Here is a 288,358-nt window from a genome sequence, read left to right as displayed (position 1 = left end):
CTATTTCAGTACAACCATATCCGGCCTCTATGAAAAATTGTAGACAATTATCAGAAATATCCTGCCTCCAACTAAAGCAGAATCAGCCTACTCTCAATAATTAGCAAAGATATAGGTGGAATCATCTACAGTGTTATCAAGCTGCATATACTGACCAATAATGTGCCCAGTTTGAGTTTCATCAGGACCACTTAGCCTCAGGCCTCATTGCAGCCTTACTTCAAACAAGGGCAAAAGAGCTGAATTCCAAAGCTATGATGAGACTGACTTCCCTCAATGTCAAGTAAGCATATGACTGAGCGTGGTACCAAAGAACCTTAGAAAGGTGTGTCAGGAAGAAATCAATCTGGCGACTGGATTCACATCAAGCACAGAGAAAAATGGTTGTGGCTGATGGGGGTCAATCATCTCAGCCCCAGGACATAGGTACCGAATTAACTATCTACAGCCGCTTCATTGATGACCTTACCTCCATCATGAAATCAAGAGTGTGTTGTTTGCTGATTGCAAGTGCTCAGCTCCATTTATAGTTTCTCAAATAATGAAGTATTCTATGTCCACATGCATCATGGCTTGCAGCAGTAATGGCAAGTAACATTCATGCTACACTAGTGCCAAACAAGGCCATCTCCAAAAAAAAGACCCTACTGCCTCCCCCTGAATTAACAGCATCAACCATCACTGTTAATGCTCTAGAAGCCACCAATGACCAAGAAGCTCAACTGCACAAGCCACATAGATGGCATTGTACAAGACCAGGTCAGAGGCAATGCATTTTGTGGCAAATGGCTTACTTCTTGATTCTCCAAAACCTCTTCACCACCGACAATACACAAGTCAGAAGTGTAATGGAATACCCTACATTTGCTTGGATGGGTGTGAGTGCAACATCAGTGAAGGTGCCCAATATCATCCAGGACAAAGACACCTATACCAGATGGACTGCAGCAGTTCAAGAAGGTGGCTCACCATCACCTTTAGGGCATTCAGGGAAGAGCAATGCAGTGTATTGAAAATTGCATTGTGTATTTTGTCCACTTAAGGCTACCACATGCACATGTACCAGCAAAGGGACTCTAGAAGAAGAATAAAGGAATCCATGTTTTAACAGCATGTGCAATTCTGAACGTTCCTTCCTGAATTTTGCTGTTTCTTCCCAGGAACATCACAAAGCCAATGAAGAGGGTGAAAATATGAAACTTCCATATACAACTTTTGGAAGGTGTTTGTTTACTTTCTGCAAACAGCATTTTAAGTTACCGATTGAGGAAACATTGCAGCTGTAATCTGTTGTTAGACACACAAGAAGCACTCCACTGGTCTTGAAAAAATAACCAACCAAATGGGGGGAAAAACCTCATATCATTACAGAGAGGTTTTTCCTTGAAAGGAAAATGATCCCAGATCCTTGATCACACACTATCACTGCACTGCTGATCAAGCCAGCATTGTATATGCCTAATCTACCACATTTTGTTATGCATCCATAGCTGGATCTGCTTTCCCACAATGGCAAAAGTGGTTATGATATATTGAAGACACAATGACAGGTTTTGCAACCATAGATGACAAAAGGTAAAGGGTCTTACTTCAACACTATGGAGGTGAAGAATTGGAAGATATTTTTGAGACTGTGCCTGTGCAAGACAAAAATGACTACAAATCACCAAATATACTAACAACCAATTTCATGCCCAAGAAAAATGCAAAATAAAAAACAATTGTCTTCCAACGCATTAAGCCAGAAGTAAATGAGACAATTGACCATTATTACATGTGATTGAGGCAACTAGCAAACAATTGTGACTTTGAATATTGAATATGTCAAAACACAAATAATTGAAGGTTGTCTCTAGTCAACTACACCAAAGCACTCAAGAAAGGCAGAAAGCGGTCAGAGCTGCTGTCGTTAGCAAGATTGTTACGCTTTCAGAGGCCAGAGCTACTGAAGTTGAGGCTGCCGACAGTAACTACCACACTTCAAGTTCAACTCCTGTGAACACCATTCATCACTCATGTCCCAGGGAGCACCTGCAAAGCAACAACAGCAGTCCCACAAACTGAGTAATGACTTATTCACACTTAACAGAATGGCAAACCATGTAAAGCTTGTGGATACTCAACCACTTTGCTCAAGTTGGTTGCACATTGGCGAACTCAACTATGAAATGAACTATTTTCAGCTGGTGAACAAATTTTTCATTTCATTGTACATGGCTAAGGGCATTGTTAAATTAATAGAAAAATTAGAATATGTAATAGTGCTACTGGTGAAATTGAAACTTCATGTTATGCTTAAGTTTATTGTTTATACTTGTGGAAACAAACCATTGAAACATACCATGCCTCTCATTTACTAAAAGGGGGAGATGTAGTGTATTGGAGATTGTATTGTGCATTTTGTCTGCTTAAGGCTATCATGCACATATGTACCAGCAGAGAGAGTCTAAAAGGAGAATAAAGGAATCCATGGGCAGAATCTTCTGGTCGGCATGCAGGGGTGGGCCTAACTCGCAGATGCGTAAAATGATGCGCCATGATGTCAGGCATGCGTCCCAATGTCATCATTATATTTCATTCGGCAGGCGTGTGCCGGAGTCGGCTGTGCGCCCGCCGAAATATTAAGGGCCTATTAAGTCCATGAAGGGATTAATTAAAGTGCGTAAGAACACTGGCCGTCCAACCTTAAGGAAAAGCCCAAGCGACTTTCATGTTTTTCAGGAAACCTTATTCACGGGCAAGATGAGGTTCCCTGAAGCTTTTATAAAATAAATAAATAAATAAACTTTCCCACCTTTGCAAACATGTCCCAACTCATATGACACAGTCACATGAGCGGACGTGTTTGAATAAATTTTTCAATCAATTCTTCAATTATTTTCATAACCATTCAATCTCCCTGAGGCAGCTCCGTACCTCAGGGAGACTGCTGTGCTCTTTCACACACATGCGTGAAAGAGCACAGGTCCCGACTCTCCCTCCTCCCCCCGCCCACACAGGTAATGCTGAGTGCTATCGGCTGCGCATGACACTTGGCAGGCCTTAATTGCTCGCCCATGTAAAATGGGGGTGTGCAGCTCATCGCAGCAGTGATCGGCTCCATGCCCGCCCCTGCCCGCCTAGCCCACCCGCCATAGGAAAACTCCAGGCCTATCTGGGTGGACTGGGCAGGACCAGCATTTGTGCAGGAAGTGTGTCCAGCTGCAGCTCTTGGAAGCTCGGATTTCAGAGCTGGAACGGCAGCTGGGGACACTGTGGAGCAACCGCGAGTCTGAAAGCATCGTGGATAGCACGTTTAGAGAGGTGGTCACACCGCAGCTGAAGGAGCTTAAGGATGGAAGGGAATGGGTGACCACCAGGCAGTCCAAGAGAAACAGGCACGTGGTTCAGGAGTCCCCTGGGGTCCCACTTGCAAATCAGTATTCCATTTTGGAGACTGATGAGGGCGTTGGTTCCTCCAGGGAGTGCAGACAGAGCCAAGCTTCTGGTACCATAATCAGCTTGTCTATACAGGAGGGGAGGAAGAAAGGAAGAACAATAATATTAGGGGATTCTATAAGTCAGGGGAACAGATAGGCGCTACTGTGGCCATCAACATGACTCCAGGATGGTGTGTTGCCTCCCTGGTGCCAGGGTCCAGGATGTCACTGACTGGCTGCAGAGCATCCTGAAGGGGGAGGGTGATAAGACAGAGGTCATGGTACATGTTGGTACCAATGACATAGGTAGAAAGAGGGATGAGGTCTTGCATCAAGAATTCAGGGAGTTAGGCAGTAGACTAAAAAGCAAGACCTTTCAGGTTGTAATCTCTGGATTACTCCCAGTGCCATGTGTTAGCAGGCTCAGAAATAGGGGAATAGCACAGATGAATACGTGGCTTGGGAGTTGATGCAGGAGGGAGGGTTTTAGATTCCTGGATCGCTGAGACCGTTTCTGGGGAAGATAGGACCTGTACGGGACGATCTACATCTGAACCAGAGCAGGACTAACATCCTTGCGGGCAGGTTTGCTAGTGCTGTTGGGAGGCATTTAAACTAACTTGGCAGGGGGAGGGGACATGGCATGTTAGCAGAATAGGGACACATCATAATACAGTCAAACAATCAAGTCAGATGGGGTACAGCTGCATTAAGTTCCAAGGGAGTAAAGCAAAGCTGGATGGCCTCTACTTTAATGCCAGGAGTATTATCGGTAAAATGGATGAGTTAAGGGTGAGGATTGACACGTGGAATTGAGATATAGTAGCCATCACTGAGACGTGGTTGAGGGAGGAGCAGGATTGGCAGCTCAACATTCCGGGATATAGAATCTTCAGGCAAGACAGGGGAAGGGGCAAAAGAGGAGGAGGCATTGCATTATTAGATAAGGAGTCAGTTACTGCAGTAAGGAGAGATGATATCTTGGAGGGGGCATTGAATTAAGCTTTGTGGGTAGAGCTTAGGAATAAAAAAGGGGCAACCACATTGTTCGATAGTCAGCAGGAAATTGAGGAGCAAATACAATTTGCGGAGGTGTGTAAAAACAATAACAATAGGGTGATTATATTAGGTGATTTCAACTTTCCCAACATTCATTATGATAGACATAGTGTTAAGGGCTTGGATGGAGTGGATTTCTTGAAATGTATACAGGAGAACTTTTTAGGTCAATATGTAAAGGGTCCAACAAAGGACAGTGCAGTGCTGGAACTAATTCTGGGGAATGAAGCAGACAGGCGGCTGAGGTGGTGGTGGGGGAGCATTTCAGTAATGGCGACCACAACATGGTACAATTTAAGCTTGTTATGGACAAAGAAATAGACAAGTTGCATAAAAGTGTTTTGGATTGAGGGAGAGTGGATTTTAGTAAAATAAGGCAGGATCTGGCCAAGGTTGGCTGGGACCAGCTACTTGTGGGGAAATCTACAGAGGAGCAGTGGGGGCTGTTCAAAAAATGGGGAGGGTACAGGCTCAACATGTCCCTCTAGGGTGATAGGAAGGAGTAACAAGCCCAGAGAACCATGGATCACCAGGGATATTCAGGATAAGATGAGAAAGAAAAGAGAGGCTTTTAGCAGGTACAAGGGGAGCAAATCAGCAGAGGCATTAGTGGAGTACAGAAAGTGCAGGGTGGAGCTTAAGAAAGCAAGGAGAGCAAAGAGGGGATATGAGAAAGCTCTGGCTGGTAAAAGCAGGGAAAAGCCCAAGATATTCTATAAGTATATCAGTGGGAAGAGGATAACAGGGAAAGAGTAGGGCCCATTAGGGACCAAGGGGGCAATCTATGGGTGGAGCCAGAGGACATCAGTAGAGTGTTGAACGAATACTTCACATCCATCTTCACCCAAGAGAATGAGGATGAAGGTATGGAATTCAGGGAAAGAGGCTACGAGGTTCTTGAGCAAATTGATATAGGGAGTGACAAGGCATTGGAGGTGTTGGCTTAAAAGTGGGCAAATCTCCAGGTCCGGATGATTTGTGTCCCAGGTTGCTGAGGGAGGCAAGGGACGAGATCACAGGGGCTCTGACCCAAATTTTTAATTCCTCTCTGGCCACGGGGGAGGTGCCTGAGGACTAGAGAACAGCTAATGTGGTTCTGCTATTTAAGAAGGATTGTAGAGATAAGCCAGGGAACTACAGGCCAGTGAGCCTCACATCAGTGGTAGGGAAACTATTGGAGAAAATTCTGAAGGAGAGAATCTATCTCCACTTGGAGAGGCAATGTTTGATCAAGGATAGTCAGCATGGCTTTGTCAGAGGGAGGTCATGCTTAACAAATTTGATTGAATTTTTTGAGGTGACCAGGTGTGTAGATGAGGGTAGTGCAGTTGATGTAGTTTATATGCATTTCAGCAAAACCTTTGACAAGGTCCCACATGGGAGACTTATAAAGAAGGCAAATGCACATTGGATACAGGGTAATTTGATAAGGTGGATTCAAAATTGGCTTATTTGTAGGAGACAGAGGATGATGACAGAAGGATGCTTTAGTGACTGGAAGCCAGTGTCCAGTGGCCTACCACAGGGATCTGTGCTGGGTCCCCTATTATTTGTCATTTGTATAAATGACATAGAGGACTATGTGGGGGGTAGGATTAATAAATTTGCGGATGACAAAAAGATTGGCCGAGTGGTTAACAGTGAGGTTGAGTGTCTTGGGCTACAGGAAGATATTGACGGGATGGTCAAATGGGCAGATAAGTGGCAGATGGAATGTAACCATGAAAAGTGTGAGGTGATACACTTTGGAAGGAGTAATTTGACAAGGAGGTATTCAATGAATGGCATGACACTAGGAAGTTCTGAGGAACAAAGGGACCTTGGCTTCTGTGTCCATAGATCTCTGAAGATGGAGGGGCATGTTAGTGGGGTGGTGAAAAAGACATATGGGTCACCTGCCTTTATCAATCGAGGCATAGCTTACAAAAGTAGGGAGGTCATGTTGGAGTTGTATAGTACCTTGGTGAGGCCACAGCTGGAGTACTGTGTGCAGTGCTGGTCGCCACATTATAGGAAGGATGTGATTGCACTGGAGGGGGTGCAGAGGAGATTCACCAGGATGTTGCCTGGGATGAAACATTTAAGTTATGAAGAGAGGTTGGATAGATTTGGGTTGTTTTTGTTGGAGCAGAGAAGACTGAGGGGCGACCTGATCAAGGTGTACAAGATTTTGAGGGGCATAGACAGGGTGGATAGGGAGCAGCTGTTCCCCTTAGTTGAAGGGTCAGTCAAAAGGGGACATCAGTTCAAGGTGAGGGGCAGGAGGTTTAGGGGGATGTGAGGAAAAGCTTTTTTACCCAGAGAATGGTGATGGTCTGGAATGCGCTGCCTGGGAGGGTGGTGAAGGCAGGTTGCCTCACATCCTTTAAAAAGTACCTGGATGAGCACTTGGCATATTATAACATTCAAGGCTATGGGCCAAGTGCTGGTAAATGGGATTAGGTAGGAAGGTCAGGTGTTTCTCACGTCAGTGCAGACTCGATGGGCCGAAGGGCCTCTTCTGCACTGTGTGATTCTGTGATGTTTTAGTAGCATTTGCAGTTCTGATTCTGAATGCTCCATATTGAATCTTGTAAAATCTTGCCGTTTTGCCCCAAGAACTTCACAGGCAACAAATGCTGGCTTTGCCAGTGATGCTCACATCCTGTGAGGGAATAAAATAAAAAAGCAGTCAGCTTGATTGGTACCACATTCACGAGTCAATATGTCTTTCCCTCAACCAACAGCCTACTGTGGCTGCGGTGTGTACTATCTACTGGATGCATTATGACAATTTGCCAAGGTTTCTCAGTAGCATCTTTCAAATCTGCAACCATCATCACCTAGAAAGACAAAGGATGTAGATGCAGTCGCCCAAGTTACAAACCATTCTGGTAATGAGCATACATCATCATTTCTTTTTTGTTGCTGGGTCAAAATCCTGAAACTCCCTACTTAAAAGCATTATGGGAGCATTTCACTACACAGACTGTGTGCTTCAAGAAGACAGCCCACCAACTTCTCAGGGCAAGAAGAGGTGGTGAATAAATGCCAACTTTCCCAGCACTGCCATATCCCAATAATGAACAAAAAATTGGTTGAGTCCATTTGGAGGTTAAGTTTCATGTCGTAATTACAACCAATATGAAACTAATGTTGTAATGAATAACGTTTAAAAGAGTTAAATCATGTGCAGAATAATCTTTATGCTACAATTATATTTTAAAAAGAGTCGATTATTCAACTGATTCTTACAACATCAGATTATGCAGCACCTGTTTGAGGCACATCAATAAAACACTGCTGCATGTCTTTGAGTATGTTCAAATCTGGTATTTACAGACGCAGACGTGGTGGGCCGAATTGCTTGCAAAGTTTCTGTTTCTATGTAACCAGGGTATGCCCTGAGCTGCAAATTTTAAGCAATGTGTTAGAGACAACTCGATATATAAACAACTCGATGCTCCAACAAATTTGTAACTTATACATCCAGACGCCATCCCCGACATTTTCAGCACCGGCAATCCGTAAACAATGTCTCTCACAGGTCATTAATTTGTGAATCCTGCCCTTTAGTTCTGATTTGGAATGCGAGCAGGCACATACTCCGTTGTAAGAAATTTTTTAGTGCCTGGTACTGTTTCTGCACGTGCGTGTTTACATGTGAAAGTGTTTGATGCTGAAACTCCCCAACTTGTGTTCGCAGCTTGTGTCAAATGTCCGTTCGGCGCTGCTCTGTAACCTTCCGAACAACCACCAGTAGGAAACCACTCTATTCGGCCCCAGCTCCGCAGCGGAGTTCCCCAGTCTTCCCTGTAAAGCTGAACGCTTCCAAGTGAGCTGCTCGTGTACCGCAGGGGAATCTCTGCGAAACCAAAGCACCTAGATTTCGATCACTGCTTGCATTGATAGAGGAAACATTGGGGGAGTCGCAGCGCTTTCCTGGAAAACTCTTCAAATATGCAAATCTCTATGGTTATATACATGAAAAAAACAACGTTTTGTTTTTTATTTGCGAGTTGTAAGTAACCGTCACTTCTCGACATTATAAGATGCGCCTGCACAGGAATTTACAAATAAGCATTTTAAAAATAATGCTCTAATTGTTTTGTTTTGTCGCTTTTGGCCCGCTTGTACGCTTGGAGGATGATGCGGTAGCGACACGAATCAATCTGTGACTAGAACTGTAGACATCAGAAATTAATTTTGCTCTTTTTGATCCAAACCTCCTTCAAGTTTACACCTGCTATTTTGCATTAAATACAGGTGTTTAATTTTGATTTGTTGGCTAGAAATTTTCCTCAAAAAAACTTATCTACAGCTGTTGTCAGCTGTATTACTATTGTTATTTGTCACTGCAGCCAATAATAGCTCCAAAGCCAGAAGGCTGCTCGTGAATTAATGTGGCAATTGATGGCAGTAGTGTTAATAGTCAGTGTACACTTTCAAAGTGTGATCACCCTATCCTTTCAACAGCAGAATAAATGCAGAGCAAGTAGCTGCTGATATTTATCTACTGATTGCCTGTTGATGTTGAAGTATCCACTCAGATACCAAAAGAGTGATTTTTTTTCATTCATTCACAGGATGTGGGCTTCGCTGGCTGGGCCAGCATTTATTGCCCAACCCTAGTTGCCCTTGAAAAGGTGGTGGTGAGCTGCCTTCTTGAGCTGCTGCAGTCCATGTGGTGTAGATACACCCACAGTGCTGTTAGGGAGAGAGTTCCAGAATTTTGACCCAGTGACCATGAAGGAACAGTGATATATTTACAAGTCAGGATGGTGAGTGAATTGGAGGGGAAATTAGAGGTGGTGGTGTTCCCATTTTTCTGCTGCCCTTGTCCTTTTAGATGGTAGAGATCGTGGGTTTGGAAGGTACTGTTGAACGAGCCTTGGTGAATTCCTGCAGTGCATCTTGTAGATGGTACACACTGCTGCTACTGTGCATTGATAGTGGAGGGAGTGAATGTTTGTGGATGAGGTGTCAATCAAGCGGGCTGCTTTGTCCTGGATGGTGGCAAGCTTCTTGAGTGTTGTGGGAACTGCACTCATTCAGGCAAGTGGGCGGTGTTCCATCACACTCCTGACTTGTGCCTTGTAGATGGTGGACAAGCTTTGGGGAGTCAGGCGGACTCCATATGCCAAGCATATGGAATCCCGAGCTTCATAATTTGAGGTAGCAGCGTAATAGTCATTTGGTAAGGGTAGGTCTCCCCTCAGTTCTCCGTGCCTTGTGCTTTCCCTTTCAGTTGCTCATAGGAGTCTCCCATTTTCAACTTCAAGTTGTCTAACATTATCATTCTATTTCTCTTGGTTTACAGCCCTCTAATCTTCCTTCAATCCCATCCTTCATCAAATCTGCATGCCTTAGAAAATGGCCAATCCAACCTTGTTGCCTTTTCTTGATGATATTCATGACCATCTTTCCTCCAGCACCATCCTGAGAACTTCTTTATTGCTTTTATTTTCTCTCCAACTGATCCGCTCCATCCTTCTCCAGAACAACATTTCACAACTTTCTAATCTTTGGATGCCTACTTTTCTAAATGTTCACATTTCAGCCCCATAGAACAAGACATTTCAAATCACAGCCTTCATAATTCTTTTCTTAAGATCTCTACTCATTCCTATGCTGAGCAATTCTTTATGTTTGGAGAATGCGTTCTTTGCCATTGCTATTCTAGCTCTGATTTCTTTATGGCAGTAACATTTTCTGACAAAATGCTTTCCAAGTACATGAATTGTGACGCCTGTTCCAGCTATGGATCATTTATCTTGACTTGTACTTTCACACCATTATTTCTTCCAATCTTCATAACTTTCATCTTTCCTATGTTAATTTTCATTTCGTAAGCTTTCACCACTTCATTCATTCTACCCATTAGTATCTGTAGATTATTTGCATTAAGGGGCATCTGCAAATCTCACAGCCTTCAATTGGCCTTCTATTTTGGCACCTTTCTGCACTTCATTTAGTGCTTCTTTTATCATGGCTTCTGTATAGATGTTGAAGAGTAATGGTGATAGTAGACAGCCTTGAATCAATTACGCCCTATTACACCAGCTTCAGTTTCACCAAATATTGTCCTGATTGTAGCAGTCTGTCCCATGTACAGAGACTCAATCATTCTGTTATCTCACGAATCAATTCTAATCACTTTCAGCACTTTCAACAGCTTTTTCCAGTTCACTCGATCAAAAGCTTTTTCGTAATCCACAAAGCAGGTGTACACTTGTTGCTGATCTTCTATGCTTCTTTCTTATAACGTTCACATTAACACTGTAGCCTCTTTAGTTTGCAACCCTTTCTAAAACCAAATTGATCACAGCCAATTTAATGGCTTACTTTAGCTTCCAAATCTATTTGCTAGGATTTTTAACATTACCTTGGATGCATGTGTAATCAAAGTTAAGGTGTGATGCTCTTCACATTTTGTGGTATTTGCCTTCTTTCCCAATGGGACCATTGTGTTCATCAAAAAGCCTTCTGGTCAATCTCCCTTAGCGTGCATCTCCTCTTGATGCCTTCCCACCAAGTCCTTTTATCATTTCTACAGGAATTCCATCATATCCTTCTGATTTTTTTGGCTTCAGTTCTTAGATAACTCTAAATATTTTACACTCCAGAAGATTAGTTCCTAAATCACCTTGTGAAATGTCTCTGATTCTAGATCTGTTTGTATGTCATCATTGTCAAACAGCTCTTTGATGTATTAATAAAAGCAAAAAAACATCTAAAATAAAAACAGAAAGTGCAGGAAATGCTTAACAGGTCTGGCAGAATCTGTGGAGGGAAAAATAGAGTTAATGTTTTGAATCAAATATGATTCTTCTTCAGAACTCTTCCATAGGTTTTCAGCAAACACTTTCCACTTGTTTTTTACTTTCTAGGTTCTATTAGCAGTGCTATCAATTCCTCTTTGTACTTGCTTACCTCTCCTCTCCAGTCAGTTGTTTTATTTTCTAAGAGTGCCTGTTCTTCCTTTTTTTTTGTACTTCTTCCAATTCTCTGCACTGGTAGCACCATCAACTCTCTCTTGCCTAGTCAGTCTCTTTTCTTAGCCCATTGTTTAGTTCTCTATACATTTGTTTACCTTCATTTGTGTTTTGATTTTCCACTTTCTTCTCTTGTCCATTATCTTCAGCATTTCTTCTGAGACTCATGACTTTCTAACGCTTTTCCCTTTAACCAATATTTTCTTTAGCACTTTCTAAGGCGGCCCAGGTGAGGGTCCTATGCTTTGGGTTACAAGCCATGGCCAATGGCAGAATCATTGATTTTTTGGTGGTGATAAAGGAAGAGCTGGAACCTTGAAAGCGAATCTCACTATAGAAAGTGAGTCTGGGGAATTAATAATGGAAGATAAGGAGATGGTAGATGAATTGAACAGGTATTGTGCAATTGTCTTCATTATAGAGGATACAAGTAACACCCCAGAAGTAGCTATAAATCAGGAGATGGAAAGGAGGGAAGAACTCCAAAAAATTACAATCACCAGGTGTCAGGAAAATATAGTAATTTTCATAATGTCATTGGAATTCATTGTAAGGTAGGAGTAGTGTGTGTGTGTGTCTGTGTGTGGGGGGCTGGGGGGGGGAGGTTTTAACTGAATTAAAGACAGGTGGTCTGAAAGCTTTGATGTCTTAGAAGAGAAGTTAGGTTTGAAATGCTAAATAAGTAAATGCGTTTGAAGTTTTAGAATGTGAGGTGTAAAAGAACATTTGCATTTTTAGATAAACCAGAGTAGTCGTGAATTTCAGAGATGGTAAGGTGTTACACCTAGCCAACAGAAGAAGCCAAACTGTTTGTTTATTTTTCCCAAAGCTTACTGATAAAATTGGTACTATGAAGGAGTGTTATTAGAAAAGTAGAGTTGAAAAGTCATATTGGGACAATGGGATTTATGGGCTGCATTTTACCTATGTCGGGTGGGCTGGGCGGGAGCGGGCATGGAACTGATCGGCTGCCCGCTACCATTTTACGTGGGTGGGTCAGTTAAGGCCCGCCCAGCATAACATGTGGCCAGTAGCACTGAGTGCTACCTGTGCGGGCTTGGGGAGGAGGGAGAGTTGGGGCCTGCACTCTTTCACACGGGGAGATTGAATGGGCAATAAAGATTTTAAAAACTCAAGTAAAAAGTTTAATCATGTCCCCTCATGTGACAGTATCACAGGAGCTGGGACTTGTTTGTCAAGTTCACCAAATTTATTCATTAATTTTATAAAACCTTCAGGAAACCTCATCCCTCCCATGGATGAGGTTTCCTGGAAAACGCGAAGGCTGCTTCAGCTCACCTGCCCGCCAACCTTAGGGTTGGATGGGCAACGGTGTTAATGATCTGAATGACTTCCTTAATAGGCCTTTGACAGTTTGCCCGCTGAACACAATATCGGAATGACGTTCGATGACATTGGGATGCACGCTCAATGTCATTTCGCATCATTTTGTGCAGCAGTGTGTCGGGCACGCCCCCGCATAATGACGGCAATATTCTGGCCTATATTAAAAAGGGAGAAACCTGTATAAAGGAGATGAGATTGTGTGTAAGGAAAGGAATTCTAAGATCTAACAAGTGTGAAAAGCCTCCAGCCTCTAAGCCTCAAGTTGCTGTCTACACAAGCTGAAAGGAAGAAACCTCACTTTGAATTCGACTGTTCAGGTTATCGTGTTACTTTGCCTGGTCTTTTAAAATCTGTGTGTTTTACTGTTGCCTTAACAGAGGTGTAACTGAGAGTTAGATTAACAAGGGGAGCTAGGAGTTATCATAGTAGTAATTTATAAATCTATGTATGTACTTAAAATCATTTTTTATTAATAAAGGTTATTTTAGTATTTTAAGAAACCTTATTGCAACTGAATTGAAGGCATACAAATTATGAAATAGTTGTGGCACTTCTGGGATTTGAACAGCTCAGCATTTACCATCCGCTGTGCCATAACACCAGTGAAGTGGTTCTGAGCAAATTGTTGGAACCGCGGGCTGACAAGTCCCCTGGTGCTGATGGACTTCATCCTAGGGTCTTAAAAGAAGTGGCTAGTGAGATAGTTGATATGCTGGTTTTAATTTTCCAAAATTCCCTAGGTTTCATTAAGTTAGAAAATAGCGAATGTAACTCCTTTGTTCAAAAAGGGAGGAAGACAGAAAGCAGGAAACTACAGGCCAGTTAGCTTAACATCTGCCATAGGGATTATTAAAGATGTTGTAGCAGGGCACTTAGATAAATTCAAGGTAATCAGGCAGAATCAACATGGTTTCGTGAGAGGGAAATCATGGACAGAATTTTCTGCCTGTCGGATGGGCAGGCCTGACCCAATCTCCAGCAGGCAGGGAACCAATCCACACTGGAGAAGCAGGCCGTACTGCCATTTTACGTGGGCAGGCCTATTAAGGCCCGCCCAGTGTGACGTCAGCTGGGAAGCGCTATGCGCTTCCTGTGCAGGCGGGGAGGATTCCCCAAAAGCGAGAGTGCAGCCTCAGGGAGATCGTTTCCACTTCGAAAAAGATTAAAAAAGAAAAAAAAAATTCCCTAACATGTCCCCTTCTGAGATGGGACATGTTCATAACTTACACTATAACTTTATTAAACTTGTTAAAACCCTGCATGAAACCTCATCCCGCCGGCGGATGAGGTTTCATGTTTTCTCCATTTGCCACCAGGGCTCCTGGCCTGCCCGCCAACCTTAAGGTTGGATGGGCAGATCCTTTAATTGTTTAAATGATCCTGTCAAAGGCCTCAATTGGCCATTGACAGGTAAGTGGGCCCGCAGCTGATTTTGCTGCGCCCACGCCTTCCTGAAAATTTAAATGGGGTGGGATGACGTTGAGGGTTCTGCCCAATGTCATCCCGCATCATTTTATGTGTCAACGAGCGGGCCCCACCCCCGCACGCCGACGGCAAAATTCTGCCCCACATGTAACCAACTTATTGGAGCTCTTTGAAGAAGTAACATCTGTGGATAAAGGGGAATGGGTGACAGTACAATACTTACATTTCCAGAAGCATTTGATAAGGTGCCACATCAAAGATTATTGTGGAAAATAAAAACTCATGGTTCAGGGGGTAACATATTGGCATGGATGGAAGATTGGCTAGCTTACAGGAAATAGAGAGTAGGCATGAATGGGTCATTTTCTGGTTGGAAAGTTGTAATGAGTGATCTGCCATAGGGATCAGTGCTGGGGGCTTAACGTTTTGCAATTTATATAAATGACTTGGATTAAGGGACCAAAGATATGATTGCTAAATTTGCTGATGATACAGAGGTAGGTAGGAAAGTGAGTTCTGAAGAGGACATCAGGAGGCTACAAACGGATATGGATAAGTTAAATGAGTGAACATAGATCTGGCAAATGGAGTATAATGTGAGAAAATGTGAAATTGTTCATTTTGGCAGGAATAATAAAAAAGCATGTTATCTAAATGGTGCAAGATTGCAGAGCTCTGAGATGCAGAAGAATCTGGGTGTCCTAGTGCATGAATTGCAAAAGGTCAGTATGCTGGTACAGCAAGTAATTAGGAAAGTTAATAGAATGTTACCATTTATTGCGAGGGGAATTGAATACAAAAGTAAAGAGGTTATACTTCAGCCATACAAGGCATTGGTGAGGCCACATCTGGAGTATAGTGTACAGTATTGGTCTCCTTGTTTAAGGGAGGATGTAAATGCATTGGAAGTCGTTCAGAGAAAGTTTACTAGACTAATACCTGGAATGGGAGGTTGTCTTATGAGGAAGGATTGGCTTGCATCTGCTGGAGTGTAGAAGAATAATAAGCAACTTGATTGAAACATACATGACCCTGAGGAGTCTTGAAAGGGTGCAAAGGAAGTTTCCTTTTGTGGGAGAATCTAGAACTGGGTGTCACTGTTTAAAAATAAGAGGTCACACATTTAAGACAGAAATGAGGGGATTTTTTTCTCAGAGGGTAGTGAGTCTTTGAAGCTCTCTTCCTCAAAAGGCGGTGGAAGCAGAGACTGAATATGTTTAAGGCAGAGCTAGATAGATTCTTGATAAGCTAGGGGATGAAAGGTTATCGGGGATGGGTGGAAAGGTGGAGTTGAGGTTACAATCAAATCAGCCATGATCTTATTGAATGGCGGAGCAGGTTCGAGGAGCTGAATGGACTAATCCTGCTCCTAACTCATATGTTCATATGTTGAAGGACAACTGCCTCTCGGGAAGAGAACTTATGTTTTAAGCACACATAAGGAAGGCAACAGGAAACAACTTCATGGATTTTTTTCCCTGATCATATTGCTCACGGCCAACACAACTCAAAGGCATAAGACAAACAACGTAAACAGGACCAATAAAATAGTTGGTGCCATATCTAGCAGGGGAAGGAGCAAGGCATCCCAGATTGTCAACATATAAACTCCTTATGAAAATTGGTGAGAATGGGAACTTGGAATGTGAGGACAATGATGAGAAGGGGAAAGCCAGAAAATATCAAGAGAGGAATGGGAAGATACAACCTGAATATTCTCTGTCTGACAAAATGAAGATGGAGAGATTGTGGTGATCTTGAAAGTGACAATACAAGAGTCATTTATGCAGGTGGTGAACAGAGCCAAAGGGATATTGCTATAATGTTGGATAATGAAATGGCAAAGTGTGTGATGAGAATTAATCAACACAGTGAGACTGCTGAAGGTGTGCTCAATGCTGATCAAGTGGATGTTGTTATTATAGCAGTGTACATGCCCACATCAGAGCGCCCAGATGAAGAAGTGGAGAGACAGTGTATCAGAAACTGGAAGAACTGATAGAAAAGAGAAAAGGAAACAACTTAGTGATCATGGGAGATTGAAATGCTGTATCAGTGAAGGCAGAGATAGAAACAAAGTTGGAAGCCACGGACTGGGTGTCAGAAACATCAGAGGAGAAATGCTGTTTGAGTTCTGCAGAAGACGGAAACTGCATCATCAACAGCTAGTTTAAGCACAGTTAAAGGATATGGTACACTTGGAAGTCACCTGGGGATTTGAAGGGGTACCAAATTGATTACTCCTTTAATGAGTAGAAATATCGAAACAGCATAAACCATGTGCCTATGCAGGTGCAATCACAGATTCAGATCTTAATCTTGTTGCCATGAAAGTTAAAATTCAGATGAATTCAGTCAAGAAGGGAAATCAAAAGCCTCGGCAGAATAGAAAGAAGATGTATGGTCTCTGAAAGGGTCAAGTTTCATGAAGAATAGAGAAAAAGTTTGAGGTTAACAGCAGTTCAGAAAGCTATTGCCAAGGCCAATGGGATAGATTAAAAAACATTATCCTAGAAAGTGGTAGTGATATTAAGCATAAAAGCAGGGAGGTAATGCTGAACCCTTATAAAACTCTGGTTAGGCACAATTAGAGATTATTACATCCAGTTTTGGTCACCACACTTTGGGAAGGATGTGAGAGTCCTTGAGAGGGTGCAGAGAAGATTTACCAGAATGGTTCCAGAGATGAGTTATTTTAGCTACACGGTTATATTGGAGAAGTTGGAGTTGTTCTCCTTAAAGCAAAGGAGACTGAGGGGAAATTTGATAGAGGTTTACAAGATTAGGACATGCTCCAATAAGAAAAAGCTGTTCCCATTTGATGATTGTGCAAGAACTAGAGGGTGGTGGAAGAGGAGACATCAATAATTTCAAAAGGAAATTGAATGGGCACTTGAGGAAAATAAACTTGCAGGGCTATGGGGATAGAGTAGGGGAATGTGACTAATGAGATTGCTATACAGAGCTGGTATGTACTAGATAGGTGAATGGCCCCCTTCTGTGCCATAATGATTCTATGACTAACAAAATATTTTCACTATTGTTGCTCTACACATAACTTTCCGGTGACTTGGGGAAGACTTTATTTGAATTATTATTTTTTAAATCATATATGTGTATTTCCATGAAAACACCCAGGAACACATATATAGTTTGCCCTTCAAAGCTTGAGCTGTCCATTGAGAGAAATTTTAGGGTTTTTTTAAGTTCATTCTTGGAATATGGCCAAGGTTGCCATTTATTGTCATTCTTAGTTGATTTGATAGAGCTGGGTAGTTTACAAAGCCATTTTGGAGGGCAGTTAAGAAACAAGCATATTGGTGTAGGACTAGAGTCACCTATGGGCCAGGCCAGGTAAGAACACTTTTACTGGTACCAGCTTTCTGTTTTTCACCCCATCCCCGATTTTATTTTAAATAGAATTTAAAATTTCCAAATAGCTATGGTGTGATATGAAATTACATTCTGTGGATTACTATTCCAGTAACATAACCACCATGCTGTCATACCCTCATGACTATAATACAACTCTGAGACCAACAGCCCAGCCAAAACCATGTTTAGTTCTGTCGAAGGGTCATGAGGACTCGAAACGTCAACTCTTTTCTTCTCCGCCGATGCTGCCAGACCTGCTGAGTTTTTCCAGGTAATTCTGTTTTTGTTTTACCATGTTTATACTGTCTGACCGCATTCGGAATTTCCATATGTACTATGCCACTCCAGACCATGCATATTTTGAAAATGTAGCTAGCAACACCTACGCTGTCTGCATTTACACAAGCTCTGGGCAAGTTTAAAAAGCCTGTAGGGCCCAAGAGACTCACATCAATGTTAAACCTGGTGACGTTCCATGTGTTGTGAACCCTAAGCATCACTTCCTTCTAAAGTCAGGTCCTAACCTGTTGCATTTTGTAAAGTTTGCTGCAAATCAACAGGATTGTAGTTGCAGTATAAATGCACTACAAGAGGCGTAATATACAATACTCAAGTATATAGGCACAACTGTCACCATTGCTACTGTGCAAATGAGTTTGAAGTGCAGCTTCAAATTCCAGCAATTATGCTCTGTTTATGTTATTATCTACTGGTTTGTCCTGTCTGAATTTCCTGGATCTAAAAAAGGCAGTTCTTAATGCTGTTGCCCCATTGGTGGTATTTTGAATTAGGATTTATCCAAGATCTGATCTTTCAAGTTGCTGATGCCAATTAAAATTTTAAATCCAAGTGTCTAGCAAAAATAAAATGCATGGTCACTTCTGCTGCGCTGCATTGATACCAAGAAACAAACTAAGTCTTGTGGCAACATTAGGAAAATATACCTGTTTCTGAATAAATAGTCAACAGTAAGCAGCAGTTTAATAAAAGTCCCACAATATAAATCACACATAACAGCAAAATTCGGCATTGGATTCCAGCATTGATAGGACTGGAGCTGTTTTGTGTCTTGTCTGCTACACCAAGGGGTACAGTAGCAATTCTATTTTAAACAGCAATTAAATTAGGAAAATTAGAACTCTGCCCATGAATATCAGCTCTGTTTAATAGCCTCCATTGTTCCTGACATGTTAATTACTGAAAAAGTTCTTGTCAGTTCTTGTCAAAATGTAAATGGTCACACAGCAGTCTATCAGTACTTTTTTTTTTAAGTGGTTCTAGCACTGGTTACCTTAACATTGCAGCTGTTGGATGCCACTATTGGTGCAAATTGCTCACTTCCATTCTTCATATTGCAGGTGCAGCTTTCGTTCTATCCTTTATAAATCCAAAGTGGATGACCTCACATTTGCCTATATTGAAATCAATTTGCCACAGTTCTGTTCATTCACTTATTCTATCATTAGCTCTTTGTAATTTTATACTTCCATCTACACCACCTACGAAACAGGATACTTTTGCGTCATCATAAAATTTGGAAATGTGGATTTCTATCCCGCATCTAAGTCATCGATGAATACATTGAATAGTTGTGGCCTCCGCACAGATTCTTGTAGGGCACCATTAATCACATCCTGCTAGTTAGAGTACCTGCCCATTATCTCAATCCTCTGTCCCCTACCGCTCAGCCAACTTTCTAACCAGGTTAGTAATTTTCTTTCAATTCCATGGGCTTCAACTTTATTTGACAGTCATAAGGCATGACTTACCTTTTACAAATTTATGCTAGCTCACTCTGATCAGCTGAAAATTTTCAAGTGCTCAATCACCCTATCCTTAATTATAAATTCTAGCTAAATTTTTACAACAGATATTACGCTAACTGGTCTATAATCCCCTGGTTTCCCTCTCTCATCATTCTTACATCGCATAGCAGCATGCTCAATGTTCCAATCTAAAGGCCAGTCCTTGAAACAAAAGAACTTTATTAGATTATACTTGGGGCACTGAATATTCTCACCCATTTCTTTTAAAATCTCAGACCAGAAACCATCCAGTCCTGGGCATTTATTGCTCTTTTGGGCAATTAATTTCTCCCGTTTGTATGGTCAAGTTTACATTAATTTTGTTGAGCCCGTTTCATAGTTTTCTTGAATCTTTTCTTCAATGGTAAATACCGATTCTAAGTAATTATTCAGTATGTCTGCCATTCCCTTATCATTAGTAACAAAACAGTAAGTTTTCAAGAGGCCTATAGTGCTTCTGGCCATCCACCTTTTGCTAATATAACTGTAAAAGTATTTTGTATTAATTTTGATACCTCTTGCAAGTTTCTTTTCAAACTCCCATTTTGTAGCTCTTACTATCTATCTTCCTTTGCATCTTTCCCATTTGCCAGAAGCTATGCTAGCTTTGCATTTTTGTATGATTTTTCCTTCAGTTTTATATTTTTTCTCACGCTTTAGTTGTCCATGGCTGTCTTTTTTAGCAAGTAGAATTCTTGCCCTTTTAGGAGTACGAACTGGTTCAGCATCACGTGAAATTATTTTTTGAACACCCCCACTGATTTGTTATCATTTTACTCATTAACAGATTTTCCCAGGTTATAGTGTCTAACCTCTGACTCTTTCCATTAAGTCAGCCTTACCTAAATCAAGAATCTCAATAGCTATTTCAGGTGAGGTGAGATTGACTATCCTTGCTATTCAGGCAGCATTTGATGGAGTGTAACATCAAGGAGCCCTAGTAAAAGTGAAGTCAGTAAGTATTGGGCAAAGCATTCCACTGGCCAGAGTTATTCCTAACACGAAGGAGGTGGTTGCAGCTGTTAGAAGCCAATCGGCTCAGCCCCAAGGTATCATTGCAGGAGTTCCTGCTGTTATAGGCCCAATCATCTTCAACTGCTTCATCAATGATTGTCCTTCCATCATAAAGTCAGAAGTGGGGCTATTTACGATTAATGCAGTGTTCAGTTTCAATCACAGTTCCCCGGATAATGAAGCAGTTCATGCCCACATGCAGCAAGACCTGGACAATATTCTGGCTTGGTTGATCATTGATAAGTTAAATTCATGCCATGCAAGTGCCAGGTAATGACTATCTCCAAGAGAGAGTATAGCCTCCTCCCCTTGACGACTAGTGGCATTACCATCATCAAATCTTCAACTATTAACATCTTGGGAGGTCAACCGTTGACCCGAAACTGGAGCAGTCACATAAATACCATCACTACAAAAGCAGGTCTGAGGCTGGGTATTCTGTGCTGAATGGCTCACCTCCTGACTCACCAAAGTCTTCCCATTATCTATAAGGCACATTTGCCTGGACGAGTACAGTGCCAACGACACTCAAAGTAGCTCAACACCATTAAGGGCAAAGCAACCCTTTTTTAATTGGCACCCCATTCCCCACAACCATCAGTGCACCATGGCTACAATATGCACTGCAGCAACGCACCAAGGCTTTTCATAGTACTTCTCAAACTCTGACCTCTACCATCTAGAAGGACAAGGCCAGCAGGTGCATGAGAACAACACCACCTGCAAATTCCCCTCCAAGTCACACACAACCTAACTTGAACATATACCGTCATTCCTTCATTGTTATTGGGTCAAAATCCTGGAACTCCTTCCCTTACCATTGCATCACCACATGGGCTGCAACAGTGCAAGAAGGTGCTTCACCAGCACCTTCTCAAGAGTAATTAGAGATGAGCAATAAATGCTGACTTGGCCAGAGACATTTACATCCCATGAATTCATTGTTTTAAAACTTATTTTTTTTAAAAATTCATTAAAATTGCTGCATACACATTCATTCAATTTTTTTAACTGTGTAGAAATCAGCTTATACATTAAATAATGTATTTTACAGTAAAATATTGGCAAACATCAAACTTGAATCTTAGCTCTCAGCATGAACACGCATGGGTCAATATAAATCAAACAAATTTTAAATAATAAATAGACAGAAGAAGTATAACAATTAACATATAAAGAGACATTCGTATTCAAAGTTGAAGTGGATTCATTTCTCAGGTTTAAAAAAAAGTCAAATCCTTAGCAAAACCTAAAAGTCCTTCTAGGAATAAACACCATTTAAAGTTTAGCTCATGGGCTCTTGCCCCAGAAATCATCTCTCCGTTTCTGAGCACGCTCAAGAACTTGAGAGGCGAGTGAGCTGGATGCTGCTGATCGTGCAGATATTTGTGACATTCGATCATCCTCTGAAAGAGAGAATAAGGTAAAGTTGAATCAATTTTGGTTTTATTTACTGTAGTTTTATTATTATAAATTCATGTATGAAATTTCTTCACACAAAAATGGGAGAGCTCCATTTCTCTACTGCCCTAAAGTGATGTATCTCAGTGTTACTAGGTCACATTAATTTAATTTATCTGAACATGGGTTAGAATCAGGTCCTGGGACAGAATCAACCAGGGTAGGCCAATAGAGTTAGATAAAAACAGATGGTAGGAGGCTCTATTGAGTAAAAAACACTATGATAGACCAGAACAAAAATAGCTGGAAAAACTCAGCAGGTCTGACAGCATCTGGAGAGAAGAAGACAGAGTTAACGTTTCGAGTCTTGATTAAGATTCATATGGGCTCAACATGTTAACTCTGTATTCTTCTCCACAGATGCTGTCAGACCTGCTAAGCTTTTCCAGCTATTTTTGTTCTTGTTTCAGATTTCCAGCATCCACAGTATTTTGCTTTTAACTACGATAGACCAGTTGGGCCAAATGGCCTATTTCTGTACTGTGTATTCTTTGTAACCTACACTACTATCTCAAGCATTCTACTGCTCTTTGTCATTTTTGTGCATTGGAAAGTCTGTGGAACAATTAGTCTATAAGGAAACTAATGTCTTTAAATTACATACCATAGAATATGGTAATTTCACCTGCACTTATATATTTTCCTTATCACAGAACCATAGACATTACCATTGCTATTATTGACAAGAATGGCTGAGTGATTTACTGGAAAAATGTGTGGATTGTAACTGGATATTCACCTTTGCTGCTCATTGGTCAAAACCTTATCAATGTGATGTAATACAAAAGTTTTAAACAGTCATGAAACAAATAACTTACTGGAAAAAAAACATAGTTGCAATGTATTAGAATAGCCTTTCAATAGAACACATTTGACTGGAAGCCAGAAGTGTCAAGGAAACAGTGAATACTTTAAAGTCATACATTATTATCACACATATTAACTTGATTGGAGAAGTAAGGCAATAGAGAGGAGATTTTGCAAGCCCTTTTAGTTACCACCTAGGAATGGGAGAATATTTTAGTTCTAATTGAGGCATTCTGTAAACCATGGACACTGCAGGACTTTTAACTGTAAGACCAGTTAAAGAAATTGGATAAGGTTTTAGATTTTGTTTTATTTTGCATGCTTTAGTTTGGGTGAGTGATTTAGGCTTGTTACAAATTATTGGTACCCTCTTCCTAGATTTGCCAACCCTCCGGGATTGGCCTGGAGTCTCCAGGAATTGATGATCAATCTCCAGGACACTGCTGTTAGCAATCCTGGAGAAAAATCATAGGGACATTGAAAAAGAGTTTTTAAAAAATTTTTTCTTTAAACCTTTCTCTTTACCAGATATAAAAATATTGAAAATGGGTGGATAAAAGGCTGTTTGGCTGACAGTCAAGCTTCATCTAATTGGGTAATGAGTCTTTTAGCTTTCCAATTGGCATAGGAACAAGGATGGGTGTGTTGGCTGATGAATGGCTGGAGCGTGAGGGCAAGTCATGTGATGAAATGTCCAAGAATACATTCAGTCACAGTTGACAATCCTACCTCCTCCTGAAGGGAGCACTTGTGATGTTTTTGTTCTGATGGTACTGGGTTACACCCAGTACCATTCCACTGGTCTAATTGAAAAATGGTCCAAATAAAAGCTAGCACCAAAAATACTCATATGAAAACAAAGGTGAGGCTAAAATGTGGCAGTGAACACTCTTCAATGTTTTGGAGTTTTTATCTGAGGTGATGAAGTTGAGAAAGGTATCTAGATCACACTCAAAACAGCTCCTGTTCTATATGACTATGAATGTAACTCTACCTTCCTGATATCTAAATAACCTGCAGACAGATCAGTGGTCAAACAGAGAACCTATTCACTGTATTTTGACTTCCTGATATATCGTGTGACCTCAACTGATCTTCCTCAACTTTAGAAAGTAGTGGAAAAAGCGCTTCACTGGATTGCGGCTTAGGTTTAAAAACTGACATATTTATTAAACAATTAACGGCTAACTGAACAGGTGAAATGACATATTGTAAGTTTAACATTGGGAAAATACATAACTATTGCTCCTTTTAAGGCACAAAGACACTCCATGGAATGGCAATCATCGTCAGATTGCCACTCCACTGTTATTTTCTTACCTTAGACTGGAGCTGCACATTTCTCGCCTGGGCTTCCAAAATGCACCTGCTGAGAAATGTGGAGCACAGCTGTTTCTCAAGTCCTTCAGTGAAATGCAGGATCGGGGGAAATGAAGCCATGCCCCCTTTTTACAGCACTAGCTGCTGTATTTCAGTAAGTTTAAATGTCCCAGGCACTTTAGCAAGCTAGGAGAGAAGTTAGGCATGTAAGGTAAGTGGATGAGGGGTTAGGCTGGGTTGGGAGGTCGCAGGGGTGGGGGGATGTAGTTGAGTGGTTGGGGAGGGGTGGTCAAGGTTTCAAGGGAGTAGTCAGGGGGCGGGAGGTGGGAGGGTATAGTAGGGCAGTCATGGTCAGAGGGTCCAGTGGGAGGCTCATGAGGGTCAGTATGATAGTTAACCAGAAGGTAGAAATGGTTTTAATCATTCTAACTTAGTGAGACAGAACCATCTGAAGTTTCTGATTTTAAAATCAGAGTTTCGGGGGATTCCAGATACAGGGTAATTGCCCAACAGAAACTGAAATTTCCTGGGCAATTCCCGTACAGTCCTTGTATGGGGACTTCTGAGGAGGCCCCCAAACACATCTTCCAGGGTACCACTCTCCAGAGGAGATGGAAGATCTGGGCTATTGTAACAGTTCTGTTGGCAACATCAAACCGCAATTTTAAAGTAAACGATTCTTCAGTATTATTCTTTGAGTGGTGTTTGTTGCTGATCCTCCATGGAATCTCTCTCTCTGGCCTATCTATTCCTTGCTAATAGCTTCAGATATACCATAATCATTTTAAAACACATTGAGAAATATTCAACAAAAAAGTTTGGAACAATTTAAATATGTCTATGCTAAACGCCAAAAGAGCTGCCACTCAATATTGTGCAAATAAACCGCACAAGGTGCTTGTATTTGAATTGAATGTCTTAGCCCTCCTCAGACACCAGACTGAGATGGTAACGTTGGATTATCGATCAAGGTAAGTGTCACCTTTCTATGAGGCATTGTTAAACCCCCAAATGCACTGTAACAGAGAGAAAGACAGAAAGAAACCAATATCTTGATACATTAACAAAAATGCATCTTCACTCAGACATCATCCACCAACATGTAAGCTTATTCCTGTCAGTTTTTTTTCCAAAACTTCTAATTCTATTTGTTTTCCAAGCTGCTCTTTACTGAGTTAGCTCATCACTGTTTTTTCTTTCCTATAGCTTAACTTTTTAATATATCATTTCCTCGCCAGGCTATTTGAATATGGTTAATAGTCACAAATACCACAACTCCATATAAGGTCTCAAATAAAAGCAAAATACTGTGGATGCTGGAAATGTGAAATAAAAACAAAAATAGCTGGAAAAGCTCAGCAGGTCTGACAGTATCTGTGGAGCAGAAGACAGAGTTAACGTTTCGAGTCCATATGACTCTTTATCAGAACTAAAGAAAAATAAAGAAAAAATAAAGTATAAGGTCTGTTAGACAATGGCACAACTTCTATCAGAATCATTGCTGAAATGATATTACAGCTGTTCTTTTTGAGTCAAAGTTAACTTGAATTCTATAAAGTGGTTTTGACATGGCAACTGTTTACATCAAGCAATTTTTAAGTTGAAAACCATACAAATACCATTATCAGCAGCAGCTGGGTCTGTTGATTGTATCCTCAGCAGACTGGTCCTTAGCCCTCCAGTATTGCCTTCAAGTGGAATTAAAAAGAAGTTACTACTGATTCACAGCTGGGCTTTAAAAAATAATAAATGCAATTCTACCCAGATTGTTAAACCCTCACAACCCTCCAGCAATACTGAATTATTTTGAAGGAAAAATCTGCACTATCTTGCAAGATTTTCTTGATGCTAAAAACAGTATAACTCCTAACAAATATATTAACACAGAATTTTTCTCAATTCAGAAGGGGGACACTACCATAGCCAGGGAGAGGCAACCAACACATCACATTCATTACCAACATTAACAAAAGAAGAGCTTTTGTGTTACAAAAAAGCTAGGCACTGGATCTACAATTTCACATTAAGAGTCACGAATGATTGGACAGCTACCTATTTTGTGCTGTACTCGGGACCTGCTTGCTTACTGCAAATTCCAGCCTGACTGAAGGGCAAGACCACAACAATTTAGAAAAGTGTAACATAACTTATTTTTGCATTTATGCCTCTATTTTTAAAGCTATGGATTTTTAACACCCTTATCAGCTTATCCTGCTGCCTTCAAAAGATTTGTGTGTGTACCCCCAGGCCTCTTTTTCCTGCAAGTCCTTTAAAAAATTGTGCAATTTTGTTTATGCTGCCTCTCTTCATTCTGCGTTAAATCTAATCTGCCATCTCTCTGCCCATTTCACCAGTTGGTCTATCTATCCCCGAATATTGACTGTTTACCATTGTGCTGGAATTCCGGATGTCTAAGAGTTCCTTGTATCCGATGAGGGCAGCTCCAAGATGGTGCAACAGTGACTGAAGCACATTTTGGATTAAAAACGGGATGAGATTTCGCTGATGCTAGAATGGAAGGTTCAGTCTTTTCAGGAGATAGGCTATTGAAAGCTGCAGGTCCATATTCTTCCCTCAAAGGTATTGGGTCAGAAGTCTTAACACCAGCTGCTGGGGACTGTTGGAGTGATTCAGTCTAAGTAACACAGAAAATACCATTTTTTTGGTTATGTACTATTCAAATCATACCTTGTATAAATATTTTGCTGCAAAGATTACAGAATTATTCAATACATTAGCTTCATTCAGTGGCCTGAGTAAATGGGGTCAATCTGGGGTTCCAAATCTGATTGTAATCTAATAATTCTACAATCCTTTCTACAGAGAGCCAGCATGGATACAGTGGGCCGAATGGCCTCCTTCTGTGCCATAACAGCTCTATGACGCTTGCTGTAAAGCCCATGGGTCTAAAAAATGATTGAGCTTGGCTACAAGATTGTCCACAGTCAAACAGTTTACAGATACCCATGATCTCAGCTTGCAAGTTGCATAGTTACTGGTGCTTGCATTTTATTTCTCAAAAGCATATTTACATACCGACAGGAATACGCTGTGCCATTTGTTAAATGAAACTATTTTATACTTGTCATTTTTCAAAAAGTATTAAACTAATTTAATAATAAATTACAATAAACTAATATTATCCTAATTTCCATCTCATTTTACTAGGTTTCAAATTAGAAGCTTGAAATGACAACTACATCAAAGTTGTTGTTTAGTTTAAATAATTAAAACAGCCATGTAAAAATGCCATCTGAATAACTCACGCTACAGTAAATATGAAATGTAGGTTTGAAGCCAAGGTCGTAGAGAAGGGCTTTTGCTGAACAAAATTCTTCATTCCCCACAGTGTGCAGCATTGCATTTTGAAACCCTTCCTTGGGCACTACTGCATCCTTGAGTACCTTGTCAAAGGGGGCTCCTTCACATGAGTGTTTAGACTCAGGAGTTTCAGCAGATCATTTGAGCACAGGCGAATCAGTCTGCTAAATCTGTCCACCCCATTGTCCACACATGCAGACTTTTGGCAAGAATCATGAGCAGTTTTTCCTTTCCAAATCTAGGAGCATTGAAGCCAATTCAAGCTCCCCTGCTGGCACACTGAGACCAGTTGGACTGAATCTTGAACGTGGACTGTATAAGCTGAATTGGTTAAGAATGTACTTCTTGTAATAGGAGCCAAGATATCCCTCATGTAAAAGTTCTGTACCTTTCTTAGCATTTTGCTCGGTGATTCTGATAAATATTTATAGGGCGAATATTGTTTTCCCAATGGAGGCTGGGTCCTTCTACGATGGGGTGATGGTGATCTGATTTTACAAGGAGAAACTAAAACAGCACCCCCTGGTGGAGAGAAATTATTAAAATTAGGATCTAATAATTATTAAATGCTTAGTCTAATGGGGCTTATAGAGGAAATTTCAGGCTGTTTATATAATTACCCTTACCCATAAGACCATATGACATAGGAGCAGAACTAGGCCATTCAAGTCTGCTCCGCCATTCAATGAGATCATGGCTGATCTGATAATTCTCAACTCCACTTTCCTGCCTTTTCCCCATAACCCCGGATTCCCTTACTGATTAAAAATCTGTCAATCTCAGCCTTGAATATAGTTAATGACCCAGCCTCTATAACCCTCTGCAGCAAAGAATTCCACAGGTTCACTATCCTCAGAGAAGAAATTTCTCATCTCGGTCTTAAATGGGCGACCCCTTACTCTGAAGTTATGCCCTCTGGTCTTAGACACTCCCTAGAAACAACCTCTCAGCATTTACCCCGTCAAACCCCCTAAGAATCTTATATGTTTCAATAAGGTTGCCTCACATTCTTCTAAACTCCAATGAGTATAGGCTCAACCTACTCAACCCCTCCTCATAAGAAAATTCCTCCATACCCGGGATCAACCTAGTGAACCTTCTCTGGACTGCCTCCAATGCCAATATATCTTTCCTTAGATAAGGGGACCAAAATTATTCACAGTATTCTAGGTATGGTCTAACTAGTGCCTTGTATAGTTTTAGCAAGACTTCCCTATTTTTACACTCCATTCCCTTTGAAATAAAGGCCAACATTCCATTTGCCTTCCCCATTATCTGCTGAACTTGTATGTTAACTTTTTGGGATTCATGCACAAAGACTCCCAAATCCGTCTGTGCTACAGCTTTCTGCAGTCTTCTCCATTTAAATAATATTCAGCTCCTCTATTCTTCCTTCCAAAGTACATAACCTCACATTTTCCCACATTATATTCCATCTGCTAAGTTTTTGCCCACTCACTTAACCTGTCTATATCCCTCTGTTGATGGCTTGTGTCATCCTCACCACTTGCCTTCCCACCTATTTTTGTGTAATCCGCAAACTTGGTGATAGTACATTCACTTCCTTCATCTAAGTCATTGATATATATTGTAAAAAATCAAGGCCCCAGTACTGATCCCTGTGGCACTCCACTAGTTACAGGTTGCCATCCCAAAAATGCACCCCTTATCCCAAAGCTCTGTTTTCTATTAGTTAGCCAATCCTTTTTCAATGCTAATATACTACCCCCAATACCATGGTCTCTTACCTTATTAAGTAGCCTTATGTCTGGTACCTTATCGAATGCCTTTTGGAAATTCAAATATATTACATCAACTGGTTCCCCTTTATCTATCCTGCTTGTTACCTCCTCAAAGAATTCTAATAAATTTGTTAGGTATGATTTCCCCTTCATGAAGCCATGCTGACTCTGCTTGATTAGATTATGTATTTTTAAACACTCTCCTATTACATCCCTTATAATAGGCTCCAACATTTTCCCCAGTGACAGATGTTAAGCTAACTGGCCTATAGTTGCCTTTTTTTGGTCTCCTTCCCTTTTTGATTAAGGGTATTACATTGGCTGTTCTCCAATCCTCTGGGACTTTTCCAGAATCTAAGGATTCTTGGAAGATTATTACCAGTGCATCCACTATCTCTGTAGCTACTTCAATATCCTAGGATGCAACCCATCAGTTCCAGGGGACTTATTGGCCTTTAGCCCCATTAGTTTCCCTAGTACTTTTTCTCTAAGGTTGTTGTATTTATTTTCTCCCCCCGCCCTTTGCCCCTTTATTTAGTATTTTGGAACGCTATTAGTATCTTCTACCATGAAGTCTGAAGCAAAGTATTTATTCAACATCTCTGCCATTTCCTGGTTCCCTATTATTATTTCCCTAGCCTCATTCCCTAAGGGGCCAATGTTCACTTTGGCCTCTTTCTTCCTTTTTATATATTTAAAGAAGCTCTTACTGTCCGTTTTTATATTACCTCCTTCCCGCATACCACTTACATAAAAAAAACTTACAAATTCAGAAATGGCAACACCCACAAAACATTTTATGCCATTCAGAATTCCATGGAGCATCCATCTTACTTTTAGAAGACTTTGCCTTTCATTAGAATTGCCTGCTACAATGCAATCTTGCTGCTTTCTAAAGATCTCCAAGCTTTTTTCACTTGTCTCCTTCTTGCCCACATTTCTGCTTATCCTGACCACTTCTCATTATGTTTTCATTTCTGCCTCTAGGTGATGGGGACAGAGAGTTTCACTAACAAACAAATTATTCATGTAACTGAGCAGTGGTTAACTAATGCTAGCCAGCATGCATACGTTCACTTCCCATAACATAGCTTTGGCTGAGAAAGCAAGAAGTTGAAACACGGTGCAGGGTGCAGACAGAATGAGCGAGGAAAGGGACGAGCTAGGGTAGACTGGAGAAACAAAACAATAGCAAGGCAAGCTAGAGCAAATCTTAAAATGGAATGCTTCAAAATAGCATACAAAATTACCTTTTAATTTAGTAGAAAGTATGTTAGTCAAAGCTTTTATTACATATAAAAATTTCTACAACTTTTGGAATCACATACAAATGCATAGGTGTAAAAACAATTGAATATCTAGTTATTATAGATAAACCAAATATTATTTGTGCTAAATTAAGAAATGGTCATACCAATAGCTGGTGTGGTCAGATCATGATGTGTCCTCTGGGCTCCACCAGTTGTCTTCAGCTTTGGGGTAGGCAGTCGCCCACCGGCGTCAGAACCAAGCTCGGATTGTTCATTTGATTCTGACTTTACTGTTGCCATCTCTTGTATGCTTACAGGGGCTGGTTCTCTAGAAATTTAATTAAATTATCATACAGTTCTGAAAGCCGTTTTTTTTTGGTTGTCAAGAAAGGAACTTACGCAAGAAGAAAACAAAATAAAAATGTTTAAACATTAGCTTCCTCAATGCTGCAGGAAACAACTAAGGAGGAAAATCTCATACTGAGCATACAATAAAAACACCACTTGTACAAGCTATATTTAATTTCTGTGAAGCTAAAATACTTCAACGGGGCCCATTCTCACTTTGCGAACTTCAGTCAAAATCCCAGAGATGGCTTTGCATTAGCTCCTCAACCAAGTACATGCAGAAATTATCTGAAGTTACAGTTCCATGCTTTTACCTAGCACTACAATTGCAACACAGTAATTACTAGAATTAGTGAAAATAGGTCTAAAATGGAGAAATAAAGACAAAAATCGCTTGTATGGAAGTTTAAGGATCTTGTTTCCTATACATTTGAAAGGAATCAAAGTGAGGTTTGACTATATAAACACATGTAATATCTTAGCCAAACTGATTCCAAAGTTTGGCTTCATTTTAATATTTTTCCTAACTAACTCTTTCCCCATCTAATACATATTTTCATCAACCAGTGGCTACCTTTCAACAACTGCTTCCATTTCTGCATTTCCCTCAACTTCCATCTCCTTCTCAGTTTCATAATTTTGTTCTTGATTGTCTTCTGGTAGTTCTGCTCCACATGGCTTCTCTTCTTCATCATTCCATGCCAATTTCCTGCTGACTGGAAGAGTACGAACATCTGGCATACCATTCTGTCCTGTATCATTGTATTTTGCTGAGGCATTCAGTGGTAATGTAGTAACTTGTGCTACAGAGTCAGAGTGCATCTCTTGTCTCTCTCTGCTGAAAGTATTCTGTGTTTCTTTTGCTCTAAAATATAAACAGATATTTTCTATGCTAGCAATTGATTTATATATATTTACCTTTTGTATTTAGTTGAATATTGTAGCAACATTTATATGTCATTCACAAAATGTGTTTGGCTCAACAAACCCATAATTTTTTTTTATATATGTAGAGTATAAGCATTTAGCATTAACATTTCTTGAAAGATTTTCAAAATTAGGCAGCCAGACACTTGTAGTGTTGCATTAGAATGGATTGTGAGGCTTTAAATATGATGGATGAAAATTAACCCACATTTGGTGCTGTCAAAAAAAAAATTCCACCCTGACCAAAAGGATTTAGGCTATTTTCTGCTGTGAACAGCATATGTTGAAAACAGATTCAAAAGGTATACTAATCTACTAGTTGATGTTTGCATAAAATTACTTTTAATTAACTTTTGCAAGATCATTAGTTATTAAATCTATACCTTGCAAGATCCAGAGCTTCAACATTATCACTGACTGATTCTTCAGTATCAGATGTCGAGGACACCTCCCATAACTTATTTTGTTCAGACAGAATTTGGGTGAGATGATCCCGGGAGAAGTGAGTGCCCCGTGCTCTCCTCTTATATGCTTCGGCTTTCTCTCTAAGTTCTTTCACCTGTGGCACCAGAGCAAAAGAAAAATTACAATAGATTTCATCACTATCTATAAAATTGTTCAGCTCCTGTTATGTTCAATATGGTAGTACTGTTAAAATCGACTTACAGAATAGAGAGTTTTTGCTAAGTATGGAAAGCAATTGCTGCCCTTCTATCCACAGAAACTGCAAATAATACTGAAGTGCAACACTAACATAGCAAGCTAGTTGCTGACTATAGCTACTTTCGTTAAAAAGTGTTCTTGCTAAATATGTATGAAATAAACAAGAACATGCATTTAAAAAATACAAGCTAAAGACTAACCTCAGCATACCAATTAGAATTTAGGTTACTTTCAGTACCCTACAGAGAAAGAAGGTAGAGATAATTTTAAAATAGATTGCTTTTGAAAATCCAATAAAATAATATATATTCAAAATTGAAAGTAGTGAAGCAACAAGAATTCACAGCATGCATTGACTGAGAAATTGCACGACAGTGCAAAAGCGCCCTCTAGAGTTCCCTCTAAAGACCAGTTTTAAAAACACAATCAGATGAATTCATAACTGCAAAAGTACATAGTTCCTACTTTATAAAGTATTAATATTCACTATCAAAATGGTTAGACTATTTTCAAATTAACTAATATTATCAAAGGTTCAAATGAATTTCAAACACTGGTGTTAGAAACAATTATTCACCCACCTCTGCAGGTCGGCATGTTCCTCTTCTGTAGTCATACTGACCTGGAGGCTGAAAGTTAGTCTTGTATTCAGACTTAATGTTTCTGGAAAAAACAAAATTATATGAATAATAATTTCTATAAACTTGAATGTAGTAAATCATACTTTACAGTTAGACTATGCATTTTAAATTTAAAAGCTGCATACTTAAGCCCTTTGCATGAGAAAACAGGTTTCTGTGGATTCTGTTGGTTTGGAAGCTGTTGCTCTTGAAATACTTGTTCCTCTGTATCCTGTCGCTGGTCTTTTGAGGTTGATCCTGTTGACTTAAGATAGACAGGCTTCAGATTATTACTGAGTAAATGAAAACTCAAAGCTTAAGACATGCACGAAAGAATGGGCCGCTGATTTTTCACAACTTCTCTTTTAATAAAGTAGATAAGCTCCTTTAATTATAATAGTGTTTTTTGTTATTGTATAAAATATTCATTTTTGAGAAAAAAAGAGAAAGTTCTGAAAATGAGATTTGTGGGACAAAAATAAATAGCCATGTAAAAAAAAAAGTATTTTAAATAATTTTCAACTATTTGATATATTTCTGAGTGTCATTTTGAGAATGGATACAAAAGAATTAGATCCCACTGGTGACATATTTTGTAAAGCTGTGTAATGGTGAACAACGTTCTGTACCAAGAAGTGCAGTCCCTTGTGACAATATTAATTCATGATTGATCACGTTATCAAGAAAAACTATATCCCTGCAATTAATAGCGTAAAATTCCAAGGAAAGAATCATCTAATAGCTAATTACAGAGACCCGAGAGCATATTCCATTAACCTTTCCAGCTGAGGAAAGGTGACAAAAGCAGATAGAGGAAGAGACATTTTCAGACATGTTCAACAGGTTCACAAATAAATTACCATTCTTTTTCTTGATCATAAACAGAAAATGAGCAGGTAATATCCAATTACCTTTTGTCGGGAAAGATTCTCCTGTTCAAACGGTAAAGCTTCAAAGTCTTTACGGAAGCGTGGTCCTTTAGGTAGCTGCAAACCTTTATACTGACTTGAGTATTCTGTTTCACTGAGCATCTTACCCAATTTAAATTGAGAAACATGCTTATTTCTGGTGTGAATAATCTGGAGACAAGAACAATATTTCTTAGTGTTATGAATAAAGATTAATAAATAATAAATAACAGCACTCAAATCAACTTTATACTACAAGTTACAATACTCACTTGTTAAAGTATTAGAAAAGTTTTTGGAATATGACATAGATCTAACTAACTTGAGCACTAACGAGGCAGAAATATCATAAATATTGGTTTTGTTTCACCTAACGAGAATAGCTGGTGTACAGCTGTTAGTGAATATTCAGTGTCATCACATTGTTTATGCAGATAATAGTTACCTGAATTAGGATTTAAATATATGTAGACTTTGAACCACAATGCTTTCTAAACTTGTCCCCATTATCACCATTAAAGCATTCTATGCAATGAGTTCTGTGTACGACGACTTGTAGAATTGTTCTTGGAAGTTAAAGCAAAAACACTCATTTTTAACTGAAACCACAAGGGGAACGGAGAAAGCAGCCACAAAATCATCATTCTCAGCCATGCACAAATCTTCTCCCCAAAATATTCCCAGTCCATTCCTCCTTTCTCTGCACTGGGCGATTCTTCATTCTCAGTTATTTTGACCCCCATCTCAATTCACCCTGCTCGACTCCTAAATTCTGTTGCCATTTAAATTCTCCTACCTACATTCATGGCTAGCTCCTCTAACTTAACATTTTGCGCGACCGCTTTATTCTCATTGGGCTCGATTTCTAGTACCTGCCAGAGATGGGATCAGAGGCGGGCGGGTGCTAAAAATGACGCTACTGGCTGCATGTCAGTTTCCCAGCTCCATTTGCCCCAGAGCCATTTTCATAGAGGTGGGATGCAGCAGGGCTACTGCCAGCACGCAGTTGGGAAGCCATTTAAGATTGTTAATGGAAAATTAAGCTCACTTAAAGGCAGTCAGCTGGGAATTTTCAGTCGGCCTCCAGGCTGCCTCAAGCAGCAGATGCCAGATGAATGATGGGATGTAGTCTTGCTGCAGCAGACCTGGGGCCAGCACTTTAAACAGTCCTAGAGGCCTGTCCTGCATGCCTGGGTACAGCAGGCCACCCTGTAGAGGGGCACATCCCCCTCCCCCACTGAACCTCGACCCTCACTCCCCACAATAGTGGTCTGGCTGCAAAATCCAGTTTTTAATATTAATTTTTAAAACATCGTAGAGAGGGCATCTCTGTTTTGAAGTCCCCTCTCCCTTATTTACATTCCATTGCAGCCTGCTGCTCTGTTAAAGCTGGGAAGTCTCTGATTGGCCCTCCGGTTTCAACAGCCCCCTCCAACCACTATTAAACTGGACGACGAGCCCAATCTCTGGCCATTAAATTGGCTGTTCCAGGGAAAATTACAATAATTGGTTCTTTTCCACATAACGTTGCTTCTGACTCACATTTCAGCCTGAGGGCAAGGTTTAAAAGCCCATAGAGAAAACCCTGCCTTAGTTGTCTCAATCACAGACTGGACTAGCCCTACTCACTTCCTTGTAACCCATGCTACTCCATCTCCATGTGACACCACTTCCTTTTGTACTTCCTCCTAAAAGAAATCCTTCCCCAAGTTAATTACAATAGCACTTTTAAACTCTTAATTTAATGGCCCTCCATTCACCATAGCACTTCTACAGCTTTAGATCTGCTTAGTTAATGCTCACTTCTGCCTTTGACACCCCACCAGAAAGCAGCCTCCTTCATTCTGAGTGACGGGCTAATCTGTTTAGATGCTAGAATTAGGGATTATAGTGACAAGTCCAGACAGCAAAAATCTACGTTTTGATACATGAGTGTTATCCTCACTGTGAGGAAACGAAGAGTGCCATGTTTTTTTTTTAATGGCAGCTGCCTGGTGTCACTGGTAGTGATGTATCAACAAAAAAAATACTGCATCTGCGCATGGGTGCAAAGTGTGCCACCTAGTTGGCACCAAACACAGCCCTGAATAAAACCCCCATCTCTTACCCTGATCATTCCTTCTGATGAATCCCCCATCTTCAGTCCCAGCACACAAGACTTCAACATATATGGTGCACAACTGGTTTTGTCATTCATCGTTAGATGAAGCTGGATCATCTCAATCACTAACGGGCCTTGCTCTCAGGCAAAACTGTTCATTACTCCATGATCAACTGGAGTGCAAAGTTCTTTCCTCCACCAATCATCTTCTTAATCCCATTCCCCTGCTATCTCCTTTGAGTGCTCCTTCATCCCTAAAATTGAGAGTACCAATCCAGCTGCCTTGGATGCATCCCTTCCTTCCCATTGTCTGCAAAACCCAGCTTCCCCTGAGTGTTTCAGCCTATGCTAGCACTGAACTTGCATCTTTCTCTAGTTTCTCTACCATCTCCCCTCATGTTACCTCCAAACTTTTATTCACTTGACCCATCCCAGCTCTCTCAACCCAATTCCCAATAAACTCCTGACTAATCAACTTCCCTTCCTGATCCCTATGCTAGCTAACATTATAAAATGATTCCCTCTCCTCAGGTATTGAGCCCCAATCCTTTTCAAATCTGTCAACTTCACTCCCTCCTCAAAAGAAAAAGCTACCGTTAACCCCTCTGTCCTTGCAACTATCCCCTTCTTCAACCTTCCTTTCTTCTTCAAAGTCCTTGAATGTGTTGCACTTCCCAAATTCATGCCTATCTTTCCTGTTTCTCCATGTTTAAACTTCTCTTATCAGTTTGCATACTTGCGACAGCACTGAAATGGTACTAACCAAAGTTACAAATGACATCCTGTGTCTATGACCAAAATTACATTATGCTTCCTCATCCTTCTCAAACTCTCTGCAGCCTTTGACATGGTTGACCACACAATCCTCCAATATGCCCTGCCCCCCCCATCCCATTGTTCAGTTGAATGGGATGGTTGCAATTTCCTCCAATTAAATATTGAGGATCGCGAAGCAATTGTCTTTTGGCCTCACTACACCCATGCACCAATTCCATTCTCCTCCATGGCCTCTGTCTCAGGCTGAACCAGACTATTTGCAACTTGTGCATCACATGTAACTCTGAACTAAGCTTCAACTTGATATCCTCCCGGTCACAAAGGCTGCCTAGTCCACTAATATAACAAATTGTCCCCACCCTGCCTCAGCCCATCCACTGCAGAAACCCTCAGATGTACTTCTGTTACTTCCCAACTCAACCATTTCAATTTTCAAATGACTTTCCACCCATCCTCTACCCTCCAGAAACTTCAGTTCATCCAAAGCACTACAGCCTGTGTCCTAAATCAGCACCAAAACCCAATCACCAATCACCTCAACCTTGATGATCTACAATGGCTCCTGGCCCGTCAACACCTTAAATTTAAAATTCTAATCCTGGAGTTAAAATTGCTCTATGACCTCTCCGCTCCTTACCTCTGTGACATCGTCCAGCCCTACAACCATCCAACATTCCTTTGTTCCTCCAACTCTGATCCCTGTACATCTTCCATTCCCACTGCCCCGTCACTGATCATCTTCAATTATCTAGACATTAATTTCTAAAGTCACTTCCTAAACCTCTGCCTCTCATGTTACAGCCCTCCTTTAAGACCTTCCTTAAAATTTAATCCTTTGACCAAGCTCTTAAAGCTTCTTCTTTGGCTCAGTATCAATTTTGCCTGATTACACTCCTGAGAAGCGCCTTGGGATGGTTTCCTATGTTAAAGGTGCTATATAAATGCAAGTTGTTCTTGCAGTTTAAATTCACAAAGATATTATAATTCTATCAAATATCTGACAAAATAATGTTACATTATAGGAATGATCAGACTGAAGCAGCACATTTCTACTCATCCCCAACTTGCCTGTTTCCCAGATTGCATTTTGTATATTTATAGACATAAGCACATTGTTGCAGCTGTCACTTCAGTTGACCTAATGTCATGGACAGCTGAATTGGAGAATCTATTCTTTTTTTCAAAACAAAATTATCCTCACAGAATTAGGTATCTAAGAATGATAAAACGTAAGAAATTGGAGTACAAGTAGAACATACAGCCCGTCAAGCCTATCATTCAATATGATCAAAGCTAACCTTGGCTTCCCGCCCATTTGCCATAACCCTTGATCCCCGAGACACCAAAAATCTGTCTTTCTCAGCCTTAAATATATTTAATAATGGCACATCCACAATCCTTTGGAGGTAGAAAATTCTAATGATTCACAACCCTTTGAGTGAAAAAAATTTCTCCTCATCTCAGTCTTAAATTATTGGTCCCTTATCCTGAGTTTGTGCCCCCATGTTCTAGATTCCTAAGCCAAGGGAAACAATGCTTCAGTATCTACAGTTAAGTCCCTTCATAACCTTGAATGTTTCAATGAGATCACCTCTCATTCTTCTAAACTCTGGAGAATACAGACCCAATTTACTCAACATCTCATCATAAAACAAACCTCTCATCACAGGGACCAATCTAGTGAACCTTCGCTGTACTGGCTCCGATGCAAGTATATCCTTCCTTAAATATGGAGACTGAAAATTGAACACAGTATTCCAGATATAGTCTCCCCAAAGCTCCGTGCAATTGTAGAAAGACTTCTTTATTCTTGTACTCCAGTCCCCTTGCAATAAAGGCCAACATGCCATTTGATTTCCTAATTGCTTGCTGTACCTGCATGCTTGCTTTGAGTTCCTTGTACAAGTGCACCCAAGTCTCTCTGAACATCAACATTTACAAGTTTCGCACTTTTTAAAAAACTATTCTGCTTTTCCATTCTTACAACCAAAGTGAATAACCTCACACTTCACCACAGTATGCTCCATCTGCTGTCTTCTTGTCCATTCCTTAACCTGTCTATATTACTTTGCAGCCTGTGTCCTCCTCAATGCTTGCATCCCCACCTAGCATTGTATCATCAGAAAACTGAGATACATTACTTTCTCTCTCTTCGCCTAAGTTTTTAATATAAATTGTAAATAGCCGAGGCCCAGCACTGATCCTTGAGGCACTATATTAGTCACAGGCTGCCAACTTGAAAATGCCCCATTTATCCCTATTTTGTTTCCTGCCAGTTAACCAATCCTCCATCCTTGCTAATATATCATCCCCAATTCCATAAGCTTTTATCTTGCCTTTTTGTGTGGCATCTTATTGAATAGCTTTTGGAAATACCAGTATACTGCATCGACCAGTTCCCCTCTAGCCACCTTATTAATTACATCCTCAAAAATCTCTCAAACTTGTCAAACAAGGTTTCCCTTTTGTAAAACCATGCTGACTTGTTCTAATCACATCCTGCTTTAAGTGCATTGTTAAGACTTCCTTAATAATAGATTCTAGCACTTTTGCGATGACTGATATCAGGCCAACTGACCTGTAGTTCCCTGTTTTCTCTCTCCTTCCTTTCTTGAATAGCGGTGTTACATTTTCTAATTTCAAATCGGCTGGGACAGTTCCAGAATCTAGGGAATTTTGGAAAATGATAGCCAGTGCATCCACTATCTCTGCAGCTATTTCTTTTAGAACCCTAGGATGTAGGCCATCAGGTCCTTGGGGTTTGTCAGATTTTAGTCCATTGGATTTTCCCAATACCTTTTCTCTCCCAATATTATCTTAATTTCCTCACGCTTATTAGCCCTTAGTTTGCCCTCTATTTCTGATATGTAACCGTCTACTATGAAGACGGACAAAATATTTGTTCAATGCTTCTGCTATTTTGGGAGGTCTTGCAGTGCAGTAGGTAGCCTCCCTACCTCTGAACCAGAAATCTCCAGGTCGAAGTCCCACTCTAGGATTTGCATAGTCACGTAAGGTGTGTTCATAATCTAGCTAAACAGGTTGATTGCCAACCTGCAAATCCTTACAACACGCCTATGGCGTGCGGTAAGAGTGGGAGAGACTCCCGTCAGCCACGCTTGATACAGAGTAGCACCCCTCAAGCTATAGCTTCTGGATTCAGGCTAGCGACAGAAATAAGTTATGAAAAACAAACACAAGCATGTGCTTCGCCTGCCTCATGCATCTCTAGATGCAGGAAGTCTTCCAAGTCTAAGTCTGCCATTTCCTCAGTCCCCATGATGGTTTCTTCTGTCTCTGCTTCCAAGGGATCAACGTTTACTTTAGCTACTCTATATACATACTTGTAAAATTCTTACAATCTTTTTCATATTCCTTGCTAGTTTACTCTCATGTTTTCCTTTATTTAAAATCAATATTTTGGTGGCCTTTTGCTGATTTCAAAAATACTCAGACTTACTATGATTCTTTGCAACGTTGTAAGCCACTTCTTTTAATCTAATACTATCTTTAAACTCCTTAGTAAGCCACAGATGGATCTTTTTTGCTGAGTCTTTATTTTTCAGTAGAATGCATTGTTAATGAATATTTTGAATTGTTTCTTTAAATATGTCCCACTATTTGATTACCCCATGCCTTTTAGTCCATTTACCCAATCAACTTTAGCCAACTATCCCCTTATACCTTCTAATTGGCTTTAAGTTTAGGATTCTTGTTTCTGATTGGAGTGCATTGTTTCCAAACTTAATGTGGAATTCAATTATATTATGATCACTATTTCCCAGTGGATCTTTTATTATGACATTACTAATTAACCCTGCCTTATTGTACAACACTAGCTCTAAAACAGCTTTATCTCTAGTTGGTTCCACAACATATTGCTCCAGGAAAGTGTTATGAAAGCATTCTGCAAACTCATGAGCAGAATTTTACGCACACCCGCTGGCAAGTTTGTAGGCAGGGAGTGAGCATAAAATTCCTAGGATAGTCTGGGTTCCCACCTGCTCCGACTTCTCTGCAATTTTACACTGGAGCAGGCCTCAGTAGGTCCACCCACCTTTGCCCCAGTTGAGACCCTTAACTGGCCAATTAGTGATCACTTAAGGGCCATTTCCTACCGAGCCTCAAATCCCGGAGTTCCGGGACTTAGGGAAAGCCCGAAAATAAATCAGGTTCAGGCCTGGGGCTGGAAGGAAGATGGGGCACCTGCATCAGCAGCCCCCTTTGAACATCAGTCTGCCCCACTTAAGGTCCAGTAACTGCAGAACCTCTGTTTCCCACCCCCCCACCCCTTGCATCTCTGCCAACACCCTAATCCCCCCTCTGTCCAACTCCCCCAGGGCCTCCCGTCCCCGGAGATGCCCAAAACTTACCTGTTCCAGGAATCCCAGGACTTAGGCTCTGGGGACTGATTGCAATCCCAGTTCTGTCCACTGCAGTTTCTGGCACTGCACTGACTTGAGAGCTGACGGCCAACCAGATTGGCCAGCAGGTCTCTAAACCTGGACTTCCTCCAGAGTGAGGGGCGCAAGTCCCACGTCCAGCCAATTAATGCTCATTGGAGCATGAAATCGCTGTGGGACAGGCAACGTCAGTGGGGATGTGTTCCCCACGGACTCGTCGGATGGCAGGAAGGGAAACCCCACCATCCTAAAAGTCCTGGCCCTTCTTCCAGATCACCTTTGCCAATTTGATTAGTCCAGTCCGTACAAAGATTAAATCCCCCACAACTATGACATTGCCTTTGTTGCAAACTCCAAAATTTCTTGTTTAATGTTCCGTCCAGTGGTATAACTACTTTAAGGGGGCCTATAAACTATTCCCACCAGCATTTTCTGACCCTTGCTATTCCTAATCTCTGGCCATATTTATATCACTTCAAGATTTTCTGAGCCATGATCCTTTCCTATTAATCTCCTCCTGTCATCCTTTATTATCAGGGCTACCCCTCCACCTTTTCCATCCTGCCTGTTTCTTCGAAGTGTTGTGTAGCCTGGAATATTTATTTCCAAACCTTGCTCACCTTGTAACCATGCCTCTGGAACGGCAATTAGATCTGAACCATTTGTGCTACTAGTTCATCCATCTTATTGCGGATGCGTCACTCATTCAGATAAAGTGACTTCAATTTTACTTTTCAGCTGCTATTCCCTGCATGGACCCTACTATCTGATGCACAATTACCATTAAACTCTCCATCCCTTCCTATCCCACATCAATATATTTTTCCATTGCCTCAACTTTTTATCTTTCAATTTCTAGATCTCCTTTTATCTCTTCCCTCTGTTATTTTAAAGCCATTTTCCCTACTCTAACTATATTTGCTGGTTCACTTATTTGTATGCTCTGTCCCTTCCTGTCACACCCTGCTTACCATTACCCATATTGCTATCTTGCATTACTGCCTCGTCCTTTCTCTTTAACTTTCCAAAGTTCCTCTCACGTGAACGCCCTACCCCCGCCCAACTATTTCGTTTAAAGCCCTTTCTACAGCCCCAGTTTGAGACCAGTGTCCTGGTGAGTCTCAATTGCGGTTCAGGTGAAGATCATCCCAACAGTACAGCTCCCTCCTTCTCCAGTATTGCTGCCAGTGCCCTATGAATCAAAACCAATTTCTCCCACACCAATGTCTGAGTCACATATTCAATTCTCTGATCTTATTTATCCTATACCAATTTGCTCATGGCTCAGGTTGTAATCCAGAGATTACCACCTTTGTGATTCTGCTTTATAAGTTACATTTGTTCTAAATTGGTGCAATTGTTGAATGTTATATTTCTTAGACCAGGTTTTATTATGAGGAAATTTATTACCACCTTACCTGGTATTTACTAACAAGAGTGCTCTGTGAAATAGAAAACAAGATCAACAATACCTGCTCTGCAGCCAGTAATGGAGAATTGTCCAACTGACTTTTCCGAGCAAATTGTCTCTGATACTCCGAGCTTCTTGCTAAACTTTTCCGTGGTGCAGTCTTCAACCCTGCTTTCTTCTGAAGTGCATAGCTAACCTATTGATTTCAAGTAGACCATCTTTAATGTTAATGGGTGATTTTTTTTTTTCTCATTTTAAAACATTCCATATATGAGAATTCATTTTTGTAAATGAAGTTAAGTCACCAGAAGGCAAATTCAGATTGGGTTATGATGGAATCAAATTTTCCTCTTGAATTTATTATTCCAAACATTAACTTTGCTCCTTTTCTTACATTTAAATTATTTCACTTCAATTTAAATATATTTCTATGTAACTTCATTGTATTGACTTTAAACTAATATTAGTCCCCATCTCCTACGTCCTACCTGCTATGCAAGAGGAGTCACAGTGGACTTGCCACTAATACCAGGAATTCCCTTCCCTAGAATTGAAAAGTGCCTCTCTACCTAAAAGCAGCCAATAGGGAAAAAGAGCAGCATGACTGAGATTCTCGTAATGTAGTTACAACCAAAAGGAGCTATGTTTGGTGACTTTTAACAGCAAGCTAAAAATGACACTGTTGATGATAGCAGCAGTCACCAAGAAATGAATAAGCTATGATTTTCAGCTGAATAGAAGGCAAACAAAAGTAGCATATTTGGCAAATGGATATAGTCAACACATGAGCTATAAAGCTAATGAGCTGCTAAGCAATGCTGAGGAAATTCCCTTACTGTGAAATGTTCTGCAATAATTGGGATAAGAAGCCCCGACGGCCAAACTAAATTGGGACAATCATAATGTACACCTATGTGGGAGCTAGTTTGCCTGCCTTTGAATGAGGGACCCCTCCCTGGGACCAGCAAGCAACCCCACACAGGTTTACTTGCTGTGCTCCCCGCATGGCGAGCCCCACTCCCCCCCCATAAAGGAGGGGCCACAGGTTCCTAAAGACTCATTAAATCATTAATCCATCAATAAAAATATAAAATAAACATAACTATCAACAACTAACATGACTGCCAGGATCATTCATGAGGCCCCTCGTAACTGCATAACAGGTGCCAAACTGCACTGCAGGAATTCATAAAAGCTCCTTAGACAGCACCTTCCCACAATCACTACCATCTAGAAGGACGAGGGCAGAAGATAGATGAGAACACCACCACCTGGAAGTTCCCCTCCAAGTCACTCACCATCCTGACTTGGAAATATATCACCATTCCTTCACTGTTGCTGGGTCAAAATCCTGGAACCCCCTCCCTAACAGCACCGTGGGTGTACATACACCACATGGACTGCAGCGGTTCAAGAAGGCAGCTCACCACCACCTTCTCAAGGGCAATTAGGGATGGGCAATAAATGATGCCCAGCCACCAAAGCCGTGAATTAATTTTTAAAAAACGCATAGTAATTTCAAATGAGCAACCAGTTTCATTGTTTCTGTCAAAGGTGTTTTGCAAATCCTGCCAACAATTCATAGGGAGGGAGGGCACTTGGGAAGAAATTTGAACTTTTGTTGCTTTGGGATTGCTTGCTAATGGCACGATGATGTATTTCAAAACAATTCATATGACTGTGTGTCATAAAAGTTAACCAAATAATCTTTACTGAAGTGGTGCACTTTTAAAATATTATTCTTAGCTCATGGTTACTAACCAATCACAAACCACCATGGGCAAGACCAACTTTCTGTTGGTCGGTTTGCAACTACCATTGTCTTCAGGCGTCCCAGAAACTATGAGATAAAAACAAAAAAACTGCGGATGCTGGAAATCCAAAACAAAAACAAAATTACCTGAAAAAACTCAGCAGGTCTGGCAGCATCGGCCAACTCTTTTCTTCTCCGCCGATGCTGCCAGACCTGCTGAGTTTTTCCAGGTAATTCTGTTTTTGTTTTTATCCCAGAAACTATAGTTGTTCTACAGCTGTCCATTTCTGAGGCTAACAGAATCATACAACATGATCTAGCCATCCTGCCTCCCTCTGGACAAGCACACATTTAAACCCAGGAGTAGGTGTCAGCCAGAGAAAATAGAGTCAGGTTAACAGTGAGCAGATATGTAAAACTAACTGCTAAACCAAGGCATGTGCAAAATGGCTGTCCAGTTCCACTAACTGGTGGAAGAATCATAATATTAGTAACCATCAATCACCTTTCATGAAGACGTAAAATTGCTTTAAAAGATTCTGACTTTTTATTAAGCTGGTAAATGAAACCATGTTCCATCAAGGCATTGTCGTATTAATTCTGATTTAAAGGCATGTAAAGATTAATTCAAAATATTTGAACATTGCTCTTGATATTTCAGAAGGACTAGAATCTAATTGCAAATGGAAAAAGTTCATTTTGGCAGTTATTCGATAAATTCTAGAAAATAGAACTAAAAAAGTGGTCTTTCACATTGATAAACATCATTCTTACTTACATCATTGCTAAATGCCTTATCTGCACCCTCTTTTCTAGGTGTGTTGTCTTCCTTTTCTTTCTGAGCATCTGTAGCCAATTGTTTGTCTTTGGTCAGTGATGGTTCTAACGCTAAATGCAAATGGCTGTCCGCAGACCTTGATCTGGCAATTTTAGGCTTTCGAGGAGCATTAGGAGTTTTAGGTTCTTTCTGGTTACCTTGAGCCTTCTCAGTCACTCTTTCATTGAAAACAGAAGACTGTGATTTCACTAGTTCAGATTCTCTGAGCATTGGTTTATGAGGTTTGCTTCCATAATCACTGCTCCAGTCCCAGTGAAAAGATTGCGAAACTTGAGGTCTATAATATGACACTCGTTTCTTTGAGATAAAATTTGGTTCTCTTGTATTCCCTAAAATACAAAATGAGACATGTATAATTCTCCTTATAGTAATCAATTCCATTTTACAAATTCTGCTTTGTAAAAAAAGACTTGTATTTATATAGCACTTTTCACAACTACTGAACATCTCATGCGTTTTACAGCCAATGAAGTATTTGAAGTGTAGTCATTGTTGTAGGAAATGCAACAACTAATTTGCATTCAGAAAACTTCCACAAACAGCAATATGAAAATAACCAGATAATTTGTCTTTTTGTGACGTTAATTGGAGAGATAAATATTGGCCAGGACACTGGGGATACCTCCCCTGCTCTTCAAAATAGAGCCATAGGATCTTTTACATTCACCCAAGACGGCAAATAGGGCCTCAATTAACATCTCATGTGAAATACAGCATCTCCGACAGTGCAGTGCTCCCTAAGTATTGCCAGTCTCAATTTTTGTGCACAAGCCCAGGAGTGTGAATCAGAGGCGAGGGTTACACCAGCTAAGTCATGGCTGACATATATTAGTGTTAAAGCACTGCATGTTCTAAGGACCACTTGTGATAAAAAATTGCTTTTAAAGCTTTACACTACCCCCCACCCCGCTGCATCTTTTACCAAGCTTTTGGTCACCCCTACTAACATGTCCTTATTTGACTTAGTGCCCATTTATTTTTGGTTACACAGCCTTGGAACAATGAACTATATTAAAGATACTACATGATTGAAAGAGATTTATGTTGTTTCCTGATTTAGCTTTTCAAAATTTTGTATATGTTTCAAAACTTCTACGAGATCCACCATAACTTTCTCTGTTCTAGAGTGTGTATGGTTGAAAGATGTTAGGGGGAGGAAACAATTTTTTCCAAGTCTTTCCTCAAAACTAACCTCCTATTCTAATCCATCTTTACTGTATCCTTTCCACAGTTCTAATATCCTTCTTGTAATAGGATGCCTATATTGCAAGCAATATTCCAATTTGGGTTAATCAATTATTCTACAAATTCACCATCACATCTTTGCTGTTGTATTGAACACCCCTGTCTATAACCAGTAATTCCATTTGGTTTACATATGGCCTTCCTATCTACACTCCAACCTCCAAAGACCAATGAACCTGCACCCTTTGATCTCTATCTCTCCAATCTATTGGAATTTTACAGTTTACACTTTTTTCACTGCTCATTTCCCCCAAAATCCAAAAGGTTCATATTTATCTGCAATGATCTACATCTGTTGTGCACCTGTCCACTCTGGCAACCAGCCTCTGTAGTCCTGCACTGTTTCCTTAATTTGCTATATCCCTTTATTTGGTATTGGCAAACTTCAATATTTTTCTTCCAACACCAATGTCAAATTTATTGAAAGCATTTTTTTAAAATAGGGAGAGTGGGGTTAAAAAAAAACTCAAACTGAATTAGTACATTACACCTTCTCCGATCAAACGTCATCGACCTGAGACGTCAACTCTGTTTCTCTCTCTACAAATGCTACCTGGCCTGAGTATTTCCAGGTCTTTCTGTTTTTACTACCTTATACCCTTGGATGGATCAGTTTGAATTTAATGGTTACTAAAGCAGCAGTTATGGATTAATTGGAAAACATTGCTTGCGTATTAAAGGCTTACCCAGCTGCTCTGAGGGCAGACCTGCCCATGGTACTTTTTGCTTAGAAAAGGGACTACAAGAGCGTGATCTCTTGGAGTCGTTCCATTTGAAATTTCTTTTGTATTCACTTAAACCCTAAGAAGTAAGTAGACAAAATATAATTTAGTAGAAACTTCAAAAGTCAGCAAAAGTTGGATTCAATTTCAATTATTGGAAAAACAAAGATCTTTTTCTCAAGTGAAGTTGCTTATGTAAAACTACCCAAACACTTATTGCATGCCAAAAACAGATTTTGAACTGGTACGTCTTCTTGGTTGACTGTCAAATTTTTATAAAAGATGTCAGACAAAATTAATTTAGCAACTTTCACATCCTCAATGTCCAAAACACATCACACCAAAATAATTACTTTAGAAGTGTAGTCAATATTGTAATGTCACATCCAAATTGCACATAGCATTGTCCCACAAATAGCAATAAAATAAACTGTCAGTTAGGCTGTATTTGCAAACATTGATTAAGATATGTAGGTTGGTCAAGACGCAGAATAACTATAGCTGCCAACTTTCTTTGTATTCCTGAAGCATTGAGCACAGGACACTTGGCACAGTTTCAAACATTATTGCATTTCCTTTATAAAAGTTGTCTCCCTGTAGGTGAGTACCTTTGCTCCCAGTGAGCTTTTTCAGGCTGTTCGTAGTCACTAGCTGTTCATCAACTCCACTTTCGCTAGTTTCTCTCAGGTTGTTTGCTGGACTGCCCAGGAGATCAATCCTCCATTCCAAAAGACTCCTAGGTAGTCCAGGAGGGTTGAACTCCCTGCTCTTTGAATTATGTGGAGGGATCTCTTACATCCATCAGAGTAGGCAGATGGGACCTCAGTTTAACATTTTGTGCAAACAACAGTACCTCAAACAATGCAGCACCCCTTCAGTAGTGCATGGGAATATCAGATTATTTGTTTAAATCCTTAAATCAGGCTTCACAGCCTTCTGACTCAAATGGCTATAGTGTTTAGTCTACCACCAGGTCAAGCTACAAATCGTGCTCTTATGAATCTGGTTTTTAAAATGACAATTTTCACTTTAATCTATGCTGCAAATACATCCTGATCCTTCCATAATTCCGGTCTCATTTATGTGTCAGTAATAAATATTATAAATCTAATGTTGTCCAGTATAACTGGCTCAACCACTTCATTTGGTGGAATAGAAACTTAAAGTATAATTTATAGGTGAAATATTCAGGTGCAACTTGTTTTATCAATTGCTTTATATGTAGGTATTGTGCTGCAGCAGTAATATGTTTAGCTTGGAATCCCTCCTCAGCTTTCTTACCTAATCCTAGTCAGTTTTAATCACATTCATCTACAGAGGCCTGTTTGGTACCAGATTGTAGGAAGTGCTTTTCATTTTAAAAAAGGGAACTGGATTTTCATTGTTTTTTTCATGGCTATTAGCTGATGTCTGTAATCTCTTCCACAATCGCTGAAGTTTTACTATCGGCTGCTTAAATAATTGGGTCTGCAAACCTCTTGACATTTATTTGCAAGATGGGAATATGTTTTAGATTGAACTTCAGTTGGTATGCATATCCATAGATCCTGAAGGCAGCAGGGCAGGTAGATAAGGTGGTTAAGAAGGTATATGGGATACTTGCCTTTATTAGCCGAGGCATAGAATAGAAGGTTATGCTGGAACTGAATAAAATGCTGGTTAGGCCGCAACTGGAGTACTACATGCAGTTCTAGTCACCACATTATTGGAAGGATGTGACTGCACTGGAGAGGGTGCAGAGGAGATTTACAAGGATACTGCCTGGGCTAGAGGGTCTGAGCTATGAGGAAAGATTCAATAAGCTGGGATTGTTTTCCTTGCAGTGACGAAGGTTGAGAGGGGACCTGATAGAGGTGTATAAGATTATGAGGGCATAGATAGGGTGGATAGGAAGGCACTTTTTCCAATAGTAGAGGGGTCAATAACCAGGGAGCATAGATTTAAGGTAAGAGGTAGAAGGCTAAGAGGGGAGTTGAGAAATGTTTTCACCCAGAGGATGGTGGGAGTCTGAAACTAACTGCCTGTAAGAGTGGTTGAGTCAGAAACTCTTGTAATGTTTAAGAAGTATTTAGGTATTCACTTGCATTGCCATAGCCTCCAGGACTATGGGCCAAGCGCTGGAAAATGGGATTAGTACAGTCAGATATTTGTTGACAGGTGCAGACACAATGGGCCGAATGGCCTCCTTCTGTGCTGTAGACGTCTATGAGAATAGCTCACTGAAGTGGATTTGGAAACTGCGCTCGGAATGTACAGAGTTATTACATGCAGCAGCAATAAAATCACTCTTGGTGAAGGGGGAGAAAGGAGAGAGAGGGAGAGAAGAAAAAGAGAGGGAGAGAGAGAAGGGAAAAGGAGAGGGAGAAGGGAAAAGGAGAGGGAGAAGGGAAAAGGAGAGGGAGAAGGGAAAATGAGAGGGAGAGAGAGAAGGGAAAAGGAGAGGGAGGGGGAGCCGCAGGCAGAGCGGGGCCTGGAAGTTGGCAGCGACGCGGGTTATTAAAATCCAACGTTTTAAAATCAAAGATCTCACCTTAAACTGCAGGGGCATGTTCTCGGCGGCCCGAGGCCGTCAGTGCCTCTCTCAGTCTGTCTGGAAAGCAGCCCCTCTCCCTCCCTATCTCTCTCTCTCCCTCTGTTTCTCACTCCGTTTCCTTGGCAAATGCAGCGTCCTTCGACACGCGCATGCGCACTGGGAGCGCGGGGGACCGACTTTTAACCAATCACCGACCAGCGTCTTCCTCTTAAAGGGCCCGCCGCCCTCAGCAGCTAACCTTACAGATGACAGCAGCTAACCTTACAATCGCGATTGTGTGTTATAGTTCACGCAGGGAGTCCGAGTCATCGTGGCAATATGTGTTGTAGTCTGGAGCTATGGATAGTGATGGTAGAGGCTCCAACTTGCTTTCCGCCATGTGGCTGTCCAGGAGTTTCTGCCGCATTTAACACCTGCCAATTGGTGAGTGTTAGAGGTTTTGCAGGTTGTTATTCAGCCTATTTGGCCACATGCCAAACACACACTCCTTATACCATCAAGTCCCATTGTGGGACTCAGACCTGGAGTTTCTGGCTCAAAGGCAGCGATGCTACCCACTGCACCACAAGACCTCCTCCTTATAATTGTACATGGCATAAACTTTGTGAAGTGAGGGTGCGGCTGGAGGACCGTTTGCACCAACTGTAAATTAAAGAACCAAAATACACAAATGTCCTCTGTAGGGGATCAGGTGAACAGGGCAAGCAACTGTGCACAACACTGTGCTCAACAGGTTACATCCTGCCATCCCAGAAATTACCTGTTTATTCCTACTGTTTCCTGTCCCATCAAAACTAATCCTCAATCCGTGCTATTACCTGCAAACCCATGATTCCCCTATCTTGTATAGAACATTAGATGGTTACAGCACAGAAGGAGGCCACTTGGCCTGTCGTGTCCGTACCAGCTCTCTGATTTCCTTCCTAGTCCCGCTTCCAGCCCTGCAGATCTCATAAGATTCTGCCCTATGTAATTATTAAACCATGAGGCGGGTTAATGTGCTGATCTGTCACATGGTAAATGAAGTAATAGAATTATGAAATTGATAGTTAATGTGTGGTATTTGATGTATATATATATATATATCTTCTAAATTAGAATTTAACTATTTGTATTTTATCTTACAACTTTATCTGCTGAGAAAGGATTATCCTTTTTCTGTTGCCTTTGGTTACTGTGATTAGTCTATATAAGTGGCAGAACTAAATTTTCTGTTCACTAATACTAATATAAAGCTGCTAGGTGCATTAAAAAATTTACTAAATTAAATAATCTTTTCCAAAATTTGATTAAGAGCTTGTTACTAATTATTGGATTATCAATATCTATTTACAACAAAAAAGTATATTCTTGATTTTTGTAAACTATAAATGCAATTTCCAAGTATTGATTTAATGTGAAAACAGGTATCATTAAAGGTTCCTGTCTCTCTCGATATTTTTCCTTGTCACGCAAAGCGCTATACCAGGACAATTAATTATAAAATGTATTCAGTTGGAATCATCTATACTGACAACTGTGAATGATAACACAGAGGTACACAAAACCAAAGGCATACAAAGGGACATAAATGAAGTAAAAGGGATCATCTTTGTTATTAAGGCTGTGCTATGCATCTTTCTGGAATAACTATCTGAGATTGTCAATAATATATAGATTGTTTTTTGGAAGACAAGCCATAAATAACTCAAAATATGGCTTTTCTGTTTAATCCAAAGAGCTCAATTTAATCTTAAATTAGAAGCCATGAATTAATTCTAGTTATTAATTTGATTTGCTTTATGCCTGAAAGATGTGGTGTCCTTGAATCAAGCAAATCTCATACAAATATAGTTCCTGAAACAGCCAAAATCAATATCTATAATTAAAGTGCAGCAATAAAGTCTCACTACTGTTCCCTTGGCAAGTTTGCACATCTATTGCAGTGCAATATTTTTTGATGTTGTTTGAATAATTTATTACACTCACCTGTGGATATAAACATGGTGCTTCCACCCCACCACCTGAAGTGTCAGCAGGGAATTCATCCCCGCCAATACTGTCTTCCCCACAGCCGTTTACTGCTGGAGCATTAATTGGATGGAGACAGACACCCACCCTTCACTTGGGAGGAAATCCCACCTCAGAGAGCTGTCAGCCAATCTGATTGGTCAGAAACTCAGTAGTTCCAGTGGTGCCAGGAGCGCAGTGGCTTGGACTGGGGCTACAAGCAAGTCCCCAGATTCAAGTCCCAGAGTACAGGACCACATAAGTGTGGGTGGTCTCAGAGTGGGGAGGGGAGATGAGGTCCCAGGGAGGTGGGGAGAGGGGTTGGGCATCTTGATGAAGAGACCGGGGGGCGGGGGGGGTGGGGGGGGGGGGGGGGGGGGGGTGTGGAGGGAGCAGCTGTGCGGACTCCAATGTAGAGAAGAGGCCGTTGAAGGAGGCCTCCGCCCCCCCCGCCCCCTTACGTCCCACTAAGGCCTGAGCAGGGTGACTTTATGGGCTGCCCCTGCTCCTGAACTCTTCCCACCAACCTGAAAATTGAGGCCGGGTGAAAACAGCCCTTAAGTGGTCATTAATTGCCCACTTAAGGGCCTCAGATGGGACAAGGGCGTGCAGACAATCCAGCTGTAAAATTGCTGAGAGGTTGGGGCATTTGGGAGGCAGTGGAAAGGTGGTGGATGGCAGCTTTGCAGGCGGGGAAGCGTAAAATTCAGCCCATGGTATATTATTCATTTGGACCATGTTGGCACCTTTAGACTAAAATGAGACTTTGTATTCTGCTGACTGTTAGGAAGATAAAAAAGTTTCCACAATTTTTCAGGATGAGGTAGCTTTGTTGGGAAAGAGTCTTGTAGCACCAGAAAATATTCTAAAGCTATTTATTGTTTTTTCATTGTGTTACAAGCATAACCATGAAAATGTATTTTTTCTTTCTGCCATTTTTGCAAAAAGTATTACAACATTTAAGTTATGGTACAAATTGTGATATTATGATTTAACTATGATGAATAAAACATGTCCAATGTGAAGCAAGTGGCAGTTCCATGAACATGACAAAGGTGCCCTCAATGATGTAACTTATGCTAACAGCTCTGGCAGCTTTCACAGCAGCTCACAATGGAAGTTCATCCTCTTATGGGTTGGTCCCTCATTATCGCAATACACAGTACAAACCTGGATATACATGACAGTTATCGCTGTCATGCAGAACTACTTCAGAAAATAGCCCAGGCAGCAGAAGCATTGCTGGAGCATGCAGTGGCCTGCTCAATTAAGCTTCTGTTGGTAGCATGACTCTCATTGTATGTCAGCTCTGTAGCTGTGCCAGGTCTCCTGCCAGGAGTTACAAACTATGTCAGAAGGTAATAGCCCCAGTCACCCAGTAATTAGCCTGTGACCTAGTCTGGTTGGAATAAAAGCAACACAGAGGATTGGACCAAGATGAATGCATCATGACTGCTGCCTGGACATTGGTCACAGATCTGCATGATACATTGCCTGTGATTTGAAAGTAGCTGAACTTTAAGAGATTGGATTATTTTTCCTTCAGAAACATGTCGAGATAGTGGTGGGAATCACACATGATTATGTACTTGCATGGGTGCAGCCAAGTACTCCCTAATCCTACTTCACTCGGTCCATTAGGAAAGTAATGTAGCTGTTCTTGCTGGCAGGGAGGTCTTCAATGACTCCTTTGATAAAGTGGTGTACAGCAAACTGGGAGATGTTGCTGATGTCATCTGCTGCAGCCTGAAACAACCCAGTGGCAAAAAATGTTAAGGGCCATGATGACCTAAACAGCTACAGGTACAGCTCTCCATCTCTTGGTTCAAGGCTCCAGTTGCAGTTGCAGCAGGTAAAATAGTTTGGTGGAACACCTTCAGTGGAAGTGGATGCATGAAGCCCACATGCACTGCTCCATAAAAAATTGCATCTAATCACACTTTGATGCTTCTTCTTCTTATTCTGTCCACGGACAGTCCATACATGGCCCAGCCAGGACTGGACACATCTTGCGCCTTGTTGTTGAATTCGGCAAGATCTGCAACAATGCAGGGTTCCTCTAGTGATAGACGTTGCAGAAGATGTTGCATAATATGTGGCTCAGTTCCACATTCACAAGTTGTCTGGCAGGTTGTATATCCCCATTTGCTTAGTGACACCTTTGAACGACCTACAGCAGTCCTAAGTCTGTTAAGGCACTTCCAGGTTGCCCAGTTGCAATTAGCCTGGGGGAAGGCTTTCATCTGGTAGAATTTCCATCACTGGGTGTTGTTCGAGACTGGCGAGCCGGTCTTTCCACAAGGCGATGCGGGCTTCAGATGGGGTTGATTGCAATGGAACAACAACTTTGATGGTAAGCCTGCAGACCTCTATGCTTTAGCACCTTCAAGCAAGTTCAAATTATGGTAATGAAAAATTAGGGTGATCAACAAAATTATGAGATGAAACCGTATCTTCAAACAGGCATTTCTTAGTAACACAGTGCCAATTTTGCACACATTTTCACCCTTTTGCCAAAATAACCCTCAAGAATGCCTAGACTTCAGCTATAAGGTTAGAAACTGCTTGGCTGATCACACAGCCAGAGGTAGACCAATATTCAGGTTAAAATGCAAAATCTAAAGTCAGCTGTTTCATTAGAATAATTCAATTTCTAAGTTTAAACTCAATTAAAAATTAAATATTAGGCCACCATAAATGGTGTGAAACAAAAATGAAAATAAAAATACCTGGAAAAACTCAGCAGGTCTGACAGCATCTGCGGAGAGGAACACAGTTAACATTTCAAGTCTGTATGACTCTTCAACAGAACAGTTCTTGTCTACAGTCTACATGACTCTTTTGGAGTTAAACAAAGGCATGTACCTGTTGGGCCGAATAGCCTGTTTCTGTACTGTAAATACATTGTAAGAGAGTTTTTTTCCTGTTAGCTCTTTTGATGCTAGTTTTATTTACCATTAAATGTTGTTATTCAGTAGTTTGCAATACAGTGTTGCATTGTTATGAGCCTCTTGCTATTTGTAGACTCTTAAGAAGTTATCATTGGTTTGTTCAATTGACAACATTTTTGGGAAAGCACATTAAGTGCTGATATGTAGTAAATGTAAGTGCTGTTTATCCAGTACATTATCTTCTGCCTCTGGTGGCAATCCTGATACCATCAATAACAGTTTTTGCATTCAGCAACATTCATTTGTTGTTTTGTTTGTGCAACTATTTAAACATTTAATTAGTTACACTTCTTATACTCAATATTAACCTTTATTTTCATTTAGTAATGAGCCTTATAACAAAATAAATTATAGAATGAAATTAATATCGAGTAGGATTACATAAATTGTCTTGTATGGTACATAAGCTAAAAAAGTTTATATTCCTTTCACAAGCCATAAAATTTACACCCATGTGATGAGGTTACTTCTCACTGTCATTTCATAGTATCATAGTAACTAAATTCAAATTAATTCATAGTGGCTGGTCTTGTTTGTACTCTAACCATGTTTCTATGGCAACAATAGTAGGTCAATCTGCCAAAAAGGTAACAAGGTCGTTGGACCTCGTGGCTTTTCCTCTTCCAAAGAATTCTTGCTTTTTATGAATAGTTTGCAGAGCTGTTGAAAAGATACAGATGTTGAAATTATCTTAAAATTATTTTTAAGATATTTAATTATAATGTATGTTTTATTCAGGTGGCTGCTCATAATACACATTCACAGCCACTTAGATATCAGTGAAGCTCCTTAACAGAATTGCACTAGATACAGGGTTAAAAAATAGATTTGCTGTATTTGTAATTCTAATTAATGTGAGCAAGCAATGATTAAAAGCTGGATTGAAAAACAAGACACTCAATATTAATAGTGCTCCACTCCTCTAATTATATTTTTACTTAGCTGAACCTCATCCTGTTGCAGTGTCATTGAATTTAGTTGGTTTGTAATGATCATGAGTTTCTATTTGTGGAATTTTTAGCTTTAGTGGCTAGCACAGCAATTCTGACCGTGAGCATATTTATTTTTAAAAGTAGTTGCAATTAAAAATGAATAATATCAGAGCTCATGTGGCACTCCTCCAGGACAATCGGCTTTATTGTAGGCTCGCTGAGGACTCTGCAGCAGCAAACTCATGAGCAGCTGTAACCTGACCCCATTTTTGTGGCGACAGAATTAGTAGGCTCACCAGCACATCTATCACTGAACTACTAAAATATCTGAGGCTAGGTCATGCCATATAGTAATGAACATATATATTTAAAATAGTGTTAAAATATTATTAGCTTGAATTGCAAAAATAACTGGAGATGTGAGAATCAATAAAAATGATTAAAACATAGCTTTTTAAAATTAACACGTGCTAAATGGTTTATGTCCATTCATGGTCAGTACCAAATCTAGCTCAAATCTTTAACAGCATTTTGCCTTTAATCAGTTGCCATGTACAGAAATGTCAATGTTCATTTACACTGCTGTCATGGAAGCTCAGGCCTCAGAAAACTTTGCTCTGGGGTCCAGCAATGGCAAGGAGTTACAGAATTCCACAACTGTTGTTGTGCAGAACAATTAAAGTCCCAAGGCACAGCACCAGGAGAGTGGCCTTGGCTCCATTGGAGAGGCTCTCCCCTGCCACTCACTTGTCCAGTGCCCTTGCCCTTGTTGAATTAATTTATCATAAAAAAGCAACACCACTTGAGCATGTATTACCAATCCTTACCCTAATTGACTATACCAGTCATGGTATATTCCCATTGAATCCTATTGATTCATTTTCCTCTACACTGTATCTCCTGCTAATGCAAGATGGCCATGCAAGATATCCGGCGATACCTATCTGCACATAGGCACTTGGCAGCGCATGCGCAGAATCCAATGGCATCATTTGCAGGAGACACAATTGACCCTCATAAATGGTGACAGCTTCTTTTCGACAGTCTTCAAACTTTTAATAATGAATCGAATTTCATTGCCCATGTATCCCCAAAATGATTTGTACCACAAAAAAAAGGCATCCAGGTGGACTGTCCCTCTGAACTAATTAAATGGCTGGTCTGAAATTTCAAACAATTCTACGCTTCCTGAGCCCCGCAGCAGGCAAGCACCCGGGGCAGAACCATTTCCCTGTCTCTGTCTCTCCTGCTTTTTCCCTCTCTCCCCAGCCATTTCTTTCGATATTACATCTTTTAATAAATTTCTAAAAAAGACGCCAATGTATGTGTCGTTTTAATTGGGAATTGAGGGTGACCACGGGCGGATAGAGTGGGGCCCAGTTGCCACTTGCTCTTTCCAGCCCTGTCCGTGAGGTTTAAGGTGGGCTGTGGATGGAGCAGATTGTTAACAATGTTACCTTGATGCTGCCAACACTGTAATATTTGCAATTCCAGGGCCAGTGAAGACCACGCATGTGCCCTGCTGCACATTGCTGTCTGTACACATGGAATGTAACTGCGTGTGCAAACACAAACACAGCCTTTTCTCTATTGTATTAATTTCACACATACTCATTCAATGAATTGTTCGTCTCTATGAAGCTTCCATAAATGCTACTTTTTCAGCCCATCACTAATTTCTCCCTCTACCTTTGAGTCCAATAGAGCACACTGGGCAATTTTACACTGCATTGCATATATGAAGGATGTTATTGTATTGACTTGTAGGAACATTTAAAATATCGTTAAAGAATCAGCACCAAAATGTATTCAATTTACAACTTTATCCTTTTTCTCTTTATTCTTGCATGGGATGTGGGCATCACTAGCAAAGCCAGCATTTGTTGTAAAACCTAAATGCCCTTGAACTGAAAGGCTTGGTTGGCCATTTCAGGGCACATTTAAGGGCTGGAGCCACAGGCAGGCCAGACCAGGTAAGGATGGTAGATTTTCTTCCCTAAAGAGCTTTAATGAACCAAATGGATGTTTACAACCATCAATAATAGTTGTCATAGTCGCCATTACTGAGACTAACTTTATATTCTAGGCTTATTAATTGAATTTAAATTCAATCAGCTGCCATGGCAAGATTTGAACCCATGTGCTAGAACATTTGCCCAGGCTGCTAGATTATTAGCCATGTGCTATTACCACTCCACCACCCCTGTGCTAATGACAGAATTGTATTTTTACACAACAGGCTAATTATCTATTTAGTGCTTCAATGCACTAAGCCAGGACCTGGTAAATAAAAAAATACTGTTAAAAATTAATTCCTTCGCTGCAAAGAACTTTGTTATATCCTAAGGATGTAAAATAGGCTATCTCAATGTCAGTTCTTTCCTTAAAATGGGAAGTCTCAATTTTGAACCATATTCATAATGCATGTTACAGTAAGTGCCAAAAGTTTAAAAAACCACCGGCTACTTTTCAAAGAGTATGTTATTCTTAGAACTCAGGGACATATAAGATAATGATTTAGACATTTAGGCCTTTTGAATGCTAAAGAACCAAAGCCAGCAGGAAGCTATATTCTTATAAGCATCCAAAGGAACTTTTAGCCTGAGGTTAGCAGATAATAAGAAAGATATATTTCCATGTTATTCTAATAGTTGTGATGTAATTTTCCAAGGCTAATATTACACCACTATTTTTTAAGAATGTTAAAGTTGCTTTCACAAGCTAAGAAAATGCTGACTAACCCCTGATGAGAATTTCAGCTGGTGGTGGCCCTTACTGGTTGCAGCGGTTAGCATTTGTGAAAACTCCCAGAAAGCATTATAATTGGTGTGATATCCTGTAAGTTTCTACATTAGTTTGCTTACATTGTATATACAGAAACTTTACTTCATTAAATTTGCATTTTTACTCTCCAGCGTACAGTCGCCTGTAAGCTCTGGTTGGGACTGGTCAGGCCCTGATTTATGAACTGCATCAGGACACCTGATTGCATCCACAGCTTGCCTGTTTAATGCAAATGAGGCTCGAGGCTTAATTTTGCTCAGACCTCAGGTTAATGTCTTTGGCAGTCTGTCCAGTTGTGGTGTCTACTTTATGCCAGAATTCCTCTCTTAATATGTCTACAAGATATACATACATTAATGGCAGCCTTAATGCTTGCCAGATCTTTTGCCACCCACTCAAACTAATGCAATCCAATTTCAGTAAGAAGAATATCCATTACACTCACTGCTTTCTTTGTACTTATTGGAGCCATGCATCAACTTGCTGACTGCTTTAACTGCTGCAGCTGAACCCTCAAAATGAATCCCTTTGCTCCCTCCCCACCCCATCTCCTTACATATTTGCCAGGCGCATCTCAGAAATATTTAAATGAAATAATGTCATGAGTTCTTTTGAGGTCAGCACCATGATTATGGAGTCTTACCCTGCCATAATTCCAGTGGCCAATTACAGGACTCAGAATTTCAGTGCCTTAGTCTGAACATTACCTTCCTTGCCTAATGATGTCCTTAGTTAATAATTCAATCTCTCCCCCCTTTTTAGTCTATTTATACCTTTTGAAAAACTTGTAAATAAGAATATTTAATTTCCAACACTGCCTTGGCTGAAGCTGAGTTCCTGCCAAAGCCATTGCCTCATATATTCTCATAATAATATATTTTAAAATTTTTGGCCGCCCCTACCATTGGGAACCCATGTCCCTTCTGAAAGTCCCTCTTGAAACACTGCCCAATATCTGCTTATGGTGCCAAACAACAGCCTCCTGCCACACAAACTTCAGCTCCCAATCAACAATCAGCTGGTACATTTTGATGCACCCAAATATTCAAATTACAGCCTAATCACTGACATGTGTACTTGTGAAATTCCTCCCCAAATCCTTAAAGCAATAATGGAAGCTCCAGGAAGTATTGTGCTTTACCCTACTATCAACACATTTCTCTGCCCTACCGCCCACCCCTTATTGCCCTATATCCTAGTGTTAGTGATATTGTAAAAACAACATTGAAGTATTCAGTAAAGGGTGAAATATAGATAACAAAGGTAACTCAGATGCTATTGATGGTGATCCCTAATGGCAACATTTGTGCTTGGTTTGCACAAAATGGAAATGCACCTTATATATAAAGAGCACTTCAAAAAGTAAATCAACAGTGCTATTTTCATGATTAAATGAAGTGATAGATTTTTAAATGAGGTTGCTTTCCTCCTTTCTTCTGCATGGAAACTAATAGCTACTTTGTTCTGCTGTAACTAGGCTAATATTCTAATCAGATTAATGACTGAGACTACAAACAGACCTGCCGCCCGATTGTTTGTCCCTCTTCTGCCGCTACGTTCGCGGCTGGATGTCCCTGGAGAGGGAGCACGCGGTGTCTGCCAGCACACTCGAGGCCTTCCGTGCTCGGTGGGCACCGCGGGGACTGGGGTGCTTTATTGACACCTTTTATCACATTTTGGTTTAAAGTTGTAAGTTTCCTTTAAACTTTGTTCTTGGTTTTACAGCTGACCTGAATTAGGGGCTGTGCCTGATTTATCCCAATTTTGTTAATTTAGTTTAATTGTTTTGACTCTATAAGAGTTACAAACAGACCTGGCCTTATGGAGGACACAGCGTTAAGGGTTTGTGCAATACAAGATTTGATTTGAAATCTACGTGTGATTTGGTAAAATAATGTCTAGAAAATAATTTACCCTTTTCTGCTTTTTTTATATTTCAAGCATACTAAAGCTTTTCCCAACAGCTTGGTAGCTTAATATTGTGTAATGACAGTATATTTACACTTATAGGGCTGAATTCTCCGCCCGTCGGGGAGGAAGTTGATGGCCGGGCGTGTACAGGCACGCTTTCAATCGACCCCCCCAATCGGAGGCGCACCGCCATTTTACAGGCCAATTAAGGCCCACATAGCATGACGTCGCACAGATGCGCTATGTGCTCCCTGTGAGGATGGGGGTGGATTCCCAAAATCGAGAGTGCACTCTTTCGCGCATGCGCACGAAAGAGCACACACATCTCCCTGAGGCTAAGTGCTGCCTCAGGGAGATCAGCTGTACGTGTAAAAGATAAAAATAGAAAAATAAAATTTCCCTTACATGTCCTCATGTGACATCACATGAGTTGGGACACGTCCATAATTTTTACAAAATCTTTATCAAAATTTTTTAAAGTCTACATCCTGCCTGTGGATGAGGTTTCATGTTTTTTCTAGTTCCCGCTGGGGCTCCTGGCCTGCCTGCCAACCTTAAGGTTGGACGGGCAGGTCCTTTAATTACTTAATTGACCCTGTCAATGGCCTCAATTGGCCATTGACAGGTCGGTGGGCGTGCAGCTGATTTCACTGCGCTCCTGCCTTCCTGAAAATTTAAATCGGGCGCGGTGACGACAGGAGTTCACCTTGACGTCACCGCACATCATTTTATGCCGGCGAGCAGGCCCCACCCCCCCACTCACCGACTCGTAAAATTCTGCCCATTGTTTCCATTTTTCCACATATCAATTACTTCATTTTACTTTTTACATTCTTATTCTGATTGTTTTTTCAATTGGGCTATTAAGTAAAATGGTGAAAAATATATACATTTCACATCAATATAAAATAAAACATACCATATAGTTTGCAGCATCTAAAAGTAAATTAATTAAAACTATCTAATATTATACCCTGTCAGACCATACAAATTATACTATCATATTTCTATAATAATGGGGATATTTCCTTATAAACACATGCAGGCTTAACAATTTCAAGACAAACCTACAAACACCAATATTTTACTTAAGTTTTACTGTAATATTTCTTTTAATAAAATCAGTTATTTTTGACCATTTTCCCTTAGCAATTAAAAAAGGAGCAATTGCTGAATCAATTTTTGCCAGTCCAGCCAACATCTTTGAGTCAAATTGAAGTCACAAGGGGAACATTGTGTACAATCTCAGAGTATCTTGAGACAGACAGCTAGACAGATGATCAGAATCAAGGTTGTGAGCTTCAAAATTCTCCGTTTCCTCATAAATTTCATTATTTCCTCCTTGGGTGGTTGAAAGCTTCTATGTATGTTCAGGTGCTCAAAGTCATTAATGGTAATTCAATCAGATTGAGGAACACCATGGATCAGTCCTACATGCTGAAGTTGCTCATAAATTCTCTGCAGCTCAGGATCAGCTTCAATTTCTTCAAATTTCTCAATTCTCCTCTCATTTACCAACCATACCCTCGTGGCAAAAGCAATTGGCAATGCCACTAGCAATAAAATTAATGGCATTCAGTAAACTGACGCAAATGGATTGGAGTATAAGAGTAAGGGCATTTTTCTTTAACCGTACAGAGCTTTGATGAGACCATACCTGGACTAGTGTGTACAGTTTTGATATCCTTACCTAGGAAGGATATGTGTAGCTTAGAGGGAGTGGATCAAAGGTTCATTGGACTGATTCCTGGGATTAGAGTGTTTTCCTATGAGGTAAGCTTAAATAGAACGTCCTATGTATTCTCTGGAGATTAGAAGAATGAGAGGTGATCGCATTGCAACAATTAAAATTCACAAAGGGATTGACAGAGTAGATGTTGAGGCTGTTTTCCCCAGGCTGAAGAGTCTAGAACTAGAGGTCATAGTCTCAGGATAAGGGATTGACCATTTAGGACTGAGATGAGGAGAAATTTCTTCACTCAAATAGCTGTGAATCTTTGGAATTCTCTATTCCAGAGAGATGTGGATGCTCAATCATTGAGTATAATCAAGACTAATATTGATAGACTTTTGGGATATGGGAATAAGGTGGAAAAGTGGGATTGAAGTAGAATATCAGTCATGATTTAACTGAATGGCAGAGCAGGCTCAAGTTGCAATATGGGCTTTTCATGCTCCTATTTCTGAAGGAGAATTCAGTCTTGGCTTCATAAGTACTAGCCAGAAACTTCCAAGCATAATCTTTGAACAGCTTGAAAACTCCAGCATACATCAATTGCAACTTAGAAGTGGAAGATTGATGACCTCCCCACATGATGTCTTGCCTGTTGGTAGTATAACAGCAGTGGTAGTGGGATGAAGCCCTTAAGTGGCACTTAAAAGGCCAACCTCAAATCTCCTCTGCCCCTGACTTAATTGGAGGGAGTTGGGAAGGTGATTGGCTCCCCCACTCAGCGCCTTCCCACCTGATTATACACATCCCTTCCCCCACCTCACACTCCAGTTTGGCGGGGCATGGGGAATTAGATTCTGCCCATATTTGTTAGGCCAGAAATTTCAGCATGCGCAGAGCAGGTACCCATGGGCAGAATTTTGAATTCAGTGGGCGGGCGCGGTCAGCGGGCCCAGGAGTGGCCAGGGAACGGCCTGCCACCTGCAATCAGTCCTCGACCGCAATTTCATGCCTGGTGGGCCAATTAAGGCCCGCCGAGCATAAACAGTGGCTCCCCAAGGGGTGGGGGGGGGGGATGAGTGGGGCCTCTCGGCCACCAGGTCCAATGGCAACCTGGCAACCAATTTAAAACCGGCATGGTCAGGCCCTGGGAGGCTGCCGGCGATGAAGTCACCTTCGGTATTGTCAGAAGGAGAGTAAAAATTATGGTACAAATGCGGCTGCAGATGCCAGGTGGGAGGGCAGGTCGGGTGGGTACTTGGCCCCCTGATTTTCTGATGAGTGCCTCGTGGTCTTCCTGGAGAAGGTGGCTGCCAGGAAGGACACCTTTGTCCCCAGGGATGGAAGGAGGAGGCCACCGCACCTTACAAAAAGAACTTGGGAGGATGTGGCAGTCCTGGTGAGCAGTCATGATGTTGTGTAACATACCTGGGTCTAGTACTGCCAGAGGTTTAATGACCTGCTGCGCTCAGGAAGGGTGAGTACCGTGTTGGCTTGGATTAGAGTGTTGAAGTGTTAAGGGCTGGCCGTCCACCCATGGAGCTCAGGGGCATTAGAGTATGAGTGCCAACTGTCAATGATGTTGAAGCTGGCCAAGGGGGTGAGACCTGGCTGCTTGGACTGAGTGCCTTGCAGCTCGAAGGCCATGACTCAGATCTGCTCTGCAAGGTGTTCCTCAGGTGGGGTTGGCCAGGCTGCAATGGCGCTGCATAGCAAGTGGATTAGACAACGCTCATATGTCCTTTCAGGAGAAGATGGCCCATAACAACATTGAAAGGTCGCAGACTGGCGGAGGCTATGCTAGCCTCCTAATCCTAACCAGATACGAGCAGGACGCCTTGGAGCTGGAGAGACGCCATGCACCTTGGTCAACCAGCCGTGGGAGGCTAGGGTATCTGACGAAGGTAAGAGTTCAGTGCACAGAGGTGAGAGTTTCAGATGGTGCAAACATCCTTGTGTAGCCACGTCATTGATGGGAGCCTCAAAACTGGATTCCCCATTGACCATTGAAAGATGTTGGCATCATGATGCAGATCACCATGGTCTCACCAGGGTGCCTGGAATGCACAATGACAGTATGATGACTTAAACAAATGACATGTCATTGTTCTCCCTTAGACTTGCCACCATGCACCCAATCGCAGGACCCCGAAGACCCACCCCTGATGTTAGAGGACCGCCAGGCTCCAGATGCACCTGTGTCACACCCGTTCTCTGAACTAGGCACCAGCACAGATACCAGCACCTCAGTGGGTGTTAGATCTTCGGCTAGAATGTTGGTGCACAGTGGTGAGGGCACTTCACACTCACTTGAGATGCAGGTGGAAGTAGAGAGTTCCCAGGTCGCCAGCAGTCAGAGCACTGCTGGAGACCAGGACGATGCTGAGTCAAAGGCAGATGATGAGCCTCTGGAGTTGTCCATTAGGCGGTAGATGTTGCATGCCCAGCGAGATGTGTGGGAGGATCTGGCGGAGATCTATGAGCATATGCGTGCCATCATCTCCGTTATGGAGGAATCCATGCAAAGCATTGACCCTCATGGCCAAGCACACTGCTTCCTCCATTGAGAGAGTGGTGACTCTCATGGAGAGGCAGCTCCAGGAACAGAATCAGGGGTTCCTGGTGTTGCGTTCGGACCTGCAAGCACTCACACAGACACTAATCTCAGGTGGTCAGTGTCTGTGAAAGAGATGGATGAGGCACCCAGTATCCCAGCTAGGTGCCCATCCATCAGTGGTGAGCAGCAAGGTCCAGAGCGACCTCACGTTGGCTCACAAGCTGCTTGTTTTCTCTGTGGGCTCTTCTCAGTGTGCTCTGGATGATGGCAGCAGCTCCTCTGCCCCTCTGCCAGTGATCATGGCATCTGATGAGACAGCAGCGACTGGCGAGATGCCAGCCATGACACTGGCCACTCCATCCCAGGTAAGGCCAGCACGGGCTCCACTGGCCAAAGGATGACCACCAAGGTTATCAAAGCCACCCGGACAGCAGAGTCAGCAGGCTGTCTTCAATGCCAGTGCCAGTGATGGGGGAGCACCAAGACGTAGCACTCGCAAACATAAGTTTAAGGCACCATGAGCACAAGAGGGACTAGTCACGGGGGAATCTCCTGTTGTGCAATGTTTTGTTTATTTAACTGGTCTGGGGTTGCAGACCAGAGAAGGTTCTGTTAATTTGTTTTGACTGTCAACGTGAGATAAATTTCCTTTTGTCGTAATGGCCTAAGTATGTTTCACCTTTTTTATTTAGTGTGGTGTAGGGTATGCCAGTATGTAATGCTGGACATGGGTGCCTCGAAACTTTATTGCACAGGCACTGAGTAAACTTTGGGGTCACAGGATAGGGTAATTTCAGACATCCAGGATGGAGGCGGCAGTCCTGGCATGAGGTGTAACGCTTATTTGGCAGCCTAGATGAATGAGAGTTGGATCAAGGCATCCCTGGTGTCCCTGCCTCCCTGGAGGTTACAAAGGTCTTACGGTATGCCCTCAGCATTCTCCTCACCGTGTTCCTCTTCTGACTCATTAATGGATTCATCATCTGTGGCTTGTGCAGCTGCATCAACATCCCTTTGCCAGTGCCAGATTGTGGAGAGCGTAGCATGCGACCACTATCAGCAACACCCACTCTGGGGGGTATTGTAGTGCTCCCCTTGAATGGTCCAGGCATCAGAAGTGAATCTTCAGAAGTCCTTAGGTCCTCTCTATCACCGCCCTTGTGGAGGCTCCTGTTATGCCGCTGCTCTATCCCTGTTCTTGGGTAGGGGAGTGGTGTCATAAGCCACCTTTTCAAAGGATGGCCCTTGACACCCAGCAGCCATCCATCCAGTGAGGCTGGAGCACTAAAGAGCCTCGGCACCTGAGAGTACCTCAGGATGTACGCGTCATAGGAGCTGCCAGGGTACTTTGTACAGACTTGTAGAATCAGCATCCTGTGGTCACACACTATCTGCACATTCATGGAGTGGAAGCCCATCCGGTTGATGAAGGCACCCGGCTCACCTGCTGGAGCCTTGATGGCCACTTGTGTACAATCTATTGCACCCTGGACGCGGGGGATCCCAGCAATCGCTGCAAAGCCTCTGGCTCACTCTGTCTGGCTGGCCTCATCCATACGGAAATGAATGAAAGACAATACCCGCCTGAACAGAGCTTCTGTCACCAGCTTGATGCAACTATGGATTGGGAGACTCCACGCAGATCCCCCACTGATCCCTGGAAAGAACTGGATGCATAGAAGCTGAGGGACCTGTGACCTTCAGAGCCACTGGCATGTAATGCACACTCACACAGTCGGAGGTGATCTCAGGCCCAATCATCTGACAGATGGAGGTCACTGTCTCCCTTGAGAGGTGGAGCCTCCTTTGGCATTGCACCTCAGACATATTGAAGTAGCTGCATCGCCGCCTGTTAAACCCTGGCAGCAGGGTAATGACATCTTCTGCGACCCCTTACGCCTTGGACAGCCAGCTGGCCCTGCCCTCCCTGTGCCGCACCTCTCCTCCCACAGGTCGCTCCCCTGGAAGCTGCATCGGGACACCTGACCTCCTCTCCCTTCTGCCCTTCTCTTCCTTCTCAAAGGAACTGCCATCAGCGGAGACCACAATCCCCATTACCAGGGTAACGGAAGGCTGTCTGATACCTGGGAGGGTCCACATGATCTGAAATCTCCAGGGTCCTTGGGGATACTAAGGACTCCTGAATTGAAGCCTAGAAATGCTAACAATGAAGCCCTGACCAGAGATGAAGCTGCCATATACCGATAAGTCACCAGCAGCAAACTATCTACCAAACTCCTCACTATTCATACTGGCAATGCTGTTGACCCTTTTTATCCTGCCCGTGGATGAGGTTTTTGAAATTGTCAGATGGCCGCCTGCCCATTTTCCCAAGCGATGAGCGCGAAATTGCCCATCAACAGAAAATTGGCATCAATTGGCTTTTTAATGGCCTTAACTGGCCTCTTAATTAATAGTTGGATTGGCTCCGGCATCCACACGCACCCTCCGACCAAAATATCGCACAAGTCTGCAATGACGTCGGGGTGCTCACCCAACGTCATCATGCGCTACTTTACACTCGAGCATGTTGACCGCGTGCCTGCACACCGAGCAAAAAGCTCTGCCCCATGTTTAACATGCTGAATTCAACATTTTCTATCCGGAGGTAAGATGTACTCTCCAAAAAATCGTCAAAATCATCCAAGATTGCTGTTTGGAATAGTAATGATGCCTCCAAGGCAGTGTCAACTATTTTTGAAACACTTGGCCCCTCATTTTTATCAATAAGCCAGAGAGATAGTTTCTCAGACCTGTCCTTATTCATGCTTAGAAAACAAGTCATGCGCTGCTTGCTCTACTTTCCATCACTACATCTCCTGTTGCAAATGGTATGAACCCCCTGCAAGAAGATTCTGGAAAACCCATTTCATCAAAATTGAAAACACAGGTCTGCGCTCTCGTAATACTGCAGTCAGATTTTATGAAAGCCTTTTATTTGTCATTTCTGGGATCACTTCACTGGCTTTCCCTGCTATTTTTTTATGAGTTAAATCATGAACACTTTCCTGATCCATTCCCAATTTACTTTAGAAAGATTGCTAAAACCGATTTCTTCAATCTTTATAATTTTTTCCAATAAGATCTGTTCTGAAATTTGGGAGAGACTTTTACTTCATGCTGCTTTAAAGGAGAGGACAATTTTCATCGCATTTGTAAATGCCCAAATGTTTCAAGTCTCTTCTAAAATCAGTGCACCTGACCATTTTCAAGACAGAATCCTGGTGATCTTGGTTGTTTTTGCTCATGGTTGCCTGAGCAACAGCAGGTTACTTTACTAACCTGCTGGGCAGGTTTGGGTCAGCCACATGTTTTACAGCTAATCCAAATTTATTCTCTGGTGAAGTCACTGTAAAGTAAAAAGAGGGCGATGCAAAATGGATGTCTGGCCGAACCCCTCTCTTTTCTCTCTTAGGCAGCCCTTCAGGATCGAGTATGACTTGCTTCCACTCCAGTTCAATGGGTTCTAAGATGGCTGAAAAGTCCAATGTGTGAACTGCGGACGCTGCCACATATGGGGCAGGTGATGCTTGAAAGATGGGGTAGATGAGGTGTTTGCAGGTTTATGTGCTTCCTCAACTTTGCCTCTGAATGGTCTTGACGAAAGCTCTCTATGTTTGGTGCCTTGCCAAATAACCCTTCTCCATTTTGGTTGGTCACAGGACAAGGGATTCTAATGAGTTGGCAGGGATGTTTGACCTCTTCAGGGATGCTTTGAGGACATCCCTGAAGTTTTTTCGCTATAATCCTGGAAGTTTCCTGCCACGACTGAGTTCTAAGTACTGAGCACCTTGATGCTGGGCCTGCTGGCTTGGGAGAGGACGCTGCTGTTGGACAGCTTTCTTGCCACTGGATTTGGAGGATCTTGCGAAAGTATGACTGATGTTCCTTCTCCAGTGCTTTGAGGTGTCTGCTTTATGTTGTCCAAATCTCCAAGGAGCACAAGGATCAGTGCTGCCTGATAAACCATGACCTCAGTCTTGGGTTTGAAATCCTGGTCCTTAACTACTCTTTTTCTCAGTCATTCAAAGCCTGAGCTGGCACATTGGAGGCAATGATGAATTTCATCATCTATATCTGTCTTTGTCAAGATAAGGAAAATAGTCCACATTTTCCAGGATCTCTCTGTTGATCTTAATCGCTGGGGCAAGGTGTTGTGCCATTGAAACTGTTTGGAAGAGGAGCATAGTTTTCCAGATGTTTAGCGAAAGACCCATTTTCTCATATACTGATCAATCAACAATGACCCTCAAACTCAGTTTCTGAGTGAGCGCACAGACAAGCGTCATCTGCATACTGAAGCACAATGACTGAAGTTGGATGTTGCCATGTAATGGGCTTCACCATCAGAAATAAGCTTGTCTGGCGGAGTCTGACTCCCCTTGTGGGATAAGTGAATGCCACATGATTGCCCAGCTCACCCTAATGAGGAACCAGCATGCTGTCATCAGTGCATGTGCTCCTACACTTGAGGCAACAGAAAGGCCGAGGAGAGATTCTGCACTGACCTTGAACAATCCCTAGCCCAAGTCCCAGCAGGCGATAAACTGATCCTTTTCAAAGGTTTCTATGCCAGAGTCAGGAAGGACATGAATCTCTGGAATGGTGTGAGAGGTAAGGAGGGAGTAGGGAAAGCAAACTCCAATGGTGTCCTCCTGACACAATGTCTAGAACATAACTTTGTCATAATCAATACCCTGTTTTGCCAGCAAGACAAGCACAGGACCTCTTAGTAACATCCGCAGTCCGAACACTGGCACTTGCTCGACAATGTCATCATTCAAGCAAAGAACCACAGAGAGTCCTTATCACCCACGCCATTACTGACAATTGTTGGACAATCTCCACTTTATCCAATCTACCATCTCCAACAATCTGGCCTCCAAACAGCAAAGGCAACAGAAGCAATAACATAACAAAATTAACATCAAAGGCCTCAAAGGTTCCAACAAGGTGACTCTTCTCAGCCAACACCTCACTGTCAACCTCTCAATCTCCAGCCACCAGAAGCAACAGTGCACCAATAGTCCCTGGTCAACCCTAAAGTCTGCCATAACAAACTCCTGCGCAAAGGTCCTTGATCTCTCTAGCAGGAACCATCATGACTGGTTTGATGAAAACAACCAAACAAAAAGGGCCTAATCAAGCGTTAGCAGAGAGTTTATGCAGACTGAAAACTTCACCACACTTCAAGAGTAAAGCAGCAGTCCTGAAGGTGGCTGAAGGCAGTGGTGCAGGATAAAACGCTTGAAATAAAGAACACATGGTGGGTATGATTACGGGAGATCTAACAACTTGTTCACACCAATGACATGCATGATTTCCCTGTGCCGTCAAGGCAACCTATGGTCCAAGCATTCAAGGTTCACCCCACTGACCTGAACCCAACTGTTTCTTGGCAGGTAGGTTTGGTTAAAATGACCCCTTAGGGCTTTTTGTGCAGAGTACTAATAATTTCATATTGGAGTTTCAAATTTACATCTGTGAGCTTTCTTCTTTCATTTAGTTCCATTTTCTCAAAAGTAACTGCTGCTATTGGTGCTAAAATACTGTACTGACCGAAATAATCCCTCACAGGAAAACTCCACCCTCCTGTCAGTTCAATCTGTGGTCATTAATATTTATACATGCAACAAAAACTTGAGAACTAACACTAACAGAAAGAGAGAGTTACATACTAATAGAGGAAGAAGACTACACAACCTCAAAAAAAGAGAGACAGCTCACAGTGTTAGAAAGGAAGAAAAATGATGGCAGAATGAGAAAGCGAGAGAGAGAGAGATACACACTGACAGAAAGAGCTAAAAGTCCTGAGGGAGAGCAAGCGATGCACACTGGCTGACAGAAAGCTACATAAGCAAAGAAAGATAGAGAGAGAGAGAGAAAAAGCTACAGCCCACAGTAAGAGAGAGAGAGAAAACACATAAACTTTTCAATCCTTCCAACACGAGGCTCCTGGAGGAAGAGGGAAGGCCCTCTGGCTGGAATTTTCTGGCTCCTTTGGCCTCGGTGGTCATGATGGGGTGGGGGACGACAATATGACAAGAAGGCCAAAAATCGGTTTCATGCCGTTGTGAAACCAGTTTGCGATCGTCCGCTCCACCCATTAATGGCAGGCTGAGTTTCCCATCGCCGCATGTCAGGAACCTAAGTTCAATACTTTAACATCTCATTATAAACCCTGCTCACCAGAATCATCTCCCCATGCTGGATCATCTGGGCACGTTGGCTTGATTGCACACCAACGTATTGCACAACTGTATGTAAGTGACACGCACCTGGCGACCTGTACTTCGCTCAGGGCTTTGAGGTTTGTTTGCCTTCCTTGCTTCGGGCAGCACTTACAGTCATCAGTGCCAGGCTTCGCAGGCAGCACCCCATCACTTTTAGGAGGGCTCATGGACAGGTCCCTACCTACCAGACCAACCATAAGGCCGGTGTGGCTTTTCAACGGCTGCAGGGCTAGGACTTGCTTGCAGAAGGGGGAGAAGTTTCCTTAGCCAAGGGAAGGGGCTGCACGGCGAGGGCTATACTGGGGAAGGTGCGGGGTGGGGGGCGGGGGGGAGGTGGTATCCCAGGGTGTGCATGTTGATCTGTGCAAATGGCCTCAAGATGGTCTGGGCTGAGGAGGTGGTCTGCAGAGGAGATGAGGCCAGATGGAGATGTGAGGGTGTATGTGAAAGAGTGATAGGTGATGTCCCTTGAGCTGGCAGTGAAGTGAGATACCAGTGAATGTGTGAGGGCCTTATGAGTGTATGAATTTAGAGTGATAAGATGGTTGTCTTACCCTGGCAGCACAGATGAGATCATTCATTCACTGGGTGACCAACCTCTTGTGTGCAGCATTGGCACTGACCACCTCTACCACTGCTTCCCAAGCCAGAGTGGTGAGACTGATGGGCCTCCTGCGGCCAGAGCGCAGTTAGAGGACATTGCAGCAGGCCTCCACAGCATCCAGAAGTCGCCCCAGGGATGTATCACTGAATCGGGGGCTGCCCTCTTCTTGGTTATTGGGGCCATGTCTTCACCAGAGCAGTCCTGGGCTGCAAGCATTGAGAAGTGTCCGTGGGTCTGCAGTTTAAATATGGCGCCCTGCGTGAGGAAACAGCGAGGTAATGGCGTGGTGGGCAAATCGGAGGCTGCATGTTTCCTGTGGCTGCATAATTAATCAGGCAGGAATGGGACGATACTGCGTGAAAACCCACCATTGTGGCCAGCGGGTAAAACTTTTTCCCACCTGCTACTGCACTTTGTGTAAATCTGGGATGATCCACGCTCCGTTTAGGATAGGGTGACCATACACCCCTTTTTTAGTCCTGGATGCAGCACTGTGGCAAATAAAAGTGCTTGACATTGCAAGAGCAAAAACAACTCTAAAAAGTAACATCCAGAAAAGAAAATATCAGTATTTTGGCCATTTGATCAGAGCTGAAAAGTTACAGAGACCTCTTCTCAAGGGCAAAGTGAAGAGCAGCAGGAAGATGAGCCGACCTAGGTGTAGTTGGATGACAGACACCACAGAGAGGATGAAAATGAGCTACAGTGGATGTGTAAAGGTGGCGCAAGACAGACAAGTCTAACATACCATGACAGTAGATCTCCTGGTAAGCGTAGTTTTAGCAGCACTGGCAGCAGCATAAATGAGGTAGAGCAAAGAGTACATAGTGTAGGTTGCCTTTGATAAAGGCATTTGCCAAATGTCTTAATATCCATAGAGAGAAATATCCAGAATGTTTCTATTGTTGGTATTATGATTAGCTATAATATAAATGATACAACACTATTGCAGTTGCTGTATCTGCAAACAGGGCCTGGAAGAGAGGGATGCAGATGGTGCCAAACACTGAGGTCTAGGGCCTGGGGGTCCCGGGCCTGGGCTCGGTGCTTCAAACGGTTTCTTATCGTCAAAGCTGCAGACCTGAAAGACCGGATTTTTAAAAAGCAAATCTGTGAGGCTGAGTGCTCCGATATTTTTTAAACTGCTTTGTCAGTGTCAGGTCAATTTCACTAGTAGCTGCTACTGCTTCCGACCTTTGGGCAGCTTCGCAATTCCGATTTTTGTTTCGAAAGCCTGCCAGGAAACCACGGAGCTGCCCACAGGCGAAAAGCAATAGCAGGAACTGCAAATGTTCCTGTTTGAAAAATGGTAATTCAAATCCCTATAATTTTAGAACCAATTGGATGCTGTGGGGATCAGGGGCGGGGGGGATGGTGGGTGTTGAGGGGTCGAGAGAAGGATGGAGGGGTGGTGGTGGGGGGAAGGTTGGAGGGATGGTGGGGGGAAGGTTGGATGGGTGGTGGGGGGAATGTTGGACGGCTGATGGAGGGGAAGCTTGGGGGGGGCTTGTAGATATGTAGGGGGTTAGGGGAATGTTGGACGGAGGTTGGGGGAAGGTTGGAGGGGGGTTGGTGAGAGATTGGAGGGGAGATTGGAGTGGCGGTTGTGAGAGGTTGGAGGGAGGATTGGAGAGGTAATTGTGGGGAGGTTAGGGAGGGGCCTTGGGGAAAGATTAGCTGCAGAGTTGAATTGTTTTGTAAATGCAGTGATTTCTTTGTATTTCCTAACAATAATTGATAGCTCTATGATTAATTATCCTTAGAGAATCAACATTGGACCTCCAATTTCGCCATTTCTACAGTCAGTCTACTTTCTGCATGTAGATGTAATAAAAAAAGACCAAACCTACATTTATACAACACCATATCTCAAATCACTTTACAACCAATTAGGTACTTTTGAATTGTAGTCACTGGTATAAAGTAGGCACTGTTATCAAATGGCAGAGCAGGCTCATGGGGCTGAATGGCTTACTCCTGCTCCTAATACTTATGCTCGTATGCCATTCAGGGATGGATGAGACGATCTGGGCTAGCTGGCCTTTGTCATCCGTAATTATCTTACAAACAGACGGTGGAATCATGGCTGGAATTCTGTTTATTTTGTTGCTAGTGGAAGGTTAGTGTGTTTGGGCTTTATGGAGTGAGATTGCCAGGACGGGAGTGCATAATGGGCTCATAGTGAATCAGTAACCTGTTTAACACTGCACAGTGATTCTCAAGAGTCTTTTCCATTGACTTCAGTATTGTCCTTTTGTCTACTTATCTATTATTCCACTCTATCTTGGTGTTTTTTATGAGTTTTTTGAGGTATTGAAATATTGTGATAAAGTTGTGTTACATAATAGATATTGAAAATATATTCTAGTGAGCAGCAGCAGAGTCTTCTCAAGATATATTTGTGAACCATTCAGTCTTTGTTCTCTGGCCTCTTAAAAATTCAGTTACATAGGCACACCTGAGGGCCTGGAAACAGGATAAGCACCAGGGCCCATGATTTCTCTCCCTCGCCCTAACTGCATGCATAAGATTTGAGATTTGGTAGAAAGTGAAAATGTGTCAAAAAATTGTAATTACTGCTTTAACAACCAGCTTCAAAAGAATTTTCCATAGACAGTGGATACAAAAAACTGATGTTCCTGAACAGTGTTATTGTGTTATTTATATGATGCATAAATGAGATTCAATAGTATGATATCACATCCATAGTAATTGGATGCACATTTGTTTTGCATTTATATGTGTCCAGCTGTTAAAATATAGGCTGCTAAAAATTCTTGCCTCGCTATGGTGTGCAACCTATATTTTCCATCATGGTTACTTTGCTGTTCTCCCACCCTGTGTGTCCCTGGATTCTGTTTAGAAAATACGGACACCCCAGTTTAGGATTCAGCACATGTCATTTTTAATCTCTACAATGTGAGTTACTGGTTGAAATACAGATATATGATTATTCGATCAGGACTGTAAATTTACATAACATCAAACAAATTATAATATCACACAGATATAATAATATGCAGACTTAAATGTGTATAAAACACGTCAAACAGAATGGGACCAGACATCAGTAAAATATTATGCGGATTATAAAAATAGTCAATTTAATACAATGCAAACTAGACTGTATTATAAACTTGTTATATAATCCTCAACCTGTCGCAAATAGGTAAATGCAAGTATACATGTAACTGCAATTTAAGAAGTTTTATGAAATGGATTTGTCATGTTCTACTCTGAAGTAATTATAGGACAGAAGTAATTAAGGTTTCCTTTCATTTATTCATTTTAATGTCTACTTTCTCCACCTCATAAACACTGTATAATGTAGCCCATATTTTTTTCTTATGCAGAGCTAGTTTTTATTTAATTATGCATGCAACTTTGTCAAGTTGTAGAATCTCTAACTCCTATATTCATGCTATGAAATTTGTATCATTGTGAGATTTCCAGTTAATTTTAATAGCCTTGGTTTTATATTGACATTAATGGTAAGGCTAACAATCTTCATGTTATTATGGAATAAATAAGAGAGCAGTTTGTGGAGGCTGCAGATGCACAGTTGCTATCCAAGTTATTCAGCTTTTTCATAGGCTGTGCTATACCAGTTTCGTTGAAATTCTGCAGTCCGGTTGCTGATGAGCCACACTGTTGTTTGGCCTGCTCATACATGCCACATATCCCCTTTACAGAGTGCTCGATCAAGCAACAAGTTGCTGCTCAAAACCTGTAAATCCTGCAGTGGTCGATATAGTGAACACTTTTCCTTCACCAGTCACAGCAAATTCTGGGCCAATATATCCTAGTCTTTCAAATGCAAATTAAGTGTTTATTTGAAATTCTTCTCCAAGAATGTCCTCTTCCTCACTACCAGCAGTATTCCACAATGTTTGCATCTGCCTTTCAGAACATCATCCACAGGTTCTTTCATTTCTAGGTAAATTGATTGTGGGCCATCTCTTAACTGCATGTTGTGTTCAAAGGATTGTCAATTCCATGGTGCATTCACACTTTCTTGAAGCTAATCTTCTACAAATGCATTTTAGTCTGTCATGAATTTGTGAGTAGCTTTCTTAACTAACAGTTATGTTGGAAGATATAGAACTAAATGTGATCAAACATATATAAACATATTGTTACAACCAAGATGGGAGGAGTGCACTCTCTGTCTCCAGTTCCATTACCCCACAGGCCACAACATATATTTAAATGATTTCTCCAGCTAGCTATATGGCCAAATATGTGCTTTACATATGAATCTCAGAATGACCACTCAATGCCCAGTTTTTTCAATAAACATAAAAATTATTAGTTTACTATAAAACCAGATTTGTCAAGTAGAAGGCAAACCTTATTACATACAGTATGAAATATGAAAGCATCATAATTACTCTTTCTAAATACCCAAACTCTCATGTGCACACACAAAAAAAAATAAAATAGAGGGATCCTGCCAAGTGCTTAAAAGTCAATGGCTCAAGTGAAAAGGATAGATGGTGTCCAGGTTATATGTTTGGTCTCTCAGCACTGGCCTACGAAACAATCTTGCACTACTTTTCAGGCGGACTTCGTGGAAAGCTTGCAGTCAATCAATTTTAGAATGAAGAACAACTTTGGAGCAACTTCCATTCACTTCTTTCTTTCGACTGGAGGTCGAGACTAATCTGGAGCTTCAGGAACTTTACCTAAGCAGCTGATCCTTCTTGTTTTCTCCCAAAAGCAAAGCCAACCTACCAGGTTTTAAAACATAGTTTTCCAGGCATTTTTTTTTTTCAAAGTCATAAACAACCATTGACCCTTTTGTTAACAGTCCACCAGGGTCAATAAGTTTCCAGCTTCCTTAAAACTCCTTAATTATCTTTTCTTGTAAAATGCTTTCTTTTCCAGGAACAGCAACAGGCCAGAATCCTTGCATTAACCCTTTAAGGGAAAGTGTCTTTTAAAAAGCACAAATTCTTCCAGAATGTTCTTAGTCCTTGAAGATGAGCCCGTCTCCGTGATTAAAGTGTTTATAACAATATAACATCATATGTATTGCATTTAGTTACCCGTCAATTCACTAATCAAATTTGGTTTGAGTCCTTGAAATGTTTCCGAAATGGTAAAGCTCAATGAATGTAAGAACAATGACAGACTGGGAAAGACCCACTGGCCCATCTGACCTGTCCCACACAACTGCAATGCCTTGCCTTGCCTAACCCAAAAGTCATGTAATTTCCCTGGGAGAAGTGAAAAACCAGATTAAAACCCAGAGCAATTGCGGGGAAAGAAATCTGGAAAATTCCTTTCCTAATGAGATACTCAAAATTAGTCCAGGAGAACATGCTAACCCTGATTAATATTATACAGTACCTACCTTTTATACAGGGTGATCTCTGCCCAGTCTGAAACAAATCCAGCTGTTGCTTAAAAGAATTCAGTGAATGAATATTCACTGCACAAGTCAGTAGCCAGTTCCAGAGATTCACCATTCTCTAGGAAAAGAACCGCCTCTTAACATCTAGACTAATTCTGGCCTTGCATTAACTGAGATATGAACCCCTGGACCTCACTATCCTGTTTAACTGAAAGAAACTGTCTACAAAATCTATTTGTTTCACCACCTTATAACCCTCAATCAAATCACCCCTAAGTCTATGCTTCTCCAAAGTATGGAGTCCTGGCTCTTTGAACCTATCTTAGTAATTAAGATGCTTTAAAATGTTAATTAATGTTGTAGAGCTTCTTTGTATCCTTTTCAAAGCCTCAATATAAATCACCATGTGAGGAGACCAAAGCTGAACACAGTATTTTAACTGAAGCCTAAACAAGGTTTTGTGCAAGGACAAAATAATGTGGTTTGTCTTATAGTGAACTGCCTTATAGATATAACTATTCACTCCAGTTATTGCATCACAGCATTGGGCATGAACCTTTAGAGGTCTATGCACTAGAAGGTCTGATCTCTTTTTTTCTCCAATGGCTTTAGTACTTTTCCCTGAAAGGTGTAGCTATGTTCAGCATTCCCCTGCCCAGGTGCTCAAAACATAAGAACATAAACCGGAGTAGGCCATACAGCCCCTCAAGGCTGTTTCACCATTCAACAAGATCATGTCTGTTCTGATCTTGGCTTCAACTCCACTTTCCATAACCCTGAATTCCCCTATAGTTAAAGAATCCGTCTATCTCAGTCTTGAATATAGTCAATGACTTACATCTCTTTGGGGTAGAGAATTTCAAAGATTAATGACACTCTGAGAAAAGAAATTCTTTCTCATCCCAATCTTAAATGGGAGACCCATTATTCTGAAATGTTGCCTCCTAGTTCTAGATTTCACCGTTAGAGAAAACACCCTCCAAGTATCCACCTTACCCAGATGCCTCAGAATCTTATACATTTCAGTAAGCTCACCTCTTCTTCTAAAGTTCAATGAGCATTGGCCCAACTTGCTCAACCTTTCCCCATAAGACCTCTCAAGAATCAACCTAGTGAACCTTTCTTTAATTTTCTTTTGCAAAAATATACTTCATTCATAAAATATCTAAAAGAACATTACAAAACATTTCAAATTGTCATAACAGGAAAGTGCAAAGATATTTACATTTTCTATATACATCGTGTTGCACTCTGAGGTGCTTCAATACAATAAAAAGAACATTACAAACATTTCAAAATGGCCATTACACTAAATGCAATGATATTCAAATTATCTACTAGGTTATGTTGCATTCTGAAGTGTTTCCACACAGTTGCATTTACTCTATACGGTCAAGAACAGGCTTACAGCCTGAGGGTTCTAAATAGTTACCAGCCCTTCGGTGCACTATATCTGAAAGGTCTTACACACTGCCCTTTCCCCATTGTGTCCTTATGGGCCTTTCCCCATTGTGTCCTTGTGGCCCCTTCCCCAAGCTTGAGTGCATCCCTCAGCATGTAGTGCTGGACTTTGGAATGTGCCAGTCTGTGACACTTGGTCATGGACAACTCTTTGCACTGGAAGATCAACAAGCTTCAAACAAACCAAAGAGCATCTTTCACCAAGTTGATGATCCTCCAGCAGCAGTTGATGTTTGTCTTAGTGTGTGTCCCTAGGAACAGCTCGAAGAGTGCAGAGTCCTGCATCATGGAGCTGCTCGGGATAAACCTTGACAAAAACCACTGCATCTCTTTCCAGACCTTCTTTGCAAAGGCATGTTCCACAAAGAGGTGTGCAACCATCTCTTCTGCCCCCGCAGCCACCTCAAGGACAGTGCACAGTGGCACAGAGACTTTGGGTGTGCATGAAGGATCTGACGGGGAGTGCCCTTCTCAAGCCAGCCAAGGTAGGTCTTGATGCTTGTTTGAAAGTTCTGGAGATGAGGCATTCTGCCAATTGACTTTGACAGTCTGCTGAGGGAACCATCCGACAGAACTTACCATCTCTTTTACCCTCAGGGCCTCCAGGATATTATGTGCAGATCACTGCCTGATGGACTTGGTATCAAATTGTTTCTCTGCACAAACGTTTCCACAAGGGATAGGTGGTATGGCAAGGTCCAACTACTTGGAGTGTTCCACGGCAATGTGGCCAGACCTATCCTTTGCTGCACCAGGGGCAGGTAGAACTTCAGCACATAGTGACACTTGGCACTTGCGTACCGAGGGTCTATGCACAGCTTGATGCAGCCAGACATAAAAGTGGCCATCAGGATGATGGCAACGTTGCATACGTTTTCCCCCCTCTATCCAGAGCTTTGTACATGGTGTCTCTGTGGACATGATCCTTCTTTGATCTCCAGGTGAAGTAGAGGATGGCTTGAGTGACCACTGCAGTGTAGGATAGGGGGGTGTGCCACGCCTGAGCCATGTACAGCAACACTGAGAGCATCTCACACCTGATGACCAGGTTCTTAACCCCAATGGAGAGGGAGCGTTGCTCCCACATGCCCAGTTTCTGCCTCACCTTGGTAATATGTTCCTCCCAATTTTTGGCACATGCCCCAGAGTCTCCAAACCCTACCCCCAGCACCTTCGGGTAGTTTGACTTGACGGTGAAGGGGACAAAGGATTGTTCAGCCCAGTTTCAAAAGAACATGGACTCGCTGTGCCATGATTTACCTTGGCTCCAAAGGCCAGCGCGAACTGGTCACAGATGCTCATCAGTTTGCACACCGACAACAGATCCGAGTAGAAGATGGTAATGTCGTCCATGTACAGGGAGGCTTTCATCTGCATGTCTCCAATACCGGGGATTGTCACTCCTCTTATGCTCAAATCTTTCCTGATAGAATCAGCAAAAGGTTCAATGAATCTTCTTTGAATTGCCTCCAATGCAAGTATATCCCTCCTTAAATCAGAAGATTAAAACTGTATATGGTATTGTAGGCGTGGTGTCACCAATACCCTGTACAGTTGTAGCTAAGCTTCTCTACTTTCATATTCCATCCCCCTTGCAATAAAGGCCATTTGCCATCCTAATTATTTGCTATACTAGCATGTTAGTTCATTGTGTTCCATTGTGCAAGAATACTCAGATCCCTCGGTACTGTAGCATTCTGTGGTCTCTCTGCATTTAAATAATATTTTGCTTTTCTATTCTTCTTACCAAAATGTACAACCTCACATTTTTCCACAAAATGCTACATCTGCCCAATTTTTTCCCACTCCATTAACCTACCTGTATCTCTTTGTAGATTATTTGTGTCCTCCTCACAATTTGTTTCCTACCTATCTTTGTATCATCAGCAAATTTGGTTACAGTACATCCAGTCCCCTCATCGAAGTGATTATTATAGCTTGACCATAAGACATAGGAGCAGAAGTAGGCCATTCAGTCCATCGAGTCTGCTCCACCATTCAATTAGGTCATGGCTGATCTGATAATCCTCAACTCCAATTTCCTGCCCTTTCCCAAAAAACGTTGATTCCCTTACTGATTAAAAATTTGTCTATCTCAGCCTTGAATAGACTTAACGACCCAGCCCCTGCAGCCCTCTGCGGTAAAGAATTCCACAGATCCACTACCCTCTGACAGAAGAAATTCCTCCTCATCTCTGTCTTAAATGGGCGACCCCTTACTCTAAGATTATGCCCTCTGGTCCTAGACTTTCCCACAAGGGGAAACAACCTTTCAGCATCTACACTGTTAAGCCCCCTAAAAATCTTATATGTTTCAATAAGGTTGCCTCTCATTCTTCTAAACTCCAATGAGTACAGGCTCAACCTACTCAACCTCTCCTCATAAGAAAATCCCTCCATACCCGGGATCAACCAATTAAACCTTCTCTGGACTGCCTCCAATGCCAGTATATCTTTCCTTAGATAAGGGGACCAAAAACTGCAGTATTCTAGGTGTGGTCTAACTAGTGCCTTGTAAAGTTTTGGCAAGACTTCCCTTTTTTTATTCCATTCTGTTTGAAATAAAGGCCAACATTCCATTTGCCTTCCATGTTATCTTTGAACTTGTATGCTAGCTTTTTGTAATTCATGCATAAGGGCCCCCAAATCCCTTTGTCCTGCAACTTTCTGCAGTCTTTCTCTATTTAAATAATATTCAGCTTCTCTATTCTTCCTGTCAAAGTGCATAATGTCACATTTTCCCACATTATATTCCGTCTGCCAAGTTTTTTCCCCTGTCAGTTAACCTGTCTATATCCCTCTGTAGACTCTTTGTGTCATCCTCACCACTTGCTTTCTCATCTATTGTCATCCACAAACTTGATTCACTTTCCTCAACCAAGTTATTAATATATATTATAAATAATTGTGGCCCCAGCACTGATCCCTGTGGCACTCCAGTAGTTATAGGTTGCCATCCTGAAAATCCCCCTCTTATTCCCAACTCTCTGGCTAGGATTTTCCGGCCCTGTCGTGGGCAGGACCAGCCGCGGGCAAGGTGGCACCCAGCCAGAGGTCCATTGACTTGTGACGGAACCGGAAGATCGCGGCGGCAGGCAGGTGTGGAAAATTCTGCCATCTATCTTTTATTAGTTAGCTAATGCTTTATCCATACTACCCCCAACACCTTGGGCTCATCTTATTAAGTAGCCTTACATGTGGTACCTTATTGAATACCTTTTGGAATATTACATCTGCTGGTTTCCCTTTATCTATCCTGCTTGTTGCTTCCTCAAAGAATTCTAATAAATTTGTCACGCTTGATTTCCCCTTCATGAAGCCATGCTGACTCTGTTTGATTATATTGTGCATTTCTAAATGCTCTGCTGTTACATCGTTCATAACAGATGCTAACATTTTCCCAATGATGGATGTTAAGCTAACTAGCCTAAAATTACCTGTTTTTTGTGTCCTTTCCTTTCTGAATAAGGGTGTTACATTGGCAGATTTCCAATCCTCTGGGACTTTTCCAGGATCTCAGGATTCTTGGAAGATTACCACAGTGCATCCACTATTTCTGTAGCTACTTCCTTTAATATCCCAGAATGCAACCCATCAGGTCCAGGGGACTTATCGGCCTTTAGCCCCATTAGTTTCACTAGTACTTTTTCCTCTAGTGATAGTTATTGTATTTATTTCTTCCCCCTTCCTTTTGCCCCTTGATTATTTAGTATTTTTGAAATGCTATTAGTGTCTTCTAGCATGAAGACTGATGCAAGGTATTTATTCAACTCCTCTGCCGTTTCCTGGTTCCCCATTATTATTTCCCCAGCCTCACTCTGTAATAGCTTACATTCACTTTGGCCTCTCTCTTCCTTTTTATATATTTAAAGAAGCTCTTACTGTCCGTTTTTATTTTACTTTCTAGTTTACCCTCAGAGTTTATTTACTCCCTCTTTTTGGGTCATCTTTCATTGTTTTTTTTTAACTTTCCCAATCCTCTGGCTTACCATTAATCTTTGCCACATTGTATGTTTTTTCTTTCAATTTGATACTATCCTTAACTTCCTTGGTTAACCATGGTTGGTTTATCCCCTTCCTAGAACCCTTCTACCTCACTGGGATATATCTTTGTTGTGAGTCAGGAACTATCTTCTTAAATGTCTGCCATTGTTCCTTTCCCAGTCCACTCCAACCAACTCTGCCCTCATTCCTCTTCATTCCTCTGTAATTACCCTTATTTAAGTTTAGCACAGTTGTTTCTGACCCAAGTTTCTCACTCTCAAACTGAATGCTAAATTCTACCATATTATGGTCACTGTTTCCTACAGGATCCTTAACTCTGAAATCATTTATTAAACCTGCCTCATTACACATTACTAGATCCAAAATACCCTGATCCATGGTTGGATGCACAACGTATTGTTCCAGGAAACTGTCCCAAATATGTTCTGTGAATTCTTGGATCATGGCTACCTCTGCCAATTTGATTTTTCCAATCTACATGAAGATTAAAGTCGCCCATGATTAATGTATTGCCAATTTAACACGTCCCCATTATCTCCTGATTTATTCTCTGTCCTACAGTATAGCTACTGTTATGGGGCCGATACACTACTCCCCCAGTGTCATCCCCTTTTTTTTACCCCACCCACATGGATTCTACATTTTCCAATCCAAGATCATTTCTTGCTTTTTTACTTATTCTATCTTGTACAAACAAAGCTACCCCACCACCCTTTCCTTCCTGCCTGTCCTTTCAAAAAGTCACAAACCCCTGAATATTTAGTTCCCAGCTTTGATCGCCTTGTAATCATGTCTCCGTAATGGCTATAAGATCATACCCATTAACTCCTATTTGTGCTTTTAATTCACTTATTGTAAATTGTTAAGACCCTAACACTAATTCTGTGGCACCCACTAGTTACAAGTTGCCAATCTGAAAATGACTATTTATCCTGACTCTCTGGGCTGAAAATTTGTGGAGTCGGGCCTATTCCGGAGCCAATTAAAAATGGTAGGTGGGACCCAATTTCAGAACACCTGCTCCCGTTTCTGGCACTGGCAGTTTTCACTGGCTTGGAATAAGGGTGCAGTTAGCAAACCCACAACCTCGCTTTAAACAGAAATATTAAGCGGGAAGAAACCTGAAATTGGCAGAACAAAACCAAAGCATGCTGGAGAGTGCTAATTGCATGTAATTAATTTTTTAAAGGGCTGCAGATATGAAACTCATTTCTAGTTTGTGCCAAGTAGTTAGAATTTTCATTCTGGAAATGGAGTATGTGAGATTTCTTTATAATTAATTAACAAAAATGCCTTATTTAAAAATTCTATACAAATACAGGAGGTAATGTTACTACATGACTGCGTCACCTAATAAAATAGCAAGAATGAAAAAGTAGCCCCGAGAAAATGTTAAGCAGAGCCATCAAAAACAAAGATAAAAATAAAATACTACGGATGCTGGAAATCTGAAACAAAAACAAAAATAGCTGGAAAAACTCAGCAGGTCTGACATCATCTGCGGAGAGGAACACAGTTGACATTTTGAGTCTGTATAACTATTCATCAGAACTAAGGAAATAGAGAAATGAGGTGAAATATAAGCTAGTAGAGGGGGGTGGGACAGGTAGAGCTGGATAGAGGGCCAGTGGAGGCAAAGAAGAGATTGCCAACGATGTCATAAACAAAAGGACAAAGGGGTGTTGATGGTGGTGATATTATCTAAGGAATGTGTTAACGGGGACATTAAGGGTAGCAAGCAGAACAAGCAAGTGGCAGATGTCCCTAGTGGGGGTGGGGTGGGGGGAAGGGATTGAAATGGGCTAAAAGGTGGAGATGAAACAATAGATTGAAATGAATTTCCACCCCTCCATCATTTTCACATGCTCCATCACTGACACATCCCTCCCCTTCCTTGACCTCTCTGTCTCAATTTTTGGTGATAGACTGTCCACCAATTTTCATTACAAGCATACTGACTCCCACAGCTACCTCGACTACAGCTCCTCACACCCCACTTCCTGTAAGGACTCCATCCCATTCTCTCAGTTCCTTCGCCTCTGTCGCATCTGTTCTGATGATGCTACCTTCAAAAACAGTTCCTCTGACACGTCCTCCTTCTTCCTTAACCGAGATTTTCCATCCATGGTGGTTGGCAGGACCCTCAACCATGTCCGGCCCATCTCCTGTGCATCTGCACTCACACCTTCCTCTCCCTCCCAGAACAATAATAGGGTCCCCCTTGTCCTCACTTATCACTCCACCAGCCTCTGCATTCAAAGGATCATCCTCCACCATTTCCGTTAACTCCAGCATGATCATGATGCCACCACCAAACTCATCTTCCCTTCACACCACCCCCCACCACCCCCCCACCCATCATGACCCCCCCATGCCACTTGCATGCCTTCCATTCCCATTCACCCAGTAGGCACTATGTATAGAATTGAGCCAGAGAACAACAATGGCAATTGTTTAAATGCTGATGGGAAAAAACACACCCATTCAGAAATATGCTTTGAAAAAAACTGCTGTTCCTACAATCGTATGAAAGCATCAAGCTGTCAGGGCTATTAGATTATCAGTGCCAGAAGCTTTACCCACTTCACACATCTTGTCCATAGAGACATTGACAAAATAAATTACAGAAAGAATAACTGTTATAACCTCACAAAGATATCAGTCAAGCAGAGTGAGCGCTCCACTTCAATTTGTCCAAATGCCTGCATTTGTTAGACTTAGAGCTCAGCCAAGCACTCATAATGTACCCAGGTGGAGAACCAGATGTCTGGTACATCTGATTTTGCTGATATGGTTCCCATCTGGGAAGGCTTGGCTGAGCTCCAAGCTAAAAATTTCCAGAATCTAGGGAAGTTTAGAAGAATACAAGCATTGCATCCATTATCTCCGCAGCCACTTCTTTTAAGACCCTAGGTTGCAGGTCATCAGGTTCATGGCATCTGTCAGTCTTTAGTTCCATTTGTTTACCTAGTACTTTTTTTCCAGTAATAGTGATTGTTTTACTTTCCTCCCTCCCTTTTGCCCCTTGATTTTCTATTTGTGGTATTGTTTTTGTGTCTTCTACTATAAAGACAGATACTAAATACTTGTTCAAAATCTCTGTTATTTCCTTGTTTCCAATTATTAATTGCCCAGTCTCATCTTCTAAGGGACTAACATTTACCTTAGCTACTACCTTGCTTTTTCTATACTTGTAGAAACTCTTACTGTCTGTTCTAATATTTCTTGCTAGTTACTCTCATAATCTATTTCCTCCCTCTTATTTTTCAGTCATCCTTTGCTGGTTTCTAAATTTCCTGAATCTTCTGGCCTACTAATTATCTTCACTATATTGTATGCCTTTTCTTTCCTTTTGATACCAGCCATGGATGATTCATTCTTCTCTTAGAGTCTTTCTTTCTCAATGGAATACACCTTTGTTGAGAATCATTGAATCATAGAAATTTACAGCTTGGAAGAAGGCCATTTATCCCATCATGTCCACATTGGCTAACAAGGAACTATCCAACCTAATTCCATTTACCAGCTCTTGGTGCCTGGCCTTGTAGGTTATGATACTTCTGCATATGTTGGGAGGTTTTCTGCCTCTACCACTCTTTCAGGTAGTATGTTCTAGATCCCATCACCCTCTGGGTGAAAAAATTCCCCTTGAATCCTCTCTAAACCTCCTGCCTCTTCCCTTAAATCTATGCCCACTGGTTATGGACTCCTCAGCTAAGGGGAATAGGTCCTTCCTATTAACTCTTTCTAGACCGCTAATAATTTTATACACGTCAAGTAGGTCTCCTGTCAGCCTCCTCTGCTCCAAAGGAAATGACACTAGCCTCATAACTAAAATTCTCCAGTCCAGGCAACATCCTCGTAAATATCATCTTTACCATCTCTTGTGTAATCACATCTCTTCTATAGTGCAGTGACCAGAACTGCATGGAGTATGGCCTAAATAATGTCTTATACAATTCCAGCATAGTGATGGAGTCAGTAACTAGGAAACAGAGTTTGTAGCAGGGACTGGAGACAATGGCTTCAGTCTTCCTAATATTTAAATGGAGGAAATTTCTGCTCATCCAGAACTGGATGTAATAAGCAGTCTGATAATTTAGCAACTGTGGAGGAGTGAATAGAGGTGATGGTGATAAAGAGCTGGATGTTGTCAGTGTATGCATGAAAACTAATGCTTTGCTTTTGGATAATGTGACCAAGGAGCAAAAGCTAGACTAGGGGCTGAATGTTCCCCCATCGGGGCGGGCAGGAGCGAGCGCAAACCCGATCGGATGTGCGCTGCCATTTTACGTAGGCGGGCTAAATAAGGCCCACCCAGCATGACACGTACCCTGAAGCACTATGTGCTCCCTGTGCGGGCGGGGGAGGGGGATGGGGGGCGGAATTCCCTGATTTGCGGCCTGCGCTCTTTTGTGCATGGGAAAGAGCACAGAACTCACCCTGAGGCACGGAGGTGCCTCAAGGAGATTAGTTTAAATTCTGGAAAATTTAATAAAAGTGAAAAAAAATTTTAAGGACATGTCCCCTCATGTGAAACTGTCACATGAGCTGGGACATGTTTACTAATTTTTTCAAAATTTTTTATTTAATTAATAAACCCTTCATGAAACCTCATCCCGCCCGTGGATGAGGTTTCATGAAAAATGTGAAGGCTGCCTGGGCTCTTCGCCTGCCCGCCAACCTTAAGGTTGGACGGGAAGCATTCTTAACAACTTGAATTACTTTTTTAATGGGTTTAATAGGCCTTTGACAGTTTGGCGGGGGTTGCAGCCGTGTTGGCTGCGTGCCCGCTGAATTGACAATCTAAATGATGTGCGGTGAGGTCAGGACGCCCACTCGACATCACCCCAAGTCATTTTATGCGTTGGCAAGCGGGACCTGTCCCCACTCGCCAACAGGAAAATTCTTCCCTAGGAATAGGAGGGAGCCAAGTACAGATTCTTGGGGCCAGTAGAAGTAGACTAAATTGAGGGAAGTGCAAGTGAAGTGCTGCTTCACTTGAAAGGAGCGTTTGGGTCCTTGGACAGTGAGGAGGGGGGAAGTAAAGGGGCAGGTGTTGCACCTTCTGCGGTTGCATGGGAAGGTGCCATGGAAGGGGGTTGAGACGTGGGGTGGGGGGGGGGTTGGGGGGTGGGGGTAATGGAGGAGTGGGACCAGGGCGTCCCGGAGCGAATGATCCCTGCGGAATGCCGTCGGGTTGGGGGGGGTGAAGGGAAGATGAGTTTGGTGGTGGCATCATGCTGGAGTCGGCGGAAATGGCGGAGGATGATTCTTTGAATGCGGAGGCTGGTGGGGTGATAAGTGAGGACAAGGGAGGGAGAGGAAGGTGTGAGGGTGGATGCGCGGGAGATGAGCCAGACACGGTTAACGGTACAGGGGCAGAAAGAGAAATTATTGCACGTGATACTCTGGCTATGTTTAAATAGGAATGGAACCAGGCAAGTGTAGTCCCATCCAACTGGATGACAGTGAAGAGGTGTTGGAGAAGCATGGTGTGGTCAGCTATGCTAAAGGTAAATATTATTTACTAGATACAAACCCAATCCACCAACTCATCTATATCTGCTTGTGGTGTCAATAATCATTTACAATCCTATTTGCTCATACCTTGGTATCACCTGCAGATCTGATACTTATACTTAGACTATTCACAAAAATCATAAATAGCAATGGTACAAACACTGACTCCTGAAGATCATCAGTGATAGATGGTCTCCAAACAAATTCAAATCCATCAACAACCACTCTCTACTTTTTTAATTTTAATATTACCCCTCCACAGGAAATTATTTCTCTAAATCCACACTATCAAATTCCTTTACAATTTCTAACACCTTGATTAAGTCATCCATCAACATTTTAAACTCAAAGGGCAGGATTTTTCCCCCATCAGGGGTGAAATTGAAGGGTGGGTGCGCACAGGCGCACTTCCGATCGGCGTACCCGATCAGGGGCGCGGTGCCATTTTACATGGGCGGGCCAATTAAGGCCCGCCCAGCATGATGTCCGCATGGAAGCACTATGTGCTCCCTGTGAGGGCGGGGGGAATCCCAAAATCGAGAGTGCGCTCTTTCGTGCATGCGCAGGAAAGAGCACACTCATCTCCCTCAGTGCTGCCTCAGGGAGATCGGCTCCACAATAAAAAATCTTAAAAATAGAAAAAAAAATTCCCAGACATGTACCCTCATGTGATACTGTCACATGAGTTGGGACATGTCCATAATTTTTACAAAAACATTATTAAAATTTTTTAAAACCTAAATGAAACCTCATCCCGCCCATGGACGAGGTTTCATGCTTTTTCTAATTCCTGCCGCGTCTCCTTTAATTACTTAATTCGCTCTATTAATGGCCTAAATTGGCAGATTTTGCTGCCCCCCCCCCCCCCCCCCCCCCACCGCCTACCTGAAAATTTAAATGGGGCGCGGTGACATCGGGAGTTCCCTCCGACGTCACCGCGTGTCATTTTATGTGTCGGCAAGCAGGCCCTGCCCCCGTTTGCCGACATGTAAAATCCTGCCCAAAGAACTGCAAACCAAATTTGTGCAATCTGTCCTTGCAATTTAGCTGTTTAAGGCCTCATTTTAGTGAATATGCATTATGTCCCCTCTAAGTCCAATATATATTCCCTGAGGTTCATTGTCCAAAACAGAATGCAGTAAGATAGATGGGGTCAGGTCACATCCTGTACAACTGAAGCATCACTTCCTTACGTTCGAAGTTAAAGTCTCTTAAGATAAACTATTAACCATTATCTTTTCTCACATCCTGTGTTGCTCCCATAGGTCTCACATAGGTCCAGTTAGCACCAAAAGAAAGCAGCCATCCTTATCATCTGCCTCAGGATCCATCCTGCTCACAGTCTGTCCTTTTGTCTTTTTTTAATTCAAACACGGGATGTAGGCTTTGCTGGCTGGGCCAGCATTTATTGCCCATCCCAAGTTGCCCTTGAGAATGTGGTGGTGAGCTGCTTTCTTGAACCGGTGCAGTTCATGTGGTGTAGGTACACCCACAGTGCTATTAGGAAGGGAGTTGCAGGATTTTGACCCAGCGACGGTGAAGGAACAGCGATTTCTTCCCAGGTCAGGATGGTAAGTGGGGAACTTCCAGGAGGTGGTGTTCCCATCTACCTCCTGCCCTTGTCCTTCTAGATGGTAGTGGTCCTGGGTTTGGAAGGTGCTGTCAAAGGAGCCTTGGTGAACTCCTGTAATGCATCTTGTAGATGGTACAGACTGCTGCTCCAGTGCATCGGTGGTGGAGGGAGGGAATGTTTCTAGATGGGGTGCCAATCAAATGGGCTGTTTTGTCCTGGACGGTGTCAAGCTTCTTGAGTGTTGTGGGAGCTGCACTTATCTAAGCAAGTGGGGGAGATCCAATCACACTCCTAACTTGTGCCTTGTAGATGATGGACAGGCTTTAGGGAGTCAGGACGTGAGTTGCTCGTCACACGATTCCTAGCCTCTGACCTGCCCTTGTAGCCATAGTATTTATATGGCTAGTCCAATTCAGCTTTTGGTCAATGGTAAACCCCAGGATGTTGATAATGGGGGATTCAGTGATGGTAATGCCATTGAACATCAAGGGGCATTTGATAGATTCTCTCTTGCTGGAGATCGTCATTGCCTGACACTTGTGTGGCATGAATGTTACTTGCCAATTGTCAGCCCAAGCCTGGATATTGTGCGTGTCTTGTTGCATTTAGACATTTGACTGCTTTAGTATCTGAGAAGTTGTGAATGGTGCTGAACATTGTGTAATCATCAGCGAACATCCCCACTTCTGACCTTATGATGGAAGGAAGGTCATTGATGAAACAGCTGAAGACGGTTGGGCCGAGGACACTACCCTGAGGAACTCCTGCAGTGATGTCCTGGAGCTGAGGTGACTGACCTCCAACAACCACAACTATCTTCCTTTGTGTTAGGTATGACTCCAAACAGTGGAGAGATTTCCCCCTGATTCCTATTGACTCCCAGTTTTGCTAGAACTCCTTGATGCCACACACACACTTTATGCAGGAGAAGATCTCCCACAACAAAAGGGAGAGATGCCAGGCCAGAGGGGGCATGCCTGAGTTCTGGGCCCTCTCATAGTATGAAGAGCATGCAGCAGAGCTGGCCGGTGAGGACCAGGACTGTGCTTGAGCCGAGGCTGAGACCGACATCCCACAAGTAGGTGAGGACCCATCAACAGCTCATCAGTCACCCGACAAAAATGTGAATGCTTTGAAATGTTGTTGACTAGCAGCCAATCACTAATTATCGCTTCTCCTTTGACAGGCACTGAAAAGGAAGAGACCATTTGGCAGCCAGCCCATCAGCCCCGGTTCCCCACACCACCTCGGATGAGGATCCTGATGACACACTGGATGAAGACTCATCACCTGCACCATCCACCAACAGAGACACACCCCAGTGGAACCTAGTTGTAGAGCAAGTTCAGGGTCACAATCTGGTGAGCACAGCACAGACTTGGTTCCGCAGCAGGGGGAGGCAGGGACGTCAAGGAGACTGGCACTTGGAGGACTGCTGGACGCCAGGACCTTGCAGAGTCTGAGTCAGAAGACGAACCTCTAGACTCAGCCCTAACGCAGACGTTGGAGCTGCAAAGACAGATATAGCAACATCAGGCAGGGTTGTCAGATGCCTTCACCAGACTGTAACAGATGACGGAGGAGTCAATCCTCATTCAATCTGATGTTGTAGCGCTGACATGCCAGTGCACCGAGGTCAATACTAGTAGGATGGTTTAAAAACAAAAAATGCTGGAGAAACTCATCAGGTCTGACAGCATCTTTGGAGAGAAAGATGGAGTTAATGTTTCGAGTCCATATGACTCTTCTTTAGATTCTGCTGAGCTTTTCCAGCATTTTTTGTTTTTGTTTCAGATTTCCAGCATCTGCAGTACTTTGCCTTTATACTTGTAGGATGGTGATTGCCATGGAGACCGTTGTCCAGGACATTGCACCTGATATTCGTCAGGACCTGCACTCCATCACTCTAGCCATAGGTGGGATTCATCAGTGGCTACGCCAGCGGCAGACAAGGCAGCTCAACCTCACTCCAGGTGCCCTTTCTCCTCAAGAAGTCAGGCAGCAGCCGTAAGGCATCCATAGGGAGGAGGATCATCAGCTGGACACACTGGGGCCATCCACCCAGGTGACTCTGGTAGTGTCCAGCTGATCCCAATCACAACTGTGACCCCATCAGCTGCAGCTCCACAGGTCCAGGAGGATGCACCTGCCCCACAACAGGAAACCTAAAGCAGGCCAGGGCCCTCCAGGCCTCGGCTCTCCAGAGGATGCCCGCCAAGGTTATCACAGACAACTAGGCATAGCAGTCAGCAGGATGTCAGGGATGCACCAAGATGTAGCAGTAGGGTACAGAAAATAAAGAGATATTAGGGACACAAAGGTAGCGCAGGTGTCCACAATTTGTATAAAATTTGCACAAATGTAAATTTTGACTCATTCGGCTTCTCATGTGGTGTATGTCTTTTTTATTTGATGATACGCTGCATGGTCAGTCAAGTGTCACAGATACACTCCCATCCTCCCAGATGTCCCATCGTCTGCCTCAGCTTATGGTATTTAGAACCATCTCATCAAAGTGCCTGACCGTTCTCTGCACAGTATCAACATGAGTGAAGCGTCTGCCTCTAAGAAAGTTGTGGTTGGCCAAGGCATCTCTGACACCTGCTTTAGAGGTTAATAGAATGTTGCTTCATGAGTTTATAACCTGAAGGCTGCTTTAGTCTCCCAATGCTTCTGTGTTGTAAAGTGTTCTGTGGATCTAACAGGATTGAATGGCAAAATGTGCATTGAGTTGCCTCCATGTGCTTTCCATCAGCCTTGAGTGTGCTTTACATATAAACCCAAATTCGTAGCTGTTATGTGCTCCTGTTTGCCTGCAGCATTATCTCATGTCCATGTGAACTTCACTTAATATTATTCCCCACCTTCCCATCTCCATGATTTAGAGTTTTGAGCCTCGGGATTAAAACTGCGTGATCTTAGAGGTGTGTGCAGAGGAGCCAGATGCCTTACTTGGACATGGGAGAGTGCAGCACTCGGCAAGAAGGTTTTTTTTTAGCATTTTTGTTTAATTCATTCAGCATTTATTGCCCAATCCTAATTGCCCTTGAAAACTGAGAGGCTTGCTAGGCCATTTCAGAGTCAACCACGTTACTGTTGATCTGGAGTCACCAGGCCAGGATGGCAGATTTCCCTCTCTAAAGGACATTAGTGAACCAGATAGGTTTTTAGAACAATGGTTTAATCATTAGACTTATTCCAGATTTTTTTTTATTGCCATGGTGGGATTAGGTCCTGGGTCCCTGGATTACTAATCCAGTGACGACACAGCTACGCCACCATGTCTCATCACATTAACCCTCTGTCAGCTCTGAGATGATCAATTGACAAGGTAATGTGCAATTTACAATTGCATCAGTGTCCTTGGTTTTCATGCACATATGTCAGAATGTTGGAATGAAAATGTGGAGGCTCCAAATAGGATCAGATTGAGGCTCCAATGCATCTTTATTATAATATTATTATTAAGGCCTAGATGGAGTGTCAGCATTTTTGGGCCCACAAATGCCATGGCTAGGCAGCACGGGAAATTGGGAGACTCCAAACAAAGGCATAATCATGAGTGCTTGCCAGATATCAGACTCTGACTGTTGCTGAAAATTTCACAGTCCACTGAAAGGTGAGCTGAAGTTCAGCCTCACATCCGTTACTGAGAGCTACAGATGACTGCACCCTGAAGATATATCTAATGCCAGGGACTGAGTATGATGTTGAGGCCTGAACACTTGTCTTGCATGAATGATTGTCTATGTGGACAAACTGCAGTGCAGATTCAGAATCGACCTCACACATGAAGGTGAGAAACACTGAGGAATGATTGTCCTCCTTGAGGTGCCTTGTCAGATTTCAGATGTACTATCACAAGAGCACTAAGGATTTTAGTGATGCTCCTGCCTCTTGAAGGCTTGGCGTAGGCAGTGAAATGTTGGCGAGATGCTTGAAGAGGCTGCACCGTTCAACTCTTCTTAAAAAATGCGCAATTATTATCCCATAATAGAAAGGCCACATGCTCCTGAGGCTGTCATACCTTCCATGGATGAGGACATTGTGATGCAGGATTGTAACTCCTCATTCAGAGATGGATGTCCTGCATTGACCTGGTTAGGATCGCAACCAAGGTGGTAAGGTGAACCCAGCATGGAGGACACCGGTGAAAGACGCTTTTGTGAGCTATTTGTCATCATCCTCCTAGAACCTGGCGGCTATAAGCATGTCATGTGCACACCTGACTTGTCTGACCCATGCTATGGGCTCTTCCTCTGGAGCCTCAGCTTTTTTGCCCTCATTGAGCTTATCCCTCTCGATGTCCACATCATTGGGGGAGATGTGCAGCTGCTCCATCTTTCTTTCTGGCAAAACATCCCCTCTTTGGAGCATCAGGTTGTGTAGAGCACAGCAAGCCATGATATTACATGAGACCCTCTGGGGAAAGTACTGGAGAGCGCCACCTGACCTGTCCAGACATGGAAAACGCATCTTCAAAATGCCGATGATCTGCTCAATCAATGAGCATGTTGTAGAATGAGCAGTGTTATACATCTCCGATGAGGCACTTTGTGACTGCTGAATGGACGTCATCAGCCACATGCTTTGTGGGTAGCCATTGAGGATCCAACCCTAGATGCACTGAGGGCCATCAAATATCTACAAGTGACTCAAGATGTATGAGTTGTGGGAGCTTCCAGGGTACCTCACACATGCCTGCATAATCTGCTCCTGGTGGGTGCAAACCAGCTGCACATTGAGAGAGTGGAATGTGTTCCTGTTGATAGATTGTAGTGGTTGCTGCCAGGGAGCTCTTAAAGCCACATAAGTGCAGTCGATGGCACCCCCCCCACCCCCCCCAACCCCTACCTGTGAGAATCCAGAGATCGCTGCAAATCCCACTGCTCTGGCAGCCTGGCTGGCTTCATTTAGGGAAAACCAGGCATGATTCTGAGCCTTTCTAAAACCTCTCAAATGCATTTGTGATGCTTGAGAAATACCACAGAGGTACACAGTGAGCCCTGGAATGAGCCACTCACTAATAAGTTCAGAACAGCGGATACTTTTAGAGCCGTTGGCTATGGGTGATCTTCCAGTCCCTGTGCGTCAACTCCTCCTGGAGAATATGGCATTTATGGCACTGTTTCTCACTCATCTAAAAGGTACGAGAAGGGGAAAACCCTTGGTCTTGCAAGACATCTCTGCTAATGACTCTGACAGCCTCGGGGGGCCCCTCTGGCCCTTGTTATCAGGGTAAGGCTCTTCACCCATCCCAGCCTGACGGCGATGGGCCCTTCTTCTCTTCCTTCTTAGTTGCCAGGATGTACACAGCATTGCCTGCTCCATCAATGAGGCACTCGTGCTCATGTCTGCAGAAACATTGAACAGAAATATGAATGAACACACGCATACAATGGTCACCTCCCATTCGCTAACTAGGAGGCAGTGTGGAGCCCATGGGTCATTTTCATCCCAGCCATTCCATCCCCACTTCGTCCCTCAGAGAGCTAATACAATCTTCAGGATCACTGATAGGGCACCCAATCTCCAACACCCACTTCCTGCGTCCCCAAACAACACTGGCATGACAGGGCTTTGACACAGGGACTTGGATCTGACTGAGTTCTGCCGAGTGAGAGAAGCGTCAGTCTGGGCACTGTCAAACTATATATCCTTTGGATTATACAGCAGCCCAAGTTGTACTGGTTATGAGAGTTTTGTTGGGGAGTGTGGAGGGTCTTCAAAATCTTAAAAATCCTAAACTGCCAACTGCAAGGCTTGGGCAATGACAATCATTGCCTTTACTACTTGAGCAATTTTGTTTCTCCCAGCCAAATTAAAATTAAAATCTTCTCTGAATAATCACATTGTTTTTGCTATGTGCTTTCTTGATGTTGGTATTTTTACAGCCCACCACACCATTAGTATCAGGTGGTCTATAGATTACTTCTACCAGATCTTGCATTGGTCACTCTACCACAACCCCACCCATAGTGTTTCAACTGCCTCGTCAACCTTACTGGAATCCCTTCTTTCTACTGCTGTAATTATGTATTTTGTCACTCTTGCTACTTTTCCTCCTTTCCCAATTTCACTGCCCTTTCCAAAGGTCCTACAGCCTAGAATACTTGACTCTTAAAAACACCCAGCTTGAGGTCCGGACTCTGTATTGACTGCTAAATCACATCCTTTAGGCTTAATTTGTGCATTTAACTCACTTCTTTAAATTATTGAAGGACCCATCTCTTTGTTTAGGTAAGGACACGGAAATCATGAGCAGCCAATTCAGCTATTTCATACCCAGAAACTGATTTCCCAACTTCTATATCTTGCTCAGAGGTCAGGTGTGACTGCAACCAACTTCTCCTCACTGTGTTTAAAATATCAGTAAAAGCAGGAAGAAGATAAAATATTGTTTAGAATCAGATTTTTAATGTACTAGTTAATGAGGAGGTATCCTAGCTGCAATAGATTTGAAGGCAAGATGTGTTTTCACAGGCAGGAACACTTACATCGTTACAAGAAAGATTGTAACAGGTAGGAATCAGCTACTCCCCTTTTGAGAAATACTTCTCCATCTTTTCTTGGAGATAAAGGAAGTCAATAAAAGGAACTCACAGTATGCAACTATTGCTTTCATGGATGAATTATTTTTTAAAATGTCATTATATTTCATACTTTGCAAAGCTAAACCAAAAACTACAATACTGGCAACACATCATTCAATTTTATATCATACATTACCTTCTCTATTACTGCTCCTTAGACTGATACATCAATATTTTAGTTAAATTTTAGTCGGATTTGATTTTACTATCTTTATCTGCTTTACATATTCCTGAATGCAATTCTTCAATCAGCCAAACTCATAATGTCTGACTTACAGGCGTCGCTTTTTTTCTTAAAAAAAAGTAAGAATTAAGAAGTTAGAATTAGAAGATTTTGGATTGCAATTTTAAGTTTCCTGATTTTTTTTTCAATTTACGTTATTATAAAGGTTAATTATTACTGTTTGATAGACTGAAATGTTAACTTAAGGGTTTGGAGAGCCTTGGAAATGCAATACAGAATAATTCTGTAGCCCAGTTAATCTCAAAAACTTCACTGCTTTATTTGTAACCATTTCCATCCTTGACTCTCAGTCAAAGTTTATTAATACTATAATACTATATCCCTTTGTTTTCTTGCGTAACTTAAAACTTATTTGCTATTCTTTGGTATTGAAGCGAAGCTTAATTTCACACTTGAGTCCTGCACATGAAGGGAATTAATAATAAACGTGACTGTTCAAAATTTAATGGCTCATCTGAAAAATTGTGCGAGTTGCTTCCCATCAACTTAATTAAATGATATTGGTAGGGACTATAAACTAGGTAACCCTACCCATCAATGATGAACCCCTATTCATCTCCTTATTTTTTATATAAGTCGGGTAGCTAACGGAGAGCAAGTAAAGGGACAATGACAGATGCTTCACAAGTGTGAAATTTATGGTTGCTGAGAACAAAGAAGGATTAGAAGTTAAACTGGTACCAATGGATAAGTCATGAATTTTTCTTATTTTGATGCATGTGCCAACATCTATGGTCAACAAATAATAATTTAGCCAATTAAACTCTGATTAACCTCACTCTGTGCAGTTCTCTCATCATGTAATTAAAAGCTGATTGAGTAAAGACTTTGACTAACCTAATTAGACTTATGGGCCTTAAAAAGAGATACAGATTCACCATCACAGCAGAATACTACACTGTACATTACATAGTAGCAACACTATTGTCCTTATAAAAGAGCATATTATCTTAGTTACCATGAGAAAAATCATCAGTGATCTGGTAATATCTATATATTATCTATATATATCTATATAGTTTGCTTTTATCTATATATTAAGAATTGTGCATATGATTTGCCCTGCGTTCCCACAAACCTTACTTCCGGTAACAGTCTAATGTTAACATTTACATGGAAACTGACTATGTTAATAATAATGGAATTCTGTATGTTCTAAGAAGGCTGGGTTTCAATATCTTAATAAATACATGCTGAGGAACCAAGCAACTTCTTAATTCCCTTCTTCAACTCCATATTAAGGACATGGGTGGAGTCCTATCTCTTAGCAGAGGTCTAGGAAGGAACTGTGCTTGATAGCAAACCATCTTATATTAATCAATGTGAATGAAATGAATTGAATTTACTAAATCTTGAATAGGTTATCTTCAAGCTGCTAAGTAAATGAAATAATTCTTTCGTACCAAATCAAGAAAGAAGCCACAGTACGAATCATATACTACATAATATTTATTAGTTACAAATCACAATTTAAAGTTACATTCAGGAACACCTAATAGACATGCAAAAATGTAATCTGAGTTACCTAGCAGTTGAGTAGCAAATCATTAATGGACAGAGTTACTTAACAAATTGAGTAGCAAAGGTAACATAGAAAATTCAGTATATCACTGTACAACAGTGCTCTAGTTCCTGAATATTAACTATAGCAGTGACTGGAGTCTGATGTTATAAATTGATCAGATTATGGAGAGTAATTCTTTAGATGGCTGACAAGTTAACAGTTCTATCAAATGAGCCAAGTCTTCGTGAGTGATTAATAATGTTCAGTGATTATATGACTTAAATCTCATGATTGGAGTGGTTGTGGCAATCTCCATCCTTCCAGGGGTTGAAGATATTAGCTTTTTTGGTGTTGAGTCAATGAATTTAACCTACTTTATATGAAGTGACAATATCGAAGTTAGCTTCCCTTTCACCTTTCTCAAATGTTTGCAATTGACATTCTTAGCACTGCCTATAACAGCCACAATTTAGCTTTTAGCCTCTAATACCCTGTCCTTAAAGGTACATTTTACTGATAGGAATACCTCTTAGACCTGCTACATAAAGTTTCCCTGAAGAAAAATAGAAGTCTTTGCCTAAGATAGACTGCCACTTCTACTGAAGACAAAGACAACCTCTGTTTTTGTGACGGAACTGCTTATCCCATTTTACGTCTATCATCCCCAAACAGTCAGTACTGAGGTGTGGATCTTCAGGTCAATCGGCATTAGCAAACACCTTGACCATGCTGATTGGAATGCCACTTCTTCTCCTGCTGATACAAAAAGAAACACCATTGCACCAAACAGAGAACCCAAATCTTACCCTTCCAGCTAATGCAGAAGCCTTATAATACTAGAGTTTAACGATTTAACTCATGAGGGCAACTTGCATAAACTGAGTTTTTGTTCCTTAAGTTTTGAAAGTTGAGGGGTGATCTAATCAAGATATTTAACACTCTAGAGTAATTCAAAGCGTAGGTTCAGGGAAACTATTTCCTTGGGGGAATTCAGAACAAAGGAGCATAATATTAAAATTAGACCTAGGCTAGTTAGAAGTGCAATCAGGAAGGATTTTTTCACACAAAGGGTAGTAGAAATTTGGAACTCTCTTTGGGTTGAAAAGCCTACTCCTGTTCCTGTGAATGCCCCATCCCTGTCCACTCTAGCAATCAAAGTTCAAAAATAAAAACAAAAAATGTAACAGCAAAGTAGTAATCAAGATAGTTGCTGATAGAATTTCCAATAAAGGGCATCAGCCACAGAGCGAATACAAGAATGAACCACATCCAGAAGTTTGATCCTGGAAAACCGACCATCCCCACCCACAATTGGACCAATTTCACCCTAAGCACAGAGCCAGGACTTCAGCATTTGCACTTCCCAAATGCGGTTCCAAAAGCCCACTGAAGTATCAAGTCCTTGAAAACATAGGATCGATACCATGCAAACCTGAACAGTAAAGATTAGGTCTTCTTTTCAAATTGTGGTAAAAAATCAGAAGACCTTGACAGCTAGTGAATGAGAAATCTCCCGTATTCATCTTCCCTTCCCCCCAAGAACCCACATTGCTGATCATTCAAACACACTGAGCACAATCCTCAACTGAGAGAAAAGCAGAGACCAGTTTCCCTCAGGGAGTAGTTCAGCAGCAACCTGAAAAGCACAAGCCAGGCTGAATACAGCTCCAATGGTCAACAGAACATTCTAACTGTAACCCAGGACACAGATCTTAAGCTACAGAGGGAAATCAATCATAGTTTCTTTTAATAACAATTAGCTCCACTTCATCATGTGTTGCACTTGCAGTCTGTTCTTTTGTGATCATAATTTTTGCTGATGATGCTAGCTACTGGTATTTGCTATTGCTTTTGCTAATACTATGCAATTTAGTTCAGCATAGCAGCTTGGATGCTCTAGGTTCATAAGAGTGACCCCATCTCAATGCTGCCACAACAAACACCAGCAAGTGGTTCCTGTTTCAAGGAGAGTACCACTAATAATTTGGGTCCATCCAATCTAAAAATTTGAGTGCGGAGCTAAATATTATTTGATTTTCCTTGCTAATGAAACATAATATATCATGTGATATCCACCAGCCACATAAAGTTTCAAACAAACCAGTGATGCACTGCCTAATCCAGCTCAATAGCCACCTGGGTGTGCACAAGGCCTTGGAAGAGTGGCAAGCAATAAGAACAAACCCTCCTGTTAATCCTGTGCTTTCTTGACCTCTTTGCCATAGGTTTGCCAACTCTGGTTAGATGTATTCATGGCTATTTCTGTAGTATAAGGATCTGGCACATATAGGGTTAACAAGGGACTGAGTTTAGTTCAGTACTGCCCACAGTGATGTAGGCAAACACATGACCCACACCTAGGGGTCAGTCTAGTGTTGGACACAGTCTTATGCACAAGCAAGCATTGAGACAGTTCCTAGAAGGAACTCTTTACCTTATAAACGTACATAGTTCTTGTAGTTAATAAATACATACAGTTAACACATTTACGACTACAAAGACTTCATTAAGACCTACCAAACAGTATTCAACACCTTACAACAATTTCATTGTATGACCATCAACCACCACTCACACGCCCACTACTGGTTGCCCAAGACATCTATCCTCGTAGCACACAGCATTATCATGTCAACTGAAAAGCAAAATCCTCATTAGCTAATTGCATGAATCTTGACAATACCATTGTCACCAATTTTTAAATGAATAAGTGATAGTGCTCAAAGAAAATCTTAAAAAATTAATGTTTCAATGATTTTCCTTCCCAGTTGCTGGCAGCAGTGTCCTGGAGATTAATCTTTAATTCCGAGAGGCTTCAGGACAAATCTAGGCTTGGCAAAGTGGAATCAGAATTTAGTAAACATTGATAAGTAGAAAAATAGATTGTGATATATAGAGATAGATACAGAGAAATTGTGATAAATATAGAGAGATAAATATTATATATCGATAATAGAGATAGAGACATATACATATATAGTGTAGTAAGAGAGACAATAGTGAAAAATATATAAAAGTGATGGAGAGAATATATGGAGATAATGAAATAGACGTATAGAAAAATAGATATAGCGATATATAGGGAAACAAATAATGATAAATATATTTAAATAAAGATTGATGGAGAGAAGATATGGGGAAAAATAGAGACATGAGGATAGATAGAGAGGGAAGAATGGTGAGAAGAACAGCTAGCGAGTGGGTGGATAGACAAAAAGGATAATGGATAGCGAGGTGAATAGATGGAGGGGGGATGGATAGAAAGAGGGAGGGATAGATAGAGAGAGGGCGATGAATACAGGGAGACGGATAGAATGAGATCGAGGGATAGATAGATAGATGAATATAATGAGGCGGGAGAGAGGGAGAGAGACAGAGGTGGTTGTAAAGCGCCTGCGCCTGGCGTCAGCCGGCGGCGCTGACGGAAGCGGGAGCGGCTTCTCAGCGACTCGAGCAGCCGCTGCCTGCTTCACAGCATCAGAGCGAGAGACACCGACAGCTCTCCGGCCCCGGACCGAGCGGTGAGTGTTCGCACGGCAGCTGTAGAGGGAGCCGCAGTCCAGACGGAAATCCTGGTTTAAAGTCGCCTGCGGTGGGTGGGGAACCGGAGAACGATGGGCCGGGAGGGTGGGGAACCGGAGAACGATGGGCCGGGGAGCTGTGGGGGCAGCCGGGGACGGGTGGGCCCCGGGAGGTGTTTGGGGGGCTGGGAGCGGTGGGCCTGTCGCGTTTTGCGGAAGAAGCAGCGGCGGCTGTCACTAAGATGGCGGAATGAGTCTGTGCGAAACGGCGAAAGCTGAAGCTTCACCGAGGGCGGCAGCCACCCGCCTCCCCGCCCCCCCCCCCCCCGCGGGCCTCAGGGTCGCGATGCAGCAGTTGGTGGACAGCCCGCCTCACCCTTTACTGTCTAGCGGCCTGGGACGGAGCGTGGGAGGACGGGGAGGGTTGACCAGGCTGAGCAACATCTTCTCCACCTCCATATCCTCATCTCCCCGCACCCCAACACCCCGCCCGTACCCCAGTCCTTCTCCCCACCCCCCCCCCGCCCGTACCCCAGTCCTTCTCCCCACCCCCCCCGCCCGTACCCCAGTCCTTCTCCCCACCCCCCCCGCCCGTACCCCAGTCCTTCTCCCGCCCGACCCCCCCCCGCCCGTACCCCAGTCCTTCTCCCCACCCCCCCCGCCCGTACCCCAGTCCTTCTCCCCACCCCCCCCGCCCGTACCCCAGTCCTTCTCCCCACCCCCCCCGCCCGTACCCCAGTCCTTCTCCCCGCCCGTACCCCAGTCCTTCTCCCCGCCCGTGCCCCAGTCCTTCTCCCCACCCCCCCCGCCCGTACCCCAGTCCTTCTCCCCGCCCGTACCCCAGTCCTTCTCCCCGCCCGTACCCCAGTCCTTCTCCCCGCCCGTACCCCAGTCCTTCTCCCCACCCCCCCCGCCCGTACCTCAGTCCTTCTCCCCACCCCCCCCGCCCGTACCCCAGTCCTTCTCCCCGCCCGTACCTCAGTCCTTCTCCCCACCCCCCCCGCCCGTACCCCAGTCCTTCTCCCCACCCACCCCGCCCGTACCCCAGTCCTTCTCCCCACCCCCCCCGCCCGTACCCCAGTCCTTCTCCCCACCCCCCCCGCCCGTACCCCAGTCCTTCTCCCCGCCCGTACCCCAGTCCTTCTCCCCGCCCGTGCCCCAGTCCTTCTCCCCGCCAGCCCGTGCCCCAGTCCTTCTCCCCGCCAGCCCGTGCCCCAGTCCTTCTCCCCACCCCCCCCGCCCGTACCCCAGTCCTTCTCCCCACCCCCCCCCCGCCCGTACCCCAGTCCTTCTCCCCACCCCCCCCGCCGGACCCCAGTCCTTCTCCCCACCCCCCCCCCCGCCCGTACCCCAGTCCTTCTCCCCACCCCCCCCGCCCGTACCCCAGTCCTTTTCCCCACCCCCCCCCCCGCCCGTACCCCAGTCCTTCTCCGCACCCCCCCCGCCCGTACCCCAGTCCTTCTCCCCACCCCCCCCCGCCCGTACCCCAGTCCTTCTCCCCACCCCCCCCGCCTGTACCCCAGTCCTTCTCCCCACCCCCCCCGCCCGTACCCCAGTCCTTCTCCCCACCCCCCCCCGCCCGTACCCCAGTCCTTCTCCCCATCCCCTCCCGCCCGTACCCCAGTCCTTCTCCCCACCCCCTCCCGCCCGTACCCCAGTCCTTCTCCCCACCCCCCCCGCCCGTACCCCAGTCCTTCTCCCCACCCCCTCCCGCCCGTACCCCAGTCCTTCTCCCCACCCCCTCCCGCCCGTACCCCAGTCCTTCTCCCCACCCCCCCCGCCCGTACCCCAGTCCTTCTCCCCACCCCCCCGCCCGTACCCCAGTCCTTCTCCCCACCCCCCCGCCCGTACCCCAGTCCTTCTCCCCACCCCCCCCGCCCGTACCCCAGTCCTTCTCCCCACCCCCCCCGCCCGTACCCCAGTCCTTCTCCCCGCCCGTACCCCAGTCCTTCTCCCCGCCCGTGCCCCAGTCCTTCTCCCCGCCCGTACCCCAGTCCTTCTCCCCACCCCCCCCGCCCGTACCTCAGTCCTTCTCCCCACCCCCCCCGCCCGTACCCCAGTCCTTCTCCCCACCCACCCCGCCCGTACCCCAGTCCTTCTCCCCACCCCCCCCGCCCGTACCCCAGTCCTTCTCCCCACCCCCCCCCCCGCCCGTACCCCAGTCCTTCTCCCCACCCCCCCCCCGCCCGTACCCCAGTCCTTCTCCCCGCCCGTACCCCAGTCCTTCTCCCCGCCCGTGCCCCAGTCCTTCTCCCCGCCAGCCCGTGCCCCAGTCCTTCTCCCCGCCAGCCCGTGCCCCAGTCCTTCTCCCCGCCAGCCCGTGCCCCAGTCCTTCTCCCCGCCAGCCCGTGCCCCAGTCCTTCTCCCCACCCCCCCCGCCCGTACCCCAGTCCTTCTCCCCACCCCCCCCGCCCGTACCCCAGTCCTTCTCCCCACCCCCCCCGCCCGTACCCCAGTCCTTCTCCCCACCCCCCCCGCCCGTACCCCAGTCCTTCTCCCCACCCCCCCCGCCCGTACCCCAGTCCTTCTCCCCACCCCCCCCCCCCGCCCGTACCCCAGTCCTTCTCCCCACCCCCCCCGCCCGTACCCCAGTCCTTCTCCCCACCCCCCCCGCCCGTACCCCAGTCCTTCTCCCCACCCCCCCCCCGCCCGTACCCCAGTCCTTCTCCCCACCCCCCCCGCCCGTACCCCAGTCCTTCTCCCCACCCCCCCCGCCCGTACCCCAGTCCTTCTCCCCACCCCCCCCCCGCCCGTACCCCAGTCCTTCTCCCCACCCACCCCGCCCGTACCCCAGTCCTTCTCCCCACCCCCCCCGCCCGTACCCCAGTCCTTCTCCCCACCCCCCCCGCCCGTACCCCAGTCCTTCTCCCCACCCCCTCCCGCCCGTACCCCAGTCCTTCTCCCCACCCCCTCCCGCCCGTACCCCAGTCCTTCTCCCCACCCCCCCCGCCCGTACCCCAGTCCTTCTCCCCACCCCCCCGCCCGTACCCCAGTCCTTCTCCCCACCCCCCCCCGCCCGTACCCCAGTCCTTCTCCCCACCCCCCCGCCCGTACCCCAGTCCTTCTCCCCACCCCCCCCGCCCGTACCCCAGTCCTTCTCCCCGCCCGTGCCCCAGTCCTTCTCCCCGCCCGTACCCCAGTCCTTCTCCCCACCCCCCCCGCCTGTACCCCAGTCCTTCTCCCCACCCACCCCGCCCGTACCCCAGTCCTTCTCCCCACCCCCCCCGCCCGTACCCCAGTCCTTCTCCCCACCCCCCCCGCCCGTACCCCAGTCCTTGTCCCCGCCCGTACCCCAGTCCTTCTCCCCGCCCGTGCCCCAGTCCTTCTCCCCGCCAGCCCGTGCCCCAGTCCTTCTCCCCGCCAGCCCGTGCCCCAGTCCTTCTCCCCGCCAGCCCGTGCCCCAGTCCTTCTCCCCGCCAGCCCGTGCCCCAGTCCTTCTCCCCGCCAGCCCGTGCCCCAGTCCTTCTCCCCGCCAGCCCGTGCCCCAGTCCTTCTCCCCGCCAGCCCGTGCCCCGGTCCTTCTCCCCGCCAGCCCGTGCCCCGGTCCTTCTCCCCGCCAGCCCGTGCCCCGGTCCTTCTCCCCGCCAGCCCGGGCCCCGGTCCTTCTCCCCGCCAGCCCGTGCCCCGGTCCTTCTCCCCGCCAGCCCGTGCCCCGGTCCTTCTCCCCGCCAGCCCGTGCCCCGGTCCTTCTCCCCGCCAGCCCGTGCCCCGGTCCTTCTCCCCGCCAGCCCGTGCCCCGGTCCTTCTCCCCGCCAGCCCGTGCCCCGGTCCTTCTCCCCGCCAGCCCGTGCCCCGGTCCTTCTCCCCGCCAGCCCGTGCCCCGGTCCTTCTCCCCGCCAGCCCGTGCCCCGGTCCTTCTCCCCGCCAGCCCGTGCCCCGGTCCTTCTCCCCGCCAGCCCGTGCCCCGGTCCTTCTCCCCGCCAGCCCGTGCCCCGGTCCTTCTCCCCGCCAGCCCGTGCCCCGGTCCTTCTCCCCGCCAGCCCGTGCCCCGTCCTTCTCCCCGCCAGCCCGTGCCCCGGTCCTTCTCCCCGCCAGCCCGTGCCCCGGTCCTTCTCCCCGCCAGCCCGTGCCCCGGTCCTTCTCCCCGCCAGCCCGTGCCCCGGTCCTTCTCCCCGCCAGCCCGTGCCCCGGTCCTTCTCCCCGCCAGCCCGTGCCCCGGTCCTTCTCCCCGCCAGCCCGTGCCCCGGTCCTTCTCCCCGCCAGCCCGTGCCCCGGTCCTTCTCCCCGCCAGCCCGTGCCCCGGTCCTTCTCCCCGCCAGCCCGTGCCCCGGTCCTTCTCCCCGCCAGCCCGTGCCCCGGTCCTTCTCCCCGCCAGCCCGTGCCCCGGTCCTTCTCCCCGCCAGCCCGTGCCCCGGTCCTTCTCCCCGCCAGCCCGTGCCCCGGTCCTTCTCCCCGCCAGCCCGTGCCCCGGTCCTTCTCCCCGCCAGCCCGTGCCCCGGTCCTTCTCCCCGCCAGCCCGTGCCCCGGTCCTTCTCCCCGCCAGCCCGTGCCCCGGTCCTTCTCCCCGCCAGCCCGTGCCCCGGTCCTTCTCCCCGCCAGCCCGTGCCCCGGTCCTTCTCCCCGCCAGCCCGTGCCCCGGTCCTTCTCCCCGCCAGCCCGTGCCCCGGTCCTTCTCCCCGCCAGCCCGTGCCCCGGTCCTTCTCCCCGCCAGCCCGTGCCCCGGTCCTTCTCCCCGCCAGCCCGTGCCCCGGTCCTTCTCCCCGCCAGCCCGTGCCCCGGTCCTTCTCCCCGCCAGCCCGTGCCCCGGTCCTTCTCCCCGCCAGCCCGTGCCCCGGTCCTTCTCCCCGCCAGCCCGTGCCCCGGTCCTTCTCCCCGCCAGCCCGTGCCCCGGTCCTTCTCCCCGCCAGCCCGTGCCCCGGTCCTTCTCCCCGCCAGCCCGTGCCCCGGTCCTTCTCCCCGCCAGCCCGTGCCCCGGTCCTTCTCCCCGCCAGCCCGTGCCCCGGTCCTTCTCCCCGCCAGCCCGTGCCCCGGTCCTTCTCCCCGCCAGCCCGTGCCCCGGTCCTTCTCCCCGCCAGCCCGTGCCCCGGTCCTTCTCCCCGCCAGCCCGTGCCCCGGTCCTTCTCCCCGCCAGCCCGTGCCCCGGTCCTTCTCCCCGCCAGCCCGTGCCCCGGTCCTTCTCCCCGCCAGCCCGTGCCCCGGTCCTTCTCCCCGCCAGCCCGTGCCCCGGTCCTTCTCCCCGCCAGCCCGTGCCCCGGTCCTTCTCCCCGCCAGCCCGTGCCCCGGTCCTTCTCCCCGCCAGCCCGTGCCCCGGTCCTTCTCCCCGCCAGCCCGTGCCCCGGTCCTTCTCCCCGCCAGCCCGTGCCCCGGTCCTTCTCCCCGCCAGCCCGTGCCCCGGTCCTTCTCCCCGCCAGCCCGTGCCCCGGTCCTTCTCCCCGCCAGCCCGTGCCCCGGTCCTTCTCCCCGCCAGCCCGTGCCCCGGTCCTTCTCCCCGCCAGCCCGTGCCCCGGTCCTTCTCCCCGCCAGCCCGTGCCCCGGTCCTTCTCCCCGCCAGCCCGTGCCCCGGTCCTTCTCCCCGCCAGCCCGTGCCCCGGTCCTTCTCCCCGCCAGCCCGTGCCCCGGTCCTTCTCCCCGCCAGCCCGTGCCCCGGTCCTTCTCCCCGCCAGCCCGTGCCCCGGTCCTTCTCCCCGCCAGCCCGTGCCCCGGTCCTTCTCCCCGCCAGCCCGTGCCCCGGTCCTTCTCCCCGCCAGCCCGTGCCCCGGTCCTTCTCCCCGCCAGCCCGTGCCCCGGTCCTTCTCCCCGCCAGCCCGTGCCCCGGTCCTTCTCCCCGCCAGCCCGGGCCCCGGTCCTTCTCCCCGCCAGCCCGTGCCCCGGTCCTTCTCCCCGCCAGCCCGGGCCCCGGTCCTTCTCCCCGCCAGCCCGGGCCCCGGTCCTTCTCCCCGCCAGCCCGGGCCCCGGTCCTTCTCCCCGCCAGCCCGGGCCCCGGTCCTTCTCCCCGCCAGCCCGGGCCCCGGTCCTTCTCCCCGCCAGCCCGGGCCCCGGTCCTTCTCCCCGCCAGCCCGGGCCCCGGTCCTTCTCCCCGCCAGCCCGGGCCCCGGTCCTTCTCCCCGCCAGCCCGGGCCCCGGTCCTTCTCCCCGCCAGCCCGGGCCCCGGTCCTTCTCCCCGCCAGCCCGGGCCCCGGTCCTTCTCCCCGCCAGCCCGGGCCCCGGTCCTTCTCCCCGCCAGCCCGGGCCCCGGTCCTTCTCCCCGCCAGCCCGGGCCCCGGTCCTTCTCCCCGCCAGCCCGGGCCCCGGTCCTTCTCCCCGCCAGCCCGGGCCCCGGTCCTTCTCCCCGCCAGCCCGGGCCCCGGTCCTTCTCCCCGCCAGCCCGGGCCCCGGTCCTTCTCCCCGCCAGCCCGGGCCCCGGTCCTTCTCCCCGCCAGCCCGGGCCCCGGTCCTTCTCCCCGCCAGCCCGGGCCCCGGTCCTTCTCCCCGCCAGCCCGGGCCCCGGTCCTTCTCCCCGCCAGCCCGGGCCCCGGTCCTTCTCCCCGCCAGCCCGGGCCCCGGTCCTTCTCCCCGCCAGCCCGGGCCCCGGTCCTTCTCCCCGCCAGCCCGGGCCCCGGTCCTTCTCCCCGCCAGCCCGGGCCCCGGTCCTTCTCCCCGCCAGCCCGGGCCCCGGTCCTTCTCCCCGCCAGCCCGGGCCCCGGTCCTTCTCCCCGCCAGCCCGGGCCCCGGTCCTTCTCCCCGCCAGCCCGGGCCCCGGTCCTTCTCCCCGCCAGCCCGGGCCCCGGTCCTTCTCCCCGCCAGCCCGGGCCCCGGTCCTTCTCCCCGCCAGCCCGGGCCCCGGTCCTTCTCCCCGCCAGCCCGGGCCCCGGTCCTTCTCCCCGCCAGCCCGGGCCCCGGTCCTTCTCCCCGCCAGCCCGGGCCCCGGTCCTTCTCCCCGCCAGCCCGGGCCCCGGTCCTTCTCCCCGCCAGCCCGGGCCCCGGTCCTTCTCCCCGCCAGCCCGGGCCCCGGTCCTTCTCCCCGCCAGCCCGGGCCCCGGTCCTTCTCCCCGCCAGCCCGGGCCCCGGTCCTTCTCCCCGCCAGCCCGGGCCCCGGTCCTTCTCCCCGCCAGCCCGGGCCCCGGTCCTTCTCCCCGCCAGCCCGGGCCCCGGTCCTTCTCCCCGCCAGCCCGGGCCCCGGTCCTTCTCCCCGCCAGCCCGGGCCCCGGTCCTTCTCCCCGCCAGCCCGGGCCCCGGTCCTTCTCCCCGCCAGCCCGGGCCCCGGTCCTTCTCCCCGCCAGCCCGGGCCCCGGTCCTTCTCCCCGCCAGCCCGGGCCCCGGTCCTTCTCCCCGCCAGCCCGGGCCCCGGTCCTTCTCCCCGCCAGCCCGGGCCCCGGTCCTTCTCCCCGCCAGCCCGGGCCCCGGTCCTTCTCCCCGCCAGCCCGGGCCCCGGTCCTTCTCCCCGCCAGCCCGGGCCCCGGTCCTTCTCCCCGCCAGCCCGGGCCCCGGTCCTTCTCCCCGCCAGCCCGGGCCCCGGTCCTTCTCCCCGCCAGCCCGGGCCCCGGTCCTTCTCCCCGCCAGCCCGGGCCCCGGTCCTTCTCCCCGCCAGCCCGGGCCCCGGTCCTTCTCCCCGCCAGCCCGGGCCCCGGTCCTTCTCCCCGCCAGCCCGGGCCCCGGTCCTTCTCCCCGCCAGCCCGGGCCCCGGTCCTTCTCCCCGCCAGCCCGGGCCCCGGTCCTTCTCCCCGCCAGCCCGGGCCCCGGTCCTTCTCCCCGCCAGCCCGGGCCCCGGTCCTTCTCCCCGCCAGCCCGGGCCCCGGTCCTTCTCCCCGCCAGCCCGGGCCCCGGTCCTTCTCCCCGCCAGCCCGGGCCCCGGTCCTTCTCCCCGCCAGCCCGGGCCCCGGTCCTTCTCCCCGCCAGCCCGGGCCCCGGTCCTTCTCCCCGCCAGCCCGGGCCCCGGTCCTTCTCCCCGCCAGCCCGGGCCCCGGTCCTTCTCCCCGCCAGCCCGGGCCCCGGTCCTTCTCCCCGCCAGCCCGGGCCCCGGTCCTTCTCCCCGCCAGCCCGGGCCCCGGTCCTTCTCCCCGCCAGCCCGGGCCCCGGTCCTTCTCCCCGCCAGCCCGGGCCCCGGTCCTTCTCCCCGCCAGCCCGGGCCCCGGTCCTTCTCCCCGCCAGCCCGGGCCCCGGTCCTTCTCCCCGCCAGCCCGGGCCCCGGTCCTTCTCCCCGCCAGCCCGGGCCCCGGTCCTTCTCCCCGCCAGCCCGGGCCCCGGTCCTTCTCCCCGCCAGCCCGGGCCCCGGTCCTTCTCCCCGCCAGCCCGGGCCCCGGTCCTTCTCCCCGCCAGCCCGGGCCCCGGTCCTTCTCCCCGCCAGCCCGGGCCCCGGTCCTTCTCCCCGCCAGCCCGGGCCCCGGTCCTTCTCCCCGCCAGCCCGGGCCCCGGTCCTTCTCCCCGCCAGCCCGGGCCCCGGTCCTTCTCCCCGCCAGCCCGGGCCCCGGTCCTTCTCCCCGCCAGCCCGGGCCCCGGTCCTTCTCCCCGCCAGCCCGGGCCCCGGTCCTTCTCCCCGCCAGCCCGGGCCCCGGTCCTTCTCCCCGCCAGCCCGGGCCCCGGTCCTTCTCCCCGCCAGCCCGGGCCCCGGTCCTTCTCCCCGCCAGCCCGGGCCCCGGTCCTTCTCCCCGCCAGCCCGGGCCCCGGTCCTTCTCCCCGCCAGCCCGGGCCCCGGTCCTTCTCCCCGCCAGCCCGGGCCCCGGTCCTTCTCCCCGCCAGCCCGGGCCCCGGTCCTTCTCCCCGCCAGCCCGGGCCCCGGTCCTTCTCCCCGCCAGCCCGGGCCCCGGTCCTTCTCCCCGCCAGCCCGGGCCCCGGTCCTTCTCCCCGCCAGCCCGGGCCCCGGTCCTTCTCCCCGCCAGCCCGGGCCCCGGTCCTTCTCCCCGCCAGCCCGGGCCCCGGTCCTTCTCCCCGCCAGCCCGGGCCCCGGTCCTTCTCCCCGCCAGCCCGGGCCCCGGTCCTTCTCCCCGCCAGCCCGGGCCCCGGTCCTTCTCCCCGCCAGCCCGGGCCCCGGTCCTTCTCCCCGCCAGCCCGGGCCCCGGTCCTTCTCCCCGCCAGCCCGGGCCCCGGTCCTTCTCCCCGCCAGCCCGGGCCCCGGTCCTTCTCCCCGCCAGCCCGGGCCCCGGTCCTTCTCCCCGCCAGCCCGGGCCCCGGTCCTTCTCCCCGCCAGCCCGGGCCCCGGTCCTTCTCCCCGCCAGCCCGGGCCCCGGTCCTTCTCCCCGCCAGCCCGGGCCCCGGTCCTTCTCCCCGCCAGCCCGGGCCCCGGTCCTTCTCCCCGCCAGCCCGGGCCCCGGTCCTTCTCCCCCGCCAGCCCGGGCCCCGGTCCTTCTCCCCGCCAGCCCGGGCCCCGGTCCTTCTCCCCGCCAGCCCGGGCCCCGGTCCTTCTCCCCGCCAGCCCGGGCCCCGGTCCTTCTCCCCGCCAGCCCGGGCCCCGGTCCTTCTCCCCGCCAGCCCGGGCCCCGGTCCTTCTCCCCGCCAGCCCGGGCCCCGGTCCTTCTCCCCCGCCAGCCCGGGCCCCGGTCCTTCTCCCCGCCAGCCCGGGCCCCGGTCCTTCTCCCCGCCAGCCCGGGCCCCGGTCCTTCTCCCCGCCAGCCCGGGCCCCGGTCCTTCTCCCCGCCAGCCCGGGCCCCGGTCCTTCTCCCCGCCAGCCCGGGCCCCGGTCCTTCTCCCCCGCCAGCCCGGGCCCCGGTCCTTCTCCCCCGCCAGCCCGGGCCCCGGTCCTTCTCCCCGCCAGCCCGGGCCCCGGTCCTTCCCCCGCCAGCCCGGGCCCCGGTCCTTCCCCCCGCCAGCCCGGGCCCCGGTCCTTCCCCCGCCAGCCCGGGCCCCGGTCCTTCTCCCCCGCCAGCCCGGGCCCCGGTCCTTCCCCCCGCCAGCCCGGGCCCCGGTCCTTCCCCCGCCAGCCCGGGCCCCGGTCCTTCCCCCCGCCAGCCCGGGCCCCGGTCCTTCCCCCCGCCAGCCCGGGCCCCGGTCCTTCCCCCCGCCAGCCCGGGCCCCGGTCCTTCCCCCCGCCAGCCCGGGCCCCGGTCCTTCCCCCCGCCAGCCCGGGCCCCGGTCCTTCCCCCCGCCAGCCCGGGCCCCGGTCCTTCCCCCCGCCAGCCCGGGCCCCGGTCCTTCCCCCCGCCAGCCCGGGCCCCGGTCCTTCCCCCCGCCAGCCCGGGCCCCGGTCCTTCCCCCCGCCAGCCCGGGCCCCGGTCCTTCCCCCCGCCAGCCCGGGCCCCGGTCCTTCCCCCCGCCAGCCCGGGCCCCGGTCCTTCCCCCCGCCAGCCCGGGCCCCGGTCCTTCCCCCCGCCAGCCCGGGCCCCGGTCCTTCCCCCCGCCAGCCCGGGCCCCGGTCCTTCCCCCCGCCAGCCCGGGCCCCGGTCCTTCCCCCCGCCAGCCCGGGCCCCGGTCCTTCCCCCCGCCAGCCCGGGCCCCGGTCCTTCCCCCCGCCAGCCCGGGCCCCGGTCCTTCCCCCCGCCAGCCCGGGCCCCGGTCCTTCCCCCCGCCAGCCCGGGCCCCGGTCCTTCCCCCCGCCAGCCCGGGCCCCGGTCCTTCCCCCCGCCAGCCCGGGCCCCGGTCCTTCCCCCCGCCAGCCCGGGCCCCGGTCCTTCCCCCCGCCAGCCCGGGCCCCGGTCCTTCCCCCCGCCAGCCCGGGCCCCGGTCCTTCCCCCCGCCAGCCCGGGCCCCGGTCCTTCCCCCCGCCAGCCCGGGCCCCGGTCCTTCCCCCCGCCAGCCCGGGCCCCGGTCCTTCCCCCCGCCAGCCCGGGCCCCGGTCCTTCCCCCCGCCAGCCCGGGCCCCGGTCCTTCCCCCCGCCAGCCCGGGCCCCGGTCCTTCCCCCCGCCAGCCCGGGCCCCGGTCCTTCCCCCCGCCAGCCGGGCCCCGGTCCTTCCCCCCGCCAGCCCGGGCCCCGGTCCTTCCCCCCGCCAGCCCGGGCCCCGGTCCTTCCCCCCGCCAGCCCGGGCCCCGGTCCTTCCCCCCGCCAGCCCGGGCCCCGGTCCTTCCCCCCGCCAGCCCGGGCCCCGGTCCTTCCCCCCGCCAGCCCGGGCCCCGGTCCTTCCCCCCGCCAGCCCGGGCCCCGGTCCTTCCCCCCGCCAGCCCGGGCCCCGGTCCTTCCCCCCGCCAGCCCGGGCCCCGGTCCTTCCCCCCGCCAGCCCGGGCCCCGGTCCTTCCCCCCGCCAGCCCGGGCCCCGGTCCTTCCCCCCGCCAGCCCGGGCCCCGGTCCTTCCCCCCGCCAGCCCGGGCCCCGGTCCTTCCCCCCGCCAGCCCGGGCCCCGGTCCTTCCCCCCGCCAGCCCGGGCCCCGGTCCTTCCCCCCGCCAGCCCGGGCCCCGGTCCTTCCCCCCGCCAGCCCGGGCCCCGGTCCTTCCCCCCGCCAGCCCGGGCCCCGGTCCTTCCCCCCGCCAGCCCGGGCCCCGGTCCTTCCCCCCGCCAGCCCGGGCCCCGGTCCTTCCCCCCGCCAGCCCGGGCCCCGGTCCTTCCCCCCGCCAGCCCGGGCCCCGGTCCTTCCCCCCGCCAGCCCGGGCCCCGGTCCTTCCCCCCGCCAGCCCGGGCCCCGGTCCTTCCCCCCGCCAGCCCGGGCCCCGGTCCTTCCCCCCGCCAGCCCGGGCCCCGGTCCTTCCCCCCGCCAGCCCGGGCCCCGGTCCTTCCCCCCGCCAGCCCGGGCCCCGGTCCCTCCCCCCGCCAGCCCGGGCCCCGGTCCTTCCCCCCGCCAGCCCGGGCCCCGGTCCTTCCCCCCGCCAGCCCGGGCCCCGGTCCTCCTCCTCCTCCTCCCCCCCGCCAGCCCGGGCCCCGGTCCTCCTCCTCCTCCTCCCCCCGCCAGCCCGGGCCCCGGTCCTCCTCCTCCTCCTCCCCCCCCGCCAGCCCGGGCCCCGGTCCTCCTCCTCCTCCCCCCCCCCGCCAGCCCGGGCCCCGGTCCTCCTCCTCCTCCTCCCCCCGCCAGCCCGGGCCCCGGTCCTCCTCCTCCTCCTCCCCCCGCCAGCCCGGGCCCCGGTCCTCCTCCTCCTCCTCCCCCCGCCAGCCCGGGCCCCGGTCCTCCTCCTCCTCCTCCCCCCGCCAGCCCGGGCCCCGGTCCTCCTCCTCCTCACCCTCACCCCCAGCCCGGGTGGTTTCCCTGGTCCCCCGGAGAGTCTGAATTGGAAACTTGTACTTCTATAGTTCATTTAGATCGATTGGCCCTCCTGCAGAAAAGGAGTCACTTTTTATTAAAAACTAATGTTGCTGTTTCTTATCAGCTTGTTGTTTATACCTGGATACTTTATACATTTGGCTGTAATTTAGATTCTTGCCATTGAGCGGCTGAAATGAAGCAGGAGGCCCCACCTTAGTGGAAAGTATCCCCTGAGGCGTCTCCAGCAGCCAGGGCGGTGCTGCTAGTTCACAGGCTCTTTACCGCATCCCAGATCAGATACGAAAATAATTAGCTGATCAACATCATTTTAACTCCTCTATCCTTTTCAAATCGGTTGGCCTGTAATATGGCATTTTTGCTGCAAGTTTAAATTTTCCCAAAAAAGTAAAACCTTGACCGAAAGCCTGTTTTACTTTTGTGTGTTTGTGTTTTTTGTATGTGTACTGCATGTTTCAATATTGCTGTTTTCATTTCGCATCGCTAATCAAATGTTATTGTATTGAAAAAGTTTGTGAAACAGTGCAAAACTGGCCATGGATTTTGTCAGAATTAATCAAGTTAGTATTGCAAAATGAGGACTTTTTTGTCTGATTGGGGATTGGGAAAGTTTTGTCCAACTCATGTTGTTGCTTTAAGTGTCAAAAATGGCAGGAAGTGATCTTGATAATCTACTGTGTTTATGAAATATGTAACTCAAGTGATGAAGGCTTGACAAGTTGTCTACTTCCTGTGTGAATAGTGTGATAGCAAGAGGGGATCAAGTACATCTTTGTAGTTTAAACTTTTTTTATTCACTCCAAACATATTGAAATCAATGAAACACAACTACTTGTTTTTTAGTCATTCACAGAATGTGGGCTTCGATGGCTGGGCCAAGATTTATTGCCTGTCCCTATGTATTTATATAGTGCCTTTGAGGAGTGAAACACCCCAGGGATCTTCATAGGAGTGTTATCAAACAACATTTGATGCTGAGCATAAGGAGGGAGTTCCAAAGCTTGGTAGCTGAAGTTATGGTTGCTAGTCGTGGAGTCATTAAAATTGGGAATTCTGGTGGTCAGAAATGGAGGAGCTTAGATATCTCGGTGGGACATCGCATGGAAGAATTTTTTTAAAAAGGATGTGATGGGTAAATGGGACTTTGTGCCAGTTAGGACAGGGGCAACAGAGTTTTGGGTGACCTCAAGTTTGTGGAGGATAAAACCTGCGAGGCCGGCCAGTAGTGTGTTGGAATAGCCAAGCTTAGAGGTTTGTAAGATGAGAGTTTCAGCAGAAGAGTTGGGATGAATGAGTTGGGCGATGTTGTGGAGATAGACAAAGGCAATTTTAGGGATGGTAGGGACATTTGATTGAAAATTCATCTGTCAAATATTACACGAAGATTGAGAACAGGCTTGTTTAGCCTCAGTTGCCAGGAAAAAGGAGTGTGTCTATAGCTAAGGAACGGAATTTGTGGCGGAGGCCAAAGACAATTGGCTGCAGTCTTCCCAGTATTTATTTGGAGTAAATACATTGAACAAAATTCATATCAACATGAATTGGCTACCTTTTTAGATTAACAATCTGGCAATTTGTCCTGGAGATGGGTTATAACGGGATGGCCTATGGTAGATTCCGACTGGAAATAGTGCTATTTTAAAACTGTTGCAATAGTATAAAACCTAGTTGCTAATTGCTGGACAAGATTATGGTTAGATGGAACAATAAAAAGCAAAGTGTACTTGAACAAATTTATGTTTTTAAGCTATTGATTTTTTTTCAAAGAAGTTGAAAGAAATTTCCAAGGCTTACTCTATTGGAAAGCTTGGAAGTTGAGGAGGATACAGAGCATCCGTAAAGGGATATAGGTTGCGAGAATAGGTTGCAAAAATATGCCAGATGGAGTAGAATGTGGGAAAATGTGAGATTGTTCATTTGGCAGGAAGAATAGAAAAGCAGAATAATTTTTGAATGGAGAGAGACAGCAGAATGCTGCTTTACAGAGGGACCTGGATGCCCTTACACATGAATCACAAGAAGTTAGCATGAAGGTACAGCAAGTGATCCTGAAGGCAAAGGGGATGTTGGCCATTATTGCAAGGGGGATGGAGTATAAAAGCAGGGAAGTCTTACCGTAACTGCACAGGGCATTGATGAGACCAAACCTATGGTATTGCGTACAGTTTTCATCTCTTTTAAGTAAGGAAGGTTATACTTGCATTAGAGAAGTTCACTAGCTGTATCCTAGGATGAAGGAAATGTTTTATGAAAAAAGGTTGAGCAGGTTGGATCTATACTCATTGAAGTTTAGAAAGATGAAAGGTGATCTTATTGAAACATAAGATCTTGAGGGGAGCTTAATAGGTGCTGAGAGGATGTTTCCTCTCTTGGGGAGGGGGTGGGGTTGAGTGAGAATCTAGAGCTAGGGGCCACGGTTTAAAAAGAAGGGGTTTCCCTTTAAGACCGAAATGTGGAGAAATTTCTTCTGAGGGTTGTTAGTCTGTGGAATTCTCTTCCCCAAAGAGCAGTGGAAACTTGATTATTGAATATATTCAAGGCTGTTAGATTTTTTGATTGACAAGGAAGTTGAGGGTCATGCAGACACAAAAGTGGAGTTGAGGCCAGAATCAGATCAACCATGGTCTTATTGAATAGCAGTGCAGGCTTGAGGAGCCGAAGGGCCTACTGCCCTTATTTGTTACGATTTTATGATCTTCAAGCTGTTAGATTTAAAATGAATGTAGCAAATGCATTGATGCACTTGCATTAAAGTGAAGTGATGTTCTGGCAAAATAGTAATGTACAATTATAGTTGATTTTCCACCTTTTTACAGAGTATGATACGCTCAAATAATTTTGTCTTTTAGTTGGAGTAATGCTCATGCCATCTTCCTTGGGTGGTAAATTGTACATTTGGGGCACCCTTGTGAATATCCTCTACTATAACTGGATTTACTTCACTATATTTTAGGGTATATAATTTTATATAGGGCATTGAATATACTTGAAACATTGTGATGTGTGCTGTTAATCTTGGATCATGTTAGTTCAGTGCAATTATCTACAATACTTGAAAATATGTGTAATTAACCTTTGGAATGTGTTTAAGGTTGGAGTTAAGATATTTTCAAATGAATAATTTTGATTTTTGGTTATGGTTCTGTTTAAAATTCCCTGGTGTTTATACAAGGTAACTGAACATTTAGTAAATTTATTGTTTATAACACTAAAGCATTCATTTTTGGAATGTGTGAAGGCCATGGTATTGCACTGGACTAGAACAATACCGTTTCACCTCTAAGTCCTTGGCTTTAATACATTTCAAAATAATATAGTGGATAGAAATCACTTTGGCCTGAGGGATCGTAGCTCAACTAAATTAGTTCAACACTTTTAGCTCATTTCCTAAGGGGCATGAGCTCACAGCACACTGCCGCCTTTAATTTAGGTCTATATCAGCCTCACTTGAGAGAAACCAAAATAACAGCTGGTGTAGAAAATAATGTGATTTTTGCAGTAGGGTGTGCTTTTTGAAGTTGCAGTAAAAGCACATTGTTTGGCATATTAATGAAGCTTTACCTTGCTTTTGTTCCAAAACTGCTTTGATAAAACTGCCAAAGGTAAAAGTATCTTCCATACAGCATGAATATCATTGTGTTTTAGCTGAGCCAAAGTGATTTATAACAGATTTAAAACTGTGAAATTAGGTTACAGCATAATAAACTATATTGATGGGGTGGCAGGACCTTGTTTGATTTGTGGGCTGCAATACAATATGCATGAATTGCTTGAGCCCAAATTCTAGAACATTAGAATCCTTCTTTGTTCATTTTGCACATTGTGCATTATGCTTATTAATATTTACCTCAACGATAGTTATACATTACTGCTCTCTTTCAACAAATGTGATTAAAGGTGGCATTAATTAGGAATGTTGTACATCTCTTGGCTACTGGCTCAATTGCAGGAGTAACAGCCTTCGAGCAGTTTATTTGCCAACTGGGCTTCAACTACTATGGCCTGCAAGGATTGGGCAAAGGAGGAGGAAGATGTAACTTGGTTGGATGGGAGGTTTGCAATTTGCCATTTTGTTCTCATTGCCTTTAGGTTAAAACCAAGAACTGTGGGAATTACTAAAGATAGTAACCTTTTCAAATAGTCATGGTGCTCTTCACTTTACATTGCACTGCATTTAAGGATACGACTCAACCACCACATGTTCAAGTAGAATATATTCATACTAAATCAGTGAATCAGGATTAATTAGTGAACCTCATGAGGGCAGAGTAGATGGGGAGAAACCACTCCCATTCATGAAAGGATTGAGAACAAGAGGACACAGATTTAAAGTAATTGACAAAAGAAGTAAAACTGACATGAGGAAAATCTTTTTCACAGAGTGTGATTAAGGCCTTGAATGCACTGCCTCAGAGTGTGGTGGAGGCAGTTCAATTGAGGCATTCAAAATGGAATTAGACTGTTATCTGAAAGGGAAGAATGTGCAGGGTTATGGGGAGAAGGTGGGGGTAATGACAGGTGAATTGCTAATTTGGAGAGCCGGTGCAGACATGATGGGACGAATGACGGCGACCTGTGCTGTAATGATTCTGTGATTCATAGCTTTATAATAGCACAAATCTTCTATTTGCTCTTCACATCACTGCCTCCGCAACGCGCACACACACACACACTGCCCCCACCCCACTCCCGGCGACAGTACAATGCAGCTTTCATCTCTGTCTGTAACGTACTTAATGGCATAGAGTTTCTGCTGGTGTGCAATTGGTAGAATTGCTGTTCTACAAAGGTGAAATTTCCTGGCAAACTCCTTTTCAGAAGCTCAAATACACAATCTTCCGTGGGTCAGTGCAAATCAGCAATGTAATTGATCAAAATCGATATGTGACTGGAACAGGGCATTTTCGAGCATGGCAGAGAGGTGGGATGGCCGGGTTTTTGCTGCCATCAATTGACTGAGTTAATGCTCTTGGTTTTTAATTGGTATCAGTTGACTGCTTTGATCTGCCCTTGGTACATGAGACCTGTGACCAGCAGTCAATTAAACCTGCACAGGTGCGTTCTGCTCTACTGTAATTAAATTCAGACTAATTAAAACAGAATTTGAAGTAATAGTAGCAGCAGGAGGAACACAACAGGATCAGACTTCAACTGACCGCTGACCACTGCAGGTACGGGTGATTAATGCTAGATTCATGTGTCTACAGATGTGTGTGCATTTGAGAATGTGAACAACCACCGCCCCCTGCTCCTTCTCCCCCAGAAAGGGCAATAGGCAGAAACTTGCTGTGCTGACCTGGAGGCATGGCCAGTTGCGAGACAAGGAACTGCTTCAGACAAATGGACTTTTGAACCAACATAAAAGATCCTGAACGCATGGGTATATTGAGTTATGGGTGCAGTACTTAAAGCTCTGTAATCCATAATGCTATTTCATCCAAAGCCACCTAGATTACACCCACATTTCAACAGAAATTATGCAGAAACTCCAAGTCATGCAGCCTTGATTTGAGATTGACAGTGTGCCTTTCATTCATATGTTGTTTGTGTAAATGCAGTGGAATGTTTGTAGTGCACTGCTTTGGTAAATTAGCACTCTACTATTGAAACCTTTAGAAATATATTTGGTAATTTAGGGCTCCATACATGAACATGAAGATAACTTCCAGATATGCACTGCTGTCTATCCATTCCACTGCTGGTATTACCCTATTCAACTTCCTATGTGATATTAATACTTGGATGATTTATAGTTTCAGAATTAAGTGTTGTTAGAATTAAAATCATCCTCTTTAGTTCCCACTAACAACTCAGTGCATGTATTCTGGACTCCCATGAATTTTCTTGGCTGCAACTTTCAGCATGGCCTGGAAGTGCAAAACTTTGGCATTCTGCTCAGCATTCTAGAAAGTGGGGGGGAAGGGAAGGGTAAAACTCCAAGAAGTATGATTAATGGGAAACAAAGCAGCAGGTTAGTGTGTGGCGGGGGGGTGTGGGGGGTGGCTGGATTCAACTTCATGGAAAATTATGAAAAAACTGAAAAGAAAGGAGAGGCTATTAAAGTCTCCAGATCACAAAATAGGACAGTGTTTGGAAAGGTCTAGGAATCTAAATTCAAGCACATCAGATAAAGAGATGACAATGAGAAAGGGGACGGGAAATACAGGACTGAAAGTGTTGTATCTGAATGCACGCAGTATATGAAATAAGGTAAATGAGCTTGTGGCGCAGATTGAAATTGGAAGGTATGATGTGGTGGGCATCATGGAGACTTGGCTGCAAGGGGATCAGGACTGGGAGCTAAATATCCAAGGATATACATCCTATCAAAAAGATAGGCAGGTTGGCAGAGGGGGTGGGTTGCTTTGTTAGTAAGAAATGAAATTAAATCGATAGCAAGAAATGACGTAGGGTCAGATGATGTAGAATCTGTGTGGGTAGAGTTGAGGAACCGCAAAGGTAAAAAAAAACCATAATGGGAGTTATGTACAGGCCTCCGAACAGTAGTCAGGATGTGGGGCACAAGATACACCAGGAGATAGAAAAGGCGTGTAAGAAAGGCAAGGTTACAGTGATCATGCGGGATTTCAATATGCAGGTAGACTGGGAAAATCAGGTTGGTAGTGGATCCCAAGAAAAGGAATTTGTGGAATGTCTACGAGATGGCTTTTTGGAGCAGCTTGTGGTAGAGCCCACTAGGGAACAGGCAATTCTAGATTTAGTGATGTGTAATGAGGCAGATTTGATAAGGGAGTTTAAGGTGAAGGAACCCTTAGGAGGAAGTGACCATAATATGATAGAATTTACCCTGCAATTTGAGAGGAAAAAGCTGGAATCAGATGTAATGGTATTACAGTTGAATAAAGGCAAATACAGAGGCATGAGGGAGGAGCTGGCCAGAAATGACTGGGAGATGAGCCTAGCAGGAAAGACAGTGGAACAGCAATGGCAGGAGTTTCTGGGAGAAATTTGAGAGACACAGCAAAAATTCATCCCGAGGAAGAAGAAGCATACTAAAGGGAGGACAAGGCAAACATGGCTGACCAGGGAAATCAGGGACAGCATAAAAGCTAAAGAGAAAGCGTACAATGTGGCGAAGAGCAGTGGGAAACCAGGGGATTGGGAAGCCATCAAAGACCAACAGAGGAAAACCAAAAAAAGAAATAAGGAGGGAGAAGATTAAATATGAGGGTAAACTAGCTAGTAATATAAAAGAAGAATGCAAGAGTTTTTTTTTAGATATATAAAGGGTGAGAGAGAGGCAAAAGTGGACATTGGGCTGCTAGAAAATTACGCTAGAGAAGTCGTAGTGGGGAACAAAGAAATGGTGGAGGAACCGAATAGGTACTTTGCGTCAGTCTTCACGGTGGAAGACATGAGTAACATCCCCAAAGTTCAAGAGAGTTGGGGGGCAGAGGTGAGTATGGTGGCCATTACCAAGGAACATTGCTAGGAACATTGAAAGGTCTGAAGGTGGATAAATCACCTGGACGAGATAGAGTACACCCCAGAGTTCTGAAGGAGATAGCTGAAGAGATAGTGGAGGTGTTAGTGGTGATCTTTCAGGAATCTCTCGAGTCAGGGAGGGTCCCAGAGGACTGGAAAATCGCTAATGTAACCCCCCTGTTTAAGAAGGGAGTGAGGCAAAAGATGGGAAATTACAGGCCGATTAGCCTGACCTCAGTTGTTGGTAAGATTTTAGAGTCCATTATGAAGGATGAGATTTCAGAATACTTGGAAGCGCATGGTAAAATCGGGCAAAGTCAGCATGGTTTCATTAGGGGGAGGTGATGCCTGACAAATCTGTTAGAATTCTTTGAGGAGGTAACGAATAGGTTAGTCAAAGGAGAGCCAATGGATGTTATCTACTTGGACTTCCAGAAAGTCTTTGACAATGTGCCGCACAGGAGGCTGCTCAGTAAGATAAGAGCCTATGGTGTTAGAGGCAAGGTACTAGCATGGATAGAAGATTGGCTGTCTGGCAGAAGGCAGAGTGTGTGGATAAGGGGGTCCTTCTCAGTATGGTGGCCAGTGACTAGTGGAGTTCCGCAAGGGTCAGTGTTAGGACCACAACTTTTCACTTTATACATTAATGATCTAGATGAAGGAACTGAGGGCATCATGGCTAAGTTTGCAGATGATACAAAGATAGGTGGATGGACAGGTAGTATTGAGGAGGCAGGGAGGCTGCAGAAGGATTTAGACAGGTTAAATGAATGGGCAAAGAAGTGGCAGATGGAATACAACGTGGGAAAGTGTGAGGTCATGCACTTTGGTAGGAAGAATAGAGGCTTAGACTATTTTCTAAATGGGAGGAGAATTCAGAAAACTGGAGTGCAAAGGGACTTGGGAGTCCTAGTCCAGGATTCTCTTAACCTTAACTTGCAGGTTGAGTCGGTAGTTAGGAAGGCAAATACAATGTTGGCATGTATTTCGAGAGGACTAGAATATGAAAGCAGGGATGTGCTGCTGAGGCTTTATAAGGCTCTGGTCAGACCACATTTAGAATATTGTGAGCAATTTTGGGCCCCGTATCTCAGGAAGGATGTGCTGGCCCTGGAGAGGGTTCAGAGGAGGTTCATGAGAACGATCCCAGGAATCCCAAGGCTTATCAAATGAGGAACGTTTGAAGACTCTGGGTCTATACTCGATGGAGTTTAGAAGGATGAGGGAGCATCTGATTGAAATTTACAGAATACTGAAAGGCCTTGATAGAGTGGACGTGGGGAAGATGTTTCCATTAGTAGGAGAGGCTAGGACCCAAGGGCACAGCCTCAGTGTAAAGGGAAGACCTTTTAGAACAGAGATGAGGAGAAACTTCTTTAGCCAGAGGGTGGTGAATCTATGGAATTCATTGCCACAGAAGGATGTGGAGGCCAGGTCATTGAGTGTATTTAAGACCGAGATAGATAGGTTCTTGATTGGTAAGGGGATCAAAGGTTACGGGGAGAAGGCGGTAGAATGAGGCTGAGAAACTTATCAGCCATGATTGAATGGCAGAGTAGACCCGATTGGCCTAATTTCTGCTCCTATGTCTTATGGTCTTACTGTACCTGATCAGATAGGTGAGGTGAGAATGACTGCCCCTGACATCAAGGCAGCATTTGACCGAGTGCGACATCAAGGAGCCCTAGCAAAACTGGAGTCAATGGGAATCAACTGGACAACTCTTCACTAGTTGGAGTCATGCCCAGCACAAAGGAAGATGGTTGTGGTTGTTGGAGGTCAATCATCCCAGTTACAGGACATCACTGCAGGAGTTCGTCAGCGTAGTATCCTAGGCCCAACCATCTTCAGCTGCTTCAATGACTTTCCTTCCATCATAATTACAGCATAAGGTCAGAAATGGGGGTTTTTGCTGGTGATTGCACAATGTTCAGCACCATTCACAATTCCTCAGTAGTAGTCCATGCCCTGGACAATATACAGGCTTGAACTGACAAATGGCAAGTAACAATCGTGCCACAAGTGCTAGGCAATGACCATCTCGAACAAGAGAGAAACTAACCATCATCCCTTGACATTCAATGGCATTACCATCACTAAATCCCCCACTATCAACATTCTGGGGTTTATCATTGACCAGAAACTGAACTGAACTAGCCACATAAATACTGTGGCTATAAGAGGAGGACAGAGGCTAGGAATCCTGTTGTGAATAACTTACCACCTGATTCCCCAAAGCCTTACCACCATCTACAAGGTGCAAGTCAGGAGTGTGATGGAATACTCTCCACTTGCCTGGATGAGTGCAGTTCCCACAACACTCAATAAGCTTGACACCATCCAGGATAAAGCAGCCTGCTTGATTGGCACCCCTTTCACAAACATTCATTCCCTCCACCATCGAACAGTGGCAGCGCTGTGTACCATTTACAAGATGCACTGCAGGAACTCGCCAAGCTTCCTCAGACAGCACCTTCCAAACCCATAACCAATACGTGGAAACAGCACCACCTGGAAGTTCCCCTCCAAGCCACTCACTATCCTGATTTGGAAATATGTCACGTTCCTTCACTGTAGCTGGGTCAAAATCCTAGAACTCCCTTCCTAACAGCACTGTGGGTGTACCTACACCACATGGACTGCAGTGGTTCAAGCAAGCAGCTCACCACCATATTCTCAAGGGCAATTAGCTATGGGCAATAAATGCTGGTCTAGCCAACGACACGCACAACTTAACTGCCCTTTTGAAATAAAAGCAAAAAACTGCGGATGCTGGAAATCCAAAACAAAAACAAAAATACCTGGAAAAACTCAGCAGGTCTGGCAGCATCTGTGGAGAGGAACACAGTTAAAATTTCGAGTCCAGATGACCCTTCAACAGAACTAAGTAAATATAGAAAAGAGGTGAAAGATAAGTTGGTTTCGGGGTTGGGGGGGGGTGCGGTGGGACAAGAAGAGCTGGATAGAGGACCAGTGATAGGTGAAGATAACCAAAAGATGAAGGTGGTGATATTATCTAAAGGAATGTGCTAATTAAGGATAGAAAGCAGGATGAGCAAGGTATAGATAGGGTTGGGGGAAGGGATCGAAATAGGCTAAAAGGTGGAGATAAAACAATGGTTGGAAATACATTTAAAAATAATGGAAGTAGGTGGGAAAAGAAAAATTACATAAATTATTGGAAAAAACAAAAAGGAGGGGGGAAATCGGAAAGGGTGTGGGGATGGAGGAGAGAGTTCATGATCTAAAATTGTTGAACTCAATATTCAGTCCGGAAGGCTGTGAAGTGCCTATTCGGAAGATGAGGTGCTGTTCCTCCAGTTTGCGTTGAGCTTCACTGGAACAATGCAGCAAGCCAAGGACGGGCATGAGAGCAGGGTGGAGTGTTGAAATGGCAAGCGACAGGGAGGTCTGGGTAATGCTTGCGGACAGACCGAAGGTGTTCGGCAAAGCGGTCACCCAGTCTGCGTTTGGTCTCTCCAATGTAGAGGAGACTGCATTGGGAGCAGCGAATGCAGGAGTCTAAATTGAGGGAAGTGCAAGTGAAGTGCTGCTTCGCTTGAAAGGAGTGTTTGGGCCCTTGGAAGGTGAGGAGGGGGGGAAGTAAAGGGGCAGGTGTTGCACCTTCTGCGGTTGCATAGGAAGGTGCTGTGGGAGGGGGTTAAGGCGTAAGGGGTGATGGAGGAGTGGACCAGGGTGTCCTACGAAATGCTGTCAGCGGGGGTGAAGGGAAGATGTGCTTGGTGGTGGCAACATTGCTTGAGTTGGTGGAAATGGCAGAGGATGATCCTTGAATGCAGAGGCTGGTGGGGTGATAAGTGAGGACAAGGGGGACCCTATTACGGTTCTGGCAGGGAGAAGAAGGTGTGAGGGCGGATGCACGGGAGATGGGTCGGACACGGTTGAGAGCCCTGTCAAGCACCGTGGGTGGAAAACCTCGGTTAAGGAAAAAGGAGGACATGTCAGAGGAACTGTTTTTGAAAGTGGCATCATCAGAACAAATGTGATGGAAGTGAAGGAACTGAGAGAATGGAATGGAGTCCTTACAGGAAGTGGGGTGTGAGGAGCTGTAGTCGAGGTAGCTGTGGGAGTCGGTAGGCTTGTAATGGATATTAGTGGACAGTCTATCACCAGAAATTGAGACAGAGGTCAAGGAAGGGATGGGAAGTGTCAGAGATGGACCATGTGAAAATGATGGAGGGGTGGAAATTGGAAGCAAAATTAATAAATTTTCCAGGTCCAGACGAGAGCATGAAGCAGCACCGAAGTAATCATCGATGTACCGGAGAAAGAGTTGCGGGAGGGGACCAGAGGAGGACTGGAACAAGGAATGTTTCACATACCCCCTAAAGAGACAGGCATAGCTGGGGCCCATGGCCACACCTTTTATTTGGAGGAAGTGAGAGGAGTTTAAGGAGAAATTGTTCAGTGTGAGAACAAGTTCAGCCAGACGGAGGAGATTAGTGGTGGATGGGGATTGTACGGGCCTCTGTTCGAGGAAGACGTGGAGAGCCATCAGACCAACCCAATCCCTTACCCCCACCCTAACTCCACTAGGGCTTTCTATACCTTGCTCGTCCTGCTTTCTACCCTTAATTAGCACGTTCCTTTGGATAATATCACCACCTTCAACACCTCTTTGTCCTTTTGTCTGTGACATCTTTTGGTTATCTCCACCTATCACTGGCCCCCTATCCAGCTCTTCTTGTCCCACCACCCCTCTTCCCCCCCCAAACCAACTTATATTTCACCTCTTTTCTATTTTTACTTAGTTCTGTTGAAGGGTCATTCGGACTCAAAACGTTAACTGTGCTCCTCTCCACAGATGTTGCCAGACCTGCTGAGTTTTTCCAGGTATTTTTGTTTTGCCCTTTTGAAATGTTGTCTGCCCCTGCCCTGCATTTTTCTCCAGTAATCGTTGAGACTCCAGCTTACAACTTCATCGGCTTGAGGCCTGGGTTTCTCAAGTGCTTTTTGCTGGCCTACCATTTATCCGGAACACTATCCTATATCTTTGCCCAAAATCCTATCATCCTATCACCCTGCCTCCTCTGCTGCCCATGTAAAACTCTACTGGCTTCCTATGCCTAATATTTTGACAACATGCACATTTCAGTGTTCAAAACCCTCTGTGGTCTGGCATTACCCTACTGCTGTGATAACTTTCAGCTGTATATCCCTCTACATCCACTTTTGGCTCCACTATCAGATTACTTGATATTCTTTTGCTCTACTGCTGGTTGCTGTCTTTTTCAGACATTTTTCCCTTTGTTGGAACTTCTTCAAAATCCTCACCATTTCCCTCTCTGCTTTAAAGTCATCCTTAAAACACTTGTGATTTTTCACTGCAAGTGCTGTCTTTTGCCTTTTTATTTCCTATTCATTGTCCCTTTTTGTGATATGTTCATAATATGAGGGGTATTGCACAAATGTAAATTGACCCTGTATGTCAAATTTTGATTGCCGTCTCATGAAATATTAACTTTATTATCTAAGATTTGTGGATTGGAACATAATTTAATATCAATGCAGCTTTGAGTTGTCATGATTAATATTGACATGAACAGAAAGTCATGTTCTTACTGGTGAAAAATTTTAAGTTCCAGTAGAAAATGATGGTTATAGCTGAGCACAGATGATTTTCTTAATTTCTCAACATAGTACAAATGCCATGCATTTATGTAGCATCTTTAACATCATGCCCTTTATAATCACCTATTTTCCACAAACTATTTTTCCTGCTTTTTGTCAGCTGCAGATTTAACTATTCTCATGCTATTTTGGATGACCTCCCACACCCACCCTGCCTATATCATGGCATCACTGACTTGCATTAACTCTGTCCCCATAACATTTCCAGAGCAAAATGCATATCTTTGTTTAAATTCCTTCATAGTCTTTGCCTTTGCAATTTCTGTAACCTAGTTCTGTCCCAACCACTTCCTCTGACTTTGATCACTTTTACCCACCTTTGGTGGCTGTGTCTTTAGCTTCCTTGTCCCCACACTCCCTTCCTCTTTAAAGATCCTTCTGGGAAACCATCTCTTTGACTACCTGTCCCAATATCTCCACCTTTATCTCAGCATATATTTTTGATTGTGCCTTTGTGAAACCCTTTGGGTTTTTAAAAGCACTATATGAATGCAACTCATTACTGTATTGAAAAATGTCTAGGGCACTTCAGAAGTGTAAGGAAAAAAATGGATGGTACGTTAGAGGAGGAGACATTGGGGAGCGGTAAGAACTTTAAGGAGAGAATTCCTGAATGCGGGTAGCGCGACCAGCAGTGGTGGTGTGCTAATACACAAGAGGCTGGTTTAAGAGGAACGGAGAGTTTAGGAATGGTAATGGTGTTGGGAGAAGCTAGATGTAGTGAGCTGTGAGAACTTAAGCACAAGAATGAAAAATATTAAGTTTGAGGTGTTGTAGGGATGGGAGGAGGAATCCTGGAAATTATATAGGTTAATGAGGGCAGGGCTGATGGGTAAGTGGGTCTTGATCCAGAATTAGATGAGAAAGGATATTCAGAAATTCCTGTAGCCTTGAAGAAAACAGTGAAAATTGGTTATGCAATTTTAGTACGAATATGTGTAACCTATTGATTGACAAAAGTTTGAGGAATTGTAATTGAATTTACTAGTACTTCTTAAAGTATCACTTTTATACTATGCCCTTGTTAACAGTGCAGACAGGCATCTGCACAGGCATGCAGTGGTCACAATGTCCTGTACATACAAAGCAGGACAAATCCAAACCCGGCCAATTACTGCCCCATCAGTCTACTCTCCATCATCAGTAAAGTGATTGAAGGGGTCATCAACAGCGCTATCAAGCGGTTCTTGCTTAGCAATAACCTGCTCAGTGAAGCTCAGTTTGAGTTTCACCAGCATCACTCAGCTCCTAACCTCATTACAACCTTGATTCAAACATGGACAAAGGAGCTGAACTCTAGAAGTGAGATGAGAGTGACTGTCCTTGATATCAAGGCAGCATTTGATCGAGTGTGGCATCAAGGAGCCCGAGCAAAACTGGAGTCAATGGGAATCCAACGGGACAACTCTCCGCTGGTTGAAGTCATACCTAGCACAAAGGAATATGGTTGTGGTTGTTGGAGGTCAATCATCTCAGTTCCAGAATATCACTGCAGGAGTTTCTCAGGGTAGTGCCTTAAGCCCAACCATCTTCGGCTGCTTCATCAATAACCTTCCTTCTACCATAAGGTCAGAAGTAGGCACGTTTGTTGATGATTGCGTGTTCATCATTCACAACTCCTCAGATACAGAAGTAGCAATGCAGCAAGACCTGGACAATATCCATGCTTGGGCTGAGAAGTGGCAAGTAACATTTACACCAGGTAATGACCATCTCCAACAACAGAGAATCTAACTATCTCCCCTTGACATGGCATTACCATTGCTGAATCTCCCACCATCAACATCCTGGGGCTTACCATTGACAGAAACTGAACTGGGCTAGCCATGTAAATACTGTGGCTATAAGAAGAGGTCAGAGGTTGGGAATCTTGCTATAAGTAACTCACCTCCTGACTCCCCAAAGCTTGTCCACCATCTACAAGGCACGAGTCAGGAATGTGATGGAATACTCTTCACTTGCCTAGATGAGTGCAGTTCCAACCACACACAAGCTTGACACCATCAAGGACAAAGCACGCTTGATTGGCACTCCATCCATCACTGATACACAGTGGCCGCAATGTATACTATCTACAAGATGCACAGCAGGAATTCACCAAGCCTTCTTAGACAGCACCTTCCAAACCCATGACCACCACCATTCATAAGGACAAGGGCAGCAGATAGATGGGAATGCCACCACCTAGAAGTTCCCCTCCAAGCTACTCATTATCCTGACTTGGAAATATATTGCTGTCCCTTCACTGTGGCTGGGTCAAACCCTGGAACTCCCTCCTTAATAGCACTGTAAGTGTAGCTACACCACATGGACTGCAGTGGTTCAAGAAGGCAGCTCACCACCACCTTCTCAAGGGCAATTGGGGATGGACAATAAATGCTGGCCTAGCCATCCCATGAATTAATTTAAAAAATGATGTTTCTTCATATTGACAAAATAACTGCTGCTGAACCAAAACTGGTTTTCTTGTGCTTGATTCATCATCCGCTTTTCAATTGATAATTGATGTTTAAGAGGTTAACTCTTTGTAATTGGCGGAAACCAACTTGAGTTGCAGGCTGGAAAGCAAATCCTGGGTAAGTGTTATTTTGGAGCTGAACCTTTCCAAAGCGTGCCTGCTCTGCACCACACCCCCTCCCCAAAACCCATCTCCACTCCACAATGACATAAATGTGTACAGTGACTGATCTGCAAGTGTAAATAGAGCTGAACGTTGAAAAAGGAGGTAAGTTGATGTACAGAGTTGAATTAACATAATGGGCCATAACTTAGAGGGAAGATGTTGGCGTAGTGGTAATATCACTGGACTAGTAGTTCAGAGGCCCAAGCTAATGCTCTGGGGACATGAGTTCAAATCCCATTACTACTTAAATTCAGACAAATCTGGAATTAACAGCTGGTTTCAGTAATAGTCACTATGAAACAGTTGTCGATTGTCATAAAAATCCATCTGGTTCACAAATGTCCTCAATCTGCTGTCCTTATCTGGTCTGGTCTACCTGTGACTCCAGACCCACAGCAATGTGTTTGACTCTTAACTGCCCTCTGAAATGGCCTAGCAAACCACTCAGTTCAAGGGCAGTTAGGGATGGGCAACTAATTCTGGCCTTGCCGCGACATTCACATCCTATGAAAGAATTTTTTTTAAATTGTAGATGGCGAGTGTATAGTGCTTTCCAGTTGCTCATTTAATTTCCATGAGATTTTGTGTTTGGAAACTTATGTAACTGGAAGATATGGCATGGCATCCTCTACATGGCATATTGGATCTGTGTGAACAGAGCAAGCAACTATATATCTCCATGAGACAATCAGGATTGGTGTATTGTGAAATGAATCATAAAGCACAGATTCTGAATTGGGAAATGTATATTAGAAGAGTGAATTTAGTGTATAATCAGGTACAGAAAGTAGATTCGAGAATCAGAAAGATTGGATTGAGTGTGTGAAAAAGATATAAAGTAAAACAAAATTTACTTGCCCTCCTTAAAAACAAAATCTCCAAATGAAAGATGAACGAATGAGACTTCCACATGTAATATTTAATTTTCAGTGCCAGAGAGATTGTCTGACTTAAGAATTATAATACCATTACTGAAATGGACAAGCTTTAACTTTTTGTGGTGAGTTTAGTTCGTATTTGATGTGCAAGTACAGGAATGTCACATTCAGTGCATTTGAATGGCAAGCCAGACAGCAAGATCACTTGTTTGCAAAGCAAAAGGTGGAGCAGCACATATTGGGCAGTAACTTTTTAGATTTTTCTGTTTAACTACAATCTGCATGCTCTTGAAGTTACTGTGCAATTTGCACACACACGATGGTGAACAGTTTTGACAATAAATCCTGGCCCACTATCTGAAGCATAAAGTTAATAACATCTCTGCTGATGCATGACTGTCATCAATTTTATGCTGCATCTTTCCAGCAACTAGTCAGAAATATAAAAGCAGATTATGATGGTTTGTTATCAGTATATAAAAAGGAAGGGAGTAGCTAAAATAAATGTTGGTCCCCAAATCTCCAATGGTTGTAATCATACTTAGCACAAAGGAAGGTGGTTGTGGTTGTTGGAGGTCAATTATCTCAATCCCAGGACATCACTGCAGGAGTTCTTCAGGGTAGTATCCTAGGCCCCACCATCTTCAGCTCCTTCAATGACCTTCCCGCCATCATAAAGTCAGAAGTGGGGATATTTGCTGATGATTGGACAATGTTCAGTACCATTTGCGACGACTCAGATAGTGAAGCAGTTTATGCCCATTAACAGCAAGATCTGCACAACATTCAGGCCTGGGCTGATGAGTGGCAAGTAACATTCATGCCACATGTGCCAGGCAATGACCATCTCCAACAAGAGAGAATCCAACCATTTTCCCTTGACATTCAATGGCATTACCATTGCTGAATCCTATAATATCAACATCCTGGGGGTTACCATTGACCAGAAACTGAACTGGACCAGCCAAATAAATACTGCGGCTCAAGAGCAGGTCAGAGGCTGGAAATTGTGCAGAGATTAACTCACCAACTGACTCCCCAAAACCTGTCCATCATCTACAAGGCACAAGTCAGGAGCGTGAGGGAACACTCTCCACTTGCCTGGCTGAGTGCAGCTCCAACAACAACCAAGAAGCTTGACACCATCTAGGACAAAGCATCCCGTCCACACCCCCCACCACTGATGCACATTGGCAGCAGTGTGTACCATCTACAAAATGCATTGCTGCAACTTACCAAGGTTCCTTCAACACCTTCCAAACCTGCAAACTCTAGCACATAGGATGGCAAGAGCAACAGGTGCATGGGAACACCACCACCTGCAAGTTCCCTTCCAAGCCACACACCATCCTGAGGGTTGGAGCTATATTGTCGTTCCTTCTCTGTTGCTGGGTTAAAATCCTGGAACAGTCTCCCTAACAGCACTGTAGGTGCACCTACACCATGTGGACTGCAGCAGTTCAAGAAGGCAGCTCACCTCCTCAAGGGCAATTAGGATGGGCAAGAAAAATGTTGGCCTAAACAACAATGCCCACATCCCACAAAAGAAAAAAACTTAGGGCTGTGTTTATTTACTTTACAAATTTATTAGAGATCTTTGAGGATGTATGGTTGGTGAAAGGGAACCCTATTAGGATTGGTAAAGGGGAACCAGTAGATGGATTTCCAAAAGGCATTTGATAAGGTGACACACAAAAGGTTAATGGGCAAGATAAGGGTTCATGGAGTTGGGGATAGTATATTATGCAGGATTGATGGACAGGAATCAAGAGTGTGGACTTAAATGGGGCATCTTCATGATGGCGGGCTGTGACTAGTGGAGTGCTGCAAGGATCAGTGCTGGGGCCTCAGCTATTTGCAATCTATATTAATGACTTAGATGAAGAGATGGAGATGTATCTCAAGTTTGCTGATAAGAGCTAGGTGGAAAGGTAAGCTGTGGGAAGGACACAGGTGGCAAGGAGATTATAGGTTAAGTGAGCGGGCAACAAGATGGCAGATGGAGTATAATGTGGGGAAGTGTGAAGTTATTCATTTTTGGTTGTAAGAATAGAAAAGCAGATCATTTTTTAAAATGTGTGAAAGTTGTAAGTATTCAAAGAGAGTTGGGTGTGCTCATACAAGGCATACGGAAAGTTAGCATGCAGGTAGAGCAAGCAATTAGGAAGGCAAATTGCATGTTACCCTTTATTACAAGGGATTGGGGTACAGGAATAAAGGAGTCTTGCTACAATTGTACAAGTCTTTTGTGAGACCACATCTGGAATAGTATGTGCAGTTTTGGTCTCCATCTTTTAAGGAAAAATATACTTGCATTGGAGGAAGTATGGCAAAGGTTTACCAAATTGGTCCTTGGAATGCGCAGATTGTCCTATGAGAGGTTGAGTAAATTGGGCCTATAGAAGAATGAGAGGCAATTTCAATGAAACATACAAGATTCTGAAGGAGTTTAATAGGGTCGACGCTGGGAGATAGTTTCCGCTAGTTGGGGAATCTAAAACAAGCTTCAGTACGAGGCTGGTCATTTGGGATTGTGATGAGGAGAAATTTCTTCACTCAAAGGGTTGCAAATCTTTGAAATTCTCTACCCCAGAGGGTTGAGGATACTCAATTGTTGAATCTGTTTAAGGCTGGGATAGACACATTTTTGGGGTCTCTGAGAATCCAGAGATATGGGGAAAGTGGAACTGAAGTCCAAGATCAGCCATGATCATATTGAATAGTGGAGCAGTCTTGACAGGCCATTTGGTCTACTCCTCCTCCATTTCTCGAGTTCAGTAGATGATATTTATTTTAAATTTTGCGATAACTTAAATGAATTCATATATAAGGAGTTTGACATTTTGCAACATGAAGTTATATTTCATGGTTTTGAGCAAAGTATTTCACCTGGATCTAATCTCTTTAAATGAGAAAACTCTCAGGAAATAAAATCAATCAGAACTTAAATCTGCTTTTATAGCAAATAATCCTGCTGTTGCCAGAGTGTTAAGCTGGATCATTTCAGCCTCTTAAAAGGGCCACCTTCATTGTACTATGGAAAGATGATATGCATACAATGTTCTTTTTATCAGTGTACTCCTCCAAAGAGAATACAAATGCTTGCCTGAAAGGAAGAAGGCAAAAAAGGGACAACTGGAAACTTGTGAGCAGTTTACACTGTTGGGGTCTTTCAGAAGTGGAACATTGGTTACTCAGTGCAATTTCTTTGAAGTTCTGTCGCTTCAGTAAGTGTGCAGTTTTATTCAGTTTAGTGATTGTGTGATTGAACTAAAGCACTGCCCTAAAAGGTGAATGAGAGTGATAAAACAAAACAGGAATTTTTCCAAATTAAAATCTATATTGAGTAATTCAAACAACATTTCACTCAATTTGGATCAGTATTGCAGTAAATCCAGCGCTGCATCCATTTGATCCAGAAGCCTTCAAGTGAACAGGTGGAAAATACACAATCAAACTTCTGGTCATATAGGCTTGCACAAAAGTTTTGAATTTAGCAAATAGAAACTTAGCCCAATAGTCTTAGATATCCTGGACTTGTGAACAAATGATTTAACCAAGTCACTGGGAGGCTGGTCAGTCTTGTATATCGCTCACTTGTATATCAAGTGGACAAAGTTGAAAGTAGTTGGTGAAAAATAGCCAGATGTTGAGTAGCTTCTTCAGATAGTAAAACAGGCTGCAACCAGGAGGACCAGCAGCTCGAGTCCATTCTCTGTATTTCAAGGCTGCCATATAAATAATGTTGCTGAGCACTGTTTTATACGTTCATTTGAGTGTACAAAGTGGTCTACAAGGCACAGTACCTACTGTAGAATAGTGCACTTGGTACATTTGTGCAGTGGTCTTTAACTGTAGTCCATTTTCCTTACATTAAGTACATGAGTCTCTTGTTTTGATTGATCATACTGGACTTTAATAGGGACTTCATTGACCTCATTACCGCCTGCTTCACTAGACATCCTGAAGGAATTTCCAGTAGAATGGTTTTGACAGAATTAGGCATGGATAATGGAACTGTTTCTCAGGACATTATTCCATCCGACTCCCTGATCAAGTTGCTCGAGCTAAACCAGAAGACAGGCAGCACCTGTGGAGCTAGACAGGATGCCAGCAATTATAAAGTTATCAAGATCTAGCACAGATCTAGTACAGAAGCACCTCCACACGAGGTTCATCTCAGCCTTTCAAGCATATCTTTCTGTTCCCTTTTCTCTCATTAACTTGTTTAGTTTTCTTTTGAATGTCAACTGTGGCTAAGTTGGTAGCACTCTTGCCTCTTGAGTCAGAAGATTCTGACCTCAAGTCCCACTCCAGGACTTGAGCATGAAAATCAAGGCTGAACATCTCAGCTGGTTGTGACACTATTTCAAAGAGCAGATGAGCTGTCCTCGGTGTCCAGGGCAATATTTATCACTCAATCAACGTCAACCATATTATCTGCTAATTATCTCTTTACTGTTTGTGGGAGCTGGCTGTGCACAGATTGGTTGCTGTGATTCCTACATTACAATAGTGACTATACTTCAGAAGTATTTCATTGGCTGTAAAGCACTTTGAGATGTCTGATAGTCATGAAAGGTGGTATATAACTGTCTGTCTTTTGAAAGCATCTTGGCTGTTTGCCTTACTCACTTTCTGTGATAGTGAGTTCCACGTTCCAAGCACTCTGTACAGCACATTCAGGTGAAGGGTTCTCCCTGACTGCAGGCTGCTTGAAGATGGTGGCGTATTTCAAGACTGCTTCACTTGATAAAAATTGCATGGCAAAGTCAGATCGGTAGCATTCCCAGGTAAATCTGGAAAATTCTTATACTTAATACTTAATGGTGAGTATGTGCATAATGCTTCAGACCCAGGTTGACTGTCTCTGATCATTCATAAGCAATTCTTCTTTGAGGAAAAGAGGGGTTGCTGTAGGATATTTTTCTTCGCCATTTTTCTGAAATTTTTTTTTTTAAATTAATGTTTAAAGAAAACATGGAGTTGAAAGAGTCAGCAAGTACACTAAACCTGTTCTTTTGTAAGCATGGCAAACCGTCACAAATTATGCAACATGGTGTTAAGGAAGTAATTCTCTAATGCTAGAAAGTTGGCAAAAGAACCAGAGGGGCGATGAGAAAATAAAAATGGCAGCAAGTTAAGCCGGAATGTACTGTATGAAAGGATGGTGAAAGAAGATTCATTAGTAACTTTCAGAAGGAAATTGGATTAATACTTAAAACATATATTAAAAAATACTTGCAGGGCCATGAAGAAAGAGAAAAGGAGTGAGACTAATTGGATAACTTTTTCAAAAGGTTGGCCCAGCCAAGATGGGCTGAATGGTCTCTTACTGTGTTGCATGGTTTTAAGTGTCCCATTTGAGATGTGACATAATGGAAGTTCTTGGAAAATAGCTTTAAGGAAAGCTTTTCCTTTCCTTAATCCTGTGACTCAACTGGACAGGTTTGAACAAGCCCAGATGTGTACAGTTTGTCCTCATAGTTTGCAGGATTGGTCTGTTTTCTGACCAATTTTGAGCAGTTTAGCTGATCCCTTTTACAGTAATTGAGATCCTTTACTGTTAATTTGATAATACATTGCTTTAGTAAGTCTGAAATCAATGTCCTTGGTATGCTGAAACTTTTCTCTTTTCCTTCATCTCCCAGTTTTGACTTTAATCGGTGAATTTTCCCTACTTGATTTTAAATCATTTTATGTAGGCTCTAGAGAGGAGTCATTAAACTAAAGATTTTCCTGAATAACTACATTGAACATGCAAGTGGGTACGTATGTAGCATTACAGATATAGTTCCTATTCAAAACACCAAATATTCGCACATTCTGATCATCTCAGCCATTTGTGCTGATGATGTTTTGTACGAAAAAAGTGATCTATATGTTTTAAGTAATCGTTTAAATTCATTGATCACTTGTGTTTTACAAAGCATTATTACCATATTAAGATGTAAAGCGTTACATTTGAGTTAAGCAGAACATTTCTGTTACAGGCGCATAGGGTCCACAATTTCCAAACATTAAAAATGCAGTTGCTAATGGTGTTGCAGGTTTTTGCTTTTGATGGCAGTGGTGTGTGTGTATGTGTATAAAAGTATGTATAATTAGCTTGAATCATACTTGGAGGTTGTGGAGCATTTCGACTGCAACTGATTAGGCTTGGTTATATTTCTGGAGGAAGCTGTATTGAGTGTGGAATTATGCAACATTGACCTTCAATCAAAAAAGAAAAATTGCATGCTCAAAGCTCCTTACAAGATGGTTTGATTTCTACAACATATTCTGAAGGGGCATAGTAGTTGCTGTCTTCCAGGTTAAATTGTAAACTACCTTAGCTGCACTATTGCTACACAATATTTTAATAATGGGTTTGCTCATGATATTTTCCCACAAGTTTGTGCTTTGGCAGCTATTCTAACTTATGGGTAAGGCGAGTCTTCCCTTTGGGTGGTTTAGCATTGGAGAAGTGCAGCTGGCAGTAAACAATCAGCTTTCTTTCCTGCTTTTTTGTTAACATTAAGGAACTAACAACACTGTAAGCTGGCAAAAGTGAGAGTTTTTAAATTTATTGTCAGTTTGAATTGCTTATTCATGTGAGGTTAATGCAGAGGCCCAGCAATGTGTGTGTCTGCATAATAGGCCAGAGTAGCTTAGCTCATATTGAGACCAATTCTGAACATTATACATAAGGTGAAAAGTAATGATATACAGAGGTCACTCTTCTTAAACGGTGACAGAAAAGGCAATTATAAAATGCCTAAGGAATGGAAAGAAAATGGAAGAAAAAGTTGCCTCATATTGCTCTTGTACATCCTTAAACGAAGAGTTTTCTGTTTCCTTGATGCCTTGAATGTACTTTGTTACACCCTTTGTCAGGTTGGGGGAAAACCATCAGATTAGAAATAGAAAGAAATGGTATAGTATGAGAAATTCAAATAAACCCCGTGCAAGTTAATGTGTCCAGGTGGTGGTTGTGGGAGTTGTGCCATTTTTTGCCGGGAAAGGATAAGCAGGAGAAGAATTATAAATAGAAAAATAAAGTAAGTGAGGTGGACAAGTATTTCAAAAACCCTTTGGGACATCGGACAGAGCTCTGAAATAGAAACAGAAAATGCGGGTAATACTCAGCAGGTCAGGCAGCACCTGTGGAGAGAGAAACAGAGCTAACGTTTCACGTCGATAACCTTTCATCAAAACTTTGAAATGAGAATCAGAACTAATCAAAAGGAATGAAATGGTCTTTTAATTTAGAAGTCACCAGCAGCATTGTTCAAATCTTTTAGACTCAGCAATGTCACCCTTTGCAAGAAGTCCCCTCAAAATGAATTTTGAACCCAGATGCAATCCTGCAATTCATTTGTGTGCCTCTTTATGGAATAAAATCATTCAATATTATATGAAGCTGAGACAAATGCTTCAAAATTACATTAACTTTTAGGACTGAAATTTTGTAGCCCATAATAGCAAGGCAGTGTTGGGAATGTTGTCACATTGCTTTGCAACACATAACTACTTCATAGATAAAAGATTTTGGCAAAGCTATTCCTTTTTTATGATAAAATGTTAGTTCTTCCCTTATAAGGAAATGTTAGGTTCATTGGCCTTGTCAAATATTTTGGCCAAATTGTCCTGTAAAGCCTGTAAGTGCTGATTGAAGAAATGAAGTAGTGACAGAGGTGGTGATAAATTCTCAGCATTCCTACCTGAGTTTGCATTATCTTGCCAAAACTTTATACTGAGAGAGCCATCAAACTTCTGGATTAGTTTCATCATTTTCAGTTGAAAGAGTGTTTGCTTGAAATATGTTGTGGCTTACCTTTTGAGGACAGGTGTTTGGTCTCCAAATGGTGGTTCCATTTACTTGGGTTCATGCTATGCTGAGCATTCTATCATAATTATTGGTTTGGACAAAAATTGTTGCCTGCAAATGTGAATTTCAGGTAGAATTGTAAGGTTTGTATATTTCTTTTCAGAATTTCTACTTGTTCCGTCCATGGGACCAATATCCTCAACTTTTGATGCATCAAAAAATGCTTAATTCTTTCACAATCATTGAATGCCGAAGGTCTGATATATGGGGACAATAGGGTGTTTGATATTTTGAGTTAAAGCTTACCAGTGCAGATATTAGTTCAGGCAAGGATTATCTGGCAGCAAACTATCATTTTATGAAAGATATGGCTTATTAGTGTGTCTGCAGCTGCCACTGATGTAGCCTATCACATCTTCCTGCTTTAGAACACTAGACCAGCAATGAAAAGTCTGAATTTCTTTAAATTTTAGAAATTGAGCAAATTTAATATTAACTTCATAGCAAAAGTATAAACTGATGTAGCCTTATTTAAGAAGAAATTATTGCAGCTCAAGATGTTTAAAATCCTGATTTCTAAAATGAAAGTTGGACAAGTCAGAGCTGCTGAGTGTGGTTGCCAATTGCCTTTACCCGTCATTTTTAGAATATTAACTTTTTATTAGTCTAAATAATCTTAAAATTGACTTGTACTGTAACTGTTGCAAATATCAAGTTCAACATGACTTTTCACAACAATGGAATATCTTGTTTTTAGAAATGGGAAAATTATTCTTGCAGAGTTTGCTTGTAGCTGGATTGACACAGCTTGTAATGGAATAAGTGGATATGAATTATCCAGTTGACTGCACCAATGTGTATAAAATCTGTGACTGCCATTCTGACCAGAAAGGTCCTCACCACTTTATCTATAGGGGTAAGTGTGTAAGACGGTATAACATACAGGTACCACAAGAACTTGCTCTAGAGTTTTGCATTTGCACTTCAGAATGAGAGATACTATATTTTTGTATTGCGTGTTTTTAAATTTGTTTATACTGGGTATTGAAAAAGGAGATTTCGCCAATCTTATAGAAAAGTGTATATTTTGACAGTTGTGAAAGTTAATCAGCAGTCATCTGAGGGCTGAAATCGTGTATAGCTTTATTGCTCATTTGATATTTATAGAATTTTCAAACATTGATATGCATTTCATTACTGTTGTATTGAATCCCTAACTTTGTAGGTGGAAGCCATTGAAGCCTGGATCCAGATACTGCATCATTAAATCTACTGCATTGAAGAGCAGGGGGCTGAAGACTTGTAAGTTACTAAGTTACGTGATAAATTAGGTGTAGTGGTTGTCTTCTAAACATGAAGTGCCAGTGTTTCCATAGGCAGAATGAGTCGGAAGTATTGAGCTCTAGTGGGAGTCAATTTTCAGAATTCTGTTTTTGTATTTCAAATTTAGAAGGTTTGCTGGTTAATCTGTAAATGTTCAGTGCTAATGGAGCAGTACTGTTCAGCCAATGATTCTTCATATTTCACTTGGGCTAATGAACAGATTCAATAGTTATCAGACAATGTTATTGATAAGTTTTTTTTTAGCTTTTTTTTTGTCAGTACCTTTTAGTGTAGTATTAATGCCCAGAAATAGTATTAGAGATTTCAATTATTGATTCAGCTGCTGAAGAGGGTATAAATTGAATGAAAACTTATAATAATGAAACATACCAGATTGTCGGCATCTGAAAAGGAAGTTTGATTTGGAGCCTGTGATGTTCCAATCTCCCCCACTCCACAATGTATTCTCACAATTTGTCACGACTTGTGAATTGCTTGTTGAAGATTTGTTCTTTGGGGTACAGCTGGAAATAGTGTTTGTATGTCGTCTTTAGCTCAAGCTGCTCCCTTCCATATGGCGTTGTCCAGTCAGTAAAGTAATTCTTCCTATGCAATGCACAGCATCCTTTTTTTAATATTTATTCATGGGATGTGGGCATCACTGGCATGGCCAGCATTTATTGCCCATTCCTAAGTACCTTTGAGAAGGTGGTGGAAGTTGCCTCCTTGAACTGCTGCAGTTTGGGGTGAAGTTGGTCCCACAGTGCTATTGGGAATTTGATTTTTGGCTCAATAAGTGAAAGCAGTGATATATTTGCAAGTCAGGATCATGTGTGACCTTTGGGGATTGACGCTTATGGTGTTCCCATTCATTTTCTGTCCTTGTTCTTCTAGTTGGTGGAGGTCATGGGTTTTGGGAAGCGCTGTCAAAGATGCCTTGGTGAATTGCTGCAGTGCATTTTGTAGATGGTACACAGTACAGCAATGGTGGAGGGAGTGAATGGTTAAGGTGGTGGATGCAATGTCAGTCAAGCAGGATGCTTTGTTCTTGATGATGTTGAGTTCATCGAGTGTCCTTGGAGCTGTGCTCATCTCGGAAGGCAGAGAATATTCCAACACACTTGTGCCTTGTAGATAGTGGAAAGGCTTTTGGGAGGTGGAAGGTGAATCACTCACTGCAGAATTCAGAATGACATTTGGTTCCATTGAAGTCAATGGAACTGAATTCCACATGGATTGTAAAAAGGCAACCGATGCAATACCACCTGTCTTCCTTCCCCACCCAAGTTCAGTTTCACCCTTTTGGACTTTAATACTGTGCAGCAGAGCATCTGTTATTGTAACTTGGTTTAAATCCCAGCTTGTGTGTTTTCATTTATCCATGTTTTGGATGAAGCAGATCCTACACAAGCTGAATTTTCACAGCTGAATATTATAATGGGACACAGCAATGAGATTGTTCCAGTTTCTAGGCTTCTGTCACTGACCCCCAGTAGTTGTAAAAAACCAGTGTAAAATGACAACAAGGAGTATTTCCTTTGTTTTGTGTTTTAGCATTATATCCTTCATTATGTGTGGGGGAGGAATTTTCTCCTTTTCTCCACTCTTCTCTCCCCCAACATGTGCCACGCCACCTGCACGAATGTACACGCCCATAACTGACCACAGAGGGTCTTTCTATGTGCTGGAGTCTTTTCGACTATCTGCCTACCAATTATATATGCCAAAAAATACTGTTGAGGGGCCAGTGCAAAATGCAAAGTTCCATCATTAATACCTGATGAAGCAAGTTGGAAATTGGATTGTTTTGTATTCAGGGAAACAAAAGATGTTTTGTAATTCTGAACTGTTGATCAGTTTTGCCTTACTGTGATCTTTACCACTTATTTTTGGTCCTATGCAACTAATGTGAGGAGAAAGGAGATTGCTGCATTTGAAGTGTAATAACTGCTTGGACACTTTCCAGCAAGTATTCCTTTTTCAGGCAGTAGCAGAAAGCTAGTGCATAATCCAGCATCCTGTTACACCCTAATACCGATTGTCAAAGCAAGTTTTCTGTTTTGCATAGCAAGATTTTTGGACCAGACAAAACGATAACATAAATATTATAACAATAGAGGACTTTCCTTAGCATCACTTGCAAACAGTTCCCGACTATTTTAAGACATTTATGTTTCAAAGATAGGGAACAAATGTAAACATCCAATATTTTACTCTTAAGGTCAGTTATTTTGGATGGTTCTCATTTCGAATTATTATGCATTTGCTGTTTCAATTTTTTTCCAGACCAGCCCATATTTTTAAGTCAAACTTGAGTCACTCGATGAACATTGTGTACAATCTGAGCATCTTGAGACGGGTTTCTAGAGTTGGATGTTCCAGAGCAAAGTTCTCATCTTCAAAATTCTCTATGATCCTCTCAAATTACGTTATTTCCTGCGTAGGTGGCTGAAAGCTCCAATGGATATTTGGGTGTTCGGAGTCATTAACAGTGATACAGTCAGAACTGAAGAACATCAGGGATCAGTTCTACATGCTGAAGTTGCTCATAAATGCTCTGTGGCTGAGGATCAGCTTCAATTTCTTCAAATTTCTCAATTCTCCTCTTATTTATCAACCATAACTGCATAGCAAAAGTAGTTTGAAATGCTGGTCAGAGTCACAAAATCCCAACTTCTAGCAACAAAATTCGTTGCATCCGGAAAACTGATGGAGAATTCAGTCCTGGCTCCTTAAGCAGCCAGGGACTTCTGATAGGGGCCCTTGAAAAGCTTGATAACTCCAGTGTTCGTCAGTTGAAGCTTAGAAGTGAATTTTTTGGAAGGTGGACAAGATTCACATTCCTTGGACCAGAAATTTCCATGGTAACTATTCATAATTATTAACACTTTGTGTCATGCCTGGGGTCACTTATTGACTTTGGCCATTTTTTTTGAGTTATGGCATGACTTTTTTTTGACCCATCTGGGATTAACTTTAGAAAATGGCATTTTTATGGCTTTTCCAATAAAATTTGTTCTGAAATTCCCAGGAGTTTTTATTACCTGCTTTAAACACTTCAGGATGCTCCAATGTTAGAGTTTAGAAATGCTTAACTGTTTCATGTCAGTTCAGAATTTTATGCTTCTGACAGAACCATGTTTTATTGATGGTTCCCTGAGTGGCACAATAGTCTTTTGCTAGTTCAGTTGATCAAAGCATGGTGGTTTTGTACTTGGGGCTCAAATGCATTTTGAAAATATTAAATTGTTTGCAAAAACCTGTCGCCACTAAAGTATTTTGCTCTTAACAGCTTCTCTCAAATATCCATGCCACATAAAAAACTTAAAGAAGATGGAGCAAACAATCTGGTTACATTCCGCAGAAGAGTCATATGGACTTGAAATGTTAACTCTGTTTCTGTCTCCACAGATGCTGCCGGACCTGAGTTTTTCCAGCATTTTCTGTTTTTATTTCAGATCCCAGCATCTGCAGTACTTTGCTTTTATTTATGCTTTTAAACTGGTCAGGTCAATTGTGATTAAAATTTGTACACCTAACTAAAATTGGATGACTGAAATGTGATAAATTATTAATTTGTTTACTAATTGGAATCATAAGATGAAGCACCTTTAAATGAATTATAACAGAACAGCTGTAACAACACACAAACTTAAGTGTGTACAAAACATAGCATGCAGAAGCTGGGCTAGTCGCCAGTATAACATAATGCTGATGGTGACTTAACATGCAAAATTGACTGTATTTATTAAGATGATCAAGTGATATTTCAGCACAATTTATTTCATGCTATTTAGCTTTGAATAAAATTGTTGCAAAAATGCTCCCCCTCGTTAATGTTCATGTCGAACACAAGCCTATATGGCAGATGGTTCTGACAGTACTATTTTTGTGGAAAGAGATCAGAAAAGGCCACATATGAAACAGGAGGGCCAGGAATACTCTCAGTATTAAGCTGAATCAGGATGCAAGATGGACTGATTTAGATCTATGATGTTGCCTACATTATTACTGTCTCGGTCCAAATATCCCTAAACATCTGATCCCACATCACCTGAAGACTCCCCAGGTGCAATACTATTTGTAATCAATTAGCATGTATCTGTGTAGTTAATATAGTTTCTACAGGGTGAATTTTAAAGCAATTAATATAGCCTGTATTGTAATAGTTTATAGTTCAGTCAGCATGTGAGGTGGAAACATTAAATTCCCTGGAGATGACATAGAAGACTGCTGACTTTTTGTGCTGTAGGCTTTAGTTTGATTAGCTTGCTGTTAGATACAACCCATGCATATCAAGCGCCTGGCGCTAATACCATCAGAAGCCGTGAGCAGCAATTTTAATGGTTGCCTGCAATGCAAAATACCAACTACAGCAAAGTGAGTTGGTTTCCAACAGTATCACATTGAAGCTGTTGGTCAATCTTGGAGTTGGTCAAGGCCAATACACACCTCAGCTCACCCAGCAGTGATCTTTCCCCAACTGATGGTGTGCATAAAACTTTGCTAAAATAAAGGAAGCTTGAAACCAGATTGTTGAAATTGTGAAATATGACAATGGTGTCTATCTAGTTGCATTGTGCCTTCCAAGCAAGTGTGTGGGTCTGCGTTGCTCGTGTCTGCCACATATGTCAAGCTTGAGTTATTAAACTCCAATGAACTATAAGCAAACTTTCTCCTGATTGAAAATCACATTTTTTCCAAACTTAACACTTGCTGTAAAAATTACCTGCATTGTATTTGGAGATTATAACGCTGCATATTAGAAAATAGGTGTAAGTCAGGAGCTAAAAGAAATATTTTCTGGGTAGGCAATGGCTCTTTCTGGGAATGTTTCTAAAAGTGAGATTAACATTTTTTTTAGCACATAAAACACTGGATTATTAAGGTTAAATAAGTTGTCTTTTTAATTTTCCTTATTTGTCCTCCTGAATGAGGACCTCTTGCTAGGAGTATAATTCCTCAGATAGTAGTTATGGCCTGATACCTTATCTAAAAGACCTGTATTAGTGTCTGAGCCTTGATATTGAGAGTTTATAGACCTATTGGCTGCAATGGACATCCCCTTCAGACCCATTCTTCCTGATGCTCATGCATTTGCATTGGATTGGAAGTGGGAAGATTAACTTAGGGCAATGATAAACCTTCCATCTCTTCAGGCTGAGGCCACTTGTGGCAGTGACCCTTCCACTAGCTCATTGGGCTAAACTTCCTCTAATATTTCTCCCCACCCTAGCCCTGAACTTGCATCTTTCTCTAATTTCTCTCCTAACTCCCTTCTCCCCACGAAGCCCTTTCTGAGCTCCTGTCCAAGAGATCCACCTCCTGGCCTCAATCCTATTCCCACTAAACTGCTGACCACCCAACTTCGCCTTCTGCTCCCCATGTCTGCTAATATTGTTAACTGTTCTCTCTGTTCAGGTATTTTTCCTTTCTCTTTTAAATCTGTCATCAGCCCCTCAAGAAAGCAATCCTTGACCCCACTGTCCTTACAAACTATCATCCCATTTCCACTTCCCCCTCTCCTGCAATACTTGAAAGTGCTGTCGCCTTCCATATCCATTCCTACATTAATGGAACTCCATGTTTGAATCCCTCCAATCAGGTTTCGCCCTGCCACAGTATCAAAGCAGTATCAAAATCACAATCCCTATGTAACTGTGAAAAAGATAAACTTTCCCTCCTCATCCTTCTCAAATTATCTGCAGCCTTTGATGTGGTGAAGACAGTGTCATAGTAGTATTGTCACTGGGCTGATGTTCCAGAAACCCAGGGTAATGATCTGGAGACCACGGCAGATGGTGAAATTTGAATTCAATAAAAAATCTGGAATTAAAAGTCTAATGATATCCATGAAACCATTGTCAATTGTCGTAAAATCCCATCTGGCTCGCTAATGCCCTTTAGAGAAGGAAATCTGTCATCCTTACCTAAGTTAAAAGCAAAATACTGTGGATGCTGGAAATCTGAAACAAAAACAAAAGTAGCTGGAAAAACTCAGCAGGGCTGACAGCATCCGCGGAGAGGAAGACAGTTAACGTTTCGAGTCCGAATGACTCCTCTTCAGAAGATCTGATGAAGATCTGGCCTACATGTGACTCCAGACCCACAGCAATGTGGTTGACTTCTTTTTTTACTCTCTTACTGATACCTCACTGGTGACCATCAAGGATCTATTCTTGACGCCCTATTTCTCATCGACATGCTGCTGCTCTGTGAAATCATCTAAAAGCACAGCATTAGTTTTTGTACGCTGTACATGTACGCTGATGATGCCTAGCTCCACCTCACCACCACCTTTCAACGAGTCCACTGTTGCTAAACTATTAGACTGCTTATCCAAAATCCAGTACTGGATGAGCAGAAATTTCCTCCATTTAAATATTGGGAAAACACAGTTTTTGGTCCCTACTCCAAACTCGATTCTCTAGCTACCAACTCCATCCTTTACCCTGGCAACAGTCTGAAGTTAAGCCACTCTATTCACAATTGTGCCTATGTCACATTTGACCCCAAGATGAACTTTTGACCTTGTTTTCGCACCATCACTAAGACTGCCTTTTTCCATCTTCATTACTTTGTTCCTGTTTGCTGCTGAAACCCTCATGCCTTTGTTACCTCTAGACTATTCCAAAACACTTCTGGCTGGTTTCCTTCAGCCTACCCTGTGCAAACTTGAGCTCATCCAAAACTCTGCCTGTGTCTTAATTTGCACCAAGTACCGTTCTTCTATCACCCCTGTGATTGCTGACCTACATTGGCTGCCAGTCAAGCAACGTCTTTAAAATTCTCTTTCTTGTTTTCAAATACTTCCGTGGACTTGCCCCCTCCCTATCTCTGTAATCATCTCCAGCCCCACATCCTTCTAAGAAATCTGTATTCCTCTAATTCTGGGCTTTCTTGCTTTCTCGATTTTAATCACACCACTATTGCTGACCCTGCCTTTAGTTGCCTAGGCCTTAAGCTCTGGAATTCCCTCCCTATACCCCTCCACCTCATTACCTAATTTTCATCCTTTCAAACACTCCTTAAAACTTACCTCTTTGGCCATCTCGCCTAATACCTCCTTATGTGACTCGGTGTTATTATTATTTATAATGCTCCTGTGAAGTGCCTTCCTTGGGACATTTTATGCAGTGCCTTTAACATGATAAATATATGTTAACCCAAATGCCAGCCTGGCTGATGTCAGCCTACTCTGTACTGGCATAAAACTTGGGGACTTCCTAATGTTGTTTAATGGTTTCTTCTGGAAGAATGTAGAGATTTTAAAAAAGAATGCAATAAAATTGTTTGAGACTTGATGGGGGTGAATTGGCAGCAAGGCTGTGGCTATAGTATTACCATGAATGACGGTGTACAGCTTGACCTATGAAGCCTCAAAACGGGGTTTGACTTTTATACCTAGTATAAAAGTGAATTGTCCACGTGTGTGTGTGTGGGTGTGTGTGTTCGCTATTTTGAAATGTCATCAGCATCTGCATTGTTTGGATGTAGAGATAGTTTAAGTAAATTATATTTCGTATTTGTGGGTATTAGGAATGTATTTTAGCTTTAATGTTGAAGTTTGATTTGTATTTCTGTATCTGTGTGTTAAGAAAAGATCAAATTGAATTTTAGTTTCACTTTTAAAAGGTGCTTGCATTTCTAATAAGAGTTTTACAACTGTAGCTAAGTTAAGCAAATGAGCAGAAAAAAAACAGTACTGTTGCCTAGCAACAGGGGTCCAGAGAAGCAAGACCCTTCTGGCTTGTCCAGGGGTAATCTCAGCTGGGATCATAACAGTGCAAAGAGTGGGCATATCTTAACCTCCCAAGTATCTATGCAACACAACTTGTTTCACTTGCTTGATCCCTTGTGCCCAGTTATAAGGTACTGGTAAGTAAAATATATATTTATAGGGTAAAAAATTGAGGCTGACTACTAATGCGAATATAGCAAGTCATGGCTGAAAATGGAGTTGACTTATACACTATGTATATGCAAAAGCATGACTTTTGGAGCTGGAAAAATGTGGTCGGCTTATTTGCTGGGTTGATTTATATGCCACGACTTAGGAAATTTAGTTTGTTCATTTAATGTGCATGATATGTTAGTTCACCATATAATGTTTGGGAAGCTCAAACATAGCTGTATTTCGAACAAAAGGCATTGTTTGACTTGTATGAATACTCAACAGTTTTTTATGTTCTGTTTTTAAAATCTTATGCCCTGCAAACTTGAACTCTGCTTTCATGTGCAAAGTTGTGCAACAAATTGGAACATTCAAAGACTGATCTAATTTCTAATATCTTTAATTTGGATTGTATTTTTAAACTGCACATTTTAGGTCAAAATTTTCACCTATGTCTCCAGATTTCTTAACTGAGCAATAAAACTAACTTCACTGTTGGGTATATGTTAGTGCTTTTTTTCCTGCTTTGGCAGAGCCATTCTTGATGACTAACCACATTTTGACATCCATTTGCTTTTTAGCAGTCAAAAATAAGTCCATATTTAATTTATTCTTTGTACCCATATCTAATTTCAGAAATTTTTAATAGCTTGCTGTCGTATGTTAAGTCATTTGCATCAATATTCTATAAATGTCTCATTTCTAAGAATATGTGATCAACCCAGCAATATCTAACATGACTGCTGCACTTGGTAGATTGTGTGTTGGCTTATTTAGGAGATTCTTTGATAAGTTGTAATTAGCTTCATTTTAACTGTGAGGAACATATTCATTAGTAATTAGACTATAAGGGCATTAACAGTGGGCTTTCTCAACTAGGCAGTTAAGCTTAACATTTTAATACATACCTGAGGTTTGCAGTAAACACTACTTAAAGTGTAATATAATTGTTAAATTGGGCATAGATTTTTTAAATTTAGGGAATGGATATGCAACGAACATGTCTCAGAACAGAGAATGTTTTGGTCAAGGGAAATTTGCTCATCAAAGCTGAAGCTTGTACTATTTCATCCAAATTCATTGCCCAAGAAGCCCCCCCAAACTCCATTGTTTTCTCTCTATTCCCCTCTCTCCTCTGACCTAACTCCCGCCCTTCCTCACTCATCCTTCCCAGTCTGATTTATTTTCCTTTATTCTCTTTTCACTCATGCAGTGGGTCATTTTGCAATTTTAAACACATTAAATATAAGTCGTTGTTGCAAAGGGGTTGTTGCGAAGCTATGGGCATACGAGGCCACATTTTGGATGTATCTGAGATATGCACTGTCAGACACATCTAAGGGTAGGCATGAACTTGTGGAAAGACCCCAAAAGAAAGCTGAGGCAAGCTTGTTCACTGTCACTGTATTGTAAGAGATGACATCAGAGCATTTGTCCTAGGGATTCTAAATGCATTCCTTTTTAAAAATGGCATTGTTGCTCGACTTGACTAAGGATGAAATGCACTTTGCCTACCACCTGTTTTGGGTTCAGAAAATTATAGAAGATTTCAAAATGCTGGAAAATATGCCAGTAAAAGTGCAACAAGTTTACATTTCCTTGGAAGAATTCCTGTCACCAAAAGGGAGATGTTGGGAATTTCCCCCCTTTCCTAGGAAATAGATTTTGCAACATTAGTTTTATTATTGACAATTTCAAAATCCACCTCCTCAAACACTTCACCTCTTTATGTACTTTTACAGACCCATAATACAATTGATGAGTTATTGGGTTACTTGAAGCTTTAGAACTGCTCATATTGCACTGCATTGGGGAAAAGCCTTTTTACACAATGAGTAGTTAGGATCTAGAGTGCATTGCCTGAGCATGTTGTAGAGACGGATTCTATTGTGGCTTCCAAAAAGGGATTGGAGAGAGAGAATTACCTGGAAAGAGAATTTGCAGTGCGACAGGGAAATGGCAGGGGAATGGGGCTAGATGAGTTGCTCTTGCAGGGAGCTACCACAGACACAATGAGGATGAATGGCCTCCTTCATGCTTTAACCATTGTTCTATGATTCCATTCTAAGTGCTCTTTGCGTCATACATTATTCCATGAGGTTTCCGTTTGCACAGAAAAATGAATTTAACTGCAGAATGTGATCCCAAAGCACCAAAAAGCCTCTAAAATGCAACCTAATGAAATAATTTAATTTATTAAATTATCTAACAGTGATTTTGGTCTCAGACCTTCAATCAGGGCCGTTTTTCAGCTGTGCATTTGAGTTGTCAGTTATTTTTAGAAGCTGAAGTTTTTGCGAGATTTTGGAGGTTATGTATCAAATATAGAATAAACCAAAGAGATGGAAAATAACTTAACATTTTATGTTTAGTCATTAGTATAAGCATCAGTATCAAAACAGCTCACCTTGTCAATTATGGGTGTTGTGTGGAGTAACATGCTTGTATAATTGGGCTATAAAATGGGTTAGCTCCACTAAAACAAGGCAAAAGGTAGTATCATAGTTTATTCTGGTTACTAAGCTTTTAGTAATAAAGTAATCATAGAAGCTAATGGTTCTGATTGAATTTCTCCATCTAAAAATGCTCTAAAGGATTACTGCAAGATACAGATGCCATTCCTTAGTCGATTCCAGTGAAGTATTGCTTCAACAATTAGACTTGGGAGTGGAGTCCTCTTTTTAACTGACAAAAAGACGGCCCAGAATGATAAATGGAAGGAGCTGGCATTTTCTGACTTATTCTGCATTATTCCTCAATTGCCTTTCAGTGTGGTCAACTATATCATCATTATCTAATGTCTTTCCTGTTGCCCAGCTCAGCGAAAATGCCCTCATTTGGTTCCACTCTTCTTCAATTGTAGCCAGTGTATAGTAGAAATAGTTAACAGATGGGATAATGTATGACATAGATGATGATGTACCACTGACATCAGTCAGTCATATGTTAATCTCAGAGAGGTTGGAATCATGCCTAGGAGCAACATGCCTCCTCTGTAACCTGTTTAAATGTGGGACTTTGCTCTGGGACTGTAGACATACTCTGGTGTCTGCTTAGCACTTGTTTATTAGTACTACATCCAGAGTCCAAGGTAGAAGTACCCATCTCAGAACATGGTGGCAGCAGTAGAGATACCAAAGTTTTAAAAAAAAACACATCAGTGTTTATAGAAGGAACCATAGAATGAAGAACTCTTTGAAAACAGCTAATGAAAAAAAATCGGTGGACAAAGTAGGCACACTGGAGAGAGGTAACAATGACTGTACCTGGTGAGTAGTCCCTGCCATTGCCCCACCTGTTTGACTGCTTCGAGGGTCCATAGTGAGGCCAGCAGTGGGGGACATGGAAATGCCATTTTCTCCGGTACCGAGCAGCATCAGGTCTTCGTGAAAAGGAGCCAAAGCTTTAAGTTAGTTCCTTTCTTTAGAGTAGGTCCTGTAGCAGATGGTATGCTCCTAAGGCAGGGTGTGCAGGACAACCACTGCATACTTCAAGTCCATTATTAAAGCCCTTGATACCTTTTTCAATCCACCATGAAACCCCATTGTTGAGCAGGAGATTCTGTGTGTAATAAAGCCCCAACTCCGAGTGCCAAATTGGGCTATAATTCTGGGTGACTCCGAGGCTTCACATGACTCCATAGATTGGATAGGCCCATGGGCAGTGGCCCCACTCAAAAGCCTGCCAAATCAAGTGAAAGTGCGGGAAACGCTATGCCGGCTGCCATTTTGAGATGCTTGCGTTGTGGCGTGAAAATTCAGTATAGATGCCACAACTGCCCAGCAGGGGGCACAAAATGCTTCCAGTGTGATAAAACTGGACATTTCATTTGTTTCTACAAATCCGGTCATTTTTAATCAAAGTCGAAGACCAGAATGTATTTATGAAACACGTTCCTACCAAGAAATAGAAAGTCCATAAAAACACAACATTAGAGTTCCTGGGGGAAGTAATCTTAATCCAGACTACTACTCAGTTACAATCCAAGTTCAAGGCTTTAATACTACTTTTAAAATTGATATTGGAATGCTGTTAACATGTTAGTAGATGATCTTGACTGGCTTCAGACAATGACCCTTCATCCATCAGACATCAAGTTACAAGGTCCAGGCGGCATAACCCTTCCAATCAAAGACAGGATTATTGTTTTCTTTAGCTACAATGGGCAACAGATCAGTGATTCTCTCTGTTGTTCGTAAATATGTACATCCTTATTGAGGTGACGATGTTGGCATACTTTTAGGAATCCAAGAAAAAACAGATGATGCTCATCATTTGAACAACTTACTATCTTTCACGCAACAATCTTCAACCTTTTATTTAGAAGCAGTGGAAATTCAGCCACAGAGACACCATCCACTAGACCCAGGCCAGATATGGAACTTGTGAAAATCTCAGTTCTTCCCAAAGTAAGGCCAGAGGTAGCAGATACAGAAGGCACTACAGTAGATGGTGACCATACCCATGAAGACCTGCTGGACCCGAATTGGCTCTTCCTAGAGTGTGATGAGGAAGAATCTCTTGCAGTAATGAGTGATCTCTTGGAAGTTGAGGTCCTAGAAAATGATACGTCTTTCCTGTGGATGGATGCGCCTTATGAAGTCTGTTGTCTTGGAGGATTCAGCTGTATTTTTCGTGGCTGAGCACCATTCAGACCCTAGTTCCACTAAATCTGACTCTGTATTGCCTACTTTATTTCCTGTTGCCTATGAAGAATCTTCCATAGAGGATGCCTTGCCTGAGTCCAGGTCAGAGTACATAGAGGATCATTTTGCCCAAGAGCTTGTACCTTCCAAGGGTGAAAGTCAGTTGACACCCATACTTCAGTTCCAGCTGAAATTCTTCTTCCCTCCACAGCTGGAGGTCAGCACAGAAGCTGCAGCAGAATCTTTAGCACCTCTGAAGCTGCAGAATCCTGTACAGCAAACCTGAGTCAATTGTCTACAGAAATTCATCTCATTACAGAAGATGAGCCTGTTTTGTCTCCATATCCTCAGCCATTCTTCTCATTGCCCATTGTGGCGCAATGTTGTACAGAGAGAAGTATGACTCTTGCCATACCTACAGAAAGTAGATGGTCCTTCCGAAATGTTATTGGGAATGTTATCTCTTCTTTGCCTGACAGACTTATAGGAAGTTGGTCGTTTTTTTCCTTTGTCGCCTAAATTCATTGAAATCTCAGATCTTTTCAGCCTTTGATATAGCAGTGGATGATACCTCTTCCCTGGAGTTGAAGATCATTCCTCTTCTGAGGCTTCTTCCCAGAGGGAGCAGCCAGCTCCTATGTCCTGAGTTGCTCTTTTCTAGTCCCAGGGGGTCTAAAGGTCAATTCTCCTCCGTCTTCTCTTTTAGAGCAGTCTTTCATTGAAAAGTTTTCATTGTCCTTGCGGTTCAGTCATTCTGCAATCTACACTTTGCTTCCCAGCAAAACTGCAAATCGGCAGATGATGATTTCGTACCAGATGCAAAGAAAGCCCTTGTGCCTGCAAAGCATCTTCCCTAAAGATCGAGAATACAGTGGGAGATTGAATCCCCTAACGTAATGACTTGGTGTGGGTGGTGAGGGGGAAGAGTTAGTGGTTGGGTAAAATCTGTAGTTGCAAAAAGAGAGTTACAGAAATGCAATGTAAATAGTTAGACATAGTTTCATGTTGTTAAAAAGTGGGATGGCATATTTGGTGGGGGGGCCGGTGTAGTATAAAGGCTCTGCTAATGTATGACGTAGATAATGATGACTGACATCAGTCAAGTGTTAGACTCGGAAGAAAGGCTGGTATCATGCCTAGAAGTAACATACCTATTCTGGAACCTGTTTAGATGTAGTACTAATAAACAAATGTTAAACAGATACCAGAGTATGTCTACAGTCTGTCTAAAAACCAATTCCCATGCCTAGAGCCCAAAGTAGAAGGACCCATCTCAAAACACAGAGCATCTTCAGTAATTCTCTTCCTGCTCCACACTGTTACTGCTAAAGTCCTCAAGGATCTACCCTTGACCTGTTCCTCATTTACATTTGCTCCTTGATAAAAACCATCAGACATGGCTTCCACATATATGCTGATGTCCCTGTCTCTTGACTCTTCTATTGCTTCTGTTGTCAGACTATATGTCCAGAATGAAGTTGTGGATGAGCTGCACTTTCTTCCAGTTCATTATTGGAAAGAATGAAGATATCATCTTCACCCCATCAGAATGTTTTTACCATTGTCAATGATTCCATTCCCCCCCACCCCCAAACCACCCCCCGGACTATTGTCAAGTCATCAGGCTGTTCATATCTAAACATCAATTTTGATCTTGTATATCGTCTATCACCAAAGGCCTCCAGCTTTGCCACAGCCCATCTTGAATTGAATTGAATTGAGCTGCTGGTCAAGATGGCAATTACCAAGCTTGCACAAAGAAATGACAGCTGTGCCAAATGATTAAGTTTTTAATAGTTCATCCACACAAACATCCTTTTGTTAAGAGGAGGTCATGTCTGACCAATTTGAATTTTTCGAAGAGATGACCAGGTGTGTAGATGAGGGCAATGCATTTGATGTAGTCTACTTGGACTTCAGCAAGGCTTTTGATAACGTCCCGCATGTGAGACTGATATGAAGGTAAGAGCCCATGGGATCCAAAGCAATTTGGCAAATTGGATCCAGAATTGGCTGAGTGGCAGGAAGCAATGGGTGATGGTTGAGGGGTGTTTTTGTGACTAATGCCTGTGTCCAGTGGGGTTCCACAGGGACCAGTGTTGGGTCCCTTGCTGTTTGTGGTATATATAAATGATTTAAACTTGATTGTAGGAAGGTTGATCAGTAAGTTCGCAGATGACACGAAAATTGTTGGGGTGGCAAATAATGAGGAGGATAGCCTAAGATTACAGGAGGATATAGACGGGCTGGCCAGATGGGCTGATTAGTGGCAAACGCAGTTTAACCCGGATAAGTGTGAGGTGATGCACTTGGGCAGGACAAATAAGGCACGGGAATGCGTGATGAATGGGTAGGACACTGGGAAGTACCAAGGGTCAGAGGGACCTTGGAGTGCATGTCCACTGGTCCTTTAGGCCTATACTCCATATAGTTTAGAAGGATGAGAGGAGATCTAATTGAGGTCTATAAGATGCTAAGCAGATGTTTCCCCTTGTGGGGCATTCTAGAACGAGAGGCCATAGTTTTGGGCTAAGGGGTGATGGATTTAAATTAGAGATGAGGATGAGTTACTTTTCTCAAAGGGTCGTGAATCTGTGGAATTCACTACCTCAGAGTGCAGTAGATGTCGGGACACTGAATAAATATAGGGAGGAGGCGGGCAGATTTTTAATTAGTAACAGGCTGAAAGGTTATGGGGAAAGGGCCGGAAATTGAAGTTGAGGCCAAAATGAGATCAGCCATGATCGTATTGAATGGCGGGGCAGGCTCGAGGGACTGAATTGCCTACTCCTGATCTTACGTTCTTAAGGTAGTGGGACAGGTAGATAAGGTGGTTAAAAAGGCATATGGGATAATTGCCTTTATTAGCTGAGGCATAGAATGTAAGAGCCGGTAGGTTATGCTGGAACTGTATAAAACGCTGGCTAGGCAACAGCTAGAGTATTGCGTGCAGTTCTGGAATCCGCATTATAGGAAGGTTATGATTACACTTGAGAGAGTGCAGAGGAGGTTTACCAGGATGTTGCCTGGGCTGGAGAGTCTTAGTTATGAGGAGAGATTGGATAGACTGGGGTTATTTTCCCTGGAGCAGAAGAGATTGAGGGGGGACAAGATTGAAGTGTATAAAATTGAGGGGCATAGATAGGGTAGACAGGAAGGAACTTTTCCCCTTGGTGGAGGGATCAATAACCAGGGAGCATAGGTTTAAGGTAAAGGACAGGAGGTTGAGAGGGGATGTGAGGAAGAATTTTTTCACGCAGAGGGTGGTGGGAATCTGGAACTCACTGCCTGAAAGGGTGGTAGAGGCAGCAACCCTCATAACATTTAAGAAGTATTTGGATGTGCACTTGCGATGCCATTCCATACAAGGCTGTGGGCCTAGTGCTGGAAAATGGGATTAGAATAGTTAGGTACTTGTTTGACAGGCGCAGACTCGATGGGCCGAAGGGCCTTTTTCAGTGCTGTAGATCTCGATGACTCTGAGATAGGTGATTGCTGTGGATTAGATGAAGGCCTATGACATTCAAAATAGGCAACAAGTCAGAACAGAGAAATTAGGTCCATCAGCTTGGCACCAATTATAGGAAAGTTGTTGTAAGAACTCATTGGAGATGCTCTGTATGACCACCTGGACAGGACTTACTAGAGGTTCATAAAATGACTTCTTGAAGATGATGTCTGACTAACCTGGTTGATATTTCCCCCCTCCGGAGGACCTTACTACATTGAGGGATGAAGGTAGCCTGTCAACGTTGTGCATTTGGATTGTCAAAAGCTTTTGATAAGGTACCATTGCATAAAGCTGTAGAATTTTGTAGAATGGAGGGCAGAGCCTACTTGAATAAGAAATTGGATGCATTCTTGTAGATGAGAATTATCCAATAAAACTTGTGGAGTAGTCACAGGTAGCTATGTCAACATATTTTTGGCCATAATTATTCTGTGATAATGTGTTAATTGCTGGCTTTTCTTAAGCACCCTTATATACACCATCTATGTATGTAGAATCCTACACAGACTAGTTTTTGGTTGATGTGGATCTGTGAACTGTTGCTCATAGGAAGTAATAATAAAATAATTGCACTTTTTCAGCGTTTAAAGGGACTTGCTATTTGGGTCACGCTTGCTGATCACTTGTCACTGCTGTCCTTTCCTGATGGTAGTGCCGTTGCCTGTGAATCCTTCTACTTACAAGTGTATATGAAATGGAAAGCTACACGCCAGTTTTCGTTTTAATTAATGTATAGTATAAATATACATATATAAGAGTACATACCATAATTATTTGGGAAAATGTACTTTTGGGCATGTTGAAAGTGTTGGGAGGGATTAAGTTGTGTTAGAAATGTCAGCTTGTTTTGAGTTTATAAATATTTTCCACGTAGCATAAAGGCGGAATCCATGGGTGACACCCCCCCCCACCCCCAATTGTGGCGATAAGTACGGGAGTGGGCGGACTTCCGATCAGTGCCCCCAGTTGGGGGCACACCGCCATTTTATGTGGATGGGCCAATTAAGGCTCACCCAGTGTGACGTGCGCCAGGAAGCGCTATGCGCTCCCTGTGCAGGCGGGGGGGAGGGGGCAATTTCCTCAGCCGGCAGTGCGTTCTTTTGTGCATGTGCGCGAAAAAGCGTACAGATCTCCCTGAGACAAAGTGCTGCCTCAGGGAGATCGGCTCCGATTTAAAACTTTGAATAAAGATTAGAAAAAAATTTCCCTGCCATGTCCCCTCATGTGACACTGTCACATGAGTTGGAACATGTCCATAACTTCCATTGTAAAATATCCTACAGTTTTTAAATCACTCATGAAACCTCATCCTGCCTGTAGATGAGGTTTTGTGTTTTTTCTCAAGCCTGCCTGGGCTCCCGGCCTGCCTGCCTGCCAACCTTAAGGTTGGGCGGGCAAGTTCGTTAATGAATTCAATTGGTTTTTTAACGGCTTTAATAGGCCATTGACAGGTCGGCAAGCACATATCCAACTCGGATTGTGAGTTTTTTCAGGCAGGCCCTGCCCCCACTCGCCAACCAGAAGATGCTGGCCCATGAATTTCTCAAAACTCACCCTGACATCAGTAACACTGAGTCAACCAATCTCACTGAAACTCTGTCTCTCAATTGAGGGATTCCAATTTTCACCTTTGAAGATCTCACCTTGGAATTCTTTCCAAAAATTCCCAACATAGACGGCTTCAACAACGGCCCACCTCACAGAGTTTCAATCTGATAACCCTGAGATTTTGCCCCCCCCCCCCCCCCCCCCCCGGTTTTTGGAGTGTACTGCCATGAAAATATAATTTTCATGATATTGTGATTTATTGTAATAGTGGGGTTTGGATAGTTTCTCTGTCTGAATGTGTGCATGTGGGATTTAATTGAATTGGAGACAGCTGGTCTGGAGGCTTTGAGTTCAACAAGAAGCTAAGTTTGAAATGCTAAATACATGAACATGGCTGAAGTTTTAAAATGTGAGATGTGAGGAAAATTTGCTTTTTTAGATTAATTAGAGTAGTTTGAATTTCAAAGAGATGCTAAGATGTTATACCTAGCCAGAAGGGGCTAAGCCAAAGTGTGTTTATTTTTCCCAAATGTTACTGATAATATGAACACTATGAAAAAGTTTATATTATGAGAAAGGTAAAGTTCCAAAGACATATCGAAACAATAGAATTTGCATTAAAAAGGGAGAAACACGTATTAAGGAGATGAGGCAATGTGTCAGAGGAGAAGGCATTCTAAGCTCTAGCAAGTGTAAAAAACCTTCAGTCTCTGTGCATCAAGTTGCTGTCTACAGGAACTGAAGCTGAGAAAACTCACTTTGAATTCTCCTATTCAGGGTATTGTGTTACTTTGCCTGGGTCTGTTTAAATCTATATGTTTTACTGTTGCCTTAACAGAGGTGTAAATGAGAGCCAGACTAATTAAGGATTTTAGAAGTTATTTTAGTAGTGATTTGTAGACCTATGTATGTGTTCGAAACTTTTTCTTTTGTGAACATATGTTTGATTTAGTTTTCTAAAACCTCTGAAGTGATGGTAGTCTTATTACTTCTGAATTCAGGACATGCATCTCAAAATAAAATACAAATTGCAAAACAGTTGTGACTGCATGATCAAGTTTCCCTCACGGATTTGATCAGCCTGGCATACATCATTTACCACGTCATAACAGCACTTAAATGCCAACTTACAAGCTTTAATGTTACAGTAAGTTACATAGATTTACATAGAATGTACAGCACAGGAGCAAGCTACTCAGCCCAGCTGGCCCATGCTAGTGTTGATGCTACACCTGAGCTGCCTCAAACCCCTCATCTAACCAGATCAGCATAATCCACTTCTAACTCCCTTAGGTGTTTTAGTTTCCCCTTAAATATATCTACAGACTTGAAATCTTAACTCAGTTTCTCTCTCACAGATACTGCCAGATCTGCTGAGTTTTCTGTTTTTATTACTGTAATATGGTTTACTTTGAAATTTGATTCCACTCAAACTGCAGCATTTATCTAACAATTGTGATTTTTGTTTTGGTGCAGCTGAAAACGGTATTCACTGAAAACACTGCACAATGCGCGAGTATAAGCTGGTGGTCCTTGGTTCAGGAGGAGTTGGAAAGTCAGCTTTGGTGAGTCCTATAACGTTTCTATATTACATTTGTGTGCTTCCAATTTCCTTTTAACTGCCCTTATATAAATCTGCAGTTGCCAGCTGTCCTAGTATCTAAATTTAACGACTCTGCAAGTCTAAATGCTAACTGGTTAATTCTCACTCCAATGTGATCCTGACGTGTGCACGCACTCTTTAGAATAAAGGCTTTATGGTGATAATTGAGAACCCTGTGATAGTTTTCCTCTCTCCCAAACTGATGCTGAAGCCAGTAGTATTTGTCTCACTGCTCCATTGGGTGAACTTAGATAACAGACCTGTGGAATGGGCAGACATGTCAGGTGAGTCAAAATCTTGGAACTCCCTTCCTAACAGCACTGTGGGTGCACCTACATGGACTGCAACAGTTCAAGAATGCAGCTCATCACCACCACCTTCTCAAAGAAAATTCGGAATGGGCAATAAATGCTGGCCTAGCCAGCAAAGCCCACATCCTGTGAACAAATATGAAAAAAAATGTAGAGAAGTGTGAAGTGTCATATTTTAGCTTGGAAGAATGAGGAAAGGCAGTATAAAATAAAGAATACAATTCTAAAGCGGGTGCAGGAGCAGAGGGACTTGGGGGTATATGTACACAAATTATTGAAGATGGCAACCTAGGCTGAGAAAGAGATAAGGCATATAAGATCCTGGGCTTTGTAAATGGAGGCTTAGACTGCAAAGACAAGAATGCAATGATGAATCTTTATAAAACACTAGTTTGGCTTCAGTTGGAGTATTGTGTCCAATTCTGGGCACCACATTTTAGGAACGGGAGGGTTCAGAAAAGATTTCTGTGAAATGGTTCTGAGAATGAAAGGTTAATTATGTAAATTGATTGGTGAAGCACAGAGCAGGTTGAGAATAGATTTGATAAGAGGTGCTCAGAATGATAAGGGATCTGGGCAGAGTAGATGGACCAGAAACTCTTCCGGTTGTGGAAGGATTGAGAACCAGAGTACAGCAAATTATAGTGATAGGCAAAAGGAGTGGCACCATGAAAAAAAAAATGTGTATCAAATGATTAAGTTCAGGGATGTACTGCCTGAATGTGTGACAAATTCATGGCTTTCAAAAGGGAATTGGATAATTATCTGAAGAGAGCAGGACTACAGGGAAAATGTGGGGAATGGGACTGGCTGAGTTGCTTTTGCAGAGATCAGCATGAGTCAGAATGGCCTCCTTCTGTGCTGTAATCTTCCTATGATTATAACTCAACACATCCTAGAGATCGAACAGCCTCTAGTTCAAAATAACAACATGTCTATTCATCCAGAGCACATTTTTCAAATTCAGTATTTCTTAACCATTGAAATTAAAGTAACTATTAAAGGTCATTGTGTATTATAATTTGACATACATCTGTGAAGTTCAACTTGTGTATTCTAGTTTGCTGTGATAGTAATGTTGAGTCAATTGAACTGTTTTGCAGACTGTACAGTTTGTTCAAGGAATATTTGTTGAAAAGTATGATCCAACAATAGAGGACTCCTACAGAAAGGTGAGTTTATCATGAAGTCAAAAGTCTTCTGAATGTCTCCAATGCTAGGGTCATGGTAAAGCTTATCCTCGAAAGATAGAAGGAAGTACCATCTAATCTTGATGGCTGTATTTAATGAGCTTCCATGCTTCCTTCAAGTAGCAGAGTGGGACTATCTAGTACACATTCTGTACTCCTCTGAGCTGTTTAAAACAGCTGTATGTCACAGTCTGATAAGTACAGGTCTAACTTGGTTAGTGATAAATTATTTTGTGTCAAGAATATGGGCATGGATCTTCAGCTGGAAATGCCTAATAATACTGCTAGTAGTATTGATTTTGTTGTGGTTCAATGTTGAGCAAATCAAATTTTATGGAATCCTTTATATCATAGTATGTTTCGAACTTTTTTTAAATATTGGAAGGTTCCATTGGATATATTGTGTAATGCAGATTTGACTATAAGAAAACAGTATTAATTCATTTGACACTTCGTCACAATTGGTTCAACATTTTTAATGTTTTTTAAAAATTGCTGACATTTAAGACACAAGCTGGAAACAGATTAATTCCAGTTAGTTTAAACACCTGATTGTTTCTTTATGGCAGCAAGTTGAAGTAGATGGACAACAATGTATGCTTGAAATCCTGGATACAGCTGGAACGGTAAGACATAGTTACATAGAAACACAATATTGAAACAGGCCATTCAGCCCAACAAGTTTGTGCTGGTGTTCAAATCAGTCTCCATCCATTCCAACTGCCTCATCTCAGCCTTTAAGCATGTCTTTTTATTTCCTTTACTGATGTACTGATTTGGTTTCCTTCTGAAAGCATCTTCTCTATTTGTCTCAACCACTTCCGGTGGTGGTGAGCTCCACATTCTAACCACCTTTTGTTCATAATTATTTTGTATTTATGGCCCCTAGCTTTAGATTCTCTCACAAGATGGGCTTTGTGTAATGTGTGCAACGAATTCTGTGAATGTATTTTACCTTAAGTAACTTTAGCCATTACTTCATTCCAACCATTTTTGTGATGACTGACAACTGTTCCCTGGTGCATTCTCTACCAATTAGAGTCCACTTGCCAACCAATCAGCACCCTCTTCTCATACAATATAAATGTGAGGATCCCTTTGAGATATGGTGTTCTTGCGATTCTGCCCTGATGAGCATAAGATGAAAAGCTTCGACAGCACATCTCTTTTTCAGCAGTACTCAAGCTCTGTACTACGAAGCACAACAAACATATCCATTTGTTTTTTTTTATTTGTTCATGGGATGTGGGCATTGCTGGCAAAGCCAGTATTTATTTACCATCCCAAATTGGCCTTGAAAAGGTGATGGTGAATGCCTTGAACCACTTGTTTGCTACAGAATTCTGCTGAGACCGATTGCTTATATTTTTATGAAGAAAGCGTTTTTGCTTGTTCCAAGGCCCAGCAATCCATTGAAGGGTGTGGTTCATGTACATCAAAATAATAAGTGACTATCAACTTTTCCTCCTGGAAATGCAATGCATTAATTCTCTATTTTTTCTTCAGGCCTCTATTCCTTGCCATTATTCAGTTTGTTTCCTACTTGCTCCCATCACTTTGGATTTTGTTTCTGTGAATTACATTCCTTCAGGCATTTACAAACAATTTTCACTAAATTTCTTTTCCTATCACTTTTGATTTAACACTTTATGCTCTTTCAATTAGATTAACTGTACTATCTGCTTCATTTCACAATTTTTTGATACCGCAGAAATTGATTTCCCTCTGGGTTGAGTATATTTGTGTAACTTGAGAATGTTATGGTGCTGCCCTGTTGTTAATTTGTTGAGTAATTATAACATTGACAGGGCCATCTACTGGTATAATATTTTTAGAATTCTGAGCCCACTTACCATTCTTAATATGTGAAATTTGAGAATACTTCACCCTGCTCTTGTTCAAAGTGATTGACATTTAATTTTTAATTAAACTGACTTCAAAAGCAATTAACCTGAACGTGGCTATATCATTGCGGTGACCAAGTTAAGATATTTGCAAAGTAGTCTGAGTTGACTACCACTGAAACAAGTAAAACATATTCATACAATTTGATATGCATTTATTTAAGTGGTAAAAATGTAATACTTGTACCATGCCTTTGTTTCAATTAATAAATCAAGTTACAACATTTAAAATTGCTAAAATTTAAAACTGATATGATTTGGACGTATTTTATTTACAGGAGCAATTTACTGCAATGAGAGATCTTTACATGAAGAATGGACAAGGCTTTGCATTAGTATATTCTATAACAGCACAGTCAACATTTAATGACTTACAGGATCTAAGAGAGCAAATTCTTAGAGTCAAAGACACTGATGATGTAAGTATGTACAACTAACCCTTCCCTGGAAAGCCAAATCCAAAATTTTCTGGGTTAACTTCTCTTTTGATCCAACCAATAATGAAAATGTCCTGTTGGAAAGGGTTGAAAAAATTACTGTGACCCAAAATTTATTTTAAATGATACTGAAGAGATTAATTTAAAACTGAAAAATGTCTAAGTTTGTGCAGTACACTGATAAATCAGTGCATAACACCATAAACTAGTGGAGGCTATGCTTATGTTTCATATTGCTTTGAGTTGCCAAGTGGAAGCCAGATTGGATATAATGATTGGAAGGGGGATATTACCAGGCTACTTCATGCATTAAGGATGGCATTAGTACCATAGAGAGGGATGACCTTAGTTCTAAAGATCAAGATGTAGAATCAATTTGGGTAGGGATAAGAATAAAGGTAGGAAGTCACTTGTGGGTGTAGGTTATAGGCCCCCTAACAGTAACCACACTGCAGGCCAAAGTATACAGGAGGAAATTATGGGCTTGTGAGAAAGGTATTGCAATAGTCATGGACGATTTTAATCTACATATAGAATGGGTAAATCAGATTGGCAAATATAGCATGCAAGATGAGTTCATAGTGTTTCTGGGACAGTTTCTTCGAGTGGCACATGCTAGAGCCAATCAGAGAGCAGGTTATTCTCGATCTGGAAATGTGCAACGAGATAGGATTAATTAATAACCTCATAGTAAAGGCACCCCTCAGTAGCAGTGATCATAAAATGATTGAATTTTGCATTTAGTTCGAGGAAAAGCAAGCTGGGGCCTGAGACTAGTGTTTTGAGGTTATGAAAACAGAACTGGCCAAAGTTAACTGGGAAATTAGATTAAGGGATAAGTCAGTAGAGATGCAGTGGTAGGTATTTAAGGAGATATTTCGTACTATGCAGCAAAGCTGCATTCCAGTGAGAAAGAAAGACTCTGTGGCTAACTAAATAAGGTAAAGATAGAATTGAAAGAAAAAGCATACAATTCTGCAAAGGTAGAAAACAGCACAGAATAGTGAAAAAAAAATTTGAAGGAGAAATTGGAACACAATAGAAAGCTAACTAAAAATATAAAAACGGGTGCTAAGAGGTGCTAGGATATTTAAAAAAACAAAAATGTAAACTGAATGTTGATCCTCCACAATGAGTCTGGGGAATTAATAATGGAAAATAAGGAAATGCTGGATGAATTGAACAGATATTTTGCATCTGCCTTCGCTGTTGATGATACAAATAACATCCCAGAAATAAGTGTACATCAAGAGGTGATGGGAAGGGAGAAACTTAGAATCACCAAGGAAAGAGTCTGAGAAAATTATTAGAAATAAAAGATGACAAGTCCCCAGGTCCTAATGGCCATCATCCTAGGATCTTAAAAGAAGTGGCGTCAGAAAGAGTAGATGCATTGGTTGTAATTTTCCAAAACTCCTGGATTCTGAAAAAGCCCCATCAGATTGGAAAATAGCAAATGTAATTTCTCCATTCAAAATAGGAGGGAGACAGAAAGAAGGTAACTTCAGGCCAGTTATCTCAACGTTTGTCATAAGGAAAGTGCTGGAATCTATTATTAAGGAGGCTTTGGGGCACTTAGAAAATCTCAATACGATCAAGCAGAGCCAATATGGATTTGTGAAAGGGAAATAGCATTTGACTAATTTATTGGAGTTCTTTGAAGAAGTAACAAGCAACATGGATAAAGGGAAACCTGTGAATGTGGTGTAATTAGATTTCCAGAAGGCATTTGACAAGGTGCCACATCAAAGGTTACTACACAAAATACAGTTACATGTTATGGGGGTAACATATTAGCATGGATAGAGGATTGGTTAGCTAACAGGAAACAGTAGGCATAACAGGAAACAGTTTTGCAAGCACTGGCTGGTTGGGTACAGTCTGCACCTTGCCTGTTGCGAAGGGCTGAAGGGACATGCTGTTTGATTCGATCCGCCAGACTTTAGGATGTACGGCCTATAACTGGCCCCACAACCCCCTGTCTCCCCCCTCGCTCCTGCAAGCTCCGTAAAATTCAGCCCATTGTTTTCCTAAAAGCCTCTGCCAATGTATCAAGGGCTGGATCTGTACTATTTGAATGTCCTTCAAAATTAGTCTTGAGGAACTTGATTTTGTGCCATTATGTTGCAGGAAATTCTTTTGGCTTTATATATAAGGAACAAGATATTAAAGCAGAGTTCTTCAGTTTCAAATTGTTTCACTACCTAATGCTTTCACAAAAATTCTGGTTTCTGATTTCAGCTTCAGTCCCTATACAAATATCTCTATTCAGTTGAATATTGTTACAAAGGGATCATTCCTTGAATATGTATTACTACTTAATAATTCAAGTGGAAAAATACAAAAACTGTTGTTCATGATTACTTTAGAATTATTTTGGAATAAACTCTTTGTTCTATACAATGAACCTCCTTCTGTGGCTAAAGATTTTTGAAATTGGGGCCTCAGAACCGTTTCCATTTGTTTTGGTAAAAGCAAAATATTGTGGATGCTGGAAATCTGAAATAAAAACAAGTGCTGAAGAATCATATTCTACTTGAAACGTTAACTCTGTTTCTCTCTCTACAAATGCTGCCTGACCTGCTGAATATTTCCAGCATTTTCCATTTCCATTTGTTTTGGGTCTGTTTGCCATGGCATTATGATAGTAGTGGATTTAAAAATACTTCAGCTGGTTGTGCCAGTTCAGGGCGGCAAACTTATTTTCCTAAAGGACATTAGTGAACCATTTGGGTTTTTACATCAATCAATGGTCTCCATTACTGATACTTGCTTTATTATCCAGATTTATTAACTAATTTAAATTCCACCAACTGCATGATGGGATTTGAACCTGTATCCCCAAAGCATTAGCCTGCACCACTGGAATACTAGTCCAGTAACATTACCATTACACCACCATCTCCCCTGTAAACTTCTGGTGTTTTTTTTTAATATTCTTTTCATTGGCTAATAAACAGTTTTCTGCTTGTCAGATTCTGAAGATTGGCAATTTGATATCAACATAACCAGGTCAAACTTTGACATTACAATGCTTCATCTCATACTGTGATTAGTGCTGAAGCATGTACTTACCAGCTGCCCCACAATTTGATGACACCTAGATCAGATGAAGTGTGCACCACTTCAGTACTTGAGAATGAGCTTTCTGCCTCACTCTAAATTCAACCCGCATCATTCTCAGATTCTCCACCTTCTCTACCGAGCAACAGCCAAAAGTACACTGATATAAATGTATCACACTCTTATACATTGATGTGATTAATTTACAACCTTAATGATAATCAGTAACTGTTTTATAGAAGTCAAAATACCTGGCAGGAAATAGAATTTGTGCTGAGAAGTTAGATCTTCTAATTGTGGTTTACTGCATTTGCTTATCTTACTCTTTAAAGCTAGACAGAATTGAGACTTGCTGAAGGATGTTAAACCACAGGTGTTTTTTCTGCCAGCATGATTGAACAAGAGCAAATGGTTAGCATAAAGGCAGTTGCCACTTAAGATAACAAAATTTGTGATATTTAGAATGGAAAATGGGAATAAAGTCTAAATGAGGAAGCACTAGTGGTGCTGATGAACTAAGGGATTTAGGATTCTAGTTAAAACTAGCTCTGGACACAAAATGATGAAAAACAACCACCCATTTTTGATTACTAGAAATAGTGAATGTAAGTGTATAACATTAGAATCAAAAGTGAACCTAGGGGGAATAAACATGTAAAAGAATATGAAAATGTAGACTGTACTGCCTGAAATAGAAATGTTGTATTAATTGAAATTTCTAAGAGTGAGATGGATGCTTACTTGGGAATTAATGGTGTTGAAGGATATGGAAAATTACCGGAAATTGAAAGTGCATACTATCATAGCTGTGCTAGCTAGCTGGCAAAGCAATACAATGGACCAAATGGCCTACTACCATTTCTATGAGCTTGCTACATGACCTGTGTATAGAAATTAGCTGCAGTCTTTTACATATTTATAAATAAGGCTCTTGGATTTATTTTCCAAGAAAGAGAATATTTTATTTAGGGAAGAGTATATATTATGAAGAGTTTCTAATGAATTTGCTTCATGTATGTACATGCATTTGAGGCTATTAAAATGTGTTGGATGAAAGAAAATCCAGACTAAATAATCCTAAATATAGTATGTAAATATTATGCCACAAAATAGTTATGGGTGAGAGAGGCCATTTGACTCATTTTAATTAATCTGTACATCCAGAAAAATCTTACACTTTTAAATACCCTAGATTGCTGCAGTTAGCTGTTAAATAACTTGAGGATTTCACCTCCACCATTCTGTTCTGAAATCTATTCCAGGTATTGATTTTTCTGTATGTAGAGGAAATCCTCATCAGTTCTAAAGATACCTTTTACCAGTTTGAACTCATGTACACTTATTCTATTTCGCAGTTTTACTCCAAATAATATCCTGGATTAACCTTTTCCTTACGTACTTCAATATCTCTAAATTCGCATCTCCGTTCTCCCCTTTATAGGCTGTAAAGCCCAAGTCCCTGGAGCCCTCAACTCAGATCCTTGGCACAAAGGATGAGCCTAATGGTTCTCCCGTGCATTACCTTCAACACTTGACTGTTTCCTTTATTTCTTGGTGACCAGAGTTGAGCACAGTACTTGGGGTTATGGCCTGAGCAAAGCATTGCATAATTGGATTGTAACTTCCTCTGAATGACATTCCATAATTTTGGCTTTCCTAATGCATAGCCCTAAGCACCAGACACAGTACTAACCTTTGCTCCTCTAATCACTGCCTAGTCTTTTCTAACCTTTCATCGGTCCTTGAGTTTTTCCCATCTTTGAACTTAAAATTCCACACACAAGGTAACTAATTATCATTTTTTTTAAAAAATGAAGCACACAACGTGGTAAAGTTTACCACATTAATGTGTCCTATCATTTCCTCAAGTCTAGAAAATTGGTCCGGATCTTCTTTTAACTAGATTGTTGCATAAACAACTCTCCAGTTTACTCCTAAACAATTCTTCTATTTTACACAGAATTGAAGTAACACTTAGGTTTGTCATTTCTATTTTTTCACTCTTTTTGGATATTTTACATATATTTTTAACTTAGTTTGAATCAAACAGTGGCTCAATAATAATGATTTTCACACACCACATCTTGCAAGTCTCTCAATGCTCTTAGATGGATAAGTGTAATTTAATCCTCAGTATAAAACAATCCCGATGGGGAAACCAAAATAACCAAATTTATAGAATGACCCTCAAATGAAGAAATTACCAGCAAGATTCCACCTTGGCACTAATCAGAACCAGTACAAATTACACATGAATGAACAAGTAAATAATATTTGAAATAAAAAGGTAAATTTTACTTTAAACAGTTGATATACCAAAGATAGGTATCTCTCAACTACAAGCATGACTCCTTGCACAAATGTTGCACCATATAGCTACACGGTTCCACAGTATGCATTTCTTTTATTCATGCAGGGTAGGTCAGGAGTCCTATCTGATAACAGCTTGCACCTTTGAGTTTCATGGGCATGATTATCATCAGCAAGGTACATTCCTACAAGCCCTCCCTCCCTCACCAGGAGTGACAGTCCTGACGCTGTAGCTTCCCAGAGTTTCTTTTCAATTGACCAACCAAAACATCCCAGTTCATGGTTTAGCCAATGTTTGGAAACACCTAGCTCTTTGGCATCTCCAAGCTATTCTTATGGCTTTCCAGGCTTTAAACTTCTTTAGCCAGCTCACACACTATCTCCAAGAGCTCTGTCTCCTTGCCTGCCAAATGAAAAAAAATTGACCTCTTCCTGAGAGTGGTTTGCTGCTTCTCAAGAGTTCTCTGCATTCCTCTTTCTGTCTGTCTTTCTCTTTGTGTCTGCATCTGTGTGCTAATTGTCTTCGCCCTCCAGTTCCTCTGCTTGTAGCTCTCCTTTGTGTCTACCAGCCACACAGCTTCTTTCTTAACTTCCTTCCTGTTGATGATGCCTCCAAGTCCAGGATCACCAGATCACATGGACCAGTATTTCTTAATTTCCAAGAAAATTACAGTTGATCCCTTTACAATTGATGCAAACTCTGAAGTCCTTTTCAATCATTCTTTAAAACCACTTCAGGTTCCACAGACCTTTTAAATTACAAATTTTTGCTTACTATACTGCTGCCAGGGCAAAAGTTGTCACAGGTGTTCATTTGTTTTAAGCATTGTCAACTTGTCTAGTACTTCCATCTTCTTCATATCAAAGTCTTGAATTAAACCATGGTATTTTTTTTGGGGGGGTACATGTTCATGTCTATCCTTATGGGTACTTTGTGGAAGTAATTATTCAGAATATTTATCTTAGTGCTCATCTTCAAACCTATTTAAATGTATTAATGTTTGTGCATCTTCCTTGATGACCCTCTATAGCATGGAAAATTGTGCTCCAATATAATTTCGGGCAAAACACTTAAAAGGTGTGCTTCCAGCCTAACATGTGCTGTTTCTAATTGGAGCCCATGGTCTTCAGGGGTTTATAAGGTTAACAGCAAAAAAAAAAGCTTCTGTTTGTCTGGAGCTGGCATATTGTATACTGTAATAAAGTTTGTTGCTCTTCAGCCCCCAGCTATGAGATGTAAATATGTTGTCCAGCTGCCCTCCCCATTGTTTCAATCACAAGATCAGTATTTGCAACAAGACGCAGTAGCTGATCTGCCTCCTGATAGTGTTAAAGATTATTTGGAATACTCTCATCTAGACCCATGCAGCCAGATGAAATCTTGTACTGACAGCAGCACCCACTGCAAACTTGAGGCTGCTGCTAAATTTTTAATCTTTACCGCAGTGGTGTCAAGGCTCAAAATAAAAATCTATAATTAGAAGCTATGATATTGCAATTTTAATTCCCTTCCCTTCACTCATTGTTAGATTACCCCCTGGTTTCATGGACATCATTTCAAACCGAAGTGGTAATGTGGAAAGATAAAGCTTTGTGCTTCTTTTCCCTTCTTGGAAAGGAGATAACTTGGTGTCCCTTTCACTCTCTCCTGCTGTGTTTTCAGTAATTTGTGCTATCACTAGAACCCATGTTGAGATTAACGTGACTTTATTTTTTTCAATACTTGAACTCCTTTCTCAGCATATTTCTCTATAGGTGTTCATAATACTCATGAATTTCAAGCCACATTTCTCTCTCCCAGCATAACTTACAGAATTGGATTTTAGTCATTGCTACTTAAGTAATAATTTACTAGTCATTTTTATAAATGGTCATTCGTCCTATTTTTAAACACTTGGCAGACCCAAACTGTGGAAATACAAATTATATATATGCTTTTTATAAATTAATTGTGGAACACCACTGTAGGAATACTTCTGAAAAGAGGAAGAATGAAATTGGAAGGGGAGAATGCAAGCTTGGGTAAGAGGGCCATTGGAGGGAACAGGGGTCTGAGAATGAAGTAGAAATCGCAGAGGGTTGTAGATACTCAGTCAATAAATAGATTCAGGACTAAAACTGATGCGTTTTCTTCAAAAAGATAAGGATATAGGGATAAAGAAGGAAAGTGAAGCTCATGTGGAATTTCAGACATGATCATGCTAAATGGCAAAGCAGGCTATTGTGGTCAGCTCCTCCTATTTTCTTTGTTCTTGTTATGCTGCAAGTACCAAAAATACTAATGGTGTGCAGGTGGGGAATATAATTACTATAAGGTTGTAAAATGTGTTTCATTGTGTCCTTCTGCAAGTTTTGTCGTGCAGGAATGTCAGTATTTGAAAGTTGAAATCACTTGCTTAACTTGTGTGGTTAAGTATAATTGTAAAATGGTGCTGTAATCATGACATTGGAGAATATGCCTAATGTTAATTGTATATAACTAATTTTATACAGAATATAATTGATTTGGCAGCATTTGATTCTGTCTTTAAAATACCAAACTCCAAATTGCAATTTCTATGTAACAAACAGTGTCTGAATTGCTTCAATAATAACTGTTGTCCCTTCAGTGTCAATAGAAAAAGTCATTTTGTAGTCTGAACTCAATTTACCAGATCCAAAATCAATACTTTGCTGGGCATTAATGTGTCTAGTAGCACACTGGTCTGAATTAGAAGTAAGAATTCAAGCCATACTCAGTAACTTGAATATGGCTCAAACTTTATATTGGAGTCTTTGAGATTTAAACAAAAACATTATCTACCTGAACTCTGGATTCTATTGTATGTTGAAGGCCTATTCAAAAAAGCACAAGGATTTCTGGTATCTTCCAACTGATCATTAATTTCCTTGTTGTTTATGGGATCTTGGTGTGCACAAAATTACTGCTGGTTGTTTGCAACACAGTTACTGCACTTTTAAATATCTCATTATAAACGAAGTGCTTTGAATTTCTGAAAGATTTAATGAGGCGCTGTGTGCATTCAAGTTTGTCCTTCATCAGTGACTGATGAAAAACATGGTCTAAATCGCAATGTATGATTTTGAAATTGATTCAGTTGCTGGAGATGCATATACATATCACAAGTTCCAGTTAGATTGAGCTGGATAATATTCTTGTCACCATGATGTACATTAATTCATATTAATTCCTTTAGTTCTCTAGACCTCCACCTTAAAAGAAAATCACTGGCAAACTAATACAGTTGTGTTTCAGGAGTATCAGTTAATAATTCTACATAAGAACATAAGAAATAGGAGCAAGAGTAGTCCATTCAGACCTTCAAGTCCACTCCATCATTCAATGAGATCATGACTGATCTTCTACTTCAACACCATTTTCCTGCACTATCACCGTATCCTTGATGTTTTTAATATGTAGAAATCTACCTACCTCAGTTTTGAACATACTCAACAACTAAGCATCCACAGCCCTCTGAGAAATATTCATCACTGAGTGAAGAAATTCCTCGACCTCTTGGTCCTAAATGGCCTGCCCCTTATTTAGAGACTGTGTACCCTAGTTCTAGACCCACCAGCCAAGGAAAACATCCTGCATCTACCCTGTCGAGCCCTGTAAGAATTTTGTATGTTTGAGTGAGTTCATCTCTCATTCTTCTGAACTCCAGTGAATAAAGGCCCAGTCTGTTTAATTTTTCCCTCATAGGACTATCCCTCCATCCCAGGAATTAATTTAGAGAAAAGCTGAAAGCAAAATACTGCGGATGTTGGATATCTGAAACAAAAACAGAAAATGCTGGAAAAGCTCAGCAGGTCTAACAGCATCCGTGGAGAGAAAAACAGAGTTAACATTTTGAGTCCGTATGACTCTTCTTCATACCTTCTTACAGGGTTTGATAGGGCAGATGCAGGATGCTTCCTTTGGCTGGTGGGTACAGAACCAGGGTACACAGTCTCAAAACAAGGGGCCGGTCTTTTAGGACCGAGATGAGGAGGAATTTCTTCAAAGAGGGTGGTGAATATTTCGAATTCTCTGCCCCAAAGAGCTGTGGACACTCAATCATTGAGTATGTTCAAGACTGAGGTAGGTAGATTTCTACATATTAAAAATGTCAAAGGATATGGGAATAGTGCAGGAAAATGGTGTTGAAGTAGAAGATTAACCATGATCTCATTGAATGGTGGAGTGGACTCAAAGGGCTGAATAGCCAACTCTTGCTGCTATTTCTTATGTTATGTAGAACTATTAACTGATTTAATTTAGTGAACCTTCGTTGTACTCCCTCTACGGCAAGAATATTTTTCTTTAGGTAAGGATACCAAAATTGCAAGCACTACTCCAGTTGCTGTTTCACCAAGGCTCCATATAATTGCAGTAAGCCATCTTTACTTCTATGCTCAAATCCTCTTGTAATAAAGGCCAACATACCATTTGCCTTAATTCCTTGCTGTATCTGCATGTTAGCTTTCAGTGACTCATGAACAAGACTCCAAGTCCCTTTGAAGTTCAACATTTTCCAGCCCCTCTTCATTTAAGAAATACTCTGCCTTTCTGTTTTTCCATCAAAATGGATAACCTTACATTTCTCCACATTGTGTGTTCCATCTGCCAAATTTTTGGCCACTCCCTTAGCATCTCCAAATCCCCTTGAAGCCTCTTTGCATCCTCCTCACAACTCTCATTCCCACTTAGTTTTGTGCCATTAGCAAACTTGGAAATATTACATTTGGTCCCCACATCCAACGCATTGATATAGATAATGAATAGCTGGGGCCCAAGCACTGATCCTTGTGGTATCCCACTAGTAACGTCCTGCCATCCTGAGAATGATCTTTTTATTCCTACTCTGTTTTCTGTCCATTAGCCAATTCTCAATCTATGCCAAAAAATTACCCCAATTCCATGTGCTCTAATTTTGTTTATTAGCTTCTTGTGTGGGGCCTTCTTTCTGAAAATCTAAATTTATCACATCCAACGATTTCTGCTGTAAATCCACCAGTATTCTGCTAGTTACATCCTCAAACTCCAACATATTTGCCAAACATGATTTCCTTTTCATAAATCCATATTGATTCAGCCCAATCCTACCATTATTTTCTAAGCATCCTATTATCATAACCTTTATTAAAGATTCTAGCATTTACCCTACTAGTGATGTCAGGCTAACAGGTCTGCAGTTCCCCATTTTTTCTCATCCTCCTTTCTTAAATAGTGCGGTTACATTTACCACCTTCCAATCTGCAGGAACTATTCCAGAGCCTCTAGAATTTTGAAAGATGGCCACCAATGCATCTTCTATCCTTGCTGCCACCTCTTTCAACATTCTCTGATGAAGATCACCAGGTCCATAGGATTTATCTAACTTAAGTCCCATCAATTTCTCTAGTACTTTTTACTAATATTAATATCTTTCAGTTCCTCATTAGCACTAGTCCCTTGATTCTCCATTATTTTTAGGAAGGTTTTAGTATTTTCCTCTGTGAAGGCAGACACGCAGTATTTGTTTAGTTTCTCTGCCATTTCCTTATTCCCCATATTAAATTCTCCTGATTCCGCTTGTAGTGGACCCGCATTTGTTTTTGCTAATCCTTTCCTTTTGACATACCTGTAGAAACTTTTACAGTCTGTTTTTACATCCCTCGCTAGTTTACTCTCACAATAGAGTCATAGAGTTTGACAGCACGGAAAGAAACCCTTCGGCTCATCGTGTCTGTGCCAGTCATCAAGTTGCTATCTACTCTAATCCCATTTTCCAGCACTTGGCCTATAGCCTTGTATGCTATGGCATTTCAAGTGTTCATCTAAATATTTTAAATGTTGTGAGGGTTCCCACCTCGACCACCCTTTCAGGCAGTGAGGCCCAGATACCAGCCCCCCCCCCCCCCCCACCCCCACTTTTGGTTAAAAAAAGTTTCCTCAAATCCCCTCCAACCCTCCTGCCACTTACCTTAAATCTATGTCCCCTGGTTATTGACCCCTCCACTAAGGGGAAAAATTTCTTCCTATTTACCCTATCTGCCGCTCATAATTTTGTGCACCGCAATCAGGCTCTCCCCCCCCCCCCCCGCCCCCTTAGCCTTCTCTGCTCTAACGAAAACAAACCCATCTATTTTCACTTTCTTAATCTTTTTGTTGGTCCTCCTTTGCAGAATTCTAAAATGCTCCCAATTCTCAGACTTACCATTTTTTTGGCAACTTTATACATCTCTTCCTTTGATCTAATACAGTCCTTGATTTCTTTTGTTAGCCACTGTTGGAACACTCTCCTCGCTGGGTTTTGTGCATTACGACAAAACTACATCTATGTATCTGTTCTTTAAGTGTTAGCCATTGCCTGTCTACTATCAAACCTTATAACATAGGTTCCCAATCTACCAATTTTCCCCTCATACCTTCATAGTTTCCTTTGTTTAGATTTAAGACTCTTAGTCTGAGTTTGAAAGTGATATAGTTCAATGTAAAATTCTTTCATATTATGGTCACTCTTCCCTAAAGGCTCTTTTACAACAAGATTATTAATTAGCCCTTTTTCATTGGACTATTTTAGATCCAGTATTGTGCATTCTCTATTTGGCTCTTCAACGTACTGCTCTAGAAAACAATGTTGCATACATTCCAAGAATTTGTCCTCTGCAGCATTAGCAGTAATTAGGCTTACCCAGTCTATATCATGTCCCACAATTACTGTATTATCCTTATTACACACACCTCTAGGTTCCTGATTTATGCTGTGATTTACGTTACCAATGCTGTTTGGCCTATAAACAACACCCACCAATGTGTTCTGACTGTTTCTTAGTTCCACCCAAACTGATTCTAAGTCTTGATCTTTCGAACTAAGGTCATCTCTCATTACAGCACTAATACCCTCTTTAATTAAGAGCTACCACCACCCTTTCTCAGCATCCTGTCCTTCTTAAATGTAACATACCCTTGGATATTCCGATCCCAGCTTTGGTTTCCTGTAACCATGTCCCTGTAATAGCTATCAGGTCATACATATGAATATATAAGTGAGCTGACAATTCATCTCTTTTATTGTGAATTCTATGCCCTTATTTGTGTTTTTACTGATTTTGTAAACTCTGGCCCTATCTGCTAGCACACTCTTAAGTTTGCAATCACTCTCCCTTCCTGCCATACTCTGATTATAATTAGCTTTATTGTTACCTTGATCAATTGCCTTGTCATTTCCCTTAAATTTACTCAATCTGCCCCTTCATGATCCTTTCCTTCCCCTAGTTAGTTTAAAGCCCTCCCTACTTCCCTAGTTATATGACTTGCTAGAATACTGGCCTCAGCACAGTTCAAGTGTAGACCATCCCAACAGTATAGCTCCCATTTTCCCGAGTACTGGTGCCAGTGCCCCATGAATTGAAACCCATTTCTCCCACACCAATCTTGGGGCCACGCATTCATCTCTCTCATCTTTTTTACCGTATACCAATTTGCATGTGGCTCAGCTAATAATCCAGAGATGATTATGCACCTTTGAAAAGTGCTAGGTTGTATCTGTCTGAGCGGATAGTGGAAATGACGTACGAGTAAAAGTGGTCTAAATAGGGTTCTAAAATTTGTACATTGTGTTAATTAAGTTTTGCAGTGAATGTATATTCCTTAAAAAGTCACATGTCTTTCTTAAAACTTTGTGCATTCTGAGGCTTGTATAGGTTTTGCTACGAAATGTACCAGAGTTTTAGCATAGTTAAAAAGAATAACGGAATTAATAATTGATGACAGATTTGCAAAAGTGCCCTCTTTTTGAATGTTGAGAATTATCCACCATCAGATTACTGAAATATATTTGTAGCTTCGTTTATAATTTCCTCCTAGAAGTAAAACCATCATCAATCCAGATCCATTTATTTTTGGAGAATCTGCTTTGCAGGATGACTGTAAGCATTAACTCACTTCACAGTAAGAACTACAATATTAAAATCAAATTTAATAATTTATCAATGAAGTCATAGTTGATCACGGTTTTCCCATTCCCTCCGACAAAAATATATTCATCCCATCTACAGTCACCATTAAAACTTTATACATTATAGTGATAGGTGTGAAATTCATACATAATGTCCACTTGACCTACCTAAAATGCCAACACTGCAGATCTATATTTTGCCTTTCAAATTTAAGATTACTTCCAAACAGAACATTTTGAGCTAGGGATTACTAGGGCAAAATATTGGTTATTGCAGGTCGGTCCCTATGGCTTTTTGGGGGTCGGTTAGCTCAGTTGGCTGGATGGCTGGCTTGTGATGCAGAGTGATGCCAACAGTGTGGGTTCAATTCCTGTACCGGCTGAGGTCATCCATGGAGGTCTCGCCTTCTCAACCTCGCCCGTCACCTGAGGTGTAGTGATCCTCAGGTTAGACTCGCCACCAGTCTTCTGTCTCCAATGAGAGAGCAGCCTATGGCCCCCTGGGACTATGGTGACTTTCTTTTCTTCTGAGAGTACAGATTAAGAAAATCGTACACAGTTCATGTGTATTAGTTAATGTGTGGTTCCCACTTGTGATATTGGGAACTGTATATCGAATATACCTAGTGACAACAGCTTGTTCATTGTTTCATGCATGTATCATAACTAAATGTAATTAATTTATGAATGATCAATTGCTATGTTTTAGCAATGTAGAAAAAGATTAAAGAATTTTGAATTTTTAATTTTACATTTGTACAAATATTTTCAGCTTCTCACAGAAATTCATCTGCCCTTTTGCAGGTACCAATGATTTTGGTTGGTAATAAGTGTGACTTGGAAGAAGAACGAGTGGTTGGAAAAGAACAAGGACAGAATCTAGCAAGACAGTGGTGTAACTGTGCCTTTCTAGAATCCTCTGCAAAGTCAAAGATTAACGTTAATGAGGTGAGACTAATGTGCAGAAACACTGATCATTAATGCCATTTGTTGCATTAAATGATTTATGTATTCATTTCATCATGGGAAAAGTTTTAATTTGACTGGAAAGCAGACAAGTTGACAATGATTGAAATTTGCATCTAAACATATAGGGTGAATAATTTTTTTTAAAAATTTAGAGTATGAAATTAATTTCTGGTTGTAAAGTTTGCAGAACAAACGGTTATTTTGTATGAGTTTGACTTTGATATTCTCAGGCTGTGGGTGAGTTACAAGTGTTGGGAATTAGAGATAGTTTAACTAAGCTATATTGGTTTTTGTGGGTGTGAGGAATGAGTTTTAGTTTTAATGTTTAAGTTTGATTTGTATTTCTGTATCTGTGTGTTAAGAAAAGGTCAAGTTGAGTTTTCGTTTCACTTTAAAAGGTGCCTGCATTTCTAATGAGAGTTTATGACTGTAAGAGAAGTTGAGCAAACAGGAGTAGAAAACTGGGCTGTTGCCTAGTAACAAGAGCCTAGAGAGGCAGGACCCTCCCACAGACGTGCACAAGCACATTCAACTAGAAAGAGCAGTTTTTGAGTTCAGTCTTGAAGGCAGCTGCCTGGCGGAAGCAGCCTAGAAGGCTCAGGTAACCAGTTCCAAGCTAAAGTTGGTTGAAAGTTGCTGCCAGGCAGCAGCTAAAGCAAAGGGGACAGATAGTCAGTCCCAAGCTAAAGAAGAAAGTCCCATAGAATCCGGGGAAGTGGAACAAGAGAGTCTCAAGCAGACCTTCTAGACAAAGGAAGAACAGGAACCTGGAAAATGTACTGTTAAGTGGAGTTAAGAGTGAGGGACAAAAAGGCTTTAAGCCTAAAGCTTTAAGCTGCAGGAAGCAGAGTCAAAGCAATATAAAGACTTGTGAGAATTCAGAAGGTTCAAAGATGCAACTGAAAGTCTGTAATTCTTTGCTATAGGCATGTAAAGCAGTGGGGTACTGTTGACAGCTGAGCCAGTGAGAGAGAATGCATGGAGGAAAGCTTGAATGCATATGGTGACCCAGGGGAGAGGAATATCGGAAGGAGAGTTCGAAACCCAGGAGGTGGACCCTTGCGGAAGGTGTCTAAGAGAAAGCATTAGTTTGAGAGAAGGCGAGTTCTTGGAGAGTGGAAACCTTCATGTGAAAGAGTTCAATGAGACTGGTTGGCTCAGTGTAACAAGCGTCTGAGGGGAGTTGAGGAGAGATCCATAGCACAAAAACAAAAATACTTGGAAAAACTCAGCAGGTCTGACGGCATCTGCAGAGAGGGATACTGTTGATGTTTCGAGTCTGTATGACCCTTCATTACAGACTCGAAATGTCAACTGTATCCCTCTCCATAGATGCTGTCAGACCTGCTGAGTTTTTCCAGGTGTTTTTGTTCTAGATTTCCAGCATCCGTAGTATTTTGCTTTTATCTTAGAGATCCATAGCATCTGTCTGGGGTGGCATCTGTTACTTGATTTCAGAGTGTGGTGTTTCCTACCACAGGTTTACATGGACTGTACTTACTGTGAACATACAGGTATGAGTTTTTGTAACTTGTGTTATCCTTACAAATCTGTATATATCTTTAAAGGCATAGTTGTGGGTGAAGGATTATTGTAATATAGTTCACCTTTTCTTGTTTAATAAATGGTTTATGCTTTTGTTAAAAGTTCATTAGCTGACTTCGGTGACTTTGTTCAGTAGCCCCTCTCCAAGTACCTAAACAAATAAACCAAAGTTAGGATCTATCAAGCTGGGTTCCGCCCTGGGATCAGGCTTGTCCAGTGGTTACCTCAGGTGGGGATCATTACACAGGGCTGTTTGTTGCCCATCCCAAGATGCACTGTGAAGGTGTTTCTGGGCTACCTTCTGGAACTGTTCCAGTCCTTTTGATGGTACTTTCATGATGCTGTCAGGAATAACAGAATTTTCTGCAGCTTGGAGGGAATATGCTTCTTGCTCTTATCCTTCTTGGTGGCAAAGGTCACAGAGTTACGAAGTGCTGTCTAAGGCAAGTTGCCACAATGCGTCCTGTAGATCATGGTATGATGTTGCTGGTGAGGGTGGATATTGAGTCCAATGGTTCCAGTCAAAGAGAGACTGCTGTTTTTCATAGCGTTGAGTTTCTTAGTTTACTTTTTGGATGGATCCATCAGGAAAATGTTGAGTATTCAGTCATGCTCCTAGCTTGAATCTTGTAGATGGTGAAAATTTTGAATTCAGGAAGTGAGTCATCCGTTACTGAGTATCTTGCCTCTGACCTGCTTTTGTAGCCATGATTTTTGATCTGGATAGCCAACCTAAACTTCTAGTCAGTGGTTAAATCCATCCAACACCCTGCGCACCACCCCTCCATTTTTCCCTGAGGGAGCTGCTAGTGCCTATTGTGCCTCCATAGCAGCTTGCACATTGAAGATCGTGAATGCTGAGATATTTGTCTTATCAGCTGTAATGTCTTGACGTATCGGACAGGTTCCTACTTGAAACAGATAACTTTATTACAGGGAGCTTTTTTAGAACCTACATGCCTAAACCAGGTCCATGACTAGAAAGCCACACTCCCCGAAGTACCCGCACTTTGGGCTCATTCATCAAGAACAATTACGTGGCCCCTAATAGGCAGTAAGAAAAGCTACACCTTCAGTCACTACATCAGCAGTGGTCCGAAGGTAAGTTCTGGAAGGAGGTTTGGAGCAGGCAGTGGCAAGCTTGGTTGATTGTGACAACTGTTGAATTGAGAAACCACTCATGTTCCTCTTGGCCCATCAAGGGGTTTTAACTTGCCTTTCGATGACATTCTTCAGGTCTGTAACCAGGCTTTAGGTCCCAAATTAACACGAGAGCCCTATCATATATTTTCAGCATTTGTGATAATTTCAGCATTGGCAGCTTGAGCGTGTGCCATACCACTGGTAAATTTGTTTTATGTACAAAGAACAAGCACTGCGCATACCAATTTCTACCCTAAAGTTTTAGTATCTGATCTTGATAAACTGAAAGCTTCTGTCCAGAATGTACAACTAAGAATAAATGAATCAGAGTCATTATAGTACAGAAGGAGGTTATTGAACCCATCGAGTCCATACTGGCTCTCTGCAGACCAATCCAAACAGTCCTATTTCCATGCTCTATACACAATTTTATTTCCCTCAAGTGCCCATCCAATTTCCTTTTGAAATCATTATTGTCTCCACTTCCTCCACTCTTGTAGACTGAGTATACCACATCACTACCGGTCACTGGGGTTTTAAAAAAATCTTCCTCGCATTCCCCTCTGCATATTTTGCCCAAAACCTCAAATCTCTGTCCCCTAGTCCTTGTGCCATTTGTTACTAGGAACAACTTTTTCTTTGTTTACCATAACTAAATCTTGTCCACTTGGAGCAAATCTCCCCTCAATCTTCTTTGCTCACAGAGTTAGCTAAACTCCCTTACCTCTGGAACCGTTCTGATAAATCTCCTCTGCACCCTCTCAAGGAACTTCACTTCCTTCCTAAAGTGTGGTGACTGGGACTAAATGCAATATGCTACTTGAGGCCAAACCAGAGCTTTATACAGGTTCAGCATAGTTTTTCTGCATTAGTACTCAGTACCTCTATCTATGAAATCCAAGATCCCAAATGCTTTGCTAACCATGCTCTCAGTATGTTCTGCCACCTTCAAAGACCTATGCACATTTACTCCCAAGTCGTTCTGACCCTGTACACGAACTGTGCCATTTAGTCTGTATTGGACCATGACTTCTGAGCTCCCCAGTGTCGCATTGGGAGGTAACCCAAAGATGCGCTGAGGAATCCCCTTCGGAAGTTCCCGGGTAAGAGTTGCATGGCAATTGGCCAGAAGTGCAAAGTTTCCGTGGGCAATTGCCCTGCACTGGGAACTATTCGAAAATGCGATTTAAATTGCTAATGGATGATCCGACTGGGATACACCAATTATTACCCAGAAAAAGCTAGAAGGATTAAAACCACTTCTAACTCTGGATAAATATTGCACAGACTCAGGCCAACACCTCCATGGAGACTCTCTCTCTTACCCATTGCACCCTCCCTCCACTGCACCACCCCCCTCCCACCGCCACACACAAGGCCAGCCCAGCCTGACCCACCCTCTGACTTCCAACTTTCTCCATGCCACCTCCCCCCTCCAACCCCCAAATCCCATACACTTGCCTTAGACACTTACCTCTCCATGACCTGTCAATAATCTTTAAATTTCAATGGACCTTTAAAACTACCTGGTTTACAGCAGCGAGTGCCATTAACAAAGGGGCGGCATCCTTCCATTCAACTCAGCTACACTTCGACGCCAGGCCCCAGGGATGTGCTGCTCTGCCTGGTTCTTGCCTAGCCTGCTTGCCACTGCAAGGAAGTTCAAGCCCATTGTCTCTCACTCTCCCTTCTACCAAAAATGCATCAACTCGCGCTTACATCTGTCACTTGTCTGAACATCCTGCTAATCTGCATATGTCCTGTTGGAGTTGATTTGTATCATCCTCATTATTTATCGTACCTCCAAGTTTGATATCCCATGTCAATTTTGAAATTTTACTCCATTCCAATATCCAAGTTATTTATATGTTTTCAAAAAAGCAGTAGTCCTAACAACGCTCAACATTTTTATTATTTTTGTACACAAGCATTAGAAAACCAACGTTTCTGCCTGGCATGTTTTTTATAGTCTTCCTATTCTATTCTGGATCTCCCTTTGTTTTCTTTTTCCAATCTTATCAGTCTATTTGCTAGATCTGAGTCCTTTTACCACCCCTCTCACTGTGTTCCTGGTCTTTACAGAATGTATGTATCCTCCAGAGGTTTTTTATTCTTTCATGGGATGTGAGCACCGCTGGCAAGTCCAGCATTTGTTGCTTGCCCCTAACTGCCCTTGAAGTTGGTGGTAGTGAGCCATCTTCTTAAACCACTGCAGTCCATCTGGTGTAGGTACATCTACATTGCTGTTAGGAAGGGAATCCCAGGATTTTTATTCAGCAACAGTAAAGGGATGACGATGTAGTACCAAGTCAGGACGGTATGTAGCTTGTACCGGAAAACATACTGAGATGTTGTGTTCTAATTTAAAACTGCATTCTTCACACAAAGAGTGGTCAGTGTATAGGAGACTTCCGGGAATAGTGGCAGTAAAAACCCTGGAATCTTTTCAGAAGCGGTTGGAAATTGTGTTCTAAAATATTGGGTATCCAGGCTGAATTGAGGAATGCTGATTGCGCCCCCCCCCCCCCCCCGCCCCAATTTCTGATTATCTTGTAATAATTTTGTTTTTTCTTAAAGCCTGAGAATTGTTGTGATACATTTTAACAATTTAAATTAGAGGAACTTTTTTTAAATCTCAAATCCCTGTCCTCTGGTTACTGATTCTCCCACCAGTGGAAGATTTATTTGTATCTACTCTCAAAATGCTCATAATTTTGAACACAGCTATTAGACAGCCCCTTGACCTTCTCTGCTTTAAGGAGAACAATCCCAGCTTTTCTGTTGTCGCCAGAAATCCAAAGTCCCTTATTCCTAGTACCTTGCTCCTAATGTCCTTTGCTGCACCCTCTGTAAGTCAAGGGTCCTGTATGATGCTTAACAATTTGCCCTGCCACCTCAATTTACAGAATCTCAGAATCAGAGTTGTTGCAGTCAACTTAAACTGGGCAATTTACAGCATGGAAAGAAAGGTTACACATGAATGTGAAATGGTATAGATGGGGTCAAGAATTATGTAAGGTTTGAATTGATTGTAACCTAATGAATTCCATTATAGCTACTGTTTATACTGCTAAGATGCCCCTTAATATGTACTAGAGCATTATGAAAGATTTTGGTTTAGTTTCTTCGAAATGGGCAAAAGGTTTATGACAAAGACTTTATTTAAACACAAATATCAAACAATACTGCTGCAGTAACTTCAGTTGCTGAGTGGAAAAAAATTTCAGTTTCAATGGCACTGGTTGAACCATCCATCAGGTAGTGTACCTCAGTAAATGGTATGTAGCCAATTTAATCTCAGTTTAGAGACTGGATTAATATAACAAACATATCTGTTACTAAATTTGACTTGCATTGACAAGTTTGTGATCTAAAAGGTGAAATCTATAACCCAACTATCCTGTAAATGAGGGAAAGCTTTATTTACAACAATCTTGCTAACGTTTAGGTCCTTTTCTATAACTTGAATACTCAAAAAAAAACACTTCTGTTTTACAGGGACTTTGTGAACATTATAGATCGCATTTCAAAACTTAACAGTTATTAATTAAATTATTGTAAATTACAGATTTTCTATGATCTGGTCCGACAAATCAACAGAAAATCTCCAGTTTATGGAAGGCCTCAAAAAACCTCAAAATGCCAGCTGCTTTAATACAGATATATTCTCACTCCGAGCCAGGTAAAAATGATTTTATGTAAACTTTATACCTGTTAGTTTTGGGGAAGGGGGAGAGAAAAGAGGGGGAGTACTTTGGACTATGATATTGGCTACATATATTTAAACAAACTTGTTTTCCTCTTTTTAATAAACTTGAACATTCTCTTTTGGAAATTGTGTACATGTTTTTTTGTAACAAGAAAAAGGACTCAATCTACCAATAGGCTGAAGACTTTTCATAATTTTAACCAAATTTGATAAAATATTTGATCATTGCCACAGGTTAAACTAAATAAGGAGGCTGGGAATCTTCCCTGGTATTAATACAAAAGTCTTTTAAAGCTTGCATGCAAGTGTAAAATAAATCCCATGCAATACTAAACATTAAATGTTTGAAAATTTGTAAAGTTACAGATCTGTTTGCAGCACTTTAGTTTCCCCAGTTCTCCCACCTCCTCCACTCCTCAGCCTTCTATTTCCTGATCTTAAAGCATTGATTTATGTTGAGGTACAATTCCATAGATGACACAGGCTTGTGGCTACACTTTTGAACTTGGACAGTGATTTTTCAGACCGGTAGAAGGAGAAGACAGACCATGACTAGATTGTGATAAAGGAAGTGGTCCCGCTTCATTTCTCTTGCATCTCAATTTTTACCCAAGTTTCAGGGTACTAAGACCAATTACAATACTATTCATGGTATTACCCTGCCAAAATCACAACTGAGCACAAACTAAGGATTTAATATAGCACCTTTGTTGCCTGCATGGCTCAATTCTGTAGCACATGTCAGCATTTGTTCTGAGAGCAATTAGAGGAGCTTTCTCATGTTTGATTGCATTTTAAACATTTCTTAAGTGCCTGTGTGTTGTCATTTTTGTCTTTGAAAACAAATTGCAGTTTCCTAATAGGCTAGAGGAATTGTTCGGTGAAAAATAATGCTCTGGTGGAAAGGAGTATTTTAAAATAGATTAATTTATGAAATGTTACTCCTAATACCAGAGGGGATGTAATCTACTAGTTGAGTTAATTAGCCAGAATATTAAACTTCTATTCTTTTTATCTTCTCACTTGAAAGTTTTTGGCAACTCTGAATTAGATATACCGAAAGTATTTGAGACATAAATTTAAATTGCTTTATATTGTTATAAATCCTGCAAACACATTCTTTAAGGTGGTTTATGTAAAGGGTATTTTTAAAAAATTCAAGTGGACAATGTAAATGGGTTCAACATGATGGTTTTCTGGAGAAAAGAAAGATTGATGTAAATTTTGAGAAGGATAGTGGGATTCAGTCAAGTCGTCAAAGGGATGGGCTTTTGGACCTCTTCTTTTTTGTGACGTTTCTTAAAACATCTGTGTATATACACATGTACAGTAGAAATTTCCAGCTGTCTCTTGACTAAAGATGGTAATAGCATGAATTTAACTAAAGTTTTTTTTAATAAACTTTCAGATATGATGAACTATTTCCCATTTTGACAGTGCCAGCATTCCACTTTACTAAACCCATTGACATCTGAAAAATGGACTTTCCTGTGGTGGTATCCTTCAACAAATGGATGAAAGCTCCCAAGTCATTTTGCACATAAAGTAACTATAATGTTTTCAGCATTTCAGGAACAGAAAGCTATTTTTTACTTCTAAACATTCTAATAGTAAGCAACTGTTAAAACTAGGACCTACAATACAGTGTTACTGCTGACCACATTGGAGCAAGTACTCCTTTCACCAATGTTGCATTAAACTGGTAAATAACTATTGGTAATTCCCTTTTTTGGCAATTAAGTTATGTAATTTCCTGAAAGCACCACTATTTTAGCATAATAAAGATGGAAGTCCAAAGATCTCTTTAGATTAGATGATTTCTCACAGCTAAATCTGCTTCTTGAATATTTGTAGCTTTTAAAATGGAGATGCAAAATCATTGTTTTAGTGTATAACTGCGCTCTGATAATTGCAACAGCTATTAAAATAATTGAGTTTTTATTTTAGTAAAACCTGTGGAAACAGTGATTTCTGTATAGAAAGTGAATGTTTTTGTTTCAACCATACTTTGTCTTTGGTCTTCAATGTTGCCTTCAAATAGCTGTTAACATTTTCAGAAAAATGTCAAGTCTTTCATTGTATGTTTCCTTTTTGTTTACATGGATAATGTTTATAAAGGATTGTACAGTGCGGGTCTACAACAGGAATTATATATTTTAAGATACTTATTTTAAGACTTTACAAGTTTGCTTCGACATCACTCTTGATATGCTCCTGCAGTGTGGATTCTCACTAATTCTGCTTGCTTATGCATATTTGTAATTATCAGTACCAAATATACATTAAATTAGACATTGCCTGTTAGTGGTTATGTTTCACGTGTAATGTTTTGTTGAAATGTTTCCTGGTGGAAGAGTACTGTGGGTATTGATGGTGAATGTGAGAAATAATTTTTATTCGAGTGTAATTGGTCACATGGCCTAAGTTCCGCTCATTTATTTAACAATGCCTTCATGCTTTGTATGCATTAACTTTTGGGTAGAAGATTGTGTATGGAATTGAGCCACAGTATTTGAAATGACCAACTTAATGCTACAAGTGCTTTAAGGTGGCCAAATGTAAACTTAAAAGCCTTAATTTCCATAGAGTGGTGCAATTTTTTTGTATAACCTTGCATCAGTTCAATAAATTTGGATTGCCTTGCAAGGGCTTGCATTATGATTATCTGCCACTTGAATGTTTTGTCATGTTTTAACTGCAAGTAAATAAAGTATTCGTTTAACTTTTGTAAATGTAACACATTGTGTACATTGAATACCATATGCGTGTTGTGCTGAGTGATTTTTACACTTTTAAAAAGCAGTTAAAATAATCCAAAAGCACCATTTATTTAGAGCAAGCTGCATATTTTGTGCTTTGTATTGGTGTAAAGGCTGCAAGTTTATTTTCAGTTCTTAGTTTGTGTGTATATTACCACACCACACAAAAGGAATTGCTTAAAAGAGTTATGGGCTAAGGTAACTTTACCTTTAATCTTTGATTTCTGGAAATATTTTCCTCCATGTAAAACCTTTAATCAAAAGTATGTCTTTGCTTCTGTACCATTCAACAAATTCCCCAACTGATTAAGCCCTGATTTTAAAAGATGGTATTTAGCCAGACGTCTTCCTTTTGCAGGGCTAACTTCTATCCTTGCATCCCTGAAACTTAAGAACCAGTTTGTAGCTGCATGTATTTAATTAAATTCCCTCATTAAGCAGGAGCTACAGAAACCGTCCATGACTGTAAGGTCAGTCTCATTTTAAAGTTTAGTTGTCACGACATTAAAATAGAGAACAAAAAATCAATTTAACAGCTAAAAGCTAACGTAACTACAATGTTAAGAAAAAATTACCACTGTAAAGAAAAATCAACAATATTTCATTAGCACACTTCGACAGTCTAATTAGCCCTTCCTTTACAGATTGACCCACGTTTGAAATGTCATGGCCCATAACATCCGTGCCCCCCAGTGTCGGATTTGGGGGGTACCCCAAAGATGTGCTGGGGAATCCCTCTGGACAATTGCGCTGTGCTGGGAACCATCCGAAAATGCGGTTTAAATTGCTAACTTCGGATGGTTCCGCCAGGGTTATACCAATAGTTACCCAGAAAAGTTTAGAATTAAAACCTCTTGTAACTTCTGAATAACTATTATAAAGACCCAGACCAAACCCATGGGACTCCCCAACACACCTGACAACCACCGAGTACCCCCCCCCCCCCCCAGCCTCTGACATCTACCCCCCATGCCCTCAAATGCTATCCACTTATCTTAGACACTTACCTTCTCCCTGGCCTGTCAATTTCCCTGGCCCTTTAAACTCACCATCTTTATAGCAGCTAGTGCTGTAAAAAAAAGGGGGCATGGCCACCTTGAATGCAGCTAGAGCTGCACTTCGAGGAGTGTGAGGATTCTTTCGATGCAGACCCCAAGCAGCTTCAGCGAATGGAAGTGTCAACGTAATTTTCAAGACCAGGTAAGTAGGCATTTCTTCTAATTCCTGCGGTTCAGCACTTTCCAACGTTAGTCGAAGGTTACATCCCCATACTCATATTGAGTGCGATCATCCAATTGCATTTTTGCAAATACTTTAGCCTTGTCTATTGCGTTCATGAGGGTCTCCACCATAGTTGACTTGGGTATGTTTATCAAGGCTTACCCTTTTATTTGTTATCTGGTTGTCTGCCACCATTCTCAACTCTTTCAACTATAGAGCTTTTAGTTTACATAGAAACATGGAAAATTTACAGCATAGAAGGTGGCCGTTCGGCCCATTGTGTCCCTGCCAGCTGAAAAAGAACTATCCAGCCTAATCCCACTTTCCAGCTCTTGATCCACAGGCATGTAGGTTATGGCACTTCAAGTGCATATCCAAATATTTTTTTTTAACAGGCAATGAGAGGTTTTTTTTAGTGTATATTCCCTTTCAGGCAGAGTTCCAGACATCCATCACCCTCTAGATGAAAACATTCCTCCACTCCCCTCTAATCCCTTTTATGGATTACTTTAAATCTATGCTTCCCTCCTGCCCCCACCCGACCCTGCTTGCCCAATTTCCCTTTTAATTTCACTTCTACATTTTTTATACGCCAGGTTTTCTACACTATTGAGCTTGTCACTTGACATTTTTTTTGCCTTATTGATTATGCTCTTTGACATCCAAGGGGTCTAAATTTGCCAGTCCCTTTCTTTTTCTTAGTATAGGAATATACTTGTTCATATTTGTTCTGAACCTCTGCTGCATCACCTCCTTGAATGCCATCTGCTGCTGTGACACACTGATTTACCCTCAGGTAGCTGTTTCCAGTTGACTTTCGCCATATTACACCTCAAATCAGTAAAATTAGGCTTCCCTCATTAAAAAACATTTTAATGCTTATTTTATCTTTGTCCTTTTCCATATTAATGCTAAATTTAACTCCATTATGATCACTACCACTAAATGCTTTTCCGCTGATGCCCAGCTTAATTTGAAAATTGCTGAATAGAGAGATGTCTAAGCTTTTCGTCTTGCATTCATCACACAAAAAGCTTAGGCATGGCTCTTTTTTTCAGCAATACTCCAGTTCTGTTCTACCAAATGACTATTAATTTGAAAACTAGGCCCAGAACTACCCATTCACTGGCTTGACGTGCTATGCACTGGCTAAAAAAAGTTCTCCTGAATACATTTTAAGAATTCTCTACCCTATACATAGTTTACACTGATTTAATCCCAGTTAATGTTAGGGTAGTTTCAATGCCCTACTATTACTATCCTATTGTTTCTGAATTTCTCATCAATGTGCCTAGAGATTTGCACACTTCTCCCTCTGACTGACTAATATATACTTTCAGTAGTGTAATTTCCCTGTTTGGTTCCTCAGTTCATCCTACCTTATCTGAGGAAATCTTATGCTTCTAGCATATCATCCTTCTCGTAGTGTGATTGTTTCTTTAACCAATACTGTGATTTCTCCCTGTATCCTATTTGAAAATCCTGAGAGCAGGGATGTTAATCTGCCATTTCTACCCTTTTAAACCATGTTTCAGTGATAGCTATGGTATACTTCCAAGTCCCAGTCCCTCAGCTCATATGCCTTATTCATCAAACTCCTTGCATTGAATCATTTAGCACTAATCCACTGAACAACTCCTTTGTTGATCTGTTCTTAATCTGTCCTATGGCAATAGTGCTGCACCATACAGTTGGAGGGGAGTGAAAATAAGGCAAAAGAATAATGCCGTGGATGCTGGAAATCTGAAATAAAAACAGAAAATGCTGGAAAAGCTCAGCAGGTCTGGCAGCATCTGTGAAGAGAGAAACAGTTAACGTTTAGAGTCCGTATATGACGAAGAAGAGTCATATGCATCGGAAATGTTGACTCTGTTTCTCGAGGGCTACACAGTAGTTGGTCAGATCTGCCAATGGTATTGTGTGTGGATGTGCCTTTGCAAATGTTGCAACTTTGTTCAAAGGGTGTAAGGAAAAACCCAGCAACTGAGGGCCAGCTAGTTTAACCTTGGGAAAGCTTTTCGAAATGCTAGTCTTGGACAGAATGTACTTGGATAAATGTGAATTAATTAGGGGGGGTGTCCATACGAATTATGCCAGTAAAAAGAGTCTTGCTATAATAATTTAAAATCATTCCTTTTAACATCTGCATTGTTAATACAATAATGTGATCTTAAAATTATCTTTATTCATTTCAAAATTTACATTTGAGTGACCTATTTTAATGAATTCATATGCTGGTATGCTGAAATTACATGGCATATTCCAGGCGCCAACAAACCTATGGGCAGGTATTTGGGAAAAGTGAAGCATTTTTGTGTAATTTGTTGAATTCTTATGATACTATGGTATTTCAGGTGCACGAAAAGTCTACCTAGCCCTCAATACAATATCAAAGCCTCTCGATTCAAATATAAGCATCTTGTAGGTTTTATTTGCATATATGCTGGAGTATCTGCTTTTCTGCCTCTGAGAAGTTCTTACTTTGTCATTATTTTCTTAAAGTATATATCAGTCTTGTTCAAATTGGGTGGTGACAGGTAAAGGTGTCTAATTTACATTTCAAGTGAGTACATTTTTTAAAATCTTGGGACTAAGTCTCTCTCCGGTATAATTCTACAATATGCTATTGCTTCTGTTCGCTTATCCATTTAACACTTTTCTTTTTCATCCATGCCTAGTGGCATGAGACGACCCAATTCCTCTGCTTTTACATCTAATAGATTGTCCTCTATTTTGGAAATAAACCAAAGACCTTTTTTACATGTGAAGATTGTTAGTCTAACTCTTGACCACACACACGGAGAACCGACTGGATACAATAGGTTGAATCTTATTAGCTGCATGGAGTGGCTTTGAAACTGGGAGGGCGAGAAATTTCTGAAGGTTGCATACTGGGTCAGCTACCTGACATGTTCCTGCCTCTGAATGCAGAGTCAGATTGGCACCCAATGTTAAGTGCTCACGCAGGGGCAAAGTGGTGACTCCCGCATTCCTGAGGCTGAAGCCCAGCAGGAGCCTGGAGGCAGTCTCCTAGCAATAAGCCAGAGAGTCATTGAAGCCTATTTTAAATCTCCTCAGCCTGGATACTGGGATCAGAAAGCCACTGCAGTGGGCACAGGCCATCCTGTAGAGGGGCTGCCCCTCCACAATGATGGCCTGGCATTTGTGGTGTGGCCATACTTTGAATTTTAAAAATAAAGTCTTCAGAGGGCACCTCCATGTTGTGCCCTCCGGTGTCTCTCTTTTATTGGCAGCACTCGTGTCTCCCAGTGGAACAGCATGCCTCCCACAGCCGTGGGCACTGAGGTTGACCTCCCCACCTGCACAGCCCACCTATTGTCCTTAATTAGAGGATGAACGTGGAGGCGGCCTGTTAATTGGCCCCTCTGGGAAGATCATGCTGGCAGGCGGTCCACAGGCATCATTGGGGTTGGACACAAAAATGGTCCCTGCCCACATTTAAAAACAACGTTGGTAAGATTCTGCTCAATGAGTTGGGGGGATTATCACCAGTCTTCTCCTCTCATGCAAGTACCCTGTGATTTGTCAACCCAGTGTTCAGAGACCAGAACTCTGTTCTCTGCCAGCCAAGACCATTTAACGTTTAATAGAAAATATTAAAAATGCTTGGAACATTCAGCAGATCAGGCAGTATCTAATTGAGATGTTTAGGTTGATTAGAGGATCTGCTGGCGTAGACAGAAACTATTTGCTCTGGTGGGGGAAGTCCAGAAAAGGGAGGCATAGCCTTAAAATTTGAATTAGGCTTATCAGGGGTGGTCAGGAACTACTTCACACAAGGTGTAGTGGGTATCTGGAGCTCTCTTCTCCCAAAGAGCTGTTACGGTTAGATCAACTGAAAATTTCAAAACCGAAATTGGTGTACTTTTGTTAGGCATGTTATTGAGGGTTACAGTACCAAAGCTTATAGATAGAACGGAGATGCAGATCAGCCATGATCTAGTTGGAATAGGCCTGATATACCAATGTCTATTCCTATGTAGAGAACCAGGGAGTTATCATTTTCAATTTGTGCCCTTCATCATGACTGGATAATTCTTTTATTCTCCCCTGCTGCAATTGGTATATCTAAGACAGTTTGAACAATTGTGGTCAGAGCCTCAGCTGGCTTATCTGACAATAGAATGCATACCAGCTTGATTCAGAGACTACAAGCTCTTCTAATTCTCTGAACCAATTCCTTTTCCATAGTTACCTCTAACAATTCTATACATTCTGCTCTAGTACATTTATTCCCCCAACATTTGTAAAATGTGATGAAAATATTTTAAAATGCCACCATATTTTCTTACTTCGCAGCTAGTTTCCTTTAATCTCAAGTGATTTTGTTGTTAAACTATTTTGTCAATTTTAAAAGTCTACTTTTTATGTACCTGCCAACCTTTTTCAAACTTTCTCTTACCCTTTCTAATTTCCCTGCTCACCTCCCCACTACACTTCTATTTCATCATGCTCTATTTTAGTATTGTTGGCCCTTATTTTATCAATATTTTTGTTTTAAATTTGTTTGGTTTTAACCTGTCCCATCCTTTTATGCACTCACTTTCTATTTGATAAGAAAATATCTGTTGTAGTCTATTCATTTAATTATTGAAGATTCCCTATTACTTTACTGGCTTTAACATGAAGACTGGATCCCAGCAGCCCAACACAGGCAATGCCAAGATGGAACTGCATCTTCCAAAGTCGGCCTTCCAACCATAGGAAGCTGCTCTCCAGGGCCAGATTTCAGATGGCTGGCCATGTTTTATCTTGACAGTCCACTTTTCTAAGCTCCATTTGCCCAATCCCCTCAGAATGTACTAAACTTTATATTTTTCTTATTTTGTTTTGAATCTAACTTTGCTGTGATCAATATTTCCAAGTTGTTCACTTATTTTCACATTAGTTCCTGGATATTATTCTACTGAGTACAGTTATGAGGAGAGACTTGAGCTACCAAACAAGTTATACTGCAGCAGAAAAGACTGAAAGAAGATCTAATAAAGTTTTTTTAAATCATGAATGGTTTTGATGGGTGAATTTGAGAGTGAACACACCATAAAACAGTGCTTAATAGCTCCTAATAAACTCAAAAATACAGGCCACTAGGGAAGATAAAAACAACCTGGATGTTGTCTCTGAAGACTACCCCAGAGTTACCAGACTTTGCAAGCTGTTACACACAATGGATAGTGCCCTGACGGCAACAAAGTCGGGCAGGGCAGCAGGTGTTGATGGGATTTACCCAGAATTCTGGAAGAACATTGGATCACAGGGAAGGAAGTGGTTAACAAAGGTGTTTACCAACATCCACAGCAGAGGCAGCATTCCAAACATCTGGCTCCAATCAAAGATAGCGGGCATTGCCTAGCCAGGGAAGCCGTTTGGCAACCCACACACAGTTACTGCCCTGTTCCCCAGCTCTCAATAACAGATAAGCTCCTGGAATGCTTCTTTCTAAACAGACTGAGTCCTACCCTGGAAGCAACAATATTCCCCCAACAGGCAGGTTTTTGCACAGGTTGCAATTGCTCCAAGCAAGTCCTGATGCTGACCTCACATATTGAGGCTGGTTCACAGGAAGGCCTGTGCCTATGACACTGTGGCCCACAGGCATGCTGCTGAAACACTCCAAAATCATCTGCTAATAGAACTAATAGTTCTGTGTGTACCTTGGAGACCAAATCAGCCACTCATGCATAACTAACCATGGGCTCCTATAGGGATCAATCCTCACATCAGTTCTCTTTAACATATATGTATATCTATCTATCAGTGACCTTCCTCCTACAAAGTCATGGCTGTTTGCATATGCTGTTGACTTGACTATGGGTTTCCAGACTAAAGAACTTCAGAACACCGAGGAAACACTCACTGAAGATCTATGTTCTCTGGAAGCCTACTTCAGAAAATGGAGACTTCAACTAAACACTGCCAACACAGTCATTTATGCCTTCCACCTGAACAATTCAAGGCCAAGGAAGAAATTAATTTAGTAGTTGACCCGTGAGAGTGCTGGTCATTTAGTGCTAACAGCAAACTCAGTCCATTTTTGAGGGCTTGGAGTCATTCAAATCAACCAAGAATAAATCCAAAGCAGCAATCAAAAAGTCAATAGAATGCTGGACTAAAGAGCCAGAACAGTATATGTTGTAACCAAACTGTACAGCTCTGGTCAGACTGTACCTTGAATACTATGTACAGCCTTGATCTCAATAAAATGAGGTAAACATTAAGTGCTGGAGGAAGTGGAGAGAGCCCCATGGTTGAACCTCAATGTGAAGGTCAGAGTTTTAAGGGAAGAGGAGAGACAACTGGATTTTTCAGACTGGAAAGAGATGCCTGAGCCATGATTTTACAGGCATATGTAAGATAGTAAATGGAATTGAGAAAGCTAACCAGAATACTTTAACTTAAGGTATGCACGTAGGACAACATCAAACAGATGTAATCTAGTCAAAGGTAATCTTTGGAGTGATATCACTCAACTTGGAATAGACTTTAGGCCAAGTGGTTGAGGGGAAAGCTCTGAAATAATTAAAAAACAGTAGGTGCAGGAATGGCAAGAGCTGTTCTGGATAGAAGAGCTAAAATGGGTTCAATGGCTTCGCTCATCCTATATTTTCTTGTGCTCTTTTGAAGTAATGTGAATTCACTTATAGGAGACTTTTCAAAATTTTCAAGCCATGGAATTCAAACAGCAGAAACCAGTGGAGTAATAAACTAAAGATTGAATAGAGACCAAGCTGCAGAGCTTCATGGGCAGATTAGCCAGAACACTAGAGCCACAAGTAAGCTATGTGCAGCAGCTTGGATATCCCAACATTAGCTGGACACAAATTAGTAGGTATCGAGCAATTTTGCTGTCTTGAAGCATCAGTTTAATTTGTTGTCCATTAGACAGCATGAGTAAAGGGTAATGCAAAGTTTCAAAGACTATCCCAGGACCATTGCCTTCAAAAAAAACCAACTTATTAACAAAGTTAAACCAAATAGGCAATGGGATGAATTTGATATTGCTACTGAAATGTGGTAACAGCTTCCTTTGCATTGTCTACCCTGCAACAATGTCCTCAGTAGTTCTGAGTACTAATCTGAAGGCATGTTGTTTCTTGACACTGATATCAAGTTGCTTATTACTTTGCACATAAGTATTTTCACGTATGGGGAATTGTAGGCAATAATCTGTAATTACCATTCCATTTCATTTGGGTGCCGTTATATTACACAAATCCATGCATCCTGGCTTATTTTAAATTTGGGCACATACTACCAACAATTTCAATGTGCGGAGAATTACATCTCTTTGTAAGAACTGAATGATTACACAATTTCACTGTGCGGAGAATTACACCTCTTTTTAAGAACTGAATGATTACACAAACATAAGGATATACCACAGTCCTCTTGCTACAACTATTTACCAGATACCATATCCTTTATTATGATCAAGCAATGTGTGACTTTTATAAGCACATCTTAACATGTTCTAAGCTTTTGAACTGCAGTGGTAAATTCAAAGAAAGGTTTAGAAATTCTAGGGCCAGAATTTTCCCCTCATTGGGTGGGCTTGGCGGGAGCAGGCGGGGGCAGTCGGGGAGCTGGCCCCCGCCCGCGATCAGTTCCACTCCACGATTTCGTGAACTGGCCCGAGTACGTGAATCGCGAGCAGCAGCGCTCAACGCTCCCTGTGCGGGCAGGGGGAGGAGGGAGAGCGGGTCTGGTGCACAGTTCGCGCATGTGCGCGAAAGAGTACTTCAATCTGCCTGAAGCATGGAGCTGCCTCGGGGAGATTGAAGCATTTTTTAAAAAATTAATATATACGATAAAAATTTAATGAAACGTACCCCATGTGATTGTGTCACATGAGATGGGACATGTTTTTAATTTCAACATAAAGTTTTTATTTAATTTGTATTAGCTTTAGGAATCATCCCACTGGATGAGGTTTCCTAAAAATGTGAAGGCCCTTTGGCCTTTTCGCCTGCCCGTCAACCATTAGGTTGGACGGGCAGCATAAACTTCAATTTAATTACCTTGTTAATGGCTGTAATTGGCCTTTTAATTATTGGCGGGTGTGCAGCTGACTCCGGCGCATGTCCACCAAGCGAAATATCGCGCATGTGATCAATGACATCAGGACGCATGCCCAACATCATCGTGCATCATATTACGTTCGGGCGTGCTGGGCACGCACCCTCTCGCCGAAGGTAAAATTCTAGCCTAGATGTCACACGTTCTTGCAACTAAAAGCAATCATGCAGCATTTCCTTAAACACAATTATATTTTGGCTTGGGCATTTTGATTGAAACCATCTAAATCTTATATAAATAGCTTAAAAACTTCTTACTTGCAATTCTAACACAATGTGCAGTGGAAAGATCAGGCTACATATAATATAACTGATTAGAAAGCATTTTTGAAGATTAATTAAAATGTCATCTTCATATTATACATACAACATGCCACAATAAATATTCTTCAATTAGCGCAGTTACATGAGTTAACTGATTGCAAGACTGTTTTAAAGGGTGATAAATATAAACCATCAAGAAAAAATGATTAAACCAAGAAGCTTAATTAGGTATATTTTTAACTTGTCCCCTAGGCATGAAACTGGCCTTGTGGATTGGTTGCCCATTATAGAAACCATCCAATTTTCAATTCAATTGAACTCACTGGAATTCTAGCCCATTATATTCACAAAGCATGATCTCTTTACAGAATTGTAATGATGCACACAAGAATGGAGATAACTAAGCAAGCCATTGGCTGCTCAAAAGAAAGTTCTGGTATCCATAAGTCCAGGGAAGCCTGTGGTATATGTCACTTCTGGAGCTTAAGAAACAACTCATGAAGAACAAGAAGCAGATTTAGTAGCAACAATTGCTGGGTTTCTAGGAAATAAGCTCATTCAGCACACTATCATGGGTGAATAGGAAACATTATTATTTTAGATATCTCAAAGATTTATCTTCTTTCATCATACTCTCAATGGTCCACGTAAAATCCTTGCTCCTCATAGTTAGCAATTACATCCTAATTCTGAGCTATAACATCAGTACAGAATCAGCTCTCCGTTGTCAAATGAGAACCAAACACCAAGCAGTTCTTACATTAGTTATTTCAGAGATTTAGTGTAACTAGTTACAAAAGTCAAATTTGATTTGTGTGGAAGAAAAATGCATTAAAAATAGAACTCAAAGTAAGTGAATACTTAGTAATAGAAATAAGGAGATTGTCTACCTTGGTATTGTTATCTCTTTCTTTTAAAGCAGCATCCTCTCTGCTGTATGTCAACTTATTTCAGTGATAGGTTCAAGAATTGCAATGAAGAATGCTAGCTTCCTGCAAACCAGGAAACCTTTACTTTGTTTTCTGAAATGACATGAATAGGCAAAATATATAAAACTGTTCTTCACTGCCATACTATTAACAGTATTGCAAAACTCATTTTTTGAAAATTTTAAAGGCATAATAAAAATAAATATATTTTAATCTTTAAATGATTTGCTTAATAGAATTTTGCAACATAGAAGGTGGCCATGCTTCCCATCAGGTTCAAGTTTTCTGCAAGAGCAACTAGATCCACTCTCCTGCCTTTCTCAGTAGCATTGCAATTTTGAACACCTCTATCAAAACTCTCTCATTCTTTTGTCCAAGGAGAAAAACTTCAACTTCTCCAATCTACCCACATAACGGAGGTTCCTCATCCCTGGAACCATTCTAGTAAATCTTATCTGCACCCTCTCTAAAGCCCTCACATTCGTCATAAAGTACATTGCCCATTATTCAAAACTGCTCCTGTTCTGACTGAACTGAACCAGTGTTTTATAAAGGCTCATCATAATTTCTTTGTTTTCATACTGCATAAGAATGCTGATTTGTTGGCAAGTGGTCTCTGATTGGTAGAAGCGTTGCCATGCCAACCAATCAGCACTCTCCTCTCATGCAGTATAAATTATTGTTCCCTTTACTGTTGATTTATCTTGCGTGGCTGTCCCGGTGAGTGCAAGACAAAAAGCTTTAATAGCATGTCTCCTTTTTCAGCAATACTCAAGTTCTGTATTACAAAACAACTCTTACCTTTATCGTGTCCCTTCTGCACTGCCGCCTGCCAACACTGAGGGGAGCATGCATATTGCACACTCTGCCTAGTTTTCTGTCAAAATTCCATTTGGGATCTTATGAATCTCATAGGACTTCGATTTGTACACCGCAGTCACCTATCACCTGAAACATGCAGGCACTTTGACCACCCAGCAGAAGAGCAACTTCAAAGGTAGCAGCTGTCAGCCCAAATAAGGTGGTATGTTATTTTCCACCTTTTTAAACTGGTTTGTCCAAGTTAAAATCCACCCCATCATCTCAATCAGACAATAGAGAAAGGTGAAAGAAAATTAGAGATATTCAGAAAACAAAACAAGAACGTAGAATGATGGAAACATATAACATTGAATTTAAGTGTTTACAGGGAAAACAGGAGATGCTTCGGTGTTAGAAATGATATTACCACCAGATCACTAGATATTTACACAAGGAAGGCCATTCAACACATTTTAATTCATACACCCAGAGAGATCCTAACAACCATCCCCCATCATGGCACTGAAGCACTCATTTGGCACCTACAGCTCACTTGAAGAAGACTGATATTCATTCCACTGTTCCATACCATCAACACCCAATGGAAGGTAAGGAAGTTTGCATTCAACATGGTTAGAATAATGTAGGAGGCCAAAGGTAGAGAGATCAGATCGAAAATGGAAAGGGGTATTTAAAATGCAAGCAGTAGGGAGCTCAGGATCACACTTGCAAATAGAACAGCAATTTTCTATTAAGTAGCCCACTAATCAGCATTTGGTGTTCATAGTGTAGAGAACACAATAACTGAACTTTGCATCTGGTAATAGTAGGTTACAAAAATTACAAATAAATGGCAAATTCACAAAGGTGTGTTTGACATGTTGAGCAATGACCCAGGAAAAAGAGAAGGAACAGGCATTATATCTATTGCAGTTCTACTGAAAGGTATCAGCGGAAGAATTGTTGGAAATTATGATGGTGGAAGAGTGAACAAGGGTGTAATAGAGGAACCTTACAGAAAAGGGACAGATACTTAGGTAGAAATTACAACACAGAAATAGACTTAACAACATCTGTGGAGAGAGAAATAGATTTGATGGCTCAAACAATCCATGTTGGTGATTGTGCTCAAGTAGTAGTTACCACCCCATGTGCATAGGTGAGGCTCAGTTGGTAGCACTCTTGCTCTCTGAGTTAGAAGGTTGTGGGTTCATGCCCCAATATAAGACTTGTGCACAAAAATCTAGACTGACAGTCCAGTTCTGAACCATGACTGGAGGTGCTGTCTTCAGGATGAGATGTTAAACTGATGCCTCCTTTTATTCTCTCAGCTGAGCGTAAAAGATCCCATGGCACTATTTTGAATAAGAGCAGGGAAGTTATCCCTCTTATTGTGGTCAATATTTTTCCCTCAAGCAACATCACAAATACAGATTATCTAAGTATTACCACTTTGCTGTTTGTGGGAGTTTGCTGCCTGCAAATTAGCTGCTGCATTTCCTACATTATAACGGTTACTACACTACTGTTATGGCACAGCTGATGGTAAATGCTGAGCTGCTCAAATCCCAAAGGAAAACTTGAAACAACTGCCACAACTGTTTTGCAATTTGCATAACTTTCGAGATACATGCCTTGAATTCAGTAGTAATGAGATCACCAAGTCTTACAGGTTTCTTACAAAGCTAAATTAAACCTTCAATAGAAGAAATGATTTTAAATACATACATAGATCTACAAATTACTACTATGATAACTACTAAACCCCTAGTTAATCTAACTCCTCATTACACTTTCATTATGGCAACAGTAAGGCACATAAATTTTAAAATACCCAGGCAAAGAAACATGATACCCTGAACAATCCAATTCAAAATGAGTTTTCTTAACTTCAGTACTCTGTAGACAGCAGCTTGATGTGTAGATGCTGAAGGCTTTCCACACTTGTTAGATCTTAGAATACCTGCCTTTACACACTGCCTTCTCTCCTTTATACATAATTTCCTCCTTGAATGCAAATTCCCATTGTTTCACTATGTCTTTGGACTTTACCTCCCTGATCATAAAAAATTATCTTAGTACTATTTTTACCAGTAATCTTTGGGAAAAATAAACACATTGTTGCTGAATTTCACCTGGCTAGGTGAGACATTTCACCCCTTCTTTGAAAACAATCTAGTCTGGTTTATTTAAAAATGCAAATGTCCTTTTACACCTTGTATTCTAAACTTCCCCCATGTTAACATTTCAAACCTAGCTTATCTTTTGTTACATCAAAGCATCCAGACGAGCTATTTTTAATCCAATTAAGTCTCTCTCTCTCGCTCTCTCTCTCTCCCTCTCTGTTACACACACACACACACACACACATACACACATACACACAAACATAGACACAGAAACCAATATTTTCCAATAAATTCCAATAGCATTATATGTTCCTGACAACTACATTGATAATAAAGTGCTAGGAGACATCCTGAAAGGTGCTATATAATATGTCTTTCTTTCTTTTCTTTCACCCTGTACTTTTATTCCCCTTCCCTTTAACCTATAATCTATTCTTAAAAGTTGACATTGCCTCTGCTTCAGTAGTTCAGGCACTGCAGTTCAAAACTTGACAACCCCTCCAAGTCAAATGTTTCCCCAGCTTCTTTCTATGCTTAATCTCTTGTGTTTAATCTTATATCTATATTCCCTTTTTCTAGAACCCTCAATCACTGTCTGTTGTCTGTTTCAATCTATGCCATCCCATCCCTTCATAATTTTAAACATCTCTATCAAATGACGCTATAATGTCTCATGTTGCAACACTACTTTTTCAAGTCGTTCTTTAGATTTGTAATTGTTCATATTAAGAGGCATCATAAGAACGTAAGAAATCAGAACAGGAGTAGACCATTTGGCCCCTTCCGCCATTCAATAAGATCATGGCTGATCCTCTTGTGTTTCGATTTCCACATTCCCATCTAACCCTGATAACCTTTGATTCCCTTGCCTAACAAGAATCTATCTACTTCTACCTTAAATGACCCCACCTCCACCACCTTCTGAGGCAGAGAATTCAAAAGTCGCACAACTCTCTGAGAGAAAAAAATTCTCCTCATCTCTGTCCTAAAAAGGGCCACCCCTAATTTTAAAACAGTGTCCCCTAGCCTTGGACTCACCTACAAGAGGAAACATCCTTTCCATGTCCACCTTGTCAAGGCCATTCAGGATCTTGTATACTTCAAATCAAACTACCTGTCACTTTTCTAAACCCCAGTGGAAACAAGCCCAGGCTGTCCAACCTTTCCTCATAAGACAATCCACTCATTACAGGTATCAATCTAATAAACCTCATTTGAACCGCGTCCAATGCATTTACATTCTTCCTTAAATAAGGAGACCAAAACTGCACACAGTATCCAAGGTGCAGTGTCAGCAATGCCCTGTATAACTGAAGCATAACATCCTACTTTTATGTTCAATCCCTGTCGTAATAAAGGGTGGCATTCCATTAGCCTTCTTAATTACTTGATGTACCTACATACTAACATTTTGTGACTCATATACTAGAACACTTAGATCCATCTGCACCTCAGAATTATGCAACCATTCTCCATTTAAGTAATACTCTGCTTTTTTGTTCTTCCTGCCAAAGTGAACAACTTCACATTTTCCCACATTAAACTCCATTTGCCAGATCTTTGCCCACTCACTCGAACTATCTATATCCATCTGAAAACTCCTCATGTCCTCTTCACAACATACTTTCCTACCTATCTATGTGTCATCTGCAAATTTAGCTACCATGTCTTCACTTCTCGTATCTAAGTCATTGATGTAAATCGTAAAAAGTTGAGGCCCCAGTACCGAGCCCTGTGAGACACCACTTGTCACTTCCTGCCAATCAGAAAAAGACCCATTTATGTATACTCTCTACTTTCTGCCAGCCAGCCAATAGTCGTTCCACGCTAATATGTTACCCACTATACCATGCGCTTTTATTTTCCGTCATAATCTTTGATGTGGCACCTTATCAAATGCCTTCTGGAACTCCAAGTACAGTATGTCTACAGGTTTCCCTTTATCCATTGCACATGTTACTCTTTCAAAAAACTCCAATAAATTGGTTAAACATGATTTTCTTTTCACAAAACCATGCTGGCTCTTCCCTATTGCCTTGAGCTCTTCTAAGTGCCCAACTATAACCTCCTTAATGATCATTTCTAATAACTCCCCCATGACAGATGTCAAGCTAACTGGCCTATAGCTTCCTGTTTTCTGCCTCTCTCCCTTCTTGAATAGAGGGGTTATATTTGCTATTTTCCAATCTGATGGAACCTCTCCAGAATCTAGCGAATTTTGGAAAATTAATACCAGCGTGTCAAATGCCTCATTAGCCATGCATCGACTACCTCATTAGCCACATCTGAATGAATCTGCACTTGCTTGATAATGCCTCAACATCCTTCTTCTTTCTCCCCCAGTTTCTTTCTACCTCAACCCCTCTCTTTCTTCCCCAGGTCCTTCAGCTGCTTCCTCAGACTTTTCTTTTTCTGCCAACCAACAAACCTCTCCCTTTTTCTCTGCCAATCCCCACACCACCACCATCCCACCCCCTGCAGATCCATCTCTCCCTGGGCTCCTGAATTCCATCACCCACTTGCTGTTTAAGGGAAGGGAAGATGTGTTTGCTAGTGTTATCATGTTGTAGAGAAGTCTTGTGATGCAGTGGGAAGCATCCCTGCCTTGAAGCCACAAGCTCCAAGTTCAAGTCCCACTCCAGAACTTGATGACCAAGGAATACGCATTCACATGGTCAAACAGGTTGAGTATCAAGTTATAAATCCTTCCAACATATGTCAATGGCAGGCCGTAAGAGCCGGAGAGATTCCTGATCAGTCATGTGATGGAAAGAAAATTGGAGCTCCGGACTACAACATGCATGTAAAAGTGTATGTTGCCATAGCAACACAATCTCTCGGTTGGCTCAGTTAGCTGGATCAGATTGGTGCCAACAGCATGGCATTTGATACCCGTTCTGGCTGGGGTGGATTTGAGACCTGCCTCCTTGCCCTACCCATGGTGCAGGTTGTGGCACTGTGGGTAGGACCTGTCTTTGGGCAGAAAACTGAAGTAAAAGAATCATGGTGGCTGAGGGAGGTGGGACATGGGAAATGTTAAGACCCTATTGACCTCTGCAATAGTTAACCTCAGGAACAATGCTAACCTCAGTATATTGCTAGGATCTTTGCAGCCAACCAGTCTGCATATGAACATACTTAACACTAAGTTACATTATTGAGTCTCTTACAAATAATGCTACTGTTCAGAGAGTTGGTCAACCTACAGCAGGTAGGAGAAGATCCACCAGCAGTGCCTTTGCAAGATCCTCCAAATCAGGTGGCAAAAAGGCAATCCAATAGGAGCATCCTCTCACAAGCCAACATGCCCAGCATTGAGGTGCTATCACTCAAAACCAACTCCGCTGGGTGGGACATGTAGTTCGTATGCGTGACATTAGTCTCATGAAGCAACTCCACTTGGAACTCAGTCACAGTGAGAGACTCCCAGAAGGACAACAGAAATGTTTTAGAGGTGAACTCAAAGCACCCCTGAAGAGGTCAAACATCCCCACTGATGCATGGGAGCCCCTGGCTTGTAAGGAACCAAAATGGAGGAGCTTCATTCGGGAAGGCATCAAACACATTAAGGGACTTATTTGGGAACGTGCAGATGTGAAGTTGAGGCATAGGGAAGGATGCACAAGCCTCCCAACAGCTCATCTACCCAACCCTCCAAGTATCATCTGCCCTGCATGTGGCAGAGTCTGCAGATCACGCATTGGACTTATCAACCATCTCATTGAACCAGAGTGGAAGCAAGTCATTCTTGATCACGAGGGACTGCCTATAAGAAGAAGCTTTTGTGGCAAGCAGAAACCATGGCTATCTTTTTAAAAATTCATTCATGGGATGTGAGCATTGCTGGCTAGGCCAGCACTTATTGCCCATCCCTAATTGTCCTTGAGAAGGTGGGAGTGAGCCGCTTTCTTGAACTTTGATGCAGGTACAGCTATAGTGCTGTTACGAAGGGAGTTCCAGGATTTTCACTTGGTGACAGTGAAGGAACTGCAGTATAGTTCCAAGTCAGGATGGTGTCTGTGTGGGGGGTAACTTGCAAGTGATGTTGTTCCATGCACCTGCTGCCCTTGTCCTTCGAGGTGTTAGAGGTCGTGGGTTTGCCATTATTTTCTTCAAAAAGAGGTCTCTCAAACGCTTGCCCATGGAGAGTAAAGTGAGTGCTTTAAGGTGGATGAAGAGAATGTTGAGTGTGAGTCAATCTGCTCGCCAGCCACAGAGGGCGCCCGGTCCGGCGCTGAGCTCCGGAGGGAAGACGTTGCCTCTTGGCGCTGAAGGACGCGGTGGTTGAGCTGCGCGCGCTCATGGTGCATTTAGCTTCGCTGCTTTGACGGATTAACAAACGGTACCTGAGCTGAATTCATCATGTCGAAAGTGTGGCAGGAGTCGATGGACAGGTAGGAAAGGGCAACCTTGCGCCAACTCGAAACGTGGTCTGGAGCAGGATTCAACAGCGGGCCGGGAGGGTGGGAGGGAGGGAAAGGAGTGTAACCGGCGGGACGGGCAGGGCAAAGGGTAAAGGGGGCCGCCGAGGGGCTGGGCTGGGCTGGGCTGGGCTGGGGTGAGGAGGGGAGGGGAGGGGGGAGGATGGATTGGGAGAGCTACGGAGGAGATTGGTGGATGGGTGGGATAAAGTGGGGTTGGGAGAGGGGTGTGTTTTTTGGCGTAGCAAGGGAGGAATCTGTTGGACGGTGTGATATGAATTGCTGTCGTGAACGGTCCGGGAGTTGCAGTTAGGGACCAAGGAGTTGATGCAAGGGGGCAGGAAGGCATCTGGATGGGTGTAGTCGGGCTGTGAGGCCTTGTAGGGGGTGGAAATATATTCTCTTCCAACTTTTTTTTTTGCAAAGTTTTTATTTTCATCTTCATTTGGTATCTGTTACTGCTTAAAAAATATTCTCTGCTGAACTGATCAATAATTTTTTTGTTCAGTAGTTTAGAAGGAAACTGTTGAATGGTAAAGTTGTTTCGAATCATGTAGCAATATGTGCTTTTGCAATTACCTTTAAAGTCCTAACATTGCTTTCTAAACTTGCTGAACTTTCTTTTTTAGGCAAATGGGTGCAGAATCGTTCTCTCCTATAGTTCGGGACGTCGAGGTTAGCAGAACCTCTCTGAGACGCAGTGCATCAAAAGGCAAATCTGTCAGTATCCTTTTCACTTTATGCCCATTTTGACAGAGGGCCCTGACTTGAAACATTTAAGCTGTATTTTCTGCATTCGCATTCAATCTGAAGCTTTCTTAGTTATTTTTGTGACTTAGAGAAATATTGGCATATTTTTGAAGAGGGAGGCATGAGAACTGTCATTATCATTTAGATGGTTGAGAAGAGGATGTTATGTCCTGGAACTTATATTAGGATCGGACTTGAAGATAATTATCAGTACCTCCAAAAAAAAAATCAACTCACCAAGAAGAAGCACTTGGACCTTGGAACTGGTGATCACTGCTTTTGGAAGGGTTAAATCAACAAAAATATGGCCAAGGATTGATCAAAGACAGGCAGATCTCCTCCATGCTATGAATTGAAAGGTGTAAATAGGGCATTGATTTTTTTTTTCAAAGATAATAATGTATAGTCTGCAAAATATGGTTGCAAACAGTTGTTTAATTGTAATATATAACATATTTTGGGCATTCATAAATCAGTTTGACTACTCTCAATGACAGGAAGGATACAGGTATCATGTTCTCCACACAGGTATTGAAGTCAACAATGCAATGTGTCTTGGGGAAAAATCATTATTGGGTTTAAAAATTAAAACAAAAATGCATTTTTAAAAAAGAAATTATAATAATGTTTAGAAGAAAAAGAGAATGAAGGTAGTATTTGCCAGAGAGTCTAAACAATGAGTTTGCTTGTTCAGGTATGTTTATTTGGAGTTCATAAAAACCTGACAAAGAACACAAGTGATGTTCACATGACATGGTATACATATTAATAGCTTGATTATTGTAGAAGGAAGCAAAAATAAGAGTGATAAGGAAGGAAAAAGAATAGCAGGTTTCTTGGAAACTGTTTCAGCAATGGTGGAAATTTCAGAAGTTCATTTGAGGATGTTGTTGGAACTTACCTAGGTAAAACATGATGGTCGTTTAGCCTTGTGAAAGACTTGATAAAACTTTTTGAGGAATCAAAAGGAACAAGAAATTTATTGCTCCAGTAAATGGCATGGATAAGTTGGGTTGAACCATTGCACTGCAGGAAGACAGGAGATTGTGAGTTCTAATTGTGTGATTTAAAGGAAGTTGATTGGAATGATGAGCAGCAGGAGGCCATGTGTATGAAGACAAAACTGTGGGAAAGAAGATAGAGCCTTAAGGAATCTGAAGTTGAAGGAGAGAGCCACAGGATGTGCAGTCCTGTCAAATACAGCACAAATAGAGCAATTTGAGAGGAACTACCTAACCATGACAGCATTTGAGGGCAGATCTATGGTACCTTAATGGTGTTGAAGAGCACTTCTCCAAATATGGATAGCAAGGTTACTATTGAAAGGACCATGCTGGTTATCATAATTCAACCAAAAGGGGGATGGAACAAAGTGCAGGGAACTATAAGATGCAATTTAAATACAATCTAGAAACCAAAAATTTAAGTCAACATCTTTTCAAAAGAGAGGATCTTGTTTCATCAACCTTATTAAATTCTTTGAAGAGGTCCGGCAGATGATTTGGTGGATATTTACTTGGATTTTCAACAGATCTTTGATAAGATACTGCATTATATTCTCTGACCTTAGTCATGAGTCTGAAGTTGGGATAAGCAGCTGAATAGATAGCGAGCTGGCTATAAATCAAAACACAGAGTAGGAGTTAAGTTTAGCCACTTAGAATAGTGGGAAGTGGGTGCTCTACAGGGATCAGTATTGGGACCATTGTTCATAATTTACATAAACAATTTGGACTTGAGAACCCAAGTATAATTTCAAAATTTACAGACGATACTAAATTGGGGTGTAGTTAACCAAAAAATGTAAGAAGATAATAAACTTGTAAAATGTATGTAATTGGCAAAATGGATTTCAGTTATAAAGAAGTGAGTTAGGAACCACAAAGAGGCCATTTGATGCTTGGATAATTGTCTAAGTGGGTTTGAGAAGCAAGGGGATGACACTCATCACACAGTATAGTGAGTGAAGTTAATAAAGCCATTTTTATTTTTTTTTAAATGGAAAACAAAGCACTGGATTTTATCTCAAGGGATAGAATTGAAACTTAAGCAAGGAGTCAGGGCTAAAAGGGTCATGAAAAGTCACTGGCAACCAGGATTAAGGAAAATCTCTAGGCCTTTTATACATATGTAAAAAGCAAGAGGGTAGCCAGGGAAAGGGTAGGCCCACTCAGGGACAGAAGTGGGAATCTGTATGTGGAGTCAGAAGAAATGGGAGAGATTAATGAATACTTCTCATCAGTATTCACCAAAGAGAAGGACTTAGAGGTCGATTTTTCTAGGGAAGAGTGTGTAGATAGCCTGGATCATGTTGAGATCAAAAAAGAGGAGGTGTTAGGTGTCTTGAAGAATATTAAGGTGGATAAGTTCCCAGGGCCAGATGGGATCTACCCCAGAGTACTGAGGGAGGCAAGGGAGGTGATTGCTGGGGCCTTGACAGGAATCTTTGTATCCTCACTGACTACGGGTGAGGTCCCAGAGGACTGGAGAATGGCCAATGTTGTGCCATTGTTTAAGAAGAGTAGCAGGGATAATCTAGGAAATTACAGGCCGGTGAGCCTTACACCAGTGGTAGGGAAATTATAGGAGAAGATTCTTCGTGACAGGATTTACTACCATTTGGAAGCAATTGGGCGTATTAGTGAGAGGCAGCATTGTTTTGTGAAGGGGAGGTCGTGTCTCACTAACTTGATCGAGTTTTTCGAGCAAGTGACAAAGATGATCGACGACGGAAGGGCAGTGGGTGTTATATACTTGGATTTCAGTAAGGCCTTTGACAAGGTCCCTCATGGCAGACTGGTACAGAAGGTAAAGTTGCACAGTTTCAGAGGTGAGCTGGCAGAATGGATACAGAATTGGCTTGGTCATAGAAGACAGAGGGTAGCAGTGGAAGGGTGCTTATCTGAATGGAGAGCTGTAACTAGTGGAGTTCCACAGGGGTCAGTGCTGTGATTTGGAGGAAAATGTAAGTCGGCTAATTAGTAAGTTTGCAGATGACACTAAGGTTGGAGGAGTTGCAGATAGTGAAGAGGATTGTCAAAGGATACAACGGGATATAGATCGGTTGGAGACTTGGGCGGAGAAATGGCAGTTGGAGATTAATCCGGACAAATGCTAGGTAATGTATTTTGGAAGGTCTAATACAGGCAGGAATTATACAGTAAATGGCAGAACCCTTAAGTGCATCGACGGGCAGAGGGATCTGGGTGTTCAGGTCCACAGGTCACTGAAAGTGGCAACACAGGTGGATAAGATAGTCAGGAAGGCATATGGCATGCTTGCCTTCATTGGCAGGGGTATTGAGTATAAAAGCTGGGAAGTCATGCTGCAGCTGTATAGAACCTTGGTTAGGCCACACTTGGAATATTGCATGCAATTCTGGTCACCACATTACCAGAAGGATATGGAGGCTTTGGAGAGGGTGCAGAGGAGGTTTACCAGGATGCTGCCTTGTCTGGAGGTTATTAGCTATGAGGAGAGGTTGGAGAAACTCGGATTGTTCTCACTAGATCGACGGAGATTGAGGAGCGACTTGATAGAAGTTTACAAAATTATGAGTGGAGTAGATAGTCAGAAGCTTTTTCCCAGGGTGGAAGAGTCAATTACTAGGGGACGTAAATTTAAGGTGAGAGGAGAAAACTATAAAGGAGATGTGTGGGGCAAGTTTTTTATGCAGAGGGTAGTGAGTGTCTGGAATTTGCTGCCAGAGGAGGTGATGGAAGCAGGTACGGTAGTGGTGTTTAAGAGGCAGCTTGACAAATACATGAATAGGATGGGAATAGAGGGATATGGACCCCGGAAGTGCAAAATGTTTTAGTTTGACAGGCAATATGATCGGTGCAGGCTTGGAGGGCCGAAGGGCCTGTTCCTGTGCTGTACTTTTCTTTGTTCTTTGAAATTCAGCAATATGTGTTAAACTTGAGTACTGTGTTTGGTTCTGGTCTCCATATTATAAAAAGACCTTGAGCATTGGGGAAATGCAATAAAAAGGATGATGCCAGACAGAGACAATATACTTATAATGAAAGCCTAAACAGGCTGGGGCTCCTTTCTCTGGTAAAGAGAAAGCTGAGGGATGAAATAATAGATATTAATATAATGAAAGGGTTTGATAGGATAGACATGGAGAAAATGTTTCCATATGTAGGGGATTTGAAACTAAAGGTCATAAATATACGATGGTCACGAATAAATCCAATAGCTAATTCAGGAGGAACTCTACCCAGAAAGTAGTACAGCTATAGAACTCATTACCACAAGGAGTCGTTGAGACAAATAGCAAATATGCATTCAAGGGGGTTAGATGAAGGATGGGAAGAAGCTCGTATGGTGCATAAGCACCACCATAGAGCAGTTGGGCTTGTTTCTGTGTGGTAGACCTGATGCAGCTTTTGAGGTAATGATTAATTACATCATGGTTCATGACTTTTTGGAAATATCAGTGTAAGGAATGGCAATGGGGCGGTTCTGAAGATTAACAGTTTGAATGTCATTCCTGTTTTAAAATGACTGGCACTAATCAGAACAAGTACTGATAAAGACTCTGGGAAGAAATTACTATTTGTGAATTATCAGATCCAACTTTCCTTAACTCATTCTCTAGGCAACTTGAAACATAGTAAAGATTTTCCCAGTATACATCCACTATCAGCTACTCGAGCTCACATATTCCATGAGACCTGTAAGTATTCATTAAGATAACTGAACCCTTTATTCAGTAATATTAATTTCTTGTTTCAGATAGAGATCATGCTGCATTTCTTCAAAACCTTAATATTGCCGCATTCAATCTTCATATTTGCCATGTTATTTTGATCGAATGTGCTACCAGTTATTTTGGTAATTGTATGTCGATTGCTTGTTGCATTGAACAACGCACCTCCTTTCCTTTTACCTTTGTTAACAGCCAGCATAATGGTGTAGTATGTGTGATGGTGTGTTTGATTGTTGTTTCAGAATTACCTGTAGCTGTACCCTGCGTGCTGCTGGCCAACGCACCACACACATGGTTTCCCCCCCCCCCAAAGACGCACCAACCAGATTTTGAACCATGTTAGTCAACATTACGTTCCACATGTATTCAGTAAAGGATGCACAGGAATTTGCTCCAATTAAATATTAGGGAGATCAACAACATTATCTTCATTCCCTGCCTTAAACTCCATTTGCTAGCCACCAATACAAACCCTCCTGACCACAGTGGCTGAGCCAGACTGTTCTTTAACCTTAGTGTCCTTTGTCACACTGAGATTAGCTACCAACCCCATATCCTCTCCATCACCAAGACTGCCTACTTCCACCTCTGTAACATTACCTATCTCCATCCTTGTCTCAGCTAATTTGCTGCTGAAAACTTCACCTGTGCCATTGTTGCCTCTAGACTTAACTACTCCAATCATCTCCTCCCACAGTATACCCTTCATAAACTTGAGTTCACCCAAAACTTGCTGCCTGTGTCCTAACTTGCACTAAACCCTGTTCATGCATCATCCCAATGCTCACTGACCTACAATTGATAACAGTTCAGCAAAGCCTCGATTTTAAAATTCTCATCTTTTCAAATCCCTCTGTTACCTTTCGCCTCTCTACCTTTGTAATCTTCAATTCTGGCCTCTATTGCACCACAAAACTACTTAAATTCGAGAGTATAGAGTATGTAAAATGCAAACATTAGTGCTTGTTATTGAAATTAATTGCTTGCTTGCATTACAGATACACCACAGACTAGAATCTGTCCTGTAAAACAATCTGATGTGTCTGCTATTTTAGGATCAATTAGACCATCTCTACGGGTATCCACAACACCAGAGATGCCTCTGGTAAGAACCAAACATTACTTCCAAATTTTATTAAATATTTTTCTTCTTTTGAAGCAAAGTCAAGAATGGAAATGGATGCACTAATATGTATCGAAGGTTTATAAAAATACCAGATGTTTGCTTTATTGTATAGATCCTTAAAGAAAAATATGCCAATGATTTTTTATAAAGCAGAGAATTTATGCATTAGTGTATCTTCAATGGCCTTAAGTTGACTGGTTATTTTATGTAAGGTAATTATTTTAATGTAAGAATTCTATTTTGAAAGCTCCAGTTAACAGTCTAATTAATATTTGTATAATCAACTTTTAATTAACAACAAAATGGTTCACTTGGCTTTCTGGCTGTAGACAAAGTGGAGTCAGGTGATGCTTTTCAATGGTAGTCTAAAGCTCGAATTCAGGATGCTGACGTGCAGCAGTGCCTGACTCTAAAGGTTAGGAATTAACCAGCTTTGGGGTTTCTGCATCATGTTTCTGATGTGATTAATTTCTTAATTGGCCTGGATTTTGCAGTCACTGCAAAGGACTGTCATTCACTATTCCCCTGGCTGACAACTGTGTACAAAGATTTGAGTGGCTTTGGGGTGGACACTCCCTCTCATTGGACATCTGTTCCAAGGGATCAGTGGCAACTGAGCTGTGCAAGAAATAGAGATGCTCTTCAACCTTATTGAATGAAAATTTTTACTTAACCATGCAGAGTACAAACCAGGAAATATAAATTAGATTTAAATAATGTACAGAAAACAAAATGAAGATTGAGAAATACTAAAGGGATTGAGAGAGAGAAAGAGACATGAGACAGAAAAAGCCAGCATTTTTCTTCAGAGGGAATAAAATTCCATAATTCTCAAATTAATTTTAGGACCAAATAAATTCAATAAATTAGTTATCACGTCATGCCGTTAAAAACTTACTAACATCAGAATGCATAAGCCCTTCTCTTCAGTCATTTTTAGAGCAGAGCTAGTGGGCAGGTTTAGGCTGTGGCATTAGGGTTAGGGTTAGGATCAATGTTGAGTCTATCAGTGAGGACTGTGCACCAGCAGGGTATCTCTGAGATCAACTTATGATTTCCAATGTTTAACTGCACCTTTGCAGATTCCAGAAGTTGCTGTCAAATTTACCTTGTAGAAATGACAAGCACTGATAACCTCACCATTATTATAATAGAGAACTTTGAGTCAAAAGTTTGGATATATTTGGTGGTCAATGCACGTTGATGATGTTGATGTATCATATGCTTCATGAGTGACAAGCACGAATAAGACACTGGTTAAGAGCCTATGTATTATATTTCTACTTTGTTTTCCATTAAGAAAAAAAATTCATAAACAAATAGAAATCAAAGTCCTGTTCTTGTCTATCCTTCTGAATGACATGGTTGTGGTCATTTGTAGGGATATCAGTGTACATCTTCCTTGGCCTAACAGGAGGAACACTTAATCTGACTGGTCTAAGTATATTAAACCAGCTAGTTTTCACAGCAAATAACCTGGTGGTGAGATACAGTTTACCTGCTTTTGAGCTGTATTAAATGAATGGAATTATAACTATCCTTACTACCAGTTAAAGTTCTGTATTGCCATACTGGTCAGCAAGAAAGATGATTTAAAAATTGCTTTCTGTATATCTAACTTTTTAAAACTTTTTATTTAGAAATATATTCCAGAAGATGAGACTGATTCACCTGGTTTCACTCGCCAGAGGATTAGTTTGAAATCAACAATTGAAACAGGAAGTTTTTCAGAGGACATAACTCTTAGTGCAGTCATGTTAAGGGAGGATGACCCGGGATTAACTGGTAAGAAATAGGCTTAGTCATAAACTTGTATGTTAGTGTTGAAGCATCAAAATGTTTGTTAATAGTGCCTGGTGGCCTAGCCAATGGAAGTCTCCATTCTATTTTAAGGGGCCCAAGATCCTGAGGGGTCTTGACAAGGTGGATGTGAAAAGAATGTTTCCTGTTGTGGGAGAGCCTAGAACTACAGGCCATTGTTTAAAAATAAGGGCCACCCATTAAAGACAGAGATGAGAAATATTTTCCCTGAGGGTCGAGAGTTTTTTGAACTCTCTTCCTCAAAAGGCAGGGGAAGAAGAGTCTTTGAATATTTTTAAGGCAGATGTAGATAGCCTTTCATCATATTACTTATTAAGAATCTGTTGGGGGTAGGAGGGAATGTGGAGTTGAGGTTACAATCAGATCAGCCAAGATCTTATTGAATGACGGAGTAGGTTCAAAGGGCCAAGTGGCTTAATCCTCCTAATTCGTATATTCCAGTGAAATGAGCTTTACTAGTCTCAACCCACCATTGACCTGGTATGGAATTATTAGTTCAGATCTTGAACGTTGCATCTTGAGTTACTGAAATAGAGAGAGAAATGTATCAGGATCACTGTGTTCACTGTACTACACCAGATTCTCAATGTATAATCCTTGCATTTTCATTGTAGCTGTCCAGCCTTTAGAGTATGTAATGATTTAGCATGTTTAGACAGTGCATTTTAATTCTTGGCAGGTCCGGAGGATGTATTAGCTAAAGTTCAATTAGGATTGTACATTGATCACTAGTTTACTAATTTTCACTTCATGCATGGTGCTGTTTCATGATCAATGGAAAATTAGTTTGAGCAATCATGCTTTCCTTGGGATCCTTGTAACAAGATGAATGTACTTGGAACAAAAGCCTTAAACTCTTCCTTTAATACAAAAGATTGAGTAGCCTTCAGAATTGGCAAGTTTTGCCTAACTTAAGTATTGCAATTACCTATTTATCTGCAAAACTTGCTGGTGTAAAACCAAGGGGAAACTGGTGTAGTGGTCAGGTCACTGGGCTAGTAATTCAGAGGCCAAGACTAATGCTCTGAGGACGTGGGTTTAAAGCCCACCATGGCAGCTGGTGGTATTTAAATTCAATCAATAAATCTAGAATTGAAAGCTAGCTAATGGTGACCATGAAGCTATCATCAGTTGTCATAAAAATCCATCTGATTCACTAATGTTCTTTAGGGAAGTAAATCTGCCATCTTTACCTTGTCTGGCCTACATGTGAATCCAGACCCACAGCAATGTGGTTGACTCTTAACTGCTCTGTAAAATGGCCTAGCAAGCCATTCTGTTCAAGAGCAATTAGGGATTGGCAACAAATACTAGCCCTGCCAGCGATGTCCTCATCCCATGAAAGAATAAAAAAAATGAACAATTAAATGTTCAAAAAAACATGGACAGTGGATTGGAGTAATATGGACTTGGTACTAGATAAATTCAAATTGTTTTGTGTGGGTCCTGTTGATGAACCTAAACATGAAAATTTGAAAATTGCAGCTATGAGAAAAGATTGGATAGGCTAGGGTTGTTTTCCTTGGAACAAAGAAGGCGGGGGGGGTGACTTAATTGAGATGTACAGATTGAGGGGCCTAGAGAGAGGAGACAGGGAAGACCTGTTTCCCCTAGCAGAAAGGTCAATTACCAGAGGACACAGATTTAAGGTGATTGGTAGAAGGATTAGAGGGGACATGAGAAAAAACTACTTCACCCAGAGGGTGATGGATGTCTGGAATTTGCTACCTGGTTTGGTGATGGAGACAGAAACCCTCCACTTGTTCAGAAGGTACCTGGATCTGCACCTGAACTCCATGAACAAAATTTTTATGAAAAAGAATGGACTATAAGGGCTGATTCTATCTTCTGATTTCTGCTTCCTTTTAATGACTAAACAATACATCATTCAATTAAAAATTGAATGTTTAATATTTGTAAAACAAAGTGTTTAATGAATGTTAGACTTTCCAGTAGTATTGTGCAAATAAAATGAGACAACCAACTTAGGAATCAAAATCTGAAGGTATTTGGTGACAGCAGCAATATAATTTGCACCTAGATTTACAACGTGTCTCATGTATTTTATCATTCAAAATCTAATAACACACTCCAAGTTTTGTAACTTTGTTTTTGACAGCTTCAGCCAGCCTGTTTCCAAACTTCTTGGAATCTTTCCTGAAACATTCATCAAGTGCTATCTTTGACCTGATAGAATCTTATGAAGCCAATTGCAAGGAACAGGTAAGATTTTTAAAACCTGGCTTCTGCAACTAGTCTTATTTTGTGGAGTAACAGCTTCTATTTTTTAAATCATGTAAATTAGGATAATATATTATTGTGTCTGAGAACGCTTCATATCTCCCTAAGCCAAATCGGCTGTAATCCTCTTTGAAATCTTGGTGCTGCAATGAAGTTGATTGGTGTAACCTGGAATAAAAACAGAAATGCTGAACAATTTGGGCACTATCTGTAGAGAAAGAATAGTTATTAACTTTTCAGATGGAGGATAAAAGGCTACTGAAACATTAAGGGCAGAATCCTCCCAGATTTGCACTATGTGCGGCAGTGGGTCATAAGATCCCAATCTCATTAATCGTGCATTCCTGGGAAACACACCATTTCAATGACAGGCACCGATTCACCTGCCACATTGTCATATTGCCGCTTCATCACACGGGGTGCCACGTTTAAAGTGACCGCACGTATACCTCCCAGTGCTTCCAGCCCAGGACACCTGCAAAGATGGCTGCAGCTCCCCCCCCACCTCCCCACTGGTTTAGTGACACACCGTCAAGCACCTTTTGGACACCGTGGAGGCCCACCGAGATGTCTTGTATCCCTGCTCTGGCTGCATGAGGGGCAGCAACATTACCACTCAGGCTTAGTAGGCGATGGCAGTGGTGATCAGTGCCAATGCTGCACAGAACAGGTTGGCCATTCAGTGCAGTTAGAGGATGAATGATCTCTTCCATGCTACCAAGGAAAGGCAACCATCTCATCACCCAAAACTCTCTCACTCAAGCCTGTCAGACATCTCGCTCACTGCCAGCTCAAAGGACATCACCACTCACATGCACCCTCACATCTCCATCTGGCCTCATCCCCTCTGGAGACTGCCCCTCAGCCCTCACCATCTTGAGGCCACTTGCATAGATCAACTTGTGCCCCCACACACTCCCTGGAATACCCCACTCCCAGTACAGCCCTTGCCCTGCAGGCTCTTCCCTTGCCTGAGGCCGCTTCTTCCCCCTTCTCCAAGCAAGCCCTAGCCCTACAGCTGTTGAATAGCCACCCTGCCTTATGGCTGGTCTGGTGGTATAGACCTGCCCATGAGTGCCCCTAAATGCGTTGTGATGCTGTTTGTGAAGCCTGGCAGTGATGGTTGCAAGTGCTGCCCAAAGGGAGGCAAACAAACCTTGAAGTCCCGAGCAAAGTGCAGCTCATCAGGTGCAAGTTGCTTATGTACAGTGATGTGCTTGGATGAACTAGTGTGGGGGGATGATTCTGGCGAGCTGAGCTTATGGTATTACGATTAAGTTCTTGCGTCTGATGGCAGGAAACATGGCCTGCCATTGATGGACAGAGTGGACGGTTGCAGATGGTTTCACAATGTCATGAAACCGATTTTTGATCTTCTCGCCATATTGTCCGCTCGCTGCCAAACACACCTGCCAAAGGGCATGGAAAATTCTGTTCTGAGTCTGTTTTTGTCTCCAACCAAGGTGCTATATAAGAACGATTATCAAACAAAATTTAACACTGATCCATTTAAGGGAAATTAAGACAGGTGACCAAATGCTTGTTTGTAGGTTTTTGGGGTATCTTGGAGGAGAAATGGGAGAGAGAGGGGTTTGGAGAGTGGATTCTGAGGTTTGGAGCCTGGGCAACTGAAGCCACAACTGCTGATTTGTCCTTGTCCAGGCAGTTTTTTTATTTGAAGACCAATAGCACAAATAATCAAACCAAGTAAGAATTTATAGTTTTCCAGTGGCTGAAGGGTTGATAACAAGAAGGCTCAGATTTAAGGTGATTGGCAAAAGACCAGAGTTGACCCAAGAAAAAGCTTTTTTAACAGTAGTTAGGATTCGGAGAGCTCTGCTTGATAAGATGATTACTATAGATTCAGTTCTAGCTTTCTAAATGGAATTGGATAATACATGAATGACAAAAAGTGCAGAGAAATGGGGAGAGCTCCACAGAGTTGAATTAACTGATTGCTCTTTGAAGCAGCCTGCTTCAATGAGCCGAATGGCCTCCTTCAGTCTATACTACTCAAACTCTAGGATGCATAGATGCTGCCTGACCTGAGCATTTCCAGTATTTTCTTTTTTTTTTATTTCAGATTTGCAACATCCACAATATTTTGATTGGTGTAAGCGTATCCTTAGGTGGACAGTTTTTCCTTTTCTTTGAACCCACCGTCACATATGATTTTCGGCCATTTTCTGCAAAAATTATTTAGAAAATAGTTGTATTTAAAATTTGGGGCTTTAAAGCAGGTGTATTTATACCAGATTTTTAAAAACACAACTGAAAAGCAGACTGGAGGGGGGTACATGCAAAAGACAGAAATATACTACTCCGATCATGAGGGCTTTACTATCAAAACACTAGGTTACTCTATTGTCTAGTTAGATAGTGGGCATTATCGAACAGAATCCTAAATACATCGTACACTACCCTACGATATGTTGAAGCTGATAGTAGGCAAGATACTTTGCAGTTTTTATTGAAGTTCAGTTTTTATTGAAGTTATATCAACGTTTAATTTGAGTATTAGCAGATTTGGATGTCACTTCTTTTATTATTCAACAACACACATCCTTTTATATTCCTCCCTAGTCACCTTGTTATTTAGTTCTGGGCAATACTGGCAAGGCTATATTATTGCTCATCCTCAGTTGCCCTAAGAAGGTGGTTGTCTTGAAGCACTGCAGTCTTTGTTGTGTGATACTCCCTCAGTAGTGTTAGGTAGTTGTGGAAAAATCATATCTGCTTGCCTCTTGGCTGGAAAATAAGGAAAGCTGCAGCATGCAGTTAGAAGGGAAACAAAAAACTGAAATAGTTTGAAAATTAATCGAAATAACAGGGGGGAAATTTGTACTGAGAAGTTGCTTCTATTATAATTTATGAAGGGTTAGAATTGTTAATATCTTGTTATTTTTCAAGGGATTGACTGTTTAACAAACAGATAATGGGTATGAATAGAATTGGTGTGCAAACCAAGGTTGGTCCAGAACTTGCCATTTGTGTGTGGATTTAAGTTTTGACTATCTCCTTATTCTCCTATATTTCACGTATTTTATAGGTGATCTGAGCTGACATTTGCAACTTTAAAAGAAGTGGTGAACTAGAGTACTATACATCAGAGTTTTAAATAAAAATACTCCACTGAAAGGTGAATACCTATCATATAGTTTTTAATTCTCCAATAGGAGAAAACATTGCATACACCAAACCATGTATAGGTCAGGCTAAAACTATGAACTGGATTTAATTGAAAAATATTCACACAAATAAAATAAAATAAACTAACAGACAATTATTAATGCGCTTATAACCTAAACTGTTTCAGAAATCAGTGTAGCAAAATGTCTGAATTCAAAGTCATTTTACTGAATCTTTTCATCATTCTTGTGGAATGAACTGAACAACCTAGGGCTCTTATTCACATAAATTTCTCACGAGGTTGCTGATCAATATTTTATCTATCGGGCATATAAAATGTGAACTGCCAATTCCTGGCATTGGAATTGTTTTGAATATTCTAACAATCAGTTGACATAACAAATAGCTTGGTCGTAAGCAACCGTTACTTGCTTCAGAATGAAAAACTTGCTACATTAGCATCTCACAATCCTGAGGTATTAAATCAAAATTTCTCAACCTCTAGGACTCAATCTACAATTGACAAGAAAAATAGAGACAAGTTGCCCTCCTTTAACTTTAAAACATCTGTTTGTGTATTTGTTTCACTTTCCTGCACACAGAATGAATCTGTGCAGAATACTGTTAACATAAATCTTAGTTAAGAAATTTACAATATTTGGCTTTGCTAATTCAAACTAAATTATATAATGCAGAAATACTTTAATATGCAGTTTGGAGCTGGCATCTCAGATATTCAAAGCTATAATGGGAATTAATTGCACTTATAACAACCCCAGTTGCCTGAAGAAGAGTCACACAGACTTGAACCGTTAACTGTTTCTCTCTCCACAGATGCTGCCAGACCTGCTGAGTTTTTCCAGCATTTTCTGTTTTATGACTGGTTGTTCTGACTAAGTAGTGGCACAAATATATGTGCCATATTCAAGGAGAAATCCAGTCTTGTATAATTTTACTGTATTGGTTCTACTCTGTACTTAAGCAGTTGGGTATTATTGTGTAATAATTTCTTTAAAACAAAACATGAAGCAAACCGTTTTGACTGTTCAATTGTTTCAGGTAAATGTACTTCAGAAGATTGTGAACCGTGCTACTCCTGGACAGCAGAAATTTTCAAAAACAGCTAGTGTTCTCTGGTTTCTTCAGCAAGAAATGGTCACCTGGCGTTTAATTGGATCTCTTTACAGGTACAGCATTCAATTTTAGTACAAAACTGTTAGAAACAGGGTAAATTGAGTTTTTATATTGTGGATGCATCATATCCCTCATTGACTGCGCAAGTTCGTGTCGTAATTTTGCACTTTTAAATTTGTGGCATTTTAACATGAGATGAGGTGATAATGGCTGCCCTTGACATCAAGGCAGCATTTGACTGAGTGTGGCACCAAGGAGCCCTGGCAAAATTGAAGTCAAGGGGAATCGGTGGGGGTGTGGGGGAACTCTCAACTGCTTGGAGACATACATAGCACAAAAGAGATGCACACAAAGATATTAATTAGGAGCATGAGCCTACCCTGCCATTTGATAGGACCATGGCTGAACCTATTATGGCCTCAACTCTACTTTCCTGTCCATCCCCTGTAACCTTTGACTCTCTTATTAATGAAGAATCTCTCAAACTCAGCCTTAAAAAAAATATATATATTCAATGACCCCGCCCCCAGGACTCTCTAGGGAATAGAATTCCACATGCTAACGCCAGAGAAAAAAAACTCCTCACGGCTGCCTTAAATGGGAAACCCCTTATTTTTAAACTGGCCCTAGTTCTGTTATCTCCCACAAGCGGAAACATCCTCTCAGCAGGCCCTCTGTCAAGTTCTCCAGGATCTTATATGTTTCAATAAGATGACCTCTCATTCTCCTAAACTCCAGTGGATACAGGCCCAACCTGCCTCAAAGGCCTTCATCCCACAAATGAACCTTCTCTGAACTAATGCAGTTATACCCATCCATTTTGGTAAGGGAACCAAAACTGTATACGGTACTCCAGATGTGGTCTTACCAATGCTTTGTACAACTGTAACAAAACTTTCCTACTTTTATACTCAGTTCCCCTTACAGTAAACACCAACATTTCATTTGCCCTCCTAATCACTTGCTTAATCTGCAAATCAATTTTTTGTGATTCATGTACCAGGGCACCCAGGTCCCTCTGTACTGCAGAGTTCTGCAATCTCTCTCTCTATTTTAAATAATATACTGATTTTTCTATTCTTCCTGTCAAATTGGACAAGGCATTTTCCTGCATTGCACTCCATCTGTCAAATTTTTGCCCACTCACTTAACCTAACATATCCCTTTGCACACTCCTTATGTCCTCTTCACACTCCTACCTGCTTTGGAAATTCAAGTATACCACGTCAACAGTTTCCCCTTTTTATTCATGTTGCTTGTTACTTCCTCAAACATGATTTCTGTTTCATATAGCCATGTTGACTCAGCCTGACTGTATTAAGATTTTCTAAGTGTTCTGCTATAAACTGCTTAATAATAGATTTGAGCATTTTCCCTATGACAAATGTCAGGCTCACTGGCCTGTAGTTTCCTGCTTTCTGTCTATCTTGTTTCTTGAATAGAAGAGTTACACTTTCCAATTTGATTTTCCAATCTGCTGGGACCTCTCCAGAATCTATGGAATTTTGGAAAATTACAACCAATCCACCTATTGCTGCACCCACCTCTTTTAAGACCCTAGGATGCAGGCCATCAGGTCTTGGGGCGTGTCAGACTTTCATTCTAATAGTTTTCTCAGTACCTTTTCCATGGTGATTGTAATTGTTTTGAGTTCCTCCCTTTTACCTCTTGATTTACAAGTATTTCTGGGATGTTAATTGTCTTCTACAGTAAAGACAGCCACAACATCTGTTCAACGCTTCTGCCATTTCCTTATTTTTCATTATGAATTTCTCGGACATCCACTGTAGCGGAACAGCGCCTGCTTGAATCACTCTTTTCCTTTTTAAATACTTGTGGAAACTTGTACTATCTGTTTTCATATTTCTAGCCAGCTTTCTCTCATGCTCTTAATTTCTCCCTCATTTTTTTAGTCATTCTTTGTAGATTTTTAAACTGTCCAATCTTCTGACCTACCACCAATCTTCACAGAATTGTATGCTTTCTCCTTCAATTTGATACTATCTTTAACTTCCTTATTTGGCCATGGGTACATCCTTCTAGAATCTTTCTTTCTTGCTGGAATAGATCTTTGAGTGTTATGAAATATCTCCTTAAATGTCTGCCACTGCATCTCTATTGTCCTACCCTTTAACTTAATTTCCCAGTTCACTTTAGCCAGCTCTGTCTTCAGACCCTTGTAATTGCCTTTATTTAAGCTTAAAACACCAGTCTTAGACCCTCTCTTTTCCTCAAACTGAATGTGAAATTCAATCATGTTATGATCACTGCTACCTAGGGGCACCTTTACTATGAGGTAATTAATTAGTCTTGTCTCATTGTACATTACCAGGTCTAAAATAGCCTGCTCTCTGGTTGGCTCCTGGATGTCCTTTTCTAAGATAATGTCCAAAAACACTATGAATTCATTTTCCATGCTACCTTTGTCTATCTGATTCATCCAATCTATATGCAGATTAAAATTACCCATGATTATTGCAGTACATTTCTTATAAGCCTCCATTATTTCTTCCTGTATACTCCGTCCTACAGTTTGGTTACTGTTAAGGGACCTATAAATTTCCTGCTTCCCACCTTTACTATTTCTTACCTCGACCCAAACTGATTCTACATCTTGATCTTTAGAACCAAGGCCCTCTTTCACTATTGTAGTCATATCATCCTTAATTAACAGAGCTACACCACCACCTTTCCCTAGCTACTTGTCCTTCTGAAATGTCAAATATCTTTGAATATTCAGGCCCCAGCCTTGGCCATCATGCAGCCACGTTGTTGTAATGGCTATCAGATCACACATATTTATTTATATTTGCGCTGTCAATTCATCTGTTTTGTTATGAATACTATGTGCAATCAGATATAGAGCCTTTAGTCCTGTCTTTTCACTGTTTTTGCCAGCTCTGGCCTTATCCGCTGGTGCACCCATAAGTTTGTGTGCTCTGTTCCTATTGCACTATTGCCTTGATCTTTCCCTTTAATCTATCACATCCTCCCTCATGTGATCTCTTCCCCCAATATTTAGGTTAAAGCCCTCTCTACCGCCCTAGTTATACAACTCGCCAGAACACTGGTCTCAGCACAATTCAGGTGAAGACCATCCCAAGGATACAGCTTCCACTTTCCCCATTACTAGTGCCAGCACCCCTCAAATCAAAACCCATTCTCCCATACCAATTTTTGTGAGATGCATTCAACTCCCTAATCTTATTTATCCTATGCCAATTTGCACGTAGCTCAGGTAATAGTCCAGAGATTATTGCCTTTTAAGGTTCTGTTTTTTTAATTTAGCACCTAGCTTTTCATATTCAAAGCAAAACCTCTTTCCTAGTCCTATCTATGTCATTGAAACTGACTTGGACCACAGCATTTGGATCCTCCTCTTCCACTGCAAGCTCTTCTCCAGCCCCGAGCAGATATCTCATACCTTGACACTGGTTAGGCAACACAGTGGTCTAGTCTCGTGTTCTTGGCTGCAGGGAACTGTGTCAATCCCCCCTGACTATACTGTCCCTTACTATCATTTACATTCCTATTTACTGCCCCTGCTTGAATGGCTTCCGTGCCATGATCACTTTGCTCATGCACCTTGCAACTCCAGCTCTCATCCGTACAAGTCAAAAGAACCTTGAACTCATTGGACAATTGCAAGGATTAAGGCTCTTGCACTCCTGCCTCTTGATCCGCTTACATGCCTCACTTGCAGCGATGCCATCCTGTCGCTGACCACTGACCAGATCAGAAGATCATAGCCTAAGGGCTGTGACTGCCTTCTGGAACAAAGTGCCAAGGTAACTTTCGCCCTCCCTGATGCATTGCAGTGTCTGTAGTTTGTCCTCCAGCTCATTGACTCTGAGCTGAAGCTCCTTGAGCCAAAGCCACTTGCTGCAGGAATGGTTGCCATGGATCATGCAGGTGTCCACAGACCCCACGTACTGCAGCAGCAACACATCACCTGCTTTGCCATCCTTTTGTGTTTTAATTATTTTCAGCAGTCTTTAAATTATATTTAATACCTTTCCTCACCACTTAGGTTTAAATTAGTACAGTAATACTTTAAGTGGTAAAAATTTATTGTAAAACAGTAGACTCACCAGCTTCTCCTACTGTCACTTAATTAATTGTAAGGAGCTAATTAATGTTTATTTGAAAATGCAAGTGTTTCTAATTTCCAGCTCTTTATACACAAGCCCCAAGTGCACTTACTCACCAACAAATCGACTTGAGGTTTTTCTGAGATGTCACTGTTAACTTTTTTTGAACCCCGAGTGCACCCGGACACCCCGCATTCCCACCCCCCCCCCCCCTGCCAGTCTGTGTTCCTCCCACAGGTCTGCTTCTCTCCCTGGGTGGTTGTGGCTGTAGAAGGACAATCATCTCAGTCCCAGTACATCGCTGCAGTAGTTTCTTAGGATAGTGTCTTAGGCTGAACTGTCTTCAGTTGCTTCATCAATGACCTCTCCTTCACCATAAGGTCAGAAGTGGGAATGTTCACTAATTGTATAATGCTCACTGTTCATGACTCAGATACTGAAGCAGTCCGTGTGCATGTGCAGCAAGACCTGGACAATATTCAGGCTTGGGCTTATGTGATGAAACTGAGGCCAGGAACTCCAGTTACCAGAGGACCTCAGCCCTCCTGCGCACTTGCTGGCTGGGAAAGGGCCGCACATGCGCAGTTTGTTGATTTCACCTTCAGGTTGGAAACTTGTGTGTAGATGCAGAGGCTGTGGGAAGGGTTTTGAATGAATATTTTGTCTCCATGTTTACAAAGGAAAGGGAGGATGTAGATATAGTAGACCAGGAAGGAACACTGAGATATTGGATGGGATAGTCATAAAGAGAGGGGAAGTACTCAAAGGGCTGAAATACTTGAAAGTTGATAAGTCACCAGGGCCAGATAGATTGTTTCTGAGGCTGCTGAAGGAAGTCAAGGAGCAGATAGCAGATGTTCTGAGGATGATTTTCCAATCTTCACTAGATACAGGGGAGGTACCGGAGGACTGGAGAAATGCGAACGTAGTTCCATTGTTTAAAAAAGGGATCAAAGGAAATGCCAAACAATTATAGGCCAGTTAGTCTTACATCGGTGGTGAGCAAATTAGTAGAATCAATCCTGAGAGATAGGATTAGCTGTCATGTGGAAAGGCATGGACTAGTCAGGGATGGTCAGCATGGATTTGTTAAAGGAAGGTCTTGCTTCACAAATTTGATTGAATTCTTTGAGAAAGTGACAAGAGGGTTGATGAAGGTAGTGCAGTGGATGTTGTGTACATGGATTTTAGCAAGGCATTTGACAAAGTCCCACATGGCAGATTGAACAGGAAAGTAAAAGCACATGGGATTCAGGGTAATGTGGCAAACTGGATAAAAGGTCAGCTTTGTAACAGGAAACAAAGGGTAATGGTCGATGGATGCTCTTGCGAATGGAAAGTTGTCTCAAGCAATGTTCCACAGGGCTCAGTGTTGGGACCTTTGTTATTTGTGTTATATATTAATGATTTGGACGTGAACGTGGGCGGCACGATTGGGAAATTTGCAGATGACACAAAGATTAGCCGATTAGTGGATAGTGTAGAGGATAGCCATAATCTCCAAAACGATATAGAAGGGTGGAGTGGGCGGTAAAGTGGTAGATGGATTTTAACATAGAGAAGTGTGAGGGAGGTCAAACAGTTACAGGGATTATACAATAAATGGGAATATACTAAGAGGGGTAGATGAAGTGAGAAATCTTGGCGTACAAGTACACAGGTCCCTGAAGGCAGCAGTTCAAGAAGACAAGGTTGTAAAGAAGGCATATGGAATGCTCTCCTTCATTGGCAGAGGTATAAAATATAAAAGTAAGGATATAATGTTGGAATTGTATAAAACTGGTGAGGCCACAACTGGAGTATTGTGTGCAGTTCTGGTCACCACATTACAGGAAGGACATAATAGCTCTGGAGAGAGTGCAGAGGAGGTTTACAAGAATGTTGCCAGGGTTAGAAAAGTGTAGCTACAAGGAGAGATTGGATAAGTTGGTGTTATTTTCCCTGGAACAAAGAAAGCTGAGAGGTGACTTGATTGAGGTGTACAAGATTGAGGGGAATAGATAGAGTGGACAGGGTAAAATTGTTTCCCTTGATGGAGAATTCTAGAACCAGGGGACTTGGATTCAAGATAAGTGGCAGGAGGTGGAGGGGGGTGTCTGACCACAGTTTGCCTGTTAATTCACAAACCTCACGCTTACCCTGAATACTCAGAGGGTAATGGGTGTCTGGAATTCACTGTCCAAGTTGCTGGTAGAGGCAGAAACTTTAATAAACTGTTTTAAAAAGTACCTGGATCTGCATGCACCTAAAGTGCTGTAAGCTGCAGGGCTATGGGCTGGGTGCAGGAAAGTGGGATTAGAAAGGGCACCTGGGTGTCCTCGGGCTGGCATGGACAAGATGGGCTGAATGGCTGCCTCCTGTGCTGTAACTTTTCTATGGCTAGCTGTGCATATGGACACGATGCTTTTACCTTCTTCAGGCCGGGATCCAGCCTTGCGCGCCTGCTCTGAGGAAAGAGAAGCAAAGAAGTGAAATGGTGTGAAACTGGAGGGCAGGTGACCTGAACCGGAGCACCATTAGAAGGAAGGTGTCGCAGGGAGCAGACATGGGAAGGGGGACAGGTAGAGGTCCCAAAAGAAAGTCCAAGGCAGGGACAAAGACCGGGATCAGAAACAGCTCCCAGAAGACAGTCCCAGGGAAGGGCCAAAGACAGAGCTCAGAAACAGATCCTGTTGAGTAAAGTTGAGAGAAAAGAGCAAAGAAGAAGGCTCCGAGTTAAAGAGAGGGCTCCAGGTAGCAGACTTGAAGCAAAGTGGGCTCGAGAGGAGCACAGAAAGTACGAGAGGGCAGCCAAAGGTTGGTGACTCCGTGCTGCGGGGGTCATAAAGGCACAGGTATGCTTTGGAGCATTGGTGTTCTGCTTCGCACAGTCTAAGATCAGAAAGCGTGCTTGGAAGGTGAAGCTTAAGTGTACTTGGAGACCCGGGGGAAAGGAATCTCAGATGAGATTGAAACCCTGGAGGTGAATCCTTGTTGAGGCTATCCAAGTGGGAGCGACATTTGAAGATAATTCCCTTGTGGGAAAGACAAAGTTTCAGCAAGACTAGTTGGTTCACAATGTGACAAATGTCTGGGTTGATTGTTGAGAAATTTGTGGATTCTGCTTTGGTGGCATCTGTCATTTACTTTGGAGTGTCTCGTGTCTGACCACAGTTTGCCTGTTAATTCACAAACCTCACGCTTACCCTGAATAGTAGTGTGGAAGACTGATATTGTAAATTGTTTTATTTGTATGCGTCTGTAAAGATATTGCTGGGGTAAAGGAATAGTATGATTTGAATCATTCTTGTGTTGGTATTGAGATCTTACCAACCTTTATTTTTGTCTGGTGAAATATAGTTCATTTTAATTGTTTAATAAATGTTTTATTTTTTGTGTTAGAGGTTCACCAGCAGACTCCTGTGAGTTTGTTCAGTAGCTTTCCTCCATGGCTTCTTAAAAAAAAGTGTTAGGATCTATCAAGCCATGTTTCATTCTGGGACCTGACTTGCCCAGTATTGAAATCATCTGGGATCTAACACTCATAAGTGGCAAGTAATATTTGTGCCACATCAGTGCCAGGCAATGACCATCTCCAACAAGAGAGAACCTAACCATTTCCCCATGACATTCAATTACATTACCATTGCTAAATCCCACACTAACCCTGGGGCGGGGTTACCAATGGCCAGAAATTGAACTGGACCAGCCATATAAATACTGTAGCTGCAATAGCAGGTCAGAGGCTGGGAGTTCTGCAGTGAGTCGTCTTCTTTGAGACTGAGAATGACTTTCTTCCACTCCAGGGTTGTGGGCCTTGGGGTGAGTAAAAATCCAATGCTGGATCCACACACTCTGCCATAGGTGGGGCAGTGTTTGATAAGGCGGGTAGGTGGGATGCTTTGATTTTGGTACGCTCCTTCCGCTGTTTGCACTTGGCCTCTATCTGGGCTTGTCGGAGGCATTCAACATGGTTGGCACCTTCGCTGATGCTGCTTCTCCAGTTTGGGTGGTCTGGAGCAAGAGATTCCCACAAATCAATGGGGATGTTGCAGTTTTCAGGGAGGCTTTGAGGACATTCCTGAAACATTTCCTCTGCCCTCTTCGTAATTGTTTGCCATGACTAACTCGGAATAAAGAGCTTGTTTTGGGAGTCTTGTGTCAGGCAAGTGGATGATGTGGCCTGCTCAGCATAGCTGATTAACCATAAACCAATGCTTCAATACCAGGGGTGTTGAACTGAGAGAGAGGACACTGATATTGGAGTGCTTATCCTGCTGTTGAATTTGCAGGATTTTGCAAAGGCATTGCTGATGATATTTCTCCAGGGATTTAAAGTGTCTGCTGTATGTCATCCAACTCTGACTCTCAGGAGGACAGGTAGTACTGTAGACCATGACCTTGGGGCCAGGTTAGAGGCCTTTGTCATCAAATGCTTGAGTAACCACCTCCTGACTCTCAAAGCCTGTCTACTATCTATACGGCTAAAGTCAGGAGTGTATTGGAATACCCTCCACTTGTCTGGATCAGTGCAGCTCCAACAAAACTCTAGAGTTCGATGCAATCCAGGATAAAGCAACCGCTTAATTGACACCCCATCCAGCACCTTAAAATTTAACTCCATCCACCACCGACATACAGTGGCATCAGTGTGTACTATCTACAAGGTGCACTGCAGCAACTCACCAAGGCTCCTTCGACAGCACCTTCCAAATCCACGATGGATAAAGGCAGCAGATGCATGGGAACACCATCACTTGCAAGTTTCCCTCCAAGATGCACACCATCCTGACTTGGAATTATATTGCGATTCCTTCACTGTTACTGGGTCAAAATCCTGGAACTCCCTGCCTAACAGTATTGTGGGTGTACCTACACCACATGGACTGCAGCGATTCAAGAAGGCAGCTCACCATCATCATCTCGAGGGCAAATAGGGATGGGCGATAAGTGCTGGCCTAGCTGGTGGTTCCCACATCCCATGAAATAATTAAGAAGAACCATGCTTGATTGTGCAGTGCTTGCATTGATCTTATAGGCAAACTCTTTGATATGATACAGGTGCTGTCACTTCGGAAGAGCTGTTATACTTTTATCATACTGCACAGGTTGCTATCAATTTTGACTTTTGTAAACAATTTTCATCAGTGAAGATAAAATGCTGATTGTGCAGTCCATTATACTCAGGTATCACTAGGATTCTGCTTGTTTTGGTACTGGTTTTAGAATTGTTGATACTGTTTTTAGGGCTTACAAATAGTTGCTCTACATTTTTCCCTTTTTGCTGCCATTTGTGTTACACTGTCAGCAGATTAATGCATTTTACTCAACTGTCATTAATATCAGTATAATTTGTAAATGAATCTTGACTAGCTGTGATTTGTATGATGGGATTTCTGTTATGATATTGAACCTCTTTTAAATTGTTATTGCACAATTTGATTAAACTACATTTTATCTTGCCTTGAACCAAAGATTCTTCAGTTTGCTTCATCTGGAGTCTAGAGCTTTGGTCTATTGTAACCACTGGTGACAATCCAAACCAAATTGCTGCATGTTTTCTGCATGTTCCTGTGACATCTACAAGCCCCAAGCAGTTTATATGTAACGGCCAGACCAGGGTCTCGAGGGCTGTTCATGTTTCGTTTCTTTCAATCTTTCCTCTGAACTAGAAAGGACTTTTTAATTGAAAGGGAATGGAACAAAGCCTGAAACTTTCATTTTTAAAACTGTAAAAGTGATCTGCCACTTTTCACATTCATACTTGAAATGCCATGGTGAATACTGGCCAATGGCGCATAGTGAATGACTGTATGTTATAGATATTGATGTAGAAGTTGGTATGGTTGATATTACTGTGGTGTGCATTACAGTGCTGTCCTAAGATTTGATGCCATTCACAAAATGGCAGAAGTAGCTTGACCAATGAATGAAATGTTACCACATCAGAGCTATGCTATAGGTCTGCGATTAAATAAAAATTTTCAAGGCGTCTAATTGTGAACGGGTCATAAATCTACCTTTATGAAGTTAAATTATTTTTATGCTCTGTTTATTTCTCAGATCTTATCAGCTTGTATTGATAAACTGGAAAATGGCCTGCAAGTTTCATTGCTCTGCGATTTCATTGGAAAAACATTTGTAGAAACAAAAATCTCATTTTCGTTGAGCTCCTTTATTATTGGGAAGCATATTTTGTGCAATAAAGAAAGAGCTTAAATGTATATCGTGTCTATTACAATTGCAGGATTTCTCAAAGTGCTTCACAGCCATTGAAGTACATTTACAGTGTAGTCATTGATATTATATAGGGAAATTCAGCAATATGTGATGTTGCTATTTGGTGCTTTTGAGTTGTATTACAATTGTGTGACTGCATGCTGAAAGACCAGTTGTGGCTCACTTGGTAGCACTCTTGTCTCTGAGTCAGAGATTATGGGTTCAATTCTACTCAAGGACTAGAGGACAATAATCTAAACTGAGACTGCAGTACCGAGGGAATGCTGCATCGTCGGAGATGCTGTCTTCCAGGTGAGACATTAAACTGAGGCCCTGTCTTCCCTCAGGTGGATGTAAGAGATCCCATGACAATATTTTGAAGAAGAGCAGGGGAGTTATCCCTGGTGACCTGGCCAATATTTATTATTCAGTCAACATCACTAAAAACAGATTTATTTCATTGCTGGTTGTTGTGCGCAAATTATCTGATGTGTTTCCTATGTTACAACAGTGACTACGTTTCAAAAGTTAAGGAAAGCATCAATCTTGAGGAGAAAGCATATAACTTTGTATGGATGAGTGGCAGGTCAGATGATTGATCAGAATATAAAGAACGGCAGAGAATGACTGAAAGGTTAATCAGGAGAGAGAAATTAAGGCATGAGAGGAAGCTAGCTAGAAAAACAGATAGCAAGAGTTTCTACAGATATTTAAACAGGAAAAGGAATAGGTAAAGTGAGTGTTGGCCATCTCGAGAGTGAGAATGGGGGATTAATAGTAGAAAATAAGGAAATGACGGATGAAATGAGCAAATATTTTGATTCTATCTTCACTATAGAAGATGCAAAAAAAATTCCATTAATAGCTGGAAGGGAGAGAGGAACTTGGTGAAATTACAGTCACTAGGGAAGTGGCTCTGAGCAAACTGATGGAGCTGTGGGCTGACAATCTTGGGTTCTGATGGGCTTCATTCTAGGGTCTTAAAAGAGTTAGCTAATGAGGTAGTGGATGTGTTGGTGTTAATTTTCCAACATTTGCTAGATTCTAGAAAGGTTCCAGCAGACTGGAAAGTAGCAAATATAACCCCTCTATTCAAGGAGAGAGGCAGAAAACAGGAAACTATAGGCTAGTTAGCTTGACGTGGGAAAGTTGTTAGAAACAATCATTAAGGATATTATAGCTGGGCCCTTAGAAAAATTCAAGGCAATTGGGAAGAGTCAGCATGGTTTTGTGAAAGGGAAATCATGTTTAACCAATTTGTCGGAGTTCTTTGAAGGAGTAACATGCGCTGTGGCTAAAGGGGAGCCCGTAGATGTACATACTTGGATTTCCAGAAGGCATTTGATAAAGTACCACATCAAAGGCCATTGCTGCAAATAAAAGCTTATGGTGTACGGGGTAACATATTAGCATGGATAGAAGATTGGCTGATTGGCAGAAATGGGTCTTTTTCTGATTGGCAGGATGTGAAGAGTGGAATCCTGCAGCTGTCTGCGCTGGGGCCTGAGCTTTTTACAATTTATATTAATGACTTAGAGCGAAGGCATGGTAGCTAAATTTTGCAGGTGACAAAGATGGGTAGGAAAGTATATTGCAAAGAGGACATGAGGTTGCAGATGGATATAGATAGGTTGAGTAAATGGGCAAAAATCTGGCGGGTGGAGTATAATATAGAAAAATGTGTAGTTGTTCACTTTGGCGGGAAGAACAAAAAAGCAGATTACTACTTAAACAGAGAACGACTGTAGAATTCCGAGGTGCAGAGGGATCTGGTTGTTCTAGTGCATAAGTCACAAAAGGGTGACTATGCAGGTACACCAGGTAATTAAGAAGGCTAATGGCATGCTATCCTTTATTACAAGAAGAATTGAACATTTAGAATGTCATGGTTCAGTTTTACAGGACATTGGTGAGATCACACCTCGAATAGTGTGTGCAATTTTGGTCATCTCATTTAAGGAAGGATGCAAATGCTTGGAGGTGGTTCAGTGGAGGTTTACCTGATTAATACCTGGAATGAACGGGCTGTCTTATGAGAAAAGGTTGGACAGACTTAAGAACGTAACATAAGAACTAGGAGCAGGAGTAGGCAATTCAGCCCCTCGAGCCTGCACTGCCATTCAATATGATCATGGCTGATTGCATTTTGGCCTCAACTCCAATTTCCTGCCCTCTCCCCATAACCTTTCAACCTATTACTAATTAAAAATCTGTCTATCTCCTCCTTAAATTTATTCAGCGTCCACTGCACTCCTGAGCTAGTGAATTCCACAGATTCACGACCCTTTTGAGAAAAGTAATTCCTCCTCATCTCTGATTTAAATCTACCACCCCTTAGCCTAAAACTATGGCCTCTTGTTCTAGAATACCCCAGAAGGGGAAACAGCTGCTCCACGTCTACTTTGTCTATCCCCTTTAGCATTTTATATACCTCAATTAGATATTTATTTATAGAGCGCCTTGCATAACCGCTTTTAAGTCAATACGAACATACAAAATAGGAGAAGGCGGCTATTTGGTGCCTCGCACCTGCTCCATCACTCGATCATGGCTGATCTGTTTGTTTCGAATTCCACATTCCCATCAGTGACAACATCTGGTATTAGAGCTATTACCATTTTCATGGTGAAAAGGTTGACTTTTAAAAAGTTGGCAGAAAAGATGAGTTAAATGTAAAGAGTGAATGTGCAAGGAAAAAACTCAGGTAAAAGAATGAGAGAATAATCTGCCTCAAATCCTCACATTTATGATTGCTACAACTTCTGACTTGTGGTCTGGATCAGTATTGCACAGAAATAATTTTGGTTCTGAGTACATTGACATATAATGGCTGTAAGAAGTTATTGCACTTTTTAAAAATAAAAGTAAATCTGCATTTTTCCTAACTGATTTTGTTTGCTATGTTATTTTATAGGGATAGGATTGAATCTGGTGTGGAGGAGGGGATGATGTTTGAAGTAGCTGTAAGTATTATTAGTTCAGGGATGTAATGAAATTATTTGTAATTGTCTAGCAAGCATTATTGATTGTAAAGACTACTTGTTATTTCTTGGTTAACCTCTTTTTCCCCATGCATCAATAAGGACAGCATGGCCAAACTATAAAATTAAAGGCTCACTAGTTTGACTTTAGTGATAGGCAAGTTGCTGGCAGAGACCATTAGCAATAATCACCTGCACAGAGATGGGGGTTATTGGAGACTCTGAACCAACATCTGTGATTTTTTTTCTTTGTGCTGTGCATGACCTATTAATTAATTAATTTTTTTTTTTTGCATGGCCAAGCTGTGTGGTAACTTTAAAGCCGCGAACTTGTGCTTGGCTTGCATAGGAACTTCCAGGTTGCTGTGTAGCTTGGAGGGAACATTGCTCTCAACTAGTGTTCCCTCTAAGCTGTGCAGGTACTTTGTCACTAACAATCATGAAGGCACCATCCAGGCTGCTTTCAAGCGGTCCCCCTTAAGATATACCATGTATTTGAGGCCATGCAAAACAAATTAAAGGTACCACACACTGTGCCTGTATAATTCAGTGAAGAAAATTTTAGAAGGATTGATGCTCTCAACCCTGTGTCACTTTTATGTGTGTGTATTGTCTGAAACAGGTGTGTCAAACAAATGGCTGATGATACAGTTTAATACAGCTAGCATGTGCGCTGCTGAAGGTGCCATTATGTCTTGGAATGAAGCAACCCTTATGGACTTTGTACCACAGCAGCCTCTGCTTCTTCATGCACTATAGAAAGAAACTTGTATTTAAAGAAATTTTCCTCATGTTTCTCAGCTGCTCCACTTTAGACCACTGTCGAATTCAGGATCTTTCTTGGTAAATGCATGAGAAATTAAGTGGAGCATGCACCATGTAAGCTTCATTTTCCTACAAAGGCCTAAAATGGGTAGCTGAGGAAATGGTAGAGTGTTTTTCTTTTACATGATTCTTACTGTAAACTGTCATGAAGCAGGAGCTGCTGAGGTGCGAAGTTTAAAAGATACAGAACCCTCTTTACATATTTAAATTGATCCAACTGTAATTTGAGGCAACTACCGAAGATGCCTAAAAATGTTGCAAATGAATATGAAAGCAGCTGTGCTATTGGTTCAGGATCTCTCACTCAGAAATTGGTATACATGACACACATTCTACACTCAGAAAAACTGCAGGGCACATGCCAATTTCTACCCCATTGTGTCCAGATATTTACTGCTGAATGTGGCCTCGTGAAGTGTCAGGCCCACAGTGCAAATTGAATTGGATGCCTGTGATCTAGAACTACAAATCAAAAGGAAATATCTGGAATATTATTCTATACTATACTAGATAGAGTTATGGTGAGGGGATAAAATAAGAATAGAAGAGAAATAAAACATGAAAAAATTAACAAAACTAATAGTATATGAAGCTCTGAAGAAGAGTCTTATGGACTCAACATTAACTCTGTTTCTCTTCTCCACAGATGCTGCCACACCTGCTGAATTTTTCCAACATTTTCTGATTTTTATTTCAGATTTCCAGCATCTGCAGTATTTTGCTTTTAAAATAGTCATAGAGTCATAGAGGTCTGCAGCACAGAAAAAGGCCCTTCGGCCCAATGAGTCTGCGCCTGTCAAACAAGTACCTAACTACTCTAATCGCATTTTCCAGCACTTGGCCCATAGCCTTGTATACCATGGCATCGCAAGTGCACATCCAAATACTTCTTATATGTTATGAAGGATTCTGCCTCTACCACCCTTTCAGGCAGTGAGTTCCAGATTCCCACCACCCTCTGGGGGAAAAAATTCTTCCTCACATCTCCTCTAAACCTCCTGTTCCTTACCTTAAATCTATGCCCCCTGGTTATTGATCCCTCCGCCAAGAGGAAAAGTTCCTTCCTGTCTACCCTATCATTGCACCTCATAATTTTATACACCTCAATCTTGTACCCCCTCAATCTCCTCTGCTCCAGGGAAAATAATCCCAGTCTATCCAATCTCTCCAGCCCAGGCAACATCTATATGAAATGTATTTGTAAATTCAAAAAATTATGCATTGAAGAAGCATAATATAATGAATTAAATTTAAATCAGACAGTAAGACAATTCATTTAAATTCTGCTGCAGCTTATTTTGTCCACTCTACATAAAAGACTAAGTCTGAGAGTAAAAGCAAATTAATAACTAGACAAGATTCAAATTGTTGATGCCAGTTAAATGCATGCCTTGCTTAATACTTCTGCTTTAACCAATAAAATGCAATACAGTTGTTATAACCAGGATGGGAGGAGTGCACGAATTACCAAGTCCTGCTATTCCACAGGCTGTACCATTAATTTAAATGTTTAATTTTCTCACCAAAATGGTCAATTATGCATCTATGCCTCTAGCACCCAAAAGAAAAGAGACACTGATCAGGCCTCTTTCAAAACTCAAAGATTAATTTATTTTAAAACACAGCTTCTTTTAATGGATTGCAAATACTGGTTAATGCACAATCTATCTTTTGCTAAAGAATTTCCCCAGTGCATGCACGCACAGACAAATAAAGGACAAACTGTCTCCCTGCAGAGACGGGCTTTGGAGGATGGGTGTTATGCAGGGTCTTCATGCTGTCGACCTGGAGTTCTCTTGTGTGAAGACGGGCAACTGGTTCCAGTGGATGCCTGGAAATTCTCCCCAATAGTCTCAGCTTTGCAGGTCCAAATGCAGACTGGTTACACTCAGATGAGGGTTCTCTGGCTACAGGTTGATGGTCACCCACAATTTTAAGCAAGGTAGAGAGAGAGAACCAGTCAAGTTAGCCTCCTTTTCTCAGCTTGTTCTCCAAGGCTGCCTTCAAAACAAGGAGGTTCACAACCTAAGTTTTTTTCCTCTCTAATGTGATTGCTTTTTTTGTCTCCCAGCTTTTCAATAATTAAAAATGCTTTGCAGTTCAACACAAACAAATAACTCCTTTTCAAGTACAATATAAGCCAGGTGATTTCTTGGAAGAGGCCTACTTGTTGACTGTTCCAAGGTGACTTATGACCTTTTTAAAAAAAAAAAATTAAAAATCCCAGGTTAGCATCTACATGTCCAGATCATGCCAAATCCTTCTATTTTGTAAATAAAACGTCAGTCTTAACAGATATAATTCTAACAATGTGAATACATGAACTGCATTGTTCCTGATTTAAAATTTTTTCTTTGTTTGCACTAAATAGTAGCAATTGAATATTAAATAATCAGCAGTTAGTAGGTGGAGTTACAAAGTGGGAAGATTTGGGTTTATCCTTACTATCTCCAATATAACCTTCAATCTTGACCATATGGCTTTCTCTAGATAGAAGTGTTAGAGTGGATTGATATTCCTTTTCTGGTTTATGGTCCATAATCCAGGAGGTCTAGAAGGTAGGGGAGGGACAAAAATAATTACCTTTGTGTAAGAAGCCTTTGCTTCTATTTAAGCTAAATTATTAAATTAATGATGAAATGGGTTTTTGGTTACAAAGATGAGTATTTGTATATGGTTTAACTTTATAGAAATCTTAAATCAAGCTTAATTGTGACACAATCTACTTGCATCAAGATTTAGTTGTACTAATTAACCACAAAGTTCACTATCTAAAACTTTTATCCATTGGTGTTGAAGGGAAGGAAGGCTAAAAATGTTCATTTGTGGAAGACGTATTTTCTGATCTTTTTTATACTTGAAAAATATGTTCTTTCTGTTGACCACTTCTGAATCCTTTCACGTGATAGGGACAAACTAATGCTCTGTCTTGTAGTAATTGAGACCCCTGGTGAAATGTGTAATGGTATAGGTGGAATAATCTAGCATACGGAACATTCGGAATTTTTTTAAAAAATAATTTATATTTCATGATAAAACATCTTTTTGCAGGCTCCAAATGCCACTGAAAAGACCATTGTAGAAATGCTTTTCCAACGGGATTCACTGATACGACAGAGCCAGGTACTATTGTGTTATTTACAAATCAGAAATGTTGTATATCTCAATATTTGAAAAACTTATCCTATAACTTTTGAAGGTATTTTTTGAAAGGCTTGAATATATTTTGCACTAAATTTTCAATATAGTTAATCAAGCATTTGGATACTGGAATGTTTTAATCCAGTTAAATAAAATGCATCTGAAAACTTGCACCTCAGTAATGCCAAATCTGTGATGTGCACCATTAATACAGGTAGCTATGGTATGAGTGCTGTATTATTACTTGTTTAAAGCTATGATTTGCTGGGACTTCAGCGCCACTTCACTTTTATATCTCGCAGATGGTAATCATAATGGCTCACCTCTATTAACATTAATGACTATTGCAAAGTTGCTGCCTCTGAGCTGTTCATTACATTGCTTTCACTTAGAGGGAAAAGCAAAAGCGTTGGAGACAAAAGTTGTGGACATGTATTTGAATCATAGAATCACGCAGTGCAGAAGAGGCCCATCAAGTCTGCACTGATACGTGTGAAACACCTGATCTACTTGCCTACCTAATCCCATTTACTTGGCCCATAGCCTTGTCAAAGGCTTTGCTGAAATCCATATAAACTACATCAACTGCACAACCCTTATCTACACATGTGGTCACCTTCTCAAAAAATTCAATCAGATTTTTAGGCATGATCTCCCTCTGACAAAGCCTTGCTGACTATCCCTGATCAAACCTTGCCTCTCCAAGTGGAGATAGATTCTCTCAATTTGAGGAAGCATGTTTTATTTCCAAAGGCTTTGGGAGCTTTTTCAGAGCTTTATTGGGCTCATACACACTCTTGCCTATTGACCAAAATTAACATGTAATCCTTTCAATGTTCATCCTTTGAGGTGAAAATAATCATGTTCATTATTAAGGGTTTTTGGCAGGGTTCCAGTGGATATCTAGGTAACTGCTAAGGCTGATTTGCCCCTGGAAGTTCTGCAGATTGGACAGGATACCTCAGACGATTGTGTTTTAGATGAGTTGTTGGTTCGGGATTCCTCTCCTTGCGCTTCTCTTTTCCTCTGATATGTGCTTGCTTTCGAAAGAGGCTGCACCTTTTTTTTTCATTGGTTGCACCAAGTGTAGCAATCCTGGCGATCCTCAGCCAGTACTTGAAGTCAATGTCAAATCTACTAAGTGAAACTTTCAGAGTGTCCTTATAGTACTTCCTTTGACTGCCATGAGGGTGCACCCAGACTCGGGCTCCCCATAGAAGATTCACTTTGGTAAGCAAGTGTCAGGGATCCTGGCTACATGACCAACCCAACTCAGTTGTGACTGTCTCGATACGGTGTGGATTCTTGGCTTGCCAACAAGGGTGAGCACCTCAATATCTGGTATTTTGTCCTGTCATCTGATCTTCAGAAGCTTCCATAGGCAGCTCAAGTGAAAGTGGTTGAGCTTTGCGTGATGCTGGTGTACATTCCAAGTCCTGCATTCGTAGAACAGAATGGGTAGGACTATTGCCCTTACATTTTGTTTGGTGGGCAGACTTAACTCCTCTTCATTCCTAGACTGATGTTCAAAGTCAGCTGAAGGCTACACTTACTTTGGCAATTCTTGCATGTATCTTGTTGATTATACTTGCCATAGAGGGAGTGCAGCGAAGCTTCACCAGACTAATCTATCCAGCTTTATCTGTCCCACCCACCTTAAACAATATATATTTCACCACATTTTTGCTTCTCTTTGGTCTGAAGAAGAGTCATACAGACTCTAAAAGTTAACGCTGTCTTTCTCTCCACAGATGCTGTCAAACCTGAGTTTTTCCAGCTATTTTTGTTTTTGGTTCACCAGACTAATTCCTGGGATGGCAGGATTGTCATATGAGGAGAGATTGGGTTGACTAGGCCTGTATTCACTGGAGATTAGAAGAATGAGAGGGGACCTCATTGAAATGTATAAAATTCTGACAGGACTGAACAGATGCAAGGATGATGTTTCCTCTGGCTGGGAGGTCTAGAACAAGGGGTCACAGTCTCAGGATACGGAGTAGGCCATTTAGGACTGAGATGGGGAGAAACTTCTTCACTGAGGGTGGTGAACCTATGGAATTCTCTACCACAGAAGGAGGCCAAGTCACTGAATATATTTAAGAAGGAAATAGTTAGATTTCTAGACTCTCAAAAGCGTCAAGGGTATGAGGAGAGTGCGGGAGAATGGTATTGAGATAGAGGATTAGCCATGATATTGAATGGTGGAGCAGGCTTGCAGGGCCAAATGACCTACTCCTCCTGTTGTCTATTTTTCTATATTGTTGGTGTAGACAGCTCAAGAGAGTGTGCTGTCAAAATAAATGAACTTGTCCATTGCTGACAGGCTCTGGTCATGAACTGAAACCATTGACTTGAGATAGGGCTTTCCTGGAACAGGCTGGTACATTACCTCAGTTTTTTTCATGCTGTTCACAAGGCTGAAGTTGTTGCATCCATTGGAGAGCCAGTCCATGCTATGTTGCAAGTTCAACTTGGAACCGGCAGCAAGTGCACAGTCATGGGGCAAGCAGGAAATCGCAAAGTATGTCCTAGGAGACCTTGGTCTTTTCCTGGTGTTGTCTCAGAGAAGCTTCTCATCCATGTGATATGTGATTTTGATTCTAGGTTCACCATCATGGATGGCACATAATAAACATTATTGGGAGATGTTCTTAGTGATCCACATCTCTCCCTTAAGATTTGGACTTTGGAATCAGCCTGATCCTATCTCTGAGCTCAGCATTTTATGAAGTCAGTATAGGTCATTTTAATGCTAGCAACTTAAAACCTTGTCATTAAACCAATTTGTTACATGATCTGACGTGCGGATGGAGCTACAACTAGGTAACAATGGGGTCCTGTTGGGCCTATAGTTGAGCACGATGTGATGTACCTCTGGCTCATGCTTGCTGAAGTTTCAGGTAGAACTGTCCACTTCACTGACAGTTTTGATTGTAGAGAGAAAAAGATCCAGTGGGTTGTAAAGATCTGACCAAGTGGGTCTTTTAAGCCTAACCCTTTTCCAGATGCTGGCATATTCTCGAAAGGATTCTGGCATACAAAATAAAATCTGAAATTTAAAAATGCTATTTTTGCAAATTTGACTCATTACATTTCATTGATGGTAGATGTGGCAATTGGAATTTTTAATTTGTGAATGGTATCTCTACTGAGGGTCATACCAAAAAAGGACCAGTTACAAAACTCTTCTAATTTTAACACCTGAAAAGAGATTGTGAATTCATACAAGTTAATGCAAAAAGATGGAGAAGACATGCTACTTGAGACCCAAGGGATTGAATGAAGACTTCAGTAATCTCTATTGTAATATATTTGTCTGTCTTGATTAAAAATCCATGGACTGTATGTGGATGATAGTCTATTTAGATAGAGCTGTCTGCTTAAAATCACAATTGTTTACAACTGTGTAAGCAGCAAATCAGAATTTCTGACTTTTTGAATATGTGAAGCACAGTGACTGTCTCCAGTGACAAGATTTGACCTTAAAATGTAAGACAATGCAATTAAAATAGTTAGTACTGTAATATCATCATAGTCTAACCTAACAGCATAACTAAAATTTTAGTTGTCTTGTTTAATAAATAAGCAAGTAAATCTGTTCTATATTCTGCTCCTTCATCCTCTGATGAGAGCTACTTTGGGACAGGATCAGATCATTGACTTATCAGCCATGTTGCTACAGATTCAGGGTAAATCAACATGCTGCATATTATAATCAGTTTTCCAGTAGATTGTGGTGTAAATTTGCCAGTGGACAATTGGGAAGTACAATGATCTAATTTGTGATGTTTGTCATCAGTATCATATTTGCAGTGAATTCCATTTCATTATGTCATCATGTTATTTCATCAGAATTTTTTCCTTTATTCTTTCATGGGATGTGTGCATCACTGGCAAGGCCAGCATTTGTTGCCCACCCCGAATTAACCTTGAACTCAGTGGTTTGCTAGGCCATCACAGAAGGCAGTTAAGAATCAACCACAATTCTGTGGGTCTGGAGTCATATGTAGGCCAGACCAGGTAAAATGGCAGATTTCCTTCCCTAAAGGACATTAGTGAACCAGATGGGTTTTTACAACAATTGATGATAGTTGTCATGGATCACCATTACTGTTACTAAACTAGCTTTATGTTCCAGATTTATTAATTCAATTTAATTTCTGCAAGCTGCCATGGTGGGATTTGAACCCATGTCCCCAGAGGATTAGTCTGGGTTTTTGGATTATTGGTCACAGTGACATTACCACTATGCCATCATCTGCCGCCCTTCCCCTCGCCACTTACATTGGTATGCAAATGTAATGCATACCTAAGACATTATTTTAGGTATGTAAGTATTTTGTCAACACAATTCCTCCAAGTTTATTTGCTTTTCTCAATTTTAGGTTGCAACTCTACTAGTAAAAATGGAAATGTGCTCTATAGAGTTTCACCCCCTTTTAGTAGAATTTTAATTCCATGACCTTCGTTCAGGTGTTTTGTCCAATATCCAGCAATTGAAGGATTTATTTTAGTTTCACTAACAAGCATGTTAACGTTTTATTTTTAACTCCACAGATCGTTGTAGACTGGTTAGAGAGTATAGCCAAAGATGAAGCTGGAAATTTTGCAGAGAACATTGAGTTTTATGCAAAATCTGTATACTGGTAAGAAGCAGAGGTTTTTTGTATGGGAGGGTGCATATACAAGGGAAGAAAATTAGATTGTTAGAAAAATCAAGATCTTTGTTTCAGGTTTGATCATTAATTGAACATTTGTAACCATCTCCTCTCATTGTTCTTCTATACTAACTTCTGATGTTTAAAGTCAATTTTCAAACACATTTCCCATGATGTCAGCCGCTGTAGGAATAGTTTTACATGGTATTTACAGCACAGAAATGGGCCATTCAGCCCAGCAGGTTTATGCCAGTGTTTCTGCTTCACATGAGCCTAGGCAGATAGCATACGATGGAATATTTTCAATAGTAAGTTAACTTCTCCCATGCTAAGATGCCAACAACATCTGCCTTGTCTGAAGTTTTACCAACTTCAATTACCTTAGTTTTTTTTTTCACATGCTTTGGATGCTATTTCATCAGTATATGGGTTCAAGTGCTTCCCAATTATAGTTCGGGCTGGACCTCTCATTTCTTGGATTGCATAGGTGGGAGGGTAGTGTTCAGCTGAAGTAACAGTTCACAGACAAATGGGCACCCGTGGACTATGGGGAGTGTTGATCATCTTGGAGAATAATCTATTTTCTGAGTCTCCCAACTTTGGAAAACATTACACAGTTAAATAGCTTTTAAGTTAATAAATGCAGAGAATTCAATGGAGGGACATTGTTAAGTAAAATGTTTGTCATAGTGCTTACTGTGTTTTTTCTGAACCCCATTATTTTCAACTTAGGGAAAATACATTACATGTATTAACACAACGGCGATTGGGTATCTCTGGATTTTCAAGGCAACTTGTGACTGAGCTGGTAATACAGTTTTATACTGCTTTTGCTGAAATTAGATCCAAAGATTTTTACTGAATAACTTAATTAAACAGGACTTAATATGATGAGCTAAATAAGATTTTGCTATGAGTTTAGAGTCACTTTAGCTTTGAACCGTCTCTACTACAGTTCAGCCTGTGTTTGAAATTTATGGTGACTGAGCTAAAAACAAAATTCTGACTATACTTTTCTTTCAATTTGCTCCAAGGATCCAGATGCTCCTATCAGGCAAAAAATGCCTCTTGCAGATTTGGATAGGGAAGATGATGCCAGATTTATGAAATATCTCTTTGCTCTTATTCGAGCTGGGATGACTGATGAGGTAAAATTGTCCTTTTATTTGTTACCTCATGAATACAGAAGTGTACACTGAGTATGAAAAATCCATGTACTTAGTAAATAATATAACACCCCTTAGGCTCAGCGATTGTGCAAAAGGTGTGGTCAGGCTTGGAGGGCTGCAACTCTGGAAGGCTGGAAACTGTACCATGATCCAAATCTTAATGGTGGTGAGTATACTATTCTAGAATGTTAATTGTCTATTAGTTATTCAAATGGTACAAATCATTGTTTGAAATGTTGAAATTGCTGTTTGGTCTGATTTCAGGAGCAATTCTTGAGCCTGTAGAGGGGAACCCAAACAGAGGTGTTTGGAAGGCTTGTTGCTGGAGGATGGCTGAAGATGTAAGCTAAGTACTAAATACGTTAGAAAATAAGTATAAAAAAATCTTGTGAACAGTTTATTAGCATTGAACCTCCAGCTTTTAAAAAAAAATCTAGTGGCTGCTTTCCACAAATGCAATAACATTTTGCTTAATTAAAAACAGTAATTTTTGTGCATGAAAGTGAAGAACAAATTGGTGATAAATTAATTTAAGTTTGAATTTGAATTTGCAATTTATGGCAAAGATGGTGGTCAGAATTTCCGGTTAGAATAATGCAATTTTCGATAGAAGTGAAATTTTAATTGGGTAGCTCTTAAAACTCTTTTATCTTTGGATCCACTATCTGTTTTGTTCAGAATTAACATGTTATTGATGAACTCGCCAGTGGAGGCCAGTTAATTTAAAGTGATCAGTTGTTCTTCTATCAATTGATTCCTTATGCTGTCCAACCTTGAACAACTTCACTGAGATTCATGCTTCATTGGGCTGCATAAGATTTATTTACTTGATGTAAGTTTATGTAAAGTTAGTAATTATAAATGGATGGAGGGAATTGTAATATATTGAAAATGGTAGTTTGTTTTCAAAAGTGTGTTGTGCTCTGAACAACTTGCTGTTGATCAGTCTAATTCATAATACAACAAGGGAAAGGTGATTGTTTCTTCCTACAGTACGCCAGGGGCAGCAAGCATCATTTACAGTAGTAGCCATGAGAGTGTATTGTGCTATAGTAGTGTTATTATGTGTTTGATCCACTTTGTAATCTCTGCTCTTCACTCCACTTGCTGGTTAGTCATTCTATCCATTATTGAACTAATGGATATCAATGCTATATTGAATTTATTTGTGGGAGGAAATGAGCAAGTTGTATAAGATGGCCTCTAACTCGCTCCCTGTTTAAAAACTTGAAGAACGAACAGTTCAGCAAAAATCTTGGAACCTAAAGTAGACTCTTTATTTTAACAGTAATTTAAATTGCTTATCTGTTGTATTGAATTTAATTAAAGTACACTGTACTTACTTTATAACGTTGAATTTAGGGAGAGGATCATTTTATAAAAATAGTTTTCATATGGGTCTTAATAAGGAAGCCATAAACATTGTTAAACAATTCATGGTTAATGTTTTTAGTAATATAGTGTGAATTCCCAAATTTGGTTTTATAGGAACAATTTAACAGATATGAGCGAGCAATCTACGCAGCCTTAAGTGGAAATCTCAAACAGGTAAAATATGCAAAATTTAATAATCTTCCCTTATAGATTCCAGTTCTTAAAGGAGTCCTTATAGAAAATACATAAATGTTGAAATATTTGTGTCCCTACAATGTGACAATAATTTATTATATATTGTAGCTCCTTTCAGTATGTGATACTTGGGAAGACTGTGTTTGGGCATACTTCAGGGTCATGGTGGACAGTCTCGTAGAACAAGAGATCCGTGCATTGAGTACTCCTGTGCGTGAATTAGAAGAGTTACCTAAGGAGTACACTGAAGCAAAGTAAGTATAACCTCAAAAGCTTTTCATGGGACATTGTAAAACAAATGAAGTGTGCTTTATGTTGTATGGAGTTTTCTTACATAGAAACATACAAATTAGAATTCTTTAAATCAAGTAAACACTAATTCTGTCTTGTACATTTCAGTTGGACACTAGAGGCAATATTTGAAGAGCTGCAAGCAACAGACAAAAAGGTAAGAGAAAACAAGATGAAATGTCCTTTTCCTTTTTAATCTGTTTTAAAGTACCTCTTTTAGTTAGGAATTTGTAGCAGCTAAGTATTTATGCAAGTGTATCTCATTTTCTGACTAGCACAGTCCAAGTAAGTTATGGAATGCAATTTGATCAGGTTTTCTACCTTTGAAACCTGGGATTAATTGATGCCCCATAGCTTATTTTTCAATATGGAAGCTTACAATTTTATATTTGAACTTGTTTTTCTACCAGTTTTAATATAAATAAATGGCCTAGGTGTCAGGAAAATAGTTACTTGATATAGGAAAGGAGACATTAGGAATGACTGAAAGCTTGCTGAAAGGAATTGGTCTGGAGGAGGCTTTTTAAAATAAGTGGTAAGAGATTTCAGGAGGAAATTCTAAAGTGTTAGACTATGGCAGCTGTGAGCTCTACCTGCTGCACAGGGATGAAGGGAGTTGAATACATAGAAGGTTCGACTCAGGAGCAGTGTTTGAGAGGAGAGATAGAACTTGAGATTGCAGCAGTAAGATGGATCACAATTTGTAGATGAGGACAAGAATTTTGAACTAGAAGGGACAAAGGGCTGCATGATGGTTTAACGTATTGGGGCGGCAATGTGATGTGGCGTGTAGTGATGAGACATGGGCAATGATTGGTGCTATTTAAGGTGTGCCATAACATGGAGCTGTTGACTGAAGGATGAATACACTCTTCTCCAAGCAAAAACTTCGAACAAAAAGTAGAGACTTGGCATGTGCATGTCCTAGTGACTGCCAGTGGATGACATTTCACAAATGTAGGGGAGATGGTCTTATGGGGAAATGAATTGCTTGGGGAGACTTGAAAAGCAAAAATAAATTCTACTAACATGGGATGAGGAAACTTGATTGGGATCACTATAAAGCACTTGCAATTTGGAATTTCTTTTAACAATGAATTTTTAGCACCCGATGATTGAGTTCACTCATTCACATTTAAGGGTTCTGATGCATATACTTGCCTAGCAAGAATGTAATATTGTTTGAATGTATTTTTATTAGCTGTAGATGTGACCATATCTATATTAAGATTGGCCTTTTGACGGTAAAAACCTGGCCTTGAAAGTGAATGGAAACCCAATTTTCTAAATATGAAGGTAGAGCATGGGTTATTTGCTTCCATGTCAAAATGGTGAAGGAAGCACAAGTTTATTTTTTTTTTTTAAAAGTGGCCCAGATCTTCCGTGGAGCGGCAATTGTCGTCTGATTGCTGCTCAACTCAAACTTTTTCATGCTTCGATGCTGCTCTGCATTTCTTGCCGTCTTCCGAGTCCAGCTTCTCCAGAAATACGGAGCGCAATGTCCCTTATAGAACTCCATTGCATTGCTATAGCATCGGGGGAAGATGAGACATGCCCCATTTTTACAGCACTAACTGCGTATGGTAAGTTTAAATGTCCAATGTGAATGATAGTGAATGGGTGAGTGGATGAATGAATGGGTAAATGGATAGGTGGGTGAGGTTAGTGGGCAGGGTGGCAGGTCAGTCGGTTGGGGGTGTTAGTCGGTGGGATCCAGTGGGGGAGCTGGGGGGGGGAGCGCTGAGGGTGCAGTGGGTTTAATATGCGTGATTGAGGGATCAGTTCTGTAGTTACCCAGGTGTTAGTCTAGGATTTTTCTGTCTAGCATTTCCTGGCTAACTATTCAGGTAAGTCTCACAGAACTGTATGAAGAGTTGAGACTTTTGTGGAGGGTCCAGGAGAGCAGGGGAATTGCCCATCAGAAATTGGTACTTCTTGGGTAATTCCCACTCAGGTTGCTGGTCCCAACGCGCATCTTCAGAGACTGGAAGATTTGGGCCGATATATCTTTAGTTAGTTAAGGATTAGAATACAAGAGAGATTGGGAAAGAACAAAGTAAAACAGAGTGAACAGGGATGGGTGTTTAAGAATAGGCACGTACTAAGGTTTAATATCTTAAATATAAATGAGAAACAAATGTGGAACCAGAATCAAAGTATTCATCATTTTATCTAGGTTTTCCATTTTATTTTTGAATTAAAGGGGAGCTTTTAGTTTGAAATGGTCACTAATAATGCTATCCAGAATCATAGATTGATATTGTACAAGAGGAGGCCATTCAGCCTATTGTACCTGGGCCATCCCTTGAAAGAGTTCTCCAGTTAATCCCACAGAATGTTATGATTGGTCACTGTTTCTATAATAAATAAATAATCTTTTATCCCCAGACTAGGATGATGGAGAATATATTTCGGGCAGAAGCTACTTTTCTTCCCCATAATTGGTTTGTTTTTGTTTATGAATAAGAATTTGAAAAAATGACAATGCAACTGCCTAATGTCAAGTAAAACAATTGGCACCAAAGGTGATACAGCATTAATGTGCATTAAATGGTGATATCAAATAATTATGTGTTCAAGCGATATTTATGTGAATGTTAAAACTAGTTTTTTTATCTTTGTAGCAAGTGTTGGAGGAGAATAAAGCTCATTACCACATTATTCAGAAATACATAATCTTGGGAGACATTGATGGTGAGTTTTTGTTTCAAATAAATTGAGTGGAAATAGTCAAGTATGTGTAGAGAGAAATTCTGACAGATTTTCTATAAATTGTATTATGATGCAAAATTTAAATTATGCCTTGTCCATCTGATGCAACGGTTTTTTTTGTGAATAATAGGTCTAATGGATGAATTTCAGGATTGGCTAGCAAAATGCAGATCTCTCCTTCCAGCACATCTCCTTCGATTCATGACTCATTTTGTGTTATTCCTGTGGAATTTGGGCCTACAGACAAAGGTTAACCTGTTTATTGGCATCCTAATGTTGCTTTGTGGAAAAAGTTTCTTATCAATGTGTTGGTACATAGGCATGCCTAAATTGAAAACCACATTTCAATTTATTTTGGATTTTAAGTTCAATAAAGCTTAGAATTAGATTTTAGATGAATTCCATCTGGTTAGCTAAGTACTAAACTGATAGTGAATACCATTTCCTCTCCTTGATTTTCATCAAACAACCTGACCAAAACTTGATGAAATTCATTGAGAATGAACAAGTTTGAGTAATGAATAGGTGCGTTACTAGAAAATGAAAAGAGCTAATGTCAACACCAATAGCCTACAACTAGTCTTTCTCATTTCTTCTACTTGAATTAAGTGAAAGAGTTGGAAATATAACTGTTATCCTGGAACAAATCTGGTTCAGTGTTTAAAGAGGACCTCTTCCTCTGTTAAATCCAGCTGGTAATGGAAAACTACCCCTTTCCTCTGTCTGCTTTCCACCCAAACACGTTAAAATCTACTTCAGATGATATTTGTTAAATGATGTTTTACTTCTTTCAGGAGGACGTTTGTACGGACATTCTAAAAACATACATAGAGGTAAGATGATTTAACTTTTTTTCCCAAATAACAGTTTAAACAAAAATACAATACTTCAGCTTTTCGTATTAATGCACATGCTGATGTAAATGTCTCTCATAATTTGACAAACTATTTCAATGATTTTGAGTTGGAGTAACTGCATTATAGTGATGTTTATGGCCATGTGTTTCTTCTGCTTTTTTGTCTCTTAGCAAGGCAAATTTGGCACATTATCAAAATGATTTTCCCAAATGAAGTAATGCAGACGGAAATCAATCTAAATGCACTAATTTTTTCTTCACTCAGTTTAGAAAAGGAATACACAACTGTCTACTAGTTATTTATTTCACTGTTGTAATTAAAAGCAACTTGTTTGAGACAAAATTTTTTAAGTCTGCCTTACTAGAAATGTAGCACCATGTGCTTTACTAAACCATGGAGATAAGTGGATGTCTTTCTTTACTGCATTACAATAAAATGTATCTTAAAATGTCATTAGTTTTGAATGTTGTCTTTTACAGCTTCTAATCAAAGCTAAGCACACGCAATTAATAGCATTTTATGTAAGCCACTTGCCCCCAGAGCTGGCTGTCGCTCAATATTCTTCATTTTTGGAGACTGTCACAGAGACTGAGCAACAGAAACTATGTCTAGATCTGGCAAGAGAGGCTGGTAAGGAAATATTCTAATTTATTGTCAGCCTGTAATGTTTAATTCATGTCAGAAGGATGCTTCTGACTCCAAAGGGATAAGTGAGCTTTTTGGGGCAAAGCATTTCTTTAGCAAGTTGCAAAAAGAATTTTGAAAATCCTGAGACCAAAAGTACATTACCAAAGGATGCTGATTCAGTACAATGCAAATTCGCCTTCATAAATAAGCTTCTGTATTAGCAAAATCTTATAAAGAGTTCTTTACATTTACCTTAGCTGAAAATTGAATGCAGTTCTTGTGTACTGGTTCTCAGAATGAAACCTTAGTCTTGACTCGCCTATAAAGATTAATGGACTGGCATTTCTTGAAAATTTGCATCGGAACAATGACATAATATTGATTTTTGCCTCAACAAGATGAAGGAAATTGGGGTGTAATTAATTCGTGCCCATTTTATACTACACCCTGATTTCCTCTAACTGATTCTGCAAATTTACCACAAATCTCTGCTACTCATTAATGTGACTCTGTCCTCGTGCAAGAATAGCTCACACGAATTTCCATGATTAATGCTTGTTCTTAATAATTGTAAACTTAGTCTAAAACCTTAGGTGCAACAGGACCAAAGTCATATTTCTGAAGTTTTATGGCTTACTTTATCCAGCATTTTTAAAATATATTCCTTCACTGAAACTTAATGTATTTTCTGTATCTTTATGACATCAGAATGATTTGTATTAAAATTTAAATGCATCCATGATATTTTCTGAAACATGTTGTACCTAAAATGTTTAATTGGTGTCAAGCGCTCTCTTTTCCATCATAGAGGGGGACTTGGGGATTGAGAGAATATAGAAGGGGAGAAACAGCTTGCAGTAATAGCACTTTTCATTACCCTAGGATACACCGCCCCCCACCCGGGTTGCACAATCAGTGAATTAATTTAATAAGGCCACTGTTGTAGGGTAGAAATGCATAGGAACCAACTTGTGCACAGCAAGGTCCCACAAACAGTAATGTGATAAATGAAAAATTAATCAGTTTCAGGTGACATTGGTTGAGGAACAGATGTTGCCCAGGACAGCAGGAGAACTCTCCTGCTGTTCGACAGATTGTGCCATTGTATCTGTCCTGAGGGGACAAAAGGGACTTTAAAACAAAGTTTTTAATTTGAAAGATGGTGCGTCTCTAATGAAACAGTGAAATGTCAGCATAGATTGTGTTCGAGTCTCTGAAGGGCAATTTGAAGCTACGACCTCGTGACTCTGCAAGCCAAGGATGACACCTGAATATGGTGTAATCTTTGCACTTTCCATTGGTCCCAATTGTTTACGCTTTATAAAGCCAATTTTTACATTCTGACAGATCAGGAAATTGCAGTATAATTAGTCTGAATTTTGGTGTAGCTTAACTGGTTATACCATTTCAGGAAATTTCGGATCAGTGTAAAAAATGCTAAATCAGATGCTGTGTTTTAGGGAATAAGGAAGTTATTTGTTTCTGAATTGAAACATGCAAAACATTAGAATTGTATTTTTGAAAGCATTTCACATATAGAATTAATAATTTTCTGTTTTCAAAATAGCTAAATGATTTACATTATTACATTGATGTGCAAATGCTGAATATGTTTAAAATGGAATTTTTAAAAATGTCATGTGCCTGAGAAACACATTTTTCTTGTATGAATATTTTTTAATTGGAATGTCTTTCCAATCTTATTCTGTAGGCCTTGATGTAGCAGCTGTGACCAAGTGTGTTGTAGAAAACATCCGGAAAAAGGATGCTGAAGAGTTTACTCACCATGACTTATCACCATCTCTGGATACTGCCACTACAAAAGTGAGTATAATTTTCTGCATGGATCTGCTATAACCTTTAATGATACTTAATGATAAAAGGCACTTCTGTTAATTGAAGAAATTTTGCCACCCCTTAATATGCAACCTAATTTTAGCAAGAACAAAATGGGATTTTGTGCTATATTTTTTTCAAAAGTTATTGTCTCCAACCTATTCTTTTAATGTAATTGTGCTGGATTGTGATTAATTTGGTGGAAGATTCCAACTAGTGTTTGAGATGTTAGTTTATGAAATACTTTGCTTTAAAAAATATTGGATTGACTGTGATACAAATGAATATTAAAGAAAAGTTTTAACAATAAAATTGGATGTTTATTTTTTGAATTTTGCTCGCTCAGTCAAATAACAGGTAACTTTTACAGGAAGATCGTATGAAGATTAATGTAATTGACTGGTTGGTGTTTGATCCTACACAAAGAGCAGAGGCACTGAAACAGAGCAATGCTATAATGAGGAAATTCTTGGGTATGTGGTTTTGTTTCATATATGGTTTTAAAAATTCAATAAACATTGTAATTACTTTTCTTTAAATGTGGATTTTATTTTCATGCTAAATGAAATCGATGAGATCCATTATCTATTAGATGAATGTAGCTTGGTAATCACTGATTTGAGATTAATGGCCATGTGTATTCACTGGCCTTGAAATTCAGTTGTGCAATGTCTTTTTTGCGGGCACTAAACAGCCTTGAATCTTCCAGTATGGCTGGTAAGAGGTGCACACTCATTGCAAGCTGGTAGTGTGCTACCTGTCATATTGGTGTAGGCAGATGCACTGGTATCGGTGGCACATAAGCAAATTAAGTTAACATCAGAATGTTATTTAAATTGCAGGATCTATTTTTTGATACTGATGTGCAACATGGCATCAGTGGCCACAGGCTGAACTTATGCAGCATAACATGGTGAACAATTAAGCAGACCAACATACTTGCTTGAATGTGGAGCTTGGAGAAGCAAGAATGTTCTTCCTGACACCGCCGCCCCCCCCCCCCATTAAAAGACTACAAACCTAGCCTGATCACCCACCCTTCCTCACTTTCCCAAAGGTTGCTACGAATCCAACAGTGGTCTGATCTTCAGTCATGATTTGCCAGCAGCTCTGTGCAGCTTGTTGAACTCCATTGAAATTAGGTCAAGGGCTCCCCAGCCCTCACCATTTGTAAAATTCCAGCACGTTCAACCCTGTGGGCTTGAGCAAGTAGATTAATGAGAAAATTGCTTGGTATGCTGCCACAGCTGAGATATTTTCCCTATTCTGTGAATGTATCAAAACATGTACAATAATACCAACTATTGAGTAGGATTTCTCCTTTCACTTTGTGTTCCTGAACAGACTTGCTTTTTGGATGTTCTATTATCAATGAGGTCTATTATATTTAATCTTTCACATTTTTTATTTTTAATTTTGGTTAGTAACAATCCTTTCAGTAGTTAAATTGGTAACTATGCTGAAATATAATTTCCTACAGAATACTGGTGAATATAGAGTTTAACTGTTTAGTAATATTGATATTGATCATCCAAACATTAAGATCAAAAATTATGAAGATCATCTTTTAATAATTATGAAATTGTTTCCCTATAAGTGGTTTAGATGAAAACATCCTGTTAGCTCATTTTATTTCACCTTTAAAATGTCAATTACAGTCTTCTAATTATTACAGTATCTAGCTGTCCCTTAATTTAATGTGTTGTATCCACCCTTCCTAGCATCTTGACCTAGCTGTTGATCACGCCTTGTTAAGAAGTACTTTGTGAAATTTGTTATAATTTGTCCATACCTGTAACTGAAAGCACCATTTCAGATTTATTCCATTTTGTGTCGAATATTATAAGGTCCCCTCTCAGAAATTTGATTTGGAGGCTGAGGACCCCTTACCTGTGGCATCATAGCTTGTAGGTGTGAGGTCAGAAAGAGGCAATGCAAGTGATTCTTCATGTACAGTGAACTAAGTAATGGGTAAATGTAACCTGTATTCTGTAATTCAAATGCTGTAATTTTGTTTTCTAGCTTCTAAGAAACATGAAGCAGCTAAAGAAGTGTTCAGCAAAATTCCACAGGATTCTATAGCTGAGGTGTACACAAGCTGGGAAGATTATGGAATGGATTTCATGCCTCCAGCAGAGGAAGAAAATGCTATCCGGGAACATTTGTGCATAAGGGCTTATCTGGTAAGGTTACAAGAGATAATTCCACAATCCTGCAGTGTCCATGCTTAGTGGAATGTAGAACAGAAATATGGTTGTTGTTGGAGTCCCAATCTCATGCTTTGAGTGTAGAATTATCCCTACAATTTTGAATGAAGGTTGATGATGGACCATCTTAGTTCAAAGTTATATGAACGTTTAATTAGCCAGCACCCCTAAAGATAAAATTTATGATTTCAGCCCATTGATGTAAAAAGAACCTGCTTGAATGTTTTGTATTCTGATGAATGTTCCCTTCTACTTTGCTCCATAGCTCAATTTTATAAATGTAAGTCTGCTATTTTTCAAATTTAACAATTCTAACAATCTTGCACCTGTGAAAACACCGTTTCATTTTCTCTTTTATTTGTATTGAAGAAAGTATGTTTATTTATGTATTCTCAATCTCTTGTTTTAACAAATTAAATTTTATAAATTATGCTCTTCTCCAGGAAGCTCATGAAACATTCAATAGATGGTTTAAATGGATGCAGTCTGCACCTCAAGAACCCACCATTTCTGCAAGCGCAAGTTTCACAGAGACAGTGGCTCATGAGCATAAACAGAAGAAATTCCAGGTTCAAAGTATATAAATTTCAGCTGTTGAAAAGTGTTTTCCTACACTTTTTTGGTATTAATGATTTTTTTTCTCCAAACAGAATGATTATAAGAGATGGAGTGATGATTTGGAAAGGCTCACCAATGAAGTAAAAGAGAAGATCTGTAATGTCTTGCTTTTTGTGAATGGAGGATGGTTGATTGACATTAGAGAGGTAAACTCAAAATGGAATATTAAGCCAAAACATTCTGTTTAGCTTAAAAAGTAAAGATCAAAAAGAAAGAATCTTATAGCATCTTTCATGTCCCTAAAACATCTGTTTTACAACCAGTGGATTACTTTTTCAGTACAGTCATTCTTCTGCAAAAAGCTAATTTGCATACAGCAAAGAAATGAATAACCAGGTAAGATTATTTTGGTTGGCTGTTGAGGAAGGAACAATGGTCAGCAGAATTTTCTGCAGAGTACCATAGAATATTTTGTGCGCCTGAACAGGCAGACAGATCCTCAGTGTTGCATTAAAGTATTCATCTAGATTATGTTCTCAAGTCCATAGTGGGGCCTGAGCATGTGAGCTGACTCAAAGGCAAGGGTGCTGCTAAGCTGACAATTCAATGTAGATGGAGAGTGGTGAAAGTGAATGTATTGCACTTTGAATAAAAGGCTTAGTTTGTATAAACAGTTGAATACCTTTTGTATAGATGGCTGTGGAAGTATGGGATACATGGCTGCTAATTCAAAGCTAGGGCCTTAAATCTAGACAAAGGAAGCTACAAAGGTCTGACGACAAATTGGCTGCGGTAGATTGGAAAACTACATTTAAAAAGTATAACGGTAGACAAGCAATGGCATTTAAAGAATTAATACATGGTTTACAACAAATTTTCATTCCTGTGAGGCACAAAATCCCAACAGGAAATATGATCCAACCATAGCTAACAAGATTGTATTAGATCAAAGGAAGAGGCTTATAAATTTGCCAAAAAAATAGTAAACCTGTGGAATGAGAGAATTTTAGAGTTCATTGAAGGAGGACCAAGAAATTAATAAAGGGAAAATAGCTTATGAAAGTAAACTAGTGAGAAACATAGACTGTAGATAGTTATGTAAAAAGGAAAAGATTATGGGCTTATGTGGGCTTATTAAAAACAGAGACAGGAGAATTTATAAGGGGGAGTAAGGAAATGGCAGAGAAACTAAACAAACACTTGTGTCTGTTTTCACGGAGGAAGATACAAAAACATCCGAGGTATACTTGAGAACCAAGGGACTAGTGATAATGAGGAACTGAGAGAAATTGATATTTGTAAAAATAAAAGTAGGACTGGGGAAATTAATGGGACTAGAAGCTGATAAAAACCCTTGGACCTGACGATCTACATTGCAGAGTGTTGAAAGAGGTGGCTGTAGAGCTAGTGTTTGCATTGGTGGTCATTTTCCAAATTCTATAGATTCGGGAATGCTTCCTGCAGATTGGAAGGTTGCCACTATTTAAGAAAGGAGGGAGAGAAAAGCGGCATACAGATCCACAACTCTTTCTCCAGTACATCGATGATTGCTTTGGTGCCACTTCATGCTCTCGTCTGGACCTGGGAAAATTTATTAATTTTGCTTTCAATTTCCACCCCTCCATCATTTTCACATGGTCCATCACTGACACTTCCCTTCCCTTCCTTGACCTCTCTATCTCAATTTCTGGTGATCGACTGTCCACCAATATTCGTTACAAGCCCACCGACTCCCACAGCTACCTCGGCTACAACTCCTCACACCCTGCTTCCTGTAAGGACTCCATCCCATTCTCTCAGTTCCTTCGCCTCTGTCACATCTGTTCCGATGATGCCACTTTCCAAAACAGTTCTTCTGACATGTCTTCCTTCTTTCTTAACCGAGGTTTTCCACCCACAGTGGTTGACAGGGCCCTCAACTGTGTCTGGCTCATATCCCGTGCATTTGCCGTCACACCTTCCTCTCCCTCCCAGAACCATGATAAGGTCCCTCTTGTCCTCACTTATCACCCCACCAGCCTCCGCATTCAAAGGATCACCCTCCGCCATTTCCGCCAACTCCAGCATGATGCCACCTCCAAACACATCTTCCGTTCACCCCCCGACAGCATTTCGTAGGACACTCTGGTCCACTCCTCCATCGCCCCCTACACCTCAACCCCCTCCCACAGCACCTTCCTATGCAACCACAGAAGGTGTAACACCTGCCCCTTTACTCTTCTCTCCCCCCCCCCTCACCTTCCAAGGGCCCAAATACTCCTTTCGAGTGAAGCAGCACTTCACTTGCGCTTCCCTCAATTTAGTCTACTGCATTCACTGCTCCCAATTTAGTCTCCTCTACATAGGAGAGACCAAATGCAAACTGGGTGACCGCTTTGCAGAACACCTTCGGTCTGTCCGCAAGCATGACCGAGACTTTCCTGTCGCTTGCCATTTCAACACATCACCCTGCTATCATGCCCACTTGTCTATCCTTGGCCTGCTGCAATGTTCCAGTGAAGCCTGATTAGGCACTTTACAGCCTTCCGGACTTAACATTAAATTCAACAACTTCAGATCACGAACTCTCTCCTCCATCCTCACCCCCTTTTTTTTTCTTATTAATTTTTTTAATATATTCTTTTCCCACCTATTCCTATTATTTTTAAAATGTATTTCCATCCATTGTTTTATCTCCACCTTTTAGCTTATTTTGATCCCTTCCCCCCCCCACCCTACTCCCACTAGGGCCATCTGTCACTTGCTCATTCTGCTTTCTACCCTTAATGTCACCATTAGCACATCCTTTAGCTAACATCAGCCCCGTCAACACCCCTTTGACCTTTTGTTCATGTTGGCAATCTCTCTTTGCTTCCACGTATCACTGGCCCTCAATCCAGCTCCACCTGTCCCACCCCCCTTAAACAGCTTATATTTCACCATATTTCTATTTCTCTTTAGCTCTGATGAAGAGTCATACGGACTCGAAGCGTTAACTCTGTCTTCCTCTCCACAGATGCTATTAAATCTGCTGAGTTTTTCCAGCAATTTTTGTTTTTGTGGCACACAGACCTGTTAGCCTAACATCAGTAGCAGGCAAAATGCTAAAACCTATTAGAAAATATGTGAATCGCCTTCTTCTGCTCCTATTTCCTATGTATATCAAGAGAGATGTCTTGGTCATTTATTAGCTAAATGGTCAAGGTCACAAATGACAACTGAAGACTTGTACTCCAGAACTTACTGTGCCCCTAGCCAAGCTGTTCCAGTACAACTACAACACTGGCATTTACCTGGCAATGTGGAAAATTGTGGAAAACACAAAAAGCTGGACAAATTCAACCCGATCAATTACCGCCCCATCCGCTCCCCATCATTAGTAAAGTATTGGAACGGGTCATCAACAGTGCTATCAAGTGACTTAGTAATAACCTGCTCCTTGACGCTCAGTGTGGTTTCCGCCAGGGTCACAGCTTCTGACCTCTTACAGCCTTGGTTCAAACATGGACAAAGAGCTGAACTCCAGAGGTGAGGTGAGAGCAACTGCCCTTGGCATCAAGGCAGCATTTGACCGAGTGTGGCATCAAGCAGCCCTGGCAAAACTGGAGTCAATGGGAATCAGGGGGAAAACTCTCTGCTGATTGGATTCATACCTAGCACAAAGGAAGATGGTTGCGGTTGTTGGACATCAATCTTCAGTTCCAGGACATCACTGCAGGAGTTCCTCACGGTGGTGTCCTAGGTCCAACCATCTTCAGCTATTTCGTCAATGACCTTCCTTCCATCATAAGGTCAGAAGTGGGGATGTTCGCTGATGAATACGCAATGTTCCACACCTTGGATATTGAAACAGTTCATGTCCAAATGCAGCAAGACCTGGACAATATCCCGGCTTGGGCTGACAAGCAGCAAGTAACTTTCGCGCTACACAAGTGGCAGGCATTGACCACTCAAAAAGAGAGAATCTAACCGTCGCCCCTTGACATTCAGTGGCATTACCATTGCTGAATCCCCCCACTATCAACATCCTGGGGGTTACCATTGACCAGAAATTGAATTGGACTATCCACATAAATACTCGCTACAAGAGCAGCTCAGCAGCTAAGAATCCTGCAGCGAGTAACTTGCCTCCTGACTCCCTAAAGCTTGCCCACCACCTACAAGGCACAAGTCAGGAGTGTGATGGAATATTCTCCACTTGCCTGGATGAGTGCAGCTTCAACAATGCTCAAGAAACTTGACACCATTCAGGACAAAGCAGCCCGCTTGATTGGCACTCTCTCCACCACCGACACATAGTGGCAGCAGTGTGTACCATCTACAAGATGCACTGCAGGAATTCACCAAGGTTCCTTCGACAGCACCTTCCAAACCCTTGACCACTACCATCTAGAAAGGACAAGGGCAGCAGATAGATGGGAACACCATCTGGAGGTTCCCCTCCAAGTTACCATCCTGACTTGGAAATATATTGTCGTTCCTTCACTGTCGCTGGGTCAAAATCCTGGAACTCTCTCCCTAACAGCACTGCGTGTTCCTAAACCACAGGGCTGCAGTGGTTCAAGAAGGCAGCGCACCACCACCTTCAGGGGCAATTAAGGATGGGCAATAAATGCTGGCCTAGCCAGCGACGTCCACATCCCATGAACGAATAAATAAAAGAATGGTGGAGCAGATTCAGTGGACCTCATTTGTCTACTCCTATTTCTTCTGCTCTTACCATTTCATGACAGTTTTCATGTTTCATTTCTTCATTGAACTTTTTGAACATCAACCCTTCTTTCCAGTTTTTTATAAAGCTGATTTACTAACAACTCCAGCTGTTATCTGCTTCTATGACAGAATTCAGCACTCCTCTTCTTCATCTGCTGCTCCCCTGTGTTTTTCAATTCTATTAAGGGGCTAGTTTATCTTCCACCTTCCTGTTCTGATGAAATATTAAACTATTTTTTCCTTCAAATACTAACTGGTCCACTGTGTGTATTTCCAGCATTTTCTGTTTTTGTTAATATAGTGATTACTGGCTTTAGTGACCCAAGAGAATTATTGGTTCAACAAGTGAGAAAAATAGCTAAATTTCACCTAGCATTCCAGACGAAATGTTGTAGTTAATAGGCAGCAGTTTAAATGTTCTAAAGTCAACTGAAGTATTTACTGTGATCCAGGACACCGATGAAGATGCTGAACGCAGTCACCAGTTGAGCTTATTACGCCAGCTGTGCCTACCAATGATGTGCTTCCTGCTTCACACAGTACTGCATAGCACCAAACAGTACCAGCAATGCTTAAAACTGGCTGATGTCATTGCATCAGAACAACACAAGCTTTATCAAGTAAGTTGCATACAGAGATTTGCTATCCATTTAGAATTTATGTTTAAAGATAATTTTATTTGTAGGATTCCTTATTAAATCATGAATGATTTGAATATGCTACAAATGCAACTGGAGTGAATTTTTATCAGTCGTGATATTTTAAAATGTTATTCAAATCAAGGTGAAGGACCTTTTGCTGTTGGCTGAAGCTTGCTGTTCCATGACCCAATTTTAAAATATGTTTAGGAGTCCCTAAAGGCTTTTGAAATATTTCATCCAATGGCTAAAATGATTTAGCACATTAACGTGTGTGACTTTGGTGAATATGGCAGACCGGCTTAAGGGATCATCCCCAGTTGTGTAAGGAATGCGTATGTTTTTAAAAGAACCTCTTTGGGTGAGCTCATGTGAAAAAGGTGATTATTATCAATGACATGAAGAATTGACTCAGGAAATTTTAATATTTAATTATAGTTTGTTTACAAAATCAACAGTACTATAATTTTTCTGAATTTATTAATGTTGATTTGGCAACAACAGTGTTTCATTTAAGATATTCTAATGCAGTAGAATCATAGAATGCTTACAGGACAGAAGGTGGCTTATTCATCCCATCGTGTCTGTGCTGGCTTTTTGAGGTACACAGCTAGTTCCACTCCCTTGTCTATAACCCCGTAACCCTGCAACTTTTTTCCTCCCTCACTTTTTATGTCAGGAAATTATGCACATCAGGACGGAAGCTAAAAAAGTGAAAATAATCTCTTTAAGAAAGGTGAAAATTTTAAAACAAAAATATAATAATGGCTATCACTTCATGATCAATAACATCTTTTTCAATGAAAACTCTATTAGTTCAGGAATCCTTGACTTCTGATGTTGCCATGATAGTGAATGTAAAATGTGATGTGTAGATTTTATGTTGAAGGACAAAATGCAATTAATTATGGTGTAAAACTCTTGAGCTTGATTTAAAGATTTTTTTTGCTTTTTCCATACAACAGGTATTTTCCAAAGAGGAAATGACAAAATTTTTACGTTTGCTGAGAGAGTCATCACTCATGCTATTGGATCAGAACCTTGATCCCTTGGGATATGAATTACAGCCCTAGCGAATATCTAAAATAGTTGAAAGGCTATGATTCTATCAAATAAAGATCAGTAATTTGCAGCCTTCTTTAGGGACAATTCCCTCTTCCCACCAGCCTTTACCCTGACTTCTGTTTCAGAAGGTTGAAGTTTGTTTAGCAGGAAAATGGCGATATGTGGATTTACAATTTTATTGAAAGTTTGTAATTTTTTGTACAAAAGTCTTTTTCAGCCTAAAGCAGTACGTCAGCTGCAGTACTCCTATTTTGTAATTATTGCAAGCCAATAAAGTGGAAAAGTTTCAAAATTGTGTTGATGGAATCATCCCTGTTGTTCTTCCGTCATTAAAAATATCCCTTGAATTCTGAAAATCACTGATTCCATACATTGAACACATTGGCAAATCAGTAAGATACAATTTGATAATTCCATTAATTGCACTATTAGTCAGCTTTCTAATTATCTAAATTTTCAATTACTTTAATATAGCCAGGCATGTTTATATCTAAAGAGATAAAAACAAAAAACTGCGGATGCTGGAAATCCAAAACAAAAACAGAATTACCTGGAAAAACTCAGGAGGTCTGGCAGCATCGGCGGAGAAGAAAAGAGTTGACGTTTTGAGTCCTCATGACCCTTCAACAGAACTGAGTGAATCTTAGGAAAGAAGTGAAATATAAGCTGGTTTAAGGTGGGGGCGAGAGAAGTGGGGGGGGGTGGGGGGGGGGGGGGGTGGTTGGGGGTGGTGGTGTGGTTGTAGGGACAAGCAAACAGTGATAGGAGCAGATAATCAAAAGATGTCACAGACAAAAGAACACAGGCGTTGAAGGTGGTTATATTATCTAAACGAGTGTGCTAATTAAGAAAGGATGGTAGGGCACTCAAGGTACAGCTCTAGTGGGGGTGGGGTGGAAAGGCTAGCAGGGCATAAAAGATTTAAAAATAATGGAAATAGGTGGGAAAAGAAAAATCTATATAAATGGCAAGGGACAGGGAGGTTTGGGTCATGCTTGCGGACAGACCGCAGGTGTTCTGCAAAACGGTCATCCAGTTTATGTTTGGTCTCTCCAATGTAGAGGAGACCATATTGGGAGCAACGAATGCAGTAGACTTAAGTTGGGGGAAATGCAAGTGAAATGCTGCTTCACTTGAAAGGAGTGATTGGGCCCTTGGATGGTGAGGTGGGAGGAAGTGAAGGCAGGTGTTGCATCTTTTGCGTGGGCATGGGGAGGTGCCATAGGTAGGGGTTGAGGAGTAGGGGGTGATGGAGGAGTGGACCAGGGTGTCCCGGAGGGAATGATCCCTACGGAATGCTGCTGGGGGGAGGGGGGGCGGGTGAAGGGAAGATGTGTTTGGTGGTGGCATCATGCTGGAGTTGGCGGAGGATGATCCTTTGAATGCGGAGGCTGGTGGGGTGACAAGGGAGACCCTATCAAGTTTCTGGGAGGGAGGAGAAGGCGTGAGGGTGGATGCGCGGGAGATGGGCCGGACACGGTTCAGGGCCCTGTCAACCACCGTGGGTGGAAAACCTCGGTTAAGGAAGAAGGAGGACAGGTCAGAGGAACTGTTTTTGAAGGTAGCATCATCAGGACAGATGCAACAGAGGCGAAGGAACTGAAAGAATGGAATGGAGTCCTTACAGAAAGCAGGGTGTGAGGAGCTGTAGTCGAGGCAGCTGTGGGAGTCAGTAGGCTTGTAATGGATATTGGTGGAGAGTCTATCACCAGAGATTGAGACAGAGAGGTCAAGGAAGCGAAGGGAAGTGTCAGAGATGGACCCTGTGAAAAAGGAGGGGTGGAGATTGGAAGCAAAATTAATAAATTTTTCCAAGTCCTGACGAGAGCATGAAGCAGCACCGAAGTAATCATCGATGTACCAGAGAAAGAGTTGTGGAAGGGGGCCGGAGTAGGACTGGAACAAGGAATGTTCCACATACCCCATAGAGAGACAGGCATAGCTGGAGCTCATGCGGGTACCCATAGCCACACCTTTTATTTGGAGGAAGTGAGAGGAGTTAAAGGAGAAATTATTCAATGTGAGATCAAGTTCAGCCAGACGGAGGAGAGTAGTGGTGGATGGGGATTGTTTGGGCCTCTGTTCGAGGAAGAAGCTAAGGGCTCTCAAACCATCCTGGTGGGGGATGGAGGTGTAGAGGGATTGGACGTCCATGGTGAAGAGGAAGCGGTTGGGGCCAGTGAACTGGAAATTGTTGATGTGACGTAAGGTGTCAGAGGCATCACGGATGTAGGTGGGAAGGGACTGGACAAGGGGAGACAGAAGGGAGTCAAGATAACGAGAAATGAGTTCCGTGGGGCAGGAGCAAGCTGACACAATTGGTCTACCGGGACAGTTCTGTTTCTGGATTTTGGGTAGGAGGTAGAAGCGGGCCGTCCGAGGTTGGGCGACTATCAGGTTGGAAGCTGTGGGAGGAAGAACTCCAGAGGAGATGAGGTCGGTGACAGTCCTGGAAACAATGGCTTGATGTTCAGTGGTGGGGTCATGGTCCAGGGAGAGGTAGTAGGAATTGTCTGCGAGTTGACGCTCATCCTCCGTGAGGTAGAGGTCAGTGCGCCAGATAACAACAGCACCACCCTTGTCAGCGGGTTTGATGACAATGTTGGGGTTGGACCTAAGAGAACAGAGTGCAGTAAGTTCAGAGAGAGAGACAGATTAGAATGGGTGAGAGGAGCAGAGAAATTGAGACGACTAATGTCGCACCGACAGTTCTCAATGAACAGATCAAGAGAAGGTAAGAATCCAGAGGGAGGGGTCCAGGTGGAGGGAGAATATTGGAGGTGGGTAAAAGGATCCGTTGAACGGGGAGAGGACTCCTGCCCAAAGAATTGAGCACGGAGACGAAGACGGCGGAAGAAGAGTTCAGCATCGTGCCGAGCCCGAAATTCATTGAGATGAGGGCGTAAGGGTATGAAACTAAGTCCTTTGCTGAGCACTGAATGTTCAGCGTTGAAGAGGGGAAGGTCAGGGGGTATAGTGAATACACGGCCAGGGCTGGGATTGGAAGATTGGGTGGGGACGGAGGGACAGGCAGGGGTGGAGGGTCCTAGATGGGTGTTGGTGTCGATGAGTTGTTGGAGCTTGTGTTGCTTAGCACTTGAAAGAAAGAGAAAAAGTTTCTTGTTGAGGCGTCGGATGAGACGAAGAATAAAATGAAACTGGGGGCATGCGCAGCTTTGAAAAAGGGTACGGCGGTGCTGCTGGAGGGAGAGGCCGAGTGTGTTCATATGGCGGCGCGTGGCACTGAGTGTGGATCTCAAAATGTGACAGGAACAGCAGTCCAAGAAACGTTTTATGTCCCAGAGATACCTATAATCCTGGATGGGTTCGAAACAAGAGGGATGGAATTTCAGTTGAAATCCATGTGGGGTAAGTTGGAGATGGAGACAGTCACTGAGAAAGGAGATATGGCTGTGAAAGCGGGTTTTAGTAAACACCTTGTCAAACACCAGGAGAGAAATGGAAAGCAATGAAGGTGAACAAGGCAAAAGAGAGATACGGAAATCTTGTCGCAGAGAGGAACAGAACTTCTTCAAGGTAGGCATTCCTTGAAGAGCAGTGGCAGTCAATTAAACACAGAGATAAAAACAAAAAACTGCGGATGCTGGAAATCCAAAACAAAAACAGAATTACCTGGAAAAACTCAGCAGTTCTGGCAGCATCGATGGAGAAGAAAAGAGCTGACGTTTTGAGTCCGCATGACCTTTCAACAGAACTGAGTGAATCTTAGGAAAGGAGTGAAATATAAGCTGGTTTAAGGTGGGGGGGGAGAGAAGTGGGGGCAGGGGTGGTGTTGTTGTAGGGACAAGCAAACAGTGACAGGAGCAGATAATCAAAAGATGTCAAGACAAAAGAACAAAAGAACACAGAGGCGTTGAAGGTGGTGATATTATCTAAACGAATGTGCTAATTAAGAATGGATGGTAGGGCACTCAAGGTACAGCTCAAGTGGAGGTGGGGTGGAAAGGCTAGCAGGGCATAAAAGATTTAAAAATAATGGAAATAGGTGGGAAAAGAAAAATCTATATAAATTATTGGAAGAAACAAAAGGAAGGGGGAAGAAACAGAAAGGGGGCGGGGATGGAGGAGGGAGTTCAAGATCTAAAGTTGTTGAATTTAATATTCAGTCCGGAAGGCTGTAAAGTGCCTAGTCGGAAGATGAGCCGCTGTTCCTCCAGTTTGCGTTGGGCTTCAGTGGAACAATGCAGCAAGCCAAGGACAGACATGTGGGCAAGACAGCAGGGTGGAGTGTTAAAATGGCAAGCGACAGGGAGGTTTGGGTCATTCTTGCGGACAGACCGCAGGTGTTCTGCAAAGTGGTCACCCAGTTTACATTATTATCTTTCCAATGTAGAGGAGACCGCATTGGGAGCAACGAATGCAGTAGACTAAGTTGGGGGAAATGCAAGTGAAATGCTGCTTCACTTGAAAGGAGTGATTGGACCCTTGGATGGTGAGGTGGGAGGAAGCGAAGGGGCAGGTGTTGCATCTTTTGTGTGGGCATGGGGAGGTGCCATAGGTAGGGGTTGAGGAGTAGGGGGTGATGGAGGAGTGGACCAGGGTGTCCCGGAGGGAATGATCCCTACAGAATGCCGCTGGGGGTGGGGGGGGGGTGAAGGGAAGATGTGTTTGGTGGTGGCATCATGCTGGAGTTGGCAGAGGATGATCCTTTGAATGCAGAGGCTGGTGGGGTGACAAGGGAGACCCTATCAAGTTTCTGGGAGGGAGGAGAAGGCGTGAGGGTGGATGCGCGGGAGATGGGCCGGACACGGTTCAGGGCCCTGTCAACCACCGTGGGTGGAAAACCTCGGTTAAGGAAGAAGGAGGACAGGTCAGAGGAACTGTTTTTGAAGGTAGCATCATCAGGACAGATGCAACAGAGGCGAAGGAACTGAAAGAATGGAATGGAGTCCTTACAGAAAGCAGGGTGTGAGGAGCTGTAGTCGAGGCAGCTGTGGGAGTCGGTAGGCTTGTAATGGATATTGGTGGAGAGTCTATCACCAGAGATTGAGACAGAGAGGTCAAGGAAGCGAAGGGAAGTGTCAGAGATGGACCCTGTGAAAAAGGAGGGGTGGAGATTGGAAGCAAAATTAATAAATTTTTCCAAGTCCTGACGAGAGCATGAAGCAGCACCGAAGTAATCATCGATGTACCAGAGAAAGAGTTGTGGAAGGGGGCCGGAGTAGGACTGGAACAAGGAATGTTCCACATACCCCATAGAGAGACAGGCATAGCTGGAGCTCATGCGGGTACCCATAGCCACACCTTTTATTTGGAGGAAGTGAGAGGAGTTAAAGGAGAAATTATTCAATGTGAGATCAAGTTCAGCCAGACGGAGGAGAGTAGTGGTGGATGGGGATTGTTTGGGCCTCTGTTCGAGGAAGAAGCTAAGGGCTCTCAAACCATCCTGGTGGGGGATGGAGGTGTAGAGGGATTGGACGTCCATGGTGAAGAGGAAGCGGTTGGGGCCAGTGAACTGGAAATTGTTGATGTGACGTAAGGTGTCAGAGGCATCACGGATGTAGGTGGGAAGGGACTGGACAAGGGGAGACAGAAGGGAGTCAAGATAACGAGAAATGAGTTCCGTGGGGCAGGAGCAAGCTGACACAATTGGTCTACCGGGACAGTTCTGTTTCTGGATTTTGGGTAGGAGGTAGAAGCGGGCCGTCCGAGGTTGGGCGACTATCAGGTTGGAAGCTGTGGGAGGAAGAACTCCAGAGGAGATGAGGTCGGTGACAGTCCTGGAAACAATGGCTTGATGTTCAGTGGTGGGGTCATGGTCCAGGGAGAGGTAGTAGGAATTGTCTGCGAGTTGACGCTCATCCTCCGTGAGGTAGAGGTCAGTGCGCCAGATAACAACAGCACCACCCTTGTCAGCGGGTTTGATGACAATGTTGGGGTTGGACCTAAGAGAACAGAGTGCAGTAAGTTCAGAGAGAGAGACAGATTAGAATGGGTGAGAGGAGCAGAGAAATTGAGACGACTAATGTCGCACCGACAGTTCTCAATGAACAGATCAAGAGAAGGTAAGAATCCAGAGGGAGGGGTCCAGGTGGAGGGAGAATATTGGAGGTGGGTAAAAGGATCCGTTGAACGGGGAGAGGACTCCTGCCCAAAGAATTGAGCACGGAGACGAAGACGGCGGAAGAAGAGTTCAGCATCGTGCCGAGCCCGAAATTCATTGAGATGAGGGCGTAAGGGTATGAAACTAAGTCCTTTGCTGAGCACTGAATGTTCAGCGTTGAAGAGGGGAAGGTCAGGGGGTATAGTGAATACACGGCCAGGGCTGGGATTGGAAGATTGGGTGGGGACGGAGGGACAGGCAGGGGTGGAGGGTCCTAGATGGGTGTTGGTGTCGATGAGTTGTTGGAGCTTGTGTTGCTTAGCACTTGAAAGAAAGAGAAAAAGTTTCTTGTTGAGGCGTCGGATGAGACGAAGAATAAAATGAAACTGGGGGCATGCGCAGCTTTGAAAAAGGGTACGGCGGTGCTGCTGGAGGGAGAGGCCGAGTGTGTTCATATGGCGGCGCGTGGCACTGAGTGTGGATCTCAAAATGTGACAGGAACAGCAGTCCAAGAAACGTTTTATGTCCCAGAGATACCTATAATCCTGGATGGGTTCGAAACAAGAGGGATGGAATTTCAGTTGAAATCCATGTGGGGTAAGTTGGAGATGGAGACAGTCACTGAGAAAGGAGATATGGCTGTGAAAGCGGGTTTTAGTAAACACCTTGTCAAACACCAGGAGAGAAATGGAAAGCAATGAAGGTGAACAAGGCAAAAGAGAGATACGGAAATCTTGTCGCAGAGAGGAACAGAACTTCTTCAAGGTAGGCATTCCTTGAAGAGCAGTGGCAGTCAATTAAACACAGAGATAAAAACAAAAAACTGCGGATGCTGGAAATCCAAAACAAAAACAGAATTACCTGGAAAAACTCAGCAGTTCTGGCAGCATCGATGGAGAAGAAAAGAGCTGACGTTTTGAGTCCGCATGACCTTTCAACAGAACTGAGTGAATCTTAGGAAAGGAGTGAAATATAAGCTGGTTTAAGGTGGGGGGGGAGAGAAGTGGGGGCAGGGGTGGTGTTGTTGTAGGGACAAGCAAACAGTGACAGGAGCAGATAATCAAAAGATGTCAAGACAAAAGAACAAAAGAACACAGAGGCGTTGAAGGTGGTGATATTATCTAAACGAATGTGCTAATTAAGAATGGATGGTAGGGCACTCAAGGTACAGCTCAAGTGGAGGTGGGGTGGAAAGGCTAGCAGGGCATAAAAGATTTAAAAATAATGGAAATAGGTGGGAAAAGAAAAATCTATATAAATTATTGGAAGAAACAAAAGGAAGGGGGAAGAAACAGAAAGGGGGCGGGGATGGAGGAGGGAGTTCAAGATCTAAAGTTGTTGAATTTAATATTCAGTCCGGAAGGCTGTAAAGTGCCTAGTCGGAAGATGAGCCGCTGTTCCTCCAGTTTGCGTTGGGCTTCAGTGGAACAATGCAGCAAGCCAAGGACAGACATGTGGGCAAGACAGCAGGGTGGAGTGTTAAAATGGCAAGCGACAGGGAGGTTTGGGTCATTCTTGCGGACAGACCGCAGGTGTTCTGCAAAGTGGTCACCCAGTTTACATTATTATCTTTCCAATGTAGAGGAGACCGCATTGGGAGCAACGAATGCAGTAGACTAAGTTGGGGGAAATGCAAGTGAAATGCTGCTTCACTTGAAAGGAGTGATTGGACCCTTGGATGGTGAGGTGGGAGGAAGCGAAGGGGCAGGTGTTGCATCTTTTGTGTGGGCATGGGGAGGTGCCATAGGTAGGGGTTGAGGAGTAGGGGGTGATGGAGGAGTGGACCAGGGTGTCCCGGAGGGAATGATCCCTACAGAATGCCGCTGGGGGTGGGGGGGGGGTGAAGGGAAGATGTGTTTGGTGGTGGCATCATGCTGGAGTTGGCAGAGGATGATCCTTTGAATGCAGAGGCTGGTGGGGTGACAAGGGAGACCCTATCAAGTTTCTGGGAGGGAGGAGAAGGCGTGAGGGTGGATGCGCGGGAGATGGGCCGGACACGGTTCAGGGCCCTGTCAACCACCGTGGGTGGAAAACCTCGGTTAAGGAAGAAGGAGGACAGGTCAGAGGAACTGTTTTTGAAGGTAGCATCATCAGGACAGATGCAACAGAGGCGAAGGAACTGAAAGAATGGAATGGAGTCCTTACAGAAAGCAGGGTGTGAGGAGCTGTAGTCGAGGCAGCTGTGGGAGTCGGTAGGCTTGTAATGGATATTGGTGGAGAGTCTATCACCAGAGATTGAGACAGAGAGGTCAAGGAAGCGAAGGGAAGTGTCAGAGATGGACCCTGTGAAAAAGGAGGGGTGGAGATTGGAAGCAAAATTAATAAATTTTTCCAAGTCCTGACGAGAGCATGAAGCAGCACCGAAGTAATCATCGATGTACCAGAGAAAGAGTTGTGGAAGGGGGCCGGAGTAGGACTGGAACAAGGAATGTTCCACATACCCCATAGAGAGACAGGCATAGCTGGAGCTCATGCGGGTACCCATAGCCACACCTTTTATTTGGAGGAAGTGAGAGGAGTTAAAGGAGAAATTATTCAATGTGAGATCAAGTTCAGCCAGACGGAGGAGAGTAGTGGTGGATGGGGATTGTTTGGGCCTCTGTTCGAGGAAGAAGCTAAGGGCTCTCAAACCATCCTGGTGGGGGATGGAGGTGTAGAGGGATTGGACGTCCATGGTGAAGAGGAAGCGGTTGGGGCCAGTGAACTGGAAATTGTTGATGTGACGTAAGGTGTCAGAGGCATCACGGATGTAGGTGGGAAGGGACTGGACAAGGGGAGACAGAAGGGAGTCAAGATAACGAGAAATGAGTTCCGTGGGGCAGGAGCAAGCTGACACAATTGGTCTACCGGGACAGTTCTGTTTCTGGATTTTGGGTAGGAGGTAGAAGCGGGCCGTCCGAGGTTGGGCGACTATCAGGTTGGAAGCTGTGGGAGGAAGAACTCCAGAGGAGATGAGGTCGGTGACAGTCCTGGAAACAATGGCTTGATGTTCAGTGGTGGGGTCATGGTCCAGGGAGAGGTAGTAGGAATTGTCTGCGAGTTGACGCTCATCCTCCGTGAGGTAGAGGTCAGTGCGCCAGATAACAACAGCACCACCCTTGTCAGCGGGTTTGATGACAATGTTGGGGTTGGACCTAAGAGAACAGAGTGCAGTAAGTTCAGAGAGAGAGACAGATTAGAATGGGTGAGAGGAGCAGAGAAATTGAGACGACTAATGTCGCACCGACAGTTCTCAATGAACAGATCAAGAGAAGGTAAGAATCCAGAGGGAGGGGTCCAGGTGGAGGGAGAATATTGGAGGTGGGTAAAAGGATCCGTTGAACGGGGAGAGGACTCCTGCCCAAAGAATTGAGCACGGAGACGAAGACGGCGGAAGAAGAGTTCAGCATCGTGCCGAGCCCGAAATTCATTGAGATGAGGGCGTAAGGGTATGAAACTAAGTCCTTTGCTGAGCACTGAACGTTCAGCGTTGAAGAGGGGAAGGTCAGGGGGTATAGTGAATACACGGCCAGGGCTGGGATTGGAAGATTGGGTGGGGACGGAGGGACAGGCAGGGGTGGAGGGTCCTAGATGGGTGTTGGTGTCGATGAGTTGTTGGAGCTTGTGTTGCTTAGCACTTGAAAGAAAGAGAAAAAGTTTCTTGTTGAGGCGTCGGATGAGACGAAGAATAAAATGAAACTGGGGGCATGCGCAGCTTTGAAAAAGGGTACGGCGGTGCTGCTGGAGGGAGAGGCCGAGTGTGTTCATATGGCGGCGCGTGGCACTGAGTGTGGATCTCAAAATGTGACAGGAACAGCAGTCCAAGAAACGTTTTATGTCCCAGAGATACCTATAATCCTGGGTGGGTTCGAAACAAGAGGGATGGAATTTCAGTTGAAATCCATGTGGGGTAAGTTGGAGATGGAGACAGTCACTGAGAAAGGAGATATGGCTGTGAAAGCGGGTTTTAGTAAACACCTTGTCAAACACCAGGAGAGAAATGGAAAGCAATGAAGGTGAACAAGGCAAAAGAGAGATACGGAAATCTTGTCGCAGAGAGGAACAGAACTTCTTCAAGGTAGGCATTCCTTGAAGAGCAGTGGCAGTCAATTAAACACAGAGATAAAAACAAAAAACTGCGGATGCTGGAAATCCAAAACAAAAACAGAATTACCTGGAAAAACTCAGCAGTTCTGGCAGCATCGATGGAGAAGAAAAGAGCTGACGTTTTGAGTCCGCATGACCTTTCAACAGAACTGAGTGAATCTTAGGAAAGGAGTGAAATATAAGCTGGTTTAAGGTGGGGGGGGAGAGAAGTGGGGGCAGGGGTGGTGTTGTTGTAGGGACAAGCAAACAGTGACAGGAGCAGATAATCAAAAGATGTCAAGACAAAAGAACAAAAGAACACAGAGGCGTTGAAGGTGGTGATATTATCTAAACGAATGTGCTAATTAAGAATGGATGGTAGGGCACTCAAGGTACAGCTCAAGTGGAGGTGGGGTGGAAAGGCTAGCAGGGCATAAAAGATTTAAAAATAATGGAAATAGGTGGGAAAAGAAAAATCTATATAAATTATTGGAAGAAACAAAAGGAAGGGGGAAGAAACAGAAAGGGGGCGGGGATGGAGGAGGGAGTTCAAGATCTAAAGTTGTTGAATTTAATATTCAGTCCGGAAGGCTGTAAAGTGCCTAGTCGGAAGATGAGCCGCTGTTCCTCCAGTTTGCGTTGGGCTTCAGTGGAACAATGCAGCAAGCCAAGGACAGACATGTGGGCAAGACAGCAGGGTGGAGTGTTAAAATGGCAAGCGACAGGGAGGTTTGGGTCATTCTTGCGGACAGACCGCAGGTGTTCTGCAAAGTGGTCACCCAGTTTACATTATTATCTTTCCAATGTAGAGGAGACCGCATTGGGAGCAACGAATGCAGTAGACTAAGTTGGGGGAAATGCAAGTGAAATGCTGCTTCACTTGAAAGGAGTGATTGGACCCTTGGATGGTGAGGTGGGAGGAAGCGAAGGGGCAGGTGTTGCATCTTTTGTGTGGGCATGGGGAGGTGCCATAGGTAGGGGTTGAGGAGTAGGGGGTGATGGAGGAGTGGACCAGGGTGTCCCGGAGGGAATGATCCCTACAGAATGCCGCTGGGGGTGGGGGGGGGGTGAAGGGAAGATGTGTTTGGTGGTGGCATCATGCTGGAGTTGGCAGAGGATGATCCTTTGAATGCAGAGGCTGGTGGGGTGACAAGGGAGACCCTATCAAGTTTCTGGGAGGGAGGAGAAGGCGTGAGGGTGGATGCGCGGGAGATGGGCCGGACACGGTTCAGGGCCCTGTCAACCACCGTGGGTGGAAAACCTCGGTTAAGGAAGAAGGAGGACAGGTCAGAGGAACTGTTTTTGAAGGTAGCATCATCAGGACAGATGCAACAGAGGCGAAGGAACTGAAAGAATGGAATGGAGTCCTTACAGAAAGCAGGGTGTGAGGAGCTGTAGTCGAGGCAGCTGTGGGAGTCGGTAGGCTTGTAATGGATATTGGTGGAGAGTCTATCACCAGAGATTGAGACAGAGAGGTCAAGGAAGCGAAGGGAAGTGTCAGAGATGGACCCTGTGAAAAAGGAGGGGTGGAGATTGGAAGCAAAATTAATAAATTTTTCCAAGTCCTGACGAGAGCATGAAGCAGCACCGAAGTAATCATCGATGTACCAGAGAAAGAGTTGTGGAAGGGGGCCGGAGTAGGACTGGAACAAGGAATGTTCCACATACCCCATAGAGAGACAGGCATAGCTGGAGCTCATGCGGGTACCCATAGCCACACCTTTTATTTGGAGGAAGTGAGAGGAGTTAAAGGAGAAATTATTCAATGTGAGATCAAGTTCAGCCAGACGGAGGAGAGTAGTGGTGGATGGGGATTGTTTGGGCCTCTGTTCGAGGAAGAAGCTAAGGGCTCTCAAACCATCCTGGTGGGGGATGGAGGTGTAGAGGGATTGGACGTCCATGGTGAAGAGGAAGCGGTTGGGGCCAGTGAACTGGAAATTGTTGATGTGACGTAAGGTGTCAGAGGCATCACGGATGTAGGTGGGAAGGGACTGGACAAGGGGAGACAGAAGGGAGTCAAGATAACGAGAAATGAGTTCCGTGGGGCAGGAGCAAGCTGACACAATTGGTCTACCGGGACAGTTCTGTTTCTGGATTTTGGGTAGGAGGTAGAAGCGGGCCGTCCGAGGTTGGGCGACTATCAGGTTGGAAGCTGTGGGAGGAAGAACTCCAGAGGAGATGAGGTCGGTGACAGTCCTGGAAACAATGGCTTGATGTTCAGTGGTGGGGTCATGGTCCAGGGAGAGGTAGTAGGAATTGTCTGCGAGTTGACGCTCATCCTCCGTGAGGTAGAGGTCAGTGCGCCAGATAACAACAGCACCACCCTTGTCAGCGGGTTTGATGACAATGTTGGGGTTGGACCTAAGAGAACAGAGTGCAGTAAGTTCAGAGAGAGAGACAGATTAGAATGGGTGAGAGGAGCAGAGAAATTGAGACGACTAATGTCGCACCGACAGTTCTCAATGAACAGATCAAGAGAAGGTAAGAATCCAGAGGGAGGGGTCCAGGTGGAGGGAGAATATTGGAGGTGGGTAAAAGGATCCGTTGAACGGGGAGAGGACTCCTGCCCAAAGAATTGAGCACGGAGACGAAGACGGCGGAAGAAGAGTTCAGCATCGTGCCGAGCCCGAAATTCATTGAGATGAGGGCGTAAGGGTATGAAACTAAGTCCTTTGCTGAGCACTGAACGTTCAGCGTTGAAGAGGGGAAGGTCAGGGGGTATAGTGAATACACGGCCAGGGCTGGGATTGGAAGATTGGGTGGGGACGGAGGGACAGGCAGGGGTGGAGGGTCCTAGATGGGTGTTGGTGTCGATGAGTTGTTGGAGCTTGTGTTGCTTAGCACTTGAAAGAAAGAGAAAAAGTTTCTTGTTGAGGCGTCGGATGAGACGAAGAATAAAATGAAACTGGGGGCATGCGCAGCTTTGAAAAAGGGTACGGCGGTGCTGCTGGAGGGAGAGGCCGAGTGTGTTCATATGGCGGCGCGTGGCACTGAGTGTGGATCTCAAAATGTGACAGGAACAGCAGTCCAAGAAACGTTTTATGTCCCAGAGATACCTATAATCCTGGGTGGGTTCGAAACAAGAGGGATGGAATTTCAGTTGAAATCCATGTGGGGTAAGTTGGAGATGGAGACAGTCACTGAGAAAGGAGATATGGCTGTGAAAGCGGGTTTTAGTAAACACCTTGTCAAACACCAGGAGAGAAATGGAAAGCAATGAAGGTGAACAAGGCAAAAGAGAGATACGGAAATCTTGTCGCAGAGAGGAACAGAACTTCTTCAAGGTAGGCATTCCTTGAAGAGCAGTGGCAGTCAATTAAACACAGAGATAAAAACAAAAAACTGCGGATGCTGGAAATCCAAAACAAAAACAGAATTACCTGGAAAAACTCAGCAGTTCTGGCAGCATCGATGGAGAAGAAAAGAGCTGACGTTTTGAGTCCGCATGACCTTTCAACAGAACTGAGTGAATCTTAGGAAAGGAGTGAAATATAAGCTGGTTTAAGGTGGGGGGGGAGAGAAGTGGGGGCAGGGGTGGTGTTGTTGTAGGGACAAGCAAACAGTGACAGGAGCAGATAATCAAAAGATGTCAAGACAAAAGAACAAAAGAACACAGAGGCGTTGAAGGTGGTGATATTATCTAAACGAATGTGCTAATTAAGAATGGATGGTAGGGCACTCAAGGTACAGCTCAAGTGGAGGTGGGGTGGAAAGGCTAGCAGGGCATAAAAGATTTAAAAATAATGGAAATAGGTGGGAAAAGAAAAATCTATATAAATTATTGGAAGAAACAAAAGGAAGGGGGAAGAAACAGAAAGGGGGCGGGGATGGAGGAGGGAGTTCAAGATCTAAAGTTGTTGAATTTAATATTCAGTCCGGAAGGCTGTAAAGTGCCTAGTCGGAAGATGAGCCGCTGTTCCTCCAGTTTGCGTTGGGCTTCAGTGGAACAATGCAGCAAGCCAAGGACAGACATGTGGGCAAGACAGCAGGGTGGAGTGTTAAAATGGCAAGCGACAGGGAGGTTTGGGTCATTCTTGCGGACAGACCGCAGGTGTTCTGCAAAGTGGTCACCCAGTTTACATTATTATCTTTCCAATGTAGAGGAGACCGCATTGGGAGCAACGAATGCAGTAGACTAAGTTGGGGGAAATGCAAGTGAAATGCTGCTTCACTTGAAAGGAGTGATTGGACCCTTGGATGGTGAGGTGGGAGGAAGCGAAGGGGCAGGTGTTGCATCTTTTGTGTGGGCATGGGGAGGTGCCATAGGTAGGGGTTGAGGAGTAGGGGGTGATGGAGGAGTGGACCAGGGTGTCCCGGAGGGAATGATCCCTACAGAATGCCGCTGGGGGTGGGGGGGGGGTGAAGGGAAGATGTGTTTGGTGGTGGCATCATGCTGGAGTTGGCAGAGGATGATCCTTTGAATGCAGAGGCTGGTGGGGTGACAAGGGAGACCCTATCAAGTTTCTGGGAGGGAGGAGAAGGCGTGAGGGTGGATGCGCGGGAGATGGGCCGGACACGGTTCAGGGCCCTGTCAACCACCGTGGGTGGAAAACCTCGGTTAAGGAAGAAGGAGGACAGGTCAGAGGAACTGTTTTTGAAGGTAGCATCATCAGGACAGATGCAACAGAGGCGAAGGAACTGAAAGAATGGAATGGAGTCCTTACAGAAAGCAGGGTGTGAGGAGCTGTAGTCGAGGCAGCTGTGGGAGTCGGTAGGCTTGTAATGGATATTGGTGGAGAGTCTATCACCAGAGATTGAGACAGAGAGGTCAAGGAAGCGAAGGGAAGTGTCAGAGATGGACCCTGTGAAAAAGGAGGGGTGGAGATTGGAAGCAAAATTAATAAATTTTTCCAAGTCCTGACGAGAGCATGAAGCAGCACCGAAGTAATCATCGATGTACCAGAGAAAGAGTTGTGGAAGGGGGCCGGAGTAGGACTGGAACAAGGAATGTTCCACATACCCCATAGAGAGACAGGCATAGCTGGAGCTCATGCGGGTACCCATAGCCACACCTTTTATTTGGAGGAAGTGAGAGGAGTTAAAGGAGAAATTATTCAATGTGAGATCAAGTTCAGCCAGACGGAGGAGAGTAGTGGTGGATGGGGATTGTTTGGGCCTCTGTTCGAGGAAGAAGCTAAGGGCTCTCAAACCATCCTGGTGGGGGATGGAGGTGTAGAGGGATTGGACGTCCATGGTGAAGAGGAAGCGGTTGGGGCCAGTGAACTGGAAATTGTTGATGTGACGTAAGGTGTCAGAGGCATCACGGATGTAGGTGGGAAGGGACTGGACAAGGGGAGACAGAAGGGAGTCAAGATAACGAGAAATGAGTTCCGTGGGGCAGGAGCAAGCTGACACAATTGGTCTACCGGGACAGTTCTGTTTCTGGATTTTGGGTAGGAGGTAGAAGCGGGCCGTCCGAGGTTGGGCGACTATCAGGTTGGAAGCTGTGGGAGGAAGAACTCCAGAGGAGATGAGGTCGGTGACAGTCCTGGAAACAATGGCTTGATGTTCAGTGGTGGGGTCATGGTCCAGGGAGAGGTAGTAGGAATTGTCTGCGAGTTGACGCTCATCCTCCGTGAGGTAGAGGTCAGTGCGCCAGATAACAACAGCACCACCCTTGTCAGCGGGTTTGATGACAATGTTGGGGTTGGACCTAAGAGAACAGAGTGCAGTAAGTTCAGAGAGAGAGACAGATTAGAATGGGTGAGAGGAGCAGAGAAATTGAGACGACTAATGTCGCACCGACAGTTCTCAATGAACAGATCAAGAGAAGGTAAGAATCCAGAGGGAGGGGTCCAGGTGGAGGGAGAATATTGGAGGTGGGTAAAAGGATCCGTTGAACGGGGAGAGGACTCCTGCCCAAAGAATTGAGCACGGAGACGAAGACGGCGGAAGAAGAGTTCAGCATCGTGCCGAGCCCGAAATTCATTGAGATGAGGGCGTAAGGGTATGAAACTAAGTCCTTTGCTGAGCACTGAACGTTCAGCGTTGAAGAGGGGAAGGTCAGGGGGTATAGTGAATACACGGCCAGGGCTGGGATTGGAAGATTGGGTGGGGACGGAGGGACAGGCAGGGGTGGAGGGTCCTAGATGGGTGTTGGTGTCGATGAGTTGTTGGAGCTTGTGTTGCTTAGCACTTGAAAGAAAGAGAAAAAGTTTCTTGTTGAGGCGTCGGATGAGACGAAGAATAAAATGAAACTGGGGGCATGCGCAGCTTTGAAAAAGGGTACGGCGGTGCTGCTGGAGGGAGAGGCCGAGTGTGTTCATATGGCGGCGCGTGGCACTGAGTGTGGATCTCAAAATGTGACAGGAACAGCAGTCCAAGAAACGTTTTATGTCCCAGAGATACCTATAATCCTGGGTGGGTTCGAAACAAGAGGGATGGAATTTCAGTTGAAATCCATGTGGGGTAAGTTGGAGATGGAGACAGTCACTGAGAAAGGAGATATGGCTGTGAAAGCGGGTTTTAGTAAACACCTTGTCAAACACCAGGAGAGAAATGGAAAGCAATGAAGGTGAACAAGGCAAAAGAGAGATACGGAAATCTTGTCGCAGAGAGGAACAGAACTTCTTCAAGGTAGGCATTCCTTGAAGAGCAGTGGCAGTCAATTAAACACAGAGATAAAAACAAAAAACTGCGGATGCTGGAAATCCAAAACAAAAACAGAATTACCTGGAAAAACTCAGCAGTTCTGGCAGCATCGATGGAGAAGAAAAGAGCTGACGTTTTGAGTCCGCATGACCTTTCAACAGAACTGAGTGAATCTTAGGAAAGGAGTGAAATATAAGCTGGTTTAAGGTGGGGGGGGAGAGAAGTGGGGGCAGGGGTGGTGTTGTTGTAGGGACAAGCAAACAGTGACAGGAGCAGATAATCAAAAGATGTCAAGACAAAAGAACAAAAGAACACAGAGGCGTTGAAGGTGGTGATATTATCTAAACGAATGTGCTAATTAAGAATGGATGGTAGGGCACTCAAGGTACAGCTCAAGTGGAGGTGGGGTGGAAAGGCTAGCAGGGCATAAAAGATTTAAAAATAATGGAAATAGGTGGGAAAAGAAAAATCTATATAAATTATTGGAAGAAACAAAAGGAAGGGGGAAGAAACAGAAAGGGGGCGGGGATGGAGGAGGGAGTTCAAGATCTAAAGTTGTTGAATTTAATATTCAGTCCGGAAGGCTGTAAAGTGCCTAGTCGGAAGATGAGCCGCTGTTCCTCCAGTTTGCGTTGGGCTTCAGTGGAACAATGCAGCAAGCCAAGGACAGACATGTGGGCAAGACAGCAGGGTGGAGTGTTAAAATGGCAAGCGACAGGGAGGTTTGGGTCATTCTTGCGGACAGACCGCAGGTGTTCTGCAAAGTGGTCACCCAGTTTACATTATTATCTTTCCAATGTAGAGGAGACCGCATTGGGAGCAACGAATGCAGTAGACTAAGTTGGGGGAAATGCAAGTGAAATGCTGCTTCACTTGAAAGGAGTGATTGGACCCTTGGATGGTGAGGTGGGAGGAAGCGAAGGGGCAGGTGTTGCATCTTTTGTGTGGGCATGGGGAGGTGCCATAGGTAGGGGTTGAGGAGTAGGGGGTGATGGAGGAGTGGACCAGGGTGTCCCGGAGGGAATGATCCCTACAGAATGCCGCTGGGGGTGGGGGGGGGGGTGAAGGGAAGATGTGTTTGGTGGTGGCATCATGCTGGAGTTGGCAGAGGATGATCCTTTGAATGCAGAGGCTGGTGGGGTGACAAGGGAGACCCTATCAAGTTTCTGGGAGGGAGGAGAAGGCGTGAGGGTGGATGCGCGGGAGATGGGCCGGACACGGTTCAGGGCCCTGTCAACCACCGTGGGTGGAAAACCTCGGTTAAGGAAGAAGGAGGACAGGTCAGAGGAACTGTTTTTGAAGGTAGCATCATCAGGACAGATGCAACAGAGGCGAAGGAACTGAAAGAATGGAATGGAGTCCTTACAGAAAGCAGGGTGTGAGGAGCTGTAGTCGAGGCAGCTGTGGGAGTCGGTAGGCTTGTAATGGATATTGGTGGAGAGTCTATCACCAGAGATTGAGACAGAGAGGTCAAGGAAGCGAAGGGAAGTGTCAGAGATGGACCCTGTGAAAAAGGAGGGGTGGAGATTGGAAGCAAAATTAATAAATTTTTCCAAGTCCTGACGAGAGCATGAAGCAGCACCGAAGTAATCATCGATGTACCAGAGAAAGAGTTGTGGAAGGGGGCCGGAGTAGGACTGGAACAAGGAATGTTCCACATACCCCATAGAGAGACAGGCATAGCTGGAGCTCATGCGGGTACCCATAGCCACACCTTTTATTTGGAGGAAGTGAGAGGAGTTAAAGGAGAAATTATTCAATGTGAGATCAAGTTCAGCCAGACGGAGGAGAGTAGTGGTGGATGGGGATTGTTTGGGCCTCTGTTCGAGGAAGAAGCTAAGGGCTCTCAAACCATCCTGGTGGGGGATGGAGGTGTAGAGGGATTGGACGTCCATGGTGAAGAGGAAGCGGTTGGGGCCAGTGAACTGGAAATTGTTGATGTGACGTAAGGTGTCAGAGGCATCACGGATGTAGGTGGGAAGGGACTGGACAAGGGGAGACAGAAGGGAGTCAAGATAACGAGAAATGAGTTCCGTGGGGCAGGAGCAAGCTGACACAATTGGTCTACCGGGACAGTTCTGTTTCTGGATTTTGGGTAGGAGGTAGAAGCGGGCCGTCCGAGGTTGGGCGACTATCAGGTTGGAAGCTGTGGGAGGAAGAACTCCAGAGGAGATGAGGTCGGTGACAGTCCTGGAAACAATGGCTTGATGTTCAGTGGTGGGGTCATGGTCCAGGGAGAGGTAGTAGGAATTGTCTGCGAGTTGACGCTCATCCTCCGTGAGGTAGAGGTCAGTGCGCCAGATAACAACAGCACCACCCTTGTCAGCGGGTTTGATGACAATGTTGGGGTTGGACCTAAGAGAACAGAGTGCAGTAAGTTCAGAGAGAGAGACAGATTAGAATGGGTGAGAGGAGCAGAGAAATTGAGACGACTAATGTCGCACCGACAGTTCTCAATGAACAGATCAAGAGAAGGTAAGAATCCAGAGGGAGGGGTCCAGGTGGAGGGAGAATATTGGAGGTGGGTAAAAGGATCCGTTGAACGGGGAGAGGACTCCTGCCCAAAGAATTGAGCACGGAGACGAAGACGGCGGAAGAAGAGTTCAGCATCGTGCCGAGCCCGAAATTCATTGAGATGAGGGCGTAAGGGTATGAAACTAAGTCCTTTGCTGAGCACTGAACGTTCAGCGTTGAAGAGGGGAAGGTCAGGGGGTATAGTGAATACACGGCCAGGGCTGGGATTGGAAGATTGGGTGGGGACGGAGGGACAGGCAGGGGTGGAGGGTCCTAGATGGGTGTTGGTGTCGATGAGTTGTTGGAGCTTGTGTTGCTTAGCACTTGAAAGAAAGAGAAAAAGTTTCTTGTTGAGGCGTCGGATGAGACGAAGAATAAAATGAAACTGGGGGCATGCGCAGCTTTGAAAAAGGGTACGGCGGTGCTGCTGGAGGGAGAGGCCGAGTGTGTTCATATGGCGGCGCGTGGCACTGAGTGTGGATCTCAAAATGTGACAGGAACAGCAGTCCAAGAAACGTTTTATGTCCCAGAGATACCTATAATCCTGGGTGGGTTCGAAACAAGAGGGATGGAATTTCAGTTGAAATCCATGTGGGGTAAGTTGGAGATGGAGACAGTCACTGAGAAAGGAGATATGGCTGTGAAAGCGGGTTTTAGTAAACACCTTGTCAAACACCAGGAGAGAAATGGAAAGCAATGAAGGTGAACAAGGCAAAAGAGAGATACGGAAATCTTGTCGCAGAGAGGAACAGAACTTCTTCAAGGTAGGCATTCCTTGAAGAGCAGTGGCAGTCAATTAAACACAGAGATAAAAACAAAAAACTGCGGATGCTGGAAATCCAAAACAAAAACAGAATTACCTGGAAAAACTCAGCAGTTCTGGCAGCATCGATGGAGAAGAAAAGAGCTGACGTTTTGAGTCCGCATGACCTTTCAACAGAACTGAGTGAATCTTAGGAAAGGAGTGAAATATAAGCTGGTTTAAGGTGGGGGGGGAGAGAAGTGGGGGCAGGGGTGGTGTTGTTGTAGGGACAAGCAAACAGTGACAGGAGCAGATAATCAAAAGATGTCAAGACAAAAGAACAAAAGAACACAGAGGCGTTGAAGGTGGTGATATTATCTAAACGAATGTGCTAATTAAGAATGGATGGTAGGGCACTCAAGGTACAGCTCAAGTGGAGGTGGGGTGGAAAGGCTAGCAGGGCATAAAAGATTTAAAAATAATGGAAATAGGTGGGAAAAGAAAAATCTATATAAATTATTGGAAGAAACAAAAGGAAGGGGGAAGAAACAGAAAGGGGGCGGGGATGGAGGAGGGAGTTCAAGATCTAAAGTTGTTGAATTTAATATTCAGTCCGGAAGGCTGTAAAGTGCCTAGTCGGAAGATGAGCCGCTGTTCCTCCAGTTTGCGTTGGGCTTCAGTGGAACAATGCAGCAAGCCAAGGACAGACATGTGGGCAAGACAGCAGGGTGGAGTGTTAAAATGGCAAGTGACAGGGAGGTTTGGGTCATTCTTGCGGACAGACCTCAGGTGTTCTGCAAAGTGGTCACCCAGTTTACATTATTATCTTTCCAATGTAGAGGAGACCGCATTGGGAGCAACGAATGCAGTAGACTAAGTTGGGGGAAATGCAAGTGAAATGCTGCTTCACTTGAAAGGAGTGATTGGGCCCTTGGATGGTGAGGTGGGAGGAAGTGAAGGGGCAGGTGTTGCATCTTTTGCGTGGGCATGGGGAGGTGCCATAGGTAGGGGTTGAGGAGTAGGGGGTGATGGAGGAGTGGACCAGGGTGTCCCGGAGGGAATGATCCCTACAGAATGCCGCCGGCGGTGGGGGGGGGTGGTGAAGGGAAGATGTGTTTGGTGGTGGCATCATGCTGGAGTTGGCGGAAATGGCAGAGGATGATCCTTTGAATGCGGAGGCTGGTGGGGTGATAAGTGAGGACAAGGGGGACACTAACATGTTTCTGGGAGGGAGGAGAAGGTGTGAGGGTGGATGCACGGGAGATGGGCCGGACACGGTTCAGGGCCCTGTCAAACAACATGGGTGGAAAACCTCGGTTAAGGAAGGAGGACAGGTCAGAGGAACTGTTTTTGAAGGTAGCATCATCAGGACAGATGCAACGGAGGCGAAGGAACTGAGAGAATGGAATGGAGTCCTTACAGAAAGCGGGGTGTGAGGAGCTGTAGTCGAGATAGCTGTGGGAGTCGGTAGGCTTGTAATGGATATTGGTGGACAGTCTATCACCAGAGATTGAGACAGAGAGATCAAGGAAGGGAAGGGAAGTGTCGGAGCGCCAGACAATAACAGCACCACCCTTGTCAGCAGGTTTTTTTCAAAGCTGCACGTGCCCCCAGTTTCATTTTATTCTTCGTCTCATCCGACGCCTCAACAAGAAACTTTTTCTCTTTCTCTCAAGTGCTAAGCAACACAAGCTCCAACAACTCATTGACACCAACACCCATCTAGGACCCTCCACCCCTGCCTGTCCCTCCGTCCCCACCCAATCTTCCAATCCCAGCCCCGGCCGTGTATTCACTATACCCCCTGACCTTCCCCTCTTCAACGCTGAACGTTCAGTGCTCAGCAAAGGACTTAGTTTCATACACTTACGCCCTCATCTCAATGAATTTCGGGCTTGGCACGATGCTGAACTCTTCTTCCGCCGTCTTCGTCTCCGTGCTCACTTCTTTGGGCAGGAGTCCTCTCCCCGTTCAACGGATCCTTTTACCCACCTCCAATATTCTCCCTCCACCTGGACCCCTCCTTCTGGATTCTTACCTTGTCTCGATCTGTTCATTGAGAACTGTTGGCGCAACATTAGTTGTCTCAATTTCTCTGCTCCTCTCACACATTCTAATCTGTCTCTCTCTGAACTTACTGCACTCCGTTCTCTCAGGTCCAACCCCAACATTGTCATCAAACCCGCTGACAAGGGTGGTGCTGTTGTTGTCTGGCACACTGACCTCTACCTCGCGGAGGCTGAGCGTCAACTCGCAGACACTTCCTCCTACCTCTCCCTGGACCATGACCCCACCACTGAACATCAAACCATTGTTTCCAGGACTGTCACTGACCTCATCTCCTCTGGAGATCTTCCTCCCACAGCTTCCAACCTGATAGTCGCCCAACCTCGGACGGCCCGCTTCTGCCTCCTACCCAAAATCCACAAACAGAACTGTCCCGATAGACCAAGCGTGTCAGCTTGCTCCTGCCCCACGGATCTCATTTCTCGTTATCTTGACTCCCTTCTCTCTCCCCTTGTCCAGTCCCTTCCCACCTACATCCGTGATTCCTCTGACACTTTATGTCACATCAACCATTTCCAGTTCACTGGCCCCAACCGCTTCCTCTTCACCATGGACGTCCAATCCCTCTACACCTCCATCCCCCACTGGATGGTCTGAGGGCCCTTAGCTTCTTCCTCGAACAGAGGCCCAAACAATCCCCATCCAGCACTACTCTCCTCCGTCTGGCTGAACTTGTTCTCACACTGAACAATTTCTCCTTTAACTCCTCTCACTTCCTCCAAATAAAAGGTGTGTCTATGGGTACCCGCATGGGCCCCAGCTATGCCTGTCTCTTTATGGGGTATGTGGAACATTCCTTGTTCCAGTCCTACTCCGGCCCCCTTCCACAACTCTTTCTCCGGTACATCGATGATTACTTCGGTGCTGCTTCATGCTCTCGTCAGGACTTGGAAAAATTTATTAATTTTGCTTCCAACCTCCACCCCTCCTTTTTCACAGGGTCCATCTCTGACACTTCCCTTCGCTTCCTTGACCTCTCTGTCTCAATCTCTGGTGATAGACTCTCCACCAATATCCATTACAAGCCTACCGACTCCCACAGCTGCCTCGACTACAGCTCCTCACACCCTGCTTTCTGTAAGGACTCCATTCCATTCTTTCAGTTCCTTCGCCTCTGTTGCATCTGTCCTGATGATGCTACCTTCAAAAACAGTTCCTCTGACCTGTCCTCCTTCTTCCTTAACCAAGGTTTTCCACCCACGGTGGTTGACAGGGCCCTGAACCGTGTCCGGCCCATCTCCCGCACATCTGCCTTCACGCCTTCTCCTCCCTCCCAGAAACATGATAGGGTCCCCCTTGTCCTCACTTATCACCCCACCAGCCTCCGCATTCAAAGGATCATCCTCCGCCATTTTCGCCAACTCCAGCATGATGCCACCACCAAACACATCTTCCCTTCACTCCCCCTGGCGGCATTCCGTAGGGATCCTTCCCTCCAGGACACCCTGGTCCACTCCTCCATCACCTCCTACTCCTCAACCCCCACCTATGGCACCTCCCCATGCCCACGCAAAAGATGCAACACCTGCCCCTTCAATTCCTCTCTCCTTACCGTCCAAGGGCCCAAACACTCCTTTCAAGTGAAGCAGCATTTCACTTGCATTTCCCCCAACTTAGTCTACTGCATTCGTTGCTCCCAATGCGGTCTCCTCTACATTGGAGAGACCGAACGTAAACTGGGTGACCGCTTTGCAGAACACCTGCGGTCTGTCCACAAGAATGACCCAAACCTCCCTGTCGTTTGCCATTTTAACACTCCACCCTGCTGTCTTGCCCACATGTTTGTCCTTGGCTTGCTGCATTGTTCCAGTGAAGCCCAACGCAAACTGGAGGAACAGCACCTCATCTTCCAACTAGGCACTTTACAGCCTCCCGGACTGAATATTAAATTCAACAACTTTAGATCTTGAACTCCCTCCCCCATCCCCGCCCCCTTTCTGTTTCTTCCCCCTTCCTTTTATTTCTTCCAATAATTTATATAGATTTTTCTTTTCCCACCTATTTCCATTATTTTTAAATCTTTTATGCCCTGGTAGCCTTTCCACCCCACCCCCACTAGAGCTGTACCTTGAGTGCCCTACCATCCATTCTTAATTAGCACATTCGTTTAGATAATATCACCACCTTCAATGCCTCTGTGTTCTTTTGTTCTTTTGTCTGTGACATCTTTTGATTATCTGCTCCTATCACTGCTTGCTTGTCCCTACAACCACACCACCCCCCCAACTTCTCTTCCCCCTCCCCACCTTAAACCAGCTTATATTTCACCCTTTTCCTAAGATTCACTCAGTTCTGTTGAAGGGTCATGAGGACGCGAAACATCAACTCTTTTCTTCTCCACCGAAGCTGCCAGACCTGCTGAGTTTTTCCAGGTAATTCTGTTTTTGTTTATGTTTATATCTAATATACCTTCTGTTGAAGCACATGAAATAGTTTAAATGTAGCAAAGATGTAATGTAGTTAACTATCCTTTTTGGTCAAGATTTGCTTTTTGAAAAAAAGAAGAGACTTCAGTACATGATCTCGGTTTCAACTTCTGTGCAGCACTGCGGGAGTGCTGCTTTGTTGTTGGTGCCATCTCTCAGTTAAACTGAGACCCTGCCTCTGGCCTCACGAGTGGATGGAAAGGATTCCATGGCACATTCAAAGAACAGGAGGTTTACATGTGTTTTGCTGCACTGAAACAGGTCATTTGGCCAATTGGTCTGTCAGTGTTTATGTTCCAGATATGCTCCTTGTGTCCCGGCATACATTTAACCCTTAACCAACATCACTAAAACAGATTGTGACCACTTATCTCTGCTATTTGTGGGGCCTACTGTGCACAAATGTGATGCTGCATTTCTTGGTGATTTAATTTCTAAAGTATTTAATTGGCTGTGAAGTACTTTGGAATGTTCTGAAGACATCAAAAGCAGTATACAAATATATTTGTTCTTTGAAAATCTGAACTTTTTACTTTCTCTTGCTGTAGTTTTGGTAAAATTAATTGTACCTGGAAATATTAAATTTAAGTTCTACACAATTGGACAAAAGTCACAAAAATTGGTTTATTGTAGAATTTAAAAGAACCTTTAACTTGTATTCATTAAGGGGACAAATTACAAAACAGCATCCTGAAGAGATGTGGGGATTACCCATCAAACAGTAATCGGAATATCAGGCTACTTCACTTCCCTCAAAGAGATGGTATGTAGTGTCAGACTGTAAGATTACAGCTATCCCAATATTCATAACTTGTGAAAATTTTGATTACAATTGCAGATGTAGGGTAGCAGGGTTCCTGCATAAATACATTGTAAATCCATTTGCAACTGTCCCTCTGTCTCATAACTTTGATTCTTTTTGTGTTACTCTATCTTTTAAGTTTTTCAAACTTTCCTACCCTTATTTTCAGATTATTTAGACTTCCTTTAGATCATGCTTGGGCAAGTCCTAGCATCCAAACCTTTTGAATGTACCTTAGCTTGGCCTCAAAATCTAGGTAAGCTTTTGGTGATAAGCTCAAGACAAATAGGTGAACTTATTTGGCAGTACTAGGGAAAGAGATGGGACTTGGGCTAGAGGTTGGTCACAGTCTATGGTTTCATTGGAAAATGGTCCCAGAGTTTGATAAATTGTGTAGGGACCCTAGAACCCAGCAGCATGGGGTGGTAGTTGGGTCCTGTAACATTTATTTTATTTATTCACAGGATATGGGCTTTGATGGCTGGGCCAGCATTTATTGCCCATCCCTAGCTGCCCTTGAGAAGGTGGTGAGCTGCCTGCTTGAACCACTGCAATCTGTGTGATGTAGGTAGTGTTGCTAGGAAGAGAGTTCCAGGATTATGACCTAGTGACAGTGAGGGAATGGCAATATATTTCAGAGTCAGGATGGTGAATGACTTGGAGGGGAACTTCCAGGTGGCGGAGTTCCCATTTATCTGTTGCCCTTGCCCTTCTAGATGGTAGTGGTCGTGGGTTTGGACGGCGCTGTTGAAGGAGCCTTGGTGAATTCATGCAGTGCATCTCATATATGGTACATACTGCTGCCACTGTGCATCAGTGGTGAAGGGAGTGAATGTGGATATGGTGCCAATCAAGCAGGCTACTTTGTCCTGGATGGTGTCAAGCTTCTTGAGTACTGGTGGAGCTGCACTCATCCAGGCAAGTGGAGAGTATTCCATTACACTCCTGACTTGTGCCTTGTAGAGGGTGGACAGGCTTTGGGGAGTCAGGAGGTGAGTTACTCGTCGCTGAATTCCTAGCCTCTGACCTGCTCTTACAGCCACAGTATTTATATGGCTAGACCATTATGTTTCTGGTCAATGGTACCCCCCCCACCCCAGGATGTTTATAGCGGGTGATTCAGTGATGGTAATGTCATTGAGCATCAAGGGGAGATGGTTGGATTCTCTTGTTGGTGATGGTCATTACCTGATGCTTGTTGAATGTTACTTGCCACTTGTCAGCCCAAGTCTGGATATTGTCCAGGTCTTGCTGCATTTGGACATGGACTGCGTCAGTATCTGAGGAGTCGCGAATGGTGCTGAACATTGTGCAATCATTAGCAAACATCTCCACTTCAGACCTTATGATGGAAGGAAGGTCATTGATGAAGCAGCTGAAAATGGTTGGGTCAAGGACACTACCCTGAGGAACTCCTGCAGTAATGTCCTGGAGCTGAGATGACTGACCTCCAACAACCACAAACATCTTCCTTTGTGCTAGGTATGACTCCCACCAGTGGAGACTTTCCCCGATTCCCATTTACTCCAGTTTTGCTAGGGCTCCTTGATGCGACACCTGGTCAATGCAGCCTTGATGTCAATGGCAGTCACTCACCTCACCTCTGGAGTTCAGCTCTTTTGTTCGTGTTTGAACCAAGGCAGTAATGAGGTCAGGAGCTGAGTGACCCTGGCGAAAATCAAACTGGGCGCCAGTGAGCAGGTTACTGCTAATGATGATGGAAAGTAAACTGATGGGGTGGTAATTAGCTGGTTTGGATTTGTTCTGCTTTTTGTGTACAGGACGCACCTGGGCAATTTTCCACATAGCCAGGCACATGCCAGTGTTGTAGCTGTACTGGAACAGCTTGGCTAGGGGCACAGCAAGTTCTGGAGCACAAATCTTCAGTACTATTGCCGGAATATTGTCAGGCCTCATAGCCTTTGCAGTATCCAATGCGTTCAGCCGTTCCTCGATACCACGTGGAGCGAATTAAGTTGTGTGAAGGCTGGCATCTATGATGCTGGGGACCTGTGGAGGAGGCCACGATGTATCATCATGGCACTTCTGGCTGAAGTTTGTAGCAAATGCTTCAGCCTTATCTTTTGCACTGATGTGCTCCTCCATCATTGAGGATGGGGATAGTTGTGGAGCCACCTCCTCCAGTGAGTTGTTACATTGTCCACCACCATTCACAATTGGATGTGGCAGGACTGCAGAACTTAGATCTGTTCTGTTAGTTGTTGGATTGCTTAGCTCTGCCTATCTCTTGCTGCTTATGCTGTTTGGCATGCAAGTAGTCCTGTGTTATAGCTTAACCAGGTTGATGCCTGGTGCTACTCCTGGCATGCCCTCCTGCACTCTTCATTAAACCAGGGTTGATCCCCTGGCTTGGTGGTAATGGTAGAGTGGGGGATATGCCGGGTCATGAGTTTACAGATTGTGGTTGAGTACAATTCTACTCCTGCTGACAGCCATAGCACCTCATGGATGCCCAGTCTTGAGTTACTAGATCGTTTCAAAATCTATCACATTTAATACGGTGGTGATGTCACAAAACATGATGGGGTGTATCCTCAATGGGACTTCGTCTCCACATCGACTGTGCGGTAGTCATCCTAACAATGCTATCATGGACAGATGCATCTGTGGTTGGCAGGTTGGTGAGGATGAGGTCAAGTATGTTTTTCCCTCTTGGTTCCCTCACCGCAGACCCAGTCTCGTAGCTGTGTCGTTTAGGGCTCGGTCAATACTGTCACTAGGTGCTACCGAGTCACTCTTGGTGATGAACGTTGAAGCCCCTCACCCAGAAAACATTTTGCACCTTTGCCATCCTCAGTATTTCCTCCAAGTTGTGTTCAACATGGAGTGATACTGATTCATCAGTTGTGTGGGGCGGCGGGGGAGAGGTACGTGGTAATCACCAGGAGGTTTCCTTGGCCATTGTTTGACCTGATGCCATAAGATTCATGCGGTCCAGAGTCAATGTTGAGGGTTCCCAGGGCAACTCCCTCCTGACTGTATACCACTGTGCCGCCACCTCTGCTGGGTCTGTCCTGCCAGTGGGACAGGATATAGCCAGGGATGGGGATGGTGGTGTCTGGGATATAGTCATGCTCACAGAATCATACCTTACAATGAAAGGCTTTTGCTTGACTCATCTTTGGGACAGCTCCCCCAATTTTGGCACAAGCCCCCAGAAAATTGGACAATTTTGCAGGGTTGACAGGGCTGGGTTTGCCTAGACCAATGGCAGGTGATTCCTTTCTGTAGACTTTGTAGCAGTTTGATACAACTGAATAGCTTGCTAGGCTATTTCAGAGGGCATTTAAGAGTCAACCACATTGCTGTGGGTCTGGAGTCACACGTAGGCCACACCAGGTATGGACGACAGATTTCCTTCCCTAAAGGAGATTAGCGATTAGTGACATTGTAAAATTGGCCACTGGGGATGCCTGCACCGGAGCAACTGAGAGTTCAGGTGAGGTCAGGAGGGAAGCAAACTTTGTTAGGCATTAGTTCGCAATTTTAATATGGAGCAAGGAGCAACACTCCCTATCCTTCTAGCTCAACATTAAGGTAGTAAAGAATGATTTACTCTTTTGGTGGAATCAACTACTTCCATTTATATAGCACCTTTAATGTAACAAACAGCCTGAAGTGCTTAAGAGCTTTACCAATAAAAACATATTTTGACACTGAGCCATAGCACACCATGGCAGCTGGTGGAATTTAATTACAATTAATGTATTGAAAGCAAGTCTCAGTAATGGTGACCATGAAACTATCATACGAATAAGGAGCAGGAGAAGGCCATGCAGTCCCTCAAGCCTGCTCCACCATTTAATAAGATCATGGCTGATTAGTAGCCTAAAATCTGCATCCCACCTACTGCTGATAACCTATCACCCCCTCCCTTACCAAGAATCTATCCACCTCTGCCTTAAAAATATTCAAAGACTCTGCTGTCATCACCTTTTCAAGAAGAGTGTTCCAAAGACTCATGACCCTCTGAGTGAAAAAAAATTCTGCCTCATCTCTGTTTTAAATGGGCGACCCCTTATCATTAAACAGTGACCCCTAGTTCTAGATTCTCCCACAAGAGGAAACATCCTCTCCGCATTCACCCTGTCAAGACCCCTCAGGACCTTGTATGTTTCAATCAAGTCACCTCTTACTCTTCTAAACTCCAGCAGATACAAGCCTAGTCTGTCTAACCTTTCCTCATAAGCCAACCTACCCCTTCCAGGTATAAGTTGGGTGAACCTTCCCTGAACTGCTTCCAATGCATTTATATCCTTCCTTAAGTAAGGTGACCAATACTCTACCCAGTGTTCCAAACGTAGTCTCACCTAGTACCCGGTATAACTGAAGCATAACTTCCCTTCCTTTGTATTCAATTCCCCTCACAAAAAATGATAACATTATCTCTCTTAATTACTTGCTGTACTTGCATACTAGCCTTTTGTGATTCATGCACTTGGACGCCCAGATCCCTCCGCACCTCGGAGCTCTGCAATCTCTCACCATTTAGATAATATGCTTCCCTTTTATTCTTCCTGCCAAAATGGACAATTTTACATTTTCCCACATTGAACTCCATCTGCCCGATTTTTGCCTGCTCACTTAACCTATCCATACGTTTGTAGCCTCCTTATGTTCTCTTCACAATTTACTTTCCTACCTATCTTTGTGTCATCGGCAAATTTGGCAATCATCCCATCATCCAAGTCATTTATATAAATTGTAAACAGTTGAGGTCCCAGCACTGATCCCTGTGGCACACCCACTCATTATACCGTGCCAACCTGAAAAAGACCTATTTATACCTACTCTCTGTTTCCAGTTAGCCGGCCAATCTTCTATCTATGCCAATATGTTACCCCCTACACCGTGAGCTTTTATTTTCCGCAATAACCTTTGACGTGGCACTTAATTGCCTTCTGGAAATCTAAGTACAGCACATCCACTGGTTTCCCCTTTATCCACAGCACACGTTA

The 288,358-nt window shown here is 43.1% G+C and overlaps 3 protein-coding genes across 9 annotated transcripts; 2 read left to right on the top strand and 1 right to left on the bottom strand.

Annotated features, from left to right (window-relative positions):
• Nucleotides 1–18,554: 18,554 nt before the first annotated feature.
• mdm1 (Mdm1 nuclear protein) lies at nucleotides 18,555–49,726 on the bottom strand. Of its 4 annotated transcripts, XM_041216513.1 has the most exons (15): nucleotides 49,566–49,726; nucleotides 47,000–47,114; nucleotides 45,009–45,397; nucleotides 42,539–42,673; nucleotides 33,789–33,956; nucleotides 33,024–33,142; nucleotides 32,839–32,920; nucleotides 32,458–32,496; nucleotides 31,978–32,153; nucleotides 31,242–31,532; nucleotides 30,484–30,647; nucleotides 27,716–27,849; nucleotides 26,395–26,641; nucleotides 25,626–25,694; nucleotides 18,555–21,824 (listed from the first exon to the last, which is right to left on the bottom strand). In XM_041216513.1, the coding sequence occupies exons 1-15, from the start codon at nucleotides 49,581–49,583 to the stop codon at nucleotides 21,709–21,711; spliced, it is 2,262 nt and encodes a 753-aa protein (XP_041072447.1). In that variant the 5' UTR covers nucleotides 49,584–49,726; the 3' UTR covers nucleotides 18,555–21,708. The 4 variants fall into 4 exon arrangements, with proteins under 4 accessions (XP_041072447.1, XP_041072448.1, XP_041072450.1 ...); XM_041216514.1 differs by lacking the exon at nucleotides 32,458–32,496 and having other exon boundaries at nucleotides 49,566–49,712; XM_041216516.1 differs by lacking the exon at nucleotides 42,539–42,673 and having other exon boundaries at nucleotides 49,566–49,712.
• Nucleotides 49,727–100,832: 51,106 nt separating this feature from the next.
• On the top strand, nucleotides 100,833–185,195 carry LOC121293152 (ras-related protein Rap-1b). 3 transcript variants are annotated; one of them, XM_041215900.1, is made up of 9 exons: nucleotides 100,833–100,981; nucleotides 138,653–138,729; nucleotides 157,826–157,914; nucleotides 159,367–159,435; nucleotides 160,023–160,079; nucleotides 161,636–161,776; nucleotides 175,897–176,040; nucleotides 182,318–182,431; nucleotides 183,867–185,195. In XM_041215900.1, exons 3-8 carry the CDS (start codon nucleotides 157,858–157,860, stop codon nucleotides 182,402–182,404), a joined length of 555 nt encoding a protein of 184 aa, XP_041071834.1. In that variant the 5' UTR covers nucleotides 100,833–100,981; nucleotides 138,653–138,729; nucleotides 157,826–157,857; the 3' UTR covers nucleotides 182,405–182,431; nucleotides 183,867–185,195. The 3 variants fall into 3 exon arrangements, with proteins under 3 accessions (XP_041071834.1, XP_041071835.1, XP_041071837.1); XM_041215901.1 differs by having other exon boundaries at nucleotides 100,867–101,052; XM_041215903.1 differs by lacking the exon at nucleotides 100,833–100,981 and adding an exon at nucleotides 138,226–138,343.
• A 17,714-nt stretch (nucleotides 185,196–202,909) lies between these two features.
• Nucleotides 202,910–258,400, top strand: nup107 (nucleoporin 107). Of its 2 annotated transcripts, none has more exons than XM_041216257.1 (28): nucleotides 202,910–203,051; nucleotides 203,708–203,802; nucleotides 208,432–208,509; nucleotides 209,541–209,647; nucleotides 211,309–211,453; nucleotides 213,609–213,712; nucleotides 217,919–218,046; nucleotides 231,197–231,245; nucleotides 235,140–235,211; nucleotides 239,787–239,875; nucleotides 240,620–240,695; nucleotides 240,922–241,035; nucleotides 241,132–241,222; nucleotides 241,321–241,397; nucleotides 242,545–242,604; nucleotides 242,734–242,879; nucleotides 243,025–243,073; nucleotides 245,541–245,610; nucleotides 245,759–245,877; nucleotides 246,423–246,461; nucleotides 246,965–247,115; nucleotides 248,824–248,936; nucleotides 249,319–249,421; nucleotides 250,971–251,131; nucleotides 251,599–251,724; nucleotides 251,806–251,919; nucleotides 256,858–257,025; nucleotides 258,009–258,400. In XM_041216257.1, the coding sequence occupies exons 1-28, from the start codon at nucleotides 203,020–203,022 to the stop codon at nucleotides 258,114–258,116; spliced, it is 2,784 nt and encodes a 927-aa protein (XP_041072191.1). In that variant the 5' UTR covers nucleotides 202,910–203,019; the 3' UTR covers nucleotides 258,117–258,400. The 2 variants fall into 2 exon arrangements, with proteins under 2 accessions (XP_041072191.1, XP_041072192.1); XM_041216258.1 differs by lacking the exon at nucleotides 202,910–203,051 and adding an exon at nucleotides 203,279–203,611.
• The last annotated feature ends 29,958 nt before the right edge of the window (nucleotides 258,401–288,358 follow it).

Source organism: Carcharodon carcharias, chromosome 21, assembly GCF_017639515.1.
Source record: "Carcharodon carcharias isolate sCarCar2 chromosome 21, sCarCar2.pri, whole genome shotgun sequence".
NCBI classification, from domain to species: domain Eukaryota; kingdom Metazoa; phylum Chordata; class Chondrichthyes; order Lamniformes; family Lamnidae; genus Carcharodon; species Carcharodon carcharias.
Note: the sequence above shows the minus strand (reverse complement) of the source record. Positions and strands in the feature narration are given on the sequence as shown.

Coding starts and splice junctions, on each gene's coding strand:
- nup107 (XM_041216257.1), top strand. CDS start 203,020: ATGTCGAAAGTGTGGCAGGAGTCGATGGACAG. Junction 209,648..211,308: donor CAACACCAGAGATGCCTCTG/GTAAGAACCAAA, acceptor CTTTTTATTTAG/AAATATATTCCAGAAGATGA. Junction 231,246..235,139: donor GGATGATGTTTGAAGTAGCT/GTAAGTATTATT, acceptor ATCTTTTTGCAG/GCTCCAAATGCCACTGAAAA.
- mdm1 (XM_041216513.1), bottom strand. Junction 45,398..46,999: donor TCTGCCCTCAGAGCAGCTGG/GTAAGCCTTTAA, acceptor TTTGTATTTTAG/GGAATACAAGAGAACCAAAT. Junction 42,674..45,008: donor ATAAGGCATTTAGCAATGAT/GTAAGTAAGAAT, acceptor TGAAATCAATAG/GTTAGCTATGCACTTCAGAA.
- LOC121293152 (XM_041215900.1), top strand. CDS start 157,858: ATGCGCGAGTATAAGCTGGTGGTCCTTGGTTCAGGAGGAGTTGGAAAG. Junction 157,915..159,366: donor GAGTTGGAAAGTCAGCTTTG/GTGAGTCCTATA, acceptor ACTGTTTTGCAG/ACTGTACAGTTTGTTCAAGG. Junction 159,436..160,022: donor TAGAGGACTCCTACAGAAAG/GTGAGTTTATCA, acceptor TCTTTATGGCAG/CAAGTTGAAGTAGATGGACA.